This window comes from Chrysoperla carnea, chromosome 1 (assembly GCF_905475395.1).
Source record: "Chrysoperla carnea chromosome 1, inChrCarn1.1, whole genome shotgun sequence".
NCBI lineage: Eukaryota > Metazoa > Arthropoda > Insecta > Neuroptera > Chrysopidae > Chrysoperla > Chrysoperla carnea.
This window is the reverse complement of record NC_058337.1, coordinates 25,172,430-25,377,792: the sequence shown is the minus strand read 5'-3', so window position 1 is coordinate 25,377,792 and position 205,363 is coordinate 25,172,430. Positions and strand designations below refer to the sequence as shown.

Below are 205,363 nucleotides of genomic sequence, written 5' to 3'. Positions count from 1 at the left end.
AGTGAGTGAAACAAAAATGCATGTGTTACCTGGCGATAATGTAAGTACATATTCAAATTATTATTTATTGAATTTTTAACTTAATAAACTCATATGGAAATATTAGATTATTGTTATTAAATGTGTACATTATTGAATTTTAAAAAGATATCCAATCATGAAATGAGTATATTTCATTATAAATTAAGTTGAACGAATACATAATTTCTTACAATTTTAAAATGTTTGGTTTTTTATAATAATACAAAAAATTGTAACCTAACCTAAAAATCTCATGTGGACGTATCATGTTACTGTTAATAAATGTTTATTTAAATAATAAATTCCAATGATGGCATGAGTTGAGTATATTTACTAAATTAAGTCAACAAGTATGTCATTTCTTACAATTGTTTAGTTTTTTTTTTATAAATTTAATAAAAAAAACACAAAATTCCAACCTAAAAAATCTAATGTGTGAATTATTGGAATATTGTTAATAAATGTGTACATCATTTAATGACAAAAATTTTTATAAATGGTATTATTATATTTCACTAAATTAAGTGGTCGAATACATAGTTTCTTATAATTAAGACGTGTAATTTTTAAGAAGTTTCAATACAAACGCAAATGATAACTATTATTTTTGTCCACAGCGATTTAAGATTTGGGCTACATTCATTGGACGTCCGGACTTGGATATTTCAAAACGAAAATCTTACCGTATTTGCGATAAACACTTTCCGGAAGAAATGAAATATGCTACATTTCACAATGTTACAAATCTTAAAAAGACTGCTTTGCCGGTTAATAAAGGTAAGATAAATAGTTATAATCCAATGAAGTTATATAAAATAACATAAATCGTGATCAAAAGAATATAATTTTTTACAAAAACGTTTTCTTTATATGAACGCTTTTTAATTTTGAAAGTAATCTTATAACTGTATAAGTTTACTATTACCAATCAACTCAATGTAAATAAACAAACTCAAATTGAATTTTTTTGAATCCGATTATTTTAATTTTATGCCAATTTCTGATACACGAGTTCTATTTTGTAGGATAGTTGATTGTTAATAAATAATCGATAATAAGTAGTTGATCGTACCATTAAAAAAAATAAATATTATACGTCACTTAAATATGTTCGATATGTAGCTTTTAAATTCATTTTTGTGTAAATTACAAAACGGTATTTCTAAAATAAAACAATTATTTCAATTTTTGTTTAAATTGACAATTGTTTTTAAGAACACAGTCTGTTTATAATTTCATTATTAAAATTTTTTTTTTTTTTACTCTAGATCTAGAAGATCGAGAGTGTTATTACAAATTTTATTTTCAATAAAATACCATTTTTATTTTTTGCAAATATTTATGAAACTTTTGATTATCAAATAATCGAAGAATAAATACTATTAGAATACGAAATTTAAAGGAAATTAATTTGTAAAGCTAATTTGGAAATTAATTTATAATCAAAAAATAGGAAATTTTTCATTCGAATCAAGTAAACTATGATTCAAGGAGACGTTTCGTGTTCGAAAAATGGTTTTTTATATCATATTTATTTTTACTCTTCCAGAAGTCCAGAGAAATGCAGATGTGGAAGAGGCGTATTCTACTTTGGAGGTGAATGTTTCAAGGCCAAATGAATTGGTTCAAGAGCCTGGTAGTTTGAAAGAATTAGCTGTTCCTGGTCCGAGTCGTTTGGTTCAAGAAAAATCACCTCCTAGAACACCTGTGTCTCTACATGGTAAGCATTTTTTCAGTTCAAACAATTTTTTTTAATAGTAACCTCAAATTCTAGTTCTATAAATTTTGAAATGAATAAATAAAACAAAATTTAAATACCTTGAAAATTAATCGCTTTATTATGAATGCCGTTTCGACACGCATTTAATTTATAAGTAGGTATACTAAAAGATTATGCCATTAAAATAATTTGTCGTGGCTATATGATAATAATTCTTTTTTGATACAATATTCCATATGCCACTTAAATTTAAATATATGTATAGTAATAATTTGATCATTCTCATTTTTAAGGTGCAGAGTATTTGGACTCATTAACAAAAGTTAGATTGTCGCCTCAGAAAAAGCGATTGTATATTACAGCACGAAAATTTCAACGGCGGGCATCATACCAGCTTCGCAAATATTTTTATTGTGGGTCCTTAAGGGGATATATTTTAACAAAATGTATTGTAATGTATTTTTTTGTTGTTTTTTTTTTTTAATGTATTTATTTATTTATTGTTATGTATTTTTAATGTATATAATAAAATTATTTTATTTAAATTGGTATTTGTTTTTGTTTACATATAACATTTAAATAATATTAATATAAACAATTTAAAAGGAAATAATATGTGGTGGAGTTCCTTGCTAAATTAATTTTAGTTCAACCTCTAGACGTCTGTAGCGCACAATTTGAAAAATTAGTTGAGATTACATTCTATCCGTAAGGTTATATATTCTATGATTGCAAGTTACTTGAGAGAAAATACGCAAGCGCTTCACAAATTTTAAATCGAAGCCTCAAGAAAGAGAATTTTGCTCATGGACTAAGCTAAGTGGACAATTATCTAGTTACTTCAAGAAATAAAATGATTGGATACGGGATTAAGAGTAAATTGTACACTTCGCGTCCTGTTAAAACTTTAAAGAGCTAACCAAATAAATTAGAGATTAAATTATGCCTACAGTAAGTACTCGAAAATATATAAGTTATGAGAATTTTTAATAAACGAAATACCTTCTTAATATTTATATTCAAGTGATGAAATAACTATAATAAAGAAATTCTGATGTTTTGAAAAGTATAAAATTGTGTTTTATTATTAATTTTTTATTTTAGTTTGACATATAAAGTACTCAACCGAGTGCTCTCTTGGTCTAAACTAAGCAAAAATGCTTTAAAAATATGAATGAAATCTTCCCCTTATTTATAGAGATCAAAAACAATCTATGAAAAAATATAACGAAAAAACTATTTTGCACATCCGGTTTTAAATTAAAATCACAACAGAGAATTAAAATTGAGTGCAATATATTGTGCGAGTTCACCGATTTCACTTTAGAATTGCACTCAACAAGAAAAACAAATAAAAACAAATTTAGTTTTTTTTTAACCAAAATAATATTTTTCACTATAAAAAAAAAAAAATTAAATTAAAATTAACATTGGTTTTCTTTATAAATATTACAAAGAGTTTGATAATCTTTGATAGGATGATGGTTTCTCTGAGAAGAAATTTCTTAATACAAACACTTGACCAATCGTAATTACAAGTATGCCTATTGTCTCCATAATTGACCACCATAATACTCGTTCATTTAAGTCTTCGGCACGTTTTCGACCTTGCGCTTCACGTAATCTATGATGTGTTTGATAGTCCAACATGGATGTTAAACTTTTATGAATTTCTTGGGCTGATGATTCCAACTGTTGAATAAAAAGAGATCATTAAAGATTTGGTTAAAAGAATAAGGAGTTAATCAGGCGCAGGTGAATCGAGTCCGGAAAAAATATTCAATTCCAAGTATTTGAGTATTTTCTTAGAATTTTCATTGTAAATTTCAACTTTATATGAGTAAAATTCAACTGTAAACTTAGTGACGAAGCCACGGTGAACGGTCGTTAGTCAATTCATTAATTACGACGAACGAAAAACGATATTACAATAAAGGAAATTTTAGCGTTTTTATTGCTAGTATGTTTCGTACAAATATTTACAATTTGAAATAATTTATTTCAAGGATCTTAATATGTAATTTAATACAAGTTGTTTTAAAAATTTCATGCAAGGGCCAAAAAACCTGCAGACCCGTGCTAATTCGACCCCATTAAATGCATAGCCCCCAACCCGTGGATCAGTGAGTGAACGCGATCACAGGGTTAATCCGAGTTGATTAGCTTGGGACGGGAACCCTCTTTTAAAAAGACAGTTGCCTATTTGTTTTGGATTACCCATTCGAATTGCGTGGCCAACCCGTAAACTATTGAAAAATCTGATTTGGGATGAAGTATCATTTCTAGACAATTATTTTTTTTTTTTTTTTTAAATCCCTCATATATTATTTTTTTGAGAATTTTAAACTAGTTTGTTACCATAGATATTAGTAAAATATGTAGCCAGAAAAATTTAGTTTTTAAATGTAGTTGATGCAGTTTGTTGCCACGGAAAGCAGTGTGATAACACCAAATGACAACTTTCTGAGCGAAAACGTAAGCAAAGAAATAGAAAATACATTAAATAAAAAGTTTCAATAAATCAGAAAGTAAGTCGTAATTTGGAAAAATTGTATCCTTTATTTTCGTTTTATTTTAACTAAATTTGTAAGAATCAGTTGTCAAATCGAGACGCTACGGATATCGTTATCGCCTACTGATTTTAAAAAGTAAATGGTAATATTAGGGTAAATTCATAAAAATTTTAGTATATTTTGACAATTGAAAGATTAATAAAATAAAAAATTTTTTTAACAAATTACTCTTAAATTTTATAAATCAAGGCCAATTAAATTTGGTTTACCATTTATGACGTAGGCAGAAAAGTTTTTTAGTTATCATAAAAAAAGTAATAAAAATTACATAATCTTTAAACAAACCTGTGTCATAACAGTTACGTGTTCGCCAAGCCCTGGAAGAGGTTGTTCTTCACCAATTTGAAAGTCCATGTAGACTAACTTATGTGAAAATGTTGAAAATTCATTACTAAAACATACTTTGTAAATACCATGCTCTTTTGCCGTAAAAGTATGTGTATCAAACTGTGCTTTTACTTGCTGATAAATTACATTATTTCTTGGATCTGATAATGACACATCCACATCATATTGACCGCCAGTAACGACCTTTAAAAATATATAATCAAAGTTGCTATGATGCCAAATTTTCATCTAAATAATGTTTATAAAATGCCAATTTGGGACAAACGATTTCTTAAAAGTGTGAAAATAATAAATAACTACCTGAAACTCTAACGTAGCCGTCACATTTTTTTTAATTTCTTCGTAAAAACATTCTTTGGCACTATCCGGCAATTCAAAGGTTAGTTCAACTCCATTTGATCGATTTATAAAATAAATAATATATAAGAATGAAAACAGCAACCACGATTGTTCCATAATTATTTACTTTTAAATAACAGACATTTGCAAAAAATATAAGAAATAATTTTTATTTGGTGTTTAGGTTGTACAGTCAAAATTTTGACACTTTTGCTTAATCGGCAATCCTAACGTGGCCGGATATAATTTACTGTGGTGTGCTGACATCTGCATAAATATGATACTACTTGTAAATGTTTCATTTTTGATATGAAATATTAACCTGATGGTTGGAATGTTTGAAATTATATCAACCCTGAAGATAAAATTTTAAAAGATTTCGAAAGATTTACTACTTTCATAAATTCTTATCAATAATCCAAATAAAACTATTTTTATAATTAAATTTAATCCATACACAATCCTGGTCTTTTTCAATACCACAAACTTTTTTTAAATATTTTTAATTGTGAAAATGTGGAATAAATCACCGCAACTTCATTAAAAGACAAAAATATGGAATTACTAATAAATACTAACTATTTAGTTAAACTCGAATTAAGTAGAATATCGAATCGTTTGCTAGAGGTAATTTTTCTCAAAGTTTTACTACCAAACATCTCAAAAAAGTTTGAACGCTTCAAACTTTTTCAAGCGAATCTTTTAGTTATTTGTAGTCATTAGTGAACATTCATCTAATATATTCATTCATTCATTTGTATTCATATTTCAGTAAATTTCATATTAAATTGAATCTTTCTCTTGGACTTTGGGATCTCAAAATGATCCCATTCGATGATTTGAGATCGTCCATGTGTAAAAAGATACAAAAATTTTACGTCTTATGTAAAACGTGGAAGAGTCTAGAATAAACGTAGAAAGTCTACTCAGTTAATGAACTTGAGTTTATTATTTTTGTTAAAAAATATTAAAATTTGGTATGACAACCAAATAGTCATTTATTACGGCTCCAATTGTGGGTATCTGTCTATCCGTTTTATATAATATAGCTCGATATGTGCGTAATTATAGGCAATTTTATTACAGATATGAAATACAAATTACATATTGCACACAATTTAATATTAATACTATTTCTCTAGCCTGCTATTTTCCTATAAACTAGAAGTCATTAGGTTTCATAAAGAAAAAGGGAAGATCTCGCGTGGACAGGAAATAACAGGTTAGAGAAATAATATATAAGATGACATATATAATATATAAGTACTCTTTTATGATCATGAAATTGAAATCTACCGAGCTTTCTGAGACCGTAATTTGAAATGGAGCTCATGGTATTTAGGGTGAAACAAAAATCTAGGCAATAGGCAGGTTGGTTAGCAATGTTTAAGGCACGTAAATTATTGAACAAAAGATCAATTATTTTAAAATGCTTAAAAGATATAATGTTTCAAGGGTAAATGGATACCGACCAATATCTTGATGGCATTGAGAATGACGATCCTTTTGCAATATTAAATGAAGATCTGGAAGATTGTGATGAAGACGAGATATATGCAGCATTAAATGATTACGAAGATAATATCGTTTCGAATATTGTATCCAATATTAAAGTAGAATTTGATAATGAAGAAATAATGAATAAATTTGCCCATAATATTCGATATATATTAAAGAATGGGAATCGAAATATATTCAAATTAACTTTACGAGATGTGGCTGCAAGAATTATACAACGGACTTGGAAAAATTATATTGATCGTATGATTTTTAAATACATACAAAATATTTTACACAATTGTATGGAAAATCCATTTGCAACACTGAAAAATATCAATCCAAATGAATCACAACTATTGGATGTGATATCGGGTACATTCATACGTTTTCGTTTGTGTGGAAAAACTTTTCCACCAAAAATCGTCTATAAAATATTTACTAGAAGACCTGTGGTTGCAATTGGTAGCGCAAGTTATCTAACGAGCAACGAAATAGTTGATGAGTATCCAAAAATAAAACCAAAAACAGCATCTTTTTCCAAATTTAATAATAATAATTGGAGAGTTGGTATCGATACTGAATTAAATATATTTAAAAAACTTCAACAAATTTCAAAAATTAAACAAAGGAAATCGAATCAAGCAATAAAGAAAATTAAAACTAAACCAAAAGATATTCAAAATGTTGAACGAATTAACTGGATGAACGATTTTTTAGATAAATTTCCAAATAATGAGCATAATTTTAAAGATTATTTTTTAAATTATATGTAAAATATGTTCTTTTTTCATAAAAATATATTTTTGTTAACAATGAATTTGAATTGTTATTAAGAACAAAGCTAGAGAAGATTAACATTATTTTAGATTGGTATTATTTGTCGGTTAAGTTACTGTTGGTAGTACTGCTTATGTGTAATCTTTAATGGTGGTTCGTAATTTAATGTTATTATAAAAAGTGATTTCAAAAAGAATTCATCATGGTAAGTTTATTTTATTAATAATTAGTGGCATTTATTTATTAGTTTTAAACATGACGTTTTATTATTTTGAATATAAATTTTATAAATTGTCTTTAGAATATGTTTTTGCTGTTTATAATTGAATGTCTTTTTATTTCATCTTGAAATCAATTTTTTTAGTTAACAAATATTATATTGTTTACAATAAGATTTATTATATAAATTGCATAAACATCCTTATTGTAATTTTCAAATAAACCGGCATGCATTATTCTTTTGTTTTAACACTATCAAATATTTTACAAATTTGAATTTCTAAATTAGCCTTCAGTTGTTTTGACGATCTTTTAATTATTTATTATTTTTTTTTGAAAATTTGTATAATTTTGATAAAAACAAAAATTATATGATGCATGTTTTAATTCTAAAAAAAAAATATTTGTTGTTATTTCATAAAAATTATTGTTTACGTCTGGCAACATGCTCTTGAGTATTTAAATTTGTTCATACGATGATCGATCCGTTTCTATGCTGCATTCAGTATTTCATCCTGCAGCAGCAGGCTGTGGGAGTATTGTAGGGTGTTTTTCTCCCCCTGTACATTTTATATGTTAAGGGTGTGTTTTCATAAATTCTACCCTATTTTTTTTTGACATCGAAATCTTTTGATATATGATATGATTTTTTTTAACCTGTATCTTCGAGTGTTTTTCATAATATTGAAAAGACGTTTGTGTTGCTATGTTATTATACAAATGAGTAAAAACTCTGACGACTTTTTGACATAATGATGTCAAGATTTTTATTTAGTGCAAATAGTTCAGTCAATACATACAAATTTTTATATTTTTAATTCACAACACAAGAGTTCTATTCAGATTTTGAATAACTTTTCAAATGATTCATGCTTTCGTATATTATTTGAAATTAGTAATATTTTAGTAGTATCTAATTTAAAATTCTAATAACTGAAATCGAAAAATTTTTCGAACTTAAGTTTAAAATACAGATTTTATAAGGCGTTAATAAGCACGTAGCCAGAAATTTCATTCGGGGAGGGGATGATTGTTACTTGAAATTCATTCAGCAAGTTCCAAGGGGAGGGCCTCCCTCAGCCCCCCGTGTCTGCGTGCTTGGGCGTTAAAAAAAGTACAAATCAACTTTTTAATTTAAAAATGTTAAATATATCGCTTTCTATTATTAGAATTTCATTGCAAAAACTTATCTCCATATAAGAATAGATAGAATGTCGAATTTAATTTCTGACGAAACAATGGAGTTCTTGAAAAAAGGTTTCGAACATAAGTTGTTGATTTTGTATGAAGAACAACTTTCTAATTCAGAGTTTTTCTCTATCTATAACAAGTTAAAAGTTAAAGAGATCATTTTGGCATTCAAGGTCATTTTCAAGGTCAGATTTAATAATACTCTTAGCTTTACAACTTTTGTAAGAAACTTTATTTCTTAAGCTATTATTTTTAGAATTTGGTTTTTGTTCAGTTTTTCTAACACCCTGTACGTGTGTTAGAAAAAAATGTATAATTGTTTTCCCGGAACAGGGAAAATTCGAATAGAAAAGTTTGTGTGTGCGAATATTCTTATTTTAGAATAAATGGTATACAAAGATATTATCCGATATTTTCCATTTTCTGAAAAAACGGTAACTAATTTTTGAAGACTAAAAGTTTTGACTAAAATATAGGTGTATAATATTTTAATGGGTCTCAAAAAATTGTGTGCAATTTTGATGATAAATTATATCATAATTTGATGATATAATACGAAAAGTAAGAATAAAATTTTTCGATATCTGGCGTAATTTTCAAAATATTGAAAATTGATAATTTTGTTTAATTATTCAGCTTTCGATATTTCGAAAACCAAGGGACATATCGAAAAAATACATTCTTATTTTTCGTCTACATTCATCTTTTAACACCACTTTTAGAACAATCGCTTAGAAATTGGAGCGTTGGCGGCAGGATAAAAATAAAGCTTGAAATTTTTCTGTTAATGTTAATTGATTATTAGTAACGTTGTAGAAAATCAGTTAAACAATAATTTAAAAACAGAAATATTTACAATGATTGATTTGTGTCGGGTTTTGATCTCAGTTCCTTTTGCGGATTTTAATCTTTGAGTAGCACACTTCTGTTAAAATTCAATAAATACAATTGAACTGTTTTAAGCAGTTATAGAAAGCTATTTTCATGATCTGGGAAATTGAATGTGTATATCATGGACTAAACCAAGGGCTGCATTCACATGAACATCTTGTCTAGTTATTTTATTTAGAAAATACTAGAATGGGTACATGTTTTATAACAAGAGAGTTCTTAATGAATTTTACCTGAGGGAAATATGTTTTATTATTAAGTACGGATGCCTTTCAGTACAACATACATTACCACTTCCGTAACGATACATACAAGACATACCGTTTGTTTGAAGAATGTCATTAATTCCGCTTGTAAATCTTAAGTCTACTAAATGAATGTCACACATAGTCATAACCATCAGTATTATTATAGGGCATATTGTTGAAAGTAAAAACCTTGTCTGTAATCTGTATGCACTTGTAAGGTTACAATTTTCCATTTTAAGCAAGTGATTAATATATCATTGAAAAAGTTGAAATTTTACAACATGTGTTAGTTTTAGCACCTTTTTAATTTCTCAGTATGGGGAAGGTTTTTGTAATTGGTATGAAAATACAAATAGAAATTTTCAACATATTTTTACGTTTCATGGTTGGGACAATGTATTGTCGCCAGTGGCGGATTTAGGCTTAAACCAGTGAGGCAAGGCCCACATTGATTAACGAAGTCTAAAACAGCTCTTACAATACATTAATTAATTCTGAAGTGTTTTAAGTAGATATATAGAAGAGTAGTTTATTTAGTAGGAAAAGCAATACATTCCCAGGCGAATATGAAATTTGCTTGACTGAGCCTGGCACCTCGGTAGCAGTCTGAGACTGTGCTTTTCTTACGAAATGCACTCGCTATTTTTCTGAAATTTGTTAAAAATAGCGACTTTCTATAGTATTTTTAGAAATAATGCTATTTATTCATTAACCAATAACCATGTATAAAATATCAATAAAAAAGGTTTTCTGCCGTCAAAACGCTACCAGAAAGTCTCTTTTATCTAACAATTTATGACAGGAAATTTACTAATCTGTTGATTATTTCATTGCCGGGTATAACCATTTAAAAAACTAAAAAGTCGCTATTTTTTAACAATTTCAGAAAAATATATTTTCTTATTCTGGGATCTTGTTAAACTCGATTTGCAAGGATGCGTATAGAAAAATTTTTGGGAGAGGCACTATGAACATTTTTTGAGCAATTAGTATTTTTATATACATAAAAAAATAAGGGCTATCTAAATTTTATTGATTTTTTTTCAATCGTGCAAGTGTTTCTGATGATTTTTATTTAAATTGATTTAAATAGGTTATATTAAAAAAAAAATTAATAATTAATAATTAATAATCAAAAATTGTTACAAAAATTGTTACACTTTACCTCCTCAAAAAATTAACAAGATTGGCCGATTAAAAAAAACAATAAAATTGAGGTGACTTTTATATTGTTCTGAGTAGTGTATTTTTTATGCTGTTGCTTCTTAGTTTTAGACACAAATGGGCTTTTGGTTTACTTGATTTATCTCAGAAATTTGTCACCCTTGTTAAAGAAATTCGAATTTCTGGGTAGAAATAACTCTTCAAAATTATTTTTTATCCAAATCAAAGACAAAATTTTTTCCCGATTTTAAGCCCGTTTTTCTCGATTTTAAAACATTGATAAATAGAGTATTTATGGTAAAAAAATTCGAAAATTGGGTTTATTTAACGATTCGAAGGTGAAGTTTTTGAAATATCGCCTAAGACTCGAAAAGCTTCTATTTCGAAATAATTCAGGAGATATTTAAAAAAAAACGTTTAATAAAGTAGATTTTTTGCGATTTTTGGATCTTAATTATCCTGAATATTCCATAGAAATGATTCCAGAGAAAATTTGATTGATTTTGTGAATAAACGACAAACTCAGGTATTGATTGAAGAAATTACCCTGGGATATCAACTCTTGCAAAACTACTCACCCAATTGTTAAAAATACTAGATTTTTATTTTTTTTGTAAAAATTATTTTTATCCAAATCGGAGACAAAAATTTAACCCTTTGAAATAAATGAGAAAATTTAGAAAATCTCAAATGTAGAATGCAGATTATGTCGTATGAGTAAAGAGAAATTTGTTTGCCACTATTCTGATAAGATTTGCATGTATAATTTGTAGTCGACAAATTTTCAAAATTTTGCGATAATATTCCTGCTGGTAGCAATACCCACAATTTTGTATTTTTATTACTTTCTGCGACTAAGCTATAAAATTTTAACTGGTAGTGTCATCTGTGTTTTCTATAACACTCATAAATATTTTGTTATTTGTTTCAATTTTCTTCAAGTTCAAGAATTACGTGATTCAAATATTGATTGTGCATATTATTATAAAAATAAAAATAGTTCGTTTCAATCAATTCAACACGAAGCTAATTTTTATACCATGTTTATGAAATATATCATAGTATATTCAGTTTAGTCCCAAGTTTGTAACGCTTGAAAATATTGATGCTACCAACAAAATTTTAGTACTGGTGTTCATAAAATCACCTACTTAGTCCGTTTTCAGTTGTCTGTCCGTCTCAATAAGATAACTCAAAATCGAAAAGAGATATCAAGTTGAAATTTTTATAGCGAGCTTAGGAGGGTAAAAAGTAAGGTTGAGTTCGTAAATGAGCAACATAGGGCAATTGAGTCTTGGGTCCGTAGGACCTGTTTTTTTCTAAGCGATAAAATTTCAGACCGTGAATCTATTTTCGTAAGTAGCCAGCAAGAAAAACTTTAAAATGGGGGATAAATCATGGAAATTGATAGAGTAATATGCAAAATCTCGTGATGTGACAGAAATGCAGGTTACAGAAAGTAGGCGTTTAGGCTGTGAATGTATAGAAGTACAATCACATAATATAGCTGCATGGAAGTATTTATTAAGTACTTTAATTATTTAAAGACAATTTTGCTTATTCTTACGGTTATTACGACACATTCATAATATGCGTTTTAAAATGTAATGGCGAGTCATAAAGTCATAAATGTAGTAAAATGATTGGTTCCAAATATAGAAGATACCAAATTTGGAAATGATTTTAAAAATTATAATTATTTTAATTATATTTGTTTATTATCAAGGTGAAGGTAACAGGTTGGCTGATAAGTCCCCGGTCTGACACATAAATGGCGTCGCTAGTATTAAATGCATATTATTTTTATATAGTACCAACCTTCAAATGATTCGTGTCAAAATTTGACGTCTGTAAGTCAATTAGTTTGTGAGATAGAGCGTCTTTTGTGAAGCAACTTTTGTTATTGTGAAAAAAATGGAAAAAATGGAATTTCGTGTTTTGATAAAATACTGTTTTCTGAAGGGAAAAAATACAGAGTCCGGAAACTCATTATCAAGCCAAGTTTTTGCTTCCACTGTATTTTTTCCCTTCAGAAAACAGTATTTTATCAAAACACGAAATTCCTTTTTTTCCATTTTTTTCACAATAACAAAAGTTGCTTCACAAAAGACGCTCTATCTCACAAACTAATTGACTTACAGACGTCAAATTTTGACACGAATCATTTGAAGGTTGGTACTATATAAAAATAATATGCATTTAATACTAGCGACGCCATTTATGTGTCAGACCGGGGACTTATCAGCCAACCTATTATAATACACACAAAAAAAAAATTATATACTGCATACATTGTAAATAACAGCTTATTTAAGTAGAATATATTAAGGGTATCGTACCAAAAGTAAAAAATTCCGGAGTTCCCTAGACATTTTTAATTGTTCCCCTAAATTTTGCATATAATAAAAGTTTGTTTTTATTTTTAATGCAATAAAAATTTATTTTGTACCTTATAAACTATTTTTATACCCTGTATATATGAAATATATATCAAGGTATACTGATTTTAGTCCCAAGTTTGAAACGTTTAGGATATTGACTCAAAAACGAAAAGTGATATCGAGCTGAAACTTGCATAGCGTACTCAGAATGTAAAAAGTGAGGTCAAGTTCGTAAATTAGCAATATAGGTTCATCTCAAATTATTCATCTGGCATACGATTGAGCTAAATGGAAGAGGCCAACGTTTGTAATGTACAAACATGACACTTGATAGTCTATACAGGGTATTTAACAATTAACTCAGTCAATTGTTTATTTTCACTTATTTTTCTTAAATTTTCAAAATCAAGAACATTTGGATTCAAATAAGGTGGAAGCTGTGAGAATAGATAACGATATGTGTATTAAGTTATGGTGGAAGATATGGGAAGAATAAATTTAGTTCTACACAGTGATTTCACAATATTTTTGTCGTTTTATACCTTGTATTGTCACACGATTTATACATCTTTAGCTTTCTATCTTCGAAAGCGAGTTGATAAAAAGTTTGTGACATACCTACAGTTTATACTCTGGTATATCAAGTATTCACTCATTAAGTCAAAAGTTACAATTTTTGTCAAAATTGAAAACGTTTTCGGGAGAGACATTGTATTTTAAGGTTTATAAAAATTTTTATATTTGATTCATAAAATTGGCTCAAATTTTGATATACTTGCTATGGCATCATTCTGATTTAAATTTGCATTGCAATTTTCAAATAAAGTACAGGTTTGTGTAAAGTTTTATCTCGATTAAGCAGAGTATCCGTTACTTGACAATTAAATCTGACGAAGCTTTAAATATATGGTGTTGAAGATGTACACTACATGAATACTTATACCATCAATACATATTATAAAACAAAGTCGCTTTCTCTGTCCCTATGTCCCTATGTCCCTTTGTATGCTTAAATCTTTGAAACTACGCAACGGATTTTGATGCGGTTTTTTTAATAGATAGAGTGATTTAAGAGGAAGGTTTTTATGTATAATACATCCATATTATAGTAGAGTAAGGGGTTGAAATAGGGGTTGAAAGGGTATGCTTCAAAAACTAAAAAAGTTGTGCATAGATTAAGCTCAAATATTGACACGATATACAACCAGCTTCAAAGATCTATTGTTTTTATCTACTTTTAACCTTCGGAGGGTAGAAAGGTGTAGCGAGAAAGTGGGAAGGAATTATCGAATATTTACAAATATACCTAAGTGGGGTATCAAATAAAAGAGCATGACGTGTACATTACAAAACTGTTATCCCACGCAAGGAAATGTGGAGGGAGGGGTGCAAGTGGGATGTTGCCCAGCAAAGCGGGTAGTTCACAGCTAGTATCTACATATAAAGAATGTGCCTCAGAGAAAAAAAATATTTTCGACTTTTTAACTTACTAATATAAAAGCTTGTTTTAAAAAAAATATTTTTATCAAAATTTATTTTTTATAGAAAAGAAGTTTATTTACATATTTATATTTTACAAAAAAATATGACTCAGTGCGTAGTTAGTAGTCAGTCAATTCAGTAGACAATAATTGATCACTCTCACTAAAGTAGTTAAAAGTAAAGTTATTAAAAGTATTGCATTGTATCAAACAATATGCGTGTAAGTAAACTGATACACCTTGAACGGCTTTCCTCTTTGGTTCTTATGTCAATAAGAAGTACGGCTTTTCAAAAATATTCAATTTTTTTTAAATGATTTTATTTTTTTATGTTTATTTAGTGTTTTTTATTTGTGAAGTGGTTTTGAAAACACTTTATGTTTACTGTGCAAGTGATTTATTTTTATGAGATATGAAAATAATATTTTTACAATTTTTGAATAGTTCTTTATAATGAAGTTTTGAAACACTCATTAAATTAATGTGTAAATTTGTTTAGGTGTTTAGTTTTTATAAAACAATTCGTTTTTCTAGTTATTTTGAAATGAGACAAAAATGTTTAATTTTCAAAATCAGTGAATTTTCGATAATTTTATTTTTGCTTTTGGTATGTTTTTTTTTTTTTCATTAATTTTAGGCGGTAATACGCGGAAAAAATTACTGTAATTTTGTAAAAATAAAATAAAACGTTTAATCGTCGACTGCAGATTTGTTCACGCAAGTTTTATATCTATATTGAAACGAAAGGTTGAACGTTTCCGGGTTATAAACAGTTTTATATTTGAAACAAAAAAGATTTTAGGATAATATAAATTATCAGCCGAAAGGTGGTAAAACACATATATGGTATCACAATGGACTCTATAGCCTAAGTGTGTCCTTCGTGGGCAGCCAATATAACCTAACCCAACCTACATATACAATTTTATTCTACAAGATTTTAAAAAAAGATGTTCGAAGATTTTTTTATAATTTTGGTCAGCTCAAATTTTATTTTTTAGCATTGTCTTTCATATTTATCCTTCAAAATGGACGGCCATTAATTTCAAATTTTAAACAAACTATTTTAAAAATATTTTGATATTTAAACAATTTTCGAAATACTTAAGTATTCAGCAGCGGGTCGAATACGAATTAATCTCCACTTGATTGCTGTTCTAAGCCGTTAAAGATAGAACAAAAGTTTAAATGTAAAAAATAAACAACTTTTGTTTGAAACATTTTTTCGTAAACATCACTGTTTACCCGTGAGAGCGCAAATTATGCGCAGCTTGTATAGTATGTATTATATGGGAATATCAGCTATATATGTGTGACATGTATGTATGTGTAATGTGGCAGAGTAATCATCACAGCCTATACCTGGTATTTCAACAATTAATTCAGTCAATTGTTTGTTTTCACTTGTTTATTGACTGCAATTTGGCTGGCTAATTGATTGGTTGCGATAATGAAAAATCTTGCGGTACCTAATAAACAACTTTTATCCTAGCAAAATGAGTGAGATAAGCAATTCTTATCTATCTTACATAGATAATATAATATTTAGAGGCAAAATTTAAGCCTTTTCCTACAAACAAAAAATCTGAATAGAATCGATCACAGTTTATAAGAATACATACTAAAATTTTTATTATGAAACCATATAAAAACGTGTTTTTTTATACATATTAGTGCAGGCGCTGGATGGAGTTCAGTGTGCAAAATATGAGGACCACACTTGTCAATTGATTCTTGTTCAGAAAAAGCTTGTAGATTAATATTCCGGATGTTGCCAGAAACCTTGTTGGTTCAACTTTTGTATACCCCACCCTCCCACACAGAAACAATCAAATGTCAATTTTTGAACCAAGTAAAGCTACCTTAGGTTATTTGGGCCATTTTCACGTAAAAAAGTTCCCTTGTGATTTTTTCGTAAAGTCCACCGATTTCAAGTTATTGACACTTCAACGTTTGGAAAATTTCAAAAAAGTCATTTTCAACGGTAAAAAACAATGCTAAAAAATTAAAATTTTGAGCTTTTCAAAATCCTAAAATGATTTTTGAACATATTTTATAAAGCCCTGAAGAGTAATGATAAATTGTTATCATTACTCTTCAACTCCTCAATTTTTAATTCTTCAACTATCCTTATTATTAACAATGTGTAAGACTGAAATATTTAGTATCTTTGTTTTACACATTGTTATTAATAAGAATTAAACATCTTTTTACAAATTGAAGCCTCTAGAATGAAGTAACCTGTAATTATTCCGCAGAATTTTGTTACAGGATGTTTAAACATTATATTAGGATTTTGATAAGCACGAATTGTAAGCCCTGGAATATTAATTTATAAGCTTTTCGGAACAAGAATCAATTGACAAAATGCGGTCCCCATATTTTGCACACTCAACTTGGAGCACCCGCTCTATATATTCCAAAATAAAAGAATGCATATGTATATATATACACAACACGTGTACCTGATTATGTGAGTCATAGTTACAATTGTCTGAGATAAAGTATGTCAATTTTAAAAATCATCCATACACTTCAATGATAAATTATTTTAATTAAATCAACTCTCGGTATGTATGTTTATTGATTTTTTTTGTGGATAAACGCAGTTTAAAGAATGCGTTTTAAACAAAATAGCTCACGATTATTTCAACAATTTTTCGCTTATTAAGTTGAATATTAATTTTTATCAGCTCATTGATCTCTGTTTAATCTAATTACGATTTTCTATTTATTTTATATGTAGGGGAGATCGGGTATAAAAGTACCGGTGGGTCGAAAGTAAAAACAAATGCTCTGTAGGTTTATTTAACAGTCGAAAAATCGATTCACTGCCGTCAAATGATAGCCGGTGGCGCCCTCTTTATTTGCAATCTGAGTGTTTGCATATTATTTCTTGATTACATTGATTGTACAATGTTTTAATTCGTTTTTGGCTATCACTATCCGTTTTTAGGTTATCTTTATTGTTTTACCAAATTTGTGGTAAGGTACAAAAAAAAGTAACATAGCTCTGTGGGTACACAAGAAACCACTTACACAAGTGGGTACACAAATACACAAGTAAAATGTTTCTCAGGACTGATATTGTATAATCTGATTAGAATATATGATTATCCTATAATAATAGATCTCATTACTTAAACTGAGAAAATTTCTTTTGAGGAGCTAACAATATTGATTTGTTTTCATAAAATATATAATTTTTGAATGCCAATGTTTATTTCTCTTGTCCATATAAACGTTCCTAATAAGTCATTTGTGGATTTATTATATCATAGCATATTTATTCAAACCCCTTTGTCCTGTTACTTTCGTGTTACTTTCGACCCCCCTAACGTGGTCGGAAGTAACAATTTACGAATTTTTTTTAAGTCTTTGTGATTCATACAAAATATAAAATTATGAGGAAAATGAAAATACTAATGTAAAAAACATGCACGGAATTTATATATGGATAAATAATTTCATTAAAATATTAACACTTAATCAGCAACTAAGGTGAAAGTACAAAATATTACTTTTGTACCCGGTCTCCTCTTAATAGTTATCAGCGCCCAAAGTGTGGAAAATTATCAAAATTTTCCTTTAAGTTTATTTAAAGAGGGCATTAAATTACGAAAAAATTGCTGATGTATATGATTTTTTCTCTTTTTTTTTGTGTGTATAATTTCACCATATTTCGCCCCATCAACCTAAAATCATTTAAACGAAAAAGCGAATTTTTCAATGGAAATTTTCACACAATTTATTCTTTTTCGAAAAATCATACCACAAACTAAAAAAAGGAACATTTTTTTGAAATTTTAAATAGTACAAACGATGAAATGGCAAAAAATTTTGGAATAGCATCTGCCTGTAATATTTATTCGATAAGTAATAGATCTGAATATACTTATCGAATAGGACGAATACTTCCAAAATAAGTTTCTAAAGAGCACATTCGAACTTTAAAACAACTTTAAGGTAATGTTAAATTAATATGTTAAAAAAAAGTACGTCATTGCGAAAAATATTGTGACAAAATCAATAATATCTGAAAGGAAAATGATAGCTTACCTATTTTGCTTTATACATAATAATGTAGAGTCGTTAATATGTAGGTAATATAAATATGAAGAGTGGCTGTAAAAAACTGTCTACTCTTTGATTAAGTACATAAAATTTTTTTGCAAAAAATATAATCTACTCAAAAAAGTAAAAAATAACTTAAACAACTTAAGCGCTCTCACGGGTAAATAGTGAGGTTTACGAAAAAATGTTTCAAATAAAAGTTGTTTATTTTTTTTTATGAGGAACAATTTTTACATTTAAACTTTTGTTCAATTGTAGGACCCAAGACCCAATTGACCTATGTTTGTCATTTACGAACTCGACCTCACTTTTTATGTCCTCAGTACGCTATATCAGCTTGATATCTCTTTTCGTTGTTGAGTAATCGTGATGACAGACGGACAGGCGACAGACGACAGACAGACAGACAGCCGAAAATGGACTAATTAGGTGATTTTATGAACACCTATACCAAAATTTTGTTCATAGCATCAATATTTATAAGCGTTACAAATTTGGGACTAAACTTAGTATACCTTGGTATATTTCATATACATGGTATAAAAAGTTATTGCTCATAAGGAAATTGTCAATTAGAGTCGATACGAAATTATGTTTTACTTTTATATGCAATGTATAATCTGTATAACAATTTTCAGCTTTAGTAAATCTTTTTTAGTATCACGTAAAACTGCACCGTTTCAATAGCATATATCTGACCCTTTTTTTTGGTTCGCTTGGTTGACCGCTGTATGTGTGTGTACACAACTACTATAACCAATCCTCAAATGATCAGATTTAGTAAATTCAACGAATATTTTTGGCCTGGCTCAACCAATATTTGCAAGAATGGTGGAAAATTATCAGTGATCCAATCGGTATTAGAACTAAAGGTATATAATATCTATATATATCCTATATATATTAACATTGACCTTTATATAAAGTCATTTACGAAAACTAGATATATAATGTTCAGAATGACTTTAAGAACATTTTTTGTTTTAAAGAATTCAAATATCAGTTTTCATTTGCCATTTGTGTGTTTCATATTGTCTCTGTTTTTATTTTATTTTAGTCTTTTCTTTATTATTAAATTTGATAAATAAACTGTTTTTTTTTTTAATTAAAAACTATTTCTATATAAAAATTATTTTTAACGTTTTTTATAAAATATTTTAAAATGAAGTGGGAATACCTAATTCAGATTGTAATTAGTGTAAGTAATTAATGAATATAAGTTTTAATTAAATAATTCAATGTGCAAAAAGTTTTAAATTTCGCTAAGCTTGTTATTGTAGTAAAGAGGTGATTTTTTTAAAAGTTTTCATTCTAATATTTCGAAAACGGAATGAAAAATTAATAAAACGTGGAAACACATATCTGCCTTTTTTATAGGGAATGAAAATACAGTATTCCTGGTGTGGGAAATCGGGCGATCGTGATTGTCAGTCTAGTCGATTGCGGCAGGGTAACATCTATGAATCCCGAGCTTGCGGATAGTTCTTTAAACTTCATTAGAGCGTAGATATTCGATAGAAAAAAATTAATTAAAAATATCAAAAAACCCGACTACGTTAAATATAAACTGAAAAGATAAAACAGTCGGGACCCATTGAATAGATCAGCTCGAATCTTTCCAATAATGGGTCTCGATTGTTAATATCGTTATGTTAACTGCTGAACTTGTTTTTTTTCTTTTCAATTTATATTTAACGCAGTCGGGTCTTTTGATTTTTTAAATTAATTTTACACTTTTTAGTTAGGATTTTCAATTACCTATTCAATGATACCTTACTTACCATAACTTACCATCGACTTTCATTTTCAGCCTATGTATGTATGTTTAGCGCTTTGAGGCGCTCTAGAAACCAATCTCTGGTCTGGTAGTCGCCATATGGAATATTCATTAACGCAATATCTTCAGTAGCACTCGCATGACTAAGACATATCGAACCGCCGTAACAACCTCCAAGAGTTTGGTCTCTAGTAAGCCACATAGGAAGTTATTCCACTCAAGTTATTTCTCAAAAGGTCTCTATAACGAACAAAGGATCGATGGTAGATTAAGCAACAACTAAAAAAAACTTAATCTTTTTGTTAGCAGGTACTCTTTGTCACAAAAAAGCAAATTTTGTATAAAAATATTTTTTTAATTCTCAATTTTGGCACTTGATTTTAAGTATTTTCTAAATGCTGTATATCCCAAAGATCAGTTTAGTGTTTTTGCGTTTATTGATATTTCATTTTCGAAATATTAAGGTGGAAATTTTTTATAAATTCTCCCTGTAGAAGATTGATTTATAAAATTTTGCTTTAAAATTACATTATGAAAGTTTTTTATTATAAAATAAGAAGCGTAAATCCAAAAAGAGGCTACCGGTGCAATTGCCTCTCTGGAAAGTCAAGCAGCCAATATATAATACAGTTGGATTAATAATTTGTAGCTAGAATGGAATATCTCTAAATTTTTTTCAAGATACATGCGCTCTATTATTTTCTATTCTAAAAAAGTGCAAAAAATCGTGAAAAGTCGTTTCTAACTTGGATAAAAATTATTTTCTAGAGCATTATTGACTTAACAAGTGAAATTTACAAAATTTAAAAAACCCCCGACAAATTTTCGGCTACGATATCCTAAACTCGCATTTGAAATATAATAAGAACACTCTCTATTAAATTCATCGCCAATTTTTAGTTTTTTCGGGTACGGAACCTTAAATTGGCAATTGGGGTTCCGTACCCGAAAAATCAAAATCGGTTCCTCCGTTTTAGGCGCTACGATGCCACAGACAGATAGACATACAAGACAGATACACAGATAGACACACATAGCGGTCAAACACACCTTTTTTTAGTTCGGGGGTTAAAAAATATAAAAGTTAGTTAGTTCATTGATTCCACTAAACAGTTTTTTTTTTTTTTCACTTAGAAAAATGATTTCACGAAATTTTAAAATAATTATAAAATGAATTATTAAAGATAGTTACTGCAGATAGTAAGTTGCTGTAAGTAATTACTACACGTAACTATTTCAATTAAAGAATTCAATGTGCAAAAATTTATACATATTTTAAAGATGTTTTCGTGACGATTTATCTTCTCTTACGATCTGAAAGGTAATTTTTATTATTAATGTAGAGTAAAAATGAAGTTTTTAACCTTAATACATCATAAAAGTAATTCAAAATTTTTATGAACACCAAATAATAACATGCTTGGAATTTATTCAAAATATCGCAATATGATGTTATTATTAGAATGTCTGTACGAAGATAATAAGGCCAATAACCGGGTATTTTTTTTCTGCAATTTACTGCAGAAATTTTTTTCGTCTTGGAACATATTACGGGGTACGCTGGGGCGTGAGCTTCAGCCGCAGTTATTTTATCAAATATCTCGTGAACCGGGCATCGTACAACAAAAATGTTGGGGATCATTTTCATAGAGAATAACAAAAAGCTTTTCTATAACTTTTATTCGAAATTTTTTTTCTGTACAATGCATAGGTTTTTATTTATACCGCTCCAAACTTTTCTTAATATGGTTATTGCTAAATATACAGTTAACGGTTCACGGTATACTAAAAATGGTGATAAGCAAATTTGTAGAACTTATAATTTCCAGTAAATTTTATCTACAACTTTTTGCCATAATATTCGTAGTTTAAGAGTTATAGGCCAATAATAAGATATTTTTGCAGTAAATTGTAGAAAAAAAATACCTGGTTAATGGCCTATAGCTCTTAAATTACGAATTTTTCGACAAAAAGTTTGTGTAACAAAATTTATTGGAAATTATATGTTCTAAAAATTTTTTTATTACCATTTTTCATGTACCATGAACCGTTAACTATATATTTAGTAATAACCATGTTAAAAAAAGTTTGGAGGAGTATAAATAAAACCCCTTCAATTATACAGAAAAAAATTTCCAATAAAATTTATAGAAAATGTTATTCTCTATAAATAAAATCCCTACCATTTTTGTTGCACGATGCCTGGTTCACGAAAGATTTGGTAAAACGTGTTTTCCAAGATGACGACTGAAGCTCGCACCCCTCCGTCACGCCAATTTCGATTTACACTCGGAGGATACCCCTAAACATTTTGCAAGACGAAAACAATTTCTGGAGTAAATTGCATTATGAAAGTACATTTTTTGCTCTGGCTATTGGGGTATGAATAATTTCAGCAAATTGAATCAATTAATGATAAATTGATGAAACAAATTTTTCTGGACCAAAATCTTTCTTCTTCAAGTGTCATGTAATAATACACCTGATATCAAAAATAAATTGACCCAACCAAAATGATCAATTTTTTTTTTGAATCCTGATCTTTGACAAATTTTTTCCTCTGTTAACTTTTTTTAAAGATGCTAACTGGATTAATACGGCTTCATCTGATTTTTAACGTACATTCAAGCTAAGAAATATTATAAAACAAGATTGTCTGTCTAAAAAACATAGAAGTATTTCATTTTTTCGTTTTATTGGTTACCTGACTTTAAAATAAAATCTTATTAATATAAAACAAGTGAAAACAAACTGTGGACTGAGTTAACTGTTGAAGTACCCTGTATAGAAAGTATTTTTTTTATAAATTAGAAGAGTTTCAAAAATCAATACAATTAGAGCGGCCATTTGTTTTGTTTTTCGAAAATTTTCGAAACAATTTTCTATAATTTGTTTTTGTTTTCGAGAATCTGTCACTAGACCACTAGTTGAAACTACCTGCAAATTTGCAAATTTCTATCTTTTATAGTTTTGGAGAAAATGAATGGAGACATTCATTTTTATTTTCTATTGCTAATATGTTTATTTTACTTTTTTACTTTCCTATATGTGGTTTTTTGAGATTTCTCCATCAGAGCAATGTATTTTATATCGATTTTCAATGACTTTTCTTAAAAATTTGCACGAATACTAAAGGCTGAAATTTTAACTACATTATCTTTGAGCGAAAGTCTACCTAAAAAAAATTTGAGCTTTTAAATCAAACATTATTGTCATGCTCATACATTCATAAGTTTTGTATAATATCGATGCGTTTTTTTGTTAGTGAAACCTCAAATGATTGACAATTCTAAATTATACATTGGCGTGTTTAACTTAAAAAACGCAATCCATATCTTAAAGCATGTTTTTTACAATGAAGGAATTTTATGAGTTCCTATACATGTTAGAAAAAAATCGTGACATTCACTAAAAAAGTATATAAAAATTCATTATAAGGTATTCCAAAATACCTTTTAACTGATAAATTGATAGCCATTTATTATAAAGGTGCATTTACATTCAGAAAGCTAAGTATGAAATGCTTGAAAAGTAAAATTTGCAAACAAAAACCGTAAATTTTTAACGAAAAGAAAATTTTAATAAAAAATACTTTTTAAAGGAAAAGCTTTTATTGTACTAAAAAGTAGAAAATCTATAAGTCACTCATACCCGACTATTTGTAAAAGCTTGAAGCGGTTAATTTAAAATATCAATAATGAATCGGAACGCCTCATCTACTCCACATGCCTAATTACTTTTCGATTCATCCTTGATATTAAGCGCTTCAAGCTGTTACAAATAGTCGGGTATGAGTGACTTATAGATAAACTTATTTTCTACTTTTTAGTACAATAAAAGATTATCCCTTAAAAAGTATTTATCATTAAAATTTTTAATTTAAGATTATATAAAATATGGTGGGGGCGATGGAAAAATTCAGGCCGATTCAACCTTACCATGCATAGTCATTCAAACTAAATGTGCATGCAAAATTTCAGCTCAATCGGTTGAAGATGTCTACTTCAAAATTGAGTTCAAAGAATCCATCGTAACATCCTTACATGCATTGCAAGTTAAATAAAAGTTTTTAAAAAAGGAATCTCAGTTATTTCCAGTAACAGTAGAGATTTCTCGCATACCCACGGTATACTTAACCAAATTCGGCTGTAGGTGCATCCATCGATGGATGCTTTCGGATTTAGGTTTTTTAAAAGTATTTAATTTTATAAAAATAATATTACAGAAAATAATGATAGGTTAAATTTAAATTTCTTATCATTTGCTATTATGTTCGAAACTTTACAATTCTATCATCTTATTTAACCCTCTAAGAACAAATATTTTAATCCAGGGTGAAACACTGAGTCTTAGCTTGAACTTGTGCAAATTTCGCCCGTCACCATTTAAGAACAACAATGCATGCAATCAATTTATAAAAATTTTCGGTATAAACGAAAAGTGTCATTTTTAATATTGCTTACATGTTAAAAAAACGCACGAAAAAAGTAAATTAAAAAATTTTATATGTTCTCTTCAAAGGTTAAATCATGTTATTTTAATGAATTTATATTTATTTTTAAAAATATATCTATTTTGATTTGACTATATCTATTACATTTTTAAGTTTAAATACTATGAAACCTGGAATCGCCAAGGACCCTAGAATTTTTATCACTTTCCCAAATACTCAAGTTGAAGTAATCAGTTTCTCAAATAATCAGGTTGTTGCGGAAGAAATCCGAATGTTTCTAAACAAACCTGTCGCAACCTATCCAAACCAATATTCAAAATGGTACATTATTAATTGATCTATTTATGGTTCCAGGCTAAAAGGTTCCAATTATGGGGGTAAATATCAATAAAATCGAAAAAATGAAATCTGAGTTATAAAGATTTAATTATTCTCAGAAACAGGGGTATTTTAATGCAAAAGTGTCGGAGCCTAATTGTAATTATCAGTAGTGGAGGCTTCTCATTTATCCGGGCTTCACTTAGTCAGGTTCCATCGCAGGTGCATCAATAGATGAGTGTTCTAGGCATATTTTAGGATTAATTTTAACTTCACTTCAATTTTAAAATAAAAAAAGATTAAAGCAAACAATTGACTGAGTTAATTGTTGAAATAGCCTTTATAGAAAGTGTTGATTGTCAGTAATTTGAAAATTAAAAAGTTTTTTGAAAGTATTTTCTAGAAGTTTTTTTCGTTTTTGGAGAATGTTTCCCAAGACCACTAGTTGAAGCTACCTGCAAATTTTCAACTCACTATCTTTTATAGTTTTGGAGAAAATGGGTACCAAAGTTTTGTCCTAATTTAGATTCTCGCGGGTAAACAGAGTGATGTTTACAAAAAAATGTTCCACACAAAAGTTGTTTATTTTTTTATATGAAATATTTTTTTTTCATTTAAACTTTTCTAAACGGTTATATCTAACGGTTTACAAGATGAGCCCTACGGACTCAATACTCAATTAACCTATGTTGCTTGTTTAAGAACTCACTTTTTACGTTCTGAGCACGCTGTGAAAACTTCAGTTTGTTATCTCTGCGTTTTTGAGTTACCGTGTAGACGAACAGACAAATCGAAATGGGCTAATTAAGTGATTTTATGAACACCTATATCAAAATTTTGTTCGTATCATCAATATTTTTAAGCGTTATAGAAACATTTATTGTCTTGTTTTTTCTCATTTATTGTTTTTTTCATTTTTCACTTTTTATGAAATAAAAATTTGTCTTGTAGTTCATGAAAATAAAAGCTTCACTCTTTTAAAATATAAGATGTTGAAGAATATTTTTTACTTAATTTTTATTCTTTTGAAATATCAAACAGCGTATAACAATACGTATTCAGCTCGCGAAGTAATACGAGTATATTCAATTTATACATTATAATATCTTTACGCCAAAATGGTTACAAACACTATGCATGCTCTAAAGCTTTTCTATATCTTTCACATAAAATGTCGCTGTAGGAAATTATAAGTACAATATTGAAATGCTGCCTAAAAGTCAATAATGTATCGATATAGAGACTTATTAACATGGGGTATATTTAAGTTCCCTATTGATGTCATTGATTGTACTACAGTTAACGAAAGTCGTACAATGGGGATGGGGTAGACAGTGCCGGATTTGGGTATAAGCTGAGTAGGGTATGGCCTAGATCAATATATTTATTGTACAAGCTCGTCTAAATCGTCGTTCAGCAAATTTCCATACAAACAGGAATTGTGTGAGCTGATGGTTTTCAAATGACTACCACAGTAAACCGCGGATACGTTCTGACCGGCAAAATCATAGGCAAAGTGAAATTGTATGTAAAAAACAACTCGAATACATTTTGACTTGTATTTAAATAATACACTGAAAGAAAGTACTGTTTACTTGTTATAACAACAATCAATTAGTTGATTTTTTGAACACCTACATCAAAAATTTTGCCCGTATCACCAATATTTCTAAGCGTTACAAACTTAGGACTAAAATTAGTGTACGGTTGATATATTATATCATATATACAGGGTATAAAAATTACTGGATTGAAGCAAACGCGTTTACTTGGCTATTGATGTTTTTATAACAAGTAAAACTTTCTTGAATCAATAATTTCAATAATTAATTCAAGAAAAATAAATATTTAAGTCCATTTCCATTTGTCCGTCAAATGGAAAACGGTAACTCACCACAATAACTCAAAAACGAAAAGAGATATCAAGCTAAAATTTTTATAGCGTGTTCAGGACGCAAAAAGTGAATTTGAGTTCGTAATTGAATGAGCAACATAAATCAATTGGATCTTGTAAATCGTTAGAGATATAATCAAAGTTTACATTTTTGTTGTCCATTTTCTAAAAAAATTTAAAAGGTAAAGAGATTAAAATTTTAATTTAGCTTTAACTAGTCCGCGGTATGCATAGGGTAGCGGGTTCGATTCCCGCCGTCGCAACAAAATTAATTAAATTAATAGTTGTGATGGACTGGTGTAATGCATGGTATATGCATGAAGTAGGTGCACTCAGCCTCTGAAATTGAGGAGCTGATAAATGAAATTATCAGCGGAAAGGTGGTAAAACACATATATGGTACCACAATGGGCTCTATAGCTTAAGTGTGTCCTTCGTGGACAGCCAATATAACCTAACCTAACTTAACTAGTGAGCCTTATGAAAAAAATGAAAAAAAAGTTTTCTAGAAAATATTTCGAAAAAACTTTAAAATTTTCGCAAACTAGGACAAATGACACTAGACACCATTAAGTTGGTTTTTTCAACATACCTAATTTATTAAAAATAATGCAAGCACCCATATTCAACATATACAGAGTATTTCAACAATTATCTCATTCAATTGTTTATTTTCACTTGTTGTTGAATGTTCAAAGTATACAACATTGTACTAAAAAAAGGGCTTATTACAAAGTTTTTTATCGCAATCACAGGGTATCCTCAATTTACGGTATTCTATTTTCTAGACTACAGCTACGGCCCTGTATATATAAAGTGTATAAAAAATTAGAACACATAATATTCGCTAATATTAATAACCAATTAAAAGTAAATGTAAGAAGTCTTGAGAAGATCCAATATGTACATAGTTAGCTAGTAACTATAACTAGCTCTAAAGTGAATTGAATCTATTGACCTATAGAACTGGAAACCTTATAATATCATCACATTCATCGCATGTTCTTTATACTATTTTATTGATTCCATTTTCTCATAGAAAGTTATATAATAATTTATATGAACAAATATATGTATTTATATATCGTTTCATTTCGTTATAAATATTAATTATGTGAAAATATTAATTTATCAAAATTTATTTAATTAATTAGAATTTTTTTATCTAAAGTAATTTTTTTCTAATTAATATTAATTTATCACTCACATTAAGGTGTCTGTGATTTTTTTTTTTAAATAAATGTTTATAAATGGTCATATTTTAAGTTTATTCACTTCTACTTTTATACAACTTTTTCAACGTGGAGGGGTGAATTCAATGGGGAGGGATGAAAATGTAGACCAAAAGGTGAATATTTTTGCGGTTTTACGGTTATATCTCCCAAAGGACACCACAACTTGAAATAAGCAAATCGAACGAGACCAAGACCAAAACCAATACTGTATTTGACTATCTTTGTTTACCGAATTTAATGTAATGGGCTTAGCATCTTTGCCTTACTCATTGGAATTGGTCTTGGATATGTGTAAGAGCATGATCAAAGTACAACACCAAGTACGCTAGACAGGAGCAGTTAAAAAGGACCAAGATCATTGCGTTAGAGAAAGATCAGAGTGGTAAACCTAAGTGTGTTAGATAAAGTCAGTCAAATAAGTTTTATTTTGGGATTGATGCTCATCATTAAACCCGACAATGGTGAGAATTGCACTAGTGTTGCTACATACACTGAGTCAAGCTCAGATAAATATTTACCCAAATCCAAATTTAACTATTCTAGAAATAAATACATAATTTGCCAACAAAACCTATAATTAAAACCTGTTGTAATAATTATTTCCGATTTGTTTTTTTGTTTTTTTCTTACGCTACAGGCAATAAAACTGTAGCAATTATTTTCGTTTTGTTTTTTTTTCTTACGCTATAGGCCTAACATGTATAACAAACATACATCCTTACTTTCACATTTATAATATATAGATAGAAGATAGATGTTCAAAAATCATTTTAGGATTTTGTAAAGCTCTTGTTTTCCAAACGTTAAATTGTCAATAACTTGAAAACGTTGAACTTTTTAATTTAATGTTCAAATTAAATTCTTAAATTTGTGTTTCTTTTTCAGGCATCGCCGTGGTTTGAACAGTATGTCTATACCGGTGTCCAAGTATGAAGAGTTGCTGAGGACGGTGCGTGGGCTCGGACAAGAAGCACGTCACGTCCAAAGCCTCGCATCACCTCTGCTCTCTTCGCTTCAAGAAAATCAAATCTCTTCCCAACAAAATATAAATCAACCTTCAACCTCTTCGGCAGGTAAAACAAAATCTTTATCATTTCTATAGATTTTGTATTAGTTAACATTGATTTCTAAGATCTTATTTTTTATTTTCGCAGATCAATTTGACAATAATGGAGCTTATTCTAACAATTTGAGCGGTCCAAATAATTTACGTAAGGTAAGAAAATTGTTTTTTATGTACTCTTTACTATCAAATATACTCAGAAAAATCTTTTAAGTGGTAATTTAAGGAAATTTTATAATTTGTCTATAATATATGACAAATTTGTTAATAGGGTATTACCGTTAGTCAAAAATAAATCATGAAATTTGAAAAAAGTTAAAATTTATGTAAAAATATTCTTAAATATTCTGATTTCGAGTCATAAAAGCACATTTTTCTTTTAAAATATTAAAATTAAAAATCGTAAATTTTAAGCTGTATATCACGTGACCTAAAACTCGGGCAAGTCTTACTTGTGATGTCATATCGGTATGAGCCATAGACCATCAATTAGTTCAGTGTAGACAGCTGGGTATAATATATCCATAGATAATATCCATAGATAAGCATTTATATTTATATTATAATCAGATGTCTATGAATATATCTGTCAAACGTATTTGTGTTATTTTGTGTAATAATACCAATATTATGTCATCAAATTGGAAGCCCGCGTTTTTGACAGTTTAAAAAAGGTTTAAAATTTAATTTTTGACAAGAAAGCGTGTGTATTTTTCCGAAATAAGTTTTTATCGCTTTTCATTAACAAAATCAACATTTTGAATTACTTTTTGAAGAGTGGCGAACTATTTACTCAGTAAATTGTTTAACAATTATGAAACAAAGCAAAACTTAAAAATTCAAAACTGTTCCCTAAAGTAATGTTTTCAATATCCGTTGCGTGTAGAACCATTTTTAGCACTCGCGAAAGTACTTATAACTTCTATAACGTTTCATTATAATTATCATTTATGTAAAAATATTGCTTGTATTTATTTATTTTTTTTTGAATATATGTTTATAGTTTATAGCTCATGTGTTATTCTGATGTATGAGCTATATTAGTTGTAGTTTTATTCAAACCATTGGGTAGTTTAAGCGTATCAAACAAACCAACAAACAAACATCCTTACTTTCATATTTATAATATATAGAGACTTGGATAGGGACAATATCATCATTTATAAAATACATGCAATATTATTACATTAATGATACAAACACTGAGTGAAAACTCAAAAAAAATTAATAGATTTTTCATAAATCTCAATCGGCGTGTGAATTTTGATGCCTATAACTCATGAGGATTTCTGTGGGCTCATGTTTAAACGAGCTCAAATTTGCATTAACAATAAACAATATTAATAATTTTCTAAACAGTTAAAATATTGAAAGCAACTCAGAATAATATTGCAGTGTTTTTAAACAATTAACTCTGTTAGATATTATTTTGACTTATTTTTATTGGGAGTATAGGTGTTGTAATAAAAAGCAGATTCAATTTAAAAAGTGGTATACCTTTTAGCAACTTTTCTTTTCTTGGTGAAAATTTTACCAATGATAATTTATTTTCTTTTGTGTTCAATGGTGTAGACAAAATATCTTATCGTATTTCCACATCATATTAACTTTGAGTTCCTTGAAATATATTGAAAGAAAAACTTGATAAAACACAAAAAAAAAAAAAAAAAAACTAAACACTGATAAATCCCTACGGGCAGTGTTTATCCTTGCGCAGTACCAACCATCCTTTTGTTGTTGTAAATCCCGCCTTTCTGGTGGTACACATCTTTTAGTCAGTTCTTCGTCTATGACTACCTACGTCTGTTTAACGAATGACTCTGTTAATTGATGACAAAGGAACCACCGTACATCGTACATCGGTGTACATTATAAATATATATCCTTCAAGTAAACGTTTTTTGAAAGCATCTAATTTTGCGTATAATTTCCATATTTACAAAATATAATGAATGTTAAAGGTTAAATATTTGTAATGACTTTGTAACCGGAGATTTTCTTGTCAGAGTCGAATGAGATAGCAATTTTTTTTTAATTAAGGTGATTTGATATTAAAATTAATAGTGTGAATTTTGTCTTTATATATAAAAATATTTTTTTCAAAAAAGTTAAAGAGCCTTTATTTTTAAAACGTCATTAGTTAAAAAAAGTTTTACTAGAAGTACATTATTAACTACAAAGCTGAGACAATTTTTGATACGCCAATAAATAGATACAAAATCAATGAGATCGAACCAGATTCGTAATCAGGGTTCTTTTGAAATGAAAGCAACGTCGTTTAAGAAATACACACGAAGGTTTCAAAGGAGACAGAAAAAAATTTCTGCAGAAACGGTGGTCTTACACGTTCTGGCATAAATGGAACTAGAACGAATTAAAACACTTTTTGTGAATGACCTTATCTTGAATTGTCGATAGGTATACGTCATAATGTTGAAATTATGTTGCTACAAGTTGTACTCAAGCTACTTGTTCCTATTAACAATAATTTTTCGATTGTGCCATATTTATTATTCTATTGATAGTAATTATTTTACAAGAAGGATAATAATATCGAATAGTCACGGCGATGACCCTAATTTTCCGCTTTATTTCGTTTTTGTTATAAGTGCTATTCTTTAAGTAGGTGTAAAAATATCGAATATGATACGCAGGTATCTCTTGCACGCATTATTTTCACAGAATTCTAATTATAGACCTGCGGTTCTCAAACTTTTTTACAAGGTAGATATCAATTTTTCATGGTTTAGATACCTCCCTCTCATTTGCCACGCAATGTTGGCTTAAGACAGATATCATTTGACTTTTTTTAGTAATTGTGACTCCACCGTCCGTCATTTTCCTGTTTTTTAGTCAACAAGTCATTCATCACTATTTTGTTATAATTTTTGTTACCTACTGTTTCTTTAGGGGACGGCACTTTTTAACCTTCATTCATCTAACACCTCTTCTATCGGCGACTAAAACTTTTTCCTTCAGCCCGCGAGGCCCTCAATTACACAGTGACGATGTGACAAAAATTAAACTTCCTATATTTTGGCTAACCCTCTTTCTATTATCATAGGCCATATCTATTGTTATTTTCGCTATCGTGGAGCCCTTCACCTTTTAATTGCCCCGAGAGGTCGATAGGCCACTTTGGGAATGACTCTTATAGATGTTAAGACTACAAAAAATAAAACAGTTCACAATATCGTCATTTTGCCAATGCTTAAATCTGGAGAAGAAAAAAGTGACTCTGGTCAATGATTTGAAGCATTTATAATTTTAAGTTTCTAATAATGTACTCCTCTACTTTTAGGAGGATTGAAAATTTGTATGAACTTGGTCAGTTTTTAAGTTAGAAATGTAAAAACTGATATATGAGTCCATGGTTAATTGGCTCATGCCCATGGTTAATGATTCAAAACAAAAGATTACTGAATGACTATTTTCAAGCAATTAATTCTTCAAGTGGGTGGAAGTGTCATTTTTAAAGTTAGAAATGTAAAAATTGATATATGTGCCCATGGTTAGAGCCAAAAAGTTACTGCATCACTGTTTTTTATGAAAATACATTCTTTAAGGAGGTAATAGTAATAATAAGGGATGAAAGTTTTTATGAAACTTCGTTATTTTTGGAGAATCATTTAATGAGTTATTAATTGGAGTAGATCATTATCACACCTAGCCGCGGGAAATACATAAATTGCAAACTATATTTAATTAAACAAGACTGAATTACTCCTAGAAAAGTGTTCAGAGAATACTTATAAGATTTGTTTAATCAAATATTGGTAAGCTTTGCTAAAATTTTTGTATTTTTTTTCTCTTGAGTCGTTTTGATAAAATTGTATTCAATACGTAAAGAGTCATAATTATCATTTTCACTTCTCCGGTAAATAATAATTTGAATTTTTGTATTTGTCCGTGAAATTTTAGTTGAAACTGTAGAGTGTCGAATGAAATATTCTCTTGGATAAAGAATCAAGCATAAATCTTATGGTAGAACATTTTCGATGGATTTGAATATAATTCTGGTTAAGGGGTCATGCATGATATAATATAGTAAGATCACAAATTAGTGTTCAAAGATAAAAATAATACCCGCATTCGAGAACTTATGTCTGGCAAAATATTCTCCGAAGACCTTTCTAACTATACCTTACGCAATGGGATGTGTAAAAATAAAACTTACCCTCCGTATTACTCAGAAAAATTGTATCCAACTGGTGGATTTAATTTTTATTTTGCGCACCCTGGTATTTGGGGCTCGTATGGAAAATTGACTGTAGTAGTCTCCAGGGAAAATTTGTTATTTGATCTCTCAAAAATTATGTATTCACATTAAAAATTAAATGCCTGTTTTAAATTAAAATCTTCCCATATTTTCATATGGGATAACATACTTACATACACACACATACATATATAAATCGAGCCATACAGCTGCTTATGCTCAGTGTGCCCAGTATTTGAATGTTATAATTCCCAGTCACATTCAACAAACGCGACGCAATACCGTAGTTACACATGCTCTGGAATAATACCTAATACAGTCAAAATCGATTATAGTGATATAAGAGGTGTCGTACATTTACGATTGCTATATTCGTCAGTATTATAAGCAATATGTATACATTTGATATTTCTGGAATAATTATTTTCCATAGAGAAATACACAATAATTTGTCGACTCAATGAAAATCGTCCTAGATGATGTTAAAATAAGGGGTTTGTTCGGCAGTGCCAACACTCAATAGGAGGTCTAACGCCAATTGTGTTGTCCTATTCAAAAATAAAAATTTCTTGACCTCTCTTAAGCCTTTACCAAATTTTTTTTGGATTTTACTCCTTAAGAATTGATTTTCATATAAGGCGCGCCCGGTAAGATGATAATATGAAGAGTAAAAATTTAGTGATCGAATGACCTCGTTACATTTTTGTGCACAATGTATCGTGCGCACCTTTCACTTTTTAGTAATGCTTGTGTATAACTTGTATACTTAATGTGAAACATTTTATGTATAACATATACAAAGCATCTATTGTTTGAAACTGACAATAATCTGGCGGGCACAGCACTTGATCAAAATATACGGGTTTGCTTTAATACATACTCGTTACGATCGCCATGAATTGTATCAAATAAAAACTTATTTTTTTTCTAATGCTCATTTCCACCGCTACCTCCAGACCATTTAGGAAACCTTGCCTTAATATTTTAGAATGATGTTGCTGTTTCCCAGTACCAGTCATCGACAAAGCATGTTCTATTGTTTCTTCTTCCTCTTCGTTTTCTCTGAAGAAATTCATTTGTGATATCCAGTTTTGCGCGATGCCTCCGGGGACTACGCAGATAAGGTATTTTTTTTATAATTGAGTGGTCTCTTATTCCTATTGGTATCAATTTTCGGATTCAAGTTTCGAATAATGACACAATCAATCGTTTCAAACCTGTCATATTTCAACTCGCTTTTTCTTTGATCGATGGTATCTTTAAGAAAGACCGATGCCAACGATGACTTCAAAAACAAATCATTGTTTTCCGAGAACGCCACAGACTACCCCGATTACCGAGTTTATCCCTTGATGACCGTACTTTCATTTTTCTTCGGTTATTTTAGTGATAGAATCACCAAATTAAACTCTAGTAACAGAATAATTGCTAGTCACTAATTCTTACTAACGCTGACTACAAATTTATTCCTTACAAAAAACTGAACAATATCCTTTTGAACGTTCGGACCTTGAACATTTGTCGTTATAAACGATTAACATTTTCTTCTACGAAAATTTGCATTGCCTAAGATTTCTCTTTCGGAAAAATTGTTAAGTGCGTGTCTTAAAATCAATGAATATACATTGAATCAGTTGCTCTGTAGAAACTTAAGTCCCCGGCTAAGAACATTTTCGTAGAGGATAAAGTTATTTGCCAAGATTTTGACAGTAACCGCTCAAATTTTCACCTGTTCTGAAATGATTGTCTAACGTCTTATAGAGCTACGATGTCGCCATAACGGATTTTGACTGTAGTTCCAGTTTGTACATAATAACATCAGGGTATACTACTAGCAGTCAGAGTTAACTACATTCACTATTTAACTGTATACAGACATACGTCGTCAATCGAACACATATTTTTTTTATTAAAACATATTAATAGAGAAATCTATCTTCCACTCTCCCAAAAGATAATTTTTTTAAAATAAATTTTGCATTTGAATATTTTATTATTAAGAGTGAGAAACGATTTGTTTTGTCTCTGTAATGTTTGAAATTACAGATGAACGCGACGAATTATTTCATGAATTTTATTTTGCTTATCTTTTTGTGAGTGAATCGTGCGGTTTAATTCTTACAATTGTGTTAGTAAATTTGTATTTATTTACATATTTATAAAATTTGTGTTTATTGGTTTCCTTCCGTGTGTTTATATTGTTAATATCTCAGTAGTGTTGCATTGATTGTTGCGTACTTTATTGCGGTCAAATAAATGTTTTTTTCTGTGTTTAATATAAGAAATAAAATTTTTATTTATTTAAAATATTAAAATGAGTGTTTTATGTGATTTAAAAATATTATTATAAAATATTTAAAATTTTATTATGTAGGTAATTAATTAAAATTTTTATTTAATTTTCCAAGAAATGTTCAACCCTAATTCGAAGAAATTCATTATAACACTGTTTTAAATTCTTTTTTTTTGATTAAGTTTCTTTCGGAAAATTATCATTTAATTTTTTTTAGTAATATTACATAGAATTTTGTAAAAGTTCATGAAATTCAATCGAAAACCCTGGTTTATTTTAGAAAAATGATTAACTAAGGTTTCAAAAGCAACACAAGCAAGAAGAGCTTTGAGGAAGAATAAGGAGCTTTTTTATGACTTATAATATCATTTTCTAGGAATTTTAATTTAAGAAAAATGCTCTTTGTTCATATTGCGTTTAATAATCTCAATCCTAGGAAGATGCAATTTTATAGAAAGATTAATAAACTAATATAGTAGTTACTAATATTTATTAAAATCACTGTAGTTATAATTCTCTTGACAGGTAGAATTGGTGGGAGCGCCGGGCACATTCTTTGATTGATTTTTCCCAGCGCTTCTACCATAATTTTATATGATTGACGAATAGTATAATGTTTGACGCATTGATCTAAAGGAGATTCTTAAAGGAGATTCATCTAGGAAAACATGATAATATTAAAAAAGATAATCAGATTTTCATTTTACATTTAATTAACATTTCAATTAAATCAGTCTCTATAAAGATATTGAAATCTGTTATGTGAGGTGAAATTCCACAGATGGACAAAGGATATAAATTTACAATTCATTGTCAGGAATTGAAAAAAACTTTAAAGGTCTCAAAATTTTTTTATTTTCATGGCAGCGACGAAAATTAGGAGATAATTATTTCTTTGAAAATAAAAAATTTCTAAATTAATTTGTTTACTAATTTTCATCTTATTTCTAGAACTAGGTTTTAAATTCAATTTTACTATCTTCTGTTTATCTGTTTTTATAACCATTTTAGTGTGTGTTAACTTTCAACATTCGAAAAATATTTCTAGAATATAATCAGTAAAAGACACTTATTGTCTACTTTTATAGTTATTTTATGGGGTATTTTGTAAGGGTGTAGTTGACAGAAAACATTAAAACTTCAAATTTATTAGTTTCTGTTCTTTAAGAATAGAACCAATTCCAATATTTTATGAAGGTTTATACTAAAGATCTATTGAAAAATGAACAGTAAAAGTACAGCTTTTCGGTAAATTACAAATTTATATTGTTCAAGTTATATGTTCAAGTTCACTCGAGAATTCGTGTTAAATTCGTTTTCATTTTAGTAGATGTTTGACAATTTCAATCACTTGAGTAAAAACAAGACCTTAGTCGCATTACTATTTTGAATTCGTGTTGGTTAGGTTTTAAGTTTAATGCGTAGATTTTAGATTTGAATATTATATATGCCTTTACTTAACTTCGCTTACAAATTCTCGAAACAATTTTGAGGAAGGGATAGGAGTAACAAAAATTCAAAAAAGGTTGGGAATGAAATGCCAAACAATCACTATTTACACATAATAAAGAAATTTCGTGTTGAAACTTAATATTATTTGAAACAGAACCAATTTTACAGAATTACAATACACAGGCAGCATTTGTTAGGTTTAATCAGCTTAATAAAAATTAGGTCATATTGAATTTAGATATCCAATTTAAATTGATAAAAATTTCAAAATTACTTCAATCAGATAATTATATATAATTTTGCAAAAAGCAATTTGTGGGTATTAGTAAAGATATCTCGACATAAATATGAATAATAGTTAACGTATTTTACCTTTTAAAGTTAATCATATTTTCGGCTAGAAGGTTGAATATGTTTTAAAGTTCTTTTGGAGTAGAAAATGAAATCCTTTTTAAAATTAATTTTGCGTTCAGAAACTGTCAGTTTCAAAATTTAATTAACCAAATGCATTATTTGCTTGAACTACTTTAGACTAATTTAATAATACTTGTATTTATTAAAAATAGAAATTGAAGTTGAAAGTTCCAAAAAGAATTTTTATGTAATATGATGCTTACTCTAAGTCATGGCCCGCAACGACTTTGAATGCTAATTTTGAATTTATAGACTTTCAGTAGCCTTAGTAGATGTTATGACATAAAAGATTCGAAATGTGTTGGATTTAAAGATTTCAATAATTTGTAAAGGGCTCCACTCAAGAAAAAATATAAATATATATAAGGAATCTTTTAATCGAAGAAATAAAATCGGAAAAACTGTCTCACCCAGAAATAGATTTTAAGCCAGTAGATTTTTATGGGAACCGGTGGAAATTATTTATTTGAGTTTACTCTAGAAAATGATATCCATGCGAACTAAAATGTTTTCGATTTACGCCCATAAAGTGAGACAGAAGTATCCTATTTCCGGACACCAAATTCATTTTATTTAACATTTAAAAAACTATTGGATTTTATGATAGGATTATATATATAGCACGATTTTTGATCCTTTACATTTTTTACCTTACTTGACCGTTTTTGAGATATAAGCGTTTGAAAAAAGTACTGATTTTTGCCGAAAATTTATTATTGGCGAAAATAAAGATTACTTTGTGGTTCTGGCAAAAAATTGTATTTGAAAGCTATAAGATAAGTATTTTGGACCATTCTAAACACTTTTTGACTATTGACATTTTTTAACTTACCTCACCACTTTCGATAAACGGTTAAAGCCTAAAATATAAACATTTTATAATTTAAATATCAAAATTTATAATTAATGGCAAAAAAAATATTTTTTTTATGTTTAGCTGAAATGGAGGCTAAAATACGTGTTATGCATACGGTTTTCAAATCAAATTTTTGACCAGAACCACAAGCAATCTTTTTTTAAAATATTAAATAATAATAAATGTGGTGCCCGGAAATAGGATAATCCTGTTCCTCTTTATGGGCGTAAATTTAAAAAATGGTTCCTCTAGATATCCGGTCTAGGTCGTAGCCAGCTCTGTCACTCTTATGCCTTTTTTATAAATTTGTGATTATATTATTAACGTGTCGCTCACAATACTAAATTTCTTCGTGAAAGTGATCCAGATAATCCTAAATGTTCAACAAGTCTAAATGTTCTAAGCAATGCAAATAATGAAATCAACATAACAAAATGAAATGTAATGCCTCCAAATTTTTCAGTGCTTAGAATACTGATTAACTCTTGAATGATAGCTCTAGAAGAGATTTTGCAAACTTGCGGAAGATTACTAGAATTCAATAACTAAGCACTTTACGTAGGTGAATCAAAGTGATTTATAATTTGTGTCATTTAGATGTAATTTGCAATTTTTTTTTATCATGTATTAAAGTTCTTATTGTTAGTCATGCAATAAGACAGCATTTTAAGTCTTCTTTGACTGATTTAAAAAAAAAAAAAAAAAAAAAGTTTTATTTATTTTTATTGAAGCACGCTAAATCAATTAAATGATTTTGTAAAAAATATATTGACGTGCTGTGGGCATTGATATTTTTATGACTGAAGCACGTACCTATAAATTAGTCATCGATATGTTTGCTATTTAAAATATTTCCGTTTATCCTGCGTTTATAAATTGCAGTAAAATAAACATGATATGGACAGTATTCTTTAGGTGTAGAACAGAGTGCTGTTGCAAGTGATGCCAAATTTACCAACTTTGGACATACAAAATATTTGGAAAATTTGAATTGATGAATATATTTTATTGATTTTTTTCATGCACGATAATTAGAAATAAATATATAAACGTCGGAAAAATTTTTACAACCCTTATTTAAATACTAAACTAGTAATTTATGGTAAAAAAATAATATAATATTACTAGATGACTAAAAATTGGACTATTTTGGAAAATATTATGCGAGACGGTGCTTGTTTTGGTTTTTCATGAACCGAATAGACATATCTTCACTAGTATTATAAAGAAAGTAGCTTTTGATATTTGGCTTTTTTGTAATAAATAAAACTCAAAAACTACTAGACCGATTTTAAAAATTCTTTCACCTATAGAAAGCTACATTATCAGAGTAATATGGTCTGTATTTTATTTTCAAAAAATTAGGGTTCAATATGAAAAAATTAAATTCCATGAAATTTTGAACATTTTTGGACACCTTCGGAGTTTTTCCATACATCTAAAAAGTTTGGTTCATGTTCTTAGAAAGGTTAACGAACTAAAAATATAAATAATATTTGCAATTTCTCGCAAAACGTTCAGTTAAACTAATCTATTTGTAAATTATTTTAGAAAAAAATCAACATGTTTCGCTTCAAAATAAATCACTTCAAAATTAAAAGCTTTTGGTTCATGTTCTTAGAAAGGATAACGAATCAAGAATATGAATAATATTTGCCTTCTTTCGAATTAACAATTTTTCGCAGAACGTTTCAGTTCAACTCATCTAGGTATTTGTATTTCAATTTAGAAAGAAATCAACTTCAAAATAGTTAATTAAAGAGAATTGAAAAAAATATACTCGAACCCGAACTTCTTGGATTCATGTCAAGCGCCCTACCAATTAGGCTATTCGTGTTCTAGACACAGAGTGCAATTTTTTCAACTCATTGAATTTTTATTTTTACTTTGTTTATTCACTTATTTATTATTATTATTTTTTGTTATTGTTTACTTTAATCATGTATACGAGATTTATTTACATCATGGTCTCTCAGAAGTCCGGGTTCGAGTCCTGGTTCGAGTGTATTTTTTTCAATTCTCTTTAATTAAGATTACTAGACAAGATATTTGTCAATGTAGTTTACGCTGTATGTATCATATTAAAAATCATCAATAATTATAATCGAGAGACCATGATGTAAATAAATATCGTATATATAATTAAAGTAAACAATAACAAAAAGAATAATTCAAAATAGTTGTTTCGTTTCAAAATAATTCATTCAAAAGCGCAAAACAATTCTTACAAAAAAATTATAGACGTTTTTTTTTTTTATTTTTGTTAATCAGCAACTATATAACTAAAAATAATAAATTTTATCAAAAATTAATCATAATTTTTATAAAAAAAAATATGAACAACGTTTTGACTATTTTTATCTACAATATTGATAAAAGTAGATTTTCAATTAATAGGTACAATAACCGTGTAGTTACAGGTTTAACATAAAAAAAATTAATTACTTTGTTATTAATAATAATTATTGCTCATTAATAATGATAATTTAATTCAAAATAATTATGTTTATATTTAAAAATAAATAATATTATTTAAAGAAATATAATTTTATACTTTTTACCTCTATGCAGGCTATTAAAAGTTATCATTTAATTAAAATTCTGATAATAACTTAATCAGAATTCAGAATAAATGAAAGAAAGGATATCGAAATTATAACTTATAATGAAATTAGATTCAAAATTCGATTGGAACTGTTAATGTACGAATTTCTGGATTTATGAACTTATATTTTCACAAAACTCTGTTCAAAATTTTACTAAGTGTCACTTTATCATTATTAGTTATCACAAAAGAATCGGAGGTGTTCGTTCAAACGTTCTGGACAGAAACCAATATTTATTTTTCATCGTTTTGTAAGAGTGCTATCAAAATTTCAATTCAAAACTTAGATATTCCAAACATATCTTTGCTATAAATCCGGCCCTGACTTCAGGGTCTGAAGTACGTATCAAAGCTAATATCTTTTTTAATTGACGGACAAAAAATTTTGAATTTAGTAGTTACCAGGAGGGCGGTTATTTTTAACATCTATACTTAAAATTTTATTTCATTCTGTAAAAAAATGGATTTACTCACCGCAGGCCTGCCGAAATTCTACCAATGAGTGTAGTTTTTTAGCCTGTATCTACCTGTACCCCCCAACGAAGGAGAGGAGGCCTTTTGGCAACAATTTGGTAAAAATCTACTTGGTTCCACTTTTCTTCTATTTACTACTCTTACTACGTAGCTCAACCGCCACTGGGTTAAAGGACATTCAATTTTAACGTAAAATTTACTTGAAAAATTTGATTTGTATACTGGAGTCATGTGCATCTCTCAGACCATTCTTAAAAATTATTATTATAATAATCATTATTAAATATTTAATAATAAACAACAATTACTAGCCTTGAACAAAAATCCGTTGTTTTTTGTGTATAAATACTACTTAGGTTCTACATAATTCATATTATTTCTGAAGTGAAAATAAAAAACATTTATGTTTTTAACTTAAATGACTCAGTAAAGTTAAGTATTTAATATTTTAAAATTAAATTAATATCCGTTTGATATAAATATTTATTAATAGTGTTTTACTTCTGCACATTAAATTGTTGGTTGCCAAATTCATAAATTTTTATTCATGTCCGCTATTAGATTGACAGTATAATTATAAAAAATTTTAAGAAATGCAATTACAAAATAAAATAGTATTTCCTAAATCTGTTAGATTAGTACTGTTATCAAAAGTTATAGTCAAAATTTACTGTTTAGAACTAGCTACTGAATACTGAACTTTCCAAGTATCATTGATGTTTTCCGAGAACGTTCACACCTTATCGATGCATATAACAACAATAGCAAGAAGAACTTGTTGAACTTCCCCTTCCACAAGGCTGTTGAATTTTATCAATGCTTACTATTTAAAAAAAAAAAAAAACTTTTTTTTTTGAGAATTTTATTCTTTTTCCGGCTGTAGATTATTGTAAATGCGCTCGAATAGTTTGCACATACCTAGAGCCATCGATACAATATTAACACGTCCGGCGATCAGATCAGGAGAAGTTTATTCCTGTGAGCCTCACAATAAGTTAAATTTAGGGTAAATCGCTGAATATCAGATGTGGTTACGTTGAATTTGGACAAGCCTAAATCTCTCACGATTTAGTATTAGATTTTTATAGAGAAGCTAATGCATATTTCTAGGATGGGTTAAATTGGATTTCCTTATTTGAGAAAAATGCTGAGGATTAAGCCGATCAAATCTTCATCGTAAAATTAGCCTTTTCAATTAAATAAATACTAGGCCAATAACCGGGTACTTTTTTTCTGCAATTCACTGCAGAAATTTTTTCTTGTTGGAATATGTTCCAATCCCCGAATGTAAACTCAAGTTGGCGAAACAGGAAGCACGAGCTTCAATCGCCATTTTGGAAAACACACATTTCCTTTAATTTTTATTTGAAACTTTTTTCAAATAAAATAGCGTTCCCAACTTTGTTCAATATGGTTATTGCTAAATATATATTTAACGGTCCATTTTTGACGTACGGTGCAGGGTTCACGATATATTTGTTAAAACATGTTTTCGAAGATGACGGCTGAAATTCAGGGGATAACCCTGATCAAATTCCAACAAGAAAAAAATTACTACAGTAAAGTGCATTATGAACCTACTTTTGACTTAAATCCGAAATTGATGTCAATGTTATGGCCATGGTGATTTTGAAACTATTGTGATTCCAGAATCAATAAAAGCTCATTGAAATCAATAAAACCAATTAGAATTTACTGTGCTACTCAAACGCGGATACAAAAATGCTTCCATCTAATAATCTCCTGTTTCCTTTTTATAAGGGGCTAATAACCATAACATGTTAGTTTGCCATATGGGATAAAAATTATTTTGCTTTCATTTTAAATAATATTATTGCAAAAATAATGACTGGAATTTACCCCCCAAGTAAATAAATTTAAAAAATTCGTAGCGAAGGAGCTGCGTTAGCTAAGCAAATTCCCTCAGAGATTGAAAAAATAATACATTTTTCTTAAAATCAAATACATATCTATTACATTTTTAGTTTTCCAAAAATTTTTATTTCGAAAACTAAGCGTCTAGAGAAAAAAACACAACGGTACTTTTTTACTTAAAACTAATCATAGAATACAAAAATATTTTTTATTTTGAAAAAATTCAAAATTTTGTACTTTGCGCATCTCCCACCCCTTGTTTATCTGTCGACTTTTCTCATTAACGAACTTGACGTTTCAAATACCAAAACCCTTCTTGATAACAAATTTTATTCAAATCGAACTTAAATTGCGACCACCAAAGACTTTACAGACACATAAATATATTCATATATAAATTTTAACGATGGTCATTTTTGACATCTATTAGGTAGAGTCGATGAACATTTGAAGAAATTTTTTCAAAATTTCATCATCAATACAAAAGCAATAGCTCTATTTCCTTTTTCAATTCGTTAATAGTTATATGAGTATATGTAATCCTTATCCATTACAATTAGGTTAGGTAAGAGTGGCTGTCCTGTGGTGGGACACTCTTAGACCATTGGGTCCGATCCCTTACAATTACCCAGCAGAAATATTTATATCAATCATATGATTTTAAATTCGTTTACATGGTTGTCCTCCTACATGCACACAAAAAGAAATAACTGCCTACAATTTTGAATATTACTTCAATGTCATCTTCTATTTACATAAATAATTTATATTTTATTTATATTATTTTGTAAACATTGTAAGTAATTACAATAATTAACTGAACATTATATAATATGTTGTGGGCATGTGTTGTCCATTTTACAACCCCCGTTCATCATATTTATAATAGAAAATAAAATAAAAACTTTTAACAAAAAGAAAACCGACTTCAAAACAAAAATTTTTCAAAAATAAATTAATATGTACTAAAAAGTAAAAAAATAACGATAATATAATGTAGTTAAAATTATTGTTATTTTGGAGTCGGTGTCAGCCAAGCTAATGCTCTGTCGAGTTGTTTCCTTGGCTGACATCGACTCTAAAAATAACAATAATTTTAACTACATTATATTATCGTTATTTTTTTACTTTTTAGCACATATTAATTTATTTTTGAAAAGTTTTTGTTTTGAAGTCGGTTTCCTTTTTTTATTTCGTGATTTTTAGTGAATCTGAACTGAAGTACACTAACTAATTTGTCACTAAAAAAAGAATCATCGAAATCGGTTGGCGTGATATTAAGTTATTCGTCCTTTTGTCGTGCATATTTAATGCAAATTTAAGACTTTTTTTGGTTTTCTCATGGATGCCGTGGTCAGAACTGGACCAAAATGAAATGGGACCACACGGGAAGAATCATCAAAATCGGTTCACCCAGTCGAAAGTTCTGAAGTAACACACATAAAAAAAAATACTGTCGAATTGATAACCTCCTCCTTTTTTTGTTTGAAGTCGGTTAAAAATATAAATATATTGATGATTCATTCATCTGAATTTAATTGGATGGTAACAATAAATAAAAATTATTTTTTATTTGTATGGAGAAGATACATTTCAGCAAGGGTATTAATATATGTCATTAATATTGCTTTAGAATAATGAAATTATTCGCTTAAAAAAAAAATTGAAGGGGTCATAAAATATTGATTACTAAATTTTGTATATCTCTTTGTTCAACAATTTTTACTTCAACGGAGTGATTAGAGGCTATTATTTGTTAAAAGGGTAAGGAAGTCTAAAAATGATTGTTAAAAGTTTTTATACCATGTAAAAATTAAATATATATCAAGGTATAATAATTTTAGTCCCAAGTTTGTAACGCTTAGAAATATTGATAATTCGAAAAAAATCTTCATATAGGTGTTCTTAAAATCACTTAATTAGTTCATTTCCGGTTGTCCGTCCGTCCGTCCGGCTGTGGACACGATAACTCAAAATCGAAAAAGATATCTAACTGAAATTTTTACAGCGTACTCAGGACGTAAAAAGTGAGGTCGAGTTCGTAAATGAGCATCATAGGTCAATTGGGTCTTGGGTCCGTAGGACCCATCTTGTAAACCGTTAGAGACAGAACAAAAGTTTAAATGTAAAAAATGTTCCTTATAAAAAAATAAACAACTTTTGCTTGAAACATTTTTTCGTAAACATCACTGTTTACTCGTGAGGGCGCCAATTAGGTGGAAATTTTATAATATGTACTATACTTGATTATCAGTTATGTATGTGTCACATGTCTGTATATGTTATATGATAAAGAAATCAACACTGACAATGCAGGGCATTTCAACAATTAACTCAGTCAATTGTTTTTTTTCACTTGTAGTAGAATTTAAATTTGTGACATTCCTAATTTCATTGAACTTCTATTATTGTCTACAAACAATTCAAATAAAATTAATATATTTGTATAAATAATAATATGTATTAAATTTGTGTGATTTATATACTTTTGCTTTGAATAATAAAACAAATGTTTTATTATATTATTTAGAAGAAAGTAGTACCTATCAACTTCCCAGGTATTTAATGATAATGATTGTATAAAGAAATTTATATTATTACATTATGTCTATAATTTTATTTAAATCACATGTTGTTTTTTAATTACCTATCCATTTTGTGTTGTGATTATAATCAATTTGCATTATAATTAACTGTACAATACCTTACAATTCACTTTCAAACATCACAATATCATAAGGTTTTTAACTGACTTTAAAAAGAGGAGAAAGAATCTTAATTTGTGTATATATGTCGCTGCTATCAGAGAAATTAGGTATTGTTACTGGTGTGTACGTTACATTAGAATCTGATTTACACCAAGAAAATATTATATAAAACAAGTGAAAACAAACAATTGACTGAATTAATTGTTGAAATGCCATCATGTATAGACAGTGTTGATTACTCTGTCACATTACACATACATAATTCGCTCACAGCTAAACAGTGATGTTTACGAAAACATGTTTCAAGCAAAAGTTTGTTTAGTTTTTATAAGGAACATTTATACATTTAAACTTTTGTTCTATCTCTAAAGGTTTACTAGATGGGTTTTACGGACCCAAGACCCAATTGATCTATCTATGTTGCTCATTTACGAACTTGACTTCACTTTTTACGCCCTGAGCATGCTATAAAAGCCTGATATCTCTTTTCTTTTTTGAGTAATCGTGATGACAGGCGGGCAGATAGACGACAAACAGACAGACAGGCAGACAACCGGAAATGGAGTAATTAGGTGATTTTATGAACACCTATACCAAAATTTTGTTCATACTATCAATATTTTTAAGCGTTACAAACTTGGGACTAAACTTAGTATACCTTGATATATTTCATATACATGGTATAAAAAATACTATTTACCTAATTTTAAAAACCAATTCAAATTTACTTCTAAAACAGTGTAGAATATCATGACGTCTTGAATGTCATCATTACGTCTTAAGTTTACAAGTATTTGCAACTTTACATGTTTTTGTATTTGTACTATTTGTAAGTTTACATAGCCTTTCATATGACGTGACCGAATGTATAATTTTAATGAATTTATTTATTTTATTTTTTTTATAATAATCCTTATATTTTATAAAAATTAATTTTGTGTTTTGTTATCTACATGTCAGGATTAATCATTAGAAACTTTTATCCAACCGAAACTGGTGTACCTACCATTCGGTTCAATTTACATGGTTTTTACGTTATATGGCTAATAAATCTAGTCAACAAGTTCAAATTGGTGAAATATAGAAATAGTGATCAGAAAAATACGTTATAATGTTGCTTGTATATATAATTTTTTAATATTGGAAAACATTACGGCTGAAGTGAAATTTAAGCTAAAAGCAACATTATAGTGTCCTTCTTGAAATCAAGAGAGATTGGATTACTATAAGGTTAAATGAGGCTAGGGCGATTCAGATACAGAGGATGCAAGGATAGTGTGTGGTGGTATTTGTGGCGTTCTTAACCCTATTGTTACAGTTACTTACGATTGACTAAAACTTAAAAGATTATTCAATTATCCATGTTAGTAACAAAGTCTTGGACACGGTTCCTAAATTAAAAAAACTGATACTTTTTTTTTTTCTTAAAAAGTTTCCATATTTATCATCTTCAATTTATTTCTTGTATTTAGAATAAATTAATTGATAAGGTCAAATTTAAAGTTACTTTCTTTTATCGTTCATATAAAATTGTATATATTTTAAAACATGTTTATCTAATATATATCTGTTCTGCACTTCCGACACTTTAATGTTTTTCTTTTCACAATTTCCAAACATTTTAACATAAATAATTAATCATAACTTTTTATTTTTATGATTTATATTGTACATCTGTTGAAGATTTGTTATATATTTATCATATTTTATTCAATTATTTACGTTACTATTATTAAGTGACGTTTCCTTTATAACTCGCAAAGCCTAAACGGCTGAACGAATTTGGATGAAATTTAATTAGGTGATAGTAACCTAGAAAAGGATATGGAATATGGGGGGAGGGGTGAAAGTGGGAATGTTGCCCAGCAAAGCGGGTAGTTCACAGCTAGTAAACAAATAAAAATTTAATTTTTGCTAACTACTTTCATTAATCTGAAACACCTTTAAACAATTAGCCGCAAATTCGAAAAATCTAAGAAATGTTAAAAAATCTTAAAATTTATCCATTAAAAATTTAATCCTCACGTTTTTTGGGGCTTTAACTACCTGGACAGTAATTATTTTTTTAATATTTTATAAATATTTCAATCTTACCGATACTATTAACCTAATTTTTGAGGTTACACATAAAAAAAGTATTAAAAAACTTTTAATTGTCATCTTTTGAGTATGTAGGTTGGACCATTTTAATATATAATGACTAATAGCTAGTTTTGTAGTTAACCAATCAAAAAATTACTTCAAAAAAAGTTGCAGTATTTGAACATGTTCTGCCATCAGATTGGACCTAGTCTGGGTTATTTTGATTTTAAACGGTAAGAGATAGAATACTACTTTAAAATTAGAGAGTTGATCCTCATAAAAAAACTAACGCTTTTCATCTAAATCATTTTTTTGAAAATCGTCAGCTTTCGGAAAAAGTGCGACTAAAAAATATGTCATTATTGTAGTATTGAAAGAAAACTGCGGTTAGCCAAAAGTGGTCAAGAACAATACATTCGCCAGTGTCCATAACTTTAACCACCAACTATCGATAAATTTTATGCGTATTTTCTAACGTGTTATTTTATCTCTTATCGTTTAGAATCTTAACAAGCTATTAAAGCAACCCGAAGAACTAGGTCTAATTTGATGTCAAACATGATGTCCCCATCAAACTCTGTATACCCTGTATAGGTTAAAAATACATAAAAACTCAAAAAAAGAGTTCATTTGACGAAAGAGTAGTTTTCGAAGTTTATACAAAATGTAGGGCTTTATATAAACCATCTCCAAAATAATTTCGTATTTTTTTGGACAAAATTACTCTTGAGTTTTATCAAATTCCAAAACAAAAATTTGTTTCGATTTCGACAGCTCTGCGACGATGGTATCTGAAATTGTAGGTTTATTATTTTTTACCGCATTTTGAATGTTGCCGCATGGAAACTACGTTAATTTTCGTAATTATGCTGATAAAATATTAGTAATAGTTAAATAAAATAATCTGAACTAATTTAAAATTTGTATGAAAATTACTGTTGCTTTTTTATGATAATTAGTTAAAAAATTTAAATAAATATTAAATGGTCTTTAATGTAAAACAAAACCTTAGTACATACATAGTGTCTTGGTATGGAAATGCTAAGCCTTACTAAAACGTAATTCTTAAAAACCTTATTTAATGAAAGAACTAGTAATTAATCATAAAAGATGCGTTATATAACAATAAAGATATTAAAAATTTGCCTCAGGTATATTTATAATATACCTCATCTAAATGATCACTGAAAAAAAGGAATTCTTAAGGAATTAAAGTTTCTGTTATCAAAAAGACATACATAATTTGAAAATATTTTTAATTCTTCAAAAAAACTATATTAATTTATCAATTCCAGAAAATAAAAATATTAAATTTTATTTTTGCAAACCTTTATGGAAATAAATAAATTAAACTATTTTAATAGTTTTCACTTAAGTTCCCTATATTATAATATACAAAATTTTGATTTGATACATAATGCATAAATTATATTTCTTGAAAAATAAAAAGTTTATTTAAAAGAATTAGTTAATTATATATTGTATAGAAAATATTTTCTCACATTCCAAATTTTGCCGCCCTAGAAAATTTGTCGCCCTGGGCACTAGCCCCGACTGCCCCTAGTGTAAATCCACCACTGTATATACGATTAAAGATTGAACAGCCTTAATTAATGTTACCATATTGAAGATAAAGATAACATTATGTAAACTTTTCTTATATTTTCAAGATGATATAATTGTGGTTAATTATAAACCAACTAATAATTCATAATTCATTATAAAAACAAACAATTTATGATAAATATACAGATTTATTTTTTTAAAGACTAACACTGCATCACACGTGTGTAAAATTACTTTCTTTATTTATTTTAAATAATCTTATAAATATCATGATGATGATGATGAATAAGTAATAACGCTCCTAACCTCTATATACAAAGTAGTAAGTTGGTATTGTTATTTCGGACTAAATTCTGTGTCGGTGGTATGCTTTTCTATGATGTGATTTCAAAACAAAATTATTCGAGGAAAATAAGTCAGATTTGTACACAATCATTATTCCAGCAGGTAAAAAGTTTCAAATTCAATTGGTCAATTTTGTTTTGCTAGTTAATAATTGGATCAAAAAGTTAGTACAGCAATACATAACAAGTGAAAACAAACAATTGACTGAGTTAATCGTTTAAATACCATGTATAGACACTGTTGATTACTCTATCACATTACATATATACCTATACATGTCACACATACATATATAATCCCATATTAATACATACTATAAAATTTGCATCTAATGTGTGCCCTCGTGAGTAAACAGTGATGTATATATAAAAAATATTTCTAACAAAAGTTGTTTATTTTTTTATAAAGAACATTTTTTACATTTAAACTTTTGTTCTATCTCTAACGGTTTACAAAAATGGGTCCTATGGACCCAAGACCGAATTGACCTATGTTGCTCATTTACAAACTCGACCTCACTTTTTGCGTCCTGAGTACATTTTAAAAATCAGCTTGATATCTTTTTTCATTTTTGAGTTATCGTGTTGACAGAAGGACGGACAACCGAAAATGAACTCATTACTTGTGGCATCAATATTTTTAAGCGTTACAAACTTGGGACTAAACTTAATATACTATGTATATTTCATATATACATGGTATAAAAACGTTTTAAAAGAAATAGGCTAATTTTTCGAGTACTTTTATTATATTTTTTCAATCTTTTTGCAAACAAATTTACCCGTTGTACATTTTTATATATTCATACAAATTAGAAGATAATGCTAACCCAAACACTTGAAAAGCATGCTTTCGAAGGTGTTGTAATATTTGACGCTGTTTTAAATTTCGTTAATATTTTTTATAATTTACACAAAATTATGTGTGTGTGTGTGTGTTTGTATATTAAGGTAATTTAAAAGGTATAAATTCAGCGCTAAATTTTTCACGGTTAGTAATTTACCATAGAAAATATTTGCAAAATTTTGGTTCATTAAATAAGTTCATTCTATTTTAAATTGTAAATACTGTAAGGAATAAAGCCGGAAAAAGATCAAAAGTTGGCAATTCTATGTACCAATATGAGTTTTTATGGTACCCGGCTCAAAATGTTCGGATGAGTTTGTAGAACAAAGTCACCTTGATTAGAAAGTGTGCTTTTACTATGCCCATGCTCGCTTAGAAGTTCACCCAAGCTAATTCTGATGAAAAATCATAAAATACCACTTATATCTCAAAAACGGTGAGCTGAGGAAAAAAGAGTCCAACAATAGTACAATAATCGATTATTTCGACAATATCAAATTTTCATCAAAATTAAATCTTCCTTTTTTTCAATCACTTGTATCTCAAAAATGGTGAGTTGACAAAAAAAATGCCGACATGAAAAATTCCTAAAATACCCTAAAATAAAAGATCTTGCTTGTGCAAAGTTCTGCGTACGCATTATAAAACCACACTTTCTAATCAATATGACTTTGTTCTACACACTCATCTGAATATTTTAGTGCGGGTACCCTGAAAAGTCAAATGCTTTATTTCCTACAGTAATATTTCTGTTAAAAAAGTCTATAAGATTTTTTGGGATACAACGATTTTACAAAGCACGGAAATACTGAAAAATTACAAATTTTAAAATTGTAATATCACATTTTTGGGCTAAAACAACATTTACTTAAAGCTTCTTGCTAAAATGCAACAGATTTTTCGCAAGTAATTGTTTTTTTACACGACTGATCGCAACATCATCCATATACATATAACGGTTACTATATAGAGGTCATACAATCATGATATAATTTATTTTAAACATAATATGTTAAACACTGACACGTGCTAACACCTTAAATATTGTTTATTTGAATTTAAAAGAATAGTCAAGAGCGTAAAAACTCGTTAAGTGTAGAATAATAGAGAACTTAGAGTTTAGAATAATAAGAAGTAATTTTTCGATATATTAAAAAAAATAATAAAAAATTATAAGACATTTCTCCTTCCAACAATTCGGGAACATAATGAAAGTCAGAATTATTATTAGGAATAAATCTTATAAATTAGCAATTTACTTTGCTCATATATCACCAATCAGTGAGCTTAGAAAAAAAATGTAAGATGCCGCCATTCCACTTACCACTTTAATTATTTGAATACTGCTTTCTACAGATCCTTAGGAAAACAATTCCCAAAAAAATTATTGCGAAAAATGATCCGTGAATAAATTTAAAAAAATACGCAAACTGAACTTAGTTTAGCCAAGTTGTTGATCAAAATAAACAAGTCTAGTTAAATACTAAGTTTTTTCTCAGGGATTAAACTTTTTTCTGAGAATCTTTAGTTTTGATCTCGAAATTAAGTACTTTGCAAAATTGTAGAATCCGTGAACATTTTATACATATACTATTTTTTTCTTCAGTTTAGTTACTTATACTCTGTATACATGTAATTTATATCAAGGTATACTAAGTTTAGTCCCAAGTTTTTAATGAGTACAAATATTGATGCTATGAACAAAATTTGGGTATAGATGTTCATAGAATCACCTATAGAGGAGAAATCACTCATTTCCGGTTGTCTGCCTATCTGTCCGTGGACATGATAACTCAAAAACGAAATGAGATATCAAGCTGAAATTTTTATAGCGTTCAGGGCTTAAAAAGTTAGGTTGAGTTCGTAAATGGGCAGCATAAGTCAAGGTCTTGGATCCACAGGACCCATATTGAAAACCGTTAGAGATAGAACAAAACTTATACAAAAGAAACAACTTTTGTTTGAAACACTTTTCGTAAACATCGTTGTTTATCCGTGAGGGCTCAAATTTGGACAAAAATTTGGTGTCAATTTGGTCCAATACTATGAAAGTTAGGGAGTTGAAAATTTGCAGGTAGTTTCAACTAGTGCTCTTGTGAAACATTCTCGCAAAATAAAAAAAAATCTACAAAATACTTTTGAAAATTTTCTAAATTTTCGAAGACCAAGTAAAGTGTTGTGATGGTTTTTTAAACTCTTTTTAATTTATAAAAAAAATAATGTAAGTTCTGACATTCAACACTTTCTATACATGATATTACAACAATTAACTCAGCCAATTGCTCGTTTTCACTTATTTTTAAATAAAATGTATTTTTTCATTTCTTTTTTATTTCTACAACATTTAAAATTGTCATATTACATTTTCATACTTTCATACCACTAAGTACCATTTTATCCAACAGTGTAGAAGAAAACACAAGAACAATACCTAACTATCAAGTTAGTAAAGAAACGAACGCATTTCACTTGACGTATGATGTTTGTTAAATGTTCTTGAGACACCCTAATTGTGCGTTGAAAAAAGAAATTGTATTATGGGTGCTTTCACATTAATTGCTTACAAAATGTATATTATTATTCAGAAAATTATAATTCAAGGATTTAAATTATACATCATCATATAATATAAGAGGTTTTTAAAAAACAGCGAAGAGAAACAGTAATCAACAATATTATATAGCTTTTTATTTTTTAACGACGATAATATTACATTAGATATAGAGAAATATGTTATTTAAGGATGTATGAGCATGACAACAATGTTTGATTTAAAGGCTCAAAATTTGTTTGTAGGTAGTCTTTTACTCAAAGAATATGTGGTTAAAATTTCAGCTTAGGTATCCGTGCAAATTTTTAAGAAAAAAGTCATTAAAAATCGATATAAAATACATTGGCTCTTATGGAGGAATCTCAAAAAACGACATACTTTGGAAGTTTTTGATAATTTTCATTTGGAATGAATGAAAACAAATTTAAAAAAAAAACTTTTTAATAGAAAGTAAACATATTAGCAATGAATTAGAAAAGAAAAAAACTAAGTGTCACCGTCCATATAAGGGATGTAAGAGCAGGGTAGATTAAGGGTTGAAATTATTTTTATCTTATTTTCAACTTTGATGATGAATTTTGTTATAACTTCATGAATGTAGACGAAAAATAAGAATAACATTTTTCGATATGTGTCTTGGTTTTCGAAATATCGAAAGCTAAATAATTAAACAAAATTTTCAATTTTCGATATTTTGAAAATTAAGCCAGATATCGAAAAATTTTATTCTTACTTTTCGTCTTATATCGTCAAGTAATAATATAAATTTATCATCAAAATTGAAAATATCTATTTTTAAATTTGTGCCCCCACTACCATGCTCATACATCCTTAATCTTTAAAAATCATCAAAAATTCTATGTCAGCAATATTTTAAAGCTTTTTTTATTATAAATGGTTTTCTAAATTATAATCCACAAAAGGTTTTATTTACTAGTGGAGAGCCGTAAGATTTATACCTCGTAATCCAGGACCCGTCAATGAATCTTTATAAAAGTTGTTCGATTGCATTATTTAAAGAAGTTAAAAACACTCCTTCTCGAGATGAAAACATTTGTGCTGAAAATGACAAAAGGAATCGATATAGCAATGAATATTAAGCAAAAAGTGTCATTCAAAGTTAATTCTTTCTGAGTTATTGTCGATTGAAATTGTATTTAAGTCAAATAATTGAAAAATTTGATGTTTTTTTAAAAAAGTGTATCGTACACTTTTTAAAGTACTATAAAAAACCATGAAAATGAAAAATGTTCTAATTTATTTGCCTGAAAAAGTTTCTCAAACCTTTCTTTTTATGTATTATTCAGTATAAAAATTAATAAATTTACCACGGGAGCTAAAATTAATTATTGCCCCTTTCCCATTAACCTTATTTAAGTGCTGGCAATATGCTCAAAAAGTTCTAGAATTTTCGAATAAATATTTTTTGAAATATTGTAACTTAAATTCCAAAAATTTTATCGAATTATATTTCGGTTATATCGTTAAATAACTCGAAAAATAATAAAGTTACAGAACAAAGTTAAAAAATTTAGCTTTTTTCAGAAAAATATTTTATCTACTAATCTACCTTTTTCTGTAACTTTATTTCTTTTCAAGTTATTTAACGATAAATACTCGCCAATATGTAAATATTCCAATCGTCAATAAATTTTTCTTAATTTCGTATCCTGTCTTATTTTGATTTTATTATTTTTTTTTTTTCTTATAAAAAATGATTTTTCGTCATAAGATTAATAATAAAAAAAATATGTTTTCCGTTATGAACTTTTTGGTATTTTATTTATATATTTCATTTTACATTTTATTTTACCATCGTGATCCCCAAATGTTATGTATTCTTAACATAAAGCCATATTTTAAATTCACACACCCAAATAATAAATTTCCAGAAAGAGCATATCTAGGTCAAAAATAATAAAATCGAACTAATATTTATTAAAAATTAATAGAAGTAAATATAAGTAATAATTAATACTCATATTACAATTTGAAAATTAATAAATTTATCACATATCTATAAAATAGCCTTGATTATTATCATGGATCGTTAATCTCCATTTTTATTTCCCACCGTTCATTAATTAAAACTAACTTATTACAATTATTATTATTATATTATTGTTGTAATCAGTTTTATGATCTGTGAATACAAACGCAACAATATATATTATGTTAAAAAGGAGAGTTATAATTTTTTTTTTTTAAATCGATTATATTGTTAAAGAAAGTGATATCTGATTTTATCACGTTTTTTTTATTTTATTGAAGATACTGTAACTGAAATTATAGTTTATCTGAATGCATTCCAATATCACGTTTTTGTGACTCAAATTGATTAATAAGAAACTAAAAATATGCAATTTGCATAAATAATATGCATTTTATAATTGCATTTTAAATTAACCATAAATCTACTACATTTCGGTTAATAGTGATGAAAATGATTCTAAACTTGTTACACGGGAGTTTTTGAGGTCGCCAAATACGAATATTGTGACAAGGTACCTGAGTACCTCGGGGTACTCAGAGTATTCGAAGTACTCTGCGCACCAGGTACCTCGGAGATCAATTCAGTCGCGTTATTCGTGCTCAGCCACTCCGCGTAACGAGTTTGAATCGATTATAGAACGAATTTTCCGAAAAATCCAGGGGACGACGGTGATGCTGTTTATCCTGAGCACTAAGTACCTCGGATACTTCAGCACTAAGTACTCGGATAAAACCTCCGAGTAATAAATCACTATTATTCGAATTGTGAACTTATTATATTTAGGGTTAATTGAAAATGCAATTATAAAATGCATATTATTTATGAAAATTGCATATTTTTTATTTCTTATAAATCAATTTAAGTCGAAGACCGCATTCAAATCCGACTTAATGTTCAAATTTTTCGAATTTCATTGCTTCGTTTCTGCGACTATTATTACAATACGTCAACAGTTTATGTGATCGAAGTGCTTATATAGTGAGCAAAGGCGTATTTTAGAGAGCTGCTCTTTTTAAATTCGGTAACTTTTTATCTGTTTTATTTTTATTCTTATAAGAAGACAGTAGACTCTTTATACACTGTGGGCGTTAAACAATTAACTGACATACATTAATTGACAGCCCGATGCATTGAAAATTTCAGTAGTTGGACTACGAACACCCGGCTTTGTTGATGGTCCGATTAAAGGGGTAGTGTCGGAGAATCGATTGTCATCTTATTTAAATAAGAAAAAAAAAACAGTTATTCATCAATATCAGCAATCTCAGAAACGACTCCAACGATTTTCATGTTAATTAGTATGCAGGGGATTTTTGGGGCGAAAAATAGATCAAGCTACGTTTTTATTTCTAGAAAACGTTGTTTTATGCGTGTTTTCAGGAAAAACTGAAACATTGATTGCGAAATATGACTGTTCCTGGCATCTATTAGCGACGAAATAAAGTACATTACCGAGACATTCAAATTTGATGTTGAGACATTTTAAATGGTTCTTATATAAGTGACAACATTTGTGCCTTTTTAACTCAAAAAACACCGAGTAAACCCAGATACTAAGACTATCAGAGATTACTATTCTCATGGTAGAACTAGACATGGTATGGCTTTTTTGCAGGTGGGAGTAGGATGGGGACATTCTCTCACTCTCTTGGATGGTACCCAGTCACCGCCATATAGTATATTTATTTATAGTGAAGGCGCTAAATGTTTTATACATTTATAAGTCCTACTGTGCTAGGAGTGTATTGTAGTTTGTATCGGCGTATTTTGACCCGCTGAATCCAAATTCTCAGCTTGCTCATAGCTCAAAATAGGGGGAAATTTGTTATAAACAAATAAATTGTTTATACGTCCATAGCTCCTAAGTTATTGAAAATTTAGTGTGCCATTTTATTTTACATGAAAAAGCAAATATTTCCTTTTTTTATTAGTCTTGATAGGCCCAATAGAACCGGAGATATGATCAAAATTGTAAACAAAAATGATATTGCATAAGGTCGACCCGAAGCGCTTGGTTTGAAACGGCCGTAGATTGGCCAATTAATAACATTTTTGTATTTTAAGATACTCATTTTAAAGGTATGAGTCTATATTTTAATGTTATGCACATAAAATACGTTTTATGAAATAGAAACGAAGCTAGTACGATTGTAAGTATTAAGTTTTTCATTTTTTCGGCCCACTATTAGTTTATAGTAGATAGTCGATTGTTAATTTTTTTGTAGGCACTCAGCGCCTTATCTATTCCGTTCGAGCTGTCAAATTGATCAATGTTTTGTTTTCATATTATTGTAAAGTCGAGTTGTCTCACAAAAAATTGAAAAAATCTGAACGGAAAAAGTTCATTAATAATTAATGATTCATTCATTGCAAGGAACTATTTTTTCACACAAGGATTGTTCACACAAACGTATTCACGCTTTTTACAACATTAAAAGCTAAAATGGCGTCGACTGGGTGCATGCGCGAACTGAACCAAAACTCGTAATAAATCGAGCATACTTAGTCTAGTTCTACCAAGACTTAAGGATGTATGAGCATGGTAGTGGGGGCACAAATTTAAAAATAGATATTTTCAATTTTGATGATAAATTTATATTATTACTTGACGATATAAGACGAAAAGTAAGAATAAAATTTTTCGATATCTGGCTTAATTTTCAAAATATCGAAAATTGAAAATTCTGTTTAATTATTTAGCTTTCGATATTTCGAAAACCAAGACACATATCGAAAAATTTTATTCTTATTTTTCGTCTACATTCATGAAGTTATAACAAAATTCATCATCAAAGTTGAAAATAAGATAAAAATAATTTCAACCCTTAATCTACCCTGCTCTTACATCCCTTATATGGACGGTGACACTTAGTTTTTTTCTTTTCTAATTCATTGCTAATATGTTTACTTTCTATTAAAAAGTTTTTTTTAAATTTGTTTTCATTCATTCCAAATGAAAATTATCAAAAACTTCCAAAATATGTTGTTTTTTGAGATTCCTCCATAAGAGCCAATGTATTTTATATCGATTTTTAATGACTTTTTTCTTAAAAATTTGCACGGATACCTAAGCTGAAATTTTAACCACATATTTGAGTAAAAGACTACCTACAAACAAATTTTGAGCCTTTAAATCAAACATTGTTGTCATGCTCATACATCCTTAATGTGTTCTTAAAATACACGTCTCTCAAATTTAAGTTGTAACATCTTTCTTTATTTTTTTTTTTTGAAATAATTTCTACAATTTACGTGGTAACATATTACTGAACAACCCTATATTTAAAATCGCCCTCATGTAGAATATTTATTTATTCACACACTTAATCGTTTATTTGAAATAGTCATGAAGAATTTATTTGATTATGAATGAGTTTAATTATAAATACAATAGATTAGTTTTTTTTTTTTTTTAACCAGCATTTCTTACAATGTTTCTAATCGGGTTGTTATAATCCAAGTAATTTTTTTAAAATTTCTATTGTATTTTTATATAATTATTACAAATATATAAAATAATTTTAAATATTTAGATCATTTTCTCATAGTAAATAAATATTTAATGAGTAATTAATTAACTAAAATAAACTTTACTTTTTTTAAGTCTATGCAAATTAAAAAGGTTGTTAACTGAAATAAACTAGAGTTAGGATTTATTCCAAATGGAATATAATTTGAAATGAACTTCATTTTAGGGTGTGAAAATAACTCTTATCTAAAGCATTTTAGTGTCAAATATTTCGACCCGCAAATTTCTGGCTTATAAACATGTTATTTTTATCTGACATGTTTTGAAAGTTTGGCAAACGATGACGTTCAATACTGTCAATACGGTATTTCAACAATTTACTCAATCAATTGTTTATTTTCATTTTTTTTTTATGTTAAAAGTTACAATTTCAAAATTCCTGTTATTTGATTTTACATATTATTTTCTCAACGGCTTTCTTTAATAAATATATACAGCAGTCAAAACCAAATGATCGACAAGCTCGATTTCCATAAAATCGACATTTAATGGCAGACAAAACGAGAAAGTTTAATTGTAGGCTCAAAGTGAATATGCAAAATTTGAGGAAATATTTTATGAGATAATTTATTACTGTACTAAAAATAAATTTAGAGAATTGCCAAGCTTTATGTTTTCCGGAATAGTTGATATTACAATTAAGTTATATTTATTCGATCGAATGTGTAATATTTCTTATTTCTGAATTTTAGGCTTCGAATTTAAATTATTATTTTTATACCATGTATATGAAATATACATAGTATATTAAGTTTAGTCCCAAGTTTGTAACGTTTAAAAATATTAATGCTACGAAAAAAATTTTGGTATAGGTGTTCATAGAATCACCTAATTAGTCCATTTCCGTGTGTCTGTCTGTCTGTGGTCTGTCCGTCTGTCATCACGATTACTCAAAAACGAAAATTGATTTCAAGCGATGTTTTAGCTCTATAACGAACGTCTTTTGAATTATATATTTATATTGCTAAAATTACATGAAAAATTATTTTAAAATCAGAAATTTTCGCAGCTATTTTCGAGAATGCGCAGCAGTAAACGCAACCGCACTCGGGTCCATGACAGATTTCATCTCTATCTTATTACCTAATTTCAATAAGAAAATAAATATCCAAAAACAACATAGAAAAAGAACCTGACCCAAGAATTTTTTTCTTGAGCTAAGAATAAAAATTAAAAGAAAAACAACAAAATTGCTTGGAGTAAAAATACATTTTCTTGAAACAAAAAAGATAACCTTTTTTAACACGGTTTTTGTTAGCTTCATACGTATGTTAGTATGTAACGAAAACTTTGAACATGATTTTGATCCTCTACAAAACGTCGGATTAACGTGAAATTTGGCATATTTATCAAGGACTGATGACCATACAATAATTTAATAAGTTTATTTGATTATCCTGACCAGGTTGTTCAGGAATAAAGATTTCCATATCTGAAAATATATAAAAAGTATTTGCGCTCCCACCATATTTATATATGAGTTTTTGATAAATAAATAATAGTCTAAAAAACACAAAATTGATAATAGTTAAAACAAACTAAAAACCATGTTTTTGTAACTAGCTGAACTAAAAAGTAGAAAATAATTTCTTTAAATTCAAAAAAATCATTTTATCGTAAAAAAATGAGATGCTTTTTAAAATATTTTATAATGATTTTACTTTTACCAATATCTGTCTATAAAATATTTTCAATAATTGAAATTTAGCACTCCACGATTTTTTACGATAAAATGATTATTTTAAATTTAAAGAAATTATTTTTTACCTTTTAGTTCAGCTAGTTACAAAAGCGTGTTTTTTAGTTTTTTTAAACTATTATTTATTTCTTTGTAACCATGCTGAAATCAACATTTTCGTAACGTTATCATTTCTTTATACATACCATTAATTATTCATTGAAAAATAAAAGAAGGATAATTTTTCAGAGATAAAATACCTATATTACAAAAAAAAAACTACAATAAAATAACAAAATAAATAACAACAAAAAATGGAAAATATTAATAATAATATACAACAAAATCGTAATAGAAAAATAATAAAAATCTATAAAATAAATAAAATAATAAATAGTAACAGTAATATAACAAGTGATGCAGACCATCGTAACACAAATGAACATTATCGTGAACTAAATAATATCGAACATGATGGACGTGAAGAACGTCGCCAACATAATTATAATTATAAACATGATTTAATTAATAATAGCAGCACAATACATAAACTTGATAATGATAATATAACGACGACCACGACCACGAGCAGCAGTATAAACAAATATAATCATATTAATAATAATAATATTAATAATGGTGTTCATTTAATTAATTCTACAATTTTAATTAATGGTGAAACTAATAATAATAATTATAGTAGTGATGTATCTGTAACAGCAGCGTTAGCGTCTACATCATCACCAACAAGATTACCGTCAAATAATCATGGAAAACGTGGAAATTATCATTTACGACATACCCTTAAAAAGTTTCAGGTGATTTTATTATTTTAATATCTTTTATTTTATTATTATATAAAAGTATAAAGTGTATTCATGCAAAAATATGTTATGTAATATTTTGTTATGGATTTTTTATATAAAAAAGTGAAAATTTATGTTGTGTTTAGTTTTTGTTCATGCATGAAGAAAAATTTTAATATTTACTGGAATTTTTTTGTTGATTGTTTTCGACATTAATTGTTTTTAATAATGTATGTAGTAAAGTAAACAAACATTCAGATAACATAGATCTGATGATGCCTAGAACAAAGTTGATTTGACAGTGAAGAATTATTTACAATAGTTTAACAATGGAATTTTTGAACAAAATGATAAAATATTTTTAATTTGGGTTATTTTTTTTTCTAATTATAACATCCTCTATATGTTTGAAGTAATTTAATTAAAAAAATTTTAAAAAGTTATTCCTTAAATTTTAAAATTGTAATCAGCTACTTCAGCAACCAAATATAATTTAAATTAAATCTAATGCAAAATAGTACAATTAAACTAAATATCTAAAAGAAAAAAATTAATGCAACTTTGAAATTATCCAGTTTGGTTTTATTAGGTTGTAAATACTTAAATACTTGAAATCAGCGACCCCAAAATCACATTTATACGTCATAAAAATTTTGAATTTGCAAAAAATATGAAAGCGTGAGGGGGAAGGGTGGATGTTGTAAAAAGGGCTATATTAATAAATACATCTAAAGTTTTGGGTTACTTTAGTATTTTAAACTATTTTGATCTCTTTTTAAAATCTTTTAAGATACATTTATTCCATATACCCCTTCCTCCTAACAGCGCGGGGGTTAAAAATTAAAAATTTTGCTTTAAACCATATAGATCTCTTTTAAAAATAGTTTTCTGAAACCAAAAAACACCCCCAAAGCCAGTCCATACACCCCCCAAACAGTTATTTCCAGAAAGTGTTAAATTTTCAGTTTTTTCGCAAAAATATGGATCAAGGAGTCATTTTACGGGTATGCAACTTATTTTAAAATCGAAAGATAATAAAAAAAACTACAATTAAAAAAAAAAATTAACCCCGTAGGACAAAATGGCAGCCATTCAGTTTCTTAGTTGCAGGACTGTGAAATTTGTGAAAATACTTTGTACAATAATCCAAAAAGGGTATTTGTTTACTACCACGGAAATGACATTTGAAACTGCTAGTAAATTTTAAAAGTCAATTTTAATGTAATGAAAAAAAAAAGAGTCATTATAACTAAGAATAAGTCCGTTGAACCTATGTTTAAAAAACAAAATTTGGATGTAAATCAAATTGAATTCGAAATACAAATACAAAACACATATTTCTAAAATGAAACAACGATCACTAAAACAGTAATCAGTTATAAATAATAAAATACACTTGTTACTTAACACTAGAACTTCTTTTTAAAATGTGTCATAAGGTCATTATAAGTTCTTATATCGTTCAACTTTATGTTTTTTTAATAGGGAACGTCTCTGTAGCCACCACCGCGGCTGGCAGTGAATTCGATTTTACTGTCTCTAAACTCCATTTCAAAATAATTACAATCAAACAGTTCGAAGATTATTCAGAATTATTCAAATATCGCTTTGGAATCGGTATAGCGACTATTTACAACGGTCAAACAAGTATTATTCCATGGTGATAAATAAGTTTCCGAAAATTATTTGATAAAAAAATTAAGCTGTAATCTGTAACAGATAAAAAAAGATAATCAGTCATGGGAATTGTCTGAATAACTGTGTTTTTTTTAATTTTTCAATTAATTATGAATAAATAAAATTTGATAATTTGTAAATTGAAATTATTAATCTTTGTTTAAAATAATTATTATAATTATAAAAATATTAATCAAAATATCACCATCTATAAACAGTAATCAGAAGTTACCAAAGATCAAAATCACTTAGTTAATAGTTAATTGTACAGCTTCAATTATTATTACATAGGTGTCTTTTTTTCGATTGGATAAAGTTTTTGGTTCCTAGGTAACGTTGTTATATCTGTAGCTATACTCATGCATGTTGCTGACAATGGTGATGATGACGTAGCATTGCTGACGTAAATCCTTACCAAAATTTTTACCCTACCAAAAATCGTATTACGCCCCTATGAAAGTTTTTAATTCAAAAATATTTCCTGTTTTTTTAATCATCTTGCGAGTCTGTCTTATATTAAATAATTTGAAATGTATTGCCAGTCTATTAGATCTGAAGTAGTTAATCATTGAATAAATTCGAATTTTGCCAACTTTATCCTGTTAAAATCCTCGATCAGTTGAAATTATATTCGTTGTGTATATAATCGAATTTATCTGTGGATGCGAAAATATTTTTAAGTTCTTTATCTTTTATTATATTATTATTTGATCATTTATGTAATAAAATTGCCTATACAGTAGTGTCTGAATAATTCAAACATTCAGTAGTTCGATACGTCCAGTAATGCGACACTTTCCAACCACTCTTTCCACACCGCTTGTTATCCGCGTGCGCCGCTCAATTCAGGCATGAACATAAATTGTTATTTAAATGACTCTGAACTAAAGGTTAAGGTCAGTTCAAAGTCACTATCAGTAGTTTCCTTCCCACGAATCTTAAAAATGTGGCCAGCATCCATTATGGTTTGAAATTTTCATTTCTCAACTGCACAGTTTTTTGGTTATTTAAGTTTAAGAATAATCGATATCACAGAAAATCTCAAGTAAATTAATTTTGATAAAAATGGCTACGGAGACTCTTCCTTTTTAATATTCCTAAAACAAAATATATCACATAATGTGTGTATCGAAAAACATATGACTTAAATAATTTATTGAGATATTTTATGTTGATAACGGTGTGTTTTTTGAAACAAAAAATTCTACTTGTGTGGGATAAATATGTGACAAAATTATTAATAACTATTACCATACCAATAAATAATTTTATTAACTCAATTTATAATATTCAATTTGATTGTATTTATTAGAATAAGCTATTTGACAATATGAAAAATGTCATAATTAGTGATATCTGCATAGATTATAGGTTTTAAAATCAATTTGCAATAATGCAAAAAAATAATGGTTTATTTTAAAATAGGAAGCATAGTAAGTGGAGTGAGTAGCAAAATCGACCACAGTGCTCTTATCTTTGCTATACATGTTAATGGTATAGTAAATGTTAAAGTTATTGCAAATTAACAATTAATTAAACTTGTTGCATTTGAAATTGTGAAAATGAGAGATCAAATTAACATAATTACTTATTTAAGTTTGTTAGAAAATAATATTTAATTTTCAATGTAAAACATATATGCAATCCATAGACTTATATGTTCATTCATCCAGTTATATTAATAGTGTGGCGTAACTATGGTAAAAATTATAATTGTTGTATAAATACGGCCGATATGTATTAATACGACGGCCACTGAGCTGGTTTTCGTGGCCAATTGAGGTTCACGAAAACGACCGATGGTTTTCGAAGTTTTTTTTTATGCTGAATCCGATAAACAAGGTCGTTTTTTCGAAATATGGTGCAGTAACTTTTTATAGTCAATTTAATTGTTTATAACGCGACCAATCATGCTAGACAATGATTTTTTTAACTGTAAAAACGGATAATATTATTCTGTAAAATTAATCCCTCCAAAGAATTTTTCTAAAATATTAATTAGAATAAAAGTTATTACAAAATGTCTAGAATAATAGCACTTTAAAAAATGCTTTTGAAATGAAACTTTTTTTCCGCTTATATCTCATTTTCAAGCTTAAGGTCTAAGCATATAATTTAAATATCATGCAATACCCCAATATTGTTTAAAAGGAAGTTACACCGATTAAAAACCTTGAAATTTTACGAAAAAATTACGTGGAATTTGTTCAAACGTTTTTTACGAATAGTTAAAAATAAATACTAAAATTTTGGTAACAAGAACATTCTTTTGTAGAAAAATTTATTAACCCCCCAAGTATATCAAGTTATTATAATGAGTCCGATCTTCGAAATCGAAATTTTCAATATATCTTTACGTTTCATGGTCAGGGTAAGGCATTAACCTTGGACAAGAAGCATGTGTGTTTACGTACGTACATTCGCGATCATTTTTTCCTGATCGATATCGCGCCAACAAAAAATCATATCGACTTCGTTGAAGTGTCAATCGAAGTGCATTAACGGTAATGTGATCCGAAAAGCATTTCATAACATTCGATCGAGTTTTTATATTTTTTAAAACTATTTATTATGGTGTTAAGTAATTCGTGTGGACTTCAAGCGTCGCTCCAGATCCTACCAACAGCTTGTTTTGTTAAAAATTGATACCACAACTTGTATTTTGCCTAATTTCGAAGATATTTGCAATCAAGTGTATTTTTGGATCTTAGGACATATACTTTGAGTGTACAAGATCATAATGAAAAGTTTAAGGTTTTTTGTAACTTGCTAATATTTGAGAGAAGTAGTCAGAAAGATATTATTGTCTCTGATTGTTACAAGAATACTACTTCAACAATGAATAAGAAACCAAGTTAGTAATATCAAACAAATGACATATTAATTTAGTTCACAAAACATAGGATTAACATTGACATTCTAAATAATAAATTAATAAGATTTTAAAGAAGACACATTGCTCATTTTGTGAGAGCACGCGACGCGATGAATTAGAGCATCACGTCTTATAATATCTATGTATGGTATCATACATTGATTAATATTATTGCCCTTATTTGTTTTTACTCCACGTCGAGTTACAAGAAAGCGTTGACAGTTATATTTGTTAGGAGAGTTGCAGAAAACGTGCAGTACAATAATAATGATTTTAAATTGATTTTTCTATGAAATGCATTCCATTGTCCACATCCACACTGAAAAAAATTAATACCAATCGATATGAGGTTGTGCCACGAATGTGATACAACTACCGTGCGGGGTTGAGTGGTGAGGTTGACACTAACGCATGAGTTGTTTGTATAAAAGTAATATACTATCTAACAAATTTCAAATATTTTTGTTTTGAAATGCAACATAGTTTTAAAGCAATCTTTTTTTGATTTGTTCTACCACTTATAAATATTATAACAAAATACTTATGTGATTGTCACAACTACATGAGCAGATATAAACCTTTTATTTAAAAAAATAATAAAAGGTTTATACCTGCTAATAGGTTTGTTTAAAAAAAAATTAGATTTCTTCAGAGTCGAACTTGAACCAGTGACATATAACATATCAAATTTCTATTCAACGATACTCCACTTAATAAAGTTCGCCGACTTTCATTTTCGGCCTACGTTTGTATGTTGAGTCCTTTGTGGCGCTCTACAGACCAAACAAGTGGGGCGATTTTAATGATTCTAACGTCAATCGATTTGTCTATTTTTTAATGATATCATATAACAAACTTCGTCGATTTTCAGTTTTTTCTTTTTCACAATATGACATATATTTGTCGCCATATTTAATTTTCAAAACAACCATGTCTTTAATGGCATTCGCAAGATTAAGGCTAATCGAGTGACGTAAGAATCATCAAAATCGGCCAATCGTACCTCTAGAGTAGGTACCACAAAGAAACAAACATACATACATAAATAGACTGATAAACATATTACCACTTTTTTTCCGTTGCGCAATCGGCGCAAAAAGCAACTTTTGTTTGAGGAATTTGTTTCAATTTTTGGCATTTGTATTGTATATCTATTATTTCGCATTTGGAATAAGGGTGTGATGAATATTCCGCTATCGTGTGACTCAGTTCGATATATTTGGTGTATAATTTAAGTTTAAGTAATATTTTGTATACACTCTAAACACTTCACTTACAGACTTAAGTGTTATTTTGTTTGCACGTTAAATAAAATTGTTATATAATTATATGATTTTAAAAAATATAAATAAATATATACACTATATAATTTATTGGCTGTTACAGTGCACTATGTTATTAAATTTAATTAGATTTTTTTTTTACTTTCTCAAACTACAGCTAATTTCATGTGTGCAATGTTAAGGTTATGTTTAAGAAGTATACTTATATGTACGCCACACAACCTCTGTATACAGACTGTTAGAAATCGTAGATTAGAACTTTGATCTGGATGCCATTCACAGCAATTGTAGATATTCTGTCAAATAGCAAATTATTCTAGAACACTTCATATTTACTTAAGAATAATATAATGATTAGAAATGTTTTTTTTAATATCTAGTCGCTATTTATATTACTACGAAACTGAATATGTATGAGCTAGGACCAAGAATCGGTTTATGTACATCCGTATTTTGTTTAAAAGTTTGTCTCGCGCTAAAATGTGTAAAAACATACGCCATTTATCAATTCTGTGTCAGTTTTGCATTGTTTTAATAGTGTCGGCCGGAAGGTGATATAAGTGTTGGTCACAACTAGAAAAATGTTCAATCTTCATCTTTTTTATTGCAACCCCTCTAGAAAATTGGAAAAACCACCCATAATTACGTTTTTCAGTTCTATATGCTAAAAAAATGGAATTTTCACCAAACGGCCCAAAATAAAATTCAGAATACGTTGAAAAATTGCATCACCTGCATCGTAACTTCCCGTAAAATTGAAGAAATCCTTCAAAATTACATTTATCTGTTCTATACTTGCTAAAAAGATGGGATTTTCACCAATCAACCCAAAATAAAGTATTATGTTAATTTGATTTTATTTCTAGTCAATTGGTGAAAATTCCATCTTTCTAGCATGTACAGAACAGAAAAACGTAATTTTGGGGTTTTTTCGATTGTTTGCGGTTTGGATAATGAAATTTTTTAATGTATTCCTGTTAACTTAACTTTATTTTGGACCATTACTTTTGTAAAACTTGCGTACGTACAAAACACGATCTGAAAAAGGAAAATGATCTATAGTGACTGTAAAAGCTAAGCAGTTGATTAAGCACGTTGGCGAAGCGCGGTAAAAGTCCATATTGACTAAGCTTGACTAAATTTCAAAGACCAAGCTATCGATTGATAAATATCTCACGTCCCTCTCATGTGTTGGGTTGCGTAGTGAGCCGATCAATTATGTATTTTGTTTTGAAACTCCCTGTAAAAGTAATAAAAAATGAAATGGTATATAATAGCCTTCAGGCAGTGCTATTCAAATTTCAATTTTATTGATTTATATCTCGTGACCTTCTGCCTTCTTTTTGTATGTTAACATGCTTTATAAAATAAGTGGAGAGAGTATTCCAGAAAAAATAGCTGGAATATAAATAAAATTAAAATAATAATTGATATCCTAAAATGACCTAAAAAAATAAAGCTTACAGATGGAATTTTATATATTTTCAATATTGGAAGAGCTTGCAGAATTTTATCCATTTTCAACTTGTTAAAAAAAAAAAATTGTTACATAGAAAATATATAAAATTCTGTCTGAAACCTCTATTTTTTTTACTTATTTTAGGATATCAATTATATTTTTAATTTTATTTATATTCCAGCTATTTTTTCTGGATCATACTCTCTCCACTTATTTTATAAAACATGTTACCATACAAAAAGAAGGCAGGAGATATAAATCAGTAAACTTGAAATTTGAATAGCACTTTCCCAATTATAACAAACATAAGATTGATATTTTTGCAATACAGTTATTTAGTAAATTTTTTATCTTACTCGATTATAATAACTTTTTCTGAAGTTGTTAAACAATTTCAACTTTCAAGTATCGTTTAGACGCCAAAAAAACTTTTTTCCTGATATTTTAAATGGTTACCGCGCAACGAAACAAATATCAGTTCGAGAAAGTACCAAAAAAGTAATTTTTCCGTATCGTTTCATATTTATCCAAATCTGGACGATATTATTTAACAAAATCAGAAAAAAACACTAGAGCATTTCGTAAGAAAAGTACATTTCGTAACCGTCCGGGAATGTATTGCTTTTCCTTCTAAATACATTAACTACACTATTCTATTATCAAAGCCAAACGGAATAAAAAAAATGGAAGGAACGGTTTGGTTTGATTAATTCAATTTCAATCAAACAATTCTATTCTAGAATCAAATTGATTAGTCAGTTCTACACAGAGGCATATAGGTACCTTAAGGGATAGAAAAACAAGGCTCACATTTTCAAATGGTTTTGTAGAAAATTTGTACATGTCAAAACTACTAATACACAGAGTTGAATGTTTGTTTCTTGTGCGGTTCGCTGATCTGAAACAAATATACAATTTATTATTCAGAAAATATATAAAAAGTTTTTTTTATTATTATTTATTGTTGCTGAAGACTGAATCTTTTTATTTTTAATGAAGAATGATTCATTATAATAAAATTGTTGTTTGTTAAATTTTACAGATTATAAATAACAATTTGTTTCATCTTTTTAGAAGTTTTTTTTGTTTTGTTTTGAGATTTTTTTAAGTCAATTCTAAAATGTTCAAATGATCATTATGTCGTGGTTAGATTTCATATAAGTAGTTCTATACAAATTATATTTTCATGGTTCCTAAACTTTTTCAAAAAAGATCTCTTTTTGACATTGACAATGATAAATAATATCATTATATATTACTAACCTGATACCCGCCCGTTTCACTGGACTTAAAAGTAAAAAACACTATACTTTTTTGCCTCCATCGCTCTTGATGTGCGCAGTTTTCAATTTTTTTAAATGTAAAGTAGTCATCATTTATTGAGTATATCAAAAAGGTTGGCCATGAATGGTTTGACATTGACTATTTTAAAGTATTCTGTAAAAATTTAAAATAGTAAATGTCAAATTAAATTTTATTTTTGTATCTTTTTTAAATATATATCTTTATAAATTATAGCTCATGTGTTATTCTGAAGTATGAACTATATTGCTGTACAGTTTCATTTAAAACTATTCACTGGTTTTAGCGTGAAAGCGTAACAAACAAACAAACAAACATCCTTACTTTCGCATTTATAATACATATATAGAGATTACTATACTAAAGTATATATGCAAACTATCAAATAACAGATAATATACCAGAAATTTTCGACCTATTTAAATTTGTTTTCCAAAAATATCCAGAATGTTAATTTTTTCACATGTAATTGTCGAAAAATAAATAAATTTTGCTTGGGAAATATTTTTTCTATGCTTTCTCTATTAGCCCAGTCAGCTGAATTTTCATATATATCTTCATTTCTTTAATTTCTTTATCTTTTTAAAAGTTGTTAACATCTATTATAAAAATTGTAGAGAATAAATTTGCGAAAAATTTTATTTGTAACATTTTTTCATGTACTAAACCTTTTTTTTTGAGAGAGAGGGCACTATTGATAATTGGTTAATAACCTGTTAGTCTAAATTTGAACTATTGAAAGCGAGTCCACTTCCTGTTTTAATTAGTACGAATTATTATCGACAGTTGGCGGGGTTTATCTGATTTGAATATTGTTATTTGCCTTTAAAAATCGTAAGTACAAGTATTGCCATCTGGTAGTCTAACTTGGAATTACTGAAAACGGGTCCATCTGCTTTTTTTAATTAGTGCGAATTATTATTGCCAGTCAGCGGGGTTGTAACTCCCAGTTATCAATAACTGAAGCTGAATCACTGACTGATTTCCCGGAGGGGGGGGGTTGCGATGTGCGTAATGAAATTTTTCAAAGTATTCTGTTAATTTGGCTTTATTTCTGGTTGGTTGGTGAAAATCTCACCTTTCATGTATAGAATAGAAATATATAATCGTTTTTTCGATTTTCCGGGGATTTCAATAAAAAATCATTGAATAATTTCCGATGTAGACACGTTATTTTATTAGACTTTTGAGACTTAAATTTTAAAGCGGTAAAATGAAGCCTTAACCGAATCACGCTATGAGTGATACTCGGGCGGCATTTGATCTTTATGTACCAGATGCCGGCTATCCTTAATATGGTTTTCTATGGTTTTCCATTAGGTTTGCACGAGGTTAATGCCGGGATAGTTCCTAACAAAGTCAGTCATAACTACATACCTTCCCCTTCCTTTCTTTTTCCCTATCCCTTGTTCTGTACAATATTGTATTGCTTAAAAAAGAATGAATAAATTGAATTGAAAGCTATTTAAGAAAATTCAGCTTATTATTTCTCTTTCCGTGGCTGACCCCATTTTTATGCTGAAGTGTATTTTAGTATTTCCATTTAAATAAACAAATTTGATCTTTATCATGAAAACTGCCAGGTATAAAAATTAAATACTATATTTTCATTCCTCTTCAAAAATTAACAGAAATGTATTTTTCCGTTTTTGATTTTCTATTTCGTTTTCGAAATATAAAGGAAGATACTTTTTTTTAATGACTTGTAAATTTTCAACCTTCTATCTTTTAGAGTTTCGTAAAAAATTTATGGAAACTAAATTTGGAAAAACTACCTCTAAAAAAACTAACTATATTATCAGATTGACTTTTGGTATAAAATTAGGCATTGTAGGCCAACATCTCCAAACCACTTATATATTTGCAACATTCTATCTTTTATAGTTTCGCGAAAAACTTCTGGAAAGTTAATTACGAAAGTTGCTGCAATTTCCAGAGCTTATTCCCAAAGCTCCACGAAAACAGAAAGTTCACGTTTGCCAGGTGCTGTGAGAGTACTCGAAAATTTCGAGTTTTCGAAAATCCTTTAACTAAATTAAAAATCTTTACGTTGAGAAACAGCTCGTTTCAGAATTCAAGTAACCAAAAGTCAATTAATTATGTAATAATATTATTTAATTTAATTTTAAGTAGTATTTGTTTTTAGTGTTAAAAGTAAAGCTATATCTATAAAGTATAAAATGATGGTTTTGATGACTCATAAATAATTCTATTGTCTTAATTATTTTAAATAGTATTGCATTGTACATATTGGTATTGGTGATAACTTCTTCCTTTGAATTAATGTGATGAAGCTGTTACTTACATTGAAACAATTCATTAATATTCTGATGACATTAAGTGTTTGAACCATCCAGTCAACAATATCTTGTTTTTTTTTTCATTACAGCTTCCTAATTAATTTGTTAAAGAAATATAAAATCGTAGCGAGTGACGGATTTTTAGCTTTTGCGTTCTTAGATTTTAAGTTCAATGCCGCCTTTAGTTTTGTAAATGCCGTCATGATTGTACAGATGTAGTACCATGACTGAATAAAATTGATTTTTCATTAATTTCGATTAGTTCGTGGCACAAATCAACTGCATTCAAGTCTTTTGAATATTTTCGTGTTAGATCGGCTCCATTTACCTACTGATCTTTGGATCCAACAAGATGTGGGGATACGTTTATAAACATAGACATTGGTCTTATATCTATGTTTATAAATCAACTTAGAATGTGTAAAAAAAAATATTTTAAAATTTTTAAACTAGACGCTTTAAAATATTTTTTTCAATTATATTTTATTATGATTTCCGGGGCAACTGCTCCAATTTTCGCTCTCCCTAGATCCGAACTGGTATTTATCTTAATATTATTTTCCCTAAAAAAATCTGGACATACTAACCTTCAAATTGACATTTAAAGTTCCTTTTTTGACATTTAAAGTTCCTTTTTTGACATTTAAAGTTTCTTGGATTATATAATAATAATTTAATTAACAATATTGTTGTATAACATTATTGTTAAAGTATAACATTAAAAAGTTATTCATGAATATTATTTTAATTACGTAAATTAGTTACATCATAACAATGATATAATAAAGAAGTTTTTATAGAAATACAGTCAAACCTGGTTAAATTTGATTTTTCGTTTTAATATTTTAAGTGTGTGCCGAATCTTTCCTTGTAACTGAGACTTGTTATCTGTAGTGAGAAGTTCCAAAACTAAGTCATTACACACGCATCATTATTCGAAATTTATAAATGCACAAAAAGAATGTTTTTTAGTTCTGCGAAATTGAAGAATGGATCATAAATAGCAGATGTTAAATACGTTCTACTTTCCTGTTTCTCACTTACACTCATAGAATATTATACATAGAGTACGTTATGGCCCAAAATTTGCGATATGATGAATGAGAGAGAAGACTGCCAGTTAGCTCCTATGTGTCCTTGTTTAATTTATATGCCATTGGCTAGATATTGTTTACATTATTGCTATTAAATAAATAGTTAGTTCAAAAACGATTTATGGAATATTATTTAATACATTAAAAGTTATTCAAAAATGCTTTGTACTAATCTAACAAAGTTTTTTCATGCATTAATGATTGATTTTATTTCATATAAGAAAAAACTTTTTTTCGTGATTGGCTGTGGCCTTATTACATGAAGTTTGTGAGGTATTGTTTATAAAAAAATTGCCAAATTTGTCGACAGGTATTATTTTATTATTTACTTGTGAACAAATTTGCATATTAAACACTTTTTCATTTTTGAGAAAAAATAATACAAAATTGTATATAACCTCTTTGTACAAAAATATAATAGTAGCAGGCACAAAATCTATGCATTATATGATTATGCCATATGACTATGACAAGGACAAATAGGAACTAACTGGCAGTCTTCTCTCTCATTCATCATATCGCATCCACTTACAGGCTAGCATATCCCTCGCGTTATTTATGTGTAATATTCTATGCTTACACTTAAAGGATTAAAATGACAGGACCTGGCAATTACTGTCGCCCATAGAGTTTTCTCGCTTATTCAGGTCTCATTCATCCAGGTTTGACTGTATGTGGCTTATGTGATAAATTGGACATTGGTCAGAAATCTTCGTAAGCGCCTATTATAACATTAGGCAAACAATGGTTTATATTATTTATTTATAAAAGTCATTTTTATAAACAAAAGACCGGATATGATGAACAACATTATAATATATCTAACATGTTGAAAAGTAAAATAATAATATTCTGGTCATGAATTTTGTGATGAAGAAAACTTTTTGTATTATTGTTTTATGAATGTACTAGCTAAAACTCGTTGGAAAATCAGTGGTACAATTTTATTATTTCTGATTATACAGAAATGAAAAATTATTTGAAATAGGTCATCTATATTCATCAAGCCAAAATATTTTTAGTATCTCACGTTTGTCATAAATTATTATCGTAGAATGTGGCTCAAACCATCTCTGCACTGGATGCGCTTCTAGATATTCCGCCGATCCATTTAATGATTGAAACGGGGTCAAGAAAGCTGACTATCCACTAAGGAATTGTAGACAGTGGTAATGTTGAACAAACACAGGTCATGCGAGTATAATGAGCAGGTTAGAGACTGTAATCCAACTTATTGAAATAGCTGAGGATTCTACTATTATCATTTACCGTTTCCACCGTCAATTTAAAATGAATAGTTCTTCCCGTTTGGATAAAAACCGAGATTTGACTAGCTTTTCACCATTCCGAGACCATATTTTTGCACGGATGGATCAAGTACCGTAGATCTATATGGTGCGAGGCTTTATAGACCAAGAATAAAGGGTCGATTCCACTTGGTCAATATACGATGATTTTTCAAGAAGAAATCTTCGCCGTGTTGAGAAGTGCCCACACTTGTAACACAAAAAATTACAATGGACAGATAAAAGCATTTTTTCTCATACATTCAGATCGCACATTCCAATCAAGTGTGGTACTGAATAACACAAACGGGCTGATCTGGATACCAATCCACTTTATTGTTAAAAAGAATGGGACAGTCGTCTCAAATGCTTCTTTCACTTGAGTCGGTCATTTCCATACCAAAATGTTATGTAATTTACCTAATCTAGAAATGGCTACGAGCCCACCTTGTTTGCAGGAATTTTGTTCAGAGTATGCGACAGATTCTTGAGAAGGATGATGGGTCTCTTGAAAAGACATTGTAGATTGAAGTACCATCTTCATAATTTGGGGATCTCAGAATCCTGAAGGGAGTCGCATATTAAATGTTTGAAGTCCAAAACTTTGGACCAATTCATACTGGGCTCGGCAAAATCTTATAATTTGGATCTGTTTAAAATAGCACTTTCTACCTGAAGACGATTGGCCTCCGGGCGATAAGTTGTTTTCAAGAACAGAGGGCCACTTCGTGTAAATGCTAGGAATCCATTTGCGGTACCCCTCTTGTTATTTTTTTTAAATTATGGTTTCCTCAAAACCATTAGTCGTCGTAGGATATTGAAATGTTGCATCTGGGACTGTTATGATACATAATTACGGAATTTTTCCTTTTGAATATACTTCCTTGCATGTAGCGATATAGAAACATTTTTTGTATAGTGAGAAAAAAATTGTACATATGATTTTTAGAAAAGAAATTGAAAAGCTCGGAAATATGTCAATTGAATAGATTGTTTACTGAAGGCTGTTGATATGAGTTGAATGTCATCTATTTTGTAGGTGACAAAGAGAGTGCAAACCATATATCTTGTATATTGATAAAAATAGGAAAGAATATAATGACGTCAAGAGATGTATATTTCTATTGAATTTGAAGGAGTTTACTCATATCATGGTGCTTGTAAGCTCACAATAAAATAATATTATATATAATGAATCAAAATACAGTAGAATCTCGATAATCGGGCGGGACTCAATAAAAACCAGGAGTGTTTCAATTTGTGGGATTGTATCGAAAGATTCATTATAAATACAACTAGCTGTGAAATGCCCACTTTTCTGGGCAATATTCCCACTTTCATTCCCTCCCCCATATCCTCTTGCGTAGGGGTTACAGTTTCGTAATGAACACGTCGTGTTCTTTTATTTAATACCTCACTAGGGTATATTTGAAAATATTCGATTATTCATCCCCACTTTCTGGCTCCACCTTTCCACCCCCCCCCCTCCCGAAAGTTAAAAATAGATAGAAACAATTCTTGAAGCTGGTTGTATATCTTGTTAATGTTTGAGTTTAATCTATGCACAACTTTTTTAAGTTTTGAAGCGCATCCTTTTCAGTGACTTCATTTTTGCTACATTATCCTAAAAATGCCTAATATAAAAATATCAATTTTAATGTAAACTCTTTGAATATAAATGACTCATTCAACTTTTCTTAAGAGATACGTTTTTTATGTAAATACGGAAGTTGATAAGTGACTGTAATTCAAAACAGATTTGTGTATTAAATTACAACGTCTTTTTACTTTTTTGGTTAGTTTTAGAAAGAAATTTAATACTAGTCGATTTTTAGCCTTTGTACAGGATGTCTCAAATAACTACAGACAGAAGAACACCAGTAAATGATCTCCATAAATATCAAAGTTTAAAAAAAATTGTGGAATATAAATTGCAGTAAATTTAATTTCCAGCAGCTTAGCTAAACATAAAATTTTCAATTTGATTAATAAGTAAGGTGGGTTTAGATATTCAAAAATTTTCTTTATTTATCGAGAAAATTTAATATACAAACGATAATTAAAGAAGCCATATATCGCATTAATGGTACAGCGAATCTCAAACCGCAAAGGAAGTTTTGAGTGAAAATTCGATGTAGAATTGCTAGTATTCTTCTGTCTGTTCTTATCTGGGACATTCTGTAAACGAATTTCAATGTGGAATTCTTTATTTTAAGGTTTCTTGTGTCTAAAAATACCATTTTTGGACATTGCGGTATTTGAGAACGATTGGCTCGGGGGCATTTCAATTTTATTGTTGTAATACAAATATAGAGCTATTTTATAAACCTAGCTTAAACTCTACCTATAATACTTCAACTTAAAGAAATTACATACTTCGATTCTAAAACTAAAACTAACTTATTAATCGACTCTAAAACTAACTTATAAGCACTCAACCTAATATATAAATTTAAGATTACACCCAATTAGTTGTAATCACTCTCTGTAATACACTCTGTGTCACAAAATATGCGCGTGTTTTATCATTCTAACTGTTATAGCTATAACATTATATGTGAATTACATGTACTGTTATAGTAATATCACTTAGGATGGATCAACTTTTGCGTTTATTTGGACTAAGAGTGTACATGACTCGAAACCATTCAGTTCGTTAATGCTTCCGTAAACAATTTTTAGAAGTACATCTTAATAAATATAGTTTTTGTATAACCTTATAATTTCAATTTTTACTCCCTTTATAAATGATCAATTACATCCTTAAATTTATTGACGCTTTTTTATTTCACTTACGAAATATGGACAATTTCGGACAAAATTTGGAAAAAAATTTTTTCTATCTTTCTTGCTGTCATTTTTGAAACTAAGTAAATTAATTATTCATAATTTTAAAAAGAAGTTTTAAGCAAAAGATGTAAGAAATATGGTTCTCACAAATTTTATTAGGAAGAAGAGTAAAGAGGAAAAATGAATTTTGGCGTATTTCAATTCCATACAAACTCAGCCTCTTTCAGTATTTTATTATACTATTGGTTTATTTTATAAGCCATATTAGTTTGCTAAAAGGAGATGGGAACTATTTCCAACTCCTGCACAAAAATTACTTTGAAAACATTTTCAAATATTGTTTATCAAACGGAATTTGATTGAATAGCTCTTTTTTGAAAAAACATTTTAATTTGATAATTTAATTTTTACAAAATATTCATTCAAGTTCGTTTTTACTAAATTTTAATTTGTTTGTTACAGATTTCTACTAAAAACGATGATTTAAATTCAACATACTCAAAATCAAAAACATTCAAGCGATCGGCAATGGACAAAAAGGAATACAAGACACATACGAATAGTCCTGAGGTAAATTCTTTTTTTAATTTTCTTTTTTACTTGACTCAAGCACGAATTCAGAAAGTGGCAATCGAGGCAAATTCCCCTTTCAAAAATACCAAATTTTATATCTTTCAAAATATACCAAGTTTCATCTTAATGCAAAATTTACCCCTTATTAAGAAAATTTTCTTTAAACTGGGTAAATTTTTTGCCCAAAATTGAATGCAACGGCCTATATTCAGAGCAATTTCAGTCGATATCTCAGAAATTTGTGGATTTTTTTTTTCAAGTAAATTAAAGATCAATGTTAGTAAGCAACGAAACTAAGAACAAAAAAGTATAAAGTTACTTCATTCCCGATTTCCAACTCTATAATACGTCTTGTAAGGCAGAAAGTGTTTCCCCTCTTAAACAATGATCGAATTAGAGGAAAAGAAAGCATAACAGAAAGGAGAACTATCTAACATAAATTAAAATGTTTAAATCTGTTTTTATCTTATGATTTGTGAACAATGAGTGTGTCTAACCAAAGTAAATCATTCTATGCGGGAAGATAGTACTGACACCTCATATATTTTAAAGAAAGGATACAGTACAATATGTAGGGTATCGGAACTAGCTCAGTAAATTAATGGAGTGCTCATTTCGGCTAAGCGCAATGCCCATTTAAAATATTATTCTATTTTTTAATCTTGTGTTTTTAAAGTTGTGAATTTTAGTTAACTTTTAAAAGACTTTTGTTAAGTTTAAAAAAAGACGTCTTAAGATATCTCCCCTTTGAACCCAACACCATTTATTTGAAACATTCCTTCAATAAAATTTATTTTTGGAAATATTAACATCTGACAACACATTTTTATGGGTAATCCCTCTTATAGAAAACTGTTAAAAATAGTATTATAAGGTTGATAATCATTGTTTATATTGACAGCGCCCAAGGCGGCAAAATTCGGAGGGTGGGAACAAAAATTTTGTCCGCGTTATCGAAAATGCTTTGAAAAGTGTAATCGTACTGTAAGCAGCTACGAAAATGAATATTTTCAAAATTAATTACTATAAGCAGATACATTTATTAATTTTATTTTAAATTAGGAAATGTAAATTTTTAAAACAAATAACTTGTATCCCTGCATCATGCAGCTTGCCACCTAAAGTCAGATTTTCAAATTAGTTTACGTTTCCGAATTGCGAAAAAGATATTAAGCATATAAAAAGATTCAAAAAAAAATCCTCAGTTATCAGCGTATTTGGCAATTTGGATAATAAAGAAATTTATAGACGATCAAAACGTTTAAGAACTGTTTGTTTCTTAAACCTCGAGTCTTCATTGTATCCCGAATTTGTGCACTTTCATTCATATTGAAACTTATTATCCGATATATTCCGATCTATTGAAACTTCTGCATACGAACAAGCTTGATATGAGGTTTTTTCTATGAATGAATCAAAAAAATTTATTCATTTTATGCAAAATTTCGGTAATGGGGCGGCATTTCATATATTTTGTGTTACTTGTTAGACCGTACACAATGATGGCTTTTTGGGTTCAATTACTGATTAAAAAAAATTGTTCATGATATAAAATTTTCGTATGATATAAAATTTTCCCGAATAACAATATTTCATATCCATTATAACGAAGCCTTTTACAAAGTCAGCAGAATATAAAACTATTTTTTATCACTAATACTGCACAAGAGCTATAAAATAAATCACCCAAATACTTCCATCGAAAACACATTCACCTTATACGGTTGCACCCTTACTTCGCCGTTATGTAGTAGTATTTAAAATTTTGTTTCAAAAAAAATTTCAGTCATTTACAACAAGAATATCACCAGAACGTGATATATCAAGTGGAGGTGATATGGATAGCAGTTCTGAACATGTAACTGCATCTATAAATGGGCCACTTTCAAATTTATACCATGGTACATGGCCTGTTGAACGGGGTCTTTGGCAAAGTGGACCATCTAGTCTACCTTCGTCGTCAAATCATGTAAGAATTTATATTCCTATTTTTTTTTAAACAATTTAATTTATAATCTCATTTTCTGTTTATAGGATATGACCAGTGTGATGAGTTTCGCATCAAGCGCTGGTTCTACAGGACCATTTGAATCAGCGGATCATAAAAGTACAGATTCTATTTCCAATCAATGTTCGGGAACGTTTACTGCATCAAATTTAGATTCACATCATCAACTTGGTGCTAAAGTTGATATTGTTTATGGATTATTGGCAATGCTAGGTGCAAATGAAGGTGCTGATATGGGTCATACTTTACTTGCTTTAAGCAGTAGTCCAGAAAGTTGTTTAGCGATGAGAAAATCAGGTAATTTTTTGTTATTTATATACTGAGTAATATCCAAAAAGAATATTCGCTTTCAGATTCGTGGTTTATCATGTTAATCGATTGTTAATTGTTTTATCAAGATTCACTCATTTTATTAAAATTATTTTGTATTTCCCTCTCGGAAAAATACAATTATTATAAAATGAGTTTAATTTTAATGTTGCTATATTAAATATCCGTCCATTGGAACCGCAAAAGCCCAATAATCACTAGCCGTTTACAGTTCCTGCTCCGACGTGTCTAAATGGGTGACTAATGCTAGGCATACCTGCACAGATATACTGGTAAAGTATCCCTGTACAGGCTAGAGCATATACACGCTACAGTAAACCGGAAGATTTCTACACAGTCGAGAAAAAACTAAAAACTACCAAACCAAACCGACGTGTTCTCTGCTCAAGGAACTAACTACAACTAACCTTATGCCTGTACAGGTTTGCAGGACTGACTCACACACACGGTTAGGTCTACTCGCCTGCGCAATAATCGAATTTCGATTCTTCACGCTCTAGTTTACCTGCACAGGTAAACCTATTCATGTTTGAACAGACTTTTATAAGTAATTTGTCGAAATAAAATATTCTTTTTTTCAAAAATTCCTGTCTACAAGAGGTACGGTACTTAATCCAACAAATTCGATCATTCGCCATCGTCTTGCAAAACGTTTATCGGGTTGCCGTGGGTCAACTGCATATATTCTATCCAGTAGTAGTACTTATTATAATAGATATAGAGGATATTTTTTTCGGCAGTACGAGGAGATAGATATTCAAACAGTTCTAATTTATATCTGATAAAGGGACATTTTCTTAAATAGAACAAACTAACTTTTCTGTATTCATGGCAAAATTTCTGGAATATGAATGGTATAAATAACTCAACTATTCGACTATAAAACCGAATGAAACCAAATATTTTCGGACTATATTGGTCAAATAGTGCATGAATAATGGATGCCACAACATTACGTTATATTATTTTGGAAAAATTAGCCGTACTCGATCGTAGGCAGACGCACTTATTGTTGAATTCAGTTCCAACAAGTGAAAACAAACAATTGACTGAATTAATTGTTGAAATACCATGCATAGTCAGTGTTGATTTCTTTATCACATAACACATACAAACATGTGACACATACATAACTGATAATCAAGTATAGTACATTATAAAATTTCCGCCTAATTGGCGCCCTCACGGGTAAACAGTGTTTAAATGTTTACGAAAAAATGTTTCAAACAAAAGTTGTTTATTTTTTGATAAGGAACATTTTTTACATTTAAACTTTTGTTCTATCTCTAACGGTTTACAAGATGGGTCCTACGGACCCAAGACCCAATTGACCTATGATGCTCATTTACGAACTTGACCTCACTTTTTACGTCCTGAGTACGCTGTAAAAATTTCAGCTCGATATCTTTTTTCGTTTTTGAGTTATCGTGTCCACAGACGGACGGACGGACAACCGGAAATGGACACATTAGGCGATTTTATGAACACCTATGATAAAATTTTTTTCGTAGCATCAATATTTTCAAGCGTTACAAACTTGGGACTAAACTTAATATACTATGTATATTTCATATATACATGGTATAATAAGCAAAAGAATATAAAGATCGTATTTAACATTACTATAACAAAATATTATATCTGGATATAAAGTTTTTTGTCCTGGCAAAGAAAAAATATTCAATAAATTTTATATTTTTTTCAGGTTGCATTCCTTTATTAGTACAGTTAGTGCATTCAGAATGTGATGCATTAACAAGACAACAAGCTAGTCAAGCATTACATAATCTTGTACAAGCACAGCCCGATGAAAGGCTTTTACGTCGTGAAACTCGTGTGTTAAAATTATTAGAACAAATTCGTATATATTGTGAAAATATTGTAGATGAAAAAACTCCGGATACTCCAAGTACATCGGAAATATCTTCTGATAAAGGTTTGTATATACTCTTAAAATATTTGAAAATATTTTTCTAAAAAAGACCTGATTGTCTAACCATAAAATTTAAGATAAGTAATTGCACAATTTGGTATCTCAAGGACTTACGAAGACACTATTGTCTATTTAGGGAAAAAGATCAAATTTCAATATAATATTTTCTATTTATTGATTGATAATTTTTTCTTACAGAGAACGATAAGCATCCAGCACAAATAATTGCAAATTTAATGAAATTATCATTCGATGAAGGACATCGTATTGCAATTTGTCAATTAGGGGGTCTTCAAGCAATTGCAAAACTTATACAGGTATGTTTATTAATTAAATATAATGAATTATTTTAAAATATTGCAAAGGAACACTTGTAGTAACATTTGGTAAAACTAAATGTATTTTTGTAAATTAGGAAATATATTATTGTAAATCTATCCGTAAGAAAATCATGCAGTAGAAGTGAAACTTAATAAGGCTTCATCAAATTCTGACATTTCATAATATTAAAAAATATCCCATAAGAACCTGTTCTATAAACCAAAAGGATACTGATCCGTGTTTCTCGTTATAATATTGAATCGGATTAAATTTTCAAATATGTTTAATTCGTTCTCGGTTAATAGGTTATCGATATATAAGGAATTTATTGTGTTATCCAATTTATCATAAACCTAATGGAAGATCGAGGCTCTGACACACCCATTTCAATTTTTTTAAACAAATTATGGTGGATCTTTAGAAAGTGAAATCTGAGCAGGAAGTTTCAGTTTATCACTATGTATTTTGGAATTTCTTAGCGTGTTGATTTTAGTTACTTGAGATCTGCCATCGCTTTCCAGTCTTAGTTCTCCTAATGTTTTCTTTATTTTATATTACCTTTATGAAAGTATTTTTTCTTTTTTAGTTTGTTAATATTCGTTTTTCCCTATAAGACTTAAAAGTTTCACTTCGAATAAGCATGCTCTAAATTGTTTGCATGTAACTTTTTGAAAATTTATTTTAACCGTAATATTGGTACATATAAAATTTTTTACAATTTTTTGAGATTTATTTCTTAATTTTTGCATTAAAACGCACTCCTTGTGTATAAAAATGATGGGAATTTTTGTGAGTGTATTTTTTTTACACTTAAAAAGAATTATGAAAATTTTTCAACATGCTTTTTTTCTAAACTCTTACACACACATACACAGTTTATTTTCACTCACAATTCACCAATCCAACGAATGCTTTTGTACATTAGGTGGATCACTTGGTGCATGGAAGCGATAGTGAGGATCTACAATGTATTACGTTACGTCGTTATGCGGGTATGGCACTTACAAATCTTACTTTTGGTGATGGAAATAATAAAGCTCTACTGTGCTCTTTACATGAATTTATGCAAGTTTTGGTTAAACAACTGTATTCAAATAGTGAAGATTTAAAACAGGTTTGTATTTTTCTTTTTATAATTATATAAAATAATTAATACTCGAGCCCTCGGCAGTTCACCACGTTAAGTTAGGTTAGGATATAGTCGCTGCCTCAGACTGAAACACATTTAAACCACAAAGTTCATTGTGATCCCAATAACTCAGGCTTGCACATTTCTATTCACTACTCCATGAAACATTTGAAGAAAAGTGTTTTGACATCAACGGAGTTCAAATCGGAAGGTCCTCAATGAATGACTGACCCAAGTGAGTCAATCTTCTCATGGTAAGAGTTAGACATTGGCAGAAAAGGTGAGTGATCGTCTTTTCCTCCTCATCTTGGCAGCTCTGGCAGTAGTCGTGATACACTACAAGGCTAAGAAGTTCAATTTCCTTGCCTCCTAGCCAGTGGCCAGTAATAAGCGCAAAGTTATTGCTTATTGAGGCCCTTGGAAATCAGATAAAATCTTCAGAACGCCTCCGATTGTACTCTGACCACATATGTCTTATAGTACCACAAGTACATTGCTCCCTTCATTTAATATTACCTTCCTTAAGATAATTTATGGATGCTTATTGATACTTGTACCCGCTAGCTTTGTACCATTCGTGTCGAGCTCTTCGACTTCACAATTATTCCCTAGATTCAAGACAAGCAAAAGTTTTTAAAAATAAATTTTATTTCGGACCCAATCTCTTCTTTTTACCCACACTTCTAAGCAAGCCTGAGTGTAAAGCTAGTATCTATAATCATTGATATTCCGTTATTGATAATTACCGTTCCGCTATTGATAATATCACACTTTAATTAAATTTAGTGAATTAATAAATAAATTTTCGTAAATTAGGTAACAGCTAGTGTACTACGTAATTTATCATGGCGAGCAGATTCACAAAGCAAACAAATATTACGTGAAGTTGGTGCTGTTGTTGGTTTAGCGTATGCTGCAATGAATAGTCAAAAAGAAGCAACATTAAAATCTGTGTTATCAGCTTTATGGAATTTATCCGCACACTGTAGTATAAACAAAGCTGATATATGCAGTGTAGACGGTTTATTAGGATATTTAGTTGAAATGTTAACATATAAATCACAATCGAAAACTTTATCGATTATTGAAAACGCTGGCGGCATTTTACGTAATATATCCAGTCATATTGCTGTACGTGAAGATTATCGTGCAATATTACGTCAACAAAATTGTTTACAAATTTTATTACAACAATTACGTTCACCAAGTTTAACGGTTGTCAGTAACGCTTGTGGTTCATTATGGAATCTTTCAGCCAAATGTCCCGCTGATCAAAAAGCATTATGGGATATGGGTGCTGTACCAATGTTACGTAGCTTAACACATTCAAAACACAAAATGATCTCAATGGGCTCAAGTGCTGCATTAAAAAATTTACTTGGTGCTCGACCAAACGGTGGTTCACTTACTCGATTAGATTCTACCGCAAAAGCATTAGGTTTAACAACGTTACCAACGTTAGGAGCGCGTAAACAGCGTGCTTTAGAACAAGAATTAGACGAAAATTTAACAGAAACATGTGATAATATTGAACCCAGCGTTTCACCGACGACAACCACTGCAACAAATAACGAGTTACATTTAGGACGAATATTAGCATCACATAGTTATACACATGGTCGCAAAAATAACGAGTCGACGTTATCAGAGAGTCGAGAATCTGTTACAAGCACACATTCCGATTCAGTTTACGAGCGCGTTATACGAAATTTACCAATACAAATACGTACCACGAATACTGTAATACCAGTTACCAATCAAAAATTATGTCAAAGTGATATTCTTACAAATGTGAAAAGTCAGGGACGTACTGATCTCAAATTTATTAAACGTTATGAACATTCACACTATGAGCAACGAGCATTAGACTCAAACGTATGGTCAATAAAAAATACTTCGTTCGAACGTCGTAGCAAATTTCCAGAAAATGAACAAAACATACATAATGATCAACCTATTGATTATAGTCAAAAATATTCTGAGGAAGCGACAACCATAACTTCAAAACCGCCCAGTGCAACGTCTTCATCAAACAAAAGTAAAGTAGAAGTTGCATATGGTAATTATACAGTTACCGATTTAGATCAACCAACCAATTATTCTTTACGTTACCCTGAAGATGATAGTAATGAAGAATCCTCTCCAAAACAATCGATACCAGAATATGTTCACGAGGATACAGTGAAAACGTATTGTACAGAGGGCACACCTTATGAAACACCATTTAACTTTTCAACGGCTACGTCAATGAGTGATTTACGATTAGATGGAGCTATAATACAAGATGAGAAGAAAATAATCGATAATGATTATGTGAAAGAAGAAGACGATGCTAGTAAACCGGCGAAAGAGCATGAATCGCGTCATTTAGATGAGAAAGACACATGTTCCATCGAAGATATTACAAAAATTGAACCAGAAACTAAGTATACTTCCAACTATAAATCTGGATTTAATTCTTCGGGTATTTTATCACCAGAAAAACCAGTTAATTACTGTGAAGAAGGTACGCCAGGTTATTTTTCACGTGTTAGTTCTCTAAGTTCATTAAATTCAACAGCTACTAATGAGAATGCACTCAAAGATGAGAAAAAATTGAATTATACGCCGGAAAAACAAGATAATTCGCAACAAATTGTGAAACCGGAAACACAACCATTAAAGGAGGAAATACGTGACCATCGTGAATGTAAAGTTGTTACATTTGGTGGCGCTATTGATTATGCTGAGGAAACACCTTTAATGTTTTCACGAAGTAGTTCGTTAGCGTCTTTGGATAGTGTGGAACAGCATTCAATTCATGATGATCGCAGTTCAGTTATTTCTGATTTTAGGTAATTTTTGTTTGTTTTTGCTCTTTTGATAGACTTTCTATATTAGAATCCCATCCTCTGTATACCATTTTTCTACTGTTAATTACTTTTGAGTTACCGTGTTTATTATTTATCACTAATTGAATTTAAATTTTTTTTACAGTCGCCGTACAAGCGGTGTAGTTTCACCGAGTGAATTACCAGATTCACCAACACAAACTGTACCACCAACTCCAGTACGACCATCAAATCAAGAATTAATTACACCTCGAACTAGAAAATTAACACCACAAGCAAGAAGTTCAAATACCTTGATAATGCCTACAACATCATCGACTGTTGTTAAACAAAGTGTATTTGAAGATGCTACATCATCGTTTAAAGATGAAAATACACCGATTGAATTTTCACGTGCAACAAGTTTGAGTTCATTAACTATTGATGATGAAATTAAACCGAATAAGGTAGGAAGACACATTTGCACTGTATATTATTTTTCACAGCACCTAGCATTTAATTTTGCTTTAAATTCACAAATGCTTTTAAGATTGGGTCATGGTTAATGTTGGTGTGTGGTAGTAAATTAAGCTATACAGAGTGTTGAGAAAGAAACAAAAAAAATTAAACAGATAATAAAAGTAGGTAAACCAAAAGATTTTGTTAAAATCTAAACGTTTTTATAATTTAACTGAAGTCACTTTACGGGATGCCAACGGAACTAATAACGACATTAGAGGCTTTAGTTATTTTTGTAATAACTCAGTCTACGACAGTCGTTGTTGCTGAAAATAGGATGTTACCTCACAATTTTGTGGGGTAAGACCGATTTTTATGAAACTTGGTGATTTAGTCCGATGTGCACTTTTTATTTTAAGGAGGTGAAAACTACCTCTTTTACTAGAAAATCTGAAAAATACATATCTAAGCATTTTATCGATGAAAATAATATTAAAATTTATAGAATAAATATTGATGAACATTATTAAATAAAATTTACGTTATTTTAAAACATTTAAAACTACTTCTCCCAACGAAAAAAAAAGTAGATCGTTTTAAATATAAAAGAGTATTATTCTAAGAATTTTTAAAATAATTTATAATTTTTGAATCAAAAAATATCACATTGAATGATAAAAGTCAACAAGTATGTTTACTTAAAATTTTTAACTTTTTACTTAAAATTTTTAACTTATTTTATTGATAGAGGGAACAATAAAACAATTTTATGTATATATGACTCAATATTTTTTATTAAAAAAAATGTATAAAATTAATTATCATAATTATCTTCAAAGTCAACATCCTCCACTTCATCTACAATAAGAACACAATTTTGACGATATCACCAGAACATTGTCCACTGGTTGTATTGCAAAACAGCCCAAGTTTGCGGCAGTTACAAGCCTCAGTATTTTGACTGATTGTGAAGTCCCTTCGTTAATTATCCAACCCCAATCAGTTGGAATAATACTATTATTTCCCAGCCAAATTTGTGCTTACAAGTAAATTGTCTTAATATGTTATTCTAGAGCTTTAACTATTGTCACCAGAATATCACTTTCGTTTCTTAGGTTATTTCCTATGCGCTAACCAAATTTCAAGTCAATCGGTCTTGCCATCACAAAATTGCGATGTGAAATGCCTCAGTGACTACCCTAGTAGTTAAACAAAATAGATAAACTTGCATTTTTAACATCAATTTCTAAAACTTTTTTTTTTTTAAATGATTCGTATTTATAAAAAAAGTTTTACTAATAGTGCCCAATTTTGAACCAAAGGATCACGGAGCTTTTCGGTCATAGAAAGACTGCAGTGATTTACTATTTGCCTTTTTCTGAAATTTCGGCCAAAATTTTCTCATTTTTAGTAGATTTATTTACTTTTATATATGATTACAAGGGTGCACTCTTTTTAATATACGTCAATTTTTACGCCCTCGTATTCTCAGTTTTATCCCTCAAATAATAAGAAATATACATGACACCCGAAAACAATTTTATGAAACATGGGCGGCATTTTTTACACTTCAGGATGGATGGATGAGGTATACCATTTTGGTCTTATAAGATATCTGACACAAAAAGAGAGCTTTTAATTATTTTAATAGAGAGCTTTTAAATATTTTAATACCATTTTGGTCTTATAAGATATTTGACACAAAAAGAGAGCTTTTAATTATTTTAATAGCTACTCAAATTACGAGTTTTCTGTACACGATATACAACAGGCCAATATTAGAAAAATTATAAATTTCGTTAAAATTCTGATTTGTACATAGGGAATTTGGACATTCAAAAAATTAACAATAGATTTCGAAAAATTCCATACTTTTAATAGAATTAGGAAATAAATATTGATTTTTTTAGCAAAGTTATTTGCGAGTGTAATCTTGAATTAAAACGATTGATGCTTTCAAATTCTTCGAAGATAGTTGAGAACTGAATAAAATCTTCTCGGAAAGTTATAAAACATTTTAGCAGAATTCAAACTCTAATCATTTCATACTTATAATATTTTATGAATTTTATCTAAAAAAAATTTTTTTCACAGTTACCATCGTCATCTGCTGCGATAGTCCTAGTCAATAATAATGAAACCGATAAAATGGTTCAACAAATGTCTGAAATGTCATTAACAAATCGAACTCCACCATCGCCTCGTCATACTGGTACAGGTATACCAATATTTAAGAAAAGTGTACCAAAATCAAATATACCTAGAATGCGATCTCGTCCACCGCCACCACCTCAAATGAAAAAATCACAAATTAGTGAGCGAAGTCCTCCACAAGAGACCCAATGCGACGTAGTGAAAACGTACTACACGGAAGATACACCAGCTGTATTAAGTCATGCTGGCTCTAATTCAAATTTGTCTGAATTATCCATACCACTTGAAGATGATCAAAAAATTCAAAAAGAAAACGAAAACGGACAGCCAAAAACTGATAATAATGAAGATAAAAAATCAGAACATGATAACAGCTTTGAGTTATCGGGTGATGAAAATCATTCAACTGTTGTGAACAAAACAAATGAACAAACATTAGCACATCCACCAGATAGTTCTGAAGATGATAGTAGTAATAATTCAGCTGATGAACGGTTGTTACAACAGTGTATTCAAGCTGGAATGAACCGTGTTACAAGCACCGCGCATACAATTGCTCCTGAGCAACAAAAAAGTAAAAAAATTGTTCTAGAAGATGACGACGCACCAGCTTTTAGTGACGATAGTTATACATCAGCCGATGAAAGATTATTACAACAATGTATTAAAGCCGGAATGGCGCGTGTAGCATTAAATTCATGCGTAGAAACACATAAATCCGAAGAAAATATAAAAAAACGTGATAAAGATTCTGAAGTGGATTTATCTGATGATTCTGTTGCTGACAAACTATTACAAGATTGTATTCAATTGGGTATGGATCGTGTTACAAAAGGTTCGGCTGATGCTCGTCTTATACATGGTGGCGAAGATGATGATAATGCAAGTATTACATCAGCCGATGAACGATTATTAACCGAATGCATTAATTTGGGTATACAATCGGTCACTGGGGAGAAACCACAAATTTCACCTGCTTTTGTTCAACAATCTCAAAGTAGAAAAGTTGAAAATGAACGTCCACGATTGGAGAAACGTAGTCGATCAATGGGTTACATGAAAAAGAGTTCAGAATTTGATTCGGAGTTTAAACGAACTGATGATTCACATATTTTTAATTCTAAACAAAAAGGTAATTTTTTATCCGTTTATTATACCATGTATTTATGAAATATATCAAGGTATACTAAGTTTAGTTCCAAGTTTGTAACGCTTAAAAATATTGATGTTACGTACAAAATTTTGGCCGTTTGTCCGTCTGTCTGCCAACACAATTACTCAAAAACGAAAAGATATATCAAGTTGAAATTATTATAGCGCGTGCTTAAGACTTAAAAACTGAGGTGGAGTTCGTAAATGAGCAACATAGGTCAATTGAGTCTTGGGTCCGTAAGACCCATCTTGTAAACCATTAGAGATAGAAGTTTAAATATGAAAAATGTTCTTGATAAAAAAATAAACAACTTTTGTTTGAAAGATTTATTCGTAAAAATTTCTGTTTACCCGCGAGGGCGCAAATTAGGTTAGAAACATTATATACATAGTATGTATGCAGGTATTGTATATATTTTAAATTTATTCGTTACATATATTTAATATGTGTTTGTTAGCATATACTATATCCACTAAGGAGGTGAGAAGAAAGATACTCTTACTACTTTGTGTGTACGAGTAGCTATCTTTCTTTACCTACAGGACGTAAAAAAACAAACGATTGAGTAATCAACACTGTCTATACATGGTTTTTCAATAATTAACTCAGTCAATTGTTTGTTTTAATTCGTTTTTTGTTTATAAAGTGTTGTTAAACAATCTACCAATCATCTACCTTTGATATCAATTTAAATTTCACTATGCATAATTTATTGAAACAAAAATTTAAAATAGCATTTTTTTAATTTCAGGAATTACAAATCGGTTTAGTAAATCAGAGTCATCTCATAACTTTGGAAAAGCCTCCCAACGCATGAGTTCCACTTTGAGTCTGGATTCAGCAACATCTTTAAACGATTCTGAAAAGTTATTATTAGAACAATGTATTCAGGCTGGAGTGGCTCGTGCTACCGGTCAAATGTTCAGAGTTCGTCCCGAAAATAGGAAACCAATTGGTGCTGAACGTGACGATAACGTTCATCAACACCATAAGCAAAATTCGCGAAATCAAACAGATTTTGATGGTAAATACTCAGAAACATCATCTCCATATCCACATCCTGCGTATCGTGAATCTTCATTCACAACTCGAGTTGTTGCCAATTCCCGTGAAATACAACGTACGAACATAACAGTAAGAGAAAATTCAACACGTGAAAGAATTATAAGCCGTGAAGAATTTTATAGTACACGTGTACCAAATTTCGAACAAAAATTTGGTTCAACAACAAATTTCGAGTCAAAAAACGTGGAAGCTCCGCCTGTTACTGCGAGCACTGCCGAGGAGCTGGTGGTGCTGCACCAGACCCCGCACACATTCCACCTAGTGACAGGCGCAGAAAAAGATTTCGTCGGAAAAGAGATCCAGCGACAGATTTGCAAAGAGCAAGACAGTCCTACTCAGTATCCAGACACTTGCGGGAAATTGCCAGACGAATACATCCACCGCATCGAGAATTCATGGATTGGGGAGACGAAGAATGGGTATGATAATAATTTATTCAATGGTGAAATTAAAAAAGGATGTAATAAAAGTTTATCCAGTTTATTAGACTCTAGCCTAGAAAATAATTTGTCCGAAGAAAATGTCCATTCAATTGAAAATAATGATAAAACTGAGAATGAACTGGTTGTTACGGAATTTGTAACATGCGCCGATGAAAATAATTCGACACACAATTCTGATGAGAGCTCGTTTGAAATATCTGATGATATGAAATATGATTATGTGAAACCACGCGATCCTGACGCGATGATTGCATCTGTAGACCGCTTAACTGCTGAATTAGTATCACAAGCATCACACTTACACACTGATCGATTAATGAAACAAAGTGTACAAGATACTTGGAATAATGATACCACAACCTCGTCAGCAGATTTAACATTCCCAAGTATTTCTGCTACAGAACCAATTATTGTTTCAATCAAAAGTGAAACAACAGAACCATCCCTTAAAGATGAAATTGATGGAGTTGGTGAAGCAAATTTATCATCACTTGAAACAAACATGACTGACTCAACTATAATTGCTGCAGAAGCTTACAAAGTTGTAAAAGCCGTCGAAAATGATGCAGCTGGTATGATACAAAGTACAACAAGCTCGAATATCGATATCGAAAACATTAAACCACCCTCGAATTTAGGGAGTTTAACATCGTTAACAAGTATATCGGGGGTTTGGGATGGAAGCGGTGATTCAGAAAATCGTAAAAAGCCACTCATACGTGCTAATTCGAAACGTAAATTATCTGCAACAGATATGATGCGTAAAGCAATCACAAATTCTTCAAATCATTCTGGTAGTCTTGAAAATCTAATCAATCAAACAACAAGTTTAAATCTTGATTGTATTAAACCGCCATCAATTATGAATGAAATATCCGATATGGAAAGTAGTATGATCAGTGTTGCAAGTATTACAAGCGAAGTAGCATTCGAGACAGCTACTATCAAGCCAGATTTTATACCAAATGGTGTAATTACAACTGATGTATTTGATATGGAGCATAAAATTACATCGGAATCAAAACAACCACACAGTTTAATCAATTTTATTGGTTCTGCTGATTTTAGTTTCAGTGATATTGAAAATGTCAATCCTCCAAGCTATTTCAATGAACATCACTCGATAATTGATACATCAACCAACAACGATACAATTTGTGACGATGATACAATCGATATATTTGAAGATTGTAATACTCATAATGACCCAACATTACAAAAAGATGATCTTACAACAGAATATTCCGATGCTAATAGTGTAACGCCATTACCATCAGATTTTGCATCAAGTAGTGCGGAATCAACACCAAAAAAAGTGAACCGTGTAAATAAACGTTTGACACCAAAACAACGGCGTCAATTAACCAAAGAACGTTACAAAACATACACGGTTGCAGCTGGTTTGGTGATACAGGAAGAACCGAAACGAAATTTTGACACACAAGTATCGTGTCCTGAACCGATAGTTGATTCAGGTAAGGGATCTACAGTGGAATCTGAAGATCATAAAGATACCACATCGTCATCAGATTGTTCAGAAAAACGGGGTAAATTAACACCGAAACAACGTCGACAGGAAGACCGACAACGATTTCAAACTCAAGTATTAGATTGTAATCAAATTAATGGAAATCAATCGGATTATACGAGCTTAGAAACTGACGAAAAAATTAATTCACATCGTACTAAAAAAACTGTTAAACAAAAACGTTTAGAAGATAAAGAACGATTTCGTACAAGAACTATTATTGACGATATTGTATCATCGTCACCAGACAGTTCACTTCCAAATGCTGATTCCCCACCCCATATCAATCCATTAATTGTCGGTAGCGATGAATTGCATAATATGATACAACATGAAGCAAGTCGCATTGTTGATAAACTCAACGAAAACGTTGATGAACTATTAGATTGTGAAACAATCAGTTTAGTATCAAATGAAGAGGATGAATCTGAACACAATTCTATGAATTCTGTTAATTTCAGAACTTATCATAAGAGTTGGGGTTTCAGTCAAAAAATACCGATTATTGATAGTCTTCCCCCTCAACCCATACAAAATACACAAATATCGTCAACAGTTGAACAACATCAAGAAACATCTACATCTCCACTTCCAGATGAAATACAATCAAGTGATGATGACGATGACGATAATCAAGGAGTTAAAATAGCAAAACCGAAAATTGTCAAACCCGGAGAACAGAATGAAAATGATGAACAACCAATCGAAGTGGTAAAAGGAATCCGTGGCCGTCGCAAACCGTTATATAATGGCCAAATAAAACGGGTTTCGGCTGTACCAAAAATTTTACCAAAAAATACAAAAACAGTAACATCAAATTTAGTTAAAAATGTTTCATCAAATTTAAAATCGTCATCTTCTGAAATAAAACCACCAACATCGAATCTTATCAATCGTCAAGTTAAACCGATTAATAAAAATGGATTTTTGAAACCACCGATTAAGAATACAAGTCCAAAACGTATAATACCAACTCCACGGGTAATACCAACGGTAACGCCTCCGTCGAGGATAGCTGTTAAATCATCGATTCCCCCACCACGGAAAGTTGAAACGTCACCGGTTAAAAAACCGGTGTTAGAACGTCAAGGTACTTTTACTAAAGAAGATGGAAGTGGTATAATAAACGCATCACCTACAAGAACAAGAATCCCATTACCGTCCAGTTCACCATCAAAAATTGCTAAACCTGTAATGAAACCACCGGTTATATCAAAATTACCGAAAACAACAAACTTACCAGTGAAAAAACCTTTAACAAAATCATCAAGTGTTGGTTCTTCAACACGTCCGAAATCCGTACCATCAGTTCGAAGCTCTTCATCAAGATCTTCGAGCATTGAGCGTGATCAATTAAAACGACGATCATATGGTCAAACATCTTCAGTTGATTTGCGTACTTCACCGTCAAATCAAAACTTAAAAAGTAACTTACCCAAACCAAATTTAACGCAACGCTCGTATAGTAATTCCAGTATACCACATAATACAAATGTACGTAAAAAAATACCTGTTGGGGTAACAACTACAACGGCGCCAGCTCCTTCCAAAGAAATTACAAGTAAAATAGCAAGTCTTTGGAAGAAAGTTGAAATGAGTCGTAATCAAAAAGTAGAGAAAAAAGATACACGAGTATGGATCCAACAACAAGAATCGCCATCCTCGTCAACTTCACCACGCTTATTACGTAGCTCAACATTTGAAGGATTACCAAAAAATGTGAATTTATCGGCAGAATTGAGTAAATTATCTTCCGAATGTAGTCAATTGAATTCAACATACACAAGAGATGATATCGTATCAGAATCAATGGAAGAAAAAAATTATACAACACATGCTCCAGTACCAACAGCTACGTAAATGTTGCGACCCCTCCAAATGGTAAATTTTAAAGCACAATTTAAACATTTTTGTTTTAAGTAGAATTTAAAACCTTGTAAATATATTTATTAATTTAATATTCAAGTTTAGAATGTAAATAAAATTTTTAGTTCATAATTTTAATATTTAGTGCTTGATTAGGAAATTTTTATAGCTATAAATTTTCCTAAATATTCTAATTGAAATTTATAAACTTAAATTTGTTACAAATATTTAGAATAATAAGACTTTTCTTATAAATAATTAATTATAATAATACTTAGATACAATTTTTTTAGATACTTAAGAGACAGACAAACCAGTGACACAAAACCAAAACTATAATACGAGTTAATCAGAGTTAACATACTACGCTTTTATACAATACTTGACGGCATAGTCGCACTTTTATAATACTATATTTTATTTGTATAGTTGTAGTTTTAATATTATCTACCAGAAATTTTTATAGAGGTAGAAAAATTAAAAAAAATTAAGTCCTACTTTTTAGAACTGACATCCTAGACTTGGAACATGTGTCAGTATTTATATAAAAAAAACTATCAAAGCATTCTAGAAAAAAAAAATTTATGGAAGAATCTGTTAAAAACAAGTAAACTCTGGTTAAAAACTGCCAAATTTTTTTCATTTTAGCATTCCTGTTGTTTTAATATTAACATATCACTATCTTCCACATGAAAGATACTGACTTATTAAAGTTAAAACTACAGGAATACCAAGGAAAAGAAAATGAAATTGAAAAACCAGGAATTAATCGAAAAATAGCAGAAAATTTATCAAGTATTTAATGCTGAGCGAAAAAAAGATAAATGCTACTAATGGGAAAAAAATTCGAATTATTGGAACCTCAAATGTGACATGTTCCTGTATATTTAAAATATATACCTATGCGTAAGCACTTCATTACATTCATACATACTCATAAATCTTTCGTTTTTATATAATTATTGTAAAAAAACTGTATAGCAACTTTAAAATTATATCTATTTTGATTTGAATTTAACTTATGATAAAAAATACTTTGAACACGCGAAACGAGTTCCCTTCACTGTACATTTTTTATTAAGTACAAATTCTCACTTAATTAAACGGATAATTTATTTATCGAATTGAAAAAAATCGACTCAAACTGACGAAAAGAAGAAAACTTGAATATAATTTAGATTGAAAATTTAAGTAAGATTAGTTTCAAAATATAAGAGTAAATCAACTTTCCTTTAGTATCTACTGCTTCAACAGGAAAATAATTTGAAATTCTCTGGAATTATATACACTTTCTATATCTTTTAGAATACAGTAATTTTAAGAAGTTTATCATTAGAATTTGGAACGCAGCTTGGAAGAGTAGAATAGAGTATCTTGTCCAAAAGAATTTCGTACTAAAACCAAGCGATGACATCCATACATACGATGTTTCATACTATGAAACATTTTAGAGAAGTAATTTTCCAAGAATCAAATTTAAACCTCATACTGCCTTCGTATTATTTTACTGGAAGTAGAACGTGCCGTCATAAAAATTGGTATAATACTACGTATTTGCATAGCAGTTGCAAATCCACAGGCATTGGAAAAAAACCAATGAAATATCTATACGTATAATTAAAAATTTATTATAAAGAAAGAAAGATTTATGAAAACTAAAATCTACAATTTATTCTGTTAGATTTTTTTTTTTTTGGATCGCCACTACACTAAATAACTTCGATTACTTTCAAATTTTGGAACGACTTTGCTTCAAATATTGTATAAAATCGAGATTCAACTTAAAAAAAATTAAAAATTATGAAATTTTTTTTGAGATTAAGCTAAAAAAACAAGATTATTTGAAATAATCTTAAAACTGAAAATGATATGTACGAGCAGCATGGGAGCTTGTATTTAGGACTAGTTTAGAAGTCGTCCACTTAACTGAATAAATAGTTCTATGGTATCAGCTGTCTTGTATAGACAGATGATGTAAAACGTATAAAAATATTCGTTCTACGTTTTCTTTTAATTTTTATATTTCATCAAAATTTATACTATTTTCAGTGGATATGTTAAGTTGAGATTCATGTAATAAATTAATGAAATTTGTTATAAATATAAATTAAATTGCAACTAAACTTAATGAATAAAATATAATTTATTTATGTATATTCAAATCGAGTTTGGTCATCGCCAAACTAATCAAATATTAAGTTACGTGAACGACTTCTAAATTATTCTTAAATAAAAACCTCCATGCTGCTCATATGTAAATTTGCAATAAGTATATTCTTAATCATTTATTTTTAAACAAAAATTAAACCAGAAACATTTCTCAAATAATTTTAAATAAATTCTATTAATTAAACGAACAAATTAATAATCACTAAAATTCATTCATTAAATATTTCAAAATTAAATTTTACTAATATTTTTCACGAAAATTACTTAATTTTTATCAAACAAAAAGATATTGTAATTGTAATTATAATCAATTTGATAAAAATGGAATAATTAAATCATTTTCGTATTCATATCACAGATCATATCATTTAAAGAAAAGATTGTCAATATCGATAAATTGAAGTGTACGTTTGTGCTTACAAATGATAGTGAAAATTGTTCAATTTATGTTAAAAAAATAATTTTTTCGAACTTTCTCGAAAAGGCTTAATATTTTCTTAGATTGACTTCTGGAGGCTTCTTCTTTTGTCAACTCGCCATTCAAAATCTAAGCAGACGAAATTTTGGTCGAAAACTGGCATAACATAAAACAACAAAATTTTAATAAATTTGTGACCGTTTTGTTATTATGTTTTAATGCCTTTCTTTCTCAGGATCGAGTCTGAATCAGTTTATAAAAAAAAAAACAGTTATCAAAAAAATTGAATTAGGTAAAATCGGGAAGACGAAATTTTTCAATCTGAAGTTAATAAGCCGGAAATTATTTTGAAATCGCAGACACTTCAATATTATTAATATAAATGTCAAAATGAAAAATTAAATTTTGAAATATAAATTTTTATTCTTTGTTAGTAATTCGAAATTAATTTTGTTAATACGTATTAAGAATTTTGTTTTAAGACTGATCTATTATTAAAAAAAGTGTATCGATTTGCTTCTTGCCAAAAAAAAAACAATAACAATAGAAGTAAAATATTTTAAAAATTGCTTTTCTAGAAAAACAGTTTTTAAAATTACCTTGTGTTTATATTAATTTGTATTTATCTAGTCTTGTAGTTTTCGAGAATTATTTTCCTAAAGCAAATAAATAATTTTTTTTAAATATATCATAAAATTATTGTCCAATTGGACATTATTATAATACTTTCAAACTGCCAATGTGCAATTTATATTATATATATTACGTTTATTATAATTTTGTATACTTCTTTTTTTATAAATTGGCAAATTTTTTAAAAATTATTTAAATACAACATAAATATTATAATTATACAAGCAAGTTAACAAAAAAATACATTATTTATTATGGCAGTTTGTTTATTATTATATTGTAATCAATGATATTTAAATAAATTGTAAGTTAAAAATGTTTTTTTTTTTTTTTTTTTTTAAATTTTACTTATGTTAATTCATTCCAAAATTTCAGATTTTATATTCCCATCAAATTAGCTGAAATTTACTGAAGTTTTGGTGTAACAATTCTAATAGGGAATATTCTAATAGGGATGTATTTCTTTTATATTTTTAATTCATTGTTTACACCGTTATAACAAAGTAAAAAATATAAATACTGCTTAAAAATCTGTATTTAAGTGTAAAAAAATATTTAAAATAAATCATAATTTTGAAATATTTAAACGCAGTTTTTGGCGCTCTTTGTTGATGACGTATAAGTACGTGATCTGTCAATTGGTGACAGATCAATGTATAATTTACACTTTAAAAAAATGAATTTGCAACATAGAATTTACACTCTTTATTATTCAGTTTTCTAATAAAAAGTCGTAGAATATTAGAAATCAATATAATACTTTGTAATATCATACAAAATGTAAGTAATTAATACTATCCAGTATGTCAACAAATTTGACAAGCCAGTACTATGATGTCACGTCCGTTTAAAAATTTGAATTTCCCGTTTTAGAAATTTGAAAATTTTTCTCACTAAATTTGTACTTTTATTAATTAATTTTAAGTAATTAAAAAGTAAATAATTACTAAAATAATGGTTTAGTTGAAATGTCCAGCCAATAAAGTTACGGAGAAAAAATATTTGAACCAAATTTAAATTTCATGAATATCCCCTATTCCAATTTTTAGAATTCTACCCGTAAAATAAAAATTATCATATAGTTGTCAAGAGTCATTTCGGAAAAATCAGCGACAATGTTTAATATTTACTCCAAAAGTATGCATTTTAGAGAAAGAAATAAGCCATTTTAAAGTTATCTGGCGTAAAATTTCCAATCGATTTGTACAATTTGCCGTATCGTTGTACATGAATGTACAATTTGCCCTGTTTTTAGTGTTTTTTAAATTTTTTATAAAAACCGTGCATTTTAGGCCGAAAATACTTTGAATAAAAGTTGTTAAGCGTAAAATAAATTTTTATTTTACTACAAATTTTTAAATAAAAATGTTAAATATAAATAAAAATTTTTATTTTACTACAAAACTTCAGTAAATCATATGAAATTTCGTCTAATTTGAAGAGAGTATTAGGAAGTAGGTTATTCAATGGAAAGGAGTTATTTTATTAGTCTATCTATCTAGCAAACCTATGTGACTTTGGCTTTACTACAAAAGTGCTAAAAGAGATTCAGAAAACTTTATGATTATAAAGTTGTTCCTTATTAAAAATGTAACATTTTTTGTCTCTACAATCTTCTTCTTGCAATCTCTTACCAGTTATTCAACATAGAGAGTTCGTCTACGAACGTACCATGTTTTGTATGTAGCTTTTTTTTTCAATAAAATTATACAAATTTATATTTCGAGAGCGGTTCGATTTAAATGGGTTACTTATACGTAGATTTGTTTACAAGGCGAAAAAATATCATAAACTGAAGTAAATTTTAATGTTTTGTAGGTGACCTCCAGCAGATATCCGCTTTTACAGTTTTACGGGCATTTCGAATCGCTCCAGCAGCTTCTTCATATTGAGTAAAATTGCTGACTTCGGAATCGTGAACAGCGACCCCAAAAACCTTTGAGTTTACTTTTTTGGCCCATTTTGTTGAATATTTACAGAATATTGCTGTTTTGGAACAATGGGGCGAATTACCCCATAGCAGGGGAAATATATTGGAAATCTGACTTGAGAATCGTCATCAGCGATCCCGAAACCCCAAGTATACTTTTCAGGTCCATTTTGTTAAATATTTTCAAAGTTTTAAAATTTTAAAAAATCACCTCAGAAATGAATTCCAACAATTTGGTCAAAGTTTCTAGCGGCACGAAATTAGATTTAGATTTTAATCAATGCACCTTTCAGAAAATTTAAAAAAAATTGGCCCAATAGGTTGAGGTACAAAAAAATTCCTCATTTTACACTTTTATATGAAATATATGTCAAGGTTTGTAACGCTTAAAAATAGTGATGCCATACGAATAGTACGAACAAATTTTTGGAATAGGTGATCATAAAATTATCTATTTATTCCATGTCCGGTTGTATGTCTGTCTGTCATCACGATAACTCAAAAACGAAAAGGTATATCAAGCTGAAATTTTTATAGCGTACTCAGGGCAAGAAAGTGGGGCCGAGTTCGTAAATGAGCAACAAAGGTCAACTAAGTTTTGGATTCGTAGGACCCATCTTATAAACCGTTAGAGATATAATAAAAGTTTGAACATAAAAAATGTTCCTTATAAAAAGATAAACAACGATTTTCTCCAAAACTATAAAAGGCAGGAATATGAAAATTTGCAAGTAGCTTCAACTAAGAGTCTTGTGAAACATTTTCGAAAAAATAAAAAAATTATAGAAAATACTTAAATAAATTTTTGAAATATTCGAAAACCAAAGAAATGGCGCCATAATTTTGTTGGTTTTTCTTCTAATTTATAAAAAATAATACAAGCACTGATATTCAAAACTTTCTATACAGGATATTTCAACAATTAACTCAGTCACTTTCACTTGTTTCATCTAAAATTACTCCTCTATTGGCAACACTGATCACGTTATTTGACAACATTCAATATACCCTAACCTTAACCATAATCCAACATATTTGAAGATCAAGCAAGTTTCGAGTTAAATTTTTGAAAATATTAATTGTTAACGAATTATGAATATGTCAGCGTGGAGTAACGCAGAAATATTTGAATTTATCGATTTATATAAACAAGAACCATGTATATGGAATCCATATCACGAAAATAATAAAAAAAGGGACAAGGTAAAGAATCTTAATAAGTAAACAAATGTTGGAGCCCTCCAAAGTTTAGTAAAAATGCAGTGTACACAAAAATTTTGTAATATGTATACGTAAATATTGTTATTTTTAAATAAAATGTTAATGTTCTTCTCATGTTAGTACACAATTAATCAAAAATTAAGATGTTCTTCTTGTACTCTCCAATTATTTGACTAATAATTTATCGTAATCACATCGAAATCAATTGGTTATTTCAGTCTTTAGTGTACATGTTCAGAATTATTTCACGATGTATTCCATTACTCAAAAACTAGGCTATATCTAAAAAATTGGTACTCTTAAATTTCTTTTTATTTGAAGAATTATATTTTATTCAATAAATCAACTTCAACCGAAAACGAATTCTAAATTATATATATAAAAAAGCACGGCAGCCCTATAAGGTCCTTAGTTTTTGAGAAGACTTGCCTCCATTTGCCTTTGGTTTTGCAATCTACCGTGGTTAACATGTTTATATTTTCATTTTGAACCATAAACCCTTGAAAAACAACCGGTTGTAAACAATTATCACTCACAATCACAATTGGTTACAGATGTTAAGTAATAATTTTTTTAATTAAATTATTATCATAAATAATGTTATTCTACAGATTTACGAAGCTTGGAGCCGTATAGCTAATGCTATTGATATTCCAGTGTCTGAGCTAAAAAAGAAGAAAGAGTCTCTAATGTCACAATTTAGAAGAATTAAAAATCTAAAAAATAAATCTATTATAGAACATGAAAATGGAGGTGAAATTTATAAACCAACGTGGATTTTCTATGAACCGTTAGAAAGCTTCTTAAAAGATGTGTATGAATGCAAGGATTTCCAAACAGATGAAGATGCGGTAAATAAAGCAATAATAATTTATTTCTTTTAAATAATTTGGGTAATGCTATTTTGATTAAATGATTTTCTCGCTTATACTTCCAAAATAACTGAAAGTATAAAAAATTGATACACCTGAAGTTTTGATTAATTTACTATTTCAGAATGACCATATGAAAAAAAAGGGAAATAGCAGGGGTTATGATTGATCGGATATTATTATGGTAATCAGCAAAATTTATGAAATATTAAAAAATTTAGTTTTTAATTAACCCAGACAATAATTTGAATGCAAATCATAAACAAATTTTATTATTTTTTCGTTTTTATGCATAAAAAGATACCAAAAACGACAACTGTTTTTGTCTGTATTTTATTAATATACAAGGAAGGAGAATATACAGGGTATCCTGGGATATATATACACGGTGTTTGATAATTCGATACAAATATTGAAAGAGGTTGTACTAGTGCTTATTTGACCAATAAATTGAGGGGTCAAAATATACGGTATTCGAGCTGGCGTAATTTTTAACTTTTTCACGCTTGTTTACTTAAAAAACTTTTCAACTCATAAGCTTTCCAGAAATATGGGAACATAAAAAGTTTCATGAAGTAGTAATTAAAAAGAAACATCAAAAATATATTATTTTCAATACTCGTTGCCAATCCTTAAAAAAAAGACTAATAAAAAAGATATTAGTCTTATGAAGTAAATAACTTATTTTTGTTCGTGTCTGCGCTGTTAGTTGCTTTAATTTTGTAATCTTTACTTTCTACTCAAATTACAAATCTATCCATGCTGACGAAACGGAGATTTTCGATTTTTTTAACTTAGTATACAGTGTGTAGCATTTAAGATGAGACACCCACATATTTTCGTTATTTATAGAAATATCGATTTAAAAACTTTCACAATCGTACAGGGTGATAAGAAACTTAACCGAAATCATAACTTTAAACTCAGCCTACTACAAATTGGCAATTAGGGCCGATTCTTAATATTTTTACTAGCTTCAGATGGTTAGAGATATCGAAAAAAACTATTAGAAAAAGTTGCTTAGATTATTTTTGTATACCCATATTTCGATTATCATGACAAAATTTGCATTTTTACAATGCATAGCACACTAGTACTGAGAGTTTATATAGTGTGCTATGGAATGTAAAAAACTGCGACAAAACAAATTGCCAATTTTGTCATGAAAATCAATATGACCGATTCTCTGTTGCACGGTTTATGAAAAATTAAGTATCAAAGCCATTCTTTTTACCAAAAAAAGAGTACATTTCTCATAAGCCCTGCAAAGAATCGATAAGAATTTTTCAAAAAAGACGTATAAAAAGGTTATTAATTTCATTCTTTATAAATAAATATAAAAAAAATGCACTAGTTTTTTCAATTTTAAGTGTTATAACATTATATCACAAATAATGCTATTTTTGACTGAGCACCTATATATTGGTTTTTCATTTTTATGCACAATTTTATTTAAACTTTTAAATAATGTGAATGAGAAAGTTCATAATTTTGATATGATTATTGATAACTGGGAGTTGTAAGTCGCCAGCTGGCGATAATAATTCGTATTAATTAAAATCAGAAGAAGACCCGAATTCAGTAGTTCCAATTTCGACTACTAGATGGGAATACTTCTACTTACCATTTTTAAGGCCAATAAAAATATTCAAATTCAAATATCCCGCCAACCGGCGATAAAAAATTGTACTATTAAACAGGAAGTGGATCGCTTTTTCAGTAGTTCCAATTAATACCACCTGCTTACTTATCATTTATCAATAAAGGTTAAAACTTGATGAATATTGATACAAGTTTTTTACGTAAATGGTTACATTTTTAAAAGCACTTATTGACTAAAAACCAACATTTATTACGACTTCTTCATATACCACCATGTAAAAAGGGCTATTTATAATAATTAATTTATTATAAATCGTATAGAAAATCGATTTGAAATTTATGTAGAAGACGTATTAAATACTCATTAATTGGCACACAAAATTTCACATTTTTGTAGCACTATCCTTTTGGTATTGAAACACCCTAAATAATATTTTCAACGCGTATTGGAAATTAATGTATGCAAAATAATAAAACTTGTGTGATTTAATGCTATCCATTTTCCATCGTGCGATGATTTGACGCTTGTATTGTATTTTAAAGTACATTATATTTAACTATGGGAATTTTGTACAACACAGTACATTTTCAACACTCCGTTTATTGGTCAAATATGTTACACATATGCCCTAGTATAATATATGTATCGAATTACCGAACATCGTCTATATATATATGTTCCAGGATATAAGCCTGTATTATCCTGCCCCAGGATATATAAGAATCGTTAGTTTACAATAAATCTAGTCAGATTATAATATAAATCTGCCATCTTTAAAGCTGTTGCCTCCCTGCAGTATTATAAAAAGTTTTGGTTTATATGCACGGTAAGATTATAAACATGTTTGTCGAAAATAATGTGTTGGTTATTTTTAGCTTTACAATTCCACACAACTGTTTCTCATGCAATATATTGTTTACAATTTTGTTAATATATAATCTCTCTTCAACCACCAATACTCTAACTATAGTCGTTTCTGTTCAACAATAAAATTTATTAAATTTGCTTTATTATATCTCAATAATAAAACGGTCAATAATTTTGTTTTTATTTCTTCTTTTTTTTAACTCAGAACAATGTTCAGTTAATTTTTTGAAAATATAAATAAAATATAAATTAAAAAACGTGTTAAAAACACAACCTCTATGCTAATTATCCAAACTTTAATTAAATTTATCTTGAGTTATATACGGTCGTCAATCGTCTTCAAATAAATATAAAAAAATTTAGAATTTTCTGACACTATACCCTTATCGAGACAACAGCCTTAAGATTCAAATCGTAATTTTGCGAAGTGCACGCTGGTTGATTGAATGAGTTATTATTCTATAATACCAAATAAATAAACAAGTCGAACGTTATTATTTAGTATTAGTGCCTAAATAATATACCTATTTGAATATCATTCATTTTTACTATCAGTTGCCAGACGTGACCACTTAATTTGTGGTAAATAGTTTAAATTAAAGCCTGCTGTTTTAAATAATTATAAATGAGGAACATGATCTACGTATGTACCACTAACTCAATGCTGTCATTCAGTTATTTCTGTTAAAATCACTTGATCTATAGTAGGAAACAAAAAATAACTCAAATTTATCGACTTAGTTTTTAATTTTTATTAGTCTTTTCAGGTAATAACACAATTTGACTCCGAAGGTAGTGTGGATGAAGAACATGAGACGAAAATAAACAGTACAAGACAAAAACGTCATTATGCTAAAGCGCCAAAATTTGAAGAGGTAAATACACCGGTAAATTCTAATGGTGCCTTCTCCGACGCAGAACATGAATCAAAAGTAAATATTGCAAGGCTAAAACGTCTCTATGCTACTCCGTCAGAACCTCAAAAAGCTCGCAATTCACCACAAATACTAGAAGTACATTCAGAGTCAAATTTAAATAGTGCGTTATCTGCTCTAAATGCTACATTGCATACTATGCAGAATAAATATGAAACAGAAGATGAGTGTGATTTGTATGGTAGCCTTCTTGCTAAAAAATTAAAACGATTTTCGGAAACAGAAAGACAAGAATTAATGTACGAAATTGATGGTTTATTATTACAGAAACATCATGCTAAAAGTTGATAGATATTGAAATCCAAATAATACCGATTTTGGTGCCTTTTCGTTCCGAAGTTCCGGTTACAGGGAGTATGATTTTTTTCTAGAAAATACTAAAATAGTCACCCAGTCTGTCTACATTTTGAAATGTAAAGAAAGGTGATCAGCGTTGGTAGAATTTTAAGTAAACTTAAAATTTTACCTCTAAGAGTTGTTGAGTAAAAATTTAAATATCCAATTGTTTTTTTGGAATTCGATCCATCTGTTTTGGGAAAAGTTGTTCAGTTTTATGAGCATATACATTTAAAAAAATTATTTTTTTTGTTTTGTTACACTAACTTTGTATATGACTACAACAATAAAAATATTATTGTAAATAACTTTACATTTATTATCCAGTCGTGAATAAAGTTCCAACTTTCATTTTCAAGTAACAAAGAACTCCCCCATCACCATAAGGATACACATGTAGTAGGTTTGTTGCAAATCTTCAAAGTAACCTTAATGGCTGTGCACGTTTTATGCTCGCTTAGTGTTTATTTTTACACCAAGTATGCTCATAAAGCGCCCTAATAGAATTGAGCTCATAAAATACACATCACACAATCATGCATGAGTAACATAAGCCAAAACAAGCACCAAAAAAGTGTGCCTAAAGCGTAAATGTCTAAGCACGATTAACGCCCATGTGAGTACCTAAAACCAATACAGCCCATGAGTAATGTATACGTTAATATTTTGGCTTATAAGCAAAAAAAGTGCGCTTATAAAATAAATTTGTACATATTCCCAACGACACTCAAAAAAGGAAGCGATGCTGCAAGATTAGCATCGTAAAAGTGTATCTGTATGAATGTCGCCCTCTGTACCTAAACTAATTTTAATGTATTTTAACATACGTGGTGTCCGTTAGATTTTTCTTAACATTTGGCTATGATTTTGATTTAAAAGAATCGTGTTTGGTATTGAATGACAGGCCTTGAAAAGTAATTTACTATCTGATGAATCAGTTATGACAAAAAACGGTAATATTTCGAATTGTTATGCGACACGACATAAACTGATGCACCTAAAGTTTACTTAAGTTCTAAATATCAAGATTCAGTCAAGAACAAAAATATAGTTACATGCGATAAACAATTATTGATGAGAATGATCATGAGCCCCACACAGTTATTATAGACTACAAGCCAATGCTAAAATTTTTCAGGTGAAATGACCCACCAGGAATAATATTAAAAAGATGTTTCTATATGTAAAAGTAAGTTTAAGCACCATTTCTGTACTGCATTTATGTAATTCGCTTCGAATACTTATGAGTTGGTATCCAGCAACATTGTACATATTTTTTGGTACAGGGGTGAAACCACTGATCTATATTAATCAGTAGGTGAAACACCAAGGGATGTGACAATCATATTCTCACCTGTACCCATAGAATATTATACATATCTTCATATCTCTATGCCTGTACCGAGTACCGCGTAAAACTGACGCCATGGTGCTTAAACTTACTTTTACACAAAGAATATCATAGAGATTGTATAATATTCTATGGAGAATATATCAGTAAAATTTTATATATAGAAGTACCTTTTTCAACATGATTCCTGATGGATCATTTCACGTGAAAAATGTCTATTAAAAGCTTTTATTTAACTTGCGATGTATGTATGTATTTTACGGTAGATTCTTTGAACTCAATTTTGAAGTAGATTTCTTCAACCGATTGAGCTGAAGTTTTACATGCACATTTAGTTTGGATGATAATGCACGGCAAAGTTGCGCCGTCCTGATTTTCCCATCGCATCCACCATATTTTATATAAATACATTTTTTTAGTCTTAAATTAAAAATTTTAATAAAAAATACTTTTCTAGGGACAAGCTTTTATTGTACTAAAAAGTAGAAAATAATTTTATCTATAAGTCACTCATACCTGACTATTTGTAAAAGCTTGAGGCGGTTAATTTAAAATATCAAAAATGAATCGGAACGCCTCATCTACTACTCCACATGCCTAATTACTTTTCGATTCATCCTTGATATTAAGCGCCTCAAGCTTTTACAAATATTCGGGTATGAGTGACTTATAGATAAAATTATTTTCTACTTTTTAGTACAGTAAACGCTTGCCCCATAAAAAGTATTTTTTATTAAAATTTTTATATTATTCTATGGCCACACACTAAAAAATTCAAAATCTAGTATCTACGCTATCTATGAATACTTATATAAATTATTTTTGACAACACACGTGTCAAATAAACACTCAAAATAGAAAAACATATGTCATTATTATTATTATTTTAAGGGATTAAAAAATTTGAAAAATGAATGTAAGTTTCAAATAAAGTAATTCGAATAAATGTTATTTTTAACGATGAATTATTTTTAGGAACAATTAATATCAATTGATATTAACATTAGTAAATTATTGGATTGGTTAATTAGCCGTCGACATTGTTCAAAAGATTGGCAAAAAAGTATATTAGAAATTCGTGAAAAAATTAATAATGCAATTCAAGATATGCCTGTACATGATGGAATTGTTAAATTATTAACAGGAACACGTATGTAATTTAAAATATTATTAATTATCATCATGGAAAAAAATAAATATATATATATTCTCTTATATTTATAGATATTAATTATTTTCATTGCTTGAAAATTATTGAAATTTTAAAAGAAACTGAAGCTGATAGTAAAAATTTATTTGGACGATATGGTTCACAACGTATGAAAGATTGGCAAGAGATTGTACGACTCTATGAAAGAGATAGTATTTATTTAGCAGAAGCGTCACAAATGTTGATGCGAAATATTAGTTATGAAATACCAAGTATTAAGAAACAAATTGCAAAATTAGAAGCATTAAAAGTTGTAAGTAATTAACACAAACATACCAAATATTAAACAAATCTTGTAGTCCGGATTACTTAACGATGATTTAGATTTCGACTTTAGATTGTTAACACTATAAGAATTTCATATTAATTTCTTATATGAAATTATTATGATAAATTTTGACAAACTGTGCACACCATTAGAAAATTTTACAAGGAATTCTGATGGAATTATACTATAGCGAAAACACATTGCCGGTTCGACAATGAAAAAAATTGACTCGAATTACTCGATATTTATAATAAAGATGCGTTTCTAAATGATAATTCAATGTCTTCACATTCTAGCAGTTTTAACTTTGCGTTGTCTCAAAACATACCTTAAATTAACAATGTCTTAAGATTGGCTAAACGGTGTAGCCTCGCTCAATATACATCGCGGTGTAGAGGTCGACGCGCACAGAGTTAGAGAAAAAATTTGTTCTCACTTCCGTGCAGAAAGTGTAAACTTTCTGCCGACTGTGCAAAACGAAGTTGCCGCTTTCCACTTCCGTCGAAGAGAAAAATAGTATATACAATAGTATACACGAGAGCAAGTCTCATGAGATCTGAGACATTCTTTACTTTTGCTCCCTAGGTATGTAACGTACTATTTTTGTACCATACAGAATTATTTTATTGAAAAAAGTGACTAAATATCAAATTTTGAACTAAAAAAAATAAGGATTTTCTTGTTTTAACCCCTGCCTTGGATGATTTTCATGAACAAAGATATATGGCAACCCTTAAAACATGCCTTAATAATATTTAAAATTTAATTTTTCTTCTTCTTTAGTACGTTTTATAATTTTTTTAAACTTTGAATAGCTTCAAATTTTGAAGTATCCATTTAGTTTATTAAATAATTCAAAAATTTAATCAACAAAAAGAATTTTTAGCTTACATAATTTTTTTTGTAAATTTACTGTTTACTATACGCCAATTTTTAAAAGCTCATGTCCATCGAAATCTTAAATAGAAAATTCGAAAATACAAATAGACTTTATAATAGAAAATTTAACAAGGAATTCTAATGGAGAGGCAAATAAACTTTGCATAAACTTCAATTATAAAAAGATTAATTCATTTGACGAATGTCTCTTTTAAGATCGAAACGTATTTCTATCAATAATATAAACTTATAATATCCATATATATACATTACAATACACAGGCTATAATAAAATATTAATTTAGGAATGTAATAAAAAAGAATTGGATTATGCAAAAGCTGAAAAAAGTATACATAATGTATTTTCAACACAATGTAAACAATTAGGAATAGCTGGAAAAAATATTAAACGTGAATTAGTTGATTTATTATCTGAGTTACCGAAAATATATGATACAGCTGCAGATAGTGCGAAATCGTTAAAGCCAGCCATTGAATTATACGAAGCATTCTTAGAATTTACAACGAGTGTAGAAAATCAACAGACACATTTTCCTCTATTAAGATATATTATAGGTAAGTTTAGAATTTAATTTATTTTTACTACCGTTTACTCCACAACAACGACTACACAGTTATTGAAATAAATACCACGAACCATCATATTCGAAATAAAATTGAATATTCAGAAATTTAAAAAATACAATTAAAAACATTCAACAGACTTACATCTCGCTACATATCGTTATTACAATTGCAACAAAGTCATCGTCAGTAGCTAAATTTATTCTTATAACACATCATTTTTTAAATAATAATATTACAATTTTATTTCGAGTACCGTGATATTTATTTTATGAACTAACTCGAAGTCAACAAAAATTCATTCTTTAACGATTAAACATTATTATCTTGCAAATTTTAAGAGATGTATTGCCATCTGTTGTGATTTCAAAACAGAGTTTAAAATTTGAAGAGTTATGATAACTTTTTACTCTACGATAATTTACATAGCCGGGAACTTTCAAATTGAAAATTAATGAATATTCACTGAAAACAATGTTAAAGTAAGAGTAAAAACAATGCCAAAATGATTTTGTCAAAACTCGAATGTCAACGAGATACTATACCCTGCTTTGTTGAGTATCGAACAAAATAATGTTTGCATTTTTTATTTAATTATCTTCTTATATAAATTTCGCCCTTAATGAATATGCATTAATTTTAAGCTTTCCATACAATTAAAAATTTCCCAGATCCATTGATAGAGAAGTTCTCGATTACGAAAATTTTAATAGAAGAAAAGTTGTAGACACGATAATATCACAAATTTCAAGCCGTTCTGAAATGACCATCAAATACTATAGCGGGTCCTAGAGATTGAATATAATTTCTGAATTTCTTGGCATTGTTATTCATATTGCAATTAATTTTTAAGAACATGGCAATACAACAATATACGAATGGACATATGGGGAAGTACCAATCACAATTGAAGAACCCCCTTTAAATATCAGTTTTGATGATGAACCACTTCAAACGGATAATACGGTAAGTAACGAATTTACAAACGTCGACAGAAAGTTACGTTTACTAATATGAACCTGGCATTTGCTCACCTTTGATTGCTTATTATTACCTGTATTTTAATTATACAATTTTATGATTATACTGAGTGTCTACGGAAGCATTTTACGTAGGTTTATTTTATAAATATTGATAATAGAAATTTTATTTTTTGGTTGGAACTATAGTTGATAAAAACATATTTTTTTGCCACGAAAAACAATTGAATACCAATAATGCTAATAATGCTGTTCCCGAAAATGACTTAATTTGCTTTTTTTGATTTTTTTTTTTCAAATTAGACTCTATGTTCTTGACCCATTACATAGTTTCAGGCACGACATAAATTTGAACTGACAATAAATGAAACTATTTATGAAACGCAATTCACTGACCAGTCAGTTGTTCAAATTGTTTCGAGATTACACATTTGTAGACATTTATTGATTTTTTATCGCGCGACTATTGACCATAAATATTTTTCGCTTTTTGTGTATTGAAATCATTGAAAACGAAAACGTGAATGTTATTTCCGGATCACAATTTGTTTTTGAAACATTAATGTCCCCTTCCTAACAAAATAAAAAAAAATATTGTGCTCAACTTTTGAACCATGCTTCTTAGTTTTGCACGATGATTTCCGTGAAATCTGGGTCGACGAAGTTATACTTTGGCGAAAACGCATTGCCGGTTAGACATTGAAAACAATTGGCTGGAAGTACTCGATATTTATAATGAAGATGCGTTTCTAAATGCGAAAATCCAAATAGACTTCGTATACTTCCTATCATAGCCTACACAAAATATTTCAAACTCCTATTCTAATGATATTTTTGTTTGTTATTTATTTTACAATTAGTGATTTATATAACATTTAAAAAAAAATTTAGATTGATTTTGGTGAAATAAGCAATGATACTATCGATTTTAACAATATCGATGCCAGTACTATTGATTTTGGCGATGTAGATGGTGAAATTGATTGGGGTATATCATCTGGTGGTGATAATAATCAAGTAATTGATGAAATTGATTTCAATATAAATTTAGAAGAATCTGGTATTGTTGTTGAAGATGCTGGTATTCAAGGAGGTGTCGCAGCTGGAAATGAAGCGTACACAGTACTTGATAATCCTACAACCAGAGGACGGTACATTGATGAATTAATGGAGGTAAATGTTCTGGCTGTATTTTGTTTTTCAAATAAATGTAAAAGATTTTTGGAGAAATTTCGTGGATTGTATTACGACGCGTTTAATTAAATATTTATTGTTTGCAGTTAGAAGCATTTTTAAAGATGCGATTATATGAATTGAGTATTACAAATTCAATGGATGCTTTGTCACAATTACAAGCAACTGGATCCGCAACTTTACAATTACAAACTACTGAATCCGTTACAGATTTGTTGCTCTCTGTGCAAGGAGCTTTGGCTAGCGTAACAAATAATAGAATTCAACATTTGCATAGTGTCAAACACTCTCCAAAGTACGTATAACTTGGTCATCAATTTTTTTTTTAATTTTTTATTTTAAATTTCGATTCGCTGTGATTCAATGTGATAAAATTAGAAACAATTATCTTGAATCTGAGGTTTACATTTATGTTAGTAAATTTTTTTAAACAAAATATGACTCAAATTTGAAAAATTGCAAATTATGATGATTCAAAACCAATTTAATATTTGCTATTATCATACAAAATCGGGGTATTTCATTAGAAAAATTCGATCGCCACCCTGCCTACGTTAGTTAGTATTCCATCCAGTGGTTAGCATATTTAAGTAGAAGACTTCCTAACACAGCATTAGGGGCCATTCATTAATTACGTAAGCGTTTTGAGGAGGAGAGTGATGTTTAAAAAATCTATACACGCCCTTATGTGAGGGGGAGGGTAGGGATTAATTTTGACGTAAGATTTTATGAGTTGAAATTTAATATTAGAAATAATGTGCAGTTCAGACGACGATTGATTATCTGAATTGATCTAGCTTTTAATGAGAAATTTATTTTCTTTAATACTTAATGAAAAATGTAAGTAAAAAACACTCTTACACACAAAATAATAAGAGTATCTTTCCTCCCACTTCCTCAGGGGATATAGTATATCCTATAACGAACAAACACATACATAATATATGTGACGTATAAACTTAACGTATTTAATTTGCGCCCTCACGAGTAAACATTTGTTCTATCTCTAAAAGTTTACAAGATGGGTCCTACGGATAAGACCTAATTGACCTATGTTGCTCATTTACGAACTCGACCTCACTTTTTACGTCCTCAGTACGCTGTTAAAATTTCAGCTTGATATCTTTTTTCGTTTTTGAGTAATCGTGATGACAGACGGACAGACAGACAGACAACCGGAAATGGACTAATTAGTTGATTTTATGAACACTTATACCAAAATTTTGTTCATAGCATCAATATTTTTAAGCGTTACTTGGGACTAAACTTAATATACCTTGGTATATTTCATATACATGGTATAAAAACTAGATGGTTGTCTAATATTAATAATACAAAGATTATCTATATCTTATAGCTATGAAAAAGTATTTAAAACCTAAATTATCTGCTAAAGAATTAATTTACGTCAACCCATGAATTAGTATGTAACTGATCCTTTTCTAACAACGTTTTATTATTCGGAAAAACGAGATTGAATCTGACGTAAGAAGAGGGAAGACGGATTCGAGAAATCTTATGTATACTTACGTGAGGAGGGGTTAAAAATCGTCAAAATCATGCTTACGTAATTAATGAATAGCCCTTTTAACAAAACTATTTAGGCCGATCTCACAATACCATAATTTTTTGTAAGACAGCAGTTTGAGGATAAAGATTGTTTACATTCCACCTCGCACATTACCGGTATTTATGATAGTGTGCTCGTGATGATATGCTTTCCGATGCCAGGCAGATTTTATTCTTATAAAAATTATTATTAATTTATATTTGTTTTTAGATATGTAGATTATTTAGCGTATTCGCTTAAACAAAAATTGACAGCTGTAGAAAAAACAAAGGCATCACAACAAGCGATTAAAGCAAGGCGTGAGGAAGCTTCACAACAAATATTAAATTTACAACCGGTTCTTTCTTTAGTAATTGATAAAACAAAGGAATTACAAAAACAGGTTTATATGATTTACTTGTATACATCTAAGGAGATTTTTATCCATTCTTTTTATTATTTAATTAATTTTTTTAGGTTGAAGATGATATTTCTAAGAGATATAAAAATAGAGAAGTTAATTTACTTGGTGGAGTGTTTTAGTTAACAATATTAATATGTAAATTTTTTATCAAAAAACGTAAATAAATGAATTATTTTTAATTTTTGAACATCATTTGTTTTTAATCGTTATTAATACTATTCGCTCTGTGCATGAGTTTTATTTCAGGGAGTTACCATAGTAACAACACATTACTTTATTAACATTATTGTATGGGTGGATGTATAAGTCTTTGGATTGTATATATGTTTTACATTGAAAATTTAATACTATTTTCTAACAAATTTAAATAAGTAATTACGTTAATTAACACTTAAAAAAATATTGTTTATGTAATTTCTTATCTTATTTTCACACTTTCTAATGCAACATGTTGTTTCCAATGCATAATTGTTATTTTTTAATAATTTTAATTTCACATTACTATAAAAATTACATGTAAACAATTGAAAAATAGTCATATAACCCCCCCCCCACCTACTATGCTCTATATAAATATTAACATGATAACAACATTGCGTCGGGCTGCTAAGAAAATTTGATTTTATGATTTAATAAATTTTGGAGTGTATCTACAAATTTTTCTATGCCTATGGTTTGTATTATCAATATTAGATAACATGTAATAATGCGTGTGTTAAGGCCAAACATAGACAAATTAAGTTAGAGATTAAGAATATGTTCTAACTCAATTTTCCTCCCTGTACATTTATATATAAGCAACTCAGACTGTCTAGCTTTTTTGCTAAGTAATATTCAAATAAACTATGTAAAAATATTAAATACACATAATAATAAAAAGACACTTTTAAAAAAAAATCTATGTAAAATAAAATGAAATGGGATTACTGACTAGCTTAGTTAACTCAGGGGCTAAAAACATTCCCAATATTGTACATATAGCGTCTATTAATGGAATCATTATAGGCATTTAGAGCGGAGTGTTTCTATCTGCAAAATAAATGAAATTTGTGAGAGAAACAAAGATATCATGCGGTTACCTATATCACCAGTACCATAAGCCGCAAGGTTACCTTCTTTCTTTCTAGGGAGTGGTCAATTTCAATGGAATCATCCCAAATCTTAGCCATTGTTGATGCTGAAAGCCCTATTCCATTGGAATGGGAACTGTATCGTCGAATAACAACGTTAATTAGAATTAGCCAATCAGAAATCGGCATTTGTCCAAATATTCACGTCAGAGAGATGTAATCAACATTGATGAAATTCAAAAGTTTTAATATTTGGATGAGTAAAACATAAATAAATGCCAAATCTCTCTTACCATCATAAGATGGCAACTAACAGTCTTCAATATGTACCTTAGCCTTACCCTAAAATAATTTTTGAATAAAGACGAAGAATTTTTAGTTTTTGTTATGGTGATCGCGTTTTCTGTATTCTATTACAATGTTTTTCAGTAGAAAATGTTACAATAGTTATAAAGTTTTTCAGTAGCGGATTAGTCATGAAGAAACGGCAGCAAATGCTCTTTCTATATGCGGTCATTATTTTTATAGACTTTTATTACGAGCTACGTGGGATAAATTTGCTACGGGTCCCGCACTGGCTTATTAAAGTCTTTGAAAATATACTAGTAATAGGTCATTTGAGATTAAAGTTTTTACGTAACAAATTAACTACTGTGAGTTTGGCTTTATAACCTCTTTATACTAAAACCGCATATAGCTGAGCGATTTCAATGAAAATGAAATAAGTTTATGGATATGAAAAATATTGCTAGTTCATTTTCAACATATTTTTTCTAGTTCTTGATTAAAATAGGGATTTTTCATAGGTCATTTCATTTTATATTAAGTATTCGTATATTTATGGTATCAGAAAAAATTCATTCATTCAAACAATTTTATTTGATTTAATTCTTTTTAATTTTGCCCAGTTCTGTCACTATAGATAAGTTTCTTCTGTATGCCATAAATAATGATAATTTTGTTTCGCGCCAAAAACTATTCCATGTTATAACAAAAACTTAAAAAGTTATCTTATTAAATTTTGTAAAAAATTTAATTTATTTATTAAAAATGGATGTTGCTGATGCTCCAATTGGACATCTTCGAGTTCGAGATGATATTGGAATCCGTTGCCAGAAATTATTTCAAGATTTTTTAGAAGAGTAAGTTTACTTTTATTTCGTAAATTATTCTCATCAAGATTAAGTAAAAACTTTAATGTTAAAGATTTAAAGAAGATGGAGAATATAAATATATAGAACCGTCAAAAGAATTTGCAAATCCAGAAAAATGCACTTTCGAAGTTAGTTTCGAAGATGTGGAAAAATATAATCAAAATTTGGCACAAACTATTATCGAAGAGTATTATAGAATATATCCATTCCTGTGTCAAGCAGTTAAAAATTTTATAAAAGATCATAGCGAAGAAAAAAGTGATAAAGATTGTTTTGTCAGTTTCGTCGATGTACCAACTCGTCACAAAGTTAGAGAATTAACAACAACGAAAATCGGTACGCTTATAAGAATATCTGGTCAAGTTGTTCGAACACATCCTGTGCATCCAGAACTTGTTTCTGGAACATTTGTTTGCCTTGAATGTCAAACAGTTATTAAAGATGTTGAACAACAATTCAAAGTAAGTTCATTTTTTTAATTTTAATAAATAAGTTCGTCACTATTCAATGTAAACTTTTGATTTTGTTCCACCGGTACCGATGCAACAGAAAAATAGGTTTTTATGAATTTCTTTGGTTTTATTCTGGAAGTTGTATGTTATTTGTTTATTGTATGCAATAAATTACCTGTATTAATACATTTAAATTCCAATTTTATTAACCAGCGTTAGTTTGCGTGGTTTCGAAACAATCGAAATTGTAAAAGAACATTAATTACTTTTATCGTTAGCAAATTTTAAGACCCGGGAACCAAGAATAAAATTGATTGAGGCGTTATTTTTAAACTTAAGAATTTGCGAAAAAAAATTGCTTTTTTTTTTAAACATTTCGCCTTATATTACGTCACCTCGGGTAAATTTTATTTCTATTCCCAAATAAATACAAAAAGTAGAGTAGTTTTCTATATGATAAAAATCGAAAAACTCGCAATTACAAATCACATTTAAAATTAATAAAATATTTAGAGTTTAAAAGTATTATGTATTTTAATTACAGTTTACAAATCCCACAATATGTCGAAATCCGGTATGTAATAACCGTCGTCGTTTCATGCTGGATGTTGATCAATCGAAATTCGTTGATTTCCAAAAAGTACGAATACAAGAAACACAATCTGAATTACCTAGAGGGTGTATTCCTCGCAGTGTTGAAATAGTTCTTCGAGGTGAAATCGTCGAAACTGTACAAGCTGGGGATCGTTACGATTTCACGGGAACATTAATAGTAGTACCTGATGTAGCTGTTCTTGCAATGCCTGGTGCAAAAGCTGAAGTTGGTTCCAGGCACAAAATGGGTGAGGATAAAGGTGAAGGCGTTCGGGGTTTAAAAGCGCTGGGTGTACGCGATTTACAATATCGTATGGCATTTTTGGCATGTAGTGTCCAAGCAACAAATTTACGATTTGGTGGCACTGATTTACCATTAGAAGAAGTTACCGCTGATATGATGAAACGACAAATGACTGACGCTGAATGGAATAAAGTTTATGAAATGAGTCATGATAAAATGTTGTATCAAAATTTAATCTCGAGTTTATTTCCAAGTGTACATGGGAACGATGAAGTGAAACGTGGTATTTTATTAATGTTATTTGGTGGCGTATCGAAAAGCACGTTAGAAGGTACCAGTTTACGTGGTGATATCAATTGTTGTATTGTGGGTGATCCGAGTACAGCAAAATCACAATTTTTAAAACAAGTTGCGGATTTTTCACCACGTGCTGTATACACGTCGGGTAAAGCGTCATCAGCTGCTGGTTTAACTGCTGCCGTTGTACGTGACGAGGAATCGTATGATTTTGTCATTGAAGCTGGTGCGCTTATGTTAGCTGATAATGGTATTTGTTGCATTGATGAATTTGATAAAATGGATCCCCGAGATCAAGTAGCCATTCACGAAGCTATGGAACAGCAAACTATTTCGTTGGCTAAGGTATTTTTATTTTGTAACATTTTTTGAAGTTGCCCTCCTGTAAGAGATCCGTTAACGTTGACAAGCATAATTTTGAAACATAATATAACAAGTGAAAACAAACAATTGACTAATTGTTGAAATACCATGCATAAATAGTGTTGATTACTCTATCACATTGCACATGCATATACAATTTATATAATACATACTATACAACCCAATTGATCTATGTTGCTCATTTACGAACTCCACCTCACTTTTTACGTCCTGAGTACGGTGTAAAAATTTCAGCTTGATATCTTTTTTGAGTTATCGTGCCCACAGACAGATTTTATGAACACCTATACCAAAATTTTTTTCATAGCATCAATATTTTTTAGCGTTACAAGCTTGGGACTAAACTTAGTATACCTTGCATATTACATATATGCATGTTATAAAAATTTATAGCAATTTGAAATTGATTTTAGTCTTAAAATTTTAGTATAGGTTGGAGATAACATGATCTAAAAATCCAGTCCATTTGCTCAAATTAAGTCACTTAATTAAAAAGAGCAAAATTTAATAGATTTTCTCTCTGATTTTCGAATAGAAAATGTTGTTAGAACAGTCTGTTAAATTTTCAATCGTTCTAAAATAAATCATATTACGCCTGGTTGTAGACCTTTGTGTATATTGGATTTTAACACTAAATTGTCAGCATCACGAATAAAAAAATTTAAACCATACCTGTTAGCCTCAGCTAATTTTTTCATTGAATGAAAAGACAAAAGATACCTACTTTCTTATACATTTTAATATTCTGTGCCAAATTTGCTCTCTGTCTTTTATAATTGCGATGGTTTTCTTTTTTTTATTTATATAAACTAATACTCGGAATTTTACGTTTTTCTATCAAAACTAGTCAATTCTGTTTATCATTTTATCTCCCATTTTTATTTCCTGGTTACAATTTAGAATTTTCTGCAAATTTAAGACGCGATTTACTTTTTTTTAAAGAATTGTGTATAATTCTTTAAAAAAGGTTTTGTTACCAAAATTGTTACATCAACCTTTTTTATATGTGTATGGTTTACACGATTCTATACAACATTACTGTTATTATATATCTATGCGAGCTAAAATCGATAGTTTCTTTCTCTTTCGAGATATCGAAAAAAATTACTAGAAAAGAATAGAATATTTTTATACATATATACCGATTTTGATAACAATTCGCATATTTAATTTTTTCATTATTTTGGTCCACACTCATTATTACAAGTTCACTAAAATATTTGAATACATAACACTATTAAATTATCAATTTGTCCAGTTTTTACATTCCATAGCTCACTAATTATAAAATTAAAAATAAATTTTTATAACTAGTGTGTTATGAGTGTGGATCAAAATAATAAAAATAATTAAAGATGCGAATTTTCATGAAAATCGGTATATGTATATAAACAAATATTATTTTCTTTTCTAATAATTTTTTTCGATATTAGCCATCTCTGATTAGGCAAAATATTAAGAATCGGCCCTATTTTTCAATTTGTAGCAGGCTAAGTTTAAAATTCTGATTTCGGTTAAGTATCATAAAAAATGTGACCCATCACCTTTTTGTACCCTGCCTGACTGTGCAAAATTTCAAATTGATATTTCTATAAATAACGAAAATATGTGGGTGTGGATCTTAAATGCGATACATTGTATTTAAAAAATAAGTACCCAATATGTATTTAATCTTTTTAGGCTGGAGTTCGAGCTACATTAAATGCACGTACATCCATTTTGGCTGCTGCAAATCCAATTGGTGGACGATATGATCGTACTAAATCATTACAACAAAATGTACTATTATCTGCACCAATTATGTCACGTTTTGATTTATTTTTTATTCTTGTTGATGAATGTAACGAAGTGGTTGATTATGCTATTGCTAGAAAAATTGTTGATTTACATAGTAACATTGACGATGGTATTGAACGAGTTTATACACAAGAAGAAGTTTTACGTTACATTATGTTCGCAAAACAATTTAAGCCAATTATAAATGAGGTTTGTATATTTTGATTGATTTGATTACTTCATAATTTTTACGCCCATTTGTTATTTTAATCAAGTTCCGTCTCCGGAAGAGATAGAGAAAAAAATCAGAGGAATGAAGTATTATCTAGTAATAAAACAGGAGGTGTGCTTACTTGTAAGCAATACTAGAGGAATCAATAGAGGTTTTTGTTTAAGGAAAATTTTTGGAAGCTATAACTTTTAAGAAATATCTAAACACACCAAAAGTTATTAGCAACAAGTGAAAACAAACAATTGACTGAGTTAATTGTTGAAATACCATGTATAGGCAGTGTTGATAACTCTGTCACATTTCACATACATACATATCTGACATATTTAACTGATATTCTCATATAATGCGCAAGTGTTGATGCGCACTCGTTTGTTTTTTTGACGTCACGTAAATAACAAAAGATACTCACTTTGATATTAATACATACTATAAAATTTGTACCTAATTAACGCCCTCGTGGGTAAACAGTGATGTTTACAAAAAAATGTTTCAAACAAAAGTTGTTTATTTTTTTGTAAGGAACATTTTTTACATTTAAACTTTTATTCTATCTCTAACGGTTTACAAGATGGGTACTACGGACCCATGACCCAATTGACCCATGTTGCTCATTTACGAACTTGACCTCACTTTTTACGTCCTAAACACGCTGTAAAAATTTCAGCTTGATATCTCTTTTCGTTTTTGAGTAATCGTGACCACAGACGGACGGACGGACGGCCGGACGGACGGACGGACAACCGGAAATGGATTAATTGGGTGATTTTATGAACACCTATACCAATTTTTTTTTTGTAGCATCAATATTTTTAGGCGTTACAAACTTGGGACTAAACTTATAATACTATGTATATTTCATATATACATGGTATAATAATAGGATTTGAACATAATTTTTCAGTCTTCCTTCTGCATATGTTGTATACTCTTCAAATTCGAATTCATAGGTTTTTGAAGCATAATTCCACTCTAAAAAAGTATCTTTCATGATCTCTAGCATCTTTTGTGTAGAGTTTACCGTTTTTCAAGGTACAAAATGGCACATTTTCTCAGGAAAAGCGTACGTTAAACAATCTTAATTGGATCGTAATTATATTATTTATTGAGATATCACGATGTTGTTGAAATTATTTTTTTCTATCTACTGTGCGAAAGTGGCAATTTACGCCCGCTGTGCTAATCGAAGTTGCCGCTTTCTGCCTCCGTCGAGCAGAAAAAAAGTAGGCACACCACAGGAGCGATGAACACGAGATCTGAGACATTCTTTATTTTTGCTCCATAAAAGTGAAAGTTAAATTAATTTAATAACGAAGAAGTTGTAAGTATTCAAAGATTGTTGCCCATCCCCTTTTACCAAAACAAAGTTTTATATGTATCTCTGGTGATATCGGACAATGACGTCATTATCTTCCTCTTTGTTTAATTAGGAATTTTAAATGTTCATATTTTGCGTACTTTTAAAGATTTTCAAAAACTAACTTCACTTTTCTGCTCGTGTAGTGAGAATTCTTCACCTGAAGTGATAAAAAAAATTTAGTCAACATGCCTATTATAATTATTGTTTAAACTGTGGAGATATATGAAACATTATATACAGCAGATAGGGAAGGAATTTCATTTATACACCTTTTTTTGCTCACATATTTCTCGTAAAAATGCTTAGTTGTACCGCCAAATGACGAAAAACAAATTCATTCCTAGATTTAAGACGGTGGTAAAACCTTTTACGATATGAAATCTTAAACTTCTATCCTTTATGGACCTCAACTTCTGTGAATTGAAATTTCTTTCTGTGTTCTCTGTTTTGTCTGGTTCAGAAATTGTTCATATTTCAATTACTTTTCAGGAAGCCGCTGAATTATTAGTAGAACAATATAATCATTTACGTCAACGTGATGGTGTGAATTCAGTAAAAGCTACATGGCGGATTACCGTACGTCAATTAGAAAGTATGATACGTTTGGCAGAAGCAATGGCTAAAATGGAATGTGCTGATTTTGTACAAGCAAAGCATGTAAAAGAAGCATTCCGTTTATTAAATAAATCTATCATACGTGTTGAACAACCAGATATCTACTTAAATGATGATGAAAACAGTGATGAAATGATGGAAACTGAAGGAGAACATCAAACTAATGGCGGAACAGAGAATGGACATACGCAAGAGCAAACAAATGGAACATCAGCAGCAACCAAAAAGAAACTTACATTATCATTTGAAGAGTACAAAACGTTAACGAATACTTTAGTTGTATTTATGCGTAATGAAGAAACAAGATTGGAGAGTGAAGGTATTTTATCGAAAAATTTAATTTTCTTCAATTTTTGATACAATTGTTTCAAGTGACGATGATTTCTTTTTTATTGATTCCTCATTATAATCTCTAAAAATCAAATTTGCATTCTAGGTGGTTCAAATGAAGGAATTCGCAAGAGTGATGTGGTTGCATGGTATTTAAATCTAATTGAAGAACAAATTGAGTCTGAAGATGAGTTAATTGAACGTAAACTTATGATTGAGAAGGTTATCGATCGATTAATTTATCATGTATGTATAATTCAATCTTCAGTTAATATTTATTTATTTGATAATATATCTCATAATTTATAATTTTAATTTAAAGGATCAAATTATTATACCATTGATGTCAACGGGTTTAAAAGATGAAACCAAAGGTGATAAAGAAGAGGAAGATCCTTTATTAGTTGTTCATCCAAATTATGTAATAGAATCTTAAGTTTTATGTCGTACAATTTAGGTTATAAGTTTTTTATTTTTATTTAAATAAATATTAAAATTATTTAGTTTTTAATTTTAAAATCGATGCAGATTTATCAACATGTCTCTATCTATCGACCATTGCTTCACTCGTCCTTCAATTAAATGGGCTAGTAAAAACATAAATTCAATTCCTTCAACAATTTATATTCAAATCAATATAAAAGCTTATGTTTAGCAAAACATTCATTCACTAAAAGAGAAATCTGTGAATGCATTATTAAAGACCTTTCTAGCATATTATCCAAATTTTATGGATAAAATTATCGTTTTTTAAGCACACCATTTTGCGAATTATTGCAAAATTCATTTAGTGTCTGTAAAACAAAATATCTCGTTAAAAATTTCAAAGGTGAATAGTGTACTTAGTTTTATATGCCGAGACCAAGTAACAGGTAAAATGTCAATTATCGTTTTTCCTGGTTAAGTTCATTAGTTTAATCATCGCCCGTTTGAAAGTATTAGCTTAAATCATCAGTACCTGAATGACCTAGCTTTACTCGGAATTTTTTGAGTTAAAAAGATACAAATTTTATCACTAAATGGTGCATTTTATGTCAAGCGGACAGGGAAAAAAAGTGAGGTTCTGAAATTTGTTCGTATTAGGTCCAGTTATACATCTAGAAGATATAAATACGAAAACAATCTTTTTTTTTCATGATGTGTATATTTGTCTTCTTATGGGCTCCTAAAGAATCGTCTAAATCGAACTTAGGATTTTTTTGAAGAATTTTTTCGTATTGAAAATAATTACAATGAATTTTCAAACTCAAGATTTATATAGAAAATTTCCTAATCTTTTTAAAAAAGGAATCAGATTTGAATAAAAAATTTTCTTTAGTCTCCTAAACCGGAAATAAACATTTCAAAATAAAATTTTGGAAACTTCGACCAAAATAATACAACAGAAGTTTTGAAATGGGATCTGCATTAGTTAGTAGATAGGTAAATTTGGCGCCAACCGGCCGACATAAACAAACTTACATGCATACATTCATTTATGTACATTTCTCCTTAACTAATGCAAATCCCATTTCAAAACTTCTGGTGTATTATTTAGATTCTCTATAACAAATTTTTGTTTTTAATTTCTTTAAGTAAGCTTTAAACAATGCAGTCGAACAGTTTTTATAAAGATTCATTGACAATCCCAAAATTCCGAGCTTTTAACATATTTTTACCTAATAGATCTCTGTTACATAAAAAAAAAAACAAACATACGCGAATGGTACTTGTTGAATTCTCGGCTAATCAAATAATAGAAAGGGATACATTGTTTAGGAAAGAAACCTAGGCAGTTCTATACGTATACACGACACCTTACACCAACAAATGGGTTGATGACTAAATCTTTTTTATCTCGTCGGGTGAAGAATTTTCACTACACGGACAGAAAAGTGTAGTTGGTTTTTGAAAACCATTAGAAGTGCGAAAAATATGAACCTTTAAAACTTGATTTTTCGCATTTAACAGTTCATAACATTTCATCATCCAAGGTTTTTTATAGTCCTTAAAGTTCCCACCAATTAAGAATTGGGATTCTTAATTGCTATTTAGTTTTGTGAACAAAATCAAGAAAAATTCGTATACAGTAGAATCGAATACATAATACAGTAGAATAACGTAATAACTTCTATAAATTAATCAATTTTTTTGTACCTTTCCCCTCAGAGCTTCAAACCTCTTTTACATAAAAATACAAAGCCTTTATAACTTAAACGCATAATTCGAAAAATTTGGGTATTGGATCACAGAAACTTAATTAAAAAAAACAAAAGTAATATTTTAACGACCTCAATAACTTAAAGCATCTATATTTTTATTTATAGTTTAATAATACAGTAGAACCTCGATAAGTTAAAGTCCAAGGGAAACACAAAATATTTTAAGTTATAGAGGTTTTAAGTTATCAAGGGTCTATGTTAGGTAAAGGTTAATATAGAGGTATGTACATGTTTCTATGTAGTTACTGAGGGCCTATACAGAGATTATTTATTTAAGTTATAGAGGTTGCGTATTTTAAGTTATAGAGGTTTTGGGCTCTGATGGGAAGGGAACATAGTATTTTTTGAAGTAACAGAGGTTTTTATGTTACCGAGGTTTAAGTTATCGAGGTTCTACTGTAATACAATATGTAATAAACAAAGAATATAAATAAAACCTCACTGAAATATGAACTATTAAAAACTCCTTAAATGAAACCCTTGGTAATTTAAAAACTCGAAAAATAAAAATTATTTAACATTTCCCTTGATTATTCACTTGTAGATTCTTCTATATTATCGCTAAAAAATTATGGACAAAAAAAAGCGACATTTTGATGTTCTTCAGATATATTTGGTAGTTGAAAAATACACATTCATTAATAAACGTTTTAATGCCACCAAATATATCTGATGACAGCAAAGTGTCGCATTTTTTTGTCCACAAGATACATGGCTAATTTTGAATTAATTATAATTAATATTTTTCATAACGGGTTTATGCAGGCAATTCTGATACCAATTTTGATTAACAGATCGGTGTAGTTACCTATTATTGACTTGAAGTATGAACAGGTAAGTCAATATAGTTAACTACGCCGCTACGATCTGTTAACCAATCGAAATTGATATCAGAAGTTAATTTAATTACGAATATAATACTGCCTTTGCCTGCAAAAAAACGTTATGATAAAAATTGATTGAAAGGATATCATGGGCGTGTTTATCAATATCATCTGATTATCAGATAGATGACGTTTGACCTTATATCGTCTCCTGTACTATTATATCTGATATCTAATAGCGCCGTCTCTTGTAATATTATATCCAAATCACGGCTGAACGGATCTGGATGAAATTTGGCACAGAGATAGATTATAGTCAAGAAAAGCACATAGTTTCCGTGGGATATATTTGTTTAAATTTGATTTTTTGCATAGGTAGTGGTAGTTTGCAGTGTCAGCAAAAACCCTCTAATTTTTATCGCGGAAAAGTGACGGTTCCTATGGGATAGCATAGAGGAACCGTGTTTTTTAAAGGTTTTTGTAAAAGTTCGTGTAGTATTTTTGTCAAGAAGGCTTGAAACTCTCAAAAGCTCTTTAAATCGCGGGTAACAGCGCGAGGTGTAGATAGTTAAGTTATAAATGATTGTACGAGAGATATATACGAAAGAATCGGGCTGTGATCTTATTTGAAACTCAAAGCAAAAATAATTTACATAATTCACTTACCTGTTTAAATAAAATGTCTTAAAATTTTTTTTCATGTAAATAAAAATAAAATTGCCATACGTTTCGATCGAAAATATTTATTAAAAAAAATAATATAAATAAAAAAATGTGTAAGTCTAGAAAAATTCGTATCGATAAAAATTAATTTATGTGTTAAAGAATTAATTAATAAAATATCACAGATTAATTTTTGTTTATTAGTCAACTTGATGTTTAGGCTGATTATTGAAATATGAATTATAGGCTTTATTATTTTATAACAGTGATTTTCAAACTTTTGAGTATGCATAGAATGGTTAGAAATATTTTAACAGATACATAAAATATTAAACAATTTTTCGGAAAAAATTTACTACCATGAGTATAATTGAATCGTAAGAAATTAAGGACGTTCCACCAAAATGGCATTTTCTTAAGATTATCTTGAAAACGTATTTATGCGGTTAAAATATTAAATATAAAACATAAAAATTTATTTGACGATTTATCATTTTTAAAACTTATAAAAACGTTCGAATTTTTTGGGGCATTTGTTTGTAGATTATTAATTAGGGTAATATTTTTTATTAAAATCCTCTACACCGTCGTTAGGCTTCGACACTTCGAGAACTATGGTACAACATCGAAAACTTATACTCTTAATTTTCTATTTATGTAAATTGTAACAGAAGATGTCATCAAAATTTGAAAACTTTAATCTCATCTATCCTGTCATATTTAATTTTTGGTGAAATTAATTCAAAATATTTTAGATTTATCTAAATTTTAGACAACACGACATTCATTATTAAGCTAAATGGGTGATTGCGAATGCTAAATGGGTATGCGAATCCACAACACTACTACCTTAAAAAGGGGGGTTAAAAATTTCATTGTTCGACCACTTTGTTCATACTTTAATTTACACTGTTGGAAAAATCCGTTTTATCGTAAAAAGGTGTTTCCCCACTACGTAAAATTTTTTATAATCATATTATATTTTCGCGAGAAAATGTTCAAAATTTAGAATAAAATAAATATTGTATAAAAAACTACCTCAAATATAAAAGTTTGAAAATCTCTGTACAAATAAAAAGCTTACTACAAACATTCGAAGTAAATAATAATCCGTTCCCCATTTGATGCGATGATCTCACTCAATAATCAATAAAATATACATTATATAAGAACTTATTACGCAAATTGTATTATGACATAAATTAAAAATTGATAAAAGGATTAAAGTACCTTACACATAAATGGCAGCCCATTGATAGAGGCAGTGAAAGACCTCACATCATTCTCTCTGCAACCCTTTCCTGAAACATTTGAATGCAGAATGTTTACTTGCAAAGATTAAACAGAGAGTTCAATAATTTCAATTCAATTCAGATTATTTAAAAATATATAACATACCATTATTTTAAAATATCATAATAAGAATTATATAAATGTCACACAAATAATCACGAAATAATTAATAAATATATATTAGGAAATCGTTTCATAAATAAAGCAGTCGAATAAAATTGTACACATATATAAAAATATATAGCATAAAAATATGTAGGTATATAAAGAAAATCAAAATTTGAAAATGTTGTTGGGTGGGATCGGACCTCCCGATGAGCATACAACTGAAAAACAAATTTTTAAAATTATTTGTACACCGGTTATACCAAAAGCTTACCAAAATAAACGACAATGATCCTGGACTCTTTCAAAACCTAAATATTATTATATTACCTGTAAATAAATAATAATGAAAAAGTACACAAGAAAACAGCTTACATTATTTGTTTTAATATTATATCATACACATTATTTTTTGTCGACATCTTTTGATTGTTTTAAAAATTATATAAAATACAAAAAAAAAAAAATAATAATAAAGAAAATGTCTCAAATTTTTATATCCCGCGTACATCTGGCTTGACTGAAGCTCTAGTTGAAAAAATATTTTTATAAAATGATTTTATGAATATATTAATTTTAATGAAATATTTATGTTGCTTAAGCTTCAGCAATTTTTCATGTTTTTTTTTTTTTTTTTTAATGATTCAAAATTTTGAAAATTGTAATGTTCGTTATTTTTTGTGATACAAATTCGAAGCGTTCTGTACGATTTGATAACTCCTGTATAATTCTGTAGATTTAAAGTACGATGGAAATTAGTAAAATAAGTCATTCTAATTTGAACAAATACCTTTTTTGAATTAAGCATAAAGCGATTAAATCATAGAAGCTGATGCATCTAGTAATGGAGTGTTGTATTGGGGAAAGTTTTGGTAGGTAATTTGAATTGACCAATTCAAACAGAATTTTTGGATTCAAAATGGCGTATTTTATGCAATTCGTGGACTTTGACATTCATTTTTAATCTAAACTTTGGTGTGTATTTTAATTTTGTATGAAAATAATCAACTGTTTATAATAAAACATAATGCTACTGATAATATAAAATGATGCTCATACTCTTTCGGTAGTAATATTTTGTTTCTAAATCTGTACGTCCACGGTGTCCTACTTAAAAGCAACCCGTGACGTCTCCAAATAGAAGATGCTATTTTAAGCAAAAAAAGCTACGAGATTTTGTCAAAGATAGACAGAAATAACACAACTAATCTATCGAAGAGTCTATATTCGCTTCTACAGATAAAAAAACATATGACAGAAGTTTTATTGTCTTTCATACACACTCTACATGCTGGATCGATTGAGAACCTAAAAATGTGTAGATGGTAATTCAACCAATAATCCTCTATCAAAAGACTCACTGTCATTTTCAATTGTATTTTGTTTCAAGTGAAAACTTATTTTATTTACACTGTTCGTGATTTTATTCTTTTTATAAATAAAAACAGCTTTATCTATTTTTTAGAATGTTCAATTTCAATTGTTAATAAATCTTAGATCAAAATTTTGAATCATTAATTTAGACGATGAAATGAAATAATAATAAAAAAAAAAAGTAATTAAAAAACCACACATTTATGTACATTTAAATTCATTAATTCCATAAACTGAAAATATACACAATATTATAATAATCAAAAATACATTATGGGAAAGAGAGAGACGAACGAAGATGATAATATTCAATAATAAATTCTTACTACTTTGTAAAATGAAGCATTTAAATTTTATAATTCATTAAATGCAATTATAATTATCTATTTTGTTTTAATCAGTAATTTTATAATATAAACCCTAATTTAATCAAGAAACTTTCATGGGATTATATTGAATGAATAATTAGTTAACGATAATGAATGATTAGTTAACGATTTTCGATATTTTGAAAATATTTTATTAATAAAATTATTCTATTCCCGCTTTCTTTTTTTCAAAATTTCTATAAATAAAACAATTTTTTAATTCTGTTTATTCAAGACAAGTAATTTGATTCATTACTTTTTTGAATCTATGAAGAATGTTGACGTTTATCATTTTAAATATCAAAGTCTTTTGAATCAAACTTTGTTGACTAATTAAAGTTAGCTAAATTTAATGAAGAAAGGTACAAAAAAAGATTAATTCTTAATGATTTTCTTTAGAGATACAAATCAATCAACAAAACTCCGATAAAAAAGGGGTATTATATGTTTAAAGAATCGGTCTGGTTGTGACATTATAGCTCTCAAACAAGTCCTAATTAGTCCATTTTAGGTTGTCTGTCTGTGGACACGATAACTAAAAAACAAAAAGATATCAAGCTGAAATTTTTATAGCGTGCTCAGGACGTAAAAAGTGAATTCGTATTCGTAAATGAGCAACATAGGCCAACTGGGTCTTCAATCCGTAGGATCCATCTTGTCAATCGTTAGAGATAGAACAAAAGTTTAAATATAAAAAATGTTCCTTTAAAAAAAATTAACAACTTTTGTTTGAAAATTTTTTTCGTAAACATCACTATTTACCCTTGAGAGCGCAAATTATATGGGAATATCAGTTCTGTGTGGCTATCTAAGAGGAGCTATTTTTCGTAACTTGCATGACGTAAAAAGACAAACCATTCCGTAATCAACACTGTCTATACATTTTGTTTCAACCATTAATTCAGTCATTTGTTTGTTTTCACTTGTTAAGTGGTGTTTTCTATTTGAAAACTGCTTTACTTAGTATTAGCTTTGTTTGATGAAAATTTGATTAGATGTTTGGCCATCAGCCATTTTCTTAGCTTTGCGGTGCATTGATGATAATGTGAAAGCATTGGGAAGAGAGTAATAACTTGAACAGTTTTGCTGTTTTACGCCTGAACTTTTTTTAATTTATCAAATTCGAGGTGGCGATTGAATAAGATTTTTTTCTAATTATCCCATGATTATAAGAAAAATTCCTGAAAGTCTTGTTGAGAAAAATTATATTTTCCTGAGATTCTGCATATATACTGAATGTAAAGATATCGATAAAGCATCTGATCTTCAAAATCCAATCTCAATAGACTGACTAAAATTCGCTCATTATTCATTTCCAGAATAATAAAATGCTCTACCAAAAAACAATGTATCTGTAAACTCTATCCTGTTTTTCGATATTTAAAAACGAATCTATAGATCTTCGTTTTAGTTTTTTGTTCGATCGATTCGTGTGATAACGTGTTAATATTTGACACAAAAAATCAGCATGGCTTGACACAACAACAAAGAAAATATCTTATGATTGAATCATTTACGTTTTAAGACCAACCTTTCAACCTCTTAAACTTTGGATTCAATTTTTTAGTTCTCATGTACATAAAACGCTAAAATTTTCAAAATATCGAGAATAGTTATTATAAAATGATATATTATTTTCAAAATAAACACTGCAACATTCAAGATAAAATAGAATGGAGAAAATCATATTTTATATTTGACTTTCAACAAAAGGAAAACCAAGATAAATTGACGAAAAATATTATTTAGTTTGTTCCTTTTTTTTTTTAATTTTTCGATTTAAAAACCAGGTACTTAAAAACAATTTCATTGTATTCATCCACATAAAATTATTAACTATTCTGAATTTTTTTTAAATCCTGCATAAAAATAAAAAATATGATGCTTTCATCTTGAAAAAGAAAAGAAAACTTTCTTAATATTTCAATTTATTTTACGTGGATAAATATTTTTGAAATAAAAAAAATTATTTTTAAATTAAAAAAAAAAAAAACCAAAAATTAAAATTCTAGCCTATTTAGTCTGGAAAAAATCGTTCGTATTATATTGCTTAAACACAAAAAATAATAAATATATATTATATTCATTTTTAAAAAGAATTATAATAATAAAAATTACAATATATTTATGGAGAATGATTTTGGGATGATATATTTAATCAATATTGCAAGTTGCAACCTAACAAAATTATAATATACCTTTCTTTCATATTTTTTTTTGGAAAAACAACAACCACCAGTTTTTCATCAGATTGGCTGGATCCATCTCCATCTTCGTTGCCCAAATAAATTTGTTTTAAAACATAATATGAGACAGAGATTTTCTCAAATTCGTTTTTGTTTTTATTTTACATACAAATACAATTAGTAATTATATAAAATGCTAAAAATTGAATAATAAATTTTTCGGATGCAAAACAGAAAAAGAATAATAATTATTAGCAATATATATATAGTTTTATATAATATGTATGTATAACTTAAATTAACGTAATACTAATTTTAATAACAATAATTCTAAACGATTGCGGTTAGGTTTGATTAAATAATTAATAAACCTTTAAAAGAAAAGAAAAAGGAGTTGATTATCTAATCATTGGCTCAAAACAAAAAAGAAAATATAAAAAAAATTAATAAATTTGTTTAACAAATGTCCAATTTTCTTTGTTTTTAAAACATATTTTAACTTGTAATCCAAGCACTAGCAGGAGTTTTGTGGATACTGAAAGGTTTACTGCTGATAGATAGATAATTTAGTATGTTTTTTGTATCCCAAGAAACTATTTTTGATTATTCCAGTCAAACTCATTTGCTCGGTCATCGTTAGCATTTTTTTGGAGGTTGAAAAAACATCCCTTATTCAATCGATTCAAAAATTTGTATGTGAAATTACTATTAGTTAGGTCCAAAATTTCCAGAAGGATTTTTCGCTAAAATGAGCAATTTTCAAGACATTGCTCTCCAAAGTTAAAAAGAAAAAACTGGTTTTTGTTTGTTAATTATAAGCGGTAGGTTTGTACCGTTTGACTTTTTTTCAATTTGTTATGCAGCGACTGCTTAGGTAGTTTCATCTAGTCCTAAAATTTGTACTGCTTGGATTCAAAAAAAATTTTTTTTTAAATTTAGTAAAGCAAGGAAAATGAAGTAAATTTTTACAACCCACAAAAAATGGTAAGAGTGAAGTGACCGAATGGATGAGTCTGAAACCACCAAAAATCGATTCTATGAGTTAAAAAACATACAGAATGATCTATATCACGAATTAACCTGGTCATTGACCACAGAAACCCTGCTAGCGCTTGCAATATTGTTTGAGACAAACAGATAATCAACTGAACGTTTTTTGAATTTTTTGTTTGTTTTCTATAATTAAATGGAGTGTGTATTGAATTTCTTTCCAGCATTTATAAAATGAATTTGTCTCATTTTATATCATAATTATTAATTATAAATATTCATACAAACAACGCAGAGACAACAAGAGGACAACAGTTTGTGTGTGTGATTTTGAGTGAACACTAGGTAAATTATCTGTAAATAGAAAAAGAAAAACATACGCATATTTTGTGTTATATATAAAAATAATGACATAAAAAAGAAAAAGAGAAAAAATATAAATTTAAAAAAAAACACTACTATGTATTATAAGTAATAAGATGATCTTAAATTTTAAATAAAAATATAACGAAAACAATAAATAAAATATTCAAGTGATTACACACATAATTTTTTTAAATATGTGTATACCGCTGAAATAAAGTAAATCAACAATAATAAATATTGTAAAATATGGAAAATATGTAAATAATTAATATTTTTTTAAATAAAATGTTTCTTTCAAACAATGGATGTTTTCCTCGTCGAAGATACGTACCTTTGATATTTGAAAAAATAATTTCAACTCGGTTTATGATACATAAAATGTTATAAACTACTTAAATATGAGGTTGCAAAAGATAGAAGGAAAATTATGTGTTTAAAGTTTTGAAAAGATAAACATTTTTGTACTCAGATGAATAAATAAGAAACTTTACAGGCGGAGAAAATATTATTATAGTATTTCATAGTGTTAAGAAATTAGTTCAATCTGTAATGTTTAAACTAAGCCAAAAAAAAGGAAAATCAAAGGACTTTTTGTTAGTAAATTCATAAAAATTTACTGATTAATAATTCAAGAACTTGCAGTAAAATTTAATTATGTTTTACTTTAATAACTCCGATACATTTTTTAGTTTAAAGAAGTTGTATGTTTTTTTTTGTTCGTGAATAAATTCTCTGAAAATTTTTTAAGTTAATCAATACGGAACACCCTGAAATTTTCTGCACTTTTTTGTTACTTATTAGTTTCAGAAAAGTTTAAAATTTTGGATGATCTAACATTTCAAAACTTTTCCAATAATTATTTAACACTAAATAAGAGAACATCGATTAGAATTTTGGAATTTAAAATGATTAATTATCCGTTTTATTATTGAAGTCAAAATTCTGAACAATATTATTGTTCAAAAATTTTACTGACTAAAAGTTAAGAACAAGTGATACCTACTTGTTTACAGCTACGTCTGGACAAATAATGTAAAAAGGTTTAACCCAACAATTGCAAAGCGTTTTTGTTTACTTGTCTTTGGCATTAATTGTATAATATATTACATACCTAGGGAGCAAGGGTAAAGAATGTCTCTGATCTCATGTTCAATGTCATGTAAACTTTCTACCCACTGTGAAAAACGATATTTCCGCCTCCGTCGGGGAGAAAAATACCATACACACCACAGGAAACACACCAAGTAAAGAATGTCACAGATCTCATGATTGTCACTCTCGACTTTGCCTCGACAATAAACATGAGATCTGAGAATCTTTGCCCCTTATATGTGTAATATATTATACAATCAATGCCAAAGACAAGTAAACAAAAACGCTTTGCAATTGTTGGATTAAATCTTTTTCAACTTTTAGGGAATTTACTCAATAGCAAAAAGTTAAAACGTAATAATATCTTGTACGTTACATTTTATACACAAATTCTTGGCCGTATTTAGTATGAAATTTCAATATAGTTTTATAACTGCTTTTAGAATTTAATTTTATTTTTAATTTACAGAGACATTACAAGTCTTAATGTATATATAAGTTAAAAAATAATGCGTATTAACATTTTGCATCTGTAAGCATTGAAAGCCAAAGATGTGTAAGTGTTGAAAACCGAAAAAAAATTGAACTGACCTAATGGGAACTAATAAAATTAATATCTAGGTTAATATTGTTATTACAGAACTGACAAACAAAAAATTAAAATTAACTACATATATATTATCTTATGTATGAAAAATGGAATACTTATCAAGTAAAAATTACTGACTCATGCTTAGACTGGAATTAATTTATTGAGAGGAAATTATTTTTTCAACTTCAAGACATCAAAATGACGCCCACTGTCTTGAAGTGTTCAGATTTTGTTTTCTAAATCCATTGTTTAAAAGTATAATTTATATATTTTTTTAAATGTAAAAATAAATGCAGATAAAAATATACATGTACACATGATAGAAATTTAATAAAAATTTTAAATGATAGTATCACAATCAAAAAATGAAAAAAAAAAATTATTTTAAATAAATAATGTATATTCGATAATTATTTTCATCATACTTAAAATTAAAATAAAATCCAATAATAAATATATTATGCATTAAATCAATATAAAAAATAAAAATCAAACAAACGAAAATAATAAATCTCATTTATCAAAAATAAAATTAATATATCAAATTATAATACTCACAGTCTTGAATTTTATCAATTCGAATTATCAGTCTGTTGTGGCTGTCCATATCCTTGATTATATCCTGGAAATCCATATTGGGGCTGAGGCGCTGCACCACCGGCTGGTGCACCACCAGCACCTGCTAATGGCTGCTGTTGAGCTTGAGCATAGTATCCTGTACAAGTTTAATAGTCAATATTTTTTGGAAATTTTTATATTATCCATTAAGAGTGTTCACTTTATGGGGTAAATTTAAATGGGATATTTCCTGTATTAGTATAACAATTATAATAAAAATTAAGCGCAATTTTAAAAAACACCCCGTTACTAGAAAACAGGGATGTTTATTAATGAAAAACACTATTACAAACGAATATGGTTTTATATGAGCTAGAAGCGATATTCGGCACTTCTGTCAACAGAATAAAATTTTTTCGACCATCGTTATTGAAAAAAATGTCATACCCAAAGGTACAACATTGTGACACTAACTAATATTTAATATTTATTATATAGTACTCTCGTGTTTATTTTCCTAGGCACAAGGCTAGAGCGATTAAAATGATTACCTAGCAGGGAATTTAAAGTTATAATAATTGCTACTTAGCTAGTACACGAAAAATAATAAAAACCGTGGGCTAAGCCAGTAGATTGAAAAATATAATAATGCAGATCGTTAGGCAACAATGAATTACATTAAATTAAGATTTGCAAAGCTTGAAACGTGTTTTGAACAAACACAAATGTGTCCTTTCGTACGTTTTAAAATCATGTTTACCCCATAAGTTTCGCAGAAAATATATTCAGTATATGCTATATAACTACCGAAATTTGGAGATTAATTTTTCTTTCCGATTTGAATGTTTTTGCAAGAAAATGACATAGAAGTAATCGAGAAGCCTTTCAAATTGAATGTAATAAACGCACCGGACAATTTTAAGTCATGATTTGACAAATAAAACGTACAAAAATAATTTTAATGAAAATAACTTGTTTTATTCAAGTTCAGAAATTAAATTCCATTTTACATCCTACCAAAGAGCAATTTACAAATGATTTTAAGGATCTTTGTAGCACAACATTTTGTATGCGACTAGCCTAAATTTATTACATTTGAAAGTCCTTCACTGAGTTAAAAAAGTTTCTGTGCACTATGTCAAACTGTGCTGGCTTGAAACATTGCCCTCTCTTGTATTTTTTACTAGATTACTGAATTAAAAACAAAGACAGTTTAATTTAAATGAAGAAAGTATCCGGTCTTAAGAAATTGACCTTATGTATTCCGAGTTTAAAGGATTAAATTTTAATGTACTGTAATTTACTTGAGTCTAGGCATATGGTTCAACGGCATCCATCAACACCCAAAATGGTCAATTACCGTAAATTTATTCTAAAACATTCGACGTATACAAACAATATGCAATACGAATATAAAATTCAAATGATCATTTGAAGCAGCGAATTGAAGACACAGGCTTGTCAATGTAGCCCTTTATGCAACATGCAATTTTTTTTAATTTTCGCGGTCTATTTTTGACAAAATACTTTCGTAAAAAAGAATTTTAAGTCAAAAAAACTTTGATTCTAAAAAAGCGTTTTTTCGAAAACAAGTTTTGAATAAAATAGTACAATCAGATGGGAAACCTTTTATTATATATTTAAACCATAAAAAAATATACATGTTTTGATAACGTAAACAGTCAAACAGAAGAAATAGTCAAACATTTGTTGAGATCATAATGGCGCAAAATATTTATTTATAACTTCCAAACCAATAGTGTAATACATTTTTGACTAGCAACGAAGATGTGAAAATTATTATTTTTTTCTTTTTAGGGAAAATTAATGATATTAAATAAATAAAAAGCAATTAAATATAGTGTTTTTATGTTGAAATTAATAATATACAGCCCAAATTTTGTACAATAAATTTATCATCAAAATTTAAAATGTGCTAATTACAATACGTGTTAATTTATAGATAAAGATAATTTCGATGTGCACTGGGAGGCAGTGTGAATTTTATGCTTACACGAGGCTAATTCCGAGACAATAAAGAAACTGGATTCAAAAAGGGCTAGTCGATTTGGTCGTTTTTGCATACAATTAATTTTTCCAATAATATTATTTAATCTACTAATATTATAATTCGAGCGCTCTTTTTTATGACCTACACCCTTTTTGAATCCGGCATTTCCATTGCTTTTAAATGTAAAAATTTTTAGTGGTTATTACACTAACATCAACAGTGAATTGATAGTTCATAAATCCGAGCATGTAAATTAAAATGTTGCAATTATTTGCGACGGCAAATTTTTAGCCGTAGCAAATATTTTGCTTTAAACTTTGATCTTTATACTGTAATTTACAAAGCAACTGTAAACTTTCTCTGACTATTAAATAGTGAACACTCTTGATTAATAAATTACCAACCTCCATAATTCGCATATCCAGCAAATGGTTGTCCAGGTGCTGCTGTAACAGCTGTAGCCTGCACTGGAGCACTTGGTGTTGATGTAACTACAGAACCTGCAACACTTACGGCAGCAGTACTAGTTGCCATACCACCAGGTGCTACAGCTCCAGTTTTACTTTTCATTTGAGCCTCAATAGCTTCAGCTTCTTTTATTTTACCAATACTTCTATAGTATTCGGCCCACTGTGCACTGTAGTCAGGTTGAGCAGCACCAGGTACTGCTCCACCCGCTGCAACAGCACCATTGGCTGTAGGTTGTCCTGCTGCTGGTTGTTGACCAGCAACAGGTGCAACCGTTGTTGCAGCAGGTTGAGCTTGTACAGCAGCCGCTGCTCCACCTGCTTTAGCCTGTTGCTCAATCATATCCGCTTCACGATGCATTCCTAAAGAACGATAATATTCAGCCCATTGTTTTGAATAGTCAGGTTGACCGGTTTGTGGATTGATTTGTACTTGAGTTGTTGCCGCAGCCGCATCTAAAAAATTTACAATATTATTATTTTTATTTTTAATATCCTGTAGATCTATGGCGATATTATTTGGATTTCAAAGACTTCTTTTGGAATAATTCTATCTTTTGAATACAAAAAACCGCTTAGAAATAAAACTTACTTTGTTGCGGCCATTGTTGTGGATAGCCACCTGCTGCTGCATCGGGTCCCGGTGCAACCCCCCATTGTTGTTGTGGATTATATGCTTGTTGTGGTGCCATACCAGGATAAGCGGTTGGAATGGCAGCTGGATTCATTGGCCCTGGCGCCATACCAGGTGGTGGATTACCGCCACCACCACCATTATTCGACGTGGGTGTAAAATATAATGGCATTTGAATTTTTTCACTAATTATTCGTTTTGCATTTTCTACGCATTCAGCATCACCTCGAATAATGAATGTTTTCTCTTGACCATTTCCAGGCGGTGCACGTCTATCTAATTCACAATGTGCTCCAGATTGTTGATTAATTTGTTTTATTGTTTCTCCTCCACGTCCAATGATTACACCACATTTATACGTTGGTACTTGAAACGTGACTTCAACTTGAGATTGATTACCTTGTGGACCACCACCCCATTGTGGTGCCCCACCTCCAAAGTTACCGTTACGTTGATTACCATTACCATTATTAAAATCATTACGACCTCCACCTCCGCCCCCACCTCGATTGTTATTTCGTCCTTGATTACCACCTTGTTGATTACCTCCCTCGTTATCACGCCTATGTACACTATCAATTAATTCCTCAATTCGTTGCCGGGCTGCTTCAACATTCTGAGGTTTGCCAGTTAAAAAACATCGTCGATCACCAGGTCCATCATCACGACCTTGTTGAAACTGTACTCTAGCTCCTGTTTCAGCTTGTATTTTTTTAATCATATCTCCACCTTTACCAATCACTACACCAACAGCCGCTCGAGGTACTTGTACCTCAACACCATCTCCCCCATTACCACCATTATTGCCACCAAAATCTCCGTCATTACTTCCTCCATAGCCACCTCCTCCTCCTCCAGGACCGCGATTATCCCCTCGATTGTTTTGATTACCTTTTCAAATGAAAAAAATTAGAAAATCTCTGTCAAAACCTGCTGGGTCAATTTTTCAATAAGTTATACCATGGGTACCATACGTCAGTGTGGATACCTGGTATCGTTAGTATGTCATGGTCTTTCGATTTGTGATATTTTCGAATCGAGACATGTACATATTGCCTTGCCTCGTTTTTGTCTCAAATCACTTTTGAACGCAACTTGGCTCTTTCACCTTCATTCATATTACAACATGAATCAAAAGAAACGTATCTTGGAACAAGTACCAATTCAAATTAGTTTTAAACTTAACTTACCTTGGTTAGGAGGTCCACCATTTCCACCCCGTGGTCCACCTCCACCACCGCCTCCTCCAGGTCCTCTATATGCTTGCATTTCTTTTTCCGCTATGAGATCATAAACTAATTGTTTTGCATATTCTACTTTTTGTGGATCACCAGTAATTCGTAATGGTTTCTCTTGTTCGGGATTGGGTCCTTCTTGTATGACAACCATTTTGGCACCAGATTTTTCTTGTAATTGTTTTATTGTTTCACCACCTTTACCAATGATAAGTCCTACTTTTGGTCCAGGAACCATTATTTCTACTTGTGTTACACCACTACCACCTCCTCCCTGGGCTCCTAAACCAGGGAATTCTAAATATAAAAAAATAAATGCACATGATGATTTTTGCAGTTAGATTGCTTTCGATTATTATTAATCTTTATTCAATTCGATTATTGCAAGTTTCGGTAGGTATTTAATATTTAAGATTTGAAATCATTTTTTATTACAAATATTTCTTTCACAATATAAAATTCTGCGACTAAACGACTTTTCACTTATTCAACAAATATACACTGTGTATCAAAAGTGGCGGGTCGATTCAAGAACTTTCCAGAGAACTTCCATGGAAGGCCACATAAAAATCGACTTCTAAATTTCAAGTGGAAACCTGTTCTTTTTATCGGCGATTCGTATAAAAGATATTAAAAAACATAATTGATACGAATAATTTTTGTGTGTAGTTACGGCAGGAAATTGACTTCTGCCTGAGAATTAACGGAAGAGATGGATATTCTGTTAGGTGAGACATTTAAAAAAAATAAGGTAACGTCGTTTTAAAGTAATTTTCAACGAGGAATCTAACGGTGACCTTAAAGTTTGATCTTGAAGTTGGCAATCAAGGTTATTTCAAAATCAACTTTTTTTTCTAATAATAGAAATACTTTAAGATGGGGAATTTTTAGTTAATTTGCTCTTAAATTTATTTTCAAATTACTTATTTTTAAAATCGACCCGTAGAAAAAAATGGTTTACATAACTGAATATCAATCAGTTCCGTTACTTTATAAGTAGTATTTTGCAGTAGATTTCTGCCGGAACTACTCGTCTAATAAAGAATGGTTTCGAATAAATTATGTTTTCTTTACTGTTTTTATTCGTATCGACAATAAAAAAAACATTTTTGAAAAAAATGTTTCTCTGGAAAATTCTAGGACCGTCCGGATACTTTTGATATACCCCATTAACCATTTAATACCTTGCACTTTATTAATAGCCCGCCCATTTACTAAATTATAACAATAATAATAATGGGGGTTTAACCTCCGTATTTGTGACATACGCCTTATCACAGAGGCCACCCACATCATTATTTGTTAATCTTTATTTATTCAATTACAAACATATTTTAAAATTACATTTTTGATGTGGGTGGAGTCGGTTACTTCGTTCTTATCCAAGCGACGACAATGTGATCAATTCTGCACTCCCATTAATTATAAATTGTTCACACTGCCGCTGCCTGGATTCGAACCCGCAACCTAAGTCTAAATAGTCCAACGTACTGTGACTAACGCCTTAGACCGCTCGGCCATTTAGGCTCTTCACTAAATTATATAAACAACTAATCTGGAAAAATTTTCCTTTAGTCAAATTTTACGCTAGCATCTTTGTTGTAGGTGTTTTAAGAAACTGGTAAAATGTTCCTTCAATTAAGAATCTGGTAAAGTCTCCTTTCTTTGACTTAGAAGTCAATGAGGGATAGTATACAGCACTAAAGCAAGTTTCTCACTTATACAGATACAGTAATGGTTTATCAAACTTTTAGAAATTTAAAAAACACAATAAATACGTGGTGATAAATGTGTGTATTGTACAATCAAACCTGAGTGAAGGAAGTCCACTACGAAAAACACACTTTCCCATATAGAGGTTCCTGTTTCTCACTTGTAAAGATTTTAGAGGCTTACAATGGCGGTACTCGCCATTATTCTCACTTGAAGAGTTTTCTCGCTTATCCATGATTGCACTCACTCAGTTTTGATTCAAAAACAAATCAAATTCTCTACAAAACAAGTTTTTCACTTTTTTCTGTCAGATCAGTTTTTCCTTAGTTACATTGCGTAAAAATTATTTTATATTCGAAAGAAATTACGCTAATGAGTAGAATAAAATACGATCGGTTGGGATTTTCGAAATTTTACAATTTAAAAAAAAAATGTGTTAATTTTTATGAAATAATATATTTTTCTTAAGGACGTTGCCAAAAAATCACGTTTTCTTAGGATCATCTTCAAATCGTGTATACGGATTCTCATTAATGCCCTTTATAAGCAGGTAAATTTTTTAATACCCCTTCCGGTGTTAAATTTATAGATTTGAGCTGTTAAATTTTGCGTTTTTTACATACAAATTCTATGTTGAAGTGTTTTTATACAATATCTGGATGACCGAGCTTTGCTCGGTATTCTTAAAAAGACACAAATTTTATCACTAATAGAAGACCGTTTTAAATGTCTCCACACAAATACAAATTTGAATCATTAACTACGATATACACCAATAGATGTCAGGAAGAGTTATAATTTGCATTGTATTTCATTAACTACGATATACACCAATAGATGTCAGGAAGAGTTATAATTTGCATTGCCGGTTTCAGTTTTTCATGAAAAAACGAATAAAACGACGTTTTTTTTAAATGAAACCTTGTTAGATCGACTTATCGCCCCAAAAAACCCCTACATACTCATTTTCATGAAAATCGTTGGAGCCATTTCCAAGATCGTTGATATATATATATATACAAGAATTGCTCGTTTAAATATATAAGATATGGTTTATTATGTGACAAGGCAAATTTTTTTTTAAAGATTAATTTGGAAAACTAATATTCATTAGTTAAAAGCATGACATATATTTTCTTATAAAGAAATTATAAAAAACGGCACTTCTATAAAATACATTTTAAATGATGAAATGAATGGCATTTATGTTAATTTCTTCTATAAGTGATTTTCTCTAAATCTTTTAGGCATCAATATTTAAAAACAATGGTATATATCGAAAATTTTACTTTTAATTTTCGTCTAATTTTTCCAAGTTCTAACAGAATTCACCCTCAAAATTTGAAACGTAAGTCTCAAATATTTTCGTACACTCATTTTTGGTAACGTCTTTAAGAAAACAAGATGAGAGATTACGACTGACTAAAGCCGAAATTTTAAAAGAGTTTCTGAAAATTTTTTGCTCACCCTGTATACCAAAAAGTGATATATTAAAACTTCCAAGTTATCTTAACGTAGTTCCAGCATGGTATTTGCAGTTTCTATGTTAAAGCAATGGTACAATTTTTTTTTCGACAGAATTTAACGAAAAATTAAATTTAAGAATTTAATAATGCTTACTATTAATTCCCAAAGTTTCAGAAATTTTGACCGTTTAAAATGGGAAATAATTATGCCAACGTCCTAATTTCGATCAATTTACGTCAAAATTAATATCTCGAAAGTGAAAATTAATTTCTAAATTTTTTTTTTAGAATTTTATTGTATAAACATTTTTTTCTACTTTTTCTTCAATATATAATAATATCATAAAAAATAGTTGGAGAGACCGGACATTTTACATGCTTTAAATGGGACATGACCCTCAAAATCGCGAACTTTGTCTTTAAATATCTCGCGATCTAAACGGTCAAAAATTATGAAATTTTAGGAATTCATAAATAAAGCTATTATAAACCCGAGAAAAAAAATTCGGCCAAATCTGTCGAAAAGTGATTTCATGCTGGTACTACCTTAATTTAACATGTGTTAAAATTTTTAAATCGTCTTTTCTTTTACAATTGCTAATTTATTAAGATGCTACATTCGTATAAAGATAATTAATTATTCTCAAAATGACTAGTGTGTTGAAGTTTTTAAAAAAAGGGCAGACTGTCGTAACTAATTTGAATTTCGTCATATAACTAAGAAACTACCGGTCGGGAACGAAAAAATTTAGAATTTCTTTAGCAGAGAAGGCGATGACTAACAACTTTTGCAATAACCCTCAGTAAGACCTTTGATTGTTAATAATTCGTAACATTATAGTGTGAGTATCGATGCCAATTTATAATCATTTATTAAAACACGTATTAAAGATGTTTTAGGAAAAATTGGTTAGTTAGGAATTTTTTCGCAGTTAAATGATACCTTAATGTAAATTAATATCAGTAGTAAATTAGTATCAGTACATATTACACTGTGGGCGACAGGTCGAATATTATCAAGTACAGTTGGCAGTAAAACAGTTAACAACTAATATCACGTAATAATGAACGTATTATAACTTATACTGTTAGTAAATTTTTAGTTTAAAATTTACAAAATACCCACGATCCACGGATCTTTTTTCAATCATGATTCACTTAAAATGTATGGACTTTTCAATAAAACTGTACCCAAAATTTTTTGCTTAGAATTCAATGCTTTCTGCATCAGCTAATGGGGTTATTGATATTATTAAAATTTGTATTCTCATATGTATTGCACGATTTCTCGGAGAGGAAAACAAATATCGGAAAAATTCAAAATGAATTTTGAAGATAAAGGATATTGTTTTCAAATTCTGTGTATCCATGTGGAAAAAAATTACCTAAAGATATAAAATAATTTCAAACATAATAAAAAAACAAACTCTCCTCTTTCTTAGGGTAAAATTTTTTCGAGAACTGTAGCTTATACAGAAAAATGTATTTCAGATTTGAGATCAATACAACAAGTGTTGTTATGGATTATAGCGCAGGCGCTGGATGGAGTTGAGCGTGCAAAATTTGAGAACCACATTTTGTCAATTGATTCTTGTACAGAAAAGCTTATAGATTAATATTCCGGATGTTGCCAGAAAACCTATTGCATATACCTCTCCTCCTTGTTTTTGTTTCATAAAGTTCACCGTTTTTAAGTTATTGGCAGTTTAACATTTGGAAAATTTCAAAAAAGTCAATTTCAACATTCGAAAACAATGCTAAAAATTAAATTTGTAAGAATGTTAAAATGATCTTTAAACATATTTTGTAAAGTTCCCATTGTTATTAATTGTGAAATTGTAGGAGATATAAAAAAATGGACCAATAGGGTTTGTGGCAACATCCGGAATATTAATATATAAGCTTTTCTGTAGACTCAACTCCATCCAGCGCCCGCTCTATTAAACAAACATTTTATTCCGCAATGTTATCTACATTCCTGCCAAATTTAATTCATCTATCTGTATCCACCCTGCCAAATTTTATTAAGTTCGGTTCAGAAGTTTAGCCGTGAAAAAGAAACAAACACCCATACTTCCATGTCAGTTTGAAAATATGGACAGACTTCAAAGGATAAAAAATATAAAAGAGTAATTTTAAATTCGTTATTGAATGAAATATGAATATGATTTAAGAAATGCTAAATATTAATAAGTGAATCAAAAGATTTAAAAAGGAATCACTACATTTCAATCAATTTCAATTCGAAAGGAAGTAAATTTACTGAATTTTAAAAAATCAAAAAAACTTTGGATATAAATTGGGTATAAAAAAATACGCAAAAATATTACAATTAATAAACTTATTGAATGCGTTTAAATAAAAATTACCTGAATTTAAACTACTCGAATTCGAATTTGTGGGTGGGTGTTGTGGAGGTGGCGGTGAGTCAAGAGGTCGCTGATGTGTCTGAACAATGCTGTAAATCATGTCTTTTGCACGTTGTATTGCATCACGCGGTCCGGATAATGAACACACACGATCTGGTTGTCCAGAACCGTCCGCGCCCATTTGTATTTTACAACCGGCCTCTGCTTGAAGCCGTGTTATTTGTTCCCCACCACGGCCAATTACTATATTTATATTATATATCGTTTTAAACTAACATTCTTTTTGATTTTCAAGTATATAGTTTCAAAAAACAATACCAGAGATGTCAAAATATTAAATAATATCGTATAGTCACTGCGACCAAAAGGTTAAAATTTTTAAAGTTATTCGATTACTATAAATCGAATATGATTCGATTTTCTACATCTAAAATATTTAACTTTTATAAAAATAGATATTATAATCGAAATTTTCAAATCCAATAAAAATATATTTATCCTCTTTGAATAACAAAGACTAGTCTCTCTGTGCAGATAATAAATAATCGCACCAACAGCTGATTTTTTTTTATCACCTTTTAAATAGATTCTTTTAATACACTTTTTAATCTCAACATCTCAAGCGATTTAAGTTTAATCATTTTGGATAAATTCTTTTTCCCAAGGATGATTTGTATAGGGCAAAAAATTCGTTTTTATGCAATCCATCTAGTGATTGAAGCGAATTCTAGGTGAACTATCGATCCAGGAGTTTTGAAAAGAGGCACAGCAGGATAAATATGGATCATTCAACTATAATGACCAACCTGAAAACCGCTACATTAACAAATTAAGACTTATTCAAATTACGATGGACATTTCTGCGTTTGGGCTGTATTATGCATTTTCTTAAAATATATGCCCTTCTTTTATTGTGGGTCCTGAACGGAATATATTTTAACAAAATTCACGAGGGTTAGAATCGAGACATACCATATTTTTCAAATCCTCTGGGGTCATATCTCTATACACTAATGAATTATTCTACCTGAAAGGGAGATTTACGGACCCTTCTCTCGTCAGTACGCGTTTGGAGGTGCCCAGGGACTGGGGATCTGTCTGGAAGGGCGATTTACGGGTCCTATTTTTCTCGTCAGTACGCGATTGGAGGTGTTCAGATTTGTTAAAGGAAAGATCACAAAAAGTGGATCACATCACAAAGATTGATTGAAAGATTGAGAAAAATTTCTTCTTCAGATGTCGATTAATGCTCTAAAAGGCACGGAGGACTGTCTACATACTATGAGAATTTTCCAAGTTTCAAAAGAGGACGTTTTGTAGGTTTTATAGAACAAAAATCATCTAATAAAATCTTATAAGCCTTATTTTGATAAAAATTTACAGAATTACAATTTGAATTTAATATACGAGTGTCCCATAAGTAACGCATGCTTTTGTTGCATCAGGTAGAAAGTAAAATTCTAAAACGAAAAGTCCCTTCCATTTTTTGATCTGATGCACGGATAGTTAGTAATTATTTAAAATAGGCAGCCAATCAGGAGCATTGTAACTTGTGACTAAAAATTAAAACCATTCGACTCTCACTAATTAATGATTTTTCTTAGAATATTATTTTCTATCTGATAGAACAAAAGCGTGCGGTACTTACGGGAGGGGGGGCACCCTGTATAAATATATGTTTCAATACACAATTAGGAAAAGTTATGATAGAATTGCAAAATTTTAAATCGATTTTTGTTATTGAATAAAAATTGCTCAACTATTCTCAAACAGAAACTTGATACGAAAATTTAAGTAATTTTTTTGCGCCGAAAAACTAAATTAGAAAAGAAACTTCAGATTAGAACATTTATGAGTGACTTCAACCATGTTCTTCAATTATAGTATTGAATATATCATTAATCGAATAACCTTAAGAGACGTCGCTGGAAAATTTATACGACAACTCCTTGAAAATAATTTTGGGTACAAGATTTATTTCAAGAATAATTAAAACTATACAAACGTAAAGTTTGTAAAAAAAATTCAATTTAGCTGACATCACTGTTTGTTAATTAAAATAAACGAGAAAGCGGTAAATATTAGTAGAATAATCTGCGTAACAAGTGCGTTAAAATAGCAAATAAAATTTTAATTTTGGTACCCGATTAAATTTTTCGAGTTATAATATATTCTTGAACGTAATAAATATAATAAAAATATAAATGCGTCAAAAATTTGTAAAAAAAAATATAATAAAAATTGTTGCTAAAATGTGGCTATTTTGCCATTTCAAAAAACAAAAAAATGCGATGGTTTTTTGAAATATTAAAAGTTAATGAAATTCAGACTCACTTAGCCCGACCATTTTGTCAGGTACTCTAATATCTTCATTAATAACAGGGCCTTGGAAAGGAGGCGGAGGGGCCGCGCTGCTCGTCAGGCCGATGTGAGCTGCATGAACTGCAGCTGCGCCTTGAGCCTGCGTACCACCTGCCATAAACATAACCCTGTTACGCCTAAATTTTACTCTCAAAATTTATATTTATCATTCAAAAAATCAAAATATATATCAAAAAGTTTAAATTTATTACAGTGAGCTTCAAAATTATATTTCAAAACTTTAGAGGGTCTGATAGATAGACTTCATCAAAATGAAAAAAGCCATGTGAATGGTTTAAAAATGATTTTTAAAGTATTATTACAGGTGCTGGAAGGGGTTCTGTGGACTTTGAAAGTTCAACTCGAGATACATCTCTTTCTTCAGATTCATCCCCTCGGTCAGTAGTTTTCTGCAATCAGCATTTTCGGATTGTAAAAAACTGCCAACCAGATGAATGTGAAATCACAACAAAAAAAAATATTATAGCGGATTAAAACGTAGAAAATGGCCTATATCTTTAATAAAACTTTATCTTGTGAAAACGAAGTTTTTCAAAATGAATTGTGGTCAGCGTCATTTTCGAACCAATACGAACAATCAATTCGAGATATTGATATTTTATAATAGTGAATCATGAGTTAAATCTATAATTGTGATCCCATCTCCAAAAATCATTATAAAGTTCTAGCCAAAATCAGAAAAGTTTATTTTGATGGAAGACCACATTTAACAAATAAATTTTACTTGATTCTAAACTTTTGAAGTAATTTCCCGCCAATATTTCTCGAGTTGTTATTTTGACATTGAAGAAGATTCACATGAACTTCTCATTTAGATGTAATCGAATTACTTAAAGTCACGAAATATAATTGAAACATATGCTAGAAATTTATAAATCACCGTTAAAAAGAAAAAATAATATTTTTTTAATTTTAAAATATAAATATATATTAATAATTGATAAAAAGATAGCAAACAAAAAAGCGAAAATATTTTCAACATTTTGGCGACATGCTTTGTTTGAATTAACTACAAAATTAAATTTTGATTGTTTTGGACTTTTGTGAAATGAAAATTTTCATAGGGTAGTTTTCTTACTAAACTCAACTCTGCATTTTCTAAATCCTTTTCGGCGAAATTAGCTTAATATTAATAATAAGATTCGATTAAATCATAAACTATCCGAGATATTCTCAACGATAGATAGCTCCAGCCCGATCCAATAATCTTAGGGGTTAATTCGATTTAGCTAAACTTTATCTATAGAATAAAAAAAGTTTAGATAAAAATTAAGTTTATCATCAATGAAAGTATTAAAGATTCAGAAATTGTGCACTACTAAAAACATTTGAAATTTAATTAATTGGAATCTGTTTCAACAAACATTTTAACTATGAATACAAAAATGCATCTAAAAAGATCGTTAATAGAGGACTTTAAAAATTAAACTAAGCTCATACACTAGTAGAAATCCATGTATTTTCAATACTTAACAATTTGGCTAAAGTCTGGGTGCGTTTCAGATTGAAAAGGTAACAGATCTTGAACTAGGAGCTTAATGTATGAACATAATAATGATAATAAAACATAAGAAGATGCCGCAAGTGGGTCCCTAGCAAGCCGGTCCAAGGCGAGACGACTTCGGATAAGAGATGCTATTAAATCAGATGAAGCTATAGGATTCTGTCGATGCGCTACACAGAAAATTCACAGCTTCTCCGCCGGGATTTCTTCCAGAATTGATACTTCCAAGTTTTCGGATCCGAATATTCTGAATCTGACACTTTGCAGGTTTCGACAGGTGCAAATAACATGTATGGAGGTTTTGTCGTCCTTTCTGAACTGTGCTCAGTAAGTGCAACAGTAAGTTTCAGGCGAGCTCAGTCGAATGGCCTAATCGTGGTTATACACAGTTTGGCCTGTTGCATGACCTGCTTAAAGTCCCAATAATCAAAATGGACTTGTCGTAGCCAATCATTGAACAGTAAATTACGGAGCATCTTGCTTGAATAATGACAGGCTCAAGGGAAAGGGGCGTTTGAAACGACCCCTCTTGTGCCAACAAGTTCGCTGCTCCATTCCTTTTAATGCCATCCATAGTGGTCCAATACTCAAAGACCTGAAGAGAAATGAGCCCCAATGTGACCTTTCGAATAATATATGGATACAGTATGATTTCTAAGTACTCTATTAACGATATTTTTATAGTTAACGATATTTTTTCATAATTCAATTTTGTGATTGAAATTGATTCTTTTAATTTTTTTAAATTTCAATATCGAGTAAAACATAAACGATTCTTAGCAAGAGTTCTTTTTTATTAGTACACAATTTACTGAATATAAATACTAGATTTTCAAAAACGAGGAGTTTAAAATCTAAAAACCTTACGTTTTACGCCAAGATATTGATAAAAACTTAATTTTTATTTGCGCAATTTTGTCCTAGAGAACAATGTCAACATACCCAATATTAGCAAAATAACGTTTCGCTTTTGAAGTTAAGTTACAAAAAGCGATTCGAAGTTTTAACTTTAGGACCAACTAGCTTCTAAACGAAACAACTTCGCTCTAAGAGAAGTTTAGCTAAATCGACTTATTATAAGCTGTATAATATTTGGAACTTAAAGATACCCACAAATTCACCATTATCAACGGAATTCGCAACAAACACCTTCAGTTGTAATTAAAATTCCCGAGACCGTATTTAGCAAACTTTACATCTTTTAAAACTAAGCGTTTTCCAGGGCGATTTTGTAGAATTTTTAAGTTTTTTTATAAATTAATAATTCTAATCAAATAAGAACTATTTAAGACGAAAAAAGTTCAGTTAGCAATACTAAACTTTCGTGGATAATATTAGTAATAAATTAAATAATAAAGTAATTTGCACGTAGCATTGTGTTATTAATACAATAAAAAAGAATTGATATTTAAAGAGAGCCTTTTAGTTTCAGCTAATTAAATTAAAAATTATCAAGATTTTCACTAATAGTTAGAACATAATCAAAATTATTTATCTGACAACTTTAAATTAAAAACAATCTTCGAGCCTATACATACAAAAAAAAAAATAAATAAAAACCAATGTACACACTCGAAACTTGAAATAAAAACAAAATTATTAAAATAATCGATTGAATAAAAGATTTTAGTTTTTTTTTTTTTTAATTAAAGCAAATAATTACTTTTCGCTGGTGACATTGCTTGATTAGGGCCAAAATCAAGACCAGCTAATTTTTTTGGTTCTGGTTCAGATCCACTATCGTCGTGTGGTCTTTTCTGTCTACTTGGATCAGTTGCTGCTGCTCCAGGGTTAATTTTGGCTGCAATCTGAAGAAACAAACAAATATATTAGTATGAAATATGAGACGATAGCATTTTGTTACACCCGGTACTAACTTTCACCATTCTTTGATCACTCTTACTTGTTTAAGTAACGCTATTTACCGAGCTATAAAATTACTCTATACATTGAAATTGGTTAAAAAAAATGGTTGTTTGTTTAAAATGAATAATTTTTAATTGAAATTTTTATTTAATGGCTGAGTTTTATGGATTAAGATTAATTAGCTTAGCATTAAAACTGACAGATTTATACACTGTAATTAAATATAAAATTAATTGTTAATTAATTAAGAATTTAATTAAAATAATGCATTTCATTATAAAAATATACTATCAGTTATTGGCATTAAACATTGGTCTTGTATATGGGATACTTGACCGCCAAACCCATTGTATAAATCGTTGATATAAAATATCCGAATATAAAATATTAAGTATAAAAATTTGTTAGTACCTGCTTAGCACGTTGAAGGGCCGCAGCAAAGGCTGCTGTATGGTTAAAATTTTGTGGCGGAGCTACCGCAGAATAATCACTCATGTTGAAACATCAACACTAAACACACGTAAAAGACAAAATGGCGTTGCTTCACTTTCATTTAGGGACTTTTCATTTAATTGTCAGTAAGTTTTGAAAACAACGATATTTTTTGTTGTATCTTCTACATATGCGCACTTAATTCGATTTATATTTAAGCGCAAACATTTAAATATATGTTGATAAATATTTTAACTGCCAGTAGCCAGTATTTTGTTTGGAAATTAAAAAAATGGAATATTATTCTATTTTACAGATAATTTCTTTATACATTCTTAGGTAATAAGTATTTTTTATATAAATTATATTATACCCTTTAAAAGCGAATTAAATAGACTTTTAATTTATTAACTTAAAGATTATAAATTCGTATTAATATGTCAAAATTATTTATTTTGAAAATTATCAGAAATATAAAGGCATCTTCTCATGCTAACGCTGTTAACTAAAAAAAATTAATAGTCAGTCATATCGAACATTAAAATCGCAAGAAAACGGCTAGTTCTAATTTTTATACCATGTATATTAAATATACATAGTAAGTTTAATGCCAAGTTTGAAACGCTTAAAATATTGGTGCTACGAAAAAAATTTTGGTATAGGTGTTTATAAAATCACCTAATTAGTCCATTTCCGATTGTCTGTCTGTCGTCTGTTATCTGTCTTCTATCTGTCCGTCTGTCATCACGATTACTCAAATACGAAAAGAGGTATCAAGCTGAAATAGCGTGCTAAGGACGTAAAAAGTGAGGTCAAGTTCGTAAATGAGCAACATAGGTCAATTGGGTCTTGGGTCCATAGGACCCATCTTGTAAACCGTTAGAGATAGAACAAAAGTTTAAATGTAAAAAATGTTCCTTATAAAAAAATAAACAACTTTATTTTGAAACATTTTTTCGTAAACGTCACTGTTTACCCGCGAGAGCGCAAATTGTATATTATGTATGTTATGGCTATATATATATGTGTGACATGTATGTATGTGTAATATGACAGAGTAATCAACACTGTCTATACATGGTATTTCAACAATTAACTCAGTCAATTGTTTGTTTTCACTTGTTTAATATGTTGTTAGGACCACTACCAGTAGCGTATATCCAAGTTTGCAGCTTCGAAAGACCTGTGCTAACTTCGCAGAGCTCGAAAAACCTCGAAATTTGTGCCCTTTTTTAGTTTCCTCAATATAAGTTCAAAACTATGCGTTTTTAAAAATAATATTTTCTATGAGTTTTTAAAATAGAAGAAAATTGATACAATTTGAGATAAAAACCAGCTCTGTAGGTTCAATACTTACCGAGATACAGCTCTCCAAAAATTGGCAATTTTTTCGAAAAAAGTGAGATTTTAATACTTGATCTATTTTCGACTCTAATATCAAGAAAATTAATCATTTCCTTCTATTTAAAAAACTTATAGAAAATTTTTTTTAAAAACGCATAATTTTGGACTTATATTGAGAAAACTAATGAAAGGGCAAAAATTTCGTGGTTTTTCAAGTTCTGCGAAGTTAGCACAGGTTTTTCGAAGCTGCAAACTTGGATAGTGATCCTAACAACCATGGATATAACCTTCATGCTAACAACATATTAAAAAATCAGAACTAGCCGTTTTCTTGCGATTTTAACGGTTTTTAGTGTAAAATATGACTGGCCTATAAATTTACTATGCCAAATTAAAATTTATCAGAGATATAAAGGCATCTTCTCATGATAACATCTGACGCTTGGCGGTAAATTAATAACCGTTATAATATAATAAGTATCTAATCATTGCGTTATAATGACGGGCATAAAGAATTTGTTTAAATCCCAACATAAATTTGCAATTATACTTAAGTTTTGATATTTACATGCATTGATATTATTATTACCTATTGACATTATATATCTAAATAACACTTCTATCAGATATCACTGCAATTACTTTCCCTTTTAATTTGCACGTAACGAGTACAATGGTGTCACTAGGATAAAATATTAGCTCAATTGAGATAGTGTTATATTTTTATATACACAACTTTAATATTTTTGCATTTATAGCGATTCATTCATATTAAAAACATAACCAAATAGACGCGAATGGTACTTGGTGAACCCTCCGAAAATCAAAGACAGTTCTATACCGTAAACACGACACCTTACACCAGTAATTAAGGTGTTGACTAAATTTTTTCTCTTCGTGTGAAGAATTCTCACTACACGAACAGAAAATTGTAGTTTTTTTTTTGAAAATCTTTAGTAGTACGAAAAATATGAACGTTTAAAACCCGTTATTATATAAATAGGAAGATACTTTAAAATGTGACGTTATTGTTGAGGATCACCATAGAGATTACATATAAAACTCGTTTTGCAAGAAAGAAACGAACATTTTTTGAATGCTTCTTTCAATTTTTGACATGGTATCAAGCCTACTTTTACATTTTTATGGGTAATGTGGCAAATTCAATACCAGTCGTACACCCAATTATAACATACTTCAACTTAGCTTCTACGGTCCATACTCCGGTTCAAAAGATAGCGTATAAACGTAGTCCAATGTATTGAATAAAAAGTCTATGTCATATATCAGGCTGGTGTTTATGGATATATTCAGAAAATCGATCCTGTAGGTTAACTAGTCGGTATAATTATGCGTTTAATTAACCAATTAGAAGACACATTTATATTTATGAATTTAAAAATTTTAACTTGAGGTGAAATGTACAAAGCCATATGCCTCAATCGGCAAGTATGATGAAAGAAGAAGAGGAGGGCTACAAAATGATTAAATAGTCTACATGAAATCAAGATCAGGAAGGATAGTTTATGGAAGATCCCTTTATTAAAATGAATAAATAACACTTCAGAATAATGTTGCACTAATTAGACTAAATTTTTTAATAAATACAAATTCCAATATACATTATTTCACATAAAGGTCTTTAAATTTAAAACAAACATTATAATTCTTTTTTTTACATTAAATTCGATTTATTGAATATAGTTAAATTTGCATGAAATTATTAATTTATTTTCAATTGAAGTTTCTTATCTAGAAAAATTTTAAGTAGGAATTTGTCACCTCAATTAACAAAAATTACATTTCAATTAATTTGTATATAAATTACAATTTATTTTTAAAATTGTCATCATTTATTACAAAAAACAAAAACAAAAGAAAAACATTATTAAAAACACCAAAATTAAAAACAGTAATTAATGAAACATACCGAGGAATGTGGTACTAAATAAAAATTATTAGTACAATTATATTTACTGAGAATAAACCCACCACCTAATAACAAATGGCACCAAAAATAATAATTCCACTCCCAATTTTAAAATTTTTTTAAAAGCTGGTTTAATTTTCATAGAACCTATTTGAAATTAGTGTTATTTTCCTAGAAAAAGGTTCCTATTATTCCATTTTGTTCGAAAATTTGATTTTTTTTTGTGCAAGAACTCTTGTGCTCATGCTAATTTAAAAATGGAATCGATTGTTTAATAGAGTTTAAGGTCGTTCTAATCAATAAAAAAGCCATACTTGAGCGGTGCATAAGACCGTTTTTTCGATTAAATTAAAAAATTATTAAGTTCATGGTCTATGTAAAAATTTATTGGCCTCAGGTGAACCACATTAGTACATTTTGAAACGGAACGCTAACTAATGAGTGGATCGTAAAATGTTGTCACAGTTGTCTGTTTATTTATTTATTTTATTTATTTTTTGGTAAAGAATCCGATTTGGCAGACTTAATTTTTTTAAATCGATAAAGTAATTTGTTAACATCTGCGCCGATTCAGTTAAAACGTCTGCTTGCGTATGGCTAATTAAATGAGATATAAATAAATTAAGAATGTTTTTGGGAAAAACTAAATTTGGAATATATTTTCATGCATTTACCTAGTTCCTAATTAAAATTAAAATTCCAAATAAAATTATTTACACATTAAAAAGAAAAACATTTCGTTTTCTACTAAATATTTACATGACGCATTAAAAATCTTAAATTTTATATACAATCTGAAAATATTAAATCTAAAAAAATTCAAACAAAGAAAGAGACATTAAAATATTGTCTTTCCCAAAACATTCCGAAAGAAAATCACAAAACGTATTTTGTTAGGTACGAATTACGAGTGATTTGAAAATACTATTGGTATTTTAATTAAGTAGAGTTGTGTGAAATCAGAAAAATTAAAATTGGAAATTTTTGTGTACAATCAAGTGTTTTAAATACCGAATTCGTACCTACTTAAAAACAAAAACAAAAATTTTATGAAAATATAATTTTCATAAAAACTAATGCAACTAAAAACAAGAGAAGAGTAATTCTTTTTAAAGCGCTTTTAATTTCACACAAATAGACACCGCACCCCACACTAAATTCTATTTTTATTAATTAGTTTATTTCTTATAGGAAAAGTTCTATCTCAGAAATTCTCTACTTACACGAGTAAAACTGTTTTGATTCGATTTAGGAAGTGTTTTTTTTTAATAATTGACATTCACTTTTCAGTTAATAATTACAATTTTACAAAATGAATTCGAGTTAGTCGTTTTTTTATACATTTAATTTTACCGATTACCGCAATATATAAACTTGAATTAAACTTTGAAAAAAAAAAAAAGTTTGTACTCGATCGAAATGAATATTCTAAATAATATACAGTTTTTATGTGCTAAAATTTGTTTGTTTTTTATACTTTTATACTGCAGTAAATTACAAATTTTTGTGGAAAAAATTGCTACCCTCTTGAAACTATTACCCGAATTTCTCTTTACGATTGTTAAATCGAAGGACAGCAATCCGTATATTATTTAAAAACCTTATACGAATATATTACCAAACCAAAGAAACAATAACTTCCAGGTTAATGTAAATATTTTTCTGATGGTAAATAAATTATAAAGCGTTTGTTTTTTTGTTTTTTCTTTTTTCATTTGCAATTGAAGTGTATATTTTGTGGCGTATCATTTTTTAAAATTCGAAAGCTGTGAAATTGTATCACGCATGCAAATAACTCCAAAATGATCAACAATTCGTTATTTTTAAACAATTTTACAAAATTTTTTTTTTTTAAATACATTATACTTACCAAAAATTTTAAGGGAACATTATTTTAACACCAAATTTTTACCAAAATTTAAATTTCAAACTACTGTATCTTTCCAAAAAATCATCAAATTTGAACACTTGTACTTTATAGTTTTGGAATCTATTACTCAAAAATGAAGAGTTGAAAGGATGGAAAATTAAAAAAAAATTAGTTTACAACAAAGTTAAGATTACTCGAAAGTTTGTTTATTTTTCTTGAAAATGAGCTATGAAAAATTGCCGTACGAGCTTTTTGAACCAAGATATTTGCTTTTCAAGCAAAATTGACAATAAGACTTCTGAAATAATCATTGGATCACTGAAATTTTTTTCATATCATTCGAAAATTTTAAGTCTTGGCATATTGTTTTGTAAAAACTTTTATCACCTTCACAGGTTGTGACTTTGTCGGCCTGCTCTTACACGAATCCAGCGACGTATTTGAAGAGAAGAAAAAAATTCTGTTATTTGACATGTTTTAAAATAAAAAAGTAAAAGAGTGAAATATTTTTACAAAACAATAATATGCCAGGGCTTAAAAGAAGGCAGTTCGAATGATATGAGCAAAATTTCAGTTCGATGATAAGTTCAAAAGTCAGATTATTGTCATTTTTGATTGGAAAGCGAATATCTTGGTCCAAAAAACTCGTACAACAATTTTTTTTAGCTCATTTAAAAAAAAAAAAAAATTCGAGTGGTCTTTACAAATTTGTTGTAAAATAATTTTAAAATTTTTGCACGCTTCTATACTTTATACAAAATTTAGGGATAGCATTTCTCATCTTTTCAACCTTCCGTGCAAAGCCGAGAGCGTTATAAAAACTTTTGAGCAATAGACTCCAAAACTAGAAAGTACAATTATTCAAATGAGCTATAAAATAATGTTCTTTTAAAACCTTTGATGAGTATATAACCTCTATTTACAAATAACACGAGATGTACTTATTGTGTTTTTAAATATTCATAAAACCATTTATTTTAATTATCAAACATTCTCTCTAATTTTCTGAACAATAATTTATTTAATTAAGCAAAATCACAGTAACGTATTTAAACAAATTATTCAATATTGTTTCTTTTTGTCTAGATATTATTTATTCAAATGTATTCATACTATACAGATCCTATCATTTCTTACTAACTTAAATGTTAGGCATATTGGGTGGTACGAAAGTCTTGAGACTCGAGAATGATATAAAGATTGCGACTGTAATAGCATATACATACAATTGTTGGTTACAAACTTTCAACAATACATGCCAAAAGTTAATGGCATTTCGAAAATTAGTCTTCGACACATTTAAGTTTTAGTGAGATCGTTTGAAAATTAATACCAACTAAAAATCACATGCTATTATAGTCGCCTTCTATAAGTCAATCTCCAGACTTATCGAAATTAGAAATATATTTAGATTTTGCATTGAAAAATGCAAATATTACTGAAAAATATAATTGAAGATATTGTTATTAAACATCCAACTAAATTTGAAGAGAGCTTGAAATAATACGTGTACTGAATTGTTTAAAATACTTTTAATAATTTCTCTTTTAGTTTGCAAAAATAATTTTCAGATTACAATGTGTAACTCATTTATAAATAATTTCCAAATTATTTTTTGAAAATAGTTTGCTAAATATCTTGATGAAGATCTATGATGCAGAAAGGTTAAATTGACATCTTAAAATAATTCCTGATGTATTTTACAAAGCCGCATCTCATTAAAGGTATTAATCATTGTAATTAACTAATATATCAATAAATAATATATTCTGCATGAATGATTTGCAGTAAGTATTTCTTATTTTCCCATCCATATTTTATTTTTCCATGAGATGCAGTAAGTATTTCTTATTTTCCCATCCCACGCTTACGACGTTAGGGTCCCCGCAGACTGCAGACTTTTTATCGGCCGATAGTTTAGTCGGGTTGGGCTGAAAGTGCGCACACCGAGCCAACTAAACAGTTTGGTTGGTGAACAGGGCGCACACTAGTCCAACAGTCGGCCGACTATTCTCGAACTAGTTTGTAACTGACTGTTGAAGTGGTCGCACAATGAAAATATTGTCCAGAAAAATTATTGCTCTCGTCATACTCCGGAGGAGGAAAATCAAGAAGAGATTCCGAGAATATTGGGTGCATCCCATTCTCAGTGATAGATTAGTTAATGGAAAATTTTACACTATGCATTCCAAATTACTTGATTACCCGAAAAAAATTTCCGCCTATTATTGAATGAGCATTACCAGCTTCAATGAACTTTTAAAGCTAATTGGACCAGCAATAGCGAAGGAGGATACAAATTTAAGACTTTCTATACCTGTGGAAGAGCCAAATCACAGAGCGAACTGAGCTATCGTCCGACTAAACAATCGTCATGTATGCGCGATCGTATATGCCCCAATACTGATTAAACAGTCGGCCGATAGTTGGCCGACACATAAGTTTGAATGTAATTGGGTACCACATCAAACTTTTTTATCGGCCGATAAAAATCGCTGTAGTGTGCGCATATGCATTCCTCTCCATACTGATTAAGAAGCCGACCAAACTATCGGCCGATAAAAAGTCTGCAGTGTGCGGGGGCCCTTATAAGGGTTATTATTGATGATACACAATGCATGTGATGCCTGCGCAGGCAGAAATTTGGTTACGATTATAAAAATAGATTAACTAATAATTAATATTAAGATCGTTCGTTTATAAAACAATTTCGATTGTTATCATCTATCGGTATCTTTGTCTTTCTTACTGGAAAAAAGGAAGATACCAAATTTAACGTATACAACAAGTCAAATCCGAATACATCACAGACAACATCACGAGCTGATTCGTATTTTATAGATTCGTTCATGTCTGGAGTAGGTACGATTTGACTTAAACTTCTATCTTGATATCGTCAATTAGTTTAATTCGTTCTAAATTTTCTTTTTAAATCGATTAAATAATACATAAAAATTTAATATAAAAATCAATAATCAATTTACTACATTTAGTTAAGATTTTAGTATGTTCGCAAATTATATAGTCTGATGAAAATTGATAGACAGTCCGAATTACTTCCTTCTAAATGATTTAATTGATTAACCAAATTATTCGGGAAACCGAGTACTCATTTGGAATAGCTGTCGTTTTGGAATATAATATGGGAAAAAGTAGTATAATATTAATTATAAATGAATATACTATTGATAACTTTTTAAGTTAAGTCTGTAAATTATTATTATGAAAATTGATTTCTTGGGACGGTTTTATAATAAACTTTAAGTCCCTGTAAATACTGAAGTTATTAAAAATTTAGTATTAAACTGTTAGTGAAAAAATATAATTAAAAATGTAGAGAGCTTGATGGAAAATGAATTGAGGTAGGTATAAAATTCAGGTTTTATACAAGCTATAAAGTGAGGGGCATTAAACTATTTTAATTATTGTCAATTCAAAGTCATGAAATGCAAAATCTAAAACTCAAACTTAAGATCAATCTAACGATAAAGAAACAAAATTGAATTATCTGGACTTATTATAAAATGAGGCCATTTTCAAAATATATTGAAATAATGGACATATTGAATCCTAAACTATTCTCAAACGTATACCCTAGGCCATGAATATATTAATACTCTATTGAACAATTTTTAGAAATAATACTCTATTTTGAACAATTAGGTTTAGGAATTCGAAGCTAATACATATGTTTAGTACAATAGACAAGAGTTGTACAGTTTTTTGTTTGTTTAAAAAAGTACGTATTTTAAGATAGCTGCTAAAGGCTTACTTTGAATCGTGTTATAAGCACGAATTATTTTATTTTTAGAAGCATAGATGATTTATGCGCACTTAAGTTGCATTAATTTTTATTGTATGTTTTTTATTTAGATTTATCTTCGAATTTTCTAGTAATTAAATAATTCTAATTGCTTTTAAAGGCACGACGCTAAACATTTTTTTTACTATTTTAAGTTTTCTTTTTTCTGTCAGAGACGAATTGTACAAATATTTTATGATAACAAAAGCCGTCACTATCCAAAAAGTAGTTTCGATTAATTTTTTTTTATTGTTTGGTAGTAAATCTATTTAATTTCAAAGGCATTACCCATCAACGAAATTGGCCGAAACATTTCTTAATAAGATTACATATTTATTTTTATTTACCTAATTTTATAAGTGTTAATGGTTTCATTCACTGAAATATTAATATTAAAAACATGTGTTTTCAATCCGTCCACTGAAATATTTTAATAAACATGTGAAAACATTTTTTTTTTTTAATTTTTCAAAATTTTGTTCAATAATGTAAAACGACGTTTTTAACACGCTTATATTAGCTTCACCTGTATGTATGTATGTTTGTATGTAACTCTCTAATATCATACCCATGCATAGGACGTCATCAGTTATATATATTTATTATACTACCGAAAATCATACTATACATATATACTTAGAACAAGCAACAAGCGTGTTTTTTAGTTTTTTAAACTATATTCTTATGAATTTGTAGTATATCTATATAACTCTATACATTATATTAAATTTTAGATACACAGTTTGATTTAGTCCAAGTAAAGTTATATTGTCATAAGTTGTACTAAAAATATTGTCTTCCCATAAAATTATTTTTAAGAATATAGGTAAAAAAAATATGACCGAGTATTATATGTTAAAAAATGGCGTCAATATAATAATAAGAATGACATAAAAGAAAACACATTAAGGAACCTAAAATATGGCATAAATTCTAGATTCAATAACAAAATTTCAAGTTGTCGCAATGTCTACGGTTGATTCCTAACAAATTGTTGTAGAATGAAAACTATTCAATTAGATCAGTGCATATGCATAATACACACAAAGTAAGTAAGAGCTACTGACTTATCCGTAACAATCAAAATTTCTCAGAAAAATCTATTATTTTGATTCTTGCAATCGATTTTTTTTATTGATAAATTACATATTCGTTATTACATCAAAAAACGATACGTTTGAACTCTCAGCATTTAAAGAAAAATTATTTTTTAGCCCATAAAGATATATCTGCGACGCCATCGTGGCCTCTTTTACTCGGGCAAAGTTTAATCCCTTTTTATTTTCGCAAAATTCATTTTTAGCGAATGTCCGTAAGTAACAAAAGGAGTACATTTGACAAATTTGAAGCCTATAAGTCCTAGTTCCGGAAAATTCGTGATAAGAGATTCAGTAAATGATATTCGCTTATTAACACAATCGTTATTATTTCTAGTATCACATAAAATATTTTAACTGGTTAAATTTTTTTCTAATTTTTTATTTAGGATTTGAGTAACTTAAGTTTTTATTTTATCTAAAGTTCTCTTCAATAATCACAGTAATATATTATAAATCAATTAACTGTTTAAACGGATTAAATACTTTGCTACCAATATCACGTTGTATTATTTTATTATTATCATACGATGTTTCTAGATTTTTGAAAGAGAAAGCTATTTAAAATTAAAGTGAAGGAGCATAATTACTTGCCAAAGGCTTAATTTTTAACAAGTCTAATTAATTAAATTCTTCATATAAGTACTGGACGGAACAAATGAATTTTTTCAGGATAATCACAATATTTTCAGCAGTACATACATACTTAAAGGTATTGAAGCAGGCCATTATTTTGTATATTTGCTGATAATAGGAAAAATCCAAACCCGATATTTATCGAAAATTTCACTAATATAGCTAGTAACGAACAAGTTCTACTAAACCAGTAGTAGAATCAAAGAACTGCCTGTCGTACGTACATTGTACAATTGTTGAACATAATTTGCTCAAGTTGGCTCAGTGGAATTGCGCCTTTACTAATATTATCGAAAATGTTAAAAAATTTAAATACGACATATTTTGGAAATATTGTGAAGTGTTAATTACGTAATTTGCAATCAAGTAACCAACAGATTTATTTAGATTTTAATTATCGATAAAACAGATTGCCACTAAATCACTCTAATTAATTCAATTTGAAATTAACTAGAGTAAATTATATTGTCTTCAGAAACTCAAGCATTTCAGAAACTAAATGGTTAGTAAAAATGACTTATTCTGTTAAAATCCAATACTTTCTTTACAGAAAAAGATCTTCTTATTTTTTCAACGTATCATGTCATTATTAGTTGTCACAGAAGTGGTTATTATCGAGTAAGCTCTTACATAATTCTATTTGAAATTAGTACACTCCAAATTACGTGAAACCTGTTTAAATTAATAATAATAATTTAAAATAATTTATATAATTTAAATTTATGAATCGCGAAGTCTTATCGAATAATCTAACTGTGTATCCATGATTTATGTATATTACAAGTACATAGTAACTATAAGTGAGTGGTTTTATTTATTAAATTTTTAAACGGTAATTAAATTATCTAAATATCATAACACAGCTGTCAAAATATTTACGACTAGCATTCAAATATTAATTTCTCGTTTAACGATATTTCAATTATAGCCGTTGGTCACCATAAACTTTCCAATTTCATATTAACAAAGCCGGGATTTTTTCTTTTCTCCCAATATTTACCATTATACTCCCATTGTTCTTCACCATCCGGAGTCATTTTTTTGCTGAAATATAAAAGATTAAATTAAGAGAATTACTAACTTTCAGTGTTTGAATATCAAGAAATATAGCTTTAAATAATTATTTAAAAGAGATATGTAGACGGTCTTTAACAGAAGAAGTTTTTCGAGGCTATTATTAAAAAAATTAAAATAATTATCCGTTCGAATGTATTGATGTTTGGAATCAATCTGCTCGAATTGAATCAGAGTTGACTTTTAAATGACCCTGAAAGGTCAATGTATCAAAAACCATTCTGTATTTTTGGTAGCCAAGGGCCTTACAGGCCTCTAGTGCTGTTATATATAATATATTTTGTATCTTGTTCATCTCAATAATCATGGCTAGCCGTGGAATAGCTGCATAGAAATCGAATGTTTAGTCCCGAGGGGAGGGGTGTTAGTTAACAAAAATCTCTCCATGACCTTATCTGGGAGGGAGCGAGAGTTAAAGAACATTCTTACATAATGTTTTGTAAGTCGAAATTTAATATTAGAAATCTAGTTCTATTTCAGAAACTGAATGGTTTTCTTCATTCTATAATGTACACTTTGATTTACATCATAATTTTAAAAGCTAAAATCTATTCATTTTATCCATTTTAAATGTTGTAAATAATAATTATAGTATATTCCTCCCTCGTATTAATCTTAATTTATTTGGAAAATAAAAAATGATTCTTTTATTTTCAAGCAACAATAGCATTCATTGAATGATTAAAAACGAGATAGAATCTTACGTAAGAAGAGAGAAGGGAATTTCGAGAAATCTTATGTACCCTTAAGTGGTGGTACGGGAGGGAGGGTGGTTTCAAAAATCGCCTAAATAAATGTCCCCAAACGCATTAAAAATATAAAAATTAATCAAGAAAATAAATTACTTACTTAAACCACAGTGGTTCAAAATTAATATTTTCAAGTTCATATTTTTTTCGTCGTTCACGTTGATTTTGTTCCAATTGTAATTTTAAACGTTCAGCAGCATCTAAATCACCACGTTCTAAGGCTCGTTGATCAGGACGTAAACGAGTATCAGTTATTGGTAACTGTGATACTTCAGGACCAAGCTCATTTAATTCAATTGCAAAACGTGTAAAACCATAATATAATTCATAGTCTTCAGGCATTGTACCTTGACGCCAAATACATTTAGCTGATGGTGCAACTCCGCAATATAATGCTTCTGACCATTTTCCAAATAATTTTCGCGCTACTTTACCATCAGGGGTTGTAATTACGCCATAAATTTCATGTCGTTTAGCAGACCAATAGCTCGCCTATACGAGGCATGATAGAAAATTGTTTATTTTTTTTAATTTATTACAAATTTTACAATACTAACCTTTACAAACGTTAATTTACAAACTATACCAGTGGTAAGGTTTGTTATTTTTAACTCTCCATATTGATCAACCCATCGCTGACCGCTAAATAAATTATGGACACATGTTGTAACCTTATTCCACTGGTAATGGTCACCAGTTTTTGGTAATTGGAGATTTACCATACCAAGTGGTTGAAATTCCATTGATTTGCCCCAAAATTTTGTTTTAATACGTGCATTTTGCCAAAATATAAAATTACGACTCTCAGCATGACATACACTTACGGGCGGATGATGTGAGACCTATAAATTAATTTCGATCAAATGTTATTATTTTTCGAAATACAATCAGGTAATAATTAGGTAGAAATGTGTCATAAGAAATTATAAATACCTGCTCAGAAATGAAACGAAAACCTTTATCTTCACGAATACATTCATATGTTTCACCCAACAATGGATTAAATGGTTTATTTCCAGCCCGAAAATATGAACTACCATAACTAGATACGGCAAAAGCAGCAACATACACCATACGCTCCAATGGATCATCTAATTCTGCAGCTTTATCTAATAATTCAGAATATTCTAATTCTTCACAAAGTCGCTAAAACAATAAAAAATCAGTGAGTGATTGTATCCTTCCAATGAAGCAATTCGATGAAAGTGAAACATCATTATTAGTTAATTATATTTATATACCGGGTGTTTTTTTAATTTGACATTTGCAAAAAAAAAAAAAAACCAATTAATCACTCAAATCCAAAAAAAAAAAAAAAAAAAAAAAAAAAACCGACTGTGTTAAATAAAACCTGAAAAAGAAGAAACAAGTCCAGTAGTTTATATAGCGACTGAACTTTTTTCTTCCTTTTCAGATTTTATTTAATGCAGTTGGGTTTTTATTTTTTTAATTATTTATTTTATTTGAGACTTTTTAGTGTCCCAGCACTCTCATTATACAATATTAAAACTTTAAAACCAATTTATTCTTCTTAATCAAATTTAAACATGTAACTTATATACATTTTTGTAATCTCCTTTTTTCTTTATTTTGATACCCTACTCGATGGGTTTTGTTTTTTTTTTAATGAAAACGTATGTTTTATTTTTTCAAAAGCATATCTAATAACACTTTGGTTTTTGAGATACGAATCTTTAGTCGTTTGGAAGATACGAATTAATAAAGAAATTTTCAAACAAATATACATCCATGTATACATACATACATACTCCTTGACAGTCGGTTAAAAGTTGTTACAAACAAAATATTGATCCTTTGAAAGTTTCGATCAATTACAAATGCATGTGTATTTTTAGGTGGATAGATTATAAATTAAATGGTGGTCAACATCACTTTTTCAAATGGAACCCTATATTTTTGTAGTTGGTTCGTTATGTTATAGGGAAAAAAGATAACTTTTATTTGAAAAATTTTTTTTCAATGCAAATTTTTTGTGATCTGAGCAAAAAATAACTAATAATAAATAAGTGTTTCTTATTTAAAAACAAAGTTTCTTACTTAAAAAAAAATTCTCAAAATCATTGAGAATTTTTTTAAATTTCTGTCATACATTTTTTTTTTTATCTTGCAAATGTCACGTTAAAAAACACCCTATTTACAGTTTTTTATTTTGAAAATTTCTCAATTAATACAAATAAGCGTAAAATTGTAGAAAATAAAATTTACTACAATTTTCATCTGACCATTTTCCGAAAAAAATGGCCAGAAGATGAATTGTAATAAATTTTATTTTCTATACGCTACATAAATTTTCATTATTGATAATGTTTGTTTTATTAATAAAAAAAATTAATTTAAACATACTTGTAACATATTTAAAGGCTCATTTAATGCAACCGGCATTGAAATTTGTGATAAATCTTTTCCAATGTTTTTGCATAATAAATTCCATAAAGATAGACCTTCGGTATCTGGACGTGGTACCGGTAAACGTGTCCGCCGGCCTGTCATACATTGTACAGTTGATTCACCCCTTTCATTCACTGAAACAATCATAAAAATTTAGTTTTAAAACGACAATAGGAATAAGAAAATTTGCAATTGCAATATTTTGTATATTTTCTGAAAACTTTATCATGAATGAGTTTTTTATTCCACTTAAATGTATCTATTAAAATTTAATATATTAGTAAACAAAATATTATAAGGTAGCTTTATCTTCTTGTTCATTTAGGACTCTTCCAAACTCAATTCCTAATTAAAATATATCTATCGATTATGCAAAATAAGGAACCCTTAAATTATTTTTTGTTAGCCCCAAAAAATTAATTAATTTTCGTGAAGAGTTTTAAAACTATAATATAAAATTTTCTAGGTGAAAAACTTTCTGATTTCGTGTTAACTTATTGATATTACTTACGAATGTTAGAAAAATTTGAATTGTAGGAAAGCTTCTTCAAATATAACATTGTATAGATTAAAATAAAAATAAAATTGAAACTAATGAATTTTCTATATAATTTTCAAGATAAAATCAACCTGAACACAAAATTTGACTAAAAATGAAAAATTATAGAATTTACACAACAAATGTAGTTTTCGAATAATTAATTTGTTAAATCGTTTCTCCTTAGTTACCATGGATTCAAACAATTAAAAAAGTTCAATAATTCTATTTTTCAAGTTACAATATGCGATCGAATGTGATAAGTAGTTTAAAAATATTTACTTATTCAAAAATACTTATTACTGTAAAATTTTTAATAATTTTAATTCAGTTACTTTTATGGACTGAAAATTGATTTAGTTTGCATTAGAATAATTCTCTGATGTATAAAAAAACTTATTAATAGACATGGAAACACTGATACAAAAATTCAAGCCATTTGTTACAATTATGGCGACCGTTAATTGGTCGAATTACATAATTATTAAAAAAAATGATAGTGCTGGTCGTTGATTCGTAATCGTAGGATGATTAAAAGATCTCATAACAGGCTGAATTTTATTTGTTTCCGACTAATTTTTGATCAATCTATCACAAAAATCATAATGAAATATAAAAATAGCTGTCATACCGCCATAAAGTGGTATGGCGACCATTTTGAAGCCGTCGAAAAAATATTGCAGGATTTCAACAATGGCTGCTCGAAAAGAATTAGTCAAAAAATAAGGCCGTTACACATAAAATGACAAGTTCTTATAATACAAGTTCTTTTTAATATTCTGCGATTACGCTCCGACGATCAACGATGAGATAATCAATAATCACTAATTTGACAAATTAAGAGTCACCATACTTGTAATAAATAAAATTTGAAATTTTAATCTTTTTTAAAATGATTCAATTTTAATAAAAATTTGATTTCTGTTATATCACAATTTGACGATAGATTAGTTTTTTTCACTGTTACAAATTAAATATTTACTTAAAATAGTTAAAAATTTACTTATTTATTAAATGAAATTGGGAATTTAATTGCGAATCGATGCTAATACGCCTCGAACGGTAATTTTAATTTTAAACGAAGATTTTATGATTGTTTAATAAAGCTAATGCTAATATTTTCTGTTTTTCAGATATTTATTAAAAAATTTGTTCGACATTTTTTTGCTCTGAACGTTTAAAATTCTACACAAGTATTATGTGAAAAAATAACTTTTATATTACATATACAGGGCATTCAAAAAGTATGAGAACAGTAGAATAACTTTACTTTGAAAAACAAAAAAAAAAACGTGTTTAATATGAAATTCTCTGGGCTGGGACAAGGGTTAACTTTAAAATATTAAATGAAAAGCCTCATTTTTTATTACAGGTTCAGATTTTATATATTAAAAAGGTAATTTTACTCTAAAATTATTCTTGAGTTATTCGATCGTTCTCATACTTTTTTTATATATACTGATAAAAATTTATATGTTTAAATCCAATATAAAGAAAAAAAATTCAAATACTTACAACTATGTGCAGCATTATATTCAGTTCCAATTTCAGAATTTTCTGAACTGACACTACCTTCTTCACTGGTGATACTACCTGCTTCAGAACTAGTATCACTTCCATCACAAGGTACAACAACTTCTGGCTCTAAATCTAATGTATCACCAATTTCATCATCACTTGGTCTAGACGGACCATCTGGTGGTGTAACAACATTGCTTATCACATCTTCCGCGTCATAGAATTCACTACCACTAACACAAGACGAACTATAACTTAACGATTGATTTAATTGACGACACACCTAAAATATAAAACAAATATCATTAATAATCTGTATTCGTCATATTAGGCTGCTACCATGTAACCGGAAAAGGATTTTTATATATTTTACAGTGACAAAACTGATAACGAACCACAAAACCATTAACCTAAATAGAATATTTAAAAATTTTTCTTTTACAGTTTTAGAAAATGTATTTTGTGTTTTACATTATAAGAAGACTGAATCCAGCGAATCAGATATTTTAATTGAAATAATTGCGCTGTTTCAACTTCAACTCCTAGCTTTTTTCTTTAAAAAGGCAATCTGTGTTTTTGAACTGTCGATATCACCAATTGAACAGTTTATTATTATTTTTCTAAAAGTTTTTATGGTAATTGAAATGCATATTTTTTATCTTTAGAATCCGACACTAAATAGCCCGCTACGTTTTTTTTTTGTGTAGCCTGTATAACAAAACAAGCTTACCTCAGAAGCTGGGCCAATTGAACTTAAATCAGATAAATCAGAATTTTCATGAATTTTAGCAATACGATTTCGCATTTCTTGATTTTGTTGAAGTGCTTGATTTAGACTAGATCTTAACGATGCTACCACAGAATTTAAACTAGCTGCATTTGGATTTACTGTTGTACTAGACGATTCTGCTTCTATTGCTGATTTAAGACGATTTCGTTCCGTTGTTAATGAGAATAAAACATTTTTTAAACTTCTATATACTAAAAATAAAAAAAAAAGGTTTATTTTAAAAACTCCTTGATAAAACTAAAATTTTCATCGGTTTTTCATCAAGAATATAAAATGAAAGAATTAAATAATAAACCCAGCCGTCGATTAAGAAAATAACATTGAAATCGATTTATCCGTTTGAAAGCTACGCTAGCTGCCACTAACATACAAACGCAAACATTTCAGATTTATAATACCTTCTTTTTTATTAGGGACAAAAAATATATAATTATTTTCTTTTTGTTAGACATGTTTAGCTGTACCAGGGCCGGCGGTTGAAGTTTACTATTACTAGTTAGGTCTGGCTACGGGCCTGTACAAAATAAAAGTATTTATTGATTTTTAAATATTTATTAATCAAAATTTATTTGCGTAACGCGAAGATTCTGTTACGCTTTGTATGGACTGAAATAAATTTATTTAATAATGCTTCCAAATCAAGTTTATCAGTGATTTCAGAATAAACGTGCAACAGAGCTATCGAATTGAGCCTGTCATGTAATAATGTTGTCTAAATTTTTAAAACAACGTAAAAAAAAACTTCTTTCATTAGAACATGAACATCCTGGCATCGTAATTAATAAGCGAACAAAGCGCACCAACTCTGGAATAAATCTTCGGTCAAATTTTATTAAGAACGGCACTACTTCTCTCAAGTTTTGTGCCAGCCTATTTTGTCTTTTTAACAATTGTAAAAACATGTCTCTATCACTTATCCATCGGTCTTTATTAAAGTCGTTATCATAAAATTTGATTATTTCATCTATATCTGTGGAATGTCCTAGAGGAAATATTTCCAACAATTAAAAAAATTTCGAGGAATCATTGTCGCATCGGCTTTTTAGGAAAGCCATTAGCTGGTCAATAACTTAAAAATAAGATTTTCTGAAAAACTCTTCAAGTGTTTTGAATTTTACGTTATCACTTTTACCATGATCGAGTCGCATACGAATTTTATGCTGACGCGGAACTTTAGGTTCACTAAGTTCAAGATCAATAGCTGCTTTTACATTTTTATCCTAAAATTCACCAAACTTTGAATTACGTGATGGATTCAAAACATAGGTTACAGCTTCTATCTTTTCATATGGTATAGCACGGGATGGCGAACCAATGACACGCGACACAATACTTCGGACACGCTACCCATGACAAAGTTCACTATGAACAACATTTATTAATAACTGAACTAATAACTGAGACATTGTAAAATTTTTATAAATAGTTTTTTATTTAATAATATTATTTTCCCAATAATCGCGAAATCAAAATTATTTGACGCCACGTCTAGGGCCTCATTAAACATTTCTTTAGAAAAAATGGCACGTTGATACATAACCGTTCGCAACCCTTGAGATAGGATAATATCAAAAGTAAGAAATCATCTACAATCATTGGCTCTGAATTCGGATATCCGAGGCGTCACTATAATAAATAAGTGCTTAAGATATTGAACAAAAATAAATAATGATTCAGTAATGCACGCAACAGAGCCGGGTTTATAACTAGGATTTAATAAATAAACTAACCATCTTTAGCAACTTTCCCATAATCTTCTTTTACTTGATATTCAGGTGCACAGCTTAAACAATGTCTATCACCAGCAACTCCTCCAGTATTATTCTGTAAACAATCTGAATTTGGTAAACTATGAGGTCGAGCAACAGAAGGTGCGATTGGTAAATTATTACTTGAATTAGAATTTGCAACACCGCCTCCACTCAATGATGTATTACTTGTACTTAATTGATTTGATATCGCTTGCGGTGAACTGTTTAATCCAGTAAACGAGCAAACCTAAAAAAATTACATGTAGAGGTTAAATATTTGATTATCGTATTTTGAACAGGTTTAATAGTTTTGAAACATACACTAAGTGGAGACGCATTATCAGCATTAGGTGTAAAGTTGGATGTCAAGTCTACACTACCTCCTTTCGAAGATTTCTTCTTTCTTAAACCAAATTTTTTTCTATCTTTTTTAACATTTGGTGAGAAACCTTCAGGATTAGGCTAATAACAAAATTTTTTCTTTATTCTTTGAATTATAGAAAAAAAATTAGGTAAATTTTAGCTAGTATTTAAATTATTGAAAAATTAAAATATTGTACTTAAACTTCAAATATTTGAAATTTTAAGTATTATCAATTATTCTGTGTGGATTTAAAGTATAAAACACAGCCCGTAATATGAATAACGACTTCAAGAAGATCCAAGGGAAAGCTAAACGACAAAGCAAACAATACTTTGAGTTTATTATTCAAATTTAATTTAAATAACATCATTAAGAGAGGAACAAAAGCCTTTGTGGCCGGAACCTGCAAGAGTAGATTTTTCGTTATCGGAGTTTGAAAATATGAAGGAGCGGAGTTTTGATATCCTGCTTAAACATGATCAAAACTTTGTGAAATTATCGTTTGGAATTATGGGTTTCATTTTTCTAAATCTCTCTCCAAAATGCAAAATTGGAGAAGAGGTGTAAATTACCATGCAAATCTTAATAAGAATAATTGAAATGGTCCCTCGAAGGTAAGCGTCGCAACATAAAAACAGATGTGCAAAAAACTTCTAAGGTGATAAGAACACAGTTTGAGACTTGTTTCCCGCTCAGGTGCATCTATTCACTACTATCATTCAAAAATGTTACTTAATGTTCAATTAAGAAACTTTAGGTATCTTCGTTAGTAAAAGATATAATCTTGTATGAACCATTTACTAACAATAGATGAATAGACGTTAGTTTACAAAATAATTAAAATAGTTGAAAATACATACAAGTAACGTAAGTGACTTCCCTTTGGCGAATCTACCGAACTTTCTCTATACTTTTACAAGACTTTTTCGAAAGTAGTGTGAAGGGAATTTGTCGGACACTATGATCACTTAATAACATTAATAATTATTAAACAATGAAATACTGCACCGATTAGCTTGTCTCGAACATGTCGTACTTAACTATTTTTGTTTTTGAATACGTACATGATTTGCTGAATTGTTTAATAATTATTAATGTTATCAAGTGGCCATAGTGTCCGACAAATTCCCTACTGCGTTTTTTCAGACCAATAGCTTAAATATGAAATTATCATGCTCATTTGAAAACGTAGCACTTTCGACTAAAGACGTGGAGAAAAAGTTTGGTTGACTCGCCAAAAGAAAGCCACTCACGAAGTTTCAAGTATGTATTGATCATTTAACAACAAGGGTGCTGTCCCGCGAATGTTATAAATATTATATAAACAAAAAATTCTTCTGAAAATAGGGCTAGACATTTTGAGGATTACAAATTTACGACGCCAAAAAAAATTATTTACGTAAAAAGTATTGTAAATCTTTAAATCATTCGGGAGAATAGCTAAAATATACCTAATTAATATCACATAGGAAAAAAAAAACAAATAGCAAATACTATCAGATATCATTCAAAAGGTAAAGTGCTGATACAGGTCTTCTCTAGAATTACTGAATTATTAAAAATTTTATGTGTAATAATTACATTGCAAAGATTATATTTATATTATTTAATTTAAAATTTACTTTCTTTTACTTTCTAAAGATAACCTGCATTTTAATAAACATCAATTGAGCCTTAATTTTTAACTTAAATAAAAATACTTCAATATTTCATATAAATTTAAAGGCCCGCCTTTCTATTGATGACATAATAATTTTGAAGAATAATTTAATAGTGGCATTTGGCAACGCTCGCAAGAAGCAAAATTTTTGTTGTGATTTTACAAAAGTAGTTTCGACATGGAGTTAATAAAAATAATTATTAATTGATCTCCTAGTTATATTTTTATAATAAAACACATTTGGTTACGAAGTAGAAAGGACAGAGACTTAGCAGCTCTGGCTGTAAATTCAAAGTATTTAAATTTTAAACGACTCTTTCTTGGAACCTATGATTCTCGAATCAAAAATCTCAATAAAAGTGGTTTGTTTTTCTATAAAAACCATCTTTGTTCAAATTGAATGAAGAAACGCGCAAAAAGCTAGATTTTTTCTATAAATTACTGCCTAAACTATTCGATTTACAAAAAAATGTTTGCGTTTTTATAAAGAACAACTGTTTAATATAAAATGTTCGTCTAATATTTTCCAGATGTGGATCAGAATGAGTTTAGACTTACATTTCGAGTTTCACGTTTAAGTCAATTTAAAAAAAAAACACCCGGTATATACAGTGTCCCCCCCGATAGAGATAACTATACTTGTAAATTTTCTTATTTTGCATTTTAAGAAAAAAATTCATTCTTTATAAGAAGTTTTGCTTCTACTTCTAAATAATGTATAGGGTAGCCAAAAATTTGGTATCACTATTTTTTTTTTCGGGTAAACTACCCTTCGTTTTTAAAAGTTGGTTAAAAGACAAAATGGTACTAAAAAAAGTTACTCGAAATTAACAATTATGACTCTACACAAAATATCAAGAAGATCTTTCCAACTTTGACAATTCCATTCTTAGTGAATGTTTATCCGAGAAAATAAATTTTCTTTTTAATTTTCTAAACTAGTTCACAAAAAAATACTCTCGGATAGTACCTGTAAATTGATTTATTAATATTTTCTTTGTTACGTTTTTTATAATTAGAGCTTTTGTTCAAATAAAAAATTATGCTATAATTAAAGTACACGGATCTTCTTAATATTTTGTATAGTCATAATTGTTAATTGCGAGTAACTTTTCTTAGTAACATTTCGTCAACTTATAAAAAAGAAGGGTAGTTTACCAAAAATAAAAATAGTGATTCAAAATTTTTGGCTACCCTGTACATTATTAAGAAGTTTTAAATATTCCTACATACTTTTCAGAATAAGCAAAACTTCTTATAAAGAATGACTTTTTTTCTTAAAATGCAAAATAAGGAAATTTACAAGTATAGTTTACCTCTATCCGACACACTGTATATATATGAAATTTATTTGAACCAAATCATTTATTTAGTTAGACTAAGGCTCATTTACAAGAAGTGGTACTCAAATATTCAACTGTTAATAACAAAAAATAAAAAAATAAAAACTATATTAAAATTAATAAAATTTTAAAAATAATTGTCTTGAGTGACTTTAAAAAAATACGATGGAGGGAGAATAAGCACAAACATACAACTTTATGAGTAATCCAAACCACTGAAAGGATTTGTGAACAAATTGAATCATCATTGTGATGGGAATCCCGATAATTATTTGGTGAATGATAACAGTTGAGAATTGGCATAGAAGCTAAAAGATGATTCTTCCAATTATGTTTTAATAAAATGTTCTTTCCGATATAGAAAAGCATAAAAAAAAAAAAATAAAAAAAAGTAAAAATAAAAAATGTGTTTTTTTTAAAGAACAGAAACACTAAAATTAATATTTTTAATACAAGTATTACAAGTACCTCAGATTCTCCGGTTGAATTCAATGCAACTTGTATTGTATCAATATTATCTATTAGTTTTCCAAGTTGATTTAAATTTTCTTGAATATGATTTAATTCTTTGTTAATTGAATCTAAATTTGGACCAGAATCAATTAACCAGGCTGCTAGTCGTCCACCAGTTGTTATAGCATTGCCCGAAGTAATTGGTTTCATACCACGTGTTAATGATCCATCACGGCTAATCACTTCAGGGGGTGTTAATGGTATTTCTAAAAAACAAAAACAAATCATTAAATAAACACTCACATCCTAAATCAAAACATTATTTCAAATTTTGTACGCTCGTGCTCGTTTCCGGAACTTCGGAGAAATAATTCTTGTAAGAGAAACTTGTAGGATTTGCAATGTCTCAATCACATATATTATATGAAGCTGTTCCTAAGAGTGAACTGTAAACATTTTATGTTAAAGAGAGCACCTTTAGGTGCAATTAGTGAGAATGATTCGACAATAAAAACGCGACGCTGTCTGTATATCAGATATATTTGGTGGCACAATACGCATTAAAAAATAAAGTGCAAAAATTAAAACCCCGATGACTACAAAATCACGCTCTAAAAAGTATGAAACAAGAAAATATTATCATTTGAATGTATTATTATAAGTAAAATCGTCATTACCTGAGGGGACCTCTAAGATTAAAAAGTTTTCCAGCGAATAGACCCCGACTGTAGTGACGATTTAAATTATAATAATACATTCAGATGATAATATTTAACTTGGAGCGTGATTGTAGTCGTCGGGGTTTTAGTTTTTGAACTTTATTTTATTTAAATAATTTTGGGGTTTTCTACATGGTACTTTGATTAACATAGTCTTACATTATTGTGAATAATTACATATAATATAAGACTCTATATATATCAAAGTACCATGATTAAATCACGTATAAATTAAGCAGTAATTTATTTACTGTCGTAGTAAATTATGTAATTTTAAGCCTATAACTAGCAGACAATCAAGGCGCTTTCATCGATACCTTATTTGTCACATTATGATAAGTAATTTAGAAGTTATGAGGGAATAGTTGAATATACATACAGCGCCACCCAAAATACATACATTTCTGTTAAACACATAACCTTCGCCGTCTTCGTAGTTAAAAAATGTTTATTTTTCAATTAGCAAATGTATTTGATAAGTAGCTAGTATCGCTTTTTTATTGAACGCAAGTATACATTAGGGATCCTGTAACATGGATCACAAGTTTTTTCGATAGCTGATATAATAGACACCATTAACATATTTTAAAAAATAGCTTTAAAAAACGCACAATATTAAATTTGGTCCCTGGTACTACTCCCTCCTTAACCATCAATAGGGTTGCCACCTCAAAATTCCGGGAAATAAACCAAAAAATCGGAAGATAGTGAAATTGATCTAAATATATCACCGAATTACAATACTGTTGGATATTTTTGATGTTTTGTGAATTTAGTTTTTCTATAATGAAAAATTTAAATAAATGTGTTTCAAGTAATTTAAACAAAAACTGTTCAGAATTGTCGAAAATACCTGCATATGAATTTACTCTGGAGAATTTATGTTGATATCGGGAGTCGAGAGAGACTACATGATTACGAGAGACCCCGATCAACTCTGAAGAGGTGGCAGCCCTAACTACAAAATTTCTTTATCTAGCGATTATTTCATACATACTATTTCGTGGTAATCCTGGACTGTCAATTTCTTCAAGAACAGCAATCGGAGCACGAATTAATGGTAATTCTTTACTTCCATAAGTTAATACATGCTGACGATACAAACGATGAGCTTTTAATCGTTGCACCCAACATTCAAATGTTTCGATTGTCTTTGCTTTTAAATGATAAATGAATTCTTCAGCATCAATATCTAAACGTTTTCGTTTTTCTTTTGTTGATATAACTGACAGACCTATATCCACAGAGCCATGTAATCGACCACGAGTAATATCATTTGGACTTTTTGCGTATACTAGTAAACCTTTTTCTAGTACAAAATATCGCTAAAAAATCAACAAAAATTTTGGGTTAGTTTATTTTCGTTTAAAATTTTGGAAATTTTAATTTTATAGTGTTGAAACATGCTAAACAATATGAAAGTAAAATTTTCGAAATAAAGAATGCTTACTATTTTTGGCTGACCGTAATTGTTAAACGACTTAAATTAGAGAAAAATCACATTCTTTTGATTTACGACAATTTTAATGCTTTTAAAACTATTAAGATCTTGAAAGATGAAACTTCCTTTCATCTTTGTTCTGTTTACTGAATAGAGAGGGACAATCCTACTAAGGAAGACTATCTACCATTTTAATTGGAACCTTTTTATAGATCACTTTATAGAGATAGAAATCAAACAATTGACTGAGTTAATTGTTGAAATACCATGTAAAGACAGTGGTGATAACGGAATCGTTTGTTTTTTAACGTCATGTAAGTAAAGAGAGATAGCCAGCCATACATACATGTCACACACACATGACAGATATTCCCATATAATACATGCTATACAATATTTGAATCTAATTTGCGCCCTCACGGGTAAACAGTGTTTTTTTCGAAAAAATGTTTCAAACAGAAGTTGTTTATTTTTTTATAAGGAACATTTCTTATTTTTTAACTCTTGTTCTATCTCTAACGGTTTACAAGATGGTTCCTACGGACTCAAGATCCGATTGACACGCCTGAGCATGCTGTAAAAATTTCAACTTGATATCTTTTTTCGTTTTTGAGTTATTGTGATGACAGAGGGACAGAAAGACAGACAGACGGACAACCGGTAATGGACTAATTAGGTGATTTTATGAACACCTATACCAAAATTTTATTCATAGCATCAATATTTTTAATTAACGAAATCAATCAGCTGCCAAACCTCAAAAGCACGCTTTAAACACAATAATAACAAATTTCTACAAAATAATTGCTATCAACGCATTCTATAATCTTTTTATTCAATGAAAACGATCAGCTGGATGACCTAATGAAAAGTTAATTTTTTTGACTATAGTGGCGCTGAGATCTTAAAAATACACTCGATATTAGGTGTTTCCAATAAATTTTCGTGTATGGACCCTAAAGCTAATGATAGCGCTCACAGAATCCAAAATACTATAGAAACATAATATAATATACCTCAAATACTTGACTATTATTTGACACTTCAAAATATCATTTCTATGCTTAAAGATTTTTATAAAGTTACAAATATATCGACTGGGCGCATTGGGCAAATATTTCAATTATGCTAAGATCTTTCTGTCTACAACACCCAACGAGCTTTGCAATAAAGAATCCAGTAAGTTAAAAAACTGTGTTTCAAAACTATGTCTAAATATCGGCTATACGTATACATCGAGATCGAATAATCTTAATAATAATAAGTAGCATGGGACATCGAAGAACATTTAGTGTCGTACTCAGTTCTTGGCCAGCTTGTAATCTTAATCTATAATAATTAAAATAACTATAATTAAAATTTACTTACTTTATGCCAACCTTTTAAAGGCCACTTTCGCTTTTTATGTAAATAGCCTGCATATCTTTCAGGCTTCGTGTCAAAACGTTGTCCATCTTTCAACCTACAAAACAAAATTATTTTAAAATTTTTTTCAACTTTCCCAATGAATTGTTTACATTTACTTACCCTTCTATAATTTCCCACTCACTTCCTCTTCGACGATTTCCCTTTTTTCGACCCACACCAGCTTCTCGTAATGGAACTAATTCCCGTAGATGTTCTGTCCCTACAAAACAAACAAAAATATCAATAATGCATTGTTTTTTAAATTGCTAAAGTTTTATTTACAATTGTAATTGTTATAAATTTTTAAATATTGACAGTAAATTTTATAGAAATGACATCTGGATGAAAAAAACATTTAGACCATAGTTTTACACATACAATTTTTGTTCTGTTCCGAAATTATGCCCTTGACGACGTAAGTTTTAGTTTACATGAACAAAAATTTGAAATTTTACCATGACACAGAAATTGATAAGATTATTAATATTAATGATTAGCCGAAACATGAGAAACTATGTTATGCAAGGTCATGATAAAATGCGATTTTAATTTGAATAAATTGATAGACGCCGGCAATTTCAGGAACACATTTCTACATAAAGCATCCCATAGATGATCAATGTTTTCATCCCGTATTCATTGTTTTATCTACGACTTGTTCTCAGTGGTGGATTTAAGGGTAAAAAATTTTTCAGGGTAAAAATTGTCTTTTTATAAAGAAATTTAAGTCGACAACATTCCAATTATTTCAGAAAAAACTTAAATTCCAACCAAAACCGACTATAATAACATCAAAGAGACTGTACACACAGTCGTTATTTATATTTTATCTCTCCGAAATAATTATCTTTCATAGATAAACGTCTCTAGGGCATACGACAGGCAAAAGTGTGTATAACCACAGCTAAGGCATTCGACTGCGCTTGCCTGAAACTTAATAGAGCACAGTTGAGAAAAACAGGACACTGTCGATTGCATTATAACTTTCATAATATTGGGATCTCTGATGATGTAATCGATTAGAGTATATGGTTTATTTTCCTATTTGAAGGTACTTTTAAATACTTTATTGCGTTTGCGGTTTTAATGGCTTGGACTTAATGTAGATATACGGTTTTAATAAATGAACCATTTTAATGAAGTTGCGCATATTGAAACTTAATGATTTACTGAAAAAGCAGTTCAAGAGCTGGCCAAGGGAGAATAATTTTCAAGGTTAAGGTGAAATCATAAAATTAAATGATGAAAATTAATGCAATGGAAGTATCTATCTCTCCTAGAACTGAAGGACAGTGTAAACTACATAGAAAACAGTCTTCTTTCTATTTGACAACTTACTTCATGATACCTTGAAGGACAATGGACTTTTTTCTTAAGAAAATTGTGGCTAATAATAACTACAATGGTTACAAGTTAAATTATAGGAATTAATAAACATTAATTCATTCATTTCAAGTGATATTTACTATGTCTTAACTATATGTTGTTGCTTCGAATAACTATATAAGTATGGATAATTTAATTTATTCTAATACAAATTATCGAAAAAATAATTATAGTACAATCATCCTAGATTTTTAAATTGCATTTTTGAGGGGAAGCCCGACTTTTTGGTTACAGTTTAGGGGTTGTCAATTTAAATTAGAAAACGCGGGATGCTACCCCTTTTGCGAAGGCCGTCATCTTGGCTATTGAATTTAGCGAAAACAGTTCCGAGAGAATATTTGTAGAGAATAAAATTCTCGCTAGGCTGTATTGCCCATTCCGCCAGTTTACAAATATTCGCTTTGTTCGGGAGTGCGCAACTTTGGCGACCTCTGGCGCGAGAACAACGAGTCATAGCAAACAATTGATTAGACAAGTATTATTGCTGTCTATAAATTTCATTGAGACTTTTTTTCCATTCCTGTTACCGAAAATGTTTAAATCGCAAAAAGGACTTTTGCACTAACATTTTCAGTAGATTGTTTAATATGTGCCTTACCCAAAAAACGCTCTTTGTAGAGAATGTTATTCTCTAAAAAAATGCTTTCAGCACTTTTTTCGATAAAATCAATAATGTAGCGGTTATTGAAAAAAAAAAACTTTGAACCAGATGGTGGCCTTCCCCCAATAGAGGCAACAAAATTCTTAATTAAGGTTGATATTTCACCCTTTCGATTCCCGTCAAGTAGATTACGATCGGATAAACTCAGGCCTTGTGATCTGTCCAAAGTGAACAAGCTTTTTTCAGACATTTAGTGCAAAAACTATTAGGCCGAATGAAACGTTACAAAGCTAATTTTGTTCGTTGATGTTTCAGCTAGAAGATAGAGAATTATTTGCAAATAAAAAGTCAATTGAAAAATAGGCACTTTTCTCATTTTTTCTTATTTTCAAAAATTTGTAACCAGTATCCTAAAGTGCGCCACTTACGAGTTATATCGCTTACAAGTAAAGTTATATAACTTTTGCCACTAGCGCTAACCTAGTGAACAATTGTTGAAAATTTTAGGAAAATGATCCATTATAAAATATTAATTAACCCTGTCTTGGCAAATATTTCATTGTTAGCCATTTAAAGTTAGTCTCAAAATTTTATTTTCGATTCAAAGTTTCCATGACAACAGTGCTATTTTAAATTATGATTCTTCACTGTTTTGTTTATAATGCTCATAAAATATTTTTACTTTTTGTCAATCCGAAACAAAAATGAATCTTAATAGACCTTTTCATCGATTTGCTTTTGTTTCGGACAGTTGGCAAAAAATTATTCAAACTAAGAAAGTTAAATATATTTAATTTTTTTCTAGCAGCGCTTTTTGACAAGTTTAGAAGATATAAGATATTTCTTTACTTTATTGAAAACAATCCGAAACAAAAAAGAATCATTTTGTAAATGAAATCCCTATTAAAATGAAAAAGAAGTTCTATTTTGTTTGTTTACTATATATTTAGATAGTGACTGCGGGTATATTATTAAATGAGCGAGCTACTATAATAATATTCGCGACTCCACTCATATAATTTAATATTTCTGTCTTGGAACCCCACCCACAGATCTATTAGTGATTGACTGATCTTGACATGGCCAAAAATGTTTGCCATATAGTTGCATCATGTGTTGTTTTCGGGCACTGATCACTTATCAGTAGGATATACTTTTGATAGTAGCCACAAGTATACATGGGCTTAAAATCAGAAGACTTTAAACATTTAATAATTACCTGATTCTCCGCTCAAACTATTTGATTCTGCATTACTCGCTTCTGAATCGCTACCATGGTGATTACTATGCTGTGAATTGGAGCCTGTTATATGTTTAATTTTCGTTCTTGGTGGAGGTAATGGTGATCGTTTCTTATCAATAATACTTTGAGTACGTTGAAATATACTTTGATTACCGCCAGTCTGTGGCTCACTGTTTGTGTGATGTACAATTGTTTTTGGTTTTTCAGTAGACATTTTCACCCCCGTCTTGGATAGATTTTATTTATAATGTTTGATTCAATAAAATAGCTCCCTTTTTCATCTTATAAATTTCCAAATAAAATAAAATTTATTTTGTTTTTTTTTCGTATATATCGTGATCAAATAAAACTATTTGTATATTAAACTTTGATTTTTTAAACCTTTGAAGGTAACTTATAAAAATTATTCAAACGAGCACATTAAATTATACATAATTAAATTAAATATTATAATATGTCATTGAAAAATTATTAATTACAATGATTGTTTAAAATAGAAAGAATATTAATCATTTAAAGTCATTTATTTAAAATATAAAAAGTTCTTAGTACTGAATTTCGAATTATTTATTACAAAGTTTTTTTTTTTTGTAAAAGTTTATTTTTAAACATTACTAATCATAAAATGTATTAATTCATACATATACACCTTAATTATGTCATAATATTTTCACCAATCAAAGTCATTAATTAACATTTAATATAAATTTACACAATTATTTATTAAATAGTAATATTAATATTTTGTTATTATTAATTAAAATATATTAATTTGTTTAGCTTTTTTAATACTTTATCGAATACATTTGCTATTTCACTCGTAGTGACAGGTGAATTATATCAGCAATAGAAGACATAAATAAAACCATATAACAGATTTAACTTTGTTCCATTTGCAAATGATGTACCATGCCTCAAGCATGCCCAGTAAGAGTTGATTAACAGTTGTTAATATTTTGAACAAAACAAAACAACTTCATTTTGTAGACTATTAGACTATTTTGTAGACTATATTAGATCAGACTAGAAAAAAGGAGGCGGGAGGGGGGTTGGTTAGTTGTAGCTCAATCTGATTTAGTGATATCTGATCTACCTCATAGAATATATAACCTTACGGAATCTACCTGAACTCGAGGTTCGAGGATCATTTGTACTAACACGATTTTTGCATTTTGTATTACCGATTTATTTAACCAATTCATTGATTAAAAACCTAACTATACATATACAAACAATAGAGTAACGTTGCCTTTAAAACAACTAGTTTATTTTTTTTGTCCTGAGAAGCATCAGCCTAGTTTAGAGCCTAAATGGCCGAGCAGTCTAAGGCGGTTGTCTTTGACTGTTTGTCTATTTAGACTTAGGTTGCGGGTTCGAATCCAGGCAGTGGCAGTGTGAACAATTATGATTAATGAGGGCGGTAGAATTGATCACATTGTCGTCGCTTGGATAAGAACGAAGTAACCGACTCCACCCACATCAAAATGTAATTGTAAATATGTTTGTAATTAAATAAATAAAGATTAACAAATAATGATGTGGGTGGCCTCTGTTATAGGCGTATATGTCAGGTAAACGGAGGTTAAACCCCATTATTATTATAGAAACAAACAATTGAAAACCAACAATTGACCGAGTTATTTGTTGAAATACCCTGTAGAGAAAGTTTTGAATGTCAGTGCTTACATTATTTTTAATAAATTAGAAAAGTTTAAAACAGTTCTGTTCCTTGCTAATTCTAATTCACACACGTATTTTTATCCACCCAATGGTCAAGTTCATGGTCTTTACCTTATTTATTGGTAACTATGTCTCAACTCGAACACAACACAAATTATTTCCTTCTAGATAACTGGAAGTTGCAACCCGCCAACTTGCAATAATAATTCGAACCAATTAAAACATGAAATGGGTCCGTTTTCAATAGTTCCAATTTAGACTACCAGATGCCAATACTTGTACTTAACATTTTTAAAGGCCAATCAAAATTCAAATCAGATAAATCCCGTCATCAGATAAATTCGTAATAATTAAAACGGGAGATGGACAGTTTTTTCAGAAGTTCCAATTTAGACTACCAATTTACCAATAATCAAACGATCCATGCGAAGTCGAATTTTGCTGTTTTAAATTTGGATTGCTTTAAGGACATTATCTTTTTCCAACGGTTGTTGAAATTAACTTTCTCGTTAAATGTAATTATTAACATGAGCCTTATAATCAATTGATAATCAGAGGGTATCATCTAAGGATAATCCTGTTCATTTTGTCCAAAAAATCTGGTTAACCTGATTTGCCATTTCTTTGATTTTAATCAAGAATAGAAATGGTGCATAATGACGTCATCATTATTGTATTTTGTCAGGGAAAAATAGATTTTAATCAGAAATCCGACAAATATATTTTAATTTTCCCGTTACTGCTTCATTTAAAAAGCAATAATAATTAATCAGTTTATTTATTCGTTTTACACGTTGAACATACAAAAATGAAAATGAACAAGGTTCGAGAATGCGCAAAACATTTACGCCAAAAAGTAAACTTTCTTGCAGTTTATTAACTGTCAGAAAAAGTGCTAATTTGGCTAAATAAACATGTCAAGTACAGGATCACATATTGATAGAGATTTAGATTTATCGAACGCCGGTCGTGGTGTTTGGTTAGTTAAAGTGCCAAAATATATTGCTAGTAAATGGGAAAAAGCTCCAGGACATTTAGAAGTTGGAAAATTAAAAATATCCAAGTAGAGCATAACCTAACTTTTATTTTAAAAACATTTCGAATTTAATTATATAAATTTTTATTTAGAGCACCTGGGCAAAAAGCTAAAGTATCATTATCATTATCCGAAGCTGTGTTATGTTTAAAAGAACCCGGAGAAGAATCGATACCTAAAGAGCATCGTTTAGATGTTTCAACAGTAACAAGACAAACACTTGGAGTTTTTTCACATCAAACTCGTTAGTTCAATAAATTGAAATAATTAATAAAATTTTATTCTCACTATATGTATATTTTCTAGCTCAAAATGCTGATTCGGTTGTACCTGAGTCTGAAAAATTGTTTATGGAAGGAAGAATTGTACAGAAATTAGAATGTAGGCCATATGCTGATAATTGTTATATGAAATTAAAATTAGAATCAATTCGTAAAGCTTCAGTTCCTACAAGACAAGTACAACAGTTAGATCGTGTTGTACAGTCATATAAACCGGTTTCAGATCATAAACATAATGTAAGTATATAATATTCTTGTCTTATGTTTGGGTTTGATACTTAGACATGTTGTAAAACATTTTATAAGGCGATTTAGTCGACAACACGTCAGACTGTTTGCAATATAAATAAAACTTTCTAGTTCTTTTGTGCCCTCTTTAAAAGAAACTCATCATCTCGATGCCAGAATTTTTAGTAATGATGGAATTTCATAAAAGCTCCGTTCACAAGAAGCGTTTTGAATTACTCTTCTTGCGTCAGTGAGTTCGCTGTTTCATTTTCCCTCTACAATGATACCTAACTGAGTCATTAATCGATTCGTTCTTTAAAACATTCGTAAGGATATCGATCATATCGATAGGAACTTAAAAATCATAAAGGATAGAAGTGCGCTTCATTATAAAAAAAAAAATGCTAGCTGATTATCAGAAAAAATGTTGGGATCTTTCAGCCCTTTCAACAAACATAGATTTCCGTTTGAAAAATTGTCGCTGTCTGAAAGAAATAACTTTCTTTGTTCTAAGTTCATTTTCCTGAAGCCTCCAGTCGTATATTGTTACTGTTTAATAAATTAGAGATTTTAATTAACTTTTCAGATAGAGTACGCTGAAAAGAAAAAAGCTGAAGGTAAGAAGGCTCGTGATGATAAAGATGCTGTATTGGAAATGCTATTTGCTGCATTTGAAAAACATCAATATTATAATATAAAAGATTTGGTGAAAATCACACGACAACCGGTTACATATTTAAAAGATATACTGAAAGAAGTGTGTAATTATAATTTGAAAAATCCACATCGTAATATGTGGGAACTAAAACCAGAATATCGTCATTATAAAGAGCCAGCAAAACCAGAAGAACCCAAAAAAATGGATATTGACGATGATTCAGACAATGAATGATCATTATAATTTTTGTTTTTATTTTAAATAAAATGTATTTTTTGTATGATTATTTTCTGTTTTTTTATCCATACTTATATCGGATAAAACGGACTTTATTGTTACCCGCCACGGCCCATAATTTATATAAATAATCGTTGCTGTCGTGTCTATAATTCATGTAACTAATATACTGGTTGTTCCATGAGTAACGGACGCCCTTGTTGCATCGGGTAGAAAATATAATTCGAAGACGAAAAGCCCTTTCCATTTTTTGATCCGATGCACGGATATCCATCCCTTTCTACACTTGCATACATACGTACACGCCAGCGTAACGTTGAAGCTTTCGTGCCTCACCCTTGCCGTTTCTTACCCCCGCCCCTCCATCTTGCCGCTTGTAGCGCGCTTGTGATTGGTTGTCTATTTTAATTAATAGCTAATTATTCGTGCATCGGTAAAAAAAATGGAAGAGGATTTTCGTCTTATAATTTTATTTTCTACCTGGTGTAAGCCTACCGCGAGTATGATAGAATACATTCGTTAAGCAATGGATCTAAGAAAGATGTGTTATAGACATGTGTTGAACGTTCGATACGCGTTGAGTTTGTTGTAAGACATACTTTTGCAATTTCAAATAACATCTATAATACCTCTTACCTATTTATATGAATTGCTTAACGCATGTATTCTGTCATACTCGTGATATGTCTATTCCTAGATGTAAACTGAACGATTAAATACAAAAATCGAATTCATTTAACTATCGTGTGAGTAGTTTTTGAGATTTCGTCTAAAACCCTATACGAAAAAATTTTATTTCAGCGTGATTCTGGAGATATCACAAAAACAACCATCTAATCGTTAAATGAATTGCTTTTTTTGTTTTTGTACCAAGTTTGTGCGACGGCAGTTTCCGAGGTATGGACTGAAGAAATTGCATCAACATATCCATTTCATACGATTTTAACTGATGCCTCAGAAATTACTTATCTAACACGTTTTTGCAGGTCAAAAAATAAATAAATTTTTTTCCTCTCCGTTCGAAAAGTGTCAAATTTCGCTCCGCTGTGCTAAACGAAGTTACCTCTTACCGTCTCCTTTGAGCAGCAAAATAGTATACACACCACGGGAGCAAGTAAAGAATGTCTCAGATCTCATGTTCATTGTCGCCCGGGGCAAAGCCGACAATAAATCGCCTCGGGCGACAATGAACATGAGTTCTGCTTTACTTGCTCCCGTGGTGTGTAATATACTAATTCCCGATTTTTTAAATTTTGTACGGCATTTGATGAAACTCTAGGTATATAGGGTAATTTGATTCAGCTTTAAATTTTCTTGACGCTAGTAATATGATATATTAAACACCTCAACAAAAAAAAAATGTATATGATTTTAAAAAATTTATTAAGAATAGTAAAATTTATTTGAACATTAATTAATTAAATAAAATATATTATGGCGCATCATAGTCATCATCTTCTCGTTTTCGTTTCATCGTTGAACCATCATCAGTTTCCATAGGCATTTGAATTGAAGATGTTTGACCACCAATTACATTACTATTCTGTGATGCCTGGGATGTTTGAATCTGTGGTGTTGTTGCCGTAATAATTTGTGTTTTTGGTTTAACAATTGCTTTTTGTTGAGCGGTTGTTGAAAATTTGATAACTGGTTTTGGTATTGTAACCGTTTGTGTTTTTGTCATTTGTGGTAAAGCACCCGTACGTTTTAAAACAGTCGATACAGTAATACCTGGTTTTTGTGGTCCTTTTATGTTTTGTTGATTCCCGAATGATGGTACCACCTTTATTTGCTAGAACATTTCAAGTGATTTTAAATTTGTTGATACAAAATTTTAAATCTAACTATTCGACTAAGATTTTGTTTCCAAATTTTAGATTTAATATTTAGATTTCGATTATAAAGTAGTCGTCATCATTATAAATTAAAGTATTTAGTATAGAAATTTTTCTGTTTTGTGAATTATTGTTATCACTCTGAAGAATATTTATTGATTAGAAAATTCATATTGATGATGACTATGGAATTTTTATTTCGAAGAAAATAGTAACTAAGAAGTTAGTAGTTTTAAGCAGGAAAGTGCTAAAAATTGTATATCCGATGCCCAGTTCCCATGGCGTTTTTTGGCAAATCTTCAAAGAGGATAGTAATCTGAATTCTGAATAATAACGAATCTTAATGTCCTCGCAATGCAAAATTAAACAAACTCAAGATTTGGCACGCCATTTGAACCAGGGTTAAAATATTTGTAAGTCGTTTAGTAAATATAAATATTTATGATACAAAAATTAGTTAATTTTAATTTTTAACATAGGGAATGCGGCAAATTAGAATTCTGTACTTGATATCGTTATTAAATTTAAAGGAAGCAAGGATAAAAGCTAATCAATTCAATCGGTTGACAAATGCCAAAGTTATTCAATTTTTGCACACCTTGATATAAAAGATGACACACTCTATATACAAACTATTGTCTTTGCTAGACAAGGTGGCTTCGAAATTTTTGTTCCGTGGAACAAGATTTCTAGGTGTACAAAGTTCACTACGTTCTCAAGGTACAAGTTGGTACTTTTTTTATTTAATATAGTATTTCGTAAAGACTTGGGGAATGTTTCATGAAAAAATACAACTTTTGTGGGAAATTAACTATTCACTAAGAAGTGGGCGTAAGAAAATGCCGCTTATTTAAAAAAACAAATTTAAGTTATTAAGACTACTAGTCTAATAAAAATTAAAGCTTGAAAGTCATGTTTAAACATTGACTGTTAAAATATTTATTTTTATAAGTTACAGAAAAAGTCCACTGTTAGTAACAGTTGATTCTTTCTAGGCAGAGTAAACACTTAAAAACATCAGTAAAAGTTGATTGAAAATGAGTAAGCACACTTTTCCTCGGAAGAGTCTACGTATTAGAGTTACGTATAGTAAGTTTTATTAGGTTTTTTTTTTTTAATTTTTCTATTTTTACTTATTAATAAAGGTTTTGCATTTCTTATTTCTTTATAATAATAATAATAATAATAATATTTTATTCGTTCTTTCGATATACAATGTATACATAGAATTCGTCAAAAAAAAAAAAAAAAAATTATTTTTGTTTTTAACTTTGTTATTAGCTGGTAGACCGTTTCCTTGCAAAAAGTCAACTTTTACTATCTCAAGACAGTGAGAGTATACTTTACCTAGCTACAGTTAATTCGGACTAGTACATGTTCAAATTTCAATACTTTTCGGTTTTATAAACTATTACTGAAAATATCAGTACCAGCCAACTTAACCTAGGAAGAGTCAACTTTTACTGGAGGATTAACTTTTCCTGTAACATACACATGATTGATTTTGTAACTTTTGGGCGAAATTAAGGCATTTACTAATTTATCTGATTTTATGTGGTAACTTAATGGTTAACATCAGCTAGTTAGGATATTTTATTAATATCAAAATAAAAACTTAAAATTCCTACTAACAGCAAAAGTAGGTTGTCATCTCTCACTTTGATTATAATAAATTAATAAAGTTCTGAAAGTGAGCAGGAGCTCCATCCTGGTATATTAGGATTTAGTAACCTAATCCAACCAGAACAAATTGTAATAGTCGCAGTGAGTACTATCTATCCTGAGAGTTGGATTCTTTGATAAATAATAGATATTTTTTTACATCTGCTTATATTGTTGCTTCTTTTATCATAAAGTAAAATAACTAATTAAATATTTTAAAAAACATGCATAATAAATCCATTGAAAGACAAAAAATATCTCAAAACATTTCATTTGTTATTTTTCCATTTCTATTTTCAAAACTAAATTAACATGCAGAAACTATCCATATTTCTGTTAAGGGTAGAAAATTAAAAGAAAAATGCATGCAATAAAGTAAACCTGAAATACTTTTTTTGTTGCTGGCTTCATTCGATAGTTACACGCTGATAAACAATAACGATCTGGTGGTAAACGAATTCCAGCATGAGGTTTTAATAATGGCAGCGGTGTACTATTTTTCTTACGAGCCAATTCTAAAAGTGTCTGAAATCAAACGTAAATTCTTAAATTTTTATTTAAATAGACATCAGTAATAAACTAAAACCTAAGGAGTAGGTCCAATTCAATCAATTAAGTCAATTTCGAAGCAATACTCAGGCGCAATATTATGTAGGGCACTCACAAAATTAAAAATTTTCAAGTCTGCATAATATTCAGATAGTAAATTTATCTTGGATCCACCTAAATAGTTGTTGCGTCGCTGAAAATACTACTATTGCATACTTACTTCTCGACTTGGTGGGGTCGTAAATGATTTTTCAAGTACCATATCTATTGCTAATTTAACATCATCTAAATCGATTTCTTTTTTCTTAGCATGTTTCGCGTAAATTCTAGCATCATCTAAAATACATGTTACATATCCTAAAACAAATATAATATTCATTTTTTAGAATCTTGGTTTAACTGTAATATTCAAATTAGTTTAATAATAGCAATTTCAGAAGGATTACACAAAAGTAAACTATGCTTGAAAAACATCAAGTTCATAAAATTGGCAAGTCCAATTAATAAATATTACTAAAAAAAAATTTCAAGGTTTTCGGAAGCACACAATTAGCACTTATATCATTAAATGTTACGCCTCGGAAAAAATAAAATATCTACTTCTATACGACGGACTGCTAGAACCTTTCTTTTTGTCAATTTTTGGAAAACCATTTGTGTACCTAATTTATCGTTTACGCACTTAAAAAGTTCCTAATTTTCAACTAATCCAAGTTCAATAATTTTAAGTCCGGCTCGCCAATTTTATGGACCTAAAAACATCTCATAAATATATTTTAGGTTACTTACGGTAGGTAAACTCAAGTAATTGGTTTATAACTCTCGGCTCATATTCCTCAATATCCATATCTTTCATTATAGACATTATTACTTGAGCATCTTTAGGAATATGCTTTAAACTATTTGTTGTTTTTGTTTTAGTTTCAGTTGGTTTTTCCGTCATTTTTCTTTAAATATATTCAAACATAAACAAAATTTTTTCATCAGTTTGATCACCGATCTTTCTATAGAGTACGCTTGTCAGCTTTTTATGGTTGGTATCATGGTTGGTATCTGTGTGTGGGATGACGTTTGTTCCATAAAAACAACAATTTGTAATTAATTTCATATGAGTTAAATTCTTTTTTCTATCGCTAGACAGAAAAATATCTTTCTTAGCATTAAAATCCAAAAGACTATGGTCTAAATTAAAAATTTTATTTATGAGATTTCGTCTCTTATTTTCACAATTTCAAATACAAGTTTAATTAATTGTTATTTTTCAATAATTTTAATTTGATATTTACTATACCACTTACATGTAAACAATTGAAACTTAGTCATATTTTAAATAAAATGTATGATTTATTATTCATTTTTCTAATCATAAGATACTTTAACTATGTTTGATGCGTGTCTAATTGACTTCAACAAAATAGATGCCTATGCACCAAATTATACTACAAATATGGAGTGTAGAGTAAAAGGAGAATCATCTCTGTATATAAAAAGTGTCCATCGTAAAGCATTAAATAATGTATCAAAAGTGTACATTTTAATGTGCTCAAAGTAATAAGAGTAGGATAGATAACTAAACAAGTTAATAGAGTAGGATAGCCAAGAATCATCAGTGGTCATCAGCGCCTTTTTAGTTGGTTTTGGAACTATAATCTAACAGCTTATCATGGACACTTTTGAAAGTGAAGCCCCATATGAGAGAGTGATCCTTTTACTCTACACTCCATAACTACAAAGTAAAGTACATATTTTGGCATCAAGTTGGCCCGAATTTGACACGCATCGAACACAATTTTTATTGATCGACTTTGCCCCCTCAATTAGTTATATTATTTTATGACTCGATCAAATTTGCTCATAAGTATATGTATATGTATTATTAGAAAAGGACAAAGGGAAACTCACTAGCAGTCTTCTCTCTCGTTACGCATATCGTAAATTTTTGGATCCTGGCTTGTTCTACGTATTCACATTTCTATGGGTATAATATAATCAATAATTTGTTTAGCCCTTTTAACGTAAGTAATGTCATCTGCAGATATGTTCATTGTGTCCAACAGCTGTTGTGTAACCAACCATACATATGTCAAAATGCTGTCAAAGTTCTTTGTTTATTAATTATTGAATAAATATATTATAAACTAGTTTGTATATTATAAATACATTACTGTTGAGTATTACTCATGTGATGTTCAGGGCCGTTACGGGTCATCAAAAGTATATCTCATTCACGACTCTAGATAACTTATTAATACATTACGGAAGAATTTGCTAATTATCGTAAACCAATCAATATGCTTCTGTATTTTTAACAGAGATATAAGAATAAACAAATTTTTTTAAATAAAAATTATTAAAATTATGTCTCGTGATTAAATTATCATCATAAATGTTTTTATTATATTAATTAAAGTAATTAAATTAGTTTTATTGAACAATTAAATAATATACATGTTGATATTATTTAAGTTATAACAATGGAAGTGAATACAAGACCTTTGTTACAAGCAAGTGAGAGTGATTCAGATATTGAAGAACGAACACCTCGTTATGAAGTTGAACGATCAACAACTGGACATGATGATATTATTAACGATTCAGTAATTATGTATCGAGATGAAACTCGATTTAAAAATGAACCAGCTGATCGTTATTATGTTGCATATATTATATTTTACATACTTGGTTTAGCGACTTTAATACCATGGAATTTTTTTATTACTGCTGATGAGGTATGTCATATTCAATTAAGTATTGTTAAGTCCGAACTTATCAGAAACTGTAAATAGTGTTTATCACCTGTTTTTCTAACACTAAGATTGTAAGGTGCAAGAAGTTATACACTCTGAGATTATCTTCGATAAATTAGATTTTTAACAAATATTTAGAAAATAAAATTTATTAAATGTGCTAGTTGACTCGTGCGAATAATTCGCATTCTATTTTAATTAGATTCCAAATCGTAATAAAATAAAGTGAAAATATATAAATTATATTTTCTAATCAAAGGTATTAATTTTCTCGCTTTACTGAACTTTCCAACACCAACCAGTATATTTAAAACATTTAGATTGGTTTCTAAAAACGAACTCGGCGTTCTTCAGAACTCTTTAGTCTCATCTTTAACTACTTCTTGGTAGAAGAATCGTTGGTAGTGAAAATTTTAAAATTTCATGAATAAAACTTGAGTACAGTACCTAATAATAAGATATACATTTTTTTTTAAATTCTGTTATAAATTTTAAAGAGAGGGGAAATTTTAACGAGAAGCTTAAGATAGTTTACATTAAAAAAATTTAAATATGCTGATATTATAAGTATGATATCTAAAATTCGAAGTGTGATAATGTTATATAAGTATGAAAAATAATTTTTTTATCCTGTTTAAAATTATAATCATTTTGATTTTATTAAATTAAACTAATTGCGTTGAACAATTAAGTAATTGTACGGGTTGTGCATTATTTAAGTTATGACAATGGAAGTGAATTCAAGACCTTTGTTACAAGCAAGTGTGGGTGATTCTGATTCTGAAGAACAAACACCGCGTTATCCGGTTAAACGATCAAAAACGGGGCATGATGATATTATTAACGATTCAGTTATTATGTATCGAGATGTAACTCGATTTCAAAATGAACCTCCAGCTGAGCGTTATTATTTTGCGTATATTTTATTCTACTTACTGAGTTTAGCTTCTTTAACACCCTTGAGTTTTTTGAATACTGCTCATGAGGTATATTATATTCAATTAAGTATATTATAGTTAAGTCAGAACTTATCAGAAACTGTTTTTTGTTTTTATGTTAGACTACTTATAGAATTCAGTAAGCGTAGAGTAGATATTTAAAAATCATGGCGTAATTTACAATAATTATATCAAAAAATTAAAGTTTAGGTTTGAGCAACGACCATAGATAGTTGTTTAACGAAGGGTTAAGACAATGATCGCCATTTTCAGTCAAATGGATTAGGTTGCTGTGGTAACATTAAAGCTATATCCATTAGACCTTTACATTTTAAAAAGTGATTACTTTTGTTTCGGACAGTTTGTTAAAAAAACAAAAGTGATAAAATGAATAACAAATATCTTGTATCTTTGTCTAACTTATTACTGTCTGTCCGAAACAATAATGAATCATAATTGAAATGCAATGGACTTATGGCTACAAGACTTTTCATTTAAAAGATTATTTTTTGTTTGGGACAGATGTCAATTAAGTAAAGACAAATCATGTATCTTCTTAAAATATATTAGATTTAGAAACAAAAGCAAATCGATGAAAAGATCTATTGTATGTTGATCGTTTAAAATAAAGGAAATATTTTGATAGTAAAATATTTATTAAAGCAAGTAATATCACATTGCATGTCAAAAACTGCCTTGACCCCGTTCAATTTAAATGTCCAAACAAAAACTATTATTTCAAAGATATTTTTGAAATTATAACAAAACATAATTTTAATTATTGCGAAGTAAATTAATTTGTTAAACATGTTATGGAAATTCAATTGCCTTCAGGCAAAATATTAAAAAAATATATATAAAAAACTTGTAAAACCCACGTGACTTTTTAATTATTTCAAAATTGTTCTGCCCTGAAATTGACATTGAACTAAGAAATGCTTATTATACAGCGTGGACCATTTTAATCTATTTTGGTTAAAAGCTCGTTTTGTAATTAGCCAATCAAAAAATAACTTAAACAAAAGTTGGACATCATATTCTGATTTCAGATTGGACATAGTTATTGAACATTTTTTTGAAAGTCGTTAACTTTCGGAGAAAATGTGATTTAAAAATATGTCATTATTGCATTTAATCAGAAGAAAATACCTAAACTAGCTTTAGAAAAATTTCGTAGGCTAAAGCTCTCAAGGACAATAAAGGTCATTCGCCTGTGTTAATAACTTTTAAGCCCAGCTCAGCCATTTGAAGCTCAAATGACCTTGAAACCAAGATTTCTGGTCAAAGTTATGTACAAAGGCGAATGTTGCTCTTGAAAAGTTTTGACTAAAGCTTTTTTCTGTATCTAGCGTTTTTTTTTTCGACTAAATGCAGTAATGATATATTTTTCCGATAGCTAACGATTTTCGAAAAATGTTTTGTATAAAGATACTTATTTTTTTTATGAGGATCAACTTTCTAATTTAAAGTGTTATTCTATCTCTTACTTTTTACAATTTAATTTGACTATTCAAGCAACTCGGAGGACTAGAGATCTTCCATTAAACTGTAAACCTTTTGTTTGTAAAAGTTATTTTTTGATTAGTTAACTACAAAACGAGTTATTAGCCAAAATAGATTAATTAAAATGATTCACCCTGTATCTTAAAGAACGTATTAAAAATTCTAAATTATTTAATTAAGAAATTCGAATAGAATTTTATTTTAAAAAAAATTATTATAGCTTAAAAAATCTTCGCGATCCCTTTTTAATTTGAATGATCTAATAATGTAGCTTGAATCATTATGCCTTACAAAGAAAATAATGACTACAAATTCGTCTTAAAATTGAAAGAATTATTATTATCAATGACACAATTTAATTAAAAACTAACTATCCTTTTAAAAACTTGGTTTCTAGTTTTATTGTTTTTATATGCTTAGCGTGATTGAGCTTAGGAATTAATTTATTAGAGCAGGTTCTTATACAAAATATGAAGAACGAAATCTGCTTTGTACAACTAGGATTCTCAGGAATCAAAAAATCTTTGTCATCAGACAGATAGTTGGATTTTAAGAAGTGAGATAATATTTATTGTCTGATCATTCTATAAATTTGTAATCTCAACTCAATCTCACTTTTATCATGGACATACTACGGGAGGATTAGAATTGAAAGATGCCTTAGACTGCTGTCTATTTCTATACATATACTTTTAGAAATTTTGCTCCCGTTTAGACCAAGAAATTTTGATTTGGATTAATGAAATAATGTGTCTGCAACCTGAACGGGGAATCGAACTCACGAATTATGACGATAAGAGGCCGTTATAGATATCGAAAACATATCGACCCGTGATTTTCAAAGTAAAAACCATTACTTCTTCCATTTCCACTTTTATGTAAATCAACTGTAAGGGGGCAAAATATGAAGAAAATGAGTCATATGATGCCAAGAATTTTATCTATTCAAATTCTTAATTTAACAAGTGAAAACAAACAATTGACTGAGTTAATTGTTGAAATACCATGTATAATCAGTGTTGATTTCTTTATCACATTACATATACCAACATGTAACACATACATAACTGATAATCAAGTATAGTACATATTATAAAATTTCCGCCCTAATTGTCGCCCTCACGGGTAAACAGTGATGTTTACGAAAAAATGTTTCAAATTAAAGTTGTTTAATTTTTGATAAGGAACATTTTTTACATTTAAACTTTTGTTCTATCTCTAACGGTTTACAAGATGGGTCCTACGGACCCAAGACCCAATTGACCTATAATGCTCATTTACGAACTTGACCTCACTTTTTACGTCCTGAGTACGCTGTAAAAATTTCAGCTCGATATGTTTTTTCGTTTTTGAGTTATCGTGTCCACAGACGGATACACAATTCGAATAATACAATCTTATAAGTGACGTATATGTTTGAAATAAACAATGTTGTTGCTATGCAAATAATTGGTACTATGTGTTGTATATAACATAGCAATTATGTTCTGAACTAATTTGCGCTGTCACGGGTAAACAATAATCTTTACAAAAAAATGTTTCAAACAAAAGTTGTTTATTTTTTTGTAAGGAACATTTTTTACATTTAAACTTTTATTCTATCTCTAACGGTTTACAAGATGGGTACTACGGACCCATGACCCAATTGACCCATGTTGCTCATTTACGAACTTGACCTCACTTTTTACGTCCTAAGCACGCTGTAAAAATTTCAACTTGATATCTCTTTTCGTTTTTGAGTAATCGTGACCACAGACGGACGGACGGCCGGACGGACGGACGGACGGACAACCGGAAATGGATTAATTAGGTGATTTTATGAACACCTATACCAATTTTTTTTTTGTAGCATCAATATTTTTAGGCGTTACAAACTTGGGACTAAACTTATAATACTATGTATATTTCATATATACATGGTATAAAAACACATCACTTTTCCAATATTTGTCTTTAAACAATTTTTCAAATTCCTCCATTAGGTAAAGTCATTTTTTTATAGATTCCAATGAACTAAAGTAAATATTAAATATAAAAAAATTATCTTGATTATTATTGGCCTTTGGCTGACAAATTAACATGATTCACACTAATTTATGCGTTATATAAATTTTTTTAATGATTAAACAATATTTTTTTATTGTTAGATGATAAAAATGAACTTTTTTTTGTTTACAGTATTGGATGTACAAATTCCGTGACATACACAATCATACGTCTATACATCAAAAAACACCGCTACAAATAATGTTTACATCATACTTAAGTGTGGCTACATCCGTACCAACGACATTCTTTTTAATTTTAAATGCAGCTTTAAGTCGAAAGTAAGTTTGAAGTGTGAAACAGTCATCAAATAAGGGACGAGTAACATCTCTATCAGAGAGAATAATTTCGATTAACTAATGTATATTGATAATAACTTGGCCCCGGAGCGGACCGCAAAATCACTTATCTCATTGATAACCTGCTCAAACTTTGTAACAAAGCGCCAATCAAACCCGTAAAAACAATGGGCTATGATCACGTGAAATTATACAATTCAATCTATTTTTTCAAGAAAAATACGTTGTCAGATCAACTTTGTCGATAAAGTCTGGCAACTGTTATTTTTGTTTTATTTTACTAACTTTGTTCAAAAGGTAAACGGATAATTTTTACGTGAAGTTATAGCTTTCAATTTACCTTTTCAAAAAAAAAAAGGTTGTCACGCCAAATCGGTTGCAAAAGTTAGACAACCCCCTTACATAATATGAATAAATTTGGCAATTCCGCTATTTGCGATGATCATCTATTACATTTAAACAATTTTTTAGAAGTAGTAGATATGAAAAATGATTATTTCAGTGCTTAATTAAGTAAATGTCAATATACGATTAAGAAAAAAAAGTACCAATTTAATTGAAATTACAGTAAGTGTAAAAAAAAAATTTTTTTGGATTTTGGCCGAAAACTCGTTATTGACGAAAATAAAAATTATTTTGTGGTTCTGGTCAAAAATTTGATTAAAAACCCATATGATACTATATTTTGGGCCATTCTAAACATTCTTTTTGACTCTTGGCATTTTTTAACTTACCTCACCGTTTTCGATATATAAGCGTTTAAAAAAAATACAGGTTTTTAACCTATTTTTTCTCGAAAAGGTAGATGGAAAGCTATAATTTGACGAGAAAATTATCCGGTTACTTCATGAGCCAAGTTGTTATTCCAATTTTGATTTGCAAATTGCCCCTACTTCATTTTTGCAACCGGTCTCATAGGGTTACCATAGCCCATTGTTTTACGAGTTTGATTGCCACTTTATTACAAAGTTTGAGCCGGTTATCGATGAAACAAGAAATTTTGCGGTCTACTTCCAGCATGAGGAGGGTTGCCAGCTCTCCGGTTTTCAAGGTGTGTCTAAAGTTTGCCAAGAATAATCTCCGGATTTGTATAAGAACAAAAAATATACCGCTACTGATGTTATTCTAAAACAGTTTCCGCTGGGGCTATTTCTACTGGTATTTTAAATCACAATCTAGTTTGACCAATTAACATAAACAAAGATTGGTGGAATAACTAATATTTATTCTACAAAAAATGTAGCCAAAAAGTTATATGTTTAATTTTAAGCAAATATTCATTAAATTTATTATTTGAGCAAACTGAGCAAACTAAAGGCACCTTTACAAAATTTATAGGAAAAAACTTGATTTGAGTATAACTCTGGTAAATCGGTAGTTTATGAGATACGATCAAATGTCTCAATAGCCATCAAATTCTGAAACTCGTTTTTCGATTATAAAATACATTTATCCAACGAGACCCCAAATATACAATATTCACCCGCTAGTTTGACGAATATAAATAATAAAATTAAATAACAAAAGTCTTCCAGTGATCTTTCCCCTTTTGTACTTTCAAAGCCTTACATTGTTGCTTGGATAAATATCTGATTTTTAATTGAAATAATCATCAGTTCACCTAAACGCAGTCATTTACTTCAATTGCTCCAAAAAAAAAATTATACGTAAATAAGGACGAGTACAAATATCTTAACCGGATTGTTTGCAATATTAATTTTACAATAACAAAAATTTTATAAAGAAACTATGAGATTATAAAGAATGCGCCAAAAATGAACAATATTAATTATTATTTACATTATAAAACTTAAAGATTATAAAGAGTAAGAATAATATTTTTGTTTGTTTGTAGGGTTCCTTTAGGAATTCGTATGATTGGATCGTTATCAATTATGTTAATTTTATTTATCGTGACAACTGTTTTTGTAAAAATTAACACAGATTTATGTAAGTATACATTTCAAAAATTCTCTTTTTATAATACAATCATCTTGGACTTTCACATCTCTAAACACATACAGTCTTTAATGAGTAGAATCCAATAAAAAAAGCTTACATCTCTTCTTTCAGGGAAAAGTAATTTAAGAGTTAGTTGCATGTGTTTTGTATGTTTTTTTAAAACTATCATCTTTGAATTTAAAAAAAAATCAGTGGGAAACGTTCAAATCTTGAATGCGAAAAACGAGAATGAACAAGACTTTTTATGAATATAATTGTTCGATTCTCTCTAATAAAATAAAATGGCTGAGAAAAATATATTTGAAAATTAGTGATGTCTTTGTCCATCCACAGTACTATATAACAATTAACAAATAAAAAATGCACTACAATTATTTACTTTAACTTTAAATATATTTCTTTGTTACAGGGCAAGAGCAATTTTTCGCAATTACCATGGTCGTAGTGGTGTTTTTAAGCAGTAAGATATATTAACATAAACATATTCTAGTAGCACCAATGAATACATAAATTAAAAGACAATCGTAGGAAGTCCTCAATACAGATCCGATTTTGATTATTTTTATTTAACGTTCCTTTTTTTATATTACTTAAAGTCAGAAACCTTTTAAATGTTTGTGAAAATTTTTTTCAAAACTGTTAACATTTGTTCACAGTCTTAGAAGAAAGTGAGACCCTACCAACTTTTCTTGAATTATACTACCAGTTATCGATTAGATGGAGTGAAAATTAGTTTTTCGGAATATTCAGGTTTCTGTTTTTGCACTAAAATATATAAGTTACCGTGAAATTTATTGAGAAATAAATAATAAACTGAAAAAAAATTATTAGCAGGAAAATTTTTTCTTAAGGCAGCAAGTGAACACTTTAATTTAAGACAATATTATCATAGTACGGAACCCTAATTTTGTTTAAAAATAAAATACAGTCCATGTTACTTGCTGATAATGTAGCGTTCTATAGTTGAAAAATTTTTAAAATTGATGAAGTAGTGAACTCAAAAATGACGGTTTGTTATTTAGAATAAAAATTAACCATGTTAAAAATTAGTTTTCAGCGCAATAATGTCTGGTGGCTTATATGGTATTGTTGGAAAATTTTCACCGACGTATATAACGGCCGTAGTAAGTGGACAATCATTAGGTGGAGTATTCGCTGCCATTGCTGAAATATTATCGTTGACGTTTGGTGTAACCGCTACATTTAGTGCATTTGTTTATTTTATGATTGCTAATGTAACTTTAGCTTTATCAATTATTGCCTACATAATATTGTCGAATTCAGTATTTTTTAAATATCACACAATTGATAAGGTAATTTTAACTAACGATTTTTAAATTTTAATTTAATATTTGGCTGAATGGATTAATCCACGATTATTGGTGTACCGAGGGATCAGAGAACTTCCCCTCTGGGCATGGATTGTATGCTCATACATTAAGCTGGTTAATTGAATGCTCATGCCTAAGTACTTTTGTATTTATGAAATTTTTAAGCTAATAATATTTGATTTGCTCCCTTTTAGCCCGCAATTTCTGATTTAGCCAAGCCAATTTTAAGCGGCGCTAAAAATTATTTTTGTCTCCGATTTTGATAATAATTATATTCTAGTAATTTTGACTTTAAAAATGTAAAAATAAATCGCATCCATTTAGTGATTGGATGCGTTATAGTTTCTGAGATGCCCTTTAAAATAGTTTATGATGCAAAATTTCATTCGATATCTCGTTCAATTAAAAAATGAATCAGAATTTCGTGTTTTTTTAATTTTAAAGAAAAATGAACTGAAGATCCAGTGAGAGTATTACAATATTAATTATACTCAAAAAATGTTCATGAAAAGTTAATATTGCTCTTGATACCAAATTTATTTCTATGAATTATTTTACAGGCAAAAGCTTTAGCTGAGTTAGAAGCTACCACGTCATTAACCTTCTATGGAACAATCTCTTATACTGTTATTTTAAAAAAGATTCGTGTGTATGCATTCTCAATAGTATGGGTATTTTTGGTAACATTATCAGTGTTTCCAAGTGTTACTGCGCTTATTGAATCAGAACATGAAGGCAATGGAAGTTTATGGAATGGTAAATTTTTATTATGAAGAAATTCACTCTATAAATAAATTAATAAAATTAATAAATTTTTTTTTCAGACGTTTATTTTGTACCTGTTGTGACTTATTTAGTATTTAGTTTAGGAGATTATTTCGGACGAATAATTGCTGGTATTTTACAATGGGTAAGTAGTCAAAGAAATTAAAAGTTCACATTTTTAAACACGGATTGAAAGTTTAGTCCTTTAAGGATTTCTGTAATTACAAACAACTTAATGAAAACATTGCGCTATAAATTTAAGAGTGAGTGGCCGGCAACCTGCATGTATTTTACCAAACCTGAAATTTTGCAGAGTGAGACTCTTACACCTATCAGGTATGCAAATTTAAGCAACTTTGTAAAGCTGTCGATTCAGAATTTTAATTAAGACAATTATTATTATATAAAAATGGTAGACCTAGGTTTTATGTATTATTTCTGAACATAACACGGCACGCATGGTCAATATATAAGTAGCTCCCGTTTCTAACTCTTCAAAAGCATTGTGACTTATACAACGACCATAACGGTTTACAATGTCGATAATTTTGCAAGACCTTTCTAAGTTATGTCTAAACAAATATGTTTAGAGGCTTTAACATTACCATAATGAGTCATGTAGATCAAACCTTGCGATAAAGAATTAACGTGATGTTAACGCTACAAAATCTGATACTACTGGTGGTCTGTATTAATCGTTGATTTGTCTGACAATCAGATAATTTTGATTTTTTTACGTCCATGATTTCATTTCGCAAAATGGATATCGATACAAACGTATGCATTTATATTTGCGTAAATAATTGTTTTTACATTTTTACTGAATAGTTTGTCTAACAATAAGACTAAAAATTTCAGTTACGTTGTTTCTATGAAAATATCAGTTTTTTAAGTGTAATCGTTTATTAAATTGCATGCAGATTAATGAAATATAAGAGAGAAGTGCATACCATACGGATGTATGTTTTGGCAGTAGACAAGATTTTTCTGTTTGCCGGAATGTTATCGATGCGACGGGATAAACGTCTGTCGTGATAAATATAACCTGTAAATACTTTACTCAACAACATATAAAAAAATCAGCTTTGTTAAAATACTTTTGAAATTTTAAAATTTTGTTCAAGGTTCTGCCATTACCGTGACAACACGATAATTTTCTGCCATTGTTATTTTTATATTATAATAATTTTCTAAATTAAAATTCCCAAAAGATAGTCTTGGTAAAATCACTCTCACTCGGCAAAATTTCAGGTTTCGTAAAATATTTCATATTTGACCGGCCACTGGCTCTCAAACTATATATTATATTTAAATTTAAAGTTTTTTCTCGAGTTAAACTGTTGGTTAAATATAATTAATTAAATTAATTATTTTCATTTAAATTTTAGCCTAATCAAAAACAAGGATGGATTCTGATTACATTAAATTTTATGCGAGTTGGTTTTATTCCATTATTGATGCTGTGCAATGCAAATCCTAGGCATAATATGCCTATTTTGATCTCAAAAGATGTTTACTACATTATTATTATGGCTTGTTTTTCGCTGTCAAGTGGATATCTCACAAATATTTCTATGATTAATGCTCCAAAGTAAGATTTATTATTATAATTATTGTTATTTTAATAGCTGATGTCACCCGCTTCGCTGGTCAATTCCAGGCCTATCCCAATCTTATAAGAGTCCGAAAGTAAATTCTTCCCTTTGTGCCTTATAACCAACCATTTTGCCAATAAATACGGCTTAAAATATCCATTAAACTGGTAAATAGATATTTATAAAAGAAAAACGAAATATGTGCTTTCTAAGATGAAAGGTATTTTCGCAACATGCGAATGGTAATAGTGTTAATATTCTGCCTGGAATTCTGGAATATTATTAATCTGTTTGAAATATTCTCAAATCCTCTGGTAGATTCTATAACATTCTGTAACTTTAGTAATTTAGTTATTATAAATACGTTGGTCGGATGTCCTCTTTTGGTACCTATATCTGCGAACCTAACCATTCAGTTCGAAAATTGAAATCTTCATAAATAATGACGAGCTGTGAGGTACCAAAGGTGGGTTGCACAGACGCACTGTTTGTTTGTCTTTCAAAATTTAAAATTTTGTTTTTAAAATGAAAATATATAGATTTGAATATTACATTAAAAATTTATATTTTTAATTTAAATTTTTAGGTCAGTTGAACCACATGAAAAAGAAGTTGCATCATCCATGATGGCCGCTTTTCTAGGTATTGGCTTAGCATTTGGTTCAGCATTAAGTTTAATAACTGTGGAGATGTTATAATGATCTTAAATATTAGATGTTAAATATTAATTTAATAGTAAATTAGGGTAATTTAAATATAAGAAAATACAAATTATTTTTATACTTTTAATTTAATAAACGAATTAATTTTTTTTAACTTGATTATACAAATTTACATAAATTAATTTTATGTATACATTTATTTTATATTTGAAATAATTTTAACGAAAAAAAATTATTAAAAATTTTATTTTTATATTAATTGTAAGTTCAAAAATACTTAAGAAAATAAAAACTAAAGAGCTCGTGAAAAATATTATAACGTTAAATGGGGGATTGTAATTTTTATTTGTGTGAAATGGTGAAAAACTTCGTGTGAAAACGAGGAAGAAAATGATAATTTATACTGTCTCTGACACAAAGATATTGAGAATGGGCTGAGTGTATAATATTCAGCTGTATAGTAAATAGTTGTCTCTTTTTTAGTTATCTACAGACCTATAGAAAAGAGTCAGGTATTGGGCCTACAGTGACTTTGTCTCTTTCTACAGAGTGGTTAATTTTGTGCTGGTATTGCTCAGCCCATTCTCTATGTCTTTGCTCTGACACAGCTGATATATGGTGCGTTCCGCTAAGCACTTATAATAATCACGCTCATGCCCACTGTTTTTCCTTTTCCACTTATTTACGATTGTTACAATAATTATTTAATGTGGAATGGATAATGAAGCGTTTTGAGCTTTGTCGTAACCATTGCAAATGGCGAATTTGAAAAATAAAACCATGAGGTTTCAATTTGTAACCCTT

At 29.1% G+C, this 205,363-nt stretch overlaps 10 protein-coding genes and 1 long non-coding RNA gene across 22 annotated transcripts; 6 read left to right on the top strand and 5 right to left on the bottom strand.

Moving 5' to 3' along the window:
• Positions 1-2,855: 2,855 nt before the first annotated feature.
• On the bottom strand, positions 2,856-5,244 carry LOC123305537 (transmembrane emp24 domain-containing protein 7). Its single transcript, XM_044887288.1, has 3 exons — positions 4,963-5,244; positions 4,600-4,845; positions 2,856-3,433 (listed from the first exon to the last, which is right to left on the bottom strand). The coding sequence occupies exons 1-3, from the start codon at positions 5,116-5,118 to the stop codon at positions 3,191-3,193; spliced, it is 645 nt and encodes a 214-aa protein (XP_044743223.1). The 5' UTR covers positions 5,119-5,244; the 3' UTR covers positions 2,856-3,190.
• Positions 5,245-7,439: 2,195 nt separating this feature from the next.
• Positions 7,440-95,862, top strand: LOC123305506. Of its 2 annotated transcripts, XM_044887238.1 has the most exons (13): positions 7,440-7,483; positions 29,490-29,677; positions 29,759-29,820; positions 78,488-78,595; positions 80,385-80,567; positions 80,633-80,903; positions 82,642-82,872; positions 83,068-83,186; positions 84,116-84,304; positions 85,136-87,153; positions 87,296-87,596; positions 89,683-90,874; positions 91,647-95,862. In XM_044887238.1, exons 2-13 carry the CDS (start codon positions 29,512-29,514, stop codon positions 95,789-95,791), a joined length of 8,985 nt encoding a protein of 2,994 aa, XP_044743173.1. In that variant the 5' UTR covers positions 7,440-7,483; positions 29,490-29,511; the 3' UTR covers positions 95,792-95,862. The 2 variants fall into 2 exon arrangements, with proteins under 2 accessions (XP_044743173.1, XP_044743174.1); XM_044887239.1 differs by lacking the exons at positions 7,440-7,483; positions 29,490-29,677; positions 29,759-29,820 and adding an exon at positions 61,929-61,971.
• On the bottom strand, positions 71,097-97,746 carry LOC123305542. The gene is made up of 6 exons (XR_006536842.1): positions 97,218-97,746; positions 89,065-89,067; positions 85,729-85,739; positions 81,334-81,343; positions 81,199-81,205; positions 71,097-71,110 (listed from the first exon to the last, which is right to left on the bottom strand). It is a non-coding gene; the product is annotated as an uncharacterized LOC123305542 (long non-coding RNA).
• Positions 97,747-101,955: 4,209 nt separating this feature from the next.
• LOC123305534 lies at positions 101,956-106,994 on the top strand. 2 transcript variants are annotated; one of them, XM_044887282.1, is made up of 3 exons: positions 101,956-102,150; positions 102,780-103,019; positions 106,278-106,994. In XM_044887282.1, the coding sequence occupies exons 1-3, from the start codon at positions 102,040-102,042 to the stop codon at positions 106,731-106,733; spliced, it is 807 nt and encodes a 268-aa protein (XP_044743217.1). In that variant the 5' UTR covers positions 101,956-102,039; the 3' UTR covers positions 106,734-106,994. The 2 variants fall into 2 exon arrangements, with proteins under 2 accessions (XP_044743217.1, XP_044743216.1); XM_044887281.1 differs by having other exon boundaries at positions 106,269-106,994.
• Positions 106,995-109,021: 2,027 nt separating this feature from the next.
• On the top strand, positions 109,022-115,371 carry LOC123305522 (CDK5RAP3-like protein). Its single transcript, XM_044887268.1, has 9 exons — positions 109,022-109,048; positions 109,108-109,282; positions 109,357-109,595; positions 110,795-111,065; positions 111,928-112,040; positions 112,946-113,227; positions 113,335-113,543; positions 115,029-115,200; positions 115,275-115,371. The coding sequence occupies exons 1-9, from the start codon at positions 109,043-109,045 to the stop codon at positions 115,338-115,340; spliced, it is 1,533 nt and encodes a 510-aa protein (XP_044743203.1). The 5' UTR covers positions 109,022-109,042; the 3' UTR covers positions 115,341-115,371.
• A 1,931-nt stretch (positions 115,372-117,302) lies between these two features.
• LOC123305512 (DNA replication licensing factor Mcm6) lies at positions 117,303-124,186 on the top strand. The gene is made up of 7 exons (XM_044887252.1): positions 117,303-117,433; positions 117,498-117,906; positions 118,442-119,377; positions 121,097-121,402; positions 123,274-123,718; positions 123,836-123,975; positions 124,052-124,186. Exons 1-7 carry the CDS (start codon positions 117,342-117,344, stop codon positions 124,163-124,165), a joined length of 2,442 nt encoding a protein of 813 aa, XP_044743187.1. The 5' UTR covers positions 117,303-117,341; the 3' UTR covers positions 124,166-124,186.
• Positions 124,187-133,142: 8,956 nt separating this feature from the next.
• LOC123305510 (far upstream element-binding protein 2) lies at positions 133,143-152,539 on the bottom strand. Of its 4 annotated transcripts, none has more exons than XM_044887248.1 (9): positions 152,400-152,539; positions 151,786-151,930; positions 148,571-148,708; positions 146,237-146,479; positions 140,644-140,985; positions 139,412-140,344; positions 138,757-139,275; positions 136,342-136,498; positions 133,143-134,087 (listed from the first exon to the last, which is right to left on the bottom strand). In XM_044887248.1, exons 1-8 carry the CDS (start codon positions 152,481-152,483, stop codon positions 136,356-136,358), a joined length of 2,547 nt encoding a protein of 848 aa, XP_044743183.1. In that variant the 5' UTR covers positions 152,484-152,539; the 3' UTR covers positions 133,143-134,087; positions 136,342-136,355. The 4 variants fall into 4 exon arrangements, with proteins under 4 accessions (XP_044743183.1, XP_044743184.1, XP_044743185.1 ...); XM_044887249.1 differs by lacking the exon at positions 152,400-152,539 and adding an exon at positions 152,000-152,098; XM_044887250.1 differs by lacking the exon at positions 146,237-146,479 and having other exon boundaries at positions 133,144-134,087.
• An 11,326-nt stretch (positions 152,540-163,865) lies between these two features.
• Positions 163,866-182,875, bottom strand: LOC123305509 (oxysterol-binding protein-related protein 6-like). 4 transcript variants are annotated; one of them, XM_044887245.1, is made up of 15 exons: positions 182,522-182,875; positions 179,436-179,535; positions 179,277-179,370; positions 177,465-177,792; positions 175,764-176,014; positions 172,250-172,390; positions 172,070-172,175; positions 171,908-172,012; positions 170,118-170,368; positions 169,385-169,670; positions 167,287-167,465; positions 165,856-166,068; positions 165,480-165,764; positions 165,023-165,414; positions 163,866-164,143 (listed from the first exon to the last, which is right to left on the bottom strand). In XM_044887245.1, the coding sequence occupies exons 1-15, from the start codon at positions 182,757-182,759 to the stop codon at positions 164,035-164,037; spliced, it is 3,078 nt and encodes a 1,025-aa protein (XP_044743180.1). In that variant the 5' UTR covers positions 182,760-182,875; the 3' UTR covers positions 163,866-164,034. The 4 variants fall into 4 exon arrangements, with proteins under 4 accessions (XP_044743180.1, XP_044743179.1, XP_044743182.1 ...); XM_044887244.1 differs by having other exon boundaries at positions 171,908-172,175; XM_044887247.1 differs by lacking the exon at positions 172,250-172,390.
• Positions 182,876-185,102: 2,227 nt separating this feature from the next.
• LOC123305533 (general transcription factor IIF subunit 2) lies at positions 185,103-186,711 on the top strand. Its single transcript, XM_044887280.1, has 4 exons — positions 185,103-185,288; positions 185,354-185,505; positions 185,568-185,779; positions 186,357-186,711. The coding sequence occupies exons 1-4, from the start codon at positions 185,140-185,142 to the stop codon at positions 186,660-186,662; spliced, it is 819 nt and encodes a 272-aa protein (XP_044743215.1). The 5' UTR covers positions 185,103-185,139; the 3' UTR covers positions 186,663-186,711.
• A 1,362-nt stretch (positions 186,712-188,073) lies between these two features.
• On the bottom strand, positions 188,074-191,729 carry LOC123305535 (transcription initiation factor TFIID subunit 9). 4 transcript variants are annotated; one of them, XM_044887283.1, is made up of 4 exons: positions 191,501-191,729; positions 190,932-191,068; positions 190,544-190,687; positions 188,074-188,457 (listed from the first exon to the last, which is right to left on the bottom strand). In XM_044887283.1, exons 1-4 carry the CDS (start codon positions 191,652-191,654, stop codon positions 188,098-188,100), a joined length of 795 nt encoding a protein of 264 aa, XP_044743218.1. In that variant the 5' UTR covers positions 191,655-191,729; the 3' UTR covers positions 188,074-188,097. The 4 variants fall into 4 exon arrangements, with proteins under 4 accessions (XP_044743218.1, XP_044743220.1, XP_044743221.1 ...); XM_044887285.1 differs by having other exon boundaries at positions 188,074-188,448; XM_044887286.1 differs by having other exon boundaries at positions 188,074-188,448; positions 190,553-190,687; positions 191,501-191,725.
• A 1,409-nt stretch (positions 191,730-193,138) lies between these two features.
• LOC123305524 (equilibrative nucleoside transporter 1) lies at positions 193,139-204,641 on the top strand. The gene is made up of 9 exons (XM_044887271.1): positions 193,139-193,440; positions 198,078-198,226; positions 200,100-200,194; positions 200,616-200,666; positions 201,257-201,519; positions 202,098-202,293; positions 202,362-202,447; positions 203,691-203,893; positions 204,484-204,641. Exons 1-9 carry the CDS (start codon positions 193,186-193,188, stop codon positions 204,593-204,595), a joined length of 1,410 nt encoding a protein of 469 aa, XP_044743206.1. The 5' UTR covers positions 193,139-193,185; the 3' UTR covers positions 204,596-204,641.
• The last annotated feature ends 722 nt before the right edge of the window (positions 204,642-205,363 follow it).

Excerpts from the sequence above, each read along its gene's own strand:
- LOC123305510 (XM_044887248.1), bottom strand. The coding sequence starts at position 152,483 with ATGAGTGATTATTCTGCGGTAGCTCCGCCACAAAATTTTAACCATACA. Across the intron at positions 140,986-146,236 it reads TTCGAGTAGTTTAAATTCAG|AATTCCCTGGTTTAGGAGCC; the intron begins GTAATTTTTATT and ends TTTTATATTTAG. Across the intron at positions 136,499-138,756 it reads TGGATATGCGAATTATGGAG|GATACTATGCTCAAGCTCAA; the intron begins GTTGGTAATTTA and ends AAACTTGTACAG.
- LOC123305509 (XM_044887244.1), bottom strand. The coding sequence starts at position 182,759 with ATGTCTACTGAAAAACCAAAAACAATTGTACATCACACAAACAGTGAG. Across the intron at positions 179,371-179,435 it reads GAGTGGGAAATTATAGAAGG|GTTGAAAGATGGACAACGTT; the intron begins GTAAGTAAATGT and ends TTTGTTTTGTAG. Across the intron at positions 165,415-165,479 it reads GTAAATTAACGTTTGTAAAG|GCGAGCTATTGGTCTGCTAA; the intron begins GTTAGTATTGTA and ends TGCCTCGTATAG.
- LOC123305533 (XM_044887280.1), top strand. The coding sequence starts at position 185,140 with ATGTCAAGTACAGGATCACATATTGATAGAGATTTAGATTTATCGAAC. Across the intron at positions 185,506-185,567 it reads AGTTTTTTCACATCAAACTC|CTCAAAATGCTGATTCGGTT; the intron begins GTTAGTTCAATA and ends TATATTTTCTAG. Across the intron at positions 185,780-186,356 it reads TTTCAGATCATAAACATAAT|ATAGAGTACGCTGAAAAGAA; the intron begins GTAAGTATATAA and ends TTAACTTTTCAG.
- LOC123305537 (XM_044887288.1), bottom strand. The coding sequence starts at position 5,118 with ATGGAACAATCGTGGTTGCTGTTTTCATTCTTATATATTATTTATTTT. Across the intron at positions 4,846-4,962 it reads CGGCTACGTTAGAGTTTCAG|GTCGTTACTGGCGGTCAATA; the intron begins GTAGTTATTTAT and ends ATATTTTTAAAG. Across the intron at positions 3,434-4,599 it reads ACGTAACTGTTATGACACAG|TTGGAATCATCAGCCCAAGA; the intron begins GTTTGTTTAAAG and ends TTTATTCAACAG.
- LOC123305506 (XM_044887238.1), top strand. The coding sequence starts at position 29,512 with ATGTCTATACCGGTGTCCAAGTATGAAGAGTTGCTGAGGACGGTGCGT. Across the intron at positions 80,568-80,632 it reads TACCTTCGTCGTCAAATCAT|GATATGACCAGTGTGATGAG; the intron begins GTAAGAATTTAT and ends TTCTGTTTATAG. Across the intron at positions 84,305-85,135 it reads ATAGTGAAGATTTAAAACAG|GTAACAGCTAGTGTACTACG; the intron begins GTTTGTATTTTT and ends TTCGTAAATTAG.
- LOC123305522 (XM_044887268.1), top strand. Across the intron at positions 113,228-113,334 it reads ACATTGATGAATTAATGGAG|TTAGAAGCATTTTTAAAGAT; the intron begins GTAAATGTTCTG and ends TATTGTTTGCAG. Across the intron at positions 113,544-115,028 it reads AGTGTCAAACACTCTCCAAA|ATATGTAGATTATTTAGCGT; the intron begins GTACGTATAACT and ends ATTTGTTTTTAG.
- LOC123305524 (XM_044887271.1), top strand. The coding sequence starts at position 193,186 with ATGGAAGTGAATACAAGACCTTTGTTACAAGCAAGTGAGAGTGATTCA. Across the intron at positions 200,667-201,256 it reads CGTAGTGGTGTTTTTAAGCA|TTTTCAGCGCAATAATGTCT; the intron begins GTAAGATATATT and ends GTTAAAAATTAG. Across the intron at positions 202,294-202,361 it reads CAATGGAAGTTTATGGAATG|ACGTTTATTTTGTACCTGTT; the intron begins GTAAATTTTTAT and ends TTTTTTTTTCAG.
- LOC123305535 (XM_044887283.1), bottom strand. The coding sequence starts at position 191,654 with ATGACGGAAAAACCAACTGAAACTAAAACAAAAACAACAAATAGTTTA. Across the intron at positions 191,069-191,500 it reads ATTACTTGAGTTTACCTACC|GATATGTAACATGTATTTTA; the intron begins GTAAGTAACCTA and ends TATTTGTTTTAG. Across the intron at positions 190,688-190,931 it reads CGACCCCACCAAGTCGAGAA|ACACTTTTAGAATTGGCTCG; the intron begins GTAAGTATGCAA and ends GTTTGATTTCAG.
- LOC123305512 (XM_044887252.1), top strand. The coding sequence starts at position 117,342 with ATGGATGTTGCTGATGCTCCAATTGGACATCTTCGAGTTCGAGATGAT. Across the intron at positions 117,907-118,441 it reads ATGTTGAACAACAATTCAAA|TTTACAAATCCCACAATATG; the intron begins GTAAGTTCATTT and ends TTTTAATTACAG. Across the intron at positions 123,976-124,051 it reads TCGATCGATTAATTTATCAT|GATCAAATTATTATACCATT; the intron begins GTATGTATAATT and ends TTTAATTTAAAG.
- LOC123305534 (XM_044887281.1), top strand. The coding sequence starts at position 102,040 with ATGAATATGTCAGCGTGGAGTAACGCAGAAATATTTGAATTTATCGAT. Across the intron at positions 102,151-102,779 it reads ATAATAAAAAAAGGGACAAG|ATTTACGAAGCTTGGAGCCG; the intron begins GTAAAGAATCTT and ends GTTATTCTACAG. Across the intron at positions 103,020-106,268 it reads TCCAAACAGATGAAGATGCG|TCTTTTCAGGTAATAACACA; the intron begins GTAAATAAAGCA and ends AATTTTTATTAG.